At 40.9% G+C, this 278,109-nt stretch overlaps 2 protein-coding genes across 2 annotated transcripts; one reads left to right on the top strand and one right to left on the bottom strand.

Annotated features, from left to right (window-relative positions):
• Positions 1-7,628: 7,628 nt before the first annotated feature.
• Positions 7,629-225,594, bottom strand: prdm6 (PR domain containing 6). Its single transcript, XM_048527784.1, has 8 exons — positions 225,439-225,594; positions 224,342-224,838; positions 218,264-218,568; positions 87,115-87,242; positions 71,348-71,472; positions 63,190-63,526; positions 47,076-47,252; positions 7,629-8,358 (listed from the first exon to the last, which is right to left on the bottom strand). The coding sequence occupies exons 2-8, from the start codon at positions 224,820-224,822 to the stop codon at positions 8,244-8,246; spliced, it is 1,668 nt and encodes a 555-aa protein (XP_048383741.1). The 5' UTR covers positions 224,823-224,838; positions 225,439-225,594; the 3' UTR covers positions 7,629-8,243.
• A 12,388-nt stretch (positions 225,595-237,982) lies between these two features.
• LOC125451317 (peptidyl-prolyl cis-trans isomerase C-like) lies at positions 237,983-262,909 on the top strand. Its single transcript, XM_048528309.1, has 6 exons — positions 237,983-238,078; positions 238,586-238,685; positions 244,447-244,560; positions 248,244-248,334; positions 250,822-251,006; positions 261,756-262,909. The coding sequence occupies exons 2-6, from the start codon at positions 238,587-238,589 to the stop codon at positions 261,885-261,887; spliced, it is 621 nt and encodes a 206-aa protein (XP_048384266.1). The 5' UTR covers positions 237,983-238,078; position 238,586; the 3' UTR covers positions 261,888-262,909.
• The last annotated feature ends 15,200 nt before the right edge of the window (positions 262,910-278,109 follow it).

Here is a 278,109-nt window from a genome sequence, read left to right on the forward strand (position 1 = left end):
CCAATGGGAGTAGATATTTATAATTAAATACTTAATCATGTTAAATCAACCCTTTACTGCTAGGTATTTACCAGAACATAGTTGTAGTGTGAAAGAATTTTGTTTGGAAAATTCTTGTTACATTAGTTAATCAATGCAAAACTTGCCTCATCCTTTAGTTTGGAGTATCAGTTGCCTTTAATGAATGCTTGATTAATGTTGATTTTAGTTTTGTTGTTACAATAAAAGTCTAATAAAGTGAGAACGTAACCTTCAGTTCTTTCTGTTGGTAATGTGGGAATTCCCTTATTTTGGGGTGGCACGGTTGCTGAGAGGTTAGCAATGTTACCTCACAGCACCAGGGACCCAGGATGCTCTTGGGAGGGTTGGTGTAAACTTGATGGGCCAAATGGTCTGCTTCCATGCTGTAAGGATTTTATGATTCTAAAAGTTGCCAATCACTTCAGGAATTGCAACTGTGCATGTTTTGAATCTTTATTTATCCTATTGTCATTCCCTTCAGTCTTGCACAATCAAAACTACACACGGCACTGATCAAACCACAGCTAAAATTCTGAGAGAGAGATAATGGGAACTGCAGATGCTGGAGAATCCGAGATGACAAAGTGTGGAACTGGATGAACACAGCAGGCCAAGCAGCACCTTACGAGCACAAAAGCTGACGTTTCAGGCTTAGACCTTTCATCAGAAAATGATCTTTTCTGATGAAGGGTCTAGGCCTGAAACATCAGCTTTTGTGCACCTAATATGCTGCTTGGCCTGCTGTGTTCATCCAGTTCCACACTTTGTTATCTTAGCTAAAATTCTGTGAACAGTTGTGGGCCCCTTATCTAAGGAAAGCTATTGGGGCTCTGGAGGCAATCTAGGGAAGGATCATTAGGCTGATCCCAGGTATGGAGGGATAGCCTTGTGAGGAGAGATTGATTAGTTTGGGCCAAAACTTGGCTGAGCTTGAATAAGACACCAGCTTGGCTTCAGCTGGGGCATTTTGTACAGTTCAGAAGAAAATGCGATGTGAAAAGAAAAAGGTTTTCACACAACGAACTAATCGGGTCTGAAATGCACAACCAACTCGTGTGATGCAATTGAGCTTTTAAAAGGGAATTAGATTATTATTTAATTAGAAACAATGTGTAAATGGAATGTGGAAATGGCAGAAGAATGACCAAATTTTTTTGGAGAACTAGTGATGCAGACACAACAGACTGAATGTTCTTCTTCGCTGTAACACTTACGGCATTCTGTGAAATAGTTTAACAGCTAGTCACCTGTGAATGTACCTTTGTTGACAACATTGCGATTAACAAATAATTTGGACAGGTAGGAAATCATATGGATTCGACCAGTTACAATATTAATGAGCTTTAAAATTGTTACTCAGAGATCTTACCATCCAGTTGCATTGAAAAAAAATCTGCCCTATTTTGCTCAGAGATAATGGGAACTGCAGATGCTGGAGAATCCAAGATAACAAAATGTGAGGCTGGATGAACACAGCAGGCCAAGCAGCATCTCAGGAGCAAAAAAACTGACGTTTCAGGCCTAGACGCCCTATTTTGCTGGCAGTTTTCAGGAATGGAATTGTTATTTATTAAGAAAATACAGCACCATGATGTTACATAATACATAATTATTACTTCTAGATTTGAATATGATACTTATATTTGTGGTGTGCCTATGGTAAAACTAGGGAACATAATGGAAACACTCACTTACAAATCCCATAGAGAATTCAGATGAAACTCTTTATCCAAAAAGTGGTTAGAATATGATACTTGCTACCACATTGACCAGTTGAGACCAACAGCATGGGCGCCTTTACAGAGAAACTGGTTTAACACATGGAAGGAGAAAGCAATAAAAGGATTTATAATATGCTTAAATGAAACAGTGTGGGGAGGAGTTCATGTGGAGTAGAAACATCAACATAGGCCAGTTGGGCTGAATGAACTGTTTTTTGTGCTGTAGGTTCATTTAAAGTTTCAAAATGTCTTTGTGAATGCACATGACTAAACAGACCCAGTCGTAATAACTTTCTACAGCTACAATTTAGACAAGTTTAATGGAACAAATCATACATCTTTTGTAAATCTTTTCTGATTTTCCTTCCCAATTAAATAAATGGGATGAAAGTTGAGTAGGTACCACAATATGGAGGTGATCTGTTCTGCTGGATTTCTGCAGTATCAGTGAAGAAAAAAGGTCAAAGTTATGAAGGGCCAAATGGCTTAAATTCCACATGAGGAAGAAGGAAGGAGGCATGCTGTCTTCTGGAGTGATGCCTCCAATGGGCAAATGGCAACTTCCATAGATGACACACTGCTCCTTTCAGCTGTTTAAATGTTTTGTATGTAGCGAGTGAGCTGCTAATTTCAGCTTGTGTCCACGTTTCATGTTATGGGAGCGAGCATGGGTGTGGCTGGGAAGATGATGGGCTGTGTATCCTCTCTATTTTACATGGGATCTCTCAGCCACAAACACCCCCCGGTTGTGCCCATATACTATTCAGACACATATCGGTCTCACACAAAAATTTCCAAGTCAGTGCATTAATGTTTCCATGTAATTTAGAACAAAAAACTTTAATTTTTGACAGTTAATTCAGCCAGGAGCATCATAGCATTTAAGCCACAAGGTTGTTTCATGATTAATAAATTTAAAGATCTCTAATATAGAGTCATAGAGACATACAGCATGGAAACAGACTTTTTGATCCAACCAATCCATATCCCTTCAAATGTTTCCTATTCATTTACCTGTCCGAATGTTTTTTAAACATTATAATTGTACCCACATCCATTATTTCCTCTGGAAGCTCATTCCACATGTGAACCACCCTCTGTATTCCCTAGTCTTGAAATCTCCCATCCTAGGGAAAAAAAAACAACTATCTATACCCCTCATTATTTTATAAACCTCTATAAGGTCACCTCTCAACCTCCTATGCTCCAGTGAAAAAAGTCCCAGCTTATCCAACCTTTCTTTAGAACTCAAATCATCCAAATCCAGCAACATCCTGGTAAATCTCCTCTGAGCCCTCTCCAGATTAATAATATCCTTCCTGTAACAGGGAGATCAGAAATAGACACAGTATCAGGCCTCACGAATGTTCTGTATAACCTCACCATGACCACCTAACTATTATACTCAAAGGACTGAGCAATGAAGGCAAGCAAGCCTTTTTAAGCAGCCTGTGACACAAACTTCAAAGAATTATATACCTTACTCCTCAGTCCCTCTGTTCTACAACATTACCCAAGGCCCTGCAATTAATTATATAAGCAATACCCTTGTTTGTTGTATCCAAATGCAACGCTTTGCATTTACCCAGATTATACACTATCTGCTATTTTTCAGCCCACTGACCCATCTGATCAAGATCCCTTTGTAATTTTAGAAAACCTTCACTGTCTAACATGCCACCAATTTTAGTGGCATCCACAAAATTAATAACCATGCCTTCTATATTCTCATCCAAATCATTTGTATAAATGACAAACAAAAGAAGACCCAGAACCGACCCCTGTGGAACACCGCTGGTGACAGGCCTCCAGTCTGAAAAGCAACACACCAGCCACCACTCTCTGTCTTCTGCCATTAAGTCAATTATGTATCCAATTGGCAAGCTCACCCTGAATCCCATGTGACCTGACTTCACGAATTAGTCAGCAACATGGAACCTTGTCGAAGGCTTTACTAAAGTCCAAGTAAACAATGTTCACTGCTCTATCCTCATCAATCTTTTTGGTAACTTCCTCAATAAACTCAATCAAGTTTGTGAGACATGGTTTTCCTTGCTCAAAACCATGCTGACTATCCCTGATCAATTTTTGCTTGTAAATGTTCAAAACTCCTAGCTTTTATAAACACCTCTGACAATTTATCCACAACCGATGTCAGACTCACAGGTTTATTGTTTTCTGGTTTCTCCTTACAACCTTTCTTAAACAAAAGTACAACATTAGCCACCCTCCAGACATCAGGCATCTCACCCATGCTTATAAATTAAATATTTTACAAGGGATCTCGCAGTTTCCTCCCTTACTTCCCACAACGTTCTGGGATGCATTAGATCAGGTCCTGGAGATTTATCTACCTTTATTAATGATCCTTTTGCGACAAGAAAATGTAACTTCACACAATTATGGACTGAGTGTTGGAGTAATAAAATGAAATGAATGTACAGCTTATAAAAGTAATGATATGGAATAAGCATTCACTGTAATATGTCATTTCAATGATCTTGATGCCAATCATAAAGTACTTTCCATCTAAGTTATTTGATTTCATAAACTATTTTTAAATAACCTTTAATTGAATACCATGTTTGCATTCACCGAGAAAGGGAAATATAAAAGAGGTTTATGTCTATAATATTTTCCATTATTACGTAAATATCAATTACAATTATTTTTGTCGCAAAATTTTTAAACTATTTGTTAACTTACAATAATCTTGAAATACAAGAAGTAAATAACTATCATTTTGTCTGTAAATCTTTTAAACGCATGAGCTGAGGACTATCTGCAAAATTAAAATATTATGAAGCTACAATGTAAAATGATTTGGTGGTGGTTTATAGTATAAAGCAGATACATGAAGTTCAGTGTTAATTAAAATTTATTCCTATAATTTTAGGGATGAATACACAAACCAGTTTTATGTAGCTATTATTATGCAAGATAAAGAACAAGACAAGATAAAAGGGAGGGGTTGCTTTTAAGTAAGTGTTTATTGATAATCTATCACAGACACTCTGTTACCTCCAGAAGTTATCTTTCTCATTGCCATTAAAGGCGTCTTCCACTTTGCAGCTCTTCCTCATTGTTTACCACCAAAATCAGAGCCATGGGACTGCTCACAGTGAAGAGTGAAAACTATTAATTATTATACTAGTTAAAAAAACTTTCTTGGTTTGTTAATAAAGTTGTTGTCACTGAGTCCACACAATGCATCCAAAATTGATGTGGCCATCTTGAAATCACTGAATATTTTTGTTTTATTCGGTGATAGATTGTATCAAACGTTAATAAGTATTTATCCTCAAAATGGTAATGTGTAGTCCATGGTATATATTAAATTGAGCTTTCTTTTTATTCCTCTATCTTTCCTATAGACTGACATACTAAAACATATGTACATAATGGAAGTCATAGTAAAACACACTAGATCTCAACATTTTTAGCTCAGATTACGTCAGTATGTTTATTTTTTTTGTACGATGTTACTTTCTTAAGGACCAATATTGAAAACAATGAGCTAGAATTTGTTCTGGCTGTGTTTGCTTAACATTATGAACAAGAGTCCTGCTCATATTTCAACAGAAAATGTTCAGAAAATAATTTGTGGTAATAAAATTTATTCAGGATTATTAATAATTGATTGTAAATTAATTTAAAACCATTAAACAAAAGCTAATCCATAATAAATCTTTTTGTATTATCTAGGATTACTAACCAATGACACAATGTACACTTTGCACCATTTATCTAAATAAAACATGAGTTGATACCACTGTTTTAATTATTTCTGGTTTGGTCATTTTATATTTCTTCCATTGTTGCTATCACAACTGATGATTAATATCCAAAACCTATTTCTGAAGGAGAAAGGTATGCTTTTGGTCAAATGTTACATATAAGCAAAAATAATTCAGCTCACTCAGTCTCTTATCGTATGCTAATCATTGTATTTTTCACATGTTATTAATTTTATTTTTTGTTTTTGGTTTATGATAGTTTTACATTTGCCAACTATCATGCGAAGCTAGTTCCATTGCTAACTTCTGAGTCATTCAAGATGTGGTCTGTGAGTGGCACATTGTTTACGTCATGTATTTAGCATTTGCATCCAATAGGGTATGGAACTATGATCGATTGTTAATGGGTAATTGAGTAGCATCCAAAATTCTGAATGACTAGCCTGTAGTTATTAATTCCTGGCACCAATCAACTTATTAAAAAAGACTTATTAACAAATAAAGCACGGTATGATACATTATAGTTTGCAATTCCCGTAAACAAAAATAAAATTGCCTATGAGAAATTGTTTGCAAAAAGCAGAAGTATAAAGTTTTAGCCTTGATCATTTTTATAGTGGTTATGATGTAGTAAGGATATACCACAATAGGACAGTTACTAGTTGCAAAAGAATGAAGAACTTTCTTGTCTTTCAAAACATAATTCCTACTATATGCTTACTATAGAAAAAGCATAACATTAGTACTTTTTATGTTGAATGTCAAAATTCATCCTTTTTTTTGGCTTCCTTTTAAGCTCTTGCTACCAAGAGACTTGCTGTCAAAATCCAAAAATATACAAATTGAGTAAAGCAAAATTGCATTGTCACAAATGTTTCTTTCTTCATTTGAAGTAAACTTCAAAAAAAAATCAGAAATATCATGACAGCCATCAAAGGATCTAAACACAGTGACATTGCCCCGTGGTATAATAAAAAAAACCCTCCTGGCTTTTGTTCCCATGTGAAGTGCTTTCAATGATACCTGATTGCTCAACAGTCATGCATAACTAAGTGTTCTGAATGTCAATCTTTTGGCTAGTGTTTTGCTGCTTCAATGATGGAAGTACCTTTTAACACAATTTTATGCACAAGATTTAGAATATAACTAATCGTGGTTATTGTATTGAGTGAGATTCCGTTATTATTGGGTTTTTTTGGCTTTAAGTGTTTGATATTAGTCATTCATTGTGTCTAGAAGTAAATGGAAATGTGAGGTGCAATATTTAGGAGTATGTGCTGGATGTTTAACACCTATTGATACATTAGTAATTGTTGCATTTTTCTCTGTGGCTTACTGTAGTAATAAAATCAATGAAAACTTGTGTGTGAATAAAATGGTGAGCAATATAGTTAATAAACAATATTTGCTCTGTGCAGAGGATGACTTTTAAACATGTCAACATTCTAAATATATTATTCAACAGCTAGACATATTTTCCGAAGGTGCATTTGTGCTGCAAGGGGAGGACTAGAACACCAATGCTATTTGAATGAAGTGACAGAATCATGAAGCTTCTCTCACACCAAGTGTATTATGCATTCTTTGAGTTACAGATATACCAGAATGACCAGTGTGACTCACTTTTTCCAGACACACAAGCAACGACTTCTGTACTGGGAGCAGACTCATACCAGTCACATCATTGACCAAACTTCATTCACTTTAGGTTGATTTCAGCATTGTAATGGAAGTCACACAACATGAAAGTGTAGATAGACCCTTTTGCTTGGAACATATTAGATACTATGAATTCAGTGTTGTCTTTACTCTGCCATTTAAGTGTTCTGGTTCCAAATTGCTAACTTAACAAGTGTTAGACACATTTTCATTAGTTTTACATAAAGTTTGGTGCTCAAAAGTAATAGATGTGTTTAGAAGAATTAATCGTGCAGGATAATGTAATCAAAAAAGGCATTTCACCCATAAACCAAACACAGGCTGAATTATTATTCTGCCAGACAATTTATGGCCAAATGTTTGTTCGAACTTACATATGTGCCTCTGATATAGTGGTTCTGCTGGCAGACAGGTTGGCAGCTGTCCTACAGCAATACATTTTCACTAAATGTTGCTTTGATGCGGTTTTACACTTTGAATGTCTGATCAGTAAAATAGGAAGATTGTTTTATTTTTGAAAGGTGTAGAATACTGAACAATGCAGAGAGCCCTAATTGGACAAGCAAAATATATTGAACGTACCTCTGTTTGTATTTCACAATGAATCTTGAACTCTTTAATTCAAAATGCAAAGTTTTGCTTTTCATGTTAACATGTAGACATTACCACTGGAAAAATGGAGAAAGAATGTGTTCCTCAAGTCATGCTTAAAAAGGTGCAATAAAACAATGTGCATTCTTAGTCACAACTGTGGATTGCTGAACCCACTAATTAATATTTCTTTCTAGCTTTGGTATTAAATATCAGTTAAAAGGTTCTTAGAAATTCTGGGCATAAGAATCTATGCAAGTCTCCTAATTTTTGACTTTGTCCATTGAAATGATTCGTGTCTCTAATCATAAATAAATAATCCTTTTTTTCTGGTCGCCTTTTCTCTCTCCCCATGCCAAGATCAATATCTTTAAACATCTTACTTATTTTATTACTGCTTTTGGTTTTCTGGGGCTGATTGAAAGTTGCTCAGAGGAAATCTTTGGTTTTGCTTAAGTGTCCATGACATTTAATCATGACTTTCCTTGCAGTTTAATTCCAGCCAGTCAATCAGTTAATCCACTTCAATTGATTCGGTGCTCTCTGTTATTGGCTTGCATTCATTGGGCATCCGCTGGTGCCGACTCAGCTGTGTGGCTTGTGTGAAGCTCCGATCGCACTTCTCGCACCTGTGGAGGCAATGATAAAATTGAGACAGGGAGCTGCGCATAAAAGGTGACGGGCATATTCTCACCTCGACTAATCTGAACAGACACTTAAAAGTGGTTGCAGATTTTACAAGGCTCCCGGGGTCTAATTGGAGGCTACTCCCCACCCTTGATTCAAGTGACGGAACAAGGTCTGTTTGATTCAGAACAGAGGAATCTGTCAATAGACAGGGAGGAAGGTGATTTCTCATGAGATGCCTGTCCTGTTGTGGCCCTGATCACTGTCAGTTCAAATAGATAAAGAACAAAAAGAGATTTTCAGGAGCATGCCATCAAAGGAGCAGGCTGTCGGATGCTCAAGAGCCCTAGGAGAAATTGATGACAGGCTAAATCTCACCTTTCAGTAATTCAAAATCACATGGAAGGAGCTGTAAAAGGGCACATCAGCCTCAGCAAAATAGCCTCAATGCTTAAATATAGAATGTTGCTACAGATATCTTGAAAGACTTCTTTTGATTTTGAGATTTTTTTCAGCAACATTCAAGAATGTTTCATTGCTGAAAACTATAATATAAAATCTCAGTTTTTCACACAATTCTAACATTGGCTGCAAGCTGCCAATAAAATTCCTTTTCTTTAAAGCTTGTGCTTTCTGAAGAACTGCTGTGTGCCTGTGTTTGTTGTTTGTATACAAATATCAAGTAATTACCCAAATATTATGTTCTTTACTGTAAAAGCAGAGGGTGGTAAGTGAATGGTGGAATTGGCTAAGGTTTGTCAATATTTTTAAAAGGTCTACAAATCACCTTAGTTAATAGGTTACAAAGGCTTGTGCTTAAAATAAGAAAATGGGAAATGAGTTAATCGTGTGCTGCATGTCTGTGTGATTGCTGGGTGCATTTTGTGTCAACTGAAGTCAAAGAGCATACTTTACACCTGCGCCAATCCTTTCTCCCACTAAAGTATATATAAAATCAGAATAATGTTGGTTATTGACAAATTCTATATTGCATTATACAGGAGCAAAACCTCACCGAGATATTCTGATGAGCCAAGGTCATGCAATTCCATGGAAAGGTTATTTAAAACACCAATTCTCTACAATCCCTTTTTTTAAAACAAAATGACTAGAAGCCCCAATGTATCTTTTTAAATATTTATCAACCACATCATTCTACCTTGTCAATAAATACATCAATCTCTAGTATAGTTAGAAATAAATTGTATTTACCTATTAAACCAATAGGTACTATCCAGCTTCAATCTTACATCTGGTAGCAAATTGCATAGTTTATTAGGTTTAATCTAAAACTAGTTCCAACTGAATTTCCTTTGCTTTCATAATGCATTATGTAAATCAAAATTCAGCAGGGATTAGACATATAAGTAATAAATTCGGTAGAGAATTTAAGGAAACTTTCTTTCCCCAAGTGGAAATATTCAAATCATTGGCATACATACATTTAAGGGGCAGTTACATAAACACATGAGCAGGAAAGTATTAGAGGAATACTAAGATAAGCTTAGGTGAATAAGGGTGAGAGGAGGTTCATATGGATGATGAGCTTTGGCACAGATGTGTTAAATTGAATGGATTTTTTCTTTGCTGCAATACAATGCATTTTGCAATTTGTTCTGTCATCTCCAGTGGGATGTTATCACACATTACCCTCGCTTCCCTTGTCAGTAATTTGTTGCAATCTTTCCCTCTGGGAAACCCTCTCCTCCACTCTCAACATCTCCCTACACTTCTAGGACACCTTCCATGCAATCCCATGTAGAAGGTGCAACATGTGCCTGTTTATCCCTCCCCTCCTCACTACCCAACGCTCCAGACACACCTTCCAAGTGAAGCAGAAATTTACCGGCATGTTACTCAAATTTAGTCCACTGTATTCATTGCTCACAATGTGGTCTCTTCTGCACTGGGGGTATGAAATGCAGACTGGGTGGCCCCTTTGTGGAAGACCTGCATTCTGTCCATAAAAATGACCCCGAGCTTCCTGTTGCCTGTCACTTACACACACCATTATGTTCCCTGGCCAATATTTCTCTCTCGGAGCCATGGCAGTGCTCTAGCAAGGCGAGGCTCAAAGTGGGAAAACAGCATCTCATTTTCCATTTGGGGAACCTGCATCTTTCAGCGCTCAATATCCAGTTTAATAACTGTGGACACAGAAAGTGCTTTAGAAACTCAGGAGATCTCAGAGTATCTGTGGAAAGAAAGCAGATCCAGTGATTCTTCTTCTGAAGTTCTTTGTTCTGCGTTTTTGCCTTTTTTAATTTTAATTTTGTTACCAGTCAGTATTTACTTTCCATCCCTATTTGCCTGAGGAGGTGGTAGTGAAGTACGTTCTTTTACTGCTGCAGATGATAATGCTGTTAGGGCTGGCGTTCCAGGATTTTAACCCAGTGACACTGAAGCCTGGATAGTGAGAGGCTTGAAGTGGAATTTTCAGACGATGGTGTTCCTATGTGTCTACTTCCTTGGTCTTTCGATAGGGTGGCAGTCATGGGGTTTCATAGGTATTGTCTAAGGGCCTCGTAAGTGGTACACACTGCTGTGACTGAGTGTCGATTGTGGATTCCGTGAATGCTTGTGAATGTTGTGTCAGTTAACCAGTCTGCTTTATCCTGATGGTGTGAAGCTTCTGGAGTGCTGTTGCAGCTGCACTTATCCAGGTAAGTTGGGGGTATTCCATCACACTCCTGACTTGTATCTAGTAGATAGTGAGCAGGCTTTGGGAGTCAGAGAGTGAGATACCTAGCTTCCTATATCCTTTAAAATAAATGACATCTTGTGGTGACGTATTATTAATGACGATAAATTCAAAACTGAGTTTCCCGGTCTACGAACCTTTCATCATTACATAAACAGGCATGGGATATCCTTGCCTTTAGTTTCTTCAAACCTACAACCATCAAAAACTAAGGTCCTAAAAGATGGATTTACCTGATGTTGACTCCTGAGTATCAACAATTTCCATAGTTAGAAGAGCAGGAAAGAGGATAGGATCTGTTTTACTGGGCCTCAAACTCAATTCCGGTGCCTAGAGTAAAGGTATGGTTAACCCTTTACTGCTCAGATGCCATTTGAATGAACTGCTTCCTAACAATTCCACAGAGAGGCTGCATCACTCCTTCTATGAGACTTTATTCCATGGCCTCTTTTCATAATGCCCCAGTCTTTCTAGTGCATTTCTGAAAATTTGGCCAGCGTTATATGAATGCCTTGTAAATGAAGCAGCAGGAATGTTTGCAATATCACTTTCTTAGTTAAATGCTGATGACCAATGTCAAGACAATATGGTACTGTGCTCTGCCCCCTCAAAACTGGGTGAACAGGCAGTTTCTAGATTTCTTGAAGGTAGGCTGAACATGGTCAAGATATCAAAGTGTGGAGCTAGATGAACACAGCAGGCCAAGCAGCATCTCAGGAGCACAAAAGCTGAAGTTTCGGGCCTAGGCCCTTCATCAGAAAATGGGGATGGGGAGAGGGAACTGGAATAAATAGGGAGAGAGGAGGAGGCGGACCGAAGATGGAGAGAAAACAAGATAGGTAGAGAAATGGAGGTGCGGCTTGAGGTGGGAGGAAGGGATGGGTGAGAGGAAGAGGGAAGCAGAGGCAGGCTGGGCTGGTTTTGGGATGCAGTGGGGGGAGAGAACGAGCTGGGCTGGTTAAGTGGTGCAGTGCGGGGAGGGGAAGAACAGCCCAGCTCCTTCCCTCCCCCCACTGCATCCCAAAACCAGCCCAGCCTGTCTCTACTTCCCTAACCTGTTCTTCCTCTCACCCATCCCTTCCGCCCACCTCAAGCCGCACCTCCATTTCTCTATCTTGTTTTCTCTCCATCTTTGGTCTGCCTCCCGCTCTCCCCATCCCCCTCTCTGATGAAGGGTCTAGGCCCGAAACGTCAGCTTTTGTGCTCCTGAGATGCTGCTTGGCCTGCTGTGTTCATCCAGCTCCACACTTTGTTATCTTGGATTCTCCGGCATCTGCAGTTCCCATTATCACTGAACATGGTCAAGTTTGTTTAACTGACACCAGGTCCTGGCAGAAGTCAGTCTGGACCAACAGAAAAAGAAATCTTAGTGCATTCATATGTCATTCACTTTGAAAAGGTGGGTGGAGCAATGTTCGTTCATTTTGAACTTCGGTGCATTTGTACAGATTTAAATCTATGTAAACATTTTACTTCCGAGATCATAAAATCAGCAGTGCTTATGGAAATCCATAACCAAAAATGATATGGTTGATTGTATATTTGTTCTCTGTTAAAGATGGCTGGCCAAGATGTTGACCTATCCTCTCAAGGTCCCACTATATATTTCTGACATTATTGTTTTTATGATAGATTACAAAGCAATTCAAATACTTATGTATTTTCTTCTTCAGCAACTTACAAAGGAGGTGCCTTCGTAAATCAGAATGACTGAGTTTCTCTCCATCAGCTTTTGTATACAGAGAAAATCATGAACAGTTGCTTACCGAAAAATTGCTCCATGAAGGCCATGAGTGATGTAAGAGGATGGTCGTGGAATAAAATCTCATAGAAGGAGTGATGCAGCCTCTCTGTGGAATTGTTAGGAAGCAGTTCATTCAAATGGCATCTGAGCAGTAAAGGGTTAACCATACTTTTACTCTAGGCACCGGAATTGAGTTTGTGTTTTAGAAGTTGGTGTTAGAAATTGATTACGTGGTACTGGGACTTTGATTCTATAGGGTTTATAAAGGGTTCCTCTGTTATGCTATTTAATTAGTTATGTTTAATTAAAATTGTTAAAGATCACTTTGCAGAGTATTGACATGGTGGCAATGATGTTGGACTCATAGAACCAGACAGAAGCAGCGAGGAACATCCAAAGTGAAACTCACCAGCTGTACAATGTTACACATGAAGCCTAGGCTTGTCTAAACATCAGAAGTGCCTTAAATACATGGAGAAGCTTAGCGGCAACAGGAAGCAGTGAACAACGGATGTCAACACCCAACTCAACACCAGACTAACTAAAGTCTGGGCAAATGCTGAAAAAACAGTGCAAGAGAAACTCCACAGTGATGAAATTGGCAAGAGACATGGACAAAACTAATTATGTACGGTGAGTAAAAGGTATATCATAGATCGGAGAACTTGAGGATGGGAGGAAGTAAGCACTCAGAAAATTCAACATTGGCAAGTACGCCATGAAACAGAACATGATCAAAGCCATTAAGGAACCACTGGGGCAAACACAACCCAGTCAGATTAGCAGAGAGCCAAGAAGGAAACCGTATCTCAGCCGTTTCAGCATGGAAAGTTAAATCCATTTATTAATCCACATAACATACAGGACACAGATTCAGGTTCTTGATGAGACCATCGTCTTGAAGTTTATTAATAGTGCTAACCATTTACAGAGCATATCAGATTTTTGCACATATACTCTGGTATTAATATTTACTGATGCTACTGCATAGCTGACTGACACTAAAACTGACTCCACTACACAAAGAGAGATTGAAGGTGAAACAGATACTTTTATACAAGAGCATCACGTGCTGTTTTGTCATTTAATTTGCCATGCCTTAAAAGGTACAGGCCAGACTCCGTTGTAATGCATCCCATAAACCACTCTTTTCTCTGCAAGGTACTGTAATTAGATCAGACAGTTGGATTTCATACAGCCTCCCACATGACTATATATCCATTCAGGTGCCTACTTACTTGGTTGGAACACCTCATATCCTTTACCCTATTTAGACCAATACTAACAGCTATGCCACCCATTCTCAGCTCCTCAATCCCTCCCGTTCTCCCATTCCGGGACAGGCAACTCTCAGTAGGGCAGGAAGGGGCTATAATGGTGGCAGGTGCCCACTATCACACCCTCATCCTTGATGAGGAGAGAATCCTGCCTCTTGCAGCAGACTGGAACGACTCCTGTAGGAATGTCAAGAAATCCCTGAACCACCAACTAATTAAATAGCAGTATTCATTCCACTACAGCTCTCACATTAACGTCGCTGTCAGTATCGCTCATTACACGCCACTTCTCATCATTGCCTACAATGCCTTCTCTCCTTTGTGGCTGACAGGTGCCAGCAGGATATCGATGACATTTGCTTCACCAGAAACCGCCTCCATAACTTCTAAAAAAACATGCATGTGGGAGCCTCAGAGAAAGCATCAGTAAGGATGCCTAGTGCACCTGCCACCAGCTCTGACATTTACAGCTGGCTGGGATAGTCAGTGTCAGAAAGTTTGGAAGCACAAGCTGATGAGCATGTCACTGTGACAACTCTGCATCTGACAAAGGAAGAAACACTGCAGAGACCAGAAACGTGCTCAGCCCCAGGCAGGAGGATGTTGCTGTGTCAGTAGTCAGGGACCTTTATCCACATGCACAGGGAGGGACAGGAGTAGCAGTTTGCTACATGGGACTGAATGGCCTCATTGCCCAGTAACTGCAGCAGTGCAGTGAGTCATGTGAGTGTCTATCTGCCTCCCTGGACAGTCTGGCAGCTGCCTTGAACAGCCAGGTCCAGTAGCCTCGTGGGTTGCAGGAGAGGCACACGCCCCTCCACCCAAGCCATATGCTCTCAGGACTGAAAGCATAGTGACAAGGTGATGGGGAGCCTGACATACACTCCCAGTGCCCCTTCCTCACAAAGAGACACCCAGCTGGAGGAGGAACCACACACAAAGGCGGCTTACCATTTCTCTCAGGACACTTCGGAGATGGCCAGGCCTTACATTTTGTAAGCCTTTGGCAAACCGGCAAACCTTGGACATTTAAGCCAAAGGGATGGTCCACTTGCCACCAGCAAGGCAACCCTGGACATAGAATATAGGATATTCCCAAATGGGCAAGGGGCCAGAAGGAGGTCATTGTAGACAAGGGAACTAATGAAACAGGATAAGAAAAGGACAAAATTCTGAGGAGACAGTACAGAAAGTTAGGCAGGAATTTAAAAAAGGAGGTCCTCGTGAGTCATAATATCTGAATTATTCCCAATGCCATGAGCCAGCGAAGGCAGGAATAGGAGGATAAGGCAGATGAATCCATGGCTGAGGGGCTGGTGCAGGGCTGAAGGATTCACATATTTAGTTCATTAGGATCTCTTCTGGGGTAGAAGTGAGGATGGATTGCACCTGAATTGGAAGGGGACTAATATACTTGTGAAGAAGATTTGCTAGAGCTGCTTAGGAGGATTTAACCTATTGGGGTGGGGTGTGCACTCACAGAGATAGTGAGGAAAGAGATCAGTCTGTGACTGATACAGTTGGGAAAGGGAGTAAATCAAACAGTCAGGGCAGGCAGGAACAAAGCAGAGAATGAGGTAGGAATGATAAATTAAACTGCATTTATGGGACTGGGATATCACAACTATTACAGACACCTGGCTCAGGAATGGACAGAACTGGCAGCTTAATCTTCCAGGGTATAGATGCTAGAGGAAAGATAGGAAGGGGAGCAAGAGAAGAGAGGGAGTGGTGGTGTTTTTGGTTAGGGATAACATTATGTCTGTACTTAGGGAGGACATTCCTGGAAATGCATCCAGGGATGATATGTGAGTGGAATTAAGAAAGGGATGATCACCTTATTGGGATGGTACTACAGACCCCACTACTCAATAGTCAGCGGGAAATTGTGAAACATACTTATAAGGAGATCTCAGTTATCTGTAAGAATAATATGGTGGTTATGGTAGGGGATTTTAACTTTCCAAGCATAGACTGGGACTGTCATAGTGTTGAGGGCTTGGATGGAGAGGAATTTGTTAAGTGTGTGCAAGGAAATTTTCTGATTCAGCATGGGGATGTACCTACCAGAGAAGGTGCCAAACTGGAGTTACTCTTGGGCAGGTGACTGAGATGTCATTGGGGGAGTAGTCTGAGGCCACTGATGTTGCCCCACCCACTGCCAACGTCATCCCACCCACATCATCCCACCCACCGCCAGCGTCGCCCCACCCACCACCGACACTGCTGACAGCATCACTAACTCCACCCCCCCCACCCAGCTCTGACCCAGCTCCAGCTCTACACCAAACCCCAACTCTGCTGGGTCTTCACCGTCCCCCTCAGCCCTCCCCCCTCACTGAGGGCAAATGGTCAGTCCTCAGGAAAGGACTCACCTTCATTCCCCTGCCCCCACACAACAATGAATTCTGTACACGTCTGGATGTTGAATTCTTTTTCTGCCTGCTTTCTGCTTCCGTGCCTACTTCTTTAGCCGGGAGTCAACACCCCCTCTACAGACCCCTTCTCCCACCTCCAACACATGCCATCCTCCTGGACGCCAGCCCTAGGCCTCCTGCCCTCCCTCAACATCTTACATCTTCAATGGCCATTGAGACTGATTGCCTCAACCTCTCCAACCCTCTCATTCACTCGAACCCCTCCCCCATGGAATGTGCAACCATCCACTCCCTCTGCTCCAACTCCAACTTCACTATCAAACCCACGGATAAGGGGACAGCGCAGTAGTGGTATGCCGCACTGACTTTTACATTGCCGAGGCCAGGCGCCAATTCTCTGACACCTCCTCCTACTGCCCCCTCCATCATGAACCCATCTCTGACCACCAGAACATCATCTCTCAGACCATCCGTAACCTCATCACCTCGGATAACCTCCTGCCCACTGACTCCAACCTCATCATTCCCCAACCCCACACTACCCGTTTCTATAATCCTTCCGAAAATCCATAAACCTGACTGCCCTAGCCGACCCATTGTCTCTGCCTGCTCCTGCCCCACTGATCTTATCTCCACTAATATTGACTCTGTTTTCTACCCCCCCACCCCTCCCTGATCCAGGAACTCCCCACCTGCGCCTGGGACACACCCCACGCCCTCCACCTCTTCCAACACCTACAATTCCCTGGCCCCTAACACCTCATCTTCACTATAGGCATCCAGTCCCTACACACTTGCATTCCTCATATGGACAGCCTAAAATATTCTGCTTCTTCCTCTCCTGCAGGCCCAACCAGTCTCCCTCCACCAACACCCTCATCTGCTTAGCTGAACTCGTCCTTACTCTTAACAACTTCTCCTTCAACTCCTTCCACTTCTTACAGATTAAGAGGGTAGCCATGGGAACCCCCATGGGCCCGAGATATGCCTGCTTCTTTATAGGATACATGGAACGGTCCTCTCCTGCTACTATACTGGCACTACACCCCACCTCTTCCTGCACTACATTGATGACTGTATCGGCACTATCTCGTGCTCAAACGAGGAGTTTGAACGATTCACCAACTTTATCAACACCTTTCACTCCAACCTCAAATTCACCTGGATCATCTCTCATATCTCTCTCTCCTTCCTGGACCTCTCTATCTCCATTTCCGATGACTGCCTCAAAACTGGCATCTATTTCAGCCCCACCAACTCCCACAGCTACCTAGACTACACCTACTTTCACCCACCTTCCTGCAAGAATGCGATCCCGTACTCCCAATTCTTCCGCCACCGCCGCGTCTGCTCCCAAGATGGGGTTTTCCGATCCTGAACATTCCAGATAACATCTTGTTTCAAGGACCGCTACAGTGGTTGAAAATGCTCTCGACCGCATTTCTTGCATTTCCTGCACCTCTGTCCTCACAACCCCTGCCCCCAACAAAAACAAAGAAAGAAATCCCCTTGTCTTCACATTTCATCCCACCAACCTCCGCATCTAATGTATCATTCTCCACCACCTAAAATCTGACCCCACAACCAAAGATATATTTCCCAACGCACCCCTACCTGCCTTCTGTAGGGATCGCTCTCTCTGCAACTCCTTCGTCTGCTCCTCACACCCACCATCCCTACCACCCCCAGCACCTTTCCCTGCGACTGCAGGTGCTATACCTGCCCCTATACGTACCCCTCTTGCCTCCATCCAAGGCACCAAATAAACCTTTCACATCAGACAGAGGTACAACTGCACATATGCTCATGTGGTCTATTGCATCCTTTGTTCCCAATGTGGCCTCTTCTACATCAGTGAGACCAAACAGTGGCTCAGAGACCACTTTGAGGAGCACCCGCACTCTGTTCGCGACAAACAACCACACCTTCCAGTCACAAGCTGCTCCCCCTTTCAGTCATGAACCACAAACCACAAACCATGAACTGCTTCCCACTCCCAGAGATCCACTCCCTGGAATGGATCTCCCTCCTGGGTCTCCTCCAGTGTCACAATGACGCCACCCAGAAACTGGAGGACCAGCACCTCATATTCCACCTCAGGAGCCTACAACCCAACGGTCTAAATGTGGATTTTACCAGTTTCAAAATCTCCCCACCCCTGGCCTGATCCCATGACCAACCGTCCCTCTGATCCCCGCCTTCTTATCCTGACACAACCTGTCCATCTTCTCTCCCACCTATCCGCTTCTCCGATCTCACTGACCAAACCCCACCACTGCCTACCTCACTCATCTATCACCATCCCACCTACCTTCCCCAGTCCCACACCTCCCTCTCACAATTTATTTCTGAGCTGTCTTCCCACTCCCCCATTTCTAAAGAAGGGTCCTGACCTGAAGCACCAATTTTCCTGCTCCTCTGATGCTACCTGACCTACTGTTCCTCCAGCTCCACACTTATCTCTAGTTCTAAAATAGTGATGGAGAAAGATAGACTGGATCTGAAAGTTAAAGTTCTAAATTGGAGGAAAGCCAATTTTTGACAGTATTAGGAAAGATCTTTCAAAAGTTGATGAGGGGGGTGGATGTTCACAGGTAAAGGGACAGCTGGAAAATGGGAAGCCTTCAAAAATGAGATAACGAGAGTCCAGAGACAATATGTTCCTGTTAGGGTGAAGGGCATGGCTGGTAGGTGCATGGAATGCCGGATGACTAGAGAAATTGAGGCTTTAGTCAAGAATAAGTAGGAAACATACATCAGGTGTAGACAGCAGAGATCAAGGCAATCCCTAAAAGAGTATAAAAACAGCAGGACGGCAAAACGATGGACATGAGATCGTTTTGGCAAATACGGTTAAGGAGAATCCAAAGGGAAGCTGCTAATACATTAAGGACAAAAGGGTAATTAGGGAAAGATTAGCGCCCCTTAAAGATCAGCAAGGCTGCCTATGTGTGGAACCACAGGAGATGTGAGAGATACGAAATTAGTATTTTATATCAGTGTTTACTGTGGAGAAGGATATGGGTGATGGAGAATGTGACCAACTAAACAGTGACATCTTGAAAACTGTCCATATTACAGAGGAGTTGTTACTGGACAACTTGAAACGCATAAAGGCAGATAAATCACAGAACCTGATCAGGAGTACCCTAGAACTCTGTGGGAAGCTAGGGAAGTGATTTCGGGGCCCCTTGCTGAGATATTTGTATAATCAAAACCTCTCAGGTGAGGTGACTGGAGGTTGGCTAACGTGGTGCCACTATTTAAGAAAGGTGGTAAGAAAAAGACAGGGAGCTATAGTCCAGTGAGCCCAGCATCATTAGTGGGCGAGATGTTGGAGGGAATCCTGAGGAAAGTCAAGAACTGATTTGGGATAGTCAACATGGTTTTGTGCATGAAAAGATGTGTCTCACTAACATGAGCGAGGTTTTTGAAGTAACAAAGAGGATTGATGAGAGCAGAGCAACGGACATAATCTATATGGACTTCAGTAAGGCGTTCGACAATGTTCTTTATGGTAGACTGGTCAGCGAGATTTGATCACACAGAATAAAGGGAGGGTTAGCTACTTGGATATAGAACTGGCTCAAAAGGTAGAAGACAGAGGGTACTGGTGGAGGAACAAAAACTGAAGTTGCTGAAAAAGCTCAGCTGGTCTGGCAACATCTGCGAAGAAAAATCAGAGTTAATGTTTCAGGTCTGGTGACCCTGCCTCAGAAATGTGGTGGTGAAGGGTTGTTTTTCAGACTGGAGGCCTGTGACCAGAGGTGTGCCACAAGGATCAGTGCTTTTCATCATTTATATAAATTAATTGGACGTGAACATAGGCGGTATGATAACTAAGTTTGCAGATTACACCTAAATTGGAGTTGTAGTGGACAGCAAAGAAACATACCTCTGACTACAATGGGATCTTGATCAGATGGGCCAATGGGCTGAGGAGTGGCAGGTGGAGTTTATTTAGATAAATGTGAGGTGCTGCATTTTGGAAAGGCATATCAGGGCAGGATTTATACTGTTAATGGTAAGGTCCTGGGAAGTGTTTCTGAACAAAGAGACCTTGCAGTGCAGGTGCATAGTTCCTTGAAAGTGGAGTCCCAAGTAGACAGGATAGTGAAGAAGGCATTTGGTATGCTTGCTTTTATTGGTCAGTAACATTGAGCACAGGAGTTGGGAAGATCATGTTGCAGCTGTACCGGACATTGGTGAGGCTACTGTTGGAAAATTGCATTCAATTCTGGTCACCCTGATATAGGAAAGATGTTGTGAAACTTGAAAGAGTTCAGAAAAGATTTAAAAGGATGCTGCTAGGGTTGGAGGGTTTGAGCTATAGGGAGAGGTTGAATAGGCTGGAGATATTTTCCCTGGAGAGTCTGAGGCTGAAGGGTGACCTTAAAGAGGTTTACAAAATCATGAGGGGCATGGATAGGGTAAATAGACAAAAGGGTCTTTTCCTTAGGCTGGGGGAATCCAAAACCAGAGGGAATAGGTTTAAGGTGGGAGGGTAAAGAATTAAAAGGGACCTTATGGGCAATTTTTTCCACACAGAGGGTGGTGCATGTGTGGAATGAGCTGCTACAGGAAGTAGTAGAGTCTGCTACAATTTCAAACTTTAAAAGGAATCTGAATGAGTATATGAATAGGAAGGGTTTAGAGGGATATGGACCAAATGCTGGCAATGGGGCTAGATTTATTTTGGACATCTGGTTGGCATGGACAAGTTGGACAGAAGGCTCTGTTTCTGCACTGTTTATCTCTATGACTCTACATCCTCTTAGAGAGCTGAGAAGGCTGTCAGAGGTTAAAGCTTCGACTTTTGGCGTTGAAGGGTAGAGGGTGAAATATAGCATTCCCTCTAATCTTTTCTTTGGCTGTACAGACCTCATGGTTCATGTGCAGTAGTGACTTGTCAATGCCGTGATGGGTGTCTGTACCAATCACAATGTGTGGACCCTGGCAGCATAGAGAAGTGCAAGAAAAGTTGCTTGGCCTGCTGTGTTCATCCAGCTCTACACCTTGTTATCTCAGATTCTCCAGCATCTGCAGTTCCTACTATCTCCGAAAAGAATTAAATGTCTGTGACTATACACTGAGAGTTTAAAGGGCGAATGAAAAAGAGCAACGGGGCTGTAGTGTCATGTGGTTATCCCTATTTCCACTTTAGAAACAGCAACTAAATATATGGCTAAGGGGTAAATTGGTATTTGAGCCTGTGCTGTAGGGTTCTAAATGATATTCTTTCTTACAACGCATTCTAAATGTTAATGCTCGCTTAATAAAGCTTGCTTATGTTCATGTTGATGAGTGTACACCTCATCTTACTACAGCAACAAATCCAGTAAAGTCTTCATGAAATTTTACTGTCAGCAGACCAAAAGATCAATCAAGACTGAAAAAGGGCCATGGTCTAGGTCTATGCAGTTATTGGAATGAAATGTATATCAGACTTAAGGGGCGGTTCCTTATTATTAGCCTGAGGAACAAAGTGCTATAAATTGTTCTACTGTAATCAAATAGTTTTAAGTGTTTAAGAGGCAGTAATAGATTGACTGGGAAGATGCAAGATCGATGAGAACAGGAGGATGTTTCGTTGAATCTTGTAGAGAATGCTGTAACAGACTTATAAACTTTGCAAAATCAATCAACTCACTCTGTGCTTGTTGTCAGGGCAAAATCTTCCCAACCCCTGAACAATGTAAGCTACGGCAAGGCATTTGGGAAAATCGAGTGACATATCAAGGGAGGCCGTTATGGCATCAAGACTAAAAAATGTCACATTTTCCAATTGAGTCCTGGATGTCAAGGTGAGATTCTCATAGTGAGCCAGAGACCTGTTAGCACGGATCACCAGAAACTCAACTGGACTCACCATATAAACACAGTGGTCACAAGAGCAGCTCAGAGGCAAGGAAGACTTCAATGAGTAACCCACCTCCTGATTCCCTGATTCCCCAAGACTGTGCGTCATTGACAAAGCACAGGTCAGGAGTGTGATGGAATGCTCCCCAGTTGCCTGGATGGGTGCAGCTCAAAAACACGTACCAAACCTGACACCATCCAGGACAAAGCAGCCTGCTTGTTTGACACCACATCCACAAACATGTCAGTCAGCAAACACCCAATCTCACAAATGAATAAACAAAATGCACTGGTCTTCATTGTGAAATTGTTCAAATAAAAGTATCATAACATTTTACATTGCCTGCCTCAAACAGAACAGGTGCCACAGATTGTGCATTGCGACCCATTTTGTCCAAAACAGACTTCTAACTGTTAACTATAAATAGTTACTAATATGTGGGCTAAAAATCAAACTAAAACATATTGTTAATGAGAAGATAAGGGAAGGGATAATGTTGAAGCTGCTTACTCAATACTGAATATTCCTGCCACAGTTATTTTGAGCAGCCGTGGTCTGAATGGGATAATCATCTTCAGTGTTGTAGATAAAGTCTTGTGAATGAGAATAAACTATATTTGATCAAAATATCAAACCAATCTGCTGCATGAAACCATCCGAAGAGTATTGTTCACATAAAGATTTCTGTTTTATTCATTAGTGCATGTGTGCCATGCCATCTCTCTCAGGGATTCCAGAGTGCTGATGAAACATTAACACAATTTGAAAAACAACACAATTTGAATGTTGTTTTGCATTCAGATTAGATACTAGAGCTGTTGTTAAAACAGTTCTTTTCTGTCAGGGATCTTCAAATTGCTTTTTTTCTAATACAGTGAAGTTTCTGAAATAGATACATTTATTTCTATCACATAACCTGTACCAGGGATAGTCTTATCGTAAAATTACCCACAAAATCCATTTCCGTATTTGGTTACAAAATGTTGATCCAGTCTTCTACAGTCATGTGACCTCTACCATAAGGATCTCTCCCTTTGGTTGACATCTTCACTTCACTAAAGTCCTTGCGTTGAACACATTGTTGTGTTGTACATTCGAAACATGGTGGTAGAAGTGGGGGAGTTACAACAGTTGGAATAAAAATCACAGCTGCAGAGCTATGATCTATAATCAAAAAAGATAAAAAGGAAGAACACAGTGAAAATACTGCTTAAGAGAGAATGGCAAAGCAAGAACTGCAGATGCTGGAGTCAGAGACAACACACTGTGGAGCTGGAATAACACAGCAGGCCAGGCATCATCACCAGAGAAGCAAGAAAGTTGACATTCGAGTCAGAAAAATGGCTTTTTTCCCCCCCAACCAGCCCTCGTTTAACTTACTAGCGGTGTGCAGAAGCACTAGGAATTCTTCCATGAACAATGATCCAACTGTGCAATAGCAACGGATTTGTTGAGCAAACCAGAACAAATACAAATCACCACACTTTTACGACTGTTGAGAAGAGATTTCATCAAAGTATATTTCACCCTAAATCTCTCTGACTGGCAGAAAAGAAAGACACAGCAGAAATTTTAAAAGCTGTGAAGACCCAATTTGAATGTTATGTATGATCGGTATGTCAACAAAGTTAAAAAGAGTCCATTGATCATTACATAACATCATTAACTCAGCTTGCAGAAACCTACACTTATGTTCAGTTCACGTATGAGCTAACTTCTGACAGGATTGCATGAGGAGTAAGGTACCCAAAAGTGAAAGCACAACTACTGAAAGAAGACAAAGATTACAATAAAGAGAGCAACTCGCCTGTGCAGAATTTCCGAGATTGTAAATCAAAAGATATACTTTTTTTATGGCAGAACAAACCAGGCCTTGCATTATGCAGAAAGATAATGCCATGCACATTGTAGGGCAGCACAATCACAGAACAAATGACAGGATGTAAAAACTGCAGAAAACATCATTCAAAAGAGAAGAAGCCATGTCCAGTATGCAGAAACCAGTCTTCTCGCTGCCAAAAAATGTGGAATCATTTTTTTGCACAAAATGTGTTCAGCTGAAAGGAAGCACCACAAGCAGATACAGATGGCCATTAGAGAGGAGCTATTTGAAGATTCTGACAGAACACTAAACATAATTTCTGAGGAAGGGTCACTGGACCCAAAATGTTAACTCTGTTTTTTCCTTCACAGATGCTGCCAGACCTGCTGAACTTTTCCAGCAACTTTGTTCTTGCTCCCGATTTACAGCATCTGCAGTTCTTTCAGCTATACATCATATAACAGATTGGCTCAGTCAGGTCAATTAGTGAGACATGGTTTGTGACTGTTGGATTAAGGATTGCAGAAGCAGAACATTTGGTCAGATAGATACCGACACTTGATGCAACATCACAACATCACAACCTCAGAGACCTGTGCAAAGTATCTCAACATGGTGGTCCAAAAATGAACACCTTGAAAGTAAGGTGAAGGACCAATGACTACTGTAGAAATTTTCAAATGCTTAAAAGTACATTTCAACCATTATTGTGTTTCAGGCATTGTTATGAGTGACAATGACCTTCAATTTACAAGAAGAATTCAGTCACTTCATAAGTAATTGGAAAATTAAACATCACACATGATCTCCATGTCACTCCAGTCTAAAGAAAAGAATGAGATGGCAGTCAATGTTGCCAAAGGAATCGTAAAGAAATTGAGCAAATCCTGCACACACACACACACACACACACACACACACACACACACATAAACACAACGCAATACTCACAAACACCTACTGAAGGCATAGAATGTAGCCCTGTCCATGATTAATGTCCCACACAAACAAACTAGTCTCTCAGTAGAAAAGAAGCTACCGAAGCCAGAAATCCTCACCTGGTGTGAGTGAAAACAAATCAAGACGAAATGGAGTAAACCGAATATTATTTTGACATGACTGCGAAACCATTGCCAGGGTTGAAGATTACAGAGCGAGCCACGATACAAACATTCAATGACCCCAACAATAGTAAGCCTAAGGGGCAAATTGGGACCTGCACAGAGCAGCTGTTATCTCGATCGTATACAAATGACCACATATAGCACAAATGCCAAATGGCAGAAGCTATTCCTCAGCTGCATGTGGCTGATCAGGAAAAGGAGAATGGACCACGTACACAGAACACATATCTGCTGTCAGATCCAGAGATGCAAAGCAACCCAGGAACAGTAATAGAATAGCGATGATTACCTTTGCAACAACAAATGACATAGGAGCAACACTGTCTGGTGAAACAACATCACCTAGATGAACAATACACATGATCACCATTAAGGAGACTAGCATAACTTAAAGACCATGCAAATTCCGAGATTGTTGGAAATGTTGAACTGCGAAGGCATAAAAACAATAGTGTATACAGGTGGTACCTTGAGTAACTAAAAATGCACATGACAATGGATGCCTTTTATTTAAATCAAAAGGGGGATATTGGGATTGAAATATAATTACATACAAATGCTTGATGGAGTCTGCCTTGGTCATGTGTCCTCTATCGTGAGATATACACTCTGTAGGCAGGCAGCTTCAGTTCACCTCAATAAAGTCCTCACATTGAACACACCACTGTGTTGTACACTCAAATCATATTGCACCTGTTTTCTAGATAAAAACATATACACAAAACCAAGTTAAAAGGTCATATCCCTTATTAAATAGCACTTCAAAGACATTTGATGCCATTTAGGATCACACCTTGATGACAAATCCCTGGCAATAGTCTCCAGTAGCCAATAAGTACCCTGAACATGCCAAAGTATGTTTTAGAAACTGAATTGACTTCACTGGTGGGGAGTGCTGCATTTAGGGTTAATGCTCTACATTCGGAATAACCAGCTTTCCTTGATGACAGCTGCCGCTCAGAAGGCAACTTTAAAAGCTGGCCTCCTTTCTAATTTCTTCTTGGTTTCCTTTAGCTCTCACAGAGCTCACATTTGTCTTCACTGACAACCGAACAGCCTGCTGCCCTCCCATGACCAGCAAATGTATCTGTGGCCATGACTGCCTCATTCACACTGTGTTAAACAGTTAAGGCAAATGGGTCAATTTACCAGGACCTCTCTATCGGCCTCATTTTGCATGTGCGCTCAGATACTGCTATAACCGAGCATCAAAAAAAAAATCAATGCTTTTTCTCTCATGTGTACGATACTTTATAAGGTTGAGGGGAGCAAACTAAAGATGGAAATCTCTACCTCCATCAACTGCTTCCATCTGGCTCCACTGACTGCTCTTGTTTCCTTCCATCAGCTGCATCCCATGGCATAAATAACAACGTCTCTCATATTCTGGTAATAACTTAGATCCACAGAAAAGTGGCATTTGATTGTTGTCAGGATAGGCGAATTAGTTTTATAACTGTGGATAATTCAGTGATTACGGAAGTAGAAAATCAGAATCACAAAACTATTCTCTGTAGTGCTGGTAATCTGAGTTACAGGATCCAAAAGTATCCAGTGATCTGTTCCTAATTATTTCTGGTGTGGACTGTGCTTATCATGTTGTGAAGGTCAATGGTGCAGGCTTCCTGTCTCAGCAACAGGAATATGCAAAGCGACTAGACTGTGGTGCTAGTCAATGTGAAGCACTAATTTGACATCTGTCCTTCTATTTTGGACCTTGCTTCTCCCTTAAACATGCATAACTGAGGATATCTTCTGCGAGTTAAAGGGATCGGCAATCAATTTTCCAGTGCAGTGCTTTTGACTCTCTACTCGCTGCTGCAGAGCTCGCCAAAGTATTGTACTGCTGGAGAACTTAATCCAAGTTCTTTAATCGGCTGGAAGAGAGCGATGTTGGATTTTTGGAATTCATTCTGCAGTTTTGAAAAGCCTCTACGTCACCTGCTACTTATCACAGGGTTGCAGCATTGTGGAGATATGGAATACACAAGGAAAATCTCCATTCCCCCAGTCCTCTTCCCTCACCAAACCCTGCAGCGTTACTGTTCAATAGAGATCAGCAGCTCTTGCTGGTTTTCACTTTTGCCCTCACAGTCCTTGATCCCAAGGGTAGGCCTGCCACTGGCCTAACAAATCGCTGCGTAAAACACAATGTGTTAGGCTTTCCTGAAAAAAAAGGTGACATGGGTCTCTTGCTGGTTCTTCAGCTGGTGGCTGAGAATCCCATCATTTCTACAGAGCCACCAGAAGTTTAATTGGCACAGGTAAAGCACATGACATGACCCAGAGTCCAGCAAGGTACCTGAATGAACTTTTTATCCTTGGGGCCTTGATGTCAAATGTAGCAACAGAATAACTGAGCCCATTATGATTTCTCTTCATTAAATGTTGATTCGGTTGATTTGACTATGCCAGTTTGATGCAAAATGATCTTAAGAACAGCTTTACTTGGATCGAGTGGTCGACAATTTGAAGTTTATGTTCAAAAATGAATGCCATCAAAGCTACAAATAAAACATTTACCATTAATCTTTCTTAATTCTTTCTGTATCTAACTCAAATCAGAAAGCCTTACAAAGTCATACACAAACAAAATGTATGAGACACTCGCAACTGCTGACATGTGATTGGCAATTTAAAAAAACAAAGCTACCTTTTTTTGGTCATTCTTCAATTTAACAGGTCGAACATTCCATCTTCGAATTTATCTCTCTCCACTCCCTCTTCTCCTCACCAGGATGGATGTGCTACTGACATTAGATATTCTACCTAGAAATCAGTCAGGTACATTGCCAGCTCTGAGTGTCTACGAAGGCTGTCTTTTAAATCACTGGAGAGTCTTACATTATATTTGTCCCACAACAGAACATATAAAAAGTGGTTTGTTCACAAAAGTTTAAGTTTTTTTTGTCCAAAGCACTGTGTTCCTCCTCCCAGCTTACAAGCAGAAGCTAAAAAGGGAGAATCCTTCATGAGAAGAAGTACCGTGCTGGTCTGAGAGAACGGAAGACCATCTTGCGGATTGCTTGAACGTGGTGGGCTGGACCGTGTTCAAGTGTGCCACCTCCATCACCAACTTCATTAGTAAATTCATGGAGGACTGTGTACCAAAGGAGTCAATCCGATGGGTTCCCCAAACCATAAGCCTTGGATGAACCAGGAAATCCACTCTTTACTGAAGACCAGATACACAGCATTCAAGTTGGGTGACTTGGATCAATACAGAAAATCCAGACATAAACTCTGCAAAGCCATCAGGGAGGCTAAGAAGCAATACCAGACCAAGTTAGAAGCCCAGACCTACCAAACAGACTCCCATGACCTATGGCAAGGCCTAAAATATATTACAATATACAAAATGAAACAGTGTAAGATAGTGGACAATGACACATCCCTCCCTGACACGTTCAAAGCTTCTATGCTCGGTGTGAGCAGAATATCACTGATGTGGTATCTCCTGCCCCAACAGTCCTAAACACACCTCTTCCCTCTGTTACTGCTTCAGACATCAGATCAGTCTTCTTGGGAGTCAACCCAAGCAAAGCGAGGGGCCCAGACTGTGACCCCAGCCAAGTACTCAGATCCTGTGTGGACCAACTGTCGGAGGTATTCACTGACATCTTTACCCTCTCCATCTTACAGGCCAATGTCTCCACCTGCTTCACCATCATTCCCGTACCCCAGAAAACACATGCAGTGTGCCTTAGTGAATGCCGCCCAATAGCTGTAACTTCAATAACCATGGAGTTCCTTCAAGAGGCTGGTCATGACCCACATCAACTTTAGTCTCCCAGCATGCCCCTATCCCCTACAATTTGCCTACCGGCATAACAGATCCTGGAGGATGCCATATCCCTAGCCCTGCATTAATCCCTGGAACATCTTCTCAGTAAAGACACCTACGTCAGATTCCTGCTCGTTAATTACAGCTCCGCCTTCAACACCATTATCCCCTCCATATTGATCCCAAAACCACATGACCTTGATCTCGGCTCTGCCCTCTGCAACTGGGATCCGCGGCTTTCTGACCCAGAGACCACAATCAGTGAGGATAGGTAACTGCACCTCCTCCACAATAACACTCAACACTGGAGCCTCCCAGCCCCCTACTGTACTCTCTGCATACTTACGACTGTGTTGCCAAGTTTCGAATGAATGCCATCTACAAGTTTGCCAATGATGCCACTGCAGTGGGATGGTTACCTCTCTCACTAACACTTGAAAAAGAAGCTAGGGTTCTGGAAGCTTGTGTTTTCGAATAAACATGTTGGACCATAACCTGGTGTTATGTGATTTCTGACTAGGTCAAAATATAGAAGGGAGATAGAGGGCTCGGTAATGTGGTACAATGAAAACAATCTGTCTGTCAATGTTGGTAAAACCAAAAAAATCATCATCAACTTCAGAAGGAAAGGAGGAGAACTCGCTCCCATCTACATCTACAGAACTGAGGGTGAGATAGTGAGAAGCATCAAGTTCCTCAGAATGACAATAACTGATGACCTGTCCTGGGCTTCCCACGTAAACACAAGAAGGCACAACAATGCCTCTTCTTCCTCAGCTGCTTAGGAAATATGGCACGTCCAGATGATCCCTCACCAACTTCTACAGATGCATCACTGAAAGCATGCTGTTTGGGTGCATAATGGTCTGGTATAGCAACTGCTCAGCCCGTGGCTGTAAAAAATTACAGAAGATTGTGTGTGAAGCCCAGACCATCTCAGAAGCCAACCTTCCATCCATGGACTCCAGTTACATGGCTCACTGCTGTGGAAAGACGGCCAGCATCATCAAAGACCCTTCGTACCCTGGTAATGACCTCCAACAACCTCATCCGTCAGGTAGAAGATACAGAAGCCTGAACACATGCATGAGCTGGTTCAGGAACAGCTTCTTTACAGCTGTTAGCAGATTTTTGAATGCACTCCAGCCTCAAATAATGTAACCTACAATATAACCTCTATGCCTCTAAGTCTTTTTGATCTGTACATCCTTCGCTGGGTGCGATCTGCTTGTACCGCTCATAAAATAAAAGCTTTTCACTGTATTTTGGTACACGCGACAATAAAATCAACCAATCAAGAAGATGCTGAAAATGAAATAGGAATGGAAATGATGATACTGGGTTACATTATCCATAGAGATGCAACCAGAGAGGCACAAACTACTATTCTCAGGCTTGTTAAGCAGCTGAAAGAGAAGCTATAATTCCGGTGGTACTTCATTTACCCCCTGTGACAGGAGACAGCTGGTGAAGGCTGTCAGTTGTTCACTGTAGTGAATTTCCTTTCGTCCTCGTAAGTGCAAGTGTGTTATTGACAGGGAAATTCAATATGTAATATTATCTAAGTACGCTTTTTCAGTGCCTGATGGTGGTACTTATATAGCCAATGTGCAAAGAATGTACAAATAAAGAATACAAAACAAATTGTGATAAAGAGCAGTGGGCACCTGTCTTTGGAAATGAAAGTTTTAACTGGGTCAGATGTATAACAGAGCGCTAATCACCAGCCATCTGCTTTGCATCCCACCAATATTGACTTTGAATTTCAATTATTTTTGTTTTGTTGTTGTATATAACAGGAGGAGAGGAAAAAACAAGATAACAGCCACTTTCTCATACTGAACAGTATGAAGTCCAGCCTCTCGAATGTATGTCAGCTTCCTTACCCCAGCATCTCGGATTTAAAATTCTCACCCTTGTGCTTAAATCCTTCTATCATTATGTCCCTGTAATTTCCTCCTACTCAACAAAGATCCCCTAACAAACTTGACCCCACTAACTCCGGAGTCTTGTGCATTTTGTTTCCTTTTGTCCCAAAATTGGTTATTCTAGATTCAACTGTCTCAATCCTAAGAAAGCCTAAGTAGATCAGCAAAGACAGATATAATGGATCAGAGAAACCTACTTTAAGTTATGGCAACACAGCTTTGGATGATCTGGAGGATAAAGGAATGGGAGGTCAAATAGGAGAACATTGGACTACATCAAGTCTAGAGTTACTAGATGAGGCAGATGAGCTGAGATAGGCATGCAAACTGAGCATACGTTTAGAGGTGGTCTTTGTGAATTCCACATTGGAGCTCAGTTTGAGTTCAAGATTGACGGCGTGAGCATTCTAATTCAATCTGAGTCAGTATGCTCACAATTAATGATGACAAACATGCTTTTTAAGATTGACGCAGCTATCAAACTTCCAGCTTGGAAATGTAATCAAATGTTGAAGTGTCCTCCTTGTTTTGCATTTGTTTTCCAAAATGTGTTTGTTTTTATTATAATTTAAATATGATTCCCATTCCCAATGACAGATGTCTAAATTTGTTTTCTTGGAATTCTTTGGATTCTGCAGCCATCATATTTGTTAGCATGAACGCCAGGAAAGCAATGGAAAATGAAACATTAGAAAAAATTCATTTTTTTGTAGGGGGGTGTGGTTTCTGTTGGCTAGTTTCTGTCATCCTTGGCACTTTTGAGTGTTCATCATTTTATAGCAAATGTCAAATGATTGAGCCAAAGTGGAGTTTAAAAGCTGAATAATACAGGCAGACCTTTTCTCCCCATGTGGAGGAGTGAAAAGTTGGTTTGTGTGTGATTTTAAAAAGTTACGATGCTCCTTACATGTTTTAATGAAAAATGTGTTTTTTTAAAATATTTTTTCAACTACAATGTACATTGAAAGATAAATTGTACATCTGGCACAGACTCTATCCTATTGGAATCAGATATTAGCAACGTGAAGGCATATTACCCATAATTTTCCATTCAATTAAGGGGGCAGAACGGAGTTGAAAAGTTCCTATTCTTTCCCATGTGCACTCCCACCAGACAAGATGCCACACAGGAGTGACATATTCATAAAATCCACTCTAAACATTCAACGTACTGAGAGAATGTAAGGCAGAGCGTGCATACAAGAAATGGACAGCAGAACTAGGTGCCAAGAAAATTATGATAAATAGATGGTGTTGTAGACAGCTCTGGTCAATGAGTAAAGAGCACATGTTGACTGAAACACAGCTTAGTTGTAGTTGTCTTTTGCTTTTGATCGATGATTCTGGCCAATGAAGTTACTTTGAAAGGGACCAGAGGTCATACTCTTTGGTTTGCACATATTTTATTTGTAAAACAAACATTCTGAAATGTTGCTGGATTTGAATTGTCGGCCACAATATTAAAAAAGGCTTTGCCACAGAATTCCACCTTTGTTTACTATAGAATCCCAAGAGTCCTGCTCCTGCTGTGCCAAGAAATTATCTGTTTTTATTGGCTGACAAAGACCATATTTTAAAACTCCCCAACATTAAATCTGTTGAACATTGCTTTTAACATATTCGAGAATTTTTTCCAAATGCTTCAGTCTATTTTTAAAAAAACGTTTCTTCACAGAGATTGATATAGCCCTGTGAAAGCCAGAATTTTACAATGTCACTAACATTTATTGTTTAAATTAATTTGATGACAAGCTTGAGATAAGGTAAATAAGGTGCAGTTTTGAGCATTAGGCTTGATAAGATCCCTGAGATCCTCTGCTTCTGGCAGAACAATACTTAGGGCAAAATAAAAAATAAATTGTAGGAAATTTTCGACAGCACCTTCCAAACCCTTGACCACTTCAATGTAAAAGGACAAGGGTAGCAGATAGATGGGACCACCACCATCTGCAAATCCCCCTCCGAGCCATTCACCATCCTGACTTGGAAATGTATTGCTGTTCCTTCACTTCACCAGTCAAAATCCTCAATTTCCCACTCTAAAATGTATTGTGGGTCAACCAACAGCGCATGGATTGCAGTGGTTCAAGAAAGCAGCTCTCCACCACCTTCTCAAGGACAATTAGGGACAGACAAATACTGGCCAGCCAGCTATACCCATGTCCTATGAGTGAATACACTGCACATGTTAATTTTCAAAACACTCCCCCATTCCCTGGAAAGGGTGCACATAAAGTTCACCCCAAGAAATCTATGTGTTAATGATGTGAAAAGAGGTATTGAAGAGGGTGATAATGAGGGATAAATCAGTACAAACAGACCTGTTGTCATTCTACCAGGAATCTCATCTTATGTCCAGCATTTGATTGGAAAAGGTGATATATCATTTATTTGGGCAGATCTTTTGCGAGACATCTCAGTCTATTTTCCCAAAGTTTGTCACCATAGCAAACATCCTTCTGGGGCTGGGAAAATTAGATCTATTCTGTACAATATATGCAATGTATGACACTGAAATTCATAAATCACAATGTCAGGCAAATAGAGTCATAGAGATGCACAGCATGGAAACAGGCCCTTTGGGCCAACTTGTTCAGGCCGATCAGATATTCAAAATTAATCTAGTCCCATTTGCCAGAATTTGGCCCATATCCCTCTAAAACCTTCCTATTCATATACCCATCTAGATGCCTTTTGAATGTTGTAATTATACCAGCCTCTGGCAGCTCATTCCATACACACACTCTCTGCATGAAAATGTTGTCCCTTAGGCCCCTTTTAAATCTTTCCCCTCCCACCTTAAACCTATGGTTTCTAGTTTTGGACTCCTCTAACCTGGAAAAAGAGGCTTTTGCTATTCACCCCATCCATGTCCCTCATAATATTATAAATCTCTGTAAAGGTCACACCTCAGCCTCTGATACTCCAGGGAAAATAGCCTCAGCCTATTCAACCTCACCCTACAGCACAAACCCTCCAAACTGGGAAACATCCTTGTAAATCCTTTCAAGTTTCACAACATACTTCCTATAGCAGGGAGACCAGACCCTGAATACAGTATTCCAAAGGTGTCCTAACCATTGTCCTGTAAAGCTGAAACAATGCATCCCAATACAGGCGATAAAGGCAAGCATACTAAATGCTTTCTTCACCATCTTGTCTACCTGTGACTCTACTTTCAAGGAATTATGAACCTGCACTCCAAGGTATCTTTGTTCAGCAATTCTCTGGGACGGTACCATTAAGTATATAAGTCCTGCTCTGACTTGCCTTTCCAAAATGCTGCACTTCCCATTTATCTAAATTAAATTCCATCTGCCACTTCTTGGCCCATTGGCCCATCTGATCAAGATCACATTGTATTCTGAGGTAACCATCTTTGCTGTCCACTACACCACCAGTTGTGGGGTCATCAGCAAACTTATTAACCACATCTCCTATGTTCACACCAAAATCATTTATATACGTGACAAAAAACAGTGGACCCAGCACTGATCCTGTGGCACACCGCTGGTCACAGGCTTCCAGTCCGAAATGCAACCCTCCACCACCATTCTCTGTCTTCTACCTTTGAGCCTGTTCTATATCAAAATGGCTAGTGCTCTCTGTATTCCATGTGATCTATCATTGCTAACCAGGCTGCCATGAGGAAACTTGTTGAACGCCTCATCAATTCTTTTTGTTACATCTTCAAAAACCTCAATCAAGTTAGTCAGAGATGATTTCCCACACACAAAGCCATGTTGACTATCCCTAGTCAGAACTTGTCTTTCAAAATACATGGAAATCCTATGCTTCAGGATTCCCTCCACCAACTCGCCCACCATTGATGCCAGGCTCACTGGTCTGTATTTCTCTGGTTTTTCCTTACTACCTTTCTTAAATAGTAGCACAACATTGGCCAATCGCCAGTCTTCAGGCACCTCATCTGTAACTATCCATGATACAAATATGTCAACAAGGGGCCCAGCAATCACTTCGCTGGATTCCCATAAAAATTTAGAGTACGTTCTAGGGTTTTATCCACCTTTATGAGTTTTAAGATGCCCAACACCTCCTCTCCTTTAATATGGAGATTTTTTCAAGATGTTACTATTTATTTCCCCACATTCTCTATCTTTCATGTCCTTTTCCACAATGCAAAATATTTGTTTAATATCTCTCCCATCGCAGTACAGCACATAGGCAGTCTTGATGAACTTTAAAGGAGCCCAGTTAACTTCCTAGTTACCTCCTTGTCCTTAATGTCTTTGTAGAATCTCTTTGAATTCTTCTTAGCCCTATTTGCTAAAGCTATCTCATGTCCCCTCTTTTGCCCTCCTGATTTCCCTCTTAAGTATCGGCAATGTAAAGGTCAGTTCAGCCTTCCCCACCGCCCCCCGCCAGGCCTCATCCCATGTCCAAACCATCTTTCATCCCCGCCTCCTTGACCTGACACAACTTGTCCATCTTCTTTCTCACCTATCAACACTCCTACCTCACTGACCAATCCTCACCACTCCCTACCTGAGCTCACCCTTCATCATCCCACCTACCTTCCCCAGTCCCACCCCTTCTCTCTATTTATTTTAGAGCTCCCTTCCCCCTCCCCATGTCTGAAGAAGGGTCCCAACCCAAGACACCAACTTTCCTGCTCCTCTGATGATGCCTGGCCTGCTGCGTTACACCAGCTCCACACTGTTTCATCTCTGAATCTAGCATCAGCAGTTCTTACTATCTCCCTCTGCTAAAGGCCATGTTTGCAACTTAATCTACAGACCCAGAAAATAGCATAGTCTTACTGCTCTAAGAACACTGCTCCAGGCTAATTTAATGCAAATGTTTTTATATTTTTAAAGTTTAATCAAAAGGCAGAGGCAGCACGGTGATTCAGTGGTTAGCACTGCTGCCTCACAGCGCTAGGGATCCGGATTCAACTCCAGCCTTGAGTAACTGCCTATGTGGAATTTGTACATTCATCCTGCTTCTCCCTGGATTTCCTTCGGGTGCTCTGGTTTCCTCCCACAGTGCAAAGATGCACAGCTTGGGTGAATTGGCTGTGCTAAATTGACCCATAGCATCCAGGGATGTATAGTTAGGTAGCTTACCCATGGGAAATGTAGGATTACATCGTAGTGGGTGAGTTATTGTTGGGCAAATTGCCCGTTACCACACTATATGGGTTGTATGATCTCAATAAAAATGCATAATAAAAACGGACCCACTCCACCTAATACTGTAGATTTTTAAAAAAGTAAGGTTTCACTTTAAAAACTAGCCACTTAGCTGCTCCCCTGCTGTGAGCTTGCCCACATAGATTTCACCAAGGTCAGCTGTGAATTTCGCAGTTTGTAAATTTCTCTTAGATGAATTCTGATGTCCAAAGATATTTGAAACTAAACAGCAAAGGCAGTTTACCTTTGGGTCTGACAGCTGCGCAATTTCACTGCTCCATTTGAATCACTTCCCATGTGGTCATTATTTTTGTCTCTTGTACTCATTTTTTAAAGTGCCATTGTTTTGCTTTTTGTTCCCACAAAAAGTTTCAAAACAATGCAACAGCTTACAAAATAGTAATCACTGCTCCCAGAATTTGAGGAACTCAGCTCCAACACTGAAAATACCTCAAAAAGAGGAGGCAGCTCTTACAGCCGTGGGTTTTCAATCTTGGATTATCCAGACTTCTTTATACACATCTCAATGATTGGCCGATTGAATCAAATAGTAAATCCGAGGTTGGTTACAACAGGCAGAGTCCAGATGATACTTAACAGGTGCATGCTTACAAAACTCAGTGCAAAATATCAGCAATAAGATGTGTTTCTGTGATTGGGCAGCTCTTTGCTAAACAATCATAGGTGTGCTAGTAGTTACTTTAGGAATCAATTTACGATAATCAGTGAAGCTCATCATGTAACTCAGTTCATGCTTGCTAGAAGCATTGTGCATTCATACATGGGAACCTCTTCTCCTCAAACAAAAGGGAATATTTTCAAGTGTAGTGTGTGTTTGAATTGTGCAGGAGCTTGGGGAGTTTATTGCTCACTTTCGCTTTCTCCACAGCCACTCCTCTGCCAAATCAATGTTAATTTGCTAATCAATGACCACGCTTTTCTCTTAAAATGGTTGTGCTTGTTTTAAATTGACATTTTTGCATTTATCTTGATGAGCACAAGACAGAATGTTTCAGCAACTTGTCTCTTTTCAGTAATATTCAGGTTCTTTATTGCCAGGTTTGAAGATTATTTTGGAAAGGGTGAAGTAGAATTCAAAAAAAACAAATCTCACTTTTCAGAATCATGGAATGGAACTCCTATAGTAGGCCATTCGACCCCATCGAGTCCACAATGGCCATTCTATCCAGACCCACACCCCTATCCTATCCCTGTAACCCAGCAGAAGTCAGAAATTCTTGGCACAGCTGGTGAGGGAGACCGAAGTAAGTTTTCTTGGAGCTGAATAGTGATCATTGGGAGAACATGTCAGTCTATGGAAACTGGATATGTGACTACTGTCAATGTATTTTTATTGTTGATTAACAAAAGGGAAGCTTACCTTTTTTTATTTGTAATATCCTTTATGTGTCAATTAACGGTTGCTAGATGAACATAAAAGATCCCATACCACCGCTTGAAGATGAGCAGGGACATTATCCGTTCATTGTTGCTTAGCTCTTTGTAGGAAATTGCCATCCAGATTTAAACTTAGTCATCTACATTAGAGCAGAGACCATATTTCTAAAGCATTTGACTATAAAGTAGTATGATATTTGAGAACTAGATAAACGTAAGTCTTTTATATTTTGATGTTTACTTGCCAATTTAGGTTGAACTTTGTGAATTGTTTCTAAAGCCCTTCTTAATCCTGAGCTCCACCTTAGGTTTCTATTAGAGGTCAGTTTTCATGAGATAACTACGTGTCTATTTAATGTTCCCTTTTCATGAAGCTTCCTCATTTAATTTAGGATGGCTAAACTTAGCTCATGGCACAATCTTATGTGGCTCTCCTTTAATAGCTCAACTGGTAGACCAAAGGGTTGTAGTTTGTCACAAAATCAGCATCCTTAGGAGGTCTTTTATGGTACAGTGTAGTTTTCCTCCTCTGAATAAGGAGGCTCCAGATTGAAGTCACACCTGATCCAGAGATATGTAATGACATATAATCACAATGGGTTCACTAGAAAATATTTACAATGGTCTCCTAAACAGGCAGAAAATCAAATAAAAACCATTAAACACCTATTGTCATTTGAAAACCTTATACATTATGTAGCTAGAAAATTTCTGCCATTTTAGCATTAGGCAAAGACTGTTGATGGGTCAAGAGGGGATTTAGTAAAAGGGATTCCCAACTTATTTCCTGTAACTCATCCATCAGCTAAAACACAACTTTTTGGAATGTAAGTGCTAGCTCCACTATAAATAAGCAAATACAGCAAAACATATCCACAGATTCCTACTACTCATCTCTACATCAGAAATCCCACTGTGTTTAACAATTGATCATTGAGTATTGTCAGTACATAAGTAATTAAAGTTGTCTATAATCAATCACACCAGTAGTTCTTAATCTTAAAAGACAGTCAAAATAATAATTTATTTCACCAGCTCACAGAGCCCCAGATACTGCACATAATTTGTCCATCAAATTCCATTATATGTGAAGTCAACACACAGTCAGAATTGTGAAGACAATGAATTCTTTTTCAAAATTCATTTCACAGGATGAGCGCATTGCTGGCTGCACCAACATCTATTGCCCAGCCCTGTTTGCCCTGATGGCAGTTAAGAGCCAACCACATTGCTGTGGGTCTGGAGTCACATGTAGGCCAGACGAGGTAAAGACAGCAGTTCCCTTTCCTAAAGGACATTAGTGAACCAGATGGGTTTTTCCTGACAATTGATGATGGTTTCATGGTCATCACTTGACTCTAAATTCCAGATTTTTATTGACTTCCTATTCCACCATTAGCTGTTGTGGGATTTGAACCTGGATCCCCAGATGTTACCTGGGTCGCTGGAATAACAATTCGATTAGGCCATTGCCTTCTCAAAATCTAAGTCTTACTTCCTACTTTTCTTGTTTCTTTTTGTGTTTTGCACCTATAATCAAACATGCAAGAAAACACAAGTTCTCATTTAAAACAAAATCACTTGTAAAATGCAATCTTGAGAAGCTGATATCATGTTAATTAACTGCAGGCTATTTTTATTCACTAGTACTCATTAAGAATTAAAAAGAAAACTTCAAGCTATGGAACCAAAGAATCTAACAAAATAAAAAGAGATCACCATTTCACTGAGTATCTTTGCCTGGCCTGTATCTGCCAACCTGACCTCCTGGTCAGCACCCATTTACTCTCCCCACCCCAATCCCCCACCGACATATCTGTCCTTGGCCTACTTCAGTGTCGCAGCAACTTGCAATGCAATTTGAAGAATCTTCTGCACCCTACAGCGTAGAGGACTCAACACAGTTCTCCAATTTCAAATAACATTCCCACCCAATCTCTTGGCTCCCCTTCCAGCCCCACCTCCTTCCTTCCATTCCTCCTTCTGACCCTCCCTTCAACCGGATTCATCCCTCCTGTCGACCAACCAGGTCATACCTATTATCAGTGCCCACCTATCACCACCATTCTGCCGCTACCATCCCCCTCCATCTGCAGCTCTCCTTACTCCCACATCCAGCCCTGAAAAAGGGTAATACTCAAAATGTTGACTGTTCCTTTCCTCCAGGTGCTGCCTGGTTTGCTGTGTTCTTCCAGCCTCCTGTTTGTCTATAGTCAATTGGTCTTGCCTGCATCATCCTTTGAAAGAGGTTTTTGACTGGTCCACATTATCTTTTCCCCATAACTCAAGAACTTATTCAATTCCATTTCAAAGTTATGACTGAATTTGATTCCACTACCATTTCAGAAAGTGCATTATAAATAAAGAAAAAGAAAACTCCAAATCTCAGCATTCTTTTGAAAACTGGCTTAAATGATTGAGCTAAAGTTTGTCAAGAAGGCTCCTTCATCCACATGCCTTGTACTAACCATTTCTTGTGTATACACTCTGGAACTAAATAACACTTAATGGCATGAGTTCAAATCCTCATCCTGACTCCTTTCCTAGCTCACTAGTGACGTCTAATCACCAAAAGGTCAGGTATGTGTTATCTATGTTGTCTGAATTCTACGCTTGATTCAGAAGTTTAATGTCATATAATTCATCCTATAATTGTGTATTATTCAACATCTTATATATTCATGGACTTTTTATTTGTTCTCAGTTAGTGGATAGTATTGAAAATGGAAAGAAAAATGCAGATGATCTGCCTTTAACTCTTCTTTTTCCCTTCTCAATCTATTTACTTGGAACATTTGTTGCAAGAATCCAACTACACAATCCCACCCAAAAACTGGCCCGGCTGCTGCCCCTACTTGGTTCAGTCTGGCACTGGCTTTCTTATATTAGCCTTTTCTCCCTCAATCACTCCACATGTCCCTTCACCCCCAACTCTCTTTTACAAACCAGCTTAGATAACAACACTGACAAAAGTGTCTCATCAGCAAACGCAAAAGGAAATGCATTCTGCTAAAGGTTCCTAATATGCACTGAGGCATCAGGAATCATACATTGACAGCATGGCAAGCATAGCTCCAGCCCATTTCTCTCTCACCATTCTTCGATCCACATTTTAAACTCACTCACTATACTTAATCAATATCAATACAAGCTTGTGGTTCAGGTAGTAAGCCACAAAATATCACCTTTTTTTGCTTTATTCATTCACGGGGTGAGGGCCTTGCTGAGTAGGCAGCACTTATTGCCCATCCCTAATTGCCCAGATGGCAGTTAAGAGCCAACCAATTTGCTGTGGGTCTGGAGTCACGTGTAGGCCAGACCAGGTAAAGATGGCAGTTTCCTTCCCTGAAGGACATTAATGAACCACATGGGTTTATCCCCAACAATCGGCAATGGATTCACGGTCATCAGTAGATTCTTAATTCCAGATATTTATTGAATTCAAATTCCACCATCTGCCATGGCAGGATTCGAATCCAGGTCCCCAGAATGTTATCTGGGTCTCTGGACTAACAGTCCACTAGGCCATCGCCTCCCTTTGAAAGTTATTGTTTTCAATTTAACCCCCAGCTACTTGTACTCGCTCAGCAGAACATTATTCCTGGTCCACTCTATTTGTTGGTAACCATGTGGACAAGTCAGAACACTTGTCAAGTCAGAGGCCTTCTCCTAAGAGATGTGATCATCTCCTGGGACAAAGAGTCCAGTTAATCCCTCATGTGTCATTGTCCACAGCTTAGTTGTCTGCTCAATGACCCTGAGCTGAAGCTCTTAGAGTTGCAGAGAGATATGTTTGTCCTTGTGCACTGAAGGTACCACATTACCTATTCCACCATCATTAACATGTCTTAGTTCATTAATTATCACATTTTATCAATTATTATTATTCTTCTTCAAGTTTGTGTAGAAGTCTCTAGCTTCTAATCTGATCAATCTTGTTTTCCTCAATCTACAGCTTTTCTGTGATGTTATTATTCACTATTTCTTTCAAATTGCTATCCTAAGATCCTCCTCTCATTGTCTCTTCTAGATGCTGTTGATTCCTGTCTCAGAGACCCCGTCTCAACCACTTGTCTCGGTGCCCACCTACCTGCCTGGAGTCCTTTCGCCTACTCTGCCAAATGTCTCTGATATCTGTATCTGGGACCTCCTCTTCCCTACTCCTATTTACTAAAGCTTCAATAAATATTCATTCTTAGCAATAAGCAGTCTTGTAGAGTCATAGAGATGTACAGCACAGAAACAGACCCTTCAGTCCAACCAGATATCCTAAATTAATCTAGTCCCATTTTCCAGCATTTTGTCCATATCCCCCAAACCCTTGCTATTCATATACTCATTCAGATGTTTTTTTAAAAGTTGTAATGTACCAGCCTCCAATATTTTCTCCAGCAGCTCATTCCACACAGGCACTGCCCCCTGAGAAAAAAAATTGCCCCTTAGATGCCTTTTAAATCTTGCCCCTTTCACCTTATTGCTATGCCGTATGGTTTTGACCTCTCACCCCAGGGAGAAGACCTTGTCTGTTTACCATATCCATGTCCCTCCTGATTTTATAAACCTCTAATAAGGTTCCCCTCAGCCTCCAACTCTCCAGGAAAATTAGCCCCAGCCTCTCCCTGTGACATAATTCCTCCAACGCTGGCAACATTATTGCAAATCTTTTCTGAACCTTTTCAATTTTCAAAACATCCTTCCCATAGCAGGGAGGCCAGAACTGAAAGCAGTATTCCAAAAGTGGGCTAAACAATGTCCTGTACAGCCACAACATGATCTTCCAGCTCCTACATAATCCATCTAAAGAAGTATTGTTTGAATAAATACTTTCCTGAATTCCATTTATTTTAATGCAACATGCTCAATTTATTTTTCTTAAAAATCGCAATTTACCAAAATTTCTGTCGTGTCAATATGTGTCTTATGACTAATTCTATCAAATTTTGCCCATCAAGCATTTATGAGTCCCTTTACACAGCATCTGCAGCATTTAAGAGGAGTAATTTTTCTGGGAATTATCAACGGATAATTAAGCAGGCTACGTAAAAGTTGTTAAGCTTCATTTATTTTAATATATATATCTCAAAATCCCCACAGTGTGGAAGGAGACATTTGGCCCATCAAGTCTGCATCAACCTTCTGAAAAGCATCCCACCCAGACTCAAGCCCCCACCCTATACCTGTAACTCCACATTTACCATGGCCAATCCGCCAATCCTGCATGTCCATATACACCACAGGGCAATTACCCATGGCCAATCCACATAACCTGTACATCTTTGGACTGTGGGAGGAAACCACTGCACCCAGAGGAAACCTATGTATCACAGGGAGAATGTGCAAGTTCCATCCAGACAATCACCCAAGGCTGGAATCAACTCCAGTTCTCTGGCACTTTGTGCTAACCACTGAACCAAACTGCCACCGTATATTTAATTTTCAGGAGCATTACAATAATTTGATGCTTTCCAAAAGTTAGCAATAAAATTTATTAACAGTTTAGGAAACATCATCACCGGCTTTGCCGCAATAAGTCCGCTATTGCAACGTAACACTTTTCAATGGATGACAGGAATAAGGAGTTGAAAAAAAGCACCAACAAGGTCATTCGTAAGTAACACCTTTAGATTAAAAGAAATCTATTTTCCATTCTGACCCCAAAACCTCTTCAATTAATTATAAAAATCTATTTACACAGTAACATGGCTAAAATCAATCAGATTGTTGAAGTGTTTCCATGAATCTTCCTAAGGTTTACAGTATACCAGAGGCAGCTGTCTGCAGTACATCAGCACTTGGATCAGCTTAAAATGTAATAAGAACAAAAAAAAGTTGTAAAATCTCAGGTCAGGCAGCACCTGAAGATCAAAACTGAAACAACATTTCAGGTCACTGAGCTTTCAGTAGATTGGTTCTTATTTTAGATTTCCAGCATCTGCAGTATTTAGTTTTTGTACAAATTAGAATGTGTGAGTGAATTTGCATAAAAGTTTTTTTTCAGACTTGGTTTCTCTAGCATATTTAACTCTGGAAACACATCAGCAACAACTTTGGAATGAACTTACTTCTGCTGATTCTACCAAGTATTTTGGGATTTACCACCTCAGTGTGACAATAAACAGAGTAAATATTCCCAGCTGGCATTGAAGTGGCAGGGCTTAGATCCAGTAAGTTTTATACTGGACCAACTTTGCCAACTTTTACAAAGTCAAGCTAATGAATTATACTCAAACAATTCCAAGACGAATTACTTCTGAAAAAATGCAGATGCCCTATAAACAGTCTGCTTAACTGGCAAGGGGCAGGTTAAAGATACAAACACTGCTTTTCTGCCATTGAAAGGCCTGGGCCAGCATTTATAGGCCATCTACAATTGTCTCTTGAGCTGAAAGGTCTTGTAGGGCCATTTCAGAGTGCAATTATGAGTCAGCCACATTACCATCACATGTAGGTTAGATCAAGCCCTCCTTAAAGGACATTATACCAGGTGAAAGGGGTTATAATTTAACACCACAGCATGTTTTCTTTTACCTCACTAAACCCTGACTATGACTCAAAGGTTCATGAAATACATTGTTCTAAAGTTCATCTAAACTTTCAACACTTAACACAACTTCACTGCTTGTTATACAGGGCAGCATACAGCAGAAAGAAAGAAACCCAAACAGAAAATGAATGCCAGTTTTGGGCCTTTAAGATAGTTTGAATAGGCTATGCTTAGCAACTTCCAATCCAAGAAGGTTGAAGACAATGATGAAGCCAGGAGCCTCTTCAATTCTCAGGATTAGTGTCCTCCTTCACATTTTATTCTTCCAAATCCCTGATTTATCCCCCAGGCAGTCAACTATTCAATTATTTGCATTCTTTGAGCACTCCAGCACATGGTCCTCATTATTAGTTAATTGCTGTTGAAAGGGCAGATATGCTTTCAGACAGCATTTCAACATATGTTCCTCTTTTGTGAAACACGAACAAAAGGATCAGGCCATTGAAACTAACAACCACACACATTCCTTGCCTTTAGTGAATGCAATTTGACTGTGTTTTATTTCATTCAATTGAGACATTAACTAGGCCATACTTGCACCTGTGCACATCAAAAAATCTATTGGCACAATTTCTGTGAAGTTATCCCCAGAATTTTGGTCAATAATTATCTCTCAATCAACATCACGAAAAAGAATCATCTTTGCTGCTTGCTTTTCCCATTGAGCAGTCCATATATACAAGAATATCAGAGATAATGGGGACTGCAGATGCTGGAGATTCCAAGATAATAAAATGTGAGGCTGGATGAACACAGCAGGCCAAGCAGCATCTCAGGAGCACAAAAGCTCCAAGATAATAAAATGTGAGGCTGGATGAACACAGCAGGCCAAGCAGCATCTCAGGAGCACAAAAGCTCAAGATAATAAAATGTGAGGCTGGATGAACACAGCAGGCCAAGCAGCATCTCAGGAGCACAAAAGCTGTGCTCCTGAGATGCTGCTTGGCCTGCTGTGTTCATCCAGCCTCACATTTTATTATACAAGAATATCTTCAGGTAAAGATGCCATGACTGTTATATGGGAAGCTTGAATTCACTCAATGTTTTTCACTTCAAGACGACTGGATGTTGATGGAGTGGAAATTGTGCCACTTTTGCTGGGTCCAATTTACAGCTTGAAATGAGTTTGAGAGACATTTAAAGGTGGTCTGGACATCAGCTTGGAGCCGATATCAAGACACTGTTCCAGCCTGGTGAAGTACAGCCTGGGAGATGATCTTCCTTCAACATCCCTAAATACATATGTCTGTGTCTATAGGCACAGCTGTGTAGATAAGGGTGCCTTTGATGATTCTATCATTCAGTCCTCTTTATCTCCTTTCAAATAACACAAAAAAGTGAAGTCCATTGCATTTCCTATGTACAAAAGTGTACTTGTCACAATCATAAATTCTGCTAGCAATAATTTGGACTAAAGCCTAGAAAAATACACAAAATACCAACTGAACTGAAAATTCCAACTGCCACAAACCCAAAGTTCAAGTCAACATTCCACAAAAGTTATTTCCTACTTAAGCAGCTCAATTTCTCAGGCCAATGTTAAGTTTGAACTCAATTGCTTACTTTACACCAAAGGACACAATTATCAGGAAATTGTGTTTGCGTTGACTATAGCGCCGAAATGAAGTTTTCACCCATTTTCAGTGACCGTGCTATTGCCTAACCGAAACCATTGACCAGATAATGATGTATGTAATGTCTGTCAAAAACACTTACTGTTTGGATTGCCAGTCTTCAATTGTCAATTTTTTTTGGCATCAATATCAATGCAGAGTACAAAATTCACACTAGTATATGTTTGTTTGAAATGCCATGGGAAAATTAATGTTTCATGAAAAAAATTATATTGATATCCTCTGGACAGAGCACAAAGTTTCAAGTGAATCATTTCAATTATGTGTCCTGACTGAGTGTCCAAATGATCAATAAATCGCATATTCATATGTTCATATGTACCTCAGTTGGGAAATGAATACATCTAACCAGGAAAGGAGAATTTATGCAATGTTAAAAAATAGCTGATACGAAGGTGTTGCAACATAGAACATTGCCCTCCTAGCAAAAAGTCATTTTTAAAGGACTTAAATTCTTAGATTGCTCAGACATAAGTCTTTTTAACAAATATGGCTCTTTGACTGTGATGCCAATTTTTGACTATAGTTGCCTACCAATGTGAGTTATTTTGAGTTTGCTGCAATATTAAAGTTCCATTTTCAGCTCCCCAGCACTGGTCTATGCATTTCCAATCTGAACAACAATCTGACCCTCATTTTTCTGAATGATGAAATATTATTGAAGAGAAAATATGATGCCTCTATTTCCAAAATGTATGTGATGAATTCATCTAATGAAATAGGCCTTGAACCGAGTTCCAAATCTATAGGGGCATTGCCCTTGTTGTTAGGGAATTCAGATCTGCATTTACTACCATCAAGGAACCTCCATAAGACCATAAGACCATAAGACATAGGAGTGGAAGTAAGGCCATTCGGCCCATTGAGTCCACTGCGCCATTTAAATCATGGCTGATGGGCATTTTAACTCCACTTCCCTGCACTCTCCCCATAGCCCTTGATTCCTTGTGAGATCAAGAATTTATCGATCTCTGCCTTGAACGTCCCGGCCTCCACTGCATTCCGTGGCAATTAATTCCACAGGCCCACCACTCTCTAGCTGAAGAAACGTCTCCTCATTTCCATTTTAAATTTACCCCCTCTAATTCTAAGGCTGTGCCAACGGGTCCTAGTCTCCAAGCCATACATTATCTTGTAAGTTTCTATTAGATCTCTCCTCAACCTTCTAAACTCTAATGAATACAATCCCAGAATCTTTATCCTCCATTAGTCATCAACAACAAAGCAAAACATCTCATCTTAATTGGATTTCAGATTAAACTAAAATAAAAATACAGTACAGAAAAAGTTGCAGTGATTACAGAGAAAGCATTTTTCAGCCACTAAAAAGGTCTCAAGTAGGTAATTACTCTACCTTGTTAAGGTTACTTACTTAAATGGTTTTTCCCCTGTATGTGTTCGAATGTGATTGTTCAATGTTGTAGCTCCAGCAAAGGCACGTCCACAGTACCCACATTTAAAAGGTCTGTCACTGGAGTGGGTTACAACATGATTCCTTAATTCTGAAGGCTGGGAAAATGACTGAGAGCAGTGTCCACATTGGTAAGGCCTAAAAAACAACCAGATATACAGTCTATTGTTTACTTAATTAAACATATTTTCTTGTACTAAATTAGAAATATGTTGTCATTTATAAACCTTTCATTGTTGTTTAATATTGAATTGTTTTCACACATTCATTTATTGCTTATTTGCTGTTTTTATATCTAGATCTCAATATATATAGATCTCTATTCTATGACTAGATAACTACCTGAAGTCTCATGCAACTCTACAGGTTCAACATTACAGGGTGACATTCATATGTTTCATTCAGTTACCCAATTGCTGATATCGCTAGTTGTCAAGCCATGAGATTCAATCACAAGTAACATACAGATAACTTTGAACTCTGCACCAACATTAATATTCTCCAAGTAATCTAATCATGCGAACATTGAGCATTGTTGTATGTTACTTCAGTTCGTTAAAGGATGCAAGTTCAAATTTCCTCCACTAAAACTTCCATCTTAATTTTTTTTGGGAAATAGAGATGAGCCTCCTCCCCATGAGACTACAATGAGACTCCTTACCCAGTTATACATTCAGTGCTCACATCCAACTGTCTCTCCATGGCTCACAGCAACATCAATAAGGGCTCAAGACTGGATCATGTAGCCTCCCGTTCAACTTAATTTTGATAGTTTTTTAGGACAATCTCATCACCACCATTCCCATTCTTAATAGTATCTAACACGTCAGACAACTTGTCTGATATCCATTTCCAGAGAAACAGAGATTTCCACCAACTAAACATTGAAAAACCTAAAGCTATAGTCTGCTTCATGATGGAAACTCCATTGCCAAGCAACTAACCTCTGGCAAATATCTGAAAGTGAACTGGACAATTCACAAATTCAGTATCATATTTAACCCTGAAATGAGCTTACATTCATACCATTACTAAGCCACTTATCTCTACCACCATGTTTTCTGACTCTACCTTTGCCTCAGTCTATGAGTTGCTGAAATTCTTATGGTTACTTTGTTACCTCCAGACCTGACTACTCCAATTTTCTCCTGGCCAGCTGCCAAATTTCTATTTGGGTCATCCAAAACTCTGATGCTCATGTCCTAATTTGCACCAAGACCTATTCATCCATTTCTGTTAAGTTCACTGACCTAAATTAGCATCCAATGCAGGAATACAAGATAATAAAATGTGAGGCTGGATGAACACAGCAGGCCAAGCAGCATCTCAGGAGCACAAATGTGCTCCTGAGATGCTGCTTGGCCTGCTGTGTTCATCCAGCCTCACATTTTATTATAATGCAGGAATACCTCAGTTTTAAAATTCTCATCCTTGTTTACAAATCTTTCCACTTGAACTCTGTAATCTTGTCCATCCTCACAAATCTCTGAGATATCTCCACTCTTCCAAATCTTCAATTTTAATTGCCCCACATTTGTTAGCTGTGCTTCCAGCTGCCAAGATCTTAAGATCTGAAATTACCTCCCCAAGCCTCTCCACCACTCTAGCTGTCCTTCCTTTAAAACACTCCTTAAATTTGACATTTTCCCAAACTTTTAATCATTTGCTTTCATACCCACTGATGCGATTTGGTGGCGGATTTTGATTGCCTTAAGGGCATTTTATTTTGCTCAGTGCACTTTTTAAATTCAAGCCTTTGTTATTGTTGATCTTTTAGTTCTTCACATTATTACTGAACTGCAAGCATACACTTAGAATAATCCATCCACATGAAACATACAGCAACTTTTTAAAGAACTAATATGAACTTCACATCTGGGTTAGGTACATTCTACTGAGGGAATATTAGAGGTACCATCAGTCAACTTACATGAATCAAGAGGTTATCATGATTAACTGTGGGATGTATTATGATTTTTTTTATTTATTGCATTCCATTGGATTAGCATTGCATATTACAGTGCAGCCTATAAATGTGTTTAAGATGATAAACCAAGCCAAGTTGACAGAACATCAATGTAAATAGGCAGTTTATACTTTGGAGGACAGGCTTTTGTCACTCTTCTATAAACCTTGTGGGCCTAAACTACACTCAATATTTGCACAAAACTAATCGTAATTTGGTGATGATCGAAACTGGCTGTGTCTTTCTGGGAGGTTCTTGATCTTCTGACAAAAAATTTAATGAAACACAGTGTAACATTTGATTGATGGCATTTTAAAAATATAATGTTTGAATGTCGTGTCAAAAATATAGCTGCCTTGAAAATTACATACTTTTGCTTAACACAGTATTGCTTCTTAAATATGGATATAGCCAGCAGATGTGAGTCAGCATTGTGAGCTCATGCAGTTTTACATGTACCTACAATCAATGATTTGGTTCCAAAGGATGTCAGGAACGTGTCTGCATAGTTGATTGTCAATCCATCTCGATGATGATAATATTATCCAAAAATGTTGTTATCTATATTATACATTGTAAATCTACAACCATTGCAACACTTCATCATATTTCATTGCACAACATTGCCAAAGGGAGTAAAATGCATTATTGGTATAATTGTGCCAATTTTACATCATTATCACTATGCACTATAAAAAATACTTCAAGAATGTAATACATATGGGATTGGCCTGAAGAACCACGCAAAGCAAAATAAAATGTTCAGCACGTAGCCATCCACCTTAGTTTACTTTATCAAGGAGCTAGAGACTTTTACTGCATCATCGCAGTACAGGATCCTTGTCATACATATAGGCATTTATAAACCATTTGCTGGAACATTAAATAAGAATTATGGAGATGATGAGCCAGAAGAACTTTCATTTACTCATTTAATTGTCCCGAACATGAGGCTACCCAGCTTAGCTCCCAAATGTGTTGAAATATTTTAAGTATATTGTCTTATCATATTTGTAATACATTTTCAATTATGTTCAATACTAGATGGATAACTGTGAATTTATCAGGAGAAGCACTCACAAATGTAGTGACCATAGTTTTTACCTGAGTGTCTGTTTGTCATGATATTACAATTGATAATTATGAAAAATAGCAAATCTGATTTGAAGAAAAGACAAATGATGGAGTGTCAAAAATATTTAAACAACATCCATTTCAGTGAGTAAAAATCTAATTCAGCTAAATCTCATCCGCATTTCAAAGCCATAAAATGTGATATTGACAAACTTTCAGACCATCTTTATCCCCTGTGGAATCTAAGGTATCCAGAAAACATTCATCTTCTGTATATATCTTAAAGGGATTATGTCATTGAATCTGAGTTAAATTATATCAGTCTGTTTAAACTCAAACATTTAAATACATTTATGTTTTATCCTTATTGAGAATATGATAACTTTTATTTAAAGTTTCTTTGGATGTCCTCAATTTTCTGACTCTTCATAGTTGCAGAATAATCTGTGAATCTGACATTGATTAGAAGTATAACCAATTCAGATTGGTGATGATATGATATTCACAGAATTTTATCAAGAAATTAGAATTTTTCAGTTTTAAATTCCAAATTAACTTTTCCAATAAGATAATATTAAAACTCACTCCACACAAAGGTGAAACTAAAGAGGGAAATATTTCATTCATCTGCCTTTGTTGTGTTTAAATTAATTCTTTGTAGCAAATTAAAGAAACAATTTTTACACTGCAGATCGATATAACTGCACCAAAATAATTTATTTTTACAGTAAGTCATAAAAAAATTAGAGGTTTAATTGTTTTATGTTCACAGAAACAATCCCTTTAAGGCAATGGATGATTGGCAGCAATATTATTCAATGTTATTGAGCAGTTATTTCCTTCTGACAGTTCTATTGGATTGATGATTGTGTATGCATTGAAAAAAAAACAGTGCTAAGCAAAATTCACAATTCATTACCTGCTAGCAGTTAATTGGATTGAGATAGTGTATTGCACATTAGGAATGTACAAACAGGAGAAAGACATTTAGGCCCTTGAGTATCTTTCTGTTTAATTAGAATATGGCTCACCTGTACCTCAACTCCATTTTCCTGTTTTTGCTCCATATCCCTTTGTTCGCTTGCCTAACAAAAATCAACTGTTCTCAGATTTAAAGTTATAGTTACATAGCATTTACAGTCATTGAGAGACAAGTTCCAACTTTTCATTGTAATTGCATGCCTAAAGCACTAAAGCCAAGCTAGCACTCGTGCAGTACTCAGGGATTGCTGCACTGATGTAGGTGCCATCTTTCAGATGTAATGTTAAACTGAGGCTTCAACTACTCACTCAAGTAGATATAAAAGATCCCATGGCACTAATTCAAAGGAAAACAGGGGTGAGAACCCCAAACAATGGCCAATATTTGTCCCTCAATTGGCATCATAATGTGGCTTCTATGTTTCCCACCTACAACAGTGAATGTTTTGCAAAAATACTTAATCAGCTCTAAGGTGCTATGAGACATTAAATGATTGTGAAAGATACATAAACGCAAATCCTTTCTAATTTCTTTTCTTTGACAAGATTCATTCCTTATGAAATTACGAAATGTTCTAATTCTAATATTTCATGATAAGTCTCTAGCTCCAAGTTCGTCTGTATCAACTAAATTGCTCTTCGAGTTTGAAAACCTGGAAAGAGATACCCTTAAACTTAAGGAAATGTAAACCACAAACATGTAACTATCCTTATAATTTAGCCATTGAATTGCCAGTGAATGTGGGCTTTACCACCTCTAAGACAAATACATCATTATTTAGTTTCATTATGCTGCAAACAATATCGCAGGTCAGATTCTGACCAAATCTCTGCACAACTGAAGCATGGCGTCTTTTAGAATTCTAACTCCTTTATGAAAAGGTCACATTGTTTTGATTATTTTTGCCTATTTGCTCAAATTATTAATGATTCCTGCACACGTACAAGTTAGATTTGATTCACTGGTACTAATATTCTATCGTGGGCTTAAGGCTTTTGATTTCACACTTCCCACATTGAACTCCATCTGGCATACTCACTTCATCTGTTTATGTCCCTTTGTAATTTCCTGCTCCTACATAACATACTGTGCCTCTTAGCTTAGATATACAAAGTTCTATTCCTTCATCCAAGTCATTAATACACGTTATGAAAAGCTGAGGCTCCAGCTCAGAGCCCTGGAAAATATCACTTGTCATATTCTGCCAATCTGAGAATGTTCCATTTTTTTCCCCACTTTGTATCTCCTACCTCCTCAATCAATTACCAAACTATGTCACAAGGTTAACCCCAATTTCAGACGCTTGCATTTTTACTAAAATTCTCCAATTGAAAATCTTATAAAATGTCTTCTGGAAATCCATTTCGTTAACATCCATTGGTACTCTTCTATCCACCATGCAAGTGATTTCCTCAAGAAAATTTGACTAGACACAACCTCCCCTTCAAAACTCCATGCTCTCTTTGATCAATTCATACTTATCCAAAAGCTCAGTCATTCGAGCTAAATTGAAAGCTAAGAGAATTTTTTCGAAAAGATAAAAGCATAACTTCATTGTAACATAGTAGAAATAAACTTGAGCTAAACTAATTTTGTAAATCATCTACACGATGTCACAAGCATAGAGGAGCAATGTTCCTAATTGGTCCTCTGGATTGATTAGTTCACAGTAATATGCTTAGCAACCTTCTTTTAAAATGCAGGAACACAGGAGTAGTACATTCATACTTTTAAGCCTGCTCAGCTATTCAATGAGAGAATTAGCTCACATGGAGCACTCAAGCTGATTGTAAGAGCTTGTACAGATATGGAAAGAGGAGAAGATTAATGAAGACAAATATAATTCCCCTACAGTCAGAAACAGGACAAGTTATAATGGGGATCAAAGAGATGGCAGACTAGTTTAATATAAATTTTGGCTCTGTCTTATGACCATATGAACGTGAGTCACTCCACTCTTTGACCGTCCTCTGCCATTCCATAAACTCATGGCCGATCTGATTTTAACTTTATCTCATATTCCCAATTATCCCCAAATTTGCAGACAACACAAAGTTGGGTGGGAGTGTGGGTGGTGAGGAGGAGTCAGAAATGTTTTATTGTGATTTGGATGAATTAAGTGAGTGAGCAAATGCATGAAAGACGTACTATAACGTAGATAAATGTAAGTTTCTCTTCATATGTCAGCCCTGCTATTAGATCATCAGTGGATTGGATGGTCAGCCATGATGGTGTTGAAGGGCCAAATGGTCCCCTCCTGCTCCAATTTTCTACGTTCCCAATACGATCACAGCTGATTGAACACCTCACGCATTTTACTCACACTATCCCCATAACGGTTTACACCGTTGATGATCAAATATTTATCAACTTCTATTTTAAATTTACTCGAAGATTCTATGACCCTCTTAGGCAGAGAATTCCAAAGATTTGCCACACTCTGTATAAAGAAATATCTCAAAAAATCTTTATCCTAAATGACATCCTCCTTATTTTAAATTGTGCCCCCAATTCAGTCATTCCGGGAACTAGTCTTTCAAAGCTTCATCACACTCTCTCTACATCAATAGAGTCTTTCCTGATATATAGAGATCAAAACTGCACACAATACTCCAGGTGTGGTCTAGATGAGCTTCTATACAACTGAAGCAAGACCCCTTTACTTCTTTACTCAAAGCTTCTTTCAATGAAAGCTAATATGACAGTATCTTCACAATTGCTTATTGCACCTACATGTTAATCCTCATAGCACACATTGCTGCTTAGCCTGAAATTTAGATACTTGTGGTGGATAGTTCATCAGTTGACCACTAGGGCATTGATATGTGTCACAGATTCACTGGGTAGAATTTTGTGCTGCTCCTGGGGGTGTAAACATTGTTGGAATGCGGAACTTAATTATGCACGAGGCCAAAAATCAGCTAGCAGAGAAAAGATTTCTGGTTTCCTCCCATGGTCCAGAGCTGTGCATGTTAGGTGGATTGGCCATGGTAAATGTGGAGTTACGGGGATTGGATGGGGGTTTGGGTCTGGGTGGGATGCTGTTTGGATGGTCAATGTAGATTCAATGGGCTGAATGGCCTCTTTCCACACTGCAGGCATTCAATGATTCTGTGAGAGCAATGGATGTATTGGATGGGTCCAGGATGATGTGGATAAGTTGGTGGGTGACAGCAGGGAGAGTAGAAAGTGAGTCAATGAATTTTGAAAGTGAGTTGCAACATTTTCTTGCAGTTAATCCTCAAAACAGAGTAGCTCCAAATGTGCACTTCCTCAAAGTTGGAGGAGGGTTGTTTTGGAATCATCAGTGACCATAACAGCCGATTAAGGGGTCTCCCTGATAATCATGAGTTGAGTGGATGGAAACAATGACATTCTCAACCGTTTGCACACGTCATGAACAGAGGTTCATTGATACCTGACCCCATCGGTTTCAGTCCAGCAGAACTCCAGCAAGTCAGGAGGAGGAGGAAGAGGACAGGATGAGCTTCTGCTGACTGAATAAGGGCGAAATTTGGCAGCCTTACAACCTGTCACCGCGGTCATTTGGGAAATAGCGGATAGTGCAGGGTATTTTGATTTAGGTCCAGAAATTTGAGGGGAGAACAAAGGTCATACCAGGAAGGTTATTCCAAACATTCAAAGAGTCAAGGATGCTAATAGGAAGCTCAAGGATGAGAGGGGATATCAAGAATAATTTACTTAAGTGCCACCTCCCACAGTGCTAAGGAAAACTTGAGGTCCTCTGATAAGTGCTTATGATGAATGAGCAGGTGAGTGGAACTTATCTGAGGGCAAAGTAAAGTGCTGAACTAACTTTGACCTGATCATTCCCTACATTTTTCCCCATGTCACCCCAGGCAGCAGACATGAGCGAGAATGGGAAAAAAATGCATCATATGAGGAGTGGATGCAGCAGCAGATGCCAGAGCAATGATGATGGGTCAAGTTGACCCTGCACCTCTGACAGCTCCTCTGCCACTGTGGAGGGTTTGGCGCAGTGTGGCTCAATGTTATGCTTTCGCTGCTGCTCTGCATCAACAGGGAGATGCTGGCAAGGGTCAAGCCGCACCAGATGCCAATCAAAAGGCAAGGGTGACAGTGAGCATTGGTGGATAGACAAACATTTTTAAAGTGAAATTAATCATATTAACAAGTATCTTCATCCAGACAATGATGAAACATCTGTGCGCCTTAGAATTTTACATTTTCCTTTCTCTGTCACTGCACCTTGGTGCAGCCCCAACATCCATAGTAGATCAGAAGGCAGCTGAACTGATATGCCATGTTGACCAATGATCCAATGACAATCTTGGTGGTCATCCTCTGGTTGTTCATGTTCTAGAGTGTTCTGTCCTGGTGCAGTCTACCGCTGAAGGTGATGGATCACTGGCAGAGTGGAGAGGGAGAGATATCTGCACCCTTGAGCCTTATCTAGAACATGCACCTGCTGAGGTGAATGTTTCTGCATCAGTGGAGGGTACAAGTCATGATTGTGCATCCTTTGAGGACTCTGAGTCATCATACTTGGAATGGTATTTGAGGTTGAGCTGCAACTGGAACAAAATGAAGAGTGCTTCTTCCTCTTAATGTAAGGACCTGCCAGGCAGAACAAAATGAATTAGTTAATTGGTTGCACAACCCCTTTTCTCAACAATGCTTAGTTTCATGCAAATGCCCTCAAGGTCCATTTGGTAATAACAGTCTGGGGGCATCCTCACTGGGTTGCTGCATGACTCCAAACTCCTCATTTATGTTTGTTCTGACATGGCCCTTCCTGCAGCCTCTTCCTCAAACTGAATGAGGATTCTTATAACAGGTGACCCTCCTCCTGTCATATTGCACTCCCTCTGATCACAAGCCCTTCCCTCTGGCAGATAGGCAGAATAATTGTGTACTATTCCAATTATTATATAAATACTTTACAAGTTTGCTTACATGTGACAGTTCCTGAACTCTCTCCAGTAAGTGTTAAAGCCCCATCCTGTTATGCCTACACGGACCATGCACTTAATATCAACTCCTGCTATTCTCGGAGTTCTCACATAGAAATAAGAAACTGAGAATCTTGGAGCAGGAGTGGCCTTTTGGCCCTTTGAATGGCAGAACAGGCTCAATATGATCATATTGATCATTCAACTCAGAACACTATCCCCACATTTTCCCATACCATTCAATCCCTTCAGCCCTCAAACTAGAAATAGTACCATAGCAAACTAGAAACATAGAGTCATACAACACAGAAACAGGTCTGACCAGCCCATGCCAAGCATAAACCCAAACTGAGCAAGTACCACCTGCATGCACTTGGCCCATATCTCTTCAAACATTTCTTATTCATGTACTCATTTAAAAGTCCTTTAAACGTTGTAACTGTACATGCATCCACCACTTCCTCTGGAAGTTCATTCCAAACACGAACCACGCTCTGCGTAAAAAAAATTATCCCCATGCTTTTTTAAAATCATTTTCCTCTCACCTTAAAAATATGTCCCCTAGTCTTGAAATCCCCCACCCTAGGAAAAAGACCTGCCGTCCACCTTATCAATATCGCTTATGATTTTATAAACCTCTATAAGGTCGCTGTCGGCCTCCTACGCTCCAGTGGAAAAAGTCCCAGCCTACCCAGCTTCTCCTCACAACTCAAACCTTTCATTCTGATCTGTGGTCATGACAATAAACATTTTACACTCAGTTATGGCAACGACAGCTCCTGAGTTCTGTTCAGTATGAAACTTAAACTGCCACGCAGCTGATAGAACATTCACAACGTGAAATGACTCCCATACATTCAATCTGAAAGTGCTAACCCAATATGGAATTTCTGCAACCCAAACTCCTGCCCAACAGCATTCTACACAGATACATTAATACTGCTTCATCCCTTTATGAGCGTTACTTTAAAGTGACTGCACAACGCCACTTACCTTTGTAGAGCACAGTAGATCATTCAGCCGAATCTCGCATTGGACCCAGGCTCTACTGTCGATTTCACTGGTGCTGACCTGTACAGTGATCTGTACCCAGACTACTTCCGCTGACGTGGAACCTCCCATCTTTCCTGGACGGCGTAGAGAGAAACATGCAGCGACATGTCACTGAACCACTTGTTGTCTGCATTTGGATAGGATAGGTGATCATGATCAACAGGTGGCGAGGGGGAGGGAAAGATTGCACTTCCTAAAAGACAACAAGTGTAATCCTCCTGGTTGCGTGAAATTGATGTCAGTTGGCAGTCCTTTAAGTGTAGCACCTAAATCTTTGAGACCTGAAGTAATAGCATGGATGGCTAGCAGTGGGGGGGAATTAACTGATGGCTTCCTGGTCACCTTTGCCTCACAATCTATTGCACCCCTCACATGTACCTGTCTGATTGGCTACCCAGTTGGAAGCGTCACTTACTTCCAGTCCAGCCACAATCAATGTGGCCACTGAAGTGAGATTCTAGCCATTATTTTGTCGAGCATGTCAACTGATTTGGAAAGTAACACAAAAAATAGCAATTGACAAAATTAATTCACACACAATTCTACACAGTGAAACATTCAAATAACAGGGAAAGCAAATTAGAAATGAAATATTTGACAATGAGAAAAATATTGTTATGATTTGAGATTAATTTATTACTGGACAGGTGTAGATTCCAGTCATAAACTCAGTTTGATTGGTCACATTTTGATTTGTGTTGGTTTTAACAAAGTGGCTTCTCACCGAAACAGAAGTATTCAATTCTACAGATTTTGTTTTAACAGTAAAACTGACTTTTTTTTAAACAGGGCAAAGACAAGTAGAATAATCCAAATTATCTCTTATAAATTCAAAGATTTTAAACACACTGTAAAAGTATACTCCCATTAATTCTAAGCATTTAGTTTTAAACTGAAAAGGAAAAAAAAAACAGATTTTGTATCGCACCCAAAATGCACCCTGTAATAGTTCCCAAAACATCACTTGAATAATACTCACACCAGAGTCCATATGCCAAATAGCCTGCTAGTGTGATTTCATGTGTGATTTCAACTTTTCGATTGGAACTGTGATATCTTCTTCATGGAACTACCACACCTCTGTGCTTTGCTGTACTCGACTTTAAGTGACCTCTTCAGGTTTTTTATCTGAACACTTCCAGTCTGAGACTAGCATTAACTTTTCATCAGCTTTATTTTGTCTATCTTTCCCTTCTCTGGAGCACTGCTGTCATAAGACATCCTGTTTTAAGAATTTCACAGGACTGCCCCACTCACAGTCAAAATAAAATTAAAAGTCTCTGTCTCTTAGTTTTGGATGGTATCATTAAGCTTGAAAAAAACAAATTCTAGAACTCTCTAATAAATCTTTAAGGCTGGATTATTTACTATTCTGGGTCACAATCTGAAATTTTTAAAAAATGTCTATTGGCGCACAAAATCCATTCAAAACAAAAAAAAAATCACAAGATATGGGTTTCACTGGCTAGTACAACATTTATGCACATTCGATATGGCCCTTGAGAAACTGGTGGCGAGCCACTTTCTTGAACTGCACAATCCATGTAGTGTTGGTGCACCCACAATGTAATTAGGGACAGAGTTCCAGGATTGTGACTCAGTGACACGGAAGGAACAGCGATATATTTCCAAGTTAGTATGGCATCTGTCTTGAAGGGGAACTTGCAGGTGGTGGTGTTCCCATGGGTCCACTGCCGTTGTCTTTCTAGGTAGCACAAGTCCTGAATTGGGAAGACGCTGTACAAGCGGCTTTGGTGATTTGCTTCAGGGCTTTTTTGTGGATTATACATATTGCTGGCACTAGAGGGAGTGAATGCTGAAGGTGATGGATGGGATACCAATCAAGTGGGCTGCTTTGTCAGCAATGCTTGGGGCTATGCAGCTACAGGCCCTGCAACTAAGTAGAATAATGAAACAGTTATCAGAAAGACTATTGGCAAAGAAATTGAAAGAGTTTGAAGGCATTTTGAACATGTGGATGCAAATTTTACATTTGAGGAGTAGCTGCACTGGGTGTCAATGTCAGTCAAGAAACACATGGATAATAGGAGAACAGGATTTGATGTGAGATAACAAGGTGTAGAGCTGGATGAACACAGCAGGACAAGCAGCATCAGAGGAACAGGAAAACTGGTGTTTCGGGTCGAGACCCTTCTTCAGAAATCAACATCGGCAGTTCCTACTACCTTTGTAAGGATTGATGTGAGTTAGAATACAGGAGGAAGAACTAGGAATGAGCTCAGGTTTATGGAGGATGGAAAACAGAAGGCCAACTTGGAGTGCATTAGAATAGCTGAGTCTAGAGGTAATAAAGCTATGGGTGAAGGTTTCAGGAGCCGATGGGTAAAGATTTTCCAGAGGTGGAAGTAAATGATTTTGACATGAGAGAAGATGCATGTTTGTCAGTCGAACACAAGTCAATTAGGAAGATTAACATGTTCCAATGATATTGTATTTTGTTTTTCATGATTACTCCCTGAAGATCTAGGAGGTTAAAGTCACCTATAAAGTATATGATAGTTGTGTGTTCTTCGTACCTAATTTATTCCAGTGCAATGCAGGGGTGATATTTGTCAAGAATACTTCAGCAATTGCAGGAGTTCTACAAACATGTACTCAGCCTAAAATTTGAGGATCTTCTTTGTGCTGTGTTAGTTTAATTGTGCTCGCAGAATTAAGCATTCCAGTGCAATTAATGTTGATCAGTGAACAGACTAACATGGCAAAGTGCAGGTCATTTAAACTACCTTTGTATATTGCACCACCTGCTATGAGCCTTTTTTTCTCTTCCTCTTTCCTTTGTGAATAATGTGTCCTTCCATATGTTGTCTTTGCTCACTATCATGCTGCAAGCCAAGGGAAATGGTAGCTGTAGTGTCCCATGACCAGATGAAAAACCCTGAATAAAGAAACAAGACCTTTTCCAGCTGCAGCACCGCTACCTGCAGATTTTACCAGTGTTAAACATCAGCAGGAAACTCAAAAGAACAAACCCAGCAAGATCCAGCAGAAATCAATCAACCTAAAGTAACTGATGTAGGGCCTCCTTCCTGCTGTTGAATACATGCTTAGTTTTGCAAGATTAAGAGAGGATGTTGGCTGGAGCCTTGAGGTTAAAAAGATAACTGTGCCATTGACCAGCATTATACATTGACTCACCCACCTTCTTTGCATAACAAGTCCAGACGGTTAATGCAAAGCAAACTATACAGTTATTGCGTAGATTCCAGACCAGACAAGCAGTGTAACTTTAAGACAGTTATACAACACAACATGTGATGTTCCTGTGTAAAAGTACCCACCTCGTTTTTGTCACCTTCTGTGCAATAAAGACAGTGTTGTGTGTTCAGTCTGTTATACGTATGTAATATACAACACAGACCCAGGCTACGTTGAAGACTGTGATATTACAGTAAATAGTTAGTATTATCTGTCTCAACAAGAACGTGATTTTTATCGTTTATGTTACACGATCAAGCATTCATAATAATCTTGCTGGTAGTGGTGTTTAACCTAAGAAAGCGCTTCGAAAACATCCTCACCAACCTGGTATCTAAGTTTAAAAATTATGGGGACACTACATTTCCACTTTGTTGTGCTATTTACATGGCTCAACTTGAACATCAAGTTAATTTGAGTTATTATCACACAAATTGGCGGGATTAATCTCTATCCCACTGCAAAATTTCAACCCTTAATATGTTTTTACAAATAAAATAGTTTTAAAATAAAATGAATTCTACATAGAAATTCATTTGTGAAAATAATGCAGAGTATGCAATTCATTTTTTTAAAAACTGACATTCTGTGAGATTATTGTTTAAAATTCATATCAGTTCTGTGCAAAAGGCATAGAATTATAAATTTGCAAACACTGCACCTGAATTTCAGCTGTACAACCAACACAAAGAAGGAGGACTGCCTACAGCTAATCTACACTTACAATGACCTCAATGCTGAAGTCATGAGAAACCATTTCATAGGATTTCTGGGAGCAATTAGGTTCATTAACTACCCAAATTAAGAATTTCATATCTATTGAAGGTCTGCTCTGCAAAATTTGTCCCTGATGCAGGCATGCTTCCAGACCAGGATTCTTCAGCTGATTCTGTGACTGCCAAGTTTGTGAAACATTTTTGTTTTAATATTAAAAACCATTTGTGTAAAATCAGCACACCGTGGGAATTTCCCTCGGATCCAGAGTTCTACTCGATGCTCCTCCCACTCACCCTAATTTCTTAATCTGTCCCCACCTCTGGAACTCACCTGGGGCAGCCCAAAATAAATTTCTCTCCTGCAGTGAGCTGTATGTGAGTTGTTTTGTTTGCATGTAGATTGTTCACCTTACAGGCTCACACTAATTTTCACCCAATTGTGGGCAAGCCATTGTGTATATTTCAGTCTCTTATTCCATAAACTTTACCTTCACCTCACAATTAAGACTTTCATGCACAAGTCACATATGGTGATTGCCTTCGTGCGTGAACAATTCCTTATTCAGAGTAAAATACTGTGCAACTACAGACTGCAGACGAGTGAGTGCCCTGAAGGCGAAATCAACTGTTTACATCATCTCAATTTGTAAATCCTTTGATATGTTTGAAGAATGTTGCATGGTTATTGGGCCAGGTGTTGAAAAATGTACCATTTCAATCTGCTATGGTTGTCAGTTTTATTTTCAAAATAGCTAGACTTTAATCTCAGACTGATGTGTTCAAAAACTTCACAAAAGATATGGTTTCCCCAATCCATGCATGGGAGACAGGAAGTCTTGAAAAATAGTGGGGAGCTGCAGTCGGGCAATTTCCTGTCACTGCCAGGGAAATTTCCTAGTGATAGGATCAGCTGCCAATCAAATGGAGTTGGCTACAAAGGTAAATAATAGAATGCATTATCAAAAATAGTTTTTTTGGGTTGTTCACCCTGTAGCTGCCTAGGAATCAATGGAATTGGGGTGGTGACAGGGATTGGCGGTGTCAGTGGTCAAAGAGCCGTGCTGTGAAAGTCAGCCTATTGTCAGCTGTGGATCACCAGGACAGTCCTGCTTGACCTCTTGGAACATTAATTTTTATACTTACCTGTCCAAACCTCATGATCGCTGAGCTGCCTCAGCAGTAGCCAAAGCCCCGTTTCCCCAGTGGACGTGATGAGGTTTCAGAGATAACAAGGTGTAGAGCTAGATGAACACAGCAGGCCAAGCAGCATCAGAGGGGCAGGAAAACTGATGTTTCGGGTCGAGACCCTTCTTCAGAAACTGCATCTGCAGTTTCTACTATCTCTAAGGTTTCAGACATGCTGGCGTTTAGTCTTGAATTCGGAAATGGTTTGTGGTAAATTGGCAAATGGAGACTTGGAACCTACTGTTCAGCCATTAATGTCTCGAAAAATAGAGAAAAATTTAGCCAAGGGAGACAACAAATCTTTTTTGGAAATAACATGTTTGCTTGCATTCTTCATTTAATTTATTGAATAATTGGCTGATCTTCCAAAAGTGCAAAAGCAAAGTGATGAAATTTAAGCTATCAGTTATTTTCAACTGCATAGTATTTTCATCTTAGAAACAGACCATCCAGCCCAATAGGCTCATAATGCTTTTTATACTCCAAACAAGTCTCCTGTTTCCCCTCTTAATCCCACACTGCCAGCATACCGTTCTCCTCCGATCTTTTCAAAGTCCTTATCTCATTTCCTCTTAAAAGCATCTACACTAGCGAGTTTTGAGAAGATTTGTAGCTCAGGTTGAGGTTCTGGATGTAAGTTTGCTCGCTGAGCTGGAAGGTTTGTTTTCAGACATTTCATCACCATTCTAGGTAACATCATCAGTGAGTCTCCGGTGAAGCACTGGTGTTATGTCCTGCTAAATAGAAAACGGGACATAACACCAGTGCTTCATCAGAGGCTCACTGATGATGTTACCTAGAATGGTGATGAAGCGTCTGAAAACGAACCTTCCAGCTCAGCGAGCAAACTTACATCCAGCATCTACACTATTCACCTCAACCATCCCCTTTGGTAGCGAGTTCCACATTCTCACCAGCCTCCCTTGTCTGTGCTCGATTCTGTTACCTGTCAGGGTTCTGCGGACACACATGCATCTGCAGAAGAATCCGCTGGGTAAAGGTCTTAAAGCACTGTCCACATTTCCATAGATGCCAGTCACTGAATTCTCCACTTAAATGACTGGTTGAAGTTGGACTTGCCAGTACTCGTTGGTTTTTCGTATTCACGTGGTTAGCTATGGAGTCATGTGGCCCAGGCTTGTCACATAGTGATTTGCTGCATGCTGCCTGTGGAAACCTCAGTGAACGGTACACACCCGTGGGTGGCATTTTGCCAGTTTTGGTGAACGACTGTAACGTCTCATGCCTGGTCATTACATCGACAAGAGATGATGGGACATTCACTAGGGAATAAAAAAGGAAAAAGAACCTTTGTTTAAAAGAGATGAAATTTATAATTCAAATACTGAGGCGTGACAATCCCAAACAATTGTGAATATCATATTAACCAAACTTTATGCAAAAACATTCTGTTTAACATTCTCAATGCCTGGAAGAGGGTTTGCTTTTCCTTTGTACTGCAGAAATACATCCCTATTTTTGTGGTTTGCCAGCATCAGACTGGTGTTGGGCTGGAAGGGAGGAATTAATTTGCTCATTTTGTTCCAATGTACATATCACGAAGAAAATTGAAATCAAGCAGCATGAAAGAACCATCTAATTGTAATTTACATGCTCCAAGATAATAGACTGAAAAAACAGGCAGGCAAGGCTCTGGCCATTTTTTAAAAAAATTGATAAAATGGGGAAAAAGTTAAAACATATTTCGTGTAACCGACAGTTGCACCTGACGAATGCATACATGCTGACAGGAGATACATCTAATTAATTTTATAACCAAAAATTGAAACTTTTTTCCAAAGTAACTTGTGCTTGGAGCTTTCCTTAATAAAGATTAACTTTAGATAAATATCAGAACCATTATGTGGCTTGGAAAACATGAGACCCAGTGTTTTAAATAAGGCTATGGATAGGCATAGTCCTAATGAGATTAATTTGCTTAGTTTATGAATAAAATTTGGCATTTTTTTTGCCATCATTCCAAAACCACAAAGCAGTTATGTATGAAATGGAGTCCATTAAGCCCATATTTATTAATCCAACTAGAAAAATCCTCAATTTCCCCCAAATCACCAAACAATTATTTTGTAAATGAAGTCAGAGTTTTATCTTCGCTACTTGTATTTGGAGTTCTATTCCTTATGTTGATGATATTTTTCATGATGAAGAATTTCTTGACATCAATCCTAAATATCTTATATTAGTCTGACGCTATGCTTCTTCATCTAACTCTTGCAGAGTTAATTGAAAGAAATAGGTTGAATTTATCTTTTCCATACAATACACTTCTATATTTTACATGTAATTCTTTCCCACGTTGAAAAGCTTAACGCTGAGAATTTTCTTGGAGGTTTTCCATCTTTACTGTCAAGTCAGCGAAAACTTCATTTACACCAAAATGTTGCAGTGTATAGTCAGCCCAGTTAGACCCCAACTCCGAGAGGTCATCAACCATAAGCAACCTCATCTGACCAATGAACAGTATTCATTCACTTTCCAAGCTAAAGCACCTTATAAATTGATAGGGGGAAAAAATCATTTAATGTTAATTGTGCACTAACACTTTGGTGATAATTTTGTTTATTGGTATTGATGTAAACAATCAAAATATAACAACATTTGCAATTTTTAAGTTGCCTTCAAAGCGTTCGGGCAGTAGCTGTTGTAAATGCAATATAATGCATTGCTGTTGTTCTTTGATAGGCAATCCTTAAATAATGGGACGGGCGGAAGTCTTGAGGGAAATATTAGTGGGGACAGTTACGCATGTAGAATGGGTGTGTTTTGTGAGAGGAGAGAAGTGAGATGAGGGGAAAATGATGGAGAGGTTGGGGAAGAGATTGCGGCATGGTTGAGGTGAATTGTTGGTTGATTTAAAATTGCCAAAAAACTTTAGCTGCAGTCTCCTGGTGGTGATCTCCTACTTTGTTACCATCCTCACTGTTATCAGGGTCTTCCTCATTATTGGCAAGACATTTTCATTTGCGCAGAATGCTGTCCCTTTCACACAACAAAAGTGCTCAATAATGACTCACTACAATGTTGAACACTCTCCCCATGACATATTCAGAAAGTCTCTAGACTTATTGAGTCAGTGGAATCTTCCAGAGAATCCTTTAACTGATTAGATCACAGGGCTGAGGGACGGCATGGGTCATGAACCCCATTGGGGGAATGTAGCTTTGCTGTGACTCTCCAACATGGTTTTACGATTGGCATTCAGAGTCTGGAGATCCCAACCAATTACAGAGTGTAGGGTCTATAATGATGGCTAAAGATAGGATTTCTACTAAAAGCAGTTCTAGCAGTGGTCAGAATGGTTACAGTCAAATTGATTCCCAAGGTTTCTGCAATCACAGGAATGGAAGTGAAAAGTGAGATAACTATCCCTCTCCTTTCAAACCTGATTCTCGTTTTTTGTGAGTCAGAGGCCCCTGTTGCTGGCACCTTCACTAGATTTTGCAGCATGCAAGTGTATGGGTGAAAGGTCTGCCTGCCTCCTCAATATCAACAGGGCATCCTTAAGAGAGATCCTGGGCCATCACAAGAATTCTGTTTTGTAAATGCTCACCAAGTTTCAAAAGCATTCAAAACAGAACAGCTGACATGAATTCTCCTGAAGGCCTGGAAAATGGTCCCATAACCATTTTTGCTACATTTAAGAAGTTGTGAACTTTCTGCTTAGTAACTCAGGGAAGGTGTTCTCAATGCACCTGATACCAAACCTGATAATGATTAAATTCCTGTAATTTTGGGCATAATTATGGCGCACACAATCATAGTGCAGTGGATTAATCAGGATTTATGCTCTCAATAGCATTTAGTTCTGATAAAGTTTACTGCTGAAAAGTTTATATAGATGTACCTGGGTGGTAATGGTGGCTAGTTCAGAATTCTTAGTGGATGAATCAAATTTTAGCATCGGCACACGTGAAATTTTTGAATTTGTTTGGCTTATATGGTATCGCTATCTTTAAATCCAGGAGCTGTTTGTAATAAATAAGGTTAATTTACTGGCAAAGTTTTGTACCTAACAAAAGAGAATGTGAGGGAGGTGAAGATGTGGCTCACTCCAGCTGTAGGTTTTTTTGGCAACCACTGTTCCCTCAGGAAAAGGAGGGTCATATCGCTGAAGCGGTCCAGTCAATGTTTTTCAACAATGCTAAGAACTGCAGCCTGACAAAGCACAAAAGTAATGGTTGGAATCTAATGTAGAAGCTCATGGAAGGAAACACTTTGGCTCTCCGTGTAGTTGAGATGCAATTTTGAACCATTTAATATTTTTGCACTGTAAACTGAAAATGGAAATGTTTGTTACATAACTGTTGGACATAGAGGGTCAAGGAGCATCAGCAACATTGTCTAACATGATCGGTAATGGAGACTGGGCCAGGTGGAAGGCACTGCCAACAATGCAAAATACACAGAGATGCTTCAACACCTTTTTCAATCCTGTCAAGTATTAGAAGTGACTCAACATAAATGGAATCGAGTATTTCAGCTTAGAAATTTTAAACAGCAGTGACACTCGCTACATGAAATCAATACAAGCTGGATCTTGCTGGAGATACCTTGTCAGGAAAGAAAAAAAATCTAAATTATACAATTACACATTTAACATCTGAATCATCAGACACACAGTCAGAGTCTGTTAACTCCCTGGAATACTTTGAGTCCCTGGCCTGTCTGACTTGAATACCATTAATTTGAGAAGATTCGATATCTAACGTTAAATTCAATCTCATGCAAAGAAGTGTTTAACTTTATTATCTTGCAAAATTATAAAAGAATTGACAAAATCAAATCCTTTCTTTGTCAGCTTCACAGAAACTATTAAGAACATGAAATCAATGATTGGACCACACACATTGAACAATGAAAACAGGAATACAATAAAGCAATTCTAAATTATAGCTTATATCCTCTAAGTTAACTATAGACAATCTAAATCATTAACTGTACTAAAAACAGTTTTATGCTGGAAACACATCTTAAGTGAGTTTTAATGAATTAAATCCAATATAACTGATGATATCATGATTGGTCAATCAGCCAGTTATAGATGATTCCGGGCCAGATTTTCATGCCTTCATACATGTCTCAGTGAAAGTGAACAAGATTTTTAAAATAATAAAATGTGAGGCTGGATGAACACAGCAGGCCAAGCAGCATCTCAGGAGCACAAAAGCTGACGTTTCGGGCCTAGACCCTTCATCAGAGAGGGTCTAGGCCCGAAACGTCAGCTTTTGTGCTCCTGAGATGCTGCTTGGCCTGCTGTGTTCATCCAGCCTCACATTTTATTATCTTGGAATCTCCAGCATCTGCAGTTCCCATTATCTCTGATAAGATTTTTAAAATGATGGGTAAGCCCAGAGTCCAGGTTCCCACTCCAATTCCCATGATATGGCCTTTTAAAAGGGGGTGTTGTATTATGCAGTGAGTGGCCAGCCTGTATGCAATATTTCCATTCTATATGACTGCATTGCAGCTGGTGGACATTTAAGGATTTTCATACAGTAGGACCTGTTTTGGAGGTACCTTAGGAGGTTCATGAACTATGCAGGAATATCCATCTGGAATCAGGAACCTCTCCATTGATAAGTTTAAAAGCTGTTCATGACATATGTCATAATGTAATGGTGTATTCTACATTCTCATAACCATTAGAAACAATAGTAGGGCATTCTGCCTATTAAGTCTGTTCCACCAGTCAGATTGGAGGGAACTGTGAAAAAGAAGCAAGGGAGCAGATGTCTGGGGAGTATCAAAGAAAACACTAAAAGACAGAGGAAAATTGGCACAGCCAAAGCTGAATATCAATAGTGTTCAATGTGGAAGAACACTTTATCCATTTGATGATACATTCTCATACATTTGTCCAATGAACGTCTGCTCTTTTTAAGACTGGGCAAAAAATTTAGCAGGTGGAATGTATTATGGGAAAATATGAAGTGATACGCTTCAGCAGAAAGAATAGATAGGAGCTGGATATTATTTAAATGCAGAAATCTACAGCTCAGAGAGATTTAGGAGTTCTCCTGCAATAGATGTTCAGCAGGTAATATGGAATGATATGCTGACCTTGACTTCAATAGCCCAGCTAAAACAAGATACTAGTCATACCAAACCTGATATACTGTGAACATTTTTGGCCCTTTTATCTAAGGAAAAATATACTGACTTTGAATGCAGTCCAGAGAAAGTTCACTAGAGTGATGCAGGGTACGGAGGACCTATCTTATGAGGTAAGCCTGAGTAAGTTGGGCCTGTATTTATTGCAATTCAGAAGAATGAGAGGTGACCTTATTAAAACATAGTATTAGAGCACCCAACAGGGTTGTGTGGGAGAGTTTAGGACTTGAAGACACAATCTCAAAGTATGGGATTGCCTATTTGAGACAGAGATGAGGAATAATTTCTTCTCTCAGAGGGTAGCAAATTTATGGATTTCTTTACCATAGAGGGCTGAAGAGTCTGGGTTGTTAAGTACATTCAAGGCTGAGACAGATAGATTTTTAATCAGTAAGAGAACTAAATATTATGGAGAAAAGGCAGGAAATTGGAGTTGAGGGACATTAGATCCATTATGATTTAAAGAAAAGCAGAGTAGATCCAATGGGCTAAATAACCCTCTACTGCTCCTATCTCTGTGGCCTTATTGCATGCCTACTCATAATCCCAAAGTGTTTTTTTTACCTCCAAAAGGACAGAATATAACATTTTCCTCAGCTTTCATCCGTCACAGACTCTCACTTCCACACATTCCCTACGCCCCATCCATGCCAACTCATGCAGCCCAATTCTGTCTGCCCATTCACCGTGGCTACTCATATACATGTGCCAACTTAATGATTACATCCATCCGCCACCTTTTTCCCTTTAACCTTCCATGTCAACTCATTACATATCCAAAAGTCCACATATCGAAAAAAATTATATATCTATGACTTAAAGTTCTATGTTGCAGAGGACAGCACTCTCATTTATATGAACAGTTTGACACACGCTGACACAGACTGCATTCTTCAAAACACTTTTTGAAACTTGTTGGCACTTCTTGATGGGCCAGCACTTTCGACAATTCTTGACAATTTGACATATCTTGACATTTTTTGACAGGTCAAGACCTCTTGACACTTCAGTACATATATTAGAAGGTCTTAATAGATCTTGATCTGATTTCCCCCATGGACCCATGATTCCCATCTCCAAAAAGGTTCCCCAACATGCCCTCCCCAACTCTAAAAGGATTCTTAACCTTCACTCCCAAAGTGATTGGCTCATACCTGCAGGGATACCTGAGTTCCTCGAATGGTGAAATCTGAAAGAACTGCATTGCAAACGTATCTGCTGTTATCTGGTCTAATCTCAAAACTCCAGGTTCCAGACACCAGGGATTCTAACATCAAATTTCATTGGGAGATGCTTGTCATTCAAATGGCCAGCTTCCTCTATTCCCACAGCCATAAAAATAAGAAAGACCGGTTTCAGAGGTAGCACTAAGGACTCCTGACCTTATCACTGCAATGATAAGGCTCTATATCATGATGAAAATCAGGGCTCTAATCTCTTGTATCAGAGATAATGGGAACTGCAGATGCTGGAGAATCCAAGATAATAAAATGTGAGGCTGGATGAACACAGCAGGCCAAGCAGCATCTCAGGAGCACAAAAGCTGATGTTTCGGGCCTAGACCCTTAATAGATCTTGATAGATCAGTCCAGGGAAGACGGACAAGTCAAGGAGGTGGGATGAGGTTAGTAGGTAGGAGATGGGGGTGCGGCTTGGGGTGGGAGGAAGGGATGGATGAGAGGAAGATCAGGTTAGGGAGGCAGAGACAGGTTGGACTGGTTTTGGGATGCAGTGGGTGGAGGGGAAGAGCTGGGCTGGTTGTGTGGTGCAGTGGGGGGAGGGGACGAACTGGGCTGGTTTAGGGATGCGGTGGGGGAAGGGGAGATTTTGAAGCTGGTGAAGTCCACATTGATACCATTAGGCTGCAGGGTTCCCAGGCGGAATATGAGTTGCTGTTCCTGCAACCTTCAGGTGGCATCATTGTGGCACTGCAGGAGGCCCATGATGGACATGTCATCTAAAGAATGGGAGGGGGAGTGGAAATGGTTTGCGACTGGGAGGTGCAGTTGTTTGTTGCGAACCGACTGTTGACCTCCTTGACCTGTCCGTCTTCCCTGGACTGACCTATCCCCTCCCTACCTCCCCACCTATACTCTCTCCACCTATCTTCTTTTCTCTCCATCTTCGGTCCGCCTCCCCCTCTCTCCCTATTTATTCTAGAACCCTCACCCCATCCCCCTCTCTGATGAAGGGTCTAGGCCAGAAACATCAGCTTTTGTGCTCCTGAGATGCTGCTTGGCCTGCTGTGTTCATCCAGCCTCACATTTTATTATCTCTAGTCTCTCGTGTTCCTTACTGCAAACTATCTAGCTACAGGGAAGTCAAGCTCCATAATCAGCACATTCTCTTTACTTGAACTCCACTTATTTTCAAGTAAGTTTGTATTCCAAGGTGACACAAGATGGCTACAGTCCTGCCCAAAATACTCAGCAGGAAAGAGAAGCCAGCTTACTACTCGATGTTGACAAGATGAAATGTTGCAATTGGGTCCTCCTATGATATTGCATTATAAGATTCAGAATGCTAAACAGCTCAGTTATCTGTAAACCATTTAGTGTTGCAGTTTCTCTTTTGCACACTTGTTAAAGTTTAAAACACTTATTTGCATAAAGAAAACATGATAGCAACTTATTATCAGCAAATACTCAAACAGAATTATTTACAAAGCCAGAGAACTCTGAGAACAACACCATGACCATCAAATTTCAATTCTACATTTCTCAACTGTAATATTTAATCCAGACGTCCTGAACTTTATCAGGGTCATGAATTAAAAAACAGCACTGTATGATTTTAAGTTGATTTGACCTGTTTGTGACAAAACAAAGTCTTGACAAGAAGAGATCAGCCTAAACTCCACCCAATAAACTCATTCAATGCCAAATGGACAGTCTGTTAGCATATAGGTTATGGCAGTGAAAGGCATACATTCCATGTTCAAATTATTTTAAAGCCACAAAAAAAATACTTACAATTGTCATCTTGTGCAATGCACTGAAAGGGAATCCCAAAGAATGAGGTGTAGCTATCATTGTACCAGACCAAAAGCTCCATTCCTCTGGGAATGTCATCACAGGCTCTGTAAAATATGCATGACCTGACAAACAGCAAAAAAAAATACACTGATTAAACTTACGAAAGAAAAATTCAATTTTGCTACTTACTTAAAAAATGACACTTGGCTTTCATGGAGTTAGTGCCGCAGTACCATATTACAGAGGACACAGTCTGTCTTCTATAAAACATATGACTATAATCAAGTCAAGTGAGGTGTGAAGAAAAGTTTTGTTTTTTCATAAACAGTGAAGTTTGAAAAGCAAATCAGTTAGGAACACATATGCTTACAAACAGGGAAGTAGTGTGAGTGAAATACAAAACATGGAAGTGAAATGTGTCATTGTAAAACAGGAAAATTTACACAAGGGGTATTCTTAACATATAAAATGGCTTTGAAATTCATTTTGAAAAAAAGCAAACATTCATCTTATGTTGCAATAGTACTGTCCATTTGTCTGAGTCAGAAAGTCAAGGTTTTAACTCTCACTTGTGCTGGAACAGTATCATACCAATCTGAACAGTTTGATCAAATTATTGTCAAAATATTTACAAGCTCACAATTACTAAGTAATGCCTGTCTTCATCAGTAGTTTTATTTTATTGCTACAGATGGTGACCAGAAGAATTCTTAATCAACTATATATTCTGCATCAAAAATGTTATTACATTAGCAACTTAATTCAGAAAGTATTGATAAAATGGAAAATGAAAAATTCACCATCTCCAAGAGGAGGAAATATTTATTGCACCATGACAAGAGTGCCCAGTCCAAATATTGTAATGATTCTATTTCTGGAACTTTGTACTGGGGCTAGAGAAGCAGAAAACTAATGGGTAAAAGTCTCATACAATCACATTTCTGTGCCCGCTAATGATAACCTCCTTACAGTGAACCCTCTGAGATCAGTAAGCTCTGCACAGAGCAGTGACCTAACACAGTATTTTCTGGGTCCCTGTGATGCAGCTTCTCACTCATCAACTTGTTGAAAAACTCTTTTGGCTTGAAACTGGGAGCAAGTGAAGGAGAAACTTCACATGTTTGGCTGAAATAAATATGATGTCTCATATGAGCCATATGATGTCTCATCTCTTTGTCCAGGTTGAACAAGCTGATGACTCTTGTTCAAGGCTGTTATACATTAAGAATGCACTGTCCTTGACTAAATCATATCGTGAAGATTTGCACGTGCCTTTATAATTTGTTCTTTGTCTAGAACCACAGACAACAGAGAATCCATCTGCCCAATCCCCTCTAATAGTGAGATATGCATATGTCAACATATTCTGTCATTGCCAAGCGACTCTTGGCAACAGCATCACGAAGATCAATACAAATAAATAAGAAACTCTCTTTTGCAGCTGCAAAAATTCCATCTGTGTTGTTTTTACTGGGTATTCTGTTATTCTGTTTGACTGGGATTTAGCACACTAAGCAGAATGCATTGCGTGCATCTATGAATATCTGATACAAACTGTCACACGGCTGATCCTTCTCTTTGTAAAGGCTTGTAAACCTTTCGTAAGCCTTTCTCCAGTGTCACAGGTTCTAATAAGGTCTATACATTTCAAGTGACTGTCAATTTGCTGGCAGGGATGGGGATATGTTTTTGACAAATTGCATTTTTTGCTTTAACTTCTTCCAACAGAAACATTGCAAGACAGTTCAAAGTTCCGTATGTAAGAGGACCCATGTTAGACATAAAATGTATAGTTTTAGCTGAAAGGACAGGACTATTTTAGAGCAATGGGTGGTCTCATAGTCTCTTAGTAAGATTACAAAACTATAAGCATACACTGTTTCTTACAAGTTTCAGGCTCCGCACAAATCACTGCATGCTGAAGTACATCAAAGGCATTTTTTCCTCTCGACTAATATTTCCTTGGCTGACATGTATTTAGTATTGTGTTTGGATGACTCATAAAGATAACTGCATGATGTCCTGTCTCTGTTGTAGTGGAACTTGTGCCAATGAATATTACTGTCAGCACAAAATAAAAACAAAGTGTTAGGGATGGGGTGGTCGAGGTCGTCAATCAATCTTAAAAATTCTTTGAAGAGGGTTCCATTAAGACATCACAAATCAAAACATATGGAATTCTAACCAGCTGACTCATACTAGGAGTAGATGTTTACGCATAACATAAGTGTTTCACCATTATTGTATTCCTATACACTGCAAGCAGTTCCCCCTTTTCCCTTCTCCATAAATCAAATTTAAAAGCTTCATGTAGGAAAATATTCTTTCTCAACTACCCCACAAAAGGCTCAACTGCAGCAGGTAAAAATATCTGCTGAATAGTTCCACACAAGTTATTTTTAATATTTCGACCTACAAGTAAAGGATGTAACACTTTAACTCTATTCCATGTAGATCTGAGCTGGAGCTGTGAAGCTCCTAAGTTAGAGCCATAATCTATGTGCTGAGTCATTTGTTGTTAGCCAGAGACACAGTAAGAGAAATGCAGTGCACATTACTAATGCAAGCTGCAGGAAAAGTAATCAGTTATCATTCCTACTTCTGGTTGCTGCTCATCACTGCTGCCTAAAAGATTCAGCTGTGATGTCTCATCTCTTTGCCTAGCTTGAACAACTCGAGGACCCTTACTGTCAAGGCTGTTACATTAAAAATGCACTTGTGTGATATATTAAAGACAATCAAAACTCACTAAACCACAACCAGTAAAGAATTGATTAATAAATAGGATCCCTTAATTTTTTTTTCTGTAAGGAAGTCCTGAAGTAAATAAGCATCAGTGAGACACTTGTATCAGTGATAATGGGAACTGCAGATGCTGGAGAATCCAAGATAATAAAATGTGAGGCTGGATGAACACAGCAGGCCAAGCAGCATCTCAGGAGCACAAAAGCTGACGTTTCGGGCCGTTTCGAGCTCTGATGAAGGGTCTAGGCCTGAAACGTCAGCTTTTGTGCTCCTGAGATGCTGCTTGGCCTGCTGTGTTCATCCAGCCTCACATTTTATTATCAGTGAGACACTTAACTGGCCAGTTGCACCTTCTATAATTAGGATACTGGGAGTGGTTGCTACAGATCCAGAACGGTAGAGGATTGTCAGTCTATAAGACTTTTCAGCTGCAGAAAGCATGAGAAAAACAGGGAATAAAAAATGTAACTATTAAAGAAAAGTCAGCAGCCTGCTTACATCTAGTTTAATTCTAATCCTCAGCAAGGATGATTATTTTCAAACAAGTACAATTTATTTCGGAGAGATGCTAAGATATCAGCATCTCATCTGGTTGACAAATTCACATAAGGATTGACAAGGATTTACCTGGTTATTCAGATGAGGAATTAAGCCAATTAAACATTTGCCCCTTCAGTTGAATGTAAATTATTTTATGGAATGATTTATCCTTTAACCAATATCACTGAACAGATTGTGGAGCTGGATGAACACAGCAGGCCAAGCAGCATCTTAAGAGCACAAAAGCTGACGTTTCGGGCCGAGACTCCTCCCTCACTGAACAGATTGCCATTTACTCATTAGTTTTTGGGATCTTGCCATGTATAAATTGTCTATCTTTACTTGTCCACATTATCAAAGTGACAACATTTTAACAGTATTTAATTTACTGTGAAGCAATTTGTGATATCCAACTTACTTCTTTTGTTTCAAAGTTAATGGTTTGTCTACATTTTCTAGCAAAGAAATTCAAAATTTGAAAGAGGATTCCACCAACACAAGGCTGAAGAAAATAGGTTAAATAGTGGCTTGTTGCTTGTTTGCAGGTTAAAAAGAAACAAAAATATGAAAACAGAAGATATAAAGTAGTTTGAGTCTTTAATTCCCAGGCATTAACAACAATACTTTCGAATAATAACATAGCAATAAAATAACTACTTCTAACTAAGTAGCTTTAGGTTTGACACATTAATGCTTGCCTCGGTATAATCCTGCATGTGGCCATTTTGCTTTAAATGGCTAATGAGGACAATGACCATTCTGCTGGACATGCTAGTAACTCAAGTTTTAGAGATAGGTCTGGAGAGCATTTTTTTGGTTCAGGAGATCAATATTTCTCAATAACATATAAGCCAATGCAGCATTATCTCTGTATTGCTATTACACTATCTTTTCAACGCAGACTCAAAAACTGAGTGATGGAATATAAAGTCACTCAAAGCTGTAACATAAAAGAACTTCCAAATATATCGAGTGATACTTCCATGAAATCTTGGGCTGAATCCTGCGGAACAATGCAGGCTTTAGCAGGCAAGATGTTGAGCAAATCCCTTTTCAACATTAATTTTGAGATGATATTCTTATTAGTGAGTGGCGTGGGGCCGATTAGCCTATTATCACTCAACATCACCCTCATTACTACCTAATCTCACTTCATAATATGTCATTTCCCATTCTCCCACCGGCCGGATAAAAGAAACGAGACAGCAAGAATTCCTGAAATGAAAGTCAGAGGGGTACGTAGTGACCCCAGCTCACCATTTGCTCTTTTGTATGTCCATCTGAGATAACCAGTACCAATGTGTCAGGCATGCTTCATGAGCAGCAACAGTATGCACCTCATGTCAACGGTTGCCGCATCTGATACATATTAGCCCCTTGACACTACTGTGTCACATCTCCAATCCTCTTACAGTGTGCTTCTGCGCTATCATGCTACACTGATACCAAAATAGATGGTGTACTGGAGAGTGAAGAAGATAATCTGAGAATACAATAGGATCATAATCATTGGTTAATGGGCCAAGAAGTGACAGATGGGGTTTAATTTTGATAAATGTGACGAGTTAGATTTTGACAAGGCAAACCTAGGCAAGACTTACACTATTAATGGTAGGGTCCTGGAGAGTGTTGCTGAATAAAGAGACCTAGGGACACAGGTGCATAGTTCCTTGAATGTGGAGTTACAGATGGACGGGGTGGTGAAGAAGGCACTTGGCACATTTGCTTTCATTGGTCAAAACATTGAATATGGGAGTTGGGACATCACTTTGTGGCTGAACACAACATTGGTGAGGTCGCTGTTAGAATACTATGCAGAGCTCTTGTTGCCCTTCTATAGGAAGGATGTTGTTAAACTTGAGAGGGTGCAGAAAGGATTTACAAGAATGTTGCCAGGACTGGGGAGGTTTGAGTTGCAGGGAGAGGCTGAATAGATCGCAGCTTTTTTCCCTGGAGCTCTGGAGAATGAGGGTTGACCATACAGAGGTAAATAAAATCATGAGGGGTGTGGATAGGGTGAATAGCCAAGGTCATTTTTCCTCGGGTGGGGAAGTCCAAATCTAGAGGACAAAGTTTTAAGGTGAGAGGGGAAAGATTCAGAAAGGACCATAGGGGACACTTTTTCCACACAGAGGGTGGTGCGTGTATGGAATGAGTTGCCAGAGGAGGTGGATACATTACTACATTTAAAAGGCATCTGGATGAGTTTCGAGGGATGTGGGCCAAATGCTGGCAAATGGGACTAGGTCAAATTGCGATGTCTGGTTGGCTCTGATAAGTTGGACCAAAGAGTCTGTTTCTGTGCTGTATGACTTGATGATTCTATGACTTAGGAGTGCTCCAGCTCCTACTACTGCAATGCTGATGCAAGGACACTTCATACTCAAGGGCAGTCAGCCAAGTCATGGATTGGCCCAAGCTGCATCTTCGGGCTGTTCATTGACTCACTGCCCAGCAGGACTTACATTCCTCCACAATCCCTTAATTTCTAAATGCAGCATTTGGTAAATGATTGTGATCACACGGGGAGTTGGCAGAGTCAATGTCTGCTTGCTGGTCAAGAACACAGGTTCTACTTGTGAGTCCAGGAGGCCATTCAAGTTACAATTGCTTCAGTCATGCATTTGTAGAGTACAGATTTAAGTAGCTTGCAATCATTAAATTGTACATGGGAAATATAGATAGTGTGCAACTTGTGGGGTACAAATGCTGGTCATAAGCAATGTGACCATATCAATAGGGATAGGGTGAGGCGATGACCTAGTGTTATTGTTGCTAGACTATTAATCGAAAGACCCAGGTAATGTTCAAATTCTACCATAGCAGGTGATAGTATTTAAATTAAATATTAATCTGGAAATAAGAGTTTAATGGTGATCACGAAACCATTACTGATTGTTAAGAAAACCCATCTGGTTCACTAATGTCCTTTAGGGAAGGAAATCTGCCATCCTTCCCTGGTCTGACCTACGTGTGACTCCAGACCCATAGCAATGTGGTTGACTCTTAACTGCCCTCTGGGCAACGATCCAGCCTGTGAAGCTCACATCCCATGAACACATTTTTAAACAGTCCTTGCAGATTGTTGATCAATGCCTTTGTGAATTGGTCAAAGAAAGAGGCTCCTGCGAGCCAAAATGCACACAATCTCATTTCTGAACAGGGATAGATCTGATTCCCTCTCAATTTGAACTGAAGCTGTCGTGAGAAGTGTTGGTTTGTGGTGATGTGCTACTAGGGGCACAGTGACCGGCATCCCAGGTTGCCAGAGTTTGCCGGGATAAATGGCTGGGATATGAAAGATGGAAAGGTAGAATATCCAGGTGGTGATAAGTACTCCTACCTGTGGAGAATGGGAGCATTGGCCTCGCATCAGATAAAAGGGGTGTCATTGAGGTATGGTATATGGCTAATGAGGTGAGTTTGGAACAATCATGTAAGAATGTTTGTTTGGCCTTGCGAAGAGAAACTTTCCATGAAACTCAGAAATGACACTTTGCTGATTTTGGTGAGATTTGGTGATTTGTTGTTGACATAAATGTAATCAAGACCGATTATTGCCCTGACTGTGCTTGTTGGCAGAGCAGAGGCTTGTGAAATAATCCCTCAGAAATCTGTTAACACCAAGACTACTACAAGCAAATCTTTGCACAACCATTTCCACTGAAGCAAGACCATTATGTTTAACATCATGGGATCAATTTTGTGAAACTCTGCTGTATCTAAGCATGGGTCAGAAATAGAGTTCTATGGCTATGAGCTCAATTACATAGCTTTGATCCCCACCATCAAGGTTCTGTGTTGGATGGCAGGACTTTGTAGAATTACACCTCATGGGTTACTGATCCTAAATATAGATTCATCTAATAACATAAACTCATCTCTAAAAATGTGTCTGAGTTCACTGAAAGAATGAATCTTCCTCTGCAATTTTGACCATTAAGTAAAGATGGTAGGTGAGGGATAAGGTAAAAATCCTCCTGAAGTAATCAATCACAATATATTTTGTTTTCCACACTAGAAATCCTACTCTCACAGTGAAGCAAGTTAAATACTGACCAAGGATCACTTGTGCAAAGTAACTACAATTCTTCAGTTATAGAATAAAAGAACAGAGAGAGATTCTAGGCAACTGTTTCCCAGGATGTTTTTCAGAGCATCATTATCCTTAAATTTTTGTGAATAATTGTTTTCAATTTCTCAATTTTCTACTTCTGGAAGTGTTTCACTATTTTGATGTTGCTATTGGTTCATGAAGCTTTACCAATCTCAAACAATCTCTGTTCATACAACCATTGGTCAGAATCTTTCAGAGGATTGACCAGAAATCTTGACATCAAAATCGAAAGCAGGTAGCCGGTGAAGTCAGCTCATCATTTGTTCCAAAGAACCTTCATGTAGGACATTGGGAACCAACATCTCAGGACATGCACCCCACATCCACAGACACTGATAATACATATATTCCACAATCTAAGAACCCTTAATCCATAGCTACAATGTGCTTTAAGGATGTCTGTATTTCAATGCTGCACCAGCAAGTGCAACAAGGACACTGTGTGTTCAGCAGCATTTCCGAGCTCATTGACTGGAACAGGTTGTATCACTGAACTCTCAATCACTGTCATCGTGCTCTCTCTCTCTGAACCTACCTGGATGCCCACAGCATTCCGGCCTTGCCTTGTCTTTGTCCACTACATGCCTCAGCTAGAGTTACCAGGCTCATATCAGAAGTGTCTTGTTATGTCATTTAATGCAGACACAAATCAGCAAGCTTGTCAGGCTTGTCCATAGAGCTCAGTCATCATGTGGAATAGACTTTGTTCAGAAGTTCCTAGCAGATTAGAGTCGTAGAGTCATAGAGATGTACAACATGGAAAGAGACCTTCAGTCCAATTTGTCCATGCTGACCTCATAAATTAATCTTCTCCCATTTGCCAACATTTGTCCTATAAGCCTCTAAACCCTCCCTATTCATGTCTCCATCCAAGTGCCTTTTAAATGTTGTAATTATACAAGCCTCTACCACTGCCTTTGGCAGCTCATTCCACACATGCACTGCACTCTACATGAAAAAGTTGCTCCTTAGGTCTCTTTTAAATATTTACCCTCTCACCTTAAACTTATGCCTTCTAGTTTTGGGCTTCCCTACTATGTGAAAAAGACCTTGGCTATTCATCCTAAATAAAACTCAAGAATGTCAACCCTCAGTCTCCAACACTCCAAGAAAATTAGCCCCAGCTTATTCAGCCTGTCTCCACAGCTCAAACCCTCCAGTCCTGGCAAGGTCCTTGTGAATCTTTTCTGAACCCTTTCGAGTTTCACAACATCTTTCCTTTGACAGGGAGGACAGAATTGAACACAATAATCCAATTGTGGCCTAACCAATGTCCTTTGCTGCCTCAACACGAACCTGACTCCTATACTCAGTGCAATGGCCAATAAATGCATGTGTACCAAACACCTTCTTCACTACCCTGTCTACCTGTGACCCCACTTTCAATCAGTTATGAACCTGCAGTCCAAGGTCTTTTTGATCAGTAACATTTCCCAGAGCCTTAATATTAAGTGTATAAATCCTGTCCTGATTTTCCTTACCAAAATGCAACACCATATATTTACCTAAATAAAAATCCATCTGCCATGCTTTGGTCCATTGGCCCATCTGATTAAGGTCCCATAGTACTCTGAGATAACCTTCTTCGCTGCTCTCTACACTGCCAATTTTGGTGTTATCTATAAACTTACTAAACATTCCTCCTATATTCACATCTAAATCATTTATCTGTATTACAAAAAGCCGTGGACTCAGCTCTGACCCATGCAGCACGCCACAGGTTGTAGACTTCCAGTTTCAAAAACAACACTCCACCACCATTCTCCACCTCCTTCCTTCAAGCCAACGTTGTAATCAATTGGCTAGCTCTCCCTGTATTCTATGTAATCTAACCTTGCTGATCAGTCTACCATGCGGAACCTTGTTGAACACCTTCCTGAAGTCCATACAGACAACGTCCACTGCTCTGCTTTCATCAATCTTCTTTGTTACTTCTTCAAAACAAAATCAAATTAGTGAGACATGATTTCCCACACACAAAGCTGTGTTGACTATCTCTAATCAGTCCTTGCCTTTCCAAATCTATGAAAATCCTGTCCCTCAGAATCTCCTTCAACAACTCAACCACCATCATGCTCACCCAGTCTATAGTTGCTGGCTTTTCCCTACCACCGTTTTTAAATAATGGCAGCACATTAGCCAATGTTCCATCTTACAGCACCTCATCCATGGCTATTGATGATACAAATGGCTCAGCAAGGAGCCCAGCAATCACTTACCTAGCTTCACACTAAGCTCCAGGATGCACCTGATCAGGCCCCGGGGATTTATCTATCTTTATGCATTTTAAGACAACATCCTCTGTAATAATGGGTACCTTCCAAGATATCACTATTTATTTCTACAAGTTCTCTAAGTTCCATTTGGACTAGGGCAATCTCTGATACCAGCCCATGGGCTTGGACATGACCAGTCGGCCATTTGAGGTGGTCAAAGGCAGGATTTCCCCACATTAGGGGTGAGGAGTTAAACGTCAGTAAGCCCCCGTCATGAATCGTTTTACACAATTAAGGAATGTTCTCCTCCTGGAATAACAATAGGCCGGATATTACAGGAGATGAAAGTGGACGGCACAGCTGTTACCTTCTGTGCAAGTTGGAAGGTGTTCCAAAGTGAGTGAGTAAACACTGTGAGTTAGTGCTGCCAGGAGTTGGGTGGGTGATAGTGAATGAGAGAAGAGGTTGCAGGCATTAATGAGAATGGTCAAACATGAGCCATGGGAGGTGGGTACAGTAGCAGAGACTGAGTGAGTAGGTAGTATTGGGCAGTAGATAGTGGCTCTTGCACAGTGAAGTGGAGACAGTAATTGACTCTCTTCCTACAGGCAGCTGTAGCTAGCAACTTCAGGCTAAGCTGCCAAGGTCCGGAGTCGCAGACTCTGCTGCTGGTCTGACAGAAAAAGGAAGTCCTGCCTGTGTACCTCCAAGCTCCTGTCTACAAAGTGGGACACCAAATTCCCTCTGTCTGCCAAATCTGAGAAAAATGTCAAAAACTGTTTGGGACAGGTCTTGACTGACAGAGATTGTACAGGTGCGCAATGGGCTTTTAAAGATTGCATGGGCACAAGGGATGCCACATAGTTCTGGAATAGTCCAGCAGTAAGGTATGGTAACTCAGGGGTCAGTTAGCTCAGTTGGCTGGAGAGCTGTTTCCTAATACAGACAATTTCTACACCAGCTGAGGTTACCATGAAGGACTTTCTTTCTCAACTTTTCCCATTGCATGAGGTGCGGTAACCCCAAGGCTAAACCAGCACCATTCGTTCTTCTCTCTCCATGACAGCATGGTTCACCAGGATTATCGCAGCTTTGTCTTTTATCCTGGCAGCAGTGTGTTGTCCAGGAACAGCACAGGATAAGCTGGGGCTGGAATCGGACATGAGGAATGTCATGGAGTTGATTAGGTAGTTAATGAGGTGCGTTGGGAATTCCAGTCAGAAACACTAGTGGATCATAATAGATTTCAAAGGAACGTGGATAAATATCTGAAAAATAAAAATTTAGAAGGCATAAGCAGGAAAGATCAGGTAAATGTGAATAAATGGATAACTATTACAGACCCAAATCAAGGTGACAGGTTGAAAGGCTTCATTTTGTAGTCAACAGAAGAAAGAGCGAGAAACCATGCTAAGCCTCAAGGTGAAAAAAATTGATGCAATGCACACTTAGCCGGAAAAGTATTAGATTCAGGTAACAAGATGGGATTCTGGGTCTAACTTTGTCATGGGTATCTCATCAAAGACTTTTCCAAAGGTACAAATGTCTTCATTTCAGAAAAGGAGGATATAGGTACAGAATTTAGAAACAGAGACTAAATTCTTGAGCAGTGACGTTGGGAGTGGGGTGGTATTAGGGTTTTTGCAGGCTTAGAAGTGGACTAATAATGAGGTCCAGATGAGCTGTATTGTAGAATGCTGTGGGAGATGAGGGGCGAAATTATAGGGGCTCAGACCCAAATTTTAGTTCCTCTCTGGCCACAGGGGGCTTGCCAGAGGACTGGAGGAAAGCTAATTTAGTTCCACTTTTCACTCTTGGTGGTGGATATTGAAATCCCCCACCCAGAGTACATTTTGTACTCTTGCTCAAATGCTGTTTAACATGGGAGGGTATACATTCATCAGCTGAGGGGGGATGGTGCATGGTAATCAGCAGGAGGCTTCCTTGCCCTTTTTTGACCTGAAACAATGAGACGTCATGGGTCTGGAGTCAATATTGAAGATTCCCAGGGCAACTCTCTGCTGACTGTATATCACAGTGTTGTCATCTCTGTTGGGTCGGCCCTGTTGGTGGGTGATCGTGGTGGTATCTGGGATATTGACACAATGGGTATTAATATGCCAGGCTATTGCTTGAGTAGTCTGTGAGACAGCTATCCCAATTCTGGCACTAACCTCCACCTGTTAGTAAGGAGGACATTGCAGAGTTGGCAGGGCTGGTTTTCCTGTTGTTTTTCTGGTTGACTAGATTGACAGTCACCATTTCTCTGTTGTGACTTTGTAGATGGAAAATTATAGGCCGATTAACCTAACCTCGGTAGTTGGTAAAATTCTAGAATCCATTGTCAAGGATGAGATTTCTAAAATTCCTGGAAGTGCAGGGTCAGATTAGAATAAGTCAGCATGGATTTAGTAAGGGGAGGTCATGCCTGACAAACCTGTTAGAATTCTTTGAAGAGGTAACAAGTATGTTAGACCAGGGAAACCCAGTAGACGTTATCTTCTTAGATTTCCAAAAGGCCTTTGATATGGTGCCTCACGGGAGGCTGCTGAGCAAGGTGAGGGCCCATGGTGTTCGAGGTGAGCTACTGGCTTGGATTGATGATTGGCTGTCTGACCGAAGGCAGAGAGTTGGGATAAAAGGCTTTTTCTCGGAATGGCAACCGGTGACAAGTGGTGTCCCACAGGGTTCAGTGTTGGGACCGCAGCTGTTCACCTTGTATATTAATGATCTGGATGAAGGGACTGGGGGCATTCTGGCGAAGTTTGCTGATGATACAAAGATAGGTGGACAGGCAGGTAGTACTGAGGAGGTGGGGAAGCTGCAGAAAGATTTAGACAGTTTAGGAGAGTGGTCCAGGAAATGGCTGATGAAATTCAATGTGAGTAAATGCGAGGTTTTGCACTTTGGAAAAAAGAATACAGGCATGGACTATTTTCTAAATGGTGAGAAAATTTGCAAAACCGAAGTACAAAGGGATCCTGGAGTGTTGGTCCAGGATCCTCTAAAGGTTAACTTGCAGGTAGAGTCCGTAATTAAGAAAGCGAATGTAATGTTGTCGTTTATCTCAAGAAGGTTGGAATATAAAAGCAGCGATGTGCTTCTGAGGCTTTATAAAGCTCTAGTTAGGCCCCATTTAGAATACTGTGTCCAATTTTGGGCTCCACACCTCAGGAAGAACATACTAGCCCTGGAGCGTGTCCAGCGGAGATTCACACGGATGATCCCTGGAATGGTAGGTTTAATGTATGATGAATGGCTAAGGATCCTGGGATTGTACTCATTAGAGTTTAGAAGGTTGAGGGGAGATCTAATAGAAACTTACAAGATAATGTATGGTTTAGAAGGGGTGGACGCTAGGAAGTTGTTTCCATTAGGTGGGGAGACTAGGACCCATGGGCACAGCCTTGAAATTAGAGGGGGTAAATTTAAAACTGAAATGAGATGACATTTCTTCCACCAGAGAGTGGTGGGCTTGTGGAATTCATTGCCACGGAGTGCAGTGGAGGCCGGGACGTTGGATGCCTTCAAGGCAGAGATCGACAAATTCTTGATCTCACAAGGAATCAAGGGCTACGGGGAGAGTGCAGGGAAGTGGAGTTGAAATGCCCATCAGTCATGATTTAAATGACGGAGTGGGCTTGATGGGCCGAATGGCATTACATCCACTCCTATGTCTTATGATCTTATGGTCTTATGGTAGTCACTAGTACAACTGAGTGGCTTGCTAAACCATTCCTGAGGGCAGTCAGAGTCAATCACATTGCTGTGAGTCTGGAGTCACACACAGGCTAGACCAGGTGAGGATGATAGTTTTACTTCCCTGAAATAAACTTGTGAACCAGATAGGTTTTTCCAACAATTGGCAATGTTTTCATGGACATCATTAGACTATTAATTCCAGATACTTATATGGTGCGTTTGAACCCAGATCCCCAGAACATTAATTGAGTTCCTGGATTAATATTTGAATGATCATCCCACTAGGTCATTGCCTCCCCTTTATCGTAACACTGATACATTTTATTTTTTTCCAAAGTTTGGCACTTTTATTTTTCATCCCCTCTTTTACTGTTGGCATGTGTGTTTCCCTTTAGAATCAATTTTGTCATCACCGCTTTAAGACTAACGATTCACATTCACTTTCAGATAACTCTGTAAACCATTGATCTCATTAGCAGGGTGGTCCAAAATAACAAGCAAAGACTAACATTGCTTGATACTTAAATGCTATGCAGTTTTAACTGGTTGACTGCCTAAACATTTTTAGTATGGGCACATGGGTTGTGTTTCAATGAGAGAGAAAATATATTTAGTTGAAGAAAGAAACAGCTCGTATTTACATATCACATTATCATACTCCTATGATGCCTCAAAGTGATTCTCAACTAATTAATTATTTTTGATGTATAGTGGTTGATATTTTTCTGGCAAACGTGGCAGCCAATTTGTAAACAGCATGCTCCCTATGGATGAATTATATAAATGCCAGTAAATCTGTTCCTGGTGTACTTGTTGAGCGATGATTTTGGGTCAAGCCTATGGGGAGGAGCTCCTTGTTTTTACTTGAATAACACCATAGAAATTTTTTCACAATTCCTCTGAAAAACAATATCTCCTACGATAGATTACCTCAACAATCAGCATGTGTTAAATATCTGCATAGTCAAGTGTAAGAAAACATTGTCAGGTATTTGGAGAGATAGTAGGAACTGCTGATGTTGGAGAATCTGACATGACAAGGTGTGGATCTGAATGAACACAGCAGGCCAAGCAGCATCAGAGGAGCAGGAAAGCTGACTTTTCGGGTCGAGACTCATCTTCAGAAGTGGGCGAGGGAAAGGGGATTCTGAAATAAATAGGGAGAGAGGGGGAGGAAGATAGAAATTGGATAAAGGAGAAGATCGGTGGAGATTTCTGGTAAATGTGTTCCCATGACTGTGATAGGTCGAGAAATCCAGGATTATGATCCGTGGCAATGAAGGAATGCTAATATATATTCAAGGAAGGATGATGTGTGAGTTGCAGTGCAATATTCCCATCATATTCCTGAAGCCGAAAGTTGCTTTCAGGCTTTGTTGAACTGACAAAATTTATCCTGTAGATCATACACTGCAGCTATACAGCGTGAACAGTGCAGAGGATAGATATTATTCATAACAGAGTCTCAGAACAAGCAAATTACTTTAAAATTTTTCCTTGAGATGTGGGTATCAGTAGCTAACACATCACTTGTACATTCAAAGCTGCTCTGAGAAGAAGAAATGGGCATTTTTCTTGAATTGTAGCAAATTTTGAAGTAATAAAACTCTCACAATGCTTTTAAGTAGGAAATCTAAAGAGATTTATCCTCATTGTTTGAGGAGAACTTGAAAGTTAATGCTTCTGATAGATCCTTTTCAACGTCTGGGGTACGAAGGAAAAAAGACACTCCAGTAGTTATTCAATGAGTTACTGTAGTGTGTCATATAAGCCACAAATGTCGAATGTTGGTGAAAGGGCAAGTTCAGAAATTTAGTCAAGTAACACAGATACCAAAGAAGCAAATTCTTCTGCTCTGGATGATAGTGGATTGTTTTGATTGCTGTTCTGGCTACATCCATGCATGTACTTCATCATACACTTGTCTTTGATCTCTTAGATAGTGGAAAGGCTTCTATGGTTAAAAAGGCAATCCATTTATCAAAGAATACACAGGCTTTGCCTGTTCTTCTGTTGATGGTGTTGATTTTACTTCCAGTTGGCCTAGTGGTCAATTGTGACTGCCAAGTTGGTGACAGTGAGTGGCTTTGAAAATTGAAGCTATGTGTAAAAATAAAGAGGAGAAGACTAGAACTTTCTTGGTTCAGACAGTTATTTTCTGGCCCTTGTGTGACATGAATGTAAGCTGCACTTGACAAACTCAACCCTGGTACCACAGTAGCCTAGCATGGGCCAGTTCATTATTGTGAAATTATTAATGGAACTAAGGTAACAGTCTCAGTCCCAAACTTTGAAAGAGGGAAGAAACTTGATGAAGTATTAGATATTAGTGAAATCAGCTGGAGGTATTGTGCATTGTTGCCTGATTTTATTTCACTTTTGCAGTCAAACTCAAAATTGTGCTAATCATCACATTGATTGTTCAAAATTTCAATGTCTCCTACCTGTACTGGACAACTGTCATGTTCTGTTCCCCACAATGTCTTGCGCATCGGATATATCTCATCCAGTTTGACTTGTTGGGGTCACTGCCATCAACAAAGTGTTGTAGTGATCCTTCCTGATCATATATCTGAGAAAGATGTCAAAGGTCAAACAGTTATTGGGTCATCGATATTTACTCTCTTCTTGCTTTTCTGTACCTCTACTGAATGTCAAAACCTAGAAATTTATGGCTATGAGATTTGTCACTGGCTTGTGACATTTTCACGAAACTCATAATCAGTTAAAGTAGACTAATGACACTAAAACAGGGAATGCCATATTTGTTGATTTTAACCTGTGCTTTATAACAGATTTCATTCCTGATGTCAACATGCTGAAATAATGACATCTAAATCAAACAAAATAGGCACTAATTTGAACCAACCTTTGGATGTTAGGGGGTAGTTTTAAGACCAATTGAAAATAAATGGATGTTTGGTACATTTGAACTACTAGCTGATGCGTGCTTCAGTTTTGAACTGTTATAGTAAATTAGCAAAATATTGTTTTGTTTCAAGTCAAACATCAGAAATTCAAACAGCATTTTGTAAACTTGTCTAAAGGCATGTTCAAAGAAACAGCAATGTTAGTACTTCTTATTTGAAAGGAATCTAAACATAAGGAATCTAATAATAAGTGGCTCAATGTATTTTTAAATAACTATTACTGAACAACTTCACAGAGTTATTTTGTTGAGTGTGCCAGGCAGTTTTATGTAAGTTTTATTCAGGCTCAAATACTGTTGTGTTAGTAATGATCCCAGACAAGTCACCAAATGCAATGATCTGGTTAGGGACCAGAACTGCTTTGCAAAGTTTAAAGTGGATAAAATTAGAGATCCCAGGTAATTCTGAAGAAAATAAAACCACAAGATTCCACAATTTTGCACAAAGAAATTAAACTTTACCATACAAAGTTGGACATGTAAAAGAAATTGTCACGCCTCACTCAGATAGCATGCTGGAAATCAAGTCCCATTATTCCAAGATAAAAGGGTGTAGAGCTGGATGAACACAGCAGGCCAAGCAGCATCAGGGGAGCAGGAAAGCTGACGTTTTGGGCCAAGACCCTTTTTCATTTCTGAAGAAGCGGCCTGCTGTGTTTATCCAGCTCTACACCTTGTTATCTCAGATTCTCCGGCATCTGCCGTTCCTACTATCTCTCCCACTATTCCAAGATTCATGACAAAAATAGAAAAAGTTTTTGAAGTATGCAAAGTCGCCAATTTACTTGTTGATAGAGTCAGGTTAACAAGAAATATGGGCCAGGTTTCTGTATTTAACAAGAGCAACCATTTAATCCAGATGATTGATTGATTTTATTGTCACATGTAAGGAAATGCAGTGAAAAGCTTTGTGTACGAGCAGTATAGGTAGATCGCAGTAAGCAAAGGATGCACAGATCAAAAAGACTTAGAGGCATACAGGTCACATTGCACGTTACATTATTTGAGGCTAAAGTGCATTCAATAATCTGATAATGGCCATGAAGAAGCTGTTCCTGAACTTGCTTGTGAGTGTGTGTTCAGGTTCTGTATCTGCTGCCTGACAGAAGAGGTTGTAGGAGGTCATTACTAGGATGTGATGGGTCTTTGAGGAAGTTAGCCACCTTTCCGCGGCAACAAGCCATGTAAATAGAGCCCATGGATGGAAGGCTGGTTTCGGTGATGGTCTGGGCTGTGCACACCACCTTCTGTAGTTTCTTATGGTCCCGGGCAGAGCTGTTGCCATAACAAACCATTACAGTAAGCTTTCAATGATGCATGTGTAGAAGTTGGTGAGGGACCTTATGGACATGCCAAATTTCCTGAGCAGCGTGAGGAAGAAGAGGCATTTTTGCGCCTTCTTGACTGTTGCATCTATGTGGGAGGTCCAGGGGAGGTCATCAGTTATTGTCACTCTGAGGAACTTACTGTTCTTCACTCTCTCAACCTCAGTTCTGTTGATATAGGTGGGGACATGTTCTCCTCCTTTCTTTCAAAGGTTGACGATCAGTTCTTTAGTTTTGTTGATGTTGTGAGACAGATTGTTTTCATTGCACCACTTCACCAAGCCCCATATCTCCCTTCTGTATTTTGACTCGTCATTATTAGAAATCTGTCCCACTAAAGTGGTGTCATCAGCAAACTTGTAGATGGTGTTCATTCAGAATTTGGCAGCACAGCTGTAGGTGTACAGGGAGTACAGTAGGGGCTAACGATGTATTCTTGGGGGGCTCCGGTGTTGAATATTATTGTTACCTATTCTCACTGATTGCAGCCTATAGGTAAGAAAGATCAGGATCCAGTTGCAGAGGGTGGAAACAAAACCAAGGTCACAGAGTTTAGAGATCAGTATTGGGGGGATGATAGCATTGTAGGTGGAGCTTTAGTCAAACAGCTGGAATGTAACAAAGTTGTCCAGATGTTCCTGGGATGGGAGCAGAACTCAGGATATGGCATCCTCTGTGGGTCTGTTACGTCAGTAGGCAAACTGTAAGGAATAGGGGCAGGCTGGGAGATTGGAGTTGATGTGGGCCATGACCAGCCTCTTGAAGCACCCCATGGTTATTGAAGTTAGAGCTATCGGGCAGTATTCACTAAGGCACACTGCATGTGTTTTCTGGGGTACAGGGATGATGGTGGTCTTCTTGAAGCAGGTGGGGACATTGGCCTGTAAGAGGAAGAGGGTAAAGATGTCAGTGAATACCTCCGCCAGTTGGTCCCTACAGGATTGGAGTGCTCGGCCGGGGACACCATCTGGGCACCTCACTTTACTTGGGTTGACTCCCGGGGAGACTGATCTGACATCTGATGCAGTGACAGAGGGAACAGGTGTGTCTGGGCCTTTGGGCTAGCATTGCCATGCCAGTGATATTCTGCTCAAACTGAGCATACAAAGCTTGAGTGTGTCAGGGAGGGATGTGTCATTGTCCACTATCTTACACTGTTTCATTTTGTATCCTGTAATGTTGTTAAGGCCTTTCCCTAGGTGGCGGGAGTCTATTTGGTAGGTCTGGGCCTATAACCTGGTCTGGTATTGCCTCTTGGCCTCCCTGATGGCTTTGTGGAGTTTATATCTGGATTTTCTGTAATGGTCTGGGTAACCAACTTGAATGCTGTGTGTCTGGTCTTCAGTAGGGAGCGAATTTCTTCGTTCATCCAAGGTTTATGGTTGGGGAACACTCAGATTGACTTCTTTGGTACATAGTTCTCCATGTATTTGCTAAGGAAGTATGTTTTCCTTTGAACAGTTGAACATTGTGCAGTCCACCGAGTCTAAGCAGTCCTCATGGTGGTTTTCCGCTGCCTTGGACCAGCACTGTGCCTCATTTCATGAAGGATTCTCCCATTTCAGCTTCTGCTTGTAAGCTGGGAGGAGGAACGCAGTGCTGTAGTCAGATTTTTCGAAGCATGGGCTGGGATTGAGTGGTAAGCATCTTCGATGGTTGTGTAGCAGTACTCCAGAATTTTTGGTCCCTTGGTGGGGCAGGAGATATGATGGTCGTATTTTGGTGTCACCGTCTTGAGGTTGGCTTGGTTGAAGTTACCAGTCACAATGAATAGGGCCTCGAGGAATTTTGTCTCTAGAGTGTTTGTGATGGTGTAAGTCATGTCTAGGGCATACTTCACATTCACACAGGCTGTCACGATGATGGAGGTGAACTCTCGTGGTAGGTAGTAGGGATGGCATTTTACTGTAAGGTATTCTAGATCTGGGAAACAGTGGCTTACTGGGGTTGCTACATCTGAGCACCAGGAAGTGTTGATCATGAAGCATACCCGATCGCCCTTCGCCTTGCATGAGGATGCCATGCGGTCCATGTGCTGTATGGAGAGCCCGTCAGTTTGTATGGCGCAGTCAGAAATGGCGGGGTTGAGCTAAATCTCCCTGAAGCAAAGCTCACAGCTCTCTGTCAGTTCGCTCTGGAAGGTAAGTCTAGATCTAAGTTCATCCATCTTGTCTTTGATATTTTGGACATTCGCTCGGAGTATGCTGGGGATGGGAGTCCTGAAACCATGTTGTTTCAACCTCACCTTCAGGCCAGCACATTTTCCCCATTTCCTTGTAGGTTTCCTGCTTCCTGATGGGCCAGGGGGTTGGTCCTGCGAGTCTGCTGCTCCTACAGGTTCATGAGTCGGCTCTGGTCAGGCTGGGCCCTCCATGGAGAATAGGTTGTAGCCACAGGTAAACAATAATGAATTGTCAATGTATAGCCATTCTTTTAAAACTCTAACCCCCTTCTAAATCCCTGTACACACACATATGGACAGACACACAGACAAAAAGCATTGGTGATATGGATGGAGAGAAGAAGTTACTGGTTACGCCAGTCCTCAGGATTCAATTGAGTGATCGTTTTGTTTCCCAAGTCTTTCAGTTCTCAGAACCTTTCCTTCAGGTTCTCTCTCTTCTTCACAAAAGGCACAATGTGATTGAGGCATGAAGTATAAAGTCTCTGCCTTATTGATTAAAAGCAACAACTTACAGCAATTAGCAGAAAAGAAATAACCTGATTTTCTTCAGGCTTAAGATATTTTATAGAAGAGAGAGGGACAGACACACCACCTGACCCTTGCAGCAGCCTACGGGTTCCTGCCAGTATCATTCTGATTTACAAGCTGTTCGGCTATCCAGGGGCCAATCAGATAGTTGTTGTCAAGCTGATGGACTTTTGCATCCAACACTGGTCACAACTCCACCAACCAATAAGCAACCTGCTTCTGGTTGGATTTCACTTCGTGTACAGATCCTCAAATCTGTGCTGTCTATAAACACCTTAGCCCTAATACTTAAAGGAGGCAACAACATTAAACCACACACAATGGGTTCAGTAGAGTTTAGATTAGATTAAGATTAGATTTAGGTTTTCTTGTCATGTGTACTCAAGTACAGAGATACAAAATTACAGTGAAAAGTTTACAACTTCACCAGTCTTAGCGCCATCGTAGGTAAAAAGGTACCTAAGTTCAAAATTTTAAGTACAAAAATAGAAAAATAAAGAAATAAATTAAGAAGTTCAATACAGCAATTCCTTCCTTGGTCCTTTGTTGTAAAACAGTCCTTTCCCAATTTAGTCCAGAATCAAAACTTAGGTAAAATAAAGATGCTTTTTCTATAATTATGTACAATATATACTCTTATTGTCCAGAATAAACATGAAGCAAAAATGAGTTAATGACAAACTGTTGTTGAACACCCCATCAACAACATCAAATAGCATATGTAGTCAAAACAGATCCTACAATTATCTCAGCAACTGACCCAGATGAGAGGAACATTGTGCATCATTAACTCTCATAGGGCTTTGTCTGAGCTCTAACTCTCTCCAACACAGAGTCAGCAATGTTCTTCTGCCTTCTCAGCGCTCAGGAACTCCAAAGCCCTGGCTGCTTGAGGGCTGATAGCACCAACATCTCTGACCTAGAACATCTTTCCCCTATTTCTCACATTCCAGAGTGACAAAAAGCTTGAATGTAGCAATCTTCTACTTTGACTGCCTCTCAACAACATGAAGTCACCTTCACTGACAGCTGCTTCCTGACTAAATCTGATGCTGAACCTTGAACAGCTGTTTATATCCCATTGAATTGATCTGGGTTACATATTAAAACTCTTTGGGGGACAGGATTTACATTAATTTGGAAAGGCAAAAGCTGATTATAATAGTCAGCATAACTTTGTGCATGGGAAATCTTGTCTCCGTAACCTGATTGGGTTACTTGAAGAGATGACAAAGACGTTTGATGAAGGCTGAGCCGTAGATGTTGTCTTATGGACTTCAGCAAAGCATTCAACAAGTTTCTGCTTGGTAGACTGATTAGTAAACTTAGATCACATGAGATCCAAGGGGAGCTAGCCAAATGGGTACAAAATTGGCTTGTAGGTAGGGAACAAAGTGTGATGGTGGACGGTTGTTTTTCAGACTGGAGGTTTGTGCCACAAGGATCAATGCTGGGTCCACTGCTTTTTGTCATTTATATATATGATTTAGACGTGATTATAGGAGGTATGGTTAGTAAGCTTGGAAATTACACCAAAACATGGAGTGTAGTGCACAGTGAGGAAAGTTATCGCAGAGTACATTAGAACTTTGATCAGGTGGGCCAATAGGCTGAGGAGAGGCAGCGGGAGTTTAATTTAGGTAAATGTCAGGTGTTGCATTTTGGTTAGGCAAACCAAGGCAGGATTTATATAGTTGATGGTAGGACCCTGGGGAGGATTGCCAAATAAAGAGACATAGCGGTGCAGGTGCACAGTTCCTTGAAATTGGAGTCACAGAAAGACAGGGTAGTGAAGGAGGCATTTAGCATGCTTGCCTTCTTTGGTCATAACATCAGATATAGGAGTTTGAATGTCATACTGCATAGGACATTGGTGAGACCACTTTTTGAATATGCATCATCACCCTTCTATAGGAAAGATGTCATTGAACGTTAGATGGCGCAGAAAAAGATGTGCAAGCATGTTGCGGAGGCTGTACATTTTGGGCTATAAGGAGAGGCTGAATAGGCTGGGGAATTTTTTCCCTGGAGCATTGGATGCTGAGGGATAACCTTGTAAAGGTTTATAAATCATGAGGGGCATAGATAAGGTGAATATCCAAGGATGTTTTCCTAGGGTGAAGAGTCCAAAACTGGAGGACTGAGGTTTAAGGTGAGACGGGAAAGATTTGAAAAGAACCTAAGGGGTAACTTTTTCACACAGAGGGTAGTGGGTGTATGGAATGAGTTGCCAGAGGAAGTGGTGGAGATGGGTACAATTACAATTTAAAAGGCACTTGGATGAGTAGATGAAGAGGAAGAGTTTAGAAGGATATGGGCTAAAATGCTGGCAAATGGGACTAGGTCAGATTGGGATGCCTGATCAGTGTGGATGAGTTTGACTGAAGGGTCTCTTTCCATGTTGTATGACTCTTACTGTATGACTGTACATGGTGGCCTATGAATAGCAGAGAGAAAATTTTGATACTTAGCATTGAGGATGCAGAGGCTTACAGCCTTCTTTCGATAATGCCAGGTCATTGCATTTGGCTATGGAGATTGCGCTGACACGGGATGCTATTTCTGTCCAGGCTAGCTGCATCTAGTGGAGTTGCCTCCTTTGGTTGCCTTCTTTCTACCACACTGAGCATCAGCACCTCCACATCCCTGTCTGTAAAATGGGATGCCAACTTTCATTCTTAACCATTTGTCGTGTTAGCATGGTGGAGCGGCAAAGTGTGAAGAACAATTCATGGCTAGCAACATTTGAAGTAGCACAAGTGGGTCTGGAATATGGCACCAGCACTTTGATTGTCACAAAGTCCCGGCAGCAGTGAACACTTTCACCACTTTTGCTGCATGATTGTTTTTTGAGCTGGGCACTGCAGAGGCTGGACACATGATGAATGAACTGAGGAGTGGAAAATTACTTCTGAAAAGTCAAAGATCGTCAGAACTGCTGATGCTGGAGTCAGAGACAACACAGTATGGAGGTGGAAGAACACAGCAGACTAGGCAGCATCAGAGGAGCAGGAAAGCTCTTGCTTCAGATGGGAACCCTTCTTCAGAGGGGTCCCGATCAGAAACATCAACTTTCCTGCTCCTCTGAAGCAGCCTGGCCTGCTGTGCTCCTCTAGCTCCATACTGTGTTGTCCTTAAGAAAAGTCAACATGAGTTAGTGTGTCTTTGCCAAAAACAATAGAAATATTCATTGATTTATTTGTTTGGAAAGTTATGACTTCAGAAATATCAGCTCTCCTGGTCCAATACACTCAGCTGTCTCTGTCAGAATCTGCATCTAGTCTAAAGTGGGAAACAACAAGCTGAAGATTTTTCTAACTATTGGCTGTAAATATTCTATTGGTGATCATCTGGAACAGTGTGAGTTCAGTGGTTTGTGAGCTTGTGTTAATAGCACAAAATTTTCAATTCCCACTAACTAGCAGGTCATTTCTCACAAAACTTATCAAGCCAGAATATCAAGGACACATTGAAATGGATATAAATCCAGTCTCCAGAATGAAGGACATTTTCAAATTCACTGCCATTACCTCTCCTAACTCCAGGTGATTCTTTTGATGCCTACTGTACACTTAGAGCAGTACCCTTTGGAATTTCTTATGCTTTGACGAAAATACTAAAAGTCATTTCTTTTTCACAGAGATGTTCCTTTTCTTTTATGTATTGAATTTAATATGTAACCTTATTGAAATCAAAAACAGGAGCAATATCCATTTATTTATCAAGGCTATAACTGAGTCCTGAGGTGTAAGTAGTACTAATCCCAGTAGACAATCGTTTCCTTCATTTGTGTTTGAATAAATCATGAATTTAAGAAATGTATGTGTACAATTTATATATAGATGAGCTTGAGTATCATTACCAATTTCTGACGTTTACCCATTTCAAGCTGACCAACATGGTTCAATGAAGAGTGCAGGAGGGCACGCTAGAAACAGCACCAGGCACATTGAGAATTGAGGTGAATCTATAAAACGGGGGTGATTGTGTGCCATATGACATAAAACAGCAATTGAAAGCCAGAGTTAAGTGATTCCACAACCAATGAATAAGCTCCGAGGTCTTGCCGAATCCAATGGCAGTGGGTAATGAAACAACTCGCTGGAGGTGGAGACTCCACAAATATCCCATCATCAATGATGGAGGAGCTCAGCACATTAGTGCAAATTCCATCTGACCAATTATCACCCCATTGGTCTATGCTCGATCTTCAGTAAAATGATGCAAAGTGTCATGGAGAAGTTATATTGAGCAGCTTAGCAATAATCTGCTCACTGAGGCTCAGTTTGGTTCATCTAGGGCCACTCAGCTGTTAACCTTGTTACATTCTTGGTCCAAACACAGACAAAAGAGATGAATCCCAGAGATGAAATGAGAGCAATAGCATTTGATATTAAGATCTCATTTGTCCAGATGTAATGTCAACAACCCCTCACAAAACTAAAGTCAATAGGAATCATGAGGCAATCTCTCTACTTGTAAGAATCATTTCTGGCATTAAGGAGACAGTTGTGGTTGTTGAAGGTCAGTCACGTCAGCTCCAGGATATCTCAGCAGGAGACACTCAGGGGAGTGTCCTAGACCCAATCATCTTCAGCTGCCTCATCAATGACTTTCCCTCCATCATAAGGTCAGAAGTGGAGATGTTCACTAATGATTGTACAGTATTGTTATAAACTAAAGGTTGACCCCCCCCCCATAACTAAAACTGATACACCCAGAGAGGAGGGGCTCACTCAACAATCTTTTAAAAGGAGTGTGAGAAGGGGTGTAATCTGTTTTTTCAGCAACTTCTAGTGGTTAAGTAAAATCAAATCCCAACACTCACTTTACAGTTAACAAGTAACAATTTATTTATCTAATTCTAATAGTAACAAACTTAACTAAATTATTAATAAATCAAATAAACCTCTTCCAACTACTGACTATTCCCAAATAAAATAAGATTGCTGTTCCAATAAATACAAGTTCCACTTAAATAAAACAAAAATAATAAAATAGAATTTCATCCCTCTTGAAATTACAGCCAGTTTACATGTATTCTAGAATGTTCTGTGCCTTCTCCATTAAATGTTCTTTCAGGAATGCCTTGTCCGTCAAATTCTTCTGTTAGGAATATTAACTAGTTGTGCCATAGGTATCTTTGATTTAGACGGTGCTTTCTCTAAAACTTACAGAAGACTGTGAGAGCTAGAGATTCTCTCTTGAGAACTGAAAGCTACTAACTCTTGCTGATGGCAGCATGTTCTTCTGCTTTTGCCCAACATTCCCTTCTTTTATACTCTAATGACAAATCAATATTCCTTACAATAGGATTGGTCCTATGTTGTCAAAACCATGAGATTTAAGTTTAAGTGAGTTTTGGTAACTGGGTGCCTTGTTCAATTTAATTGGCTAAATTCAAAACTTGTTGACTTGATAACAAAACATAACTGCTAGGCCTGCTGACTGTATGGCTCTTTGATGCGAATGTTTCAATTCAGGAGCTCTGTGTACCTGAAAACCCACAAGCTGCTGCCCACAGATATCATTTTTGAATCTTCAAGCATAGAGAAAGCACATAATCTTTTAAATGGACTACACATTGCATTTTACAAACATCTATATTTTACAAACACCAAATTCTAACATCCTGCCTCCAGTCCCCAAATACTCTACTCAACTTTGCAACAATATTCAACACCATTCACAACTCCTCAAGTACTGAAGTAGATTATGACCAAATGCAGAAAAACCTGGACAATATCCCAAGTATAAGTTGAAAAGTGGTAAATAAGATCCAAGTCACACAAATGTCAGGTAATTACCATCTCCCATAAGACAGAATCTAACCCTTGAAAATCAATGGCACTACCATAACTAAATCTTACACTATCCAACCCTTGGGGGTTACCAGTGATCACAAATTAAATTGGACTTGCCAGGTATGGAGTGGCAACAAGAAAAGGTCGCAGGCTTGGATTCCTGCAGCAAATAACTTACCTTCTGACTCTCAAAAACCTATCCACCAACTACAAGGCACAAATCAGGAGCCGGATGGAATATTCCTTACTTGCCTGGATAAGTGCAGCTCCAACAACACTCCAGCAGCTTGACACCATCCAGGACAAAGCAACCTGCTTGATTGACACCACCCCCACAAACAGCTACACCCTCTACCATTGATGCTCACTAGCAGCACCTACAAGATGTGCTCATGAAATTCACCAAGCTTGCTTAGTACCTTCCAAACCCACAAGCACATCTAGAAGGTTAAGAGCAGTAAATACATGGGAACAGCACCACCTTCAAGTTCCCGTCCAAGCCACTCACCATCTTGGCTTGGAAATATATCATCGTTCCTTCACTGTTGCTGGTTCAAAATCGTGAAGTCCCTCCCTAATGGAATGTTGACCTCCACACAGCACTTGGACTGCATTGGTTCAAGAAGGCAGCTCACTACCACTTTCTCAAGGACCATTAGGGATGGAAAATAAATGCTGGCCCTAGCCAGCAAAGCCCAGTCGCTTGAATGAATAAAAAGTAAACTCCTGAGCAAATGATATCTCTGTCACTTTGCAGGTTCAATGTTTATTTTTGTTTTTTGGAAAAGCATAATGCAGTGTAAGATTCCACTGTGAATGTAGGTGATAGCAGTTATTGTTGCTCATGGATCACTAACGTTTGCTTAAATAATTAAGCCATTTGGAAGCGGATGATTAAGATTCTGTTCTCTGTCAGAATTTTTCCGAGCATTATATACAGTTCACCTCTCTCATTTAGCAGCTACTGAGGAAAATCATTTCACCTGGACTGCCATAATTAGCGCTTTAGAGAAGAATGGACAGTAAATGAAGATAATTTTACAATATTAAATGAAAGGGAAAAAGATTTGTTTCAGAATATCGCTTTAAGTTACATTATGTGAGGAGGATTAAAAGACATACATTTGACTAATACAGGATAATTTTGGGTTGATATCAGGAAGTTCTTCACGCAGCAATTGAACAATGCTTTTAAAAAATCAGATTCTGTAATGATAGGACTAAAGGGTCGTTCAGGATGGATGATTCAACATGGAGTGAATAATCCTACTCAAGGTCTTATTATTTGTAGCTCCAGATATATTTTAATATCAAAAGCTGAGATTCTTTCTGAATTTTAACAACTCAGGGCACAGCAAGTAGCCAAATCAATAAGAATGAGAAATATAAACATGTAGTCAAGGCTGTTGCAAGTGTGAAACCCTCAAATCCCTTGAAAGACCTTGTAACACATTACCAAGGAGTTTATTTTAAATTAGCTGGTTAATTGACACTCTTAAGTGGCTTAATGATAGCATTAAAATCATACACGAAAGAATTTTCTACAACCATTCAATCCAGTACATAATAATTTAGTCCCTAAATGTCTCTTCTATTCCATAAAGATAATAAAAAAATGCAAATCCTTCAATGGTGTCTATGATACTTCCCGATGTTTTTCTCATTATTTTAAACACTTTATGTATAAGAAATAACGATTTTCATATTTTTATAAATCTTCATTGAAGTTGGTATAGTCTGTGGCCAAATCTTTTCACTACATTATGTGATTAATGTGACACCACTGCAAAAGACTTTTATATATTTTCTTCAAACTGTGACAACTCCAAATGTTTGCTAAGCCAGCAGCCTGCTGAGATTGCAACATGTAAGCACAAATTGTTCCAGTGTTTGAAACATTTGATCCTGATTACATGGGTAAGGCTCTCTTGAAGAGTTTTGATATTCCCTCCACCAGCTTAACTACCTCATCCTCCCAAATTGCCAATCTACCTACCTTCTGGGCTTCCTACTTACTTAGTGGAGACAGCTTGCCACCTTTCCGGATCATGTATCATCCACGAATGACTCTCCCAGCCACTTCTGTCATACTCACTTATTCTCTTTGTTTCTTTGCAGGAAATAATCTTTTCTAATTGGTATGACAGGGCAAAAACTGTCGATAGTGCGGCAGACGATAGGCTCTTCACCCTAAATGGGCAAAATTGCTGGAGTTGACTGAGTAAAAGAACAACTGCTCATGTGGAGAGAAGAACACTTCCATGGACAAACAACCATGTGAACTTCATTGTGCTGGACTCCCATTAACACCAGGTGCAAACTCATTCTTAAAGCGACACAAGCTTTTCACTCTTTCGTACACAGTTATTCCCTTCCCTTGTCAAATGCAGGCAATAGTAGGACCTAATGAACCAATGCAAGGAATAGGCCACCACTGCCAACCATCAGCCACACTGAAGAGGAAGCCACTCAATCCTCAGAGGATACATTGGCAAGGCTTTCCCCTGCACCCTCCACCAACACAGAGACTCTCACTTCCGTGGTTTCTCTGTCAAGGCTAGACTCAGGACCACATTCTGGAGAGCACATCACTGACAGGTCTCTGCAGTTATAGTTGAAGAAACTCCCAAGATCTCTGACACTCAGAACACTGCTAGAGACCAGGCACCACCTGAGCCCTAGGCAGGAGATGATCCCGTGGTCTTTCCCTTTTGTAACTTAGCCAAAATGCATAGGCAGGCACAAGAACAACAGGCAGGTGGTAAATTGAATAAATTGATGGACGAATCCACCGAAGTTAACATGTCAGCTCCAACACGAATGTACACAGCTGCCTCTGTGGACAGGTTGGTGATCACCATAGAGACTCAGATCCAGTACCTCATTACTCCACTCTGGCTATTGGTGCTCAGGTGCTTTGACTCCAGGTGCACCTTCCTGTTCAGGCTGGGGAGGTGGGTACAGGGTGATGCCAGTGCACACGCATAGGGAGAAGAAGTCACAGTCGCAGAAGCTTCCTCTAAGGACACTCTAGAGGTGCCAGCCCCACTACCTCACCCTGGCTGAGAAACCAAAGCCTGCAAAGGCCCAAGCCGAGGAGGGTGAGGCTGCATCTGGACAGGAGAACTTCCAGGCCCAAATGCTCCTGGAGACAAGCAGCAAAGTCTTCCAGGTCAATAAGGTCAAATATGGAGCAGGGCCCTTCTATCAGGATTGTAGCACTGGAAGAGAGAGGAAGAAAATAACTTACTGAGGACACATATGTGCCACAAGTGTTGCTTCATTATAAATAATGTTGTACTTATACACATATATGTTAATTCACACTTATGCATGTGAGAAATGAACAACCAATGCAGATATTCTGAGATGACAGTAATTGTAGTAATGGTATTGCTCATCTCTCACAAGCAATCAATGCCTTCACTGCAGACAGCATCAAACATTATACATCCTTGAAGTTTGTCATTAATGACTGCAGCCAAAGTATTGCACTTTAATGTGGACAAAACATTGGCTGAAACAATGCAAAGGGATTCTTGTAGGGCCTGCCATACACAGATCATTCACCTGTGCTCCCTCCTTGTGAGTGACGATTCCATACATCTCTACAGGCAACCATTTCATTCTACTTACTTGATCCAATTTGAGTTTTTGAGGGAGTACTCTGCCATTTAAGCCTGAGAGATATACAATAGCCAGCTCACATCTCCACTTTCCCCCATAGTGTATTGGTCTACCAAGAGCTGCTGTACAAATTCTCCCAGCATGTTCAAGCATTCCAGGGCAATTTAGGAGCCTACACAAGCCCTGAAACTTTGAATGCCCACTAATGAGGGAAGAGTGAAAAGGTGTTACCTCAGGATTTCTCCTAGTATGCTGACTATCATGAGAAACTTCACGGCTCAACACCATATCATATGCTAACTGAATCATTAAAAGACCCCAAGCCTCATGATCATGCAACGTTACTGCCCTATCTCATTGATTGTTGCTTTCTGCCTGATGGTGAAAACAACCTGTATAGCGCATATACTTGAAAGTGTAAACAGTCGAAGATACCACACATGCAATCAAAAGGGACAAAAAAAATTTACTCAGAAACAAAAACAGTTCCAGAATTGGAGAAATAAGCAGGTCCAGATGTATTGCAGATAGCCTATGGCTGCCTGTCATATAACCAACAGAAAGTTAAGCAATGAAAGGAAGGCCAATGTCACCCATTCCATGTTGGTTGGGTTTCCATCGAGTTCTGTCTGGCGTCTCATGCTTGACAGCACATAGTTCAATCATGGTTTCGTTAATGTTCTTACTGATCAATGTCCTGATCTTCAATGATCAATGATCCATATTCTCAACACATCTTCATTCTCGAAGCATTGTTCTTAATCCCCCATTTCCTCTGCCACCAGATCACACATTCTTTTATCAGCTCCAGTTGTGAAGGGCAGAGCACATCACAGGAAGGAAATCTGTCATTATAACATGGTCTAACTTATATGTAACTCCAAACACTGCAAAGTAGTTGACTTGTAACTACCCTAAAAAATGGCTGAGCAATGCATTTAATTCATGGAATTAGGGATGGGAAATAAACTACCAGTGACACCCACATACCATGAACAAACAAAAAAAAACTCTCCTTTCTGAATCAGAAAAGTATTTTCTAATGGTGGCATCTGAGCAGCCACCCCTGAATAGCCCAAGGACCTTGGACGGAAGCAATGACCTATGATTTTGTTGATGGAGTGGCTCAAAAACAGAAATTGCTGGAAAAGCTCAGAAGGTCTGGCAGCATCTGTGGAGAGAAATCAGGAGGAGTTTCCCTGGGAGACCTTACCTTTGATTCCAGACCCCTGAAATCTCATGGCATCAGGTCAAAAATGGGCAAGGAAACTTCCTGCTGATTACCACCTACTATCTTCCACTCAGCTGATGAACCAGTGCTCCAATATGTTGAACATCTTGTGGAAGATGCGTTGAGGGTGACAAGTGCTCAGGTTGAACTCTGTGTGAGGGAATTCAATGTCCATTGCCAAAAGTGGCTCGGTAGCATATTATTGGCCACTCTGGCTGCGATCTAGAGGATATTACTGCTAGACTAGGTCTGTGGTGACGGATGCAATGTGTTTGATTTCAATCTCCCCAATCTACCTGGGACAGCTGTATCTACGCATGACAGTATCAGCAGGAGTGATAAATATGCAGTCCTTGTGGAAATGAAGTCGCATTGAGAATGCCCACTACTATTCTCTGGCACTAATTCCTTGCCAAAAGGTACTCATTTCAAACAGGAGTAGCAACTCATAATTGGGCATCCATGAGGTATCGTGGACCATGAGGAGCAGCAGAATTGTATTCACCCAGAATCTGTAATCTCATGGTCTGACATCCCACTATACCATTACCATTAGGCCAAGGCCTTGGTACAATGAAGTGGGCAAAACAGTATGCCAGAAGTAACAACAATCCAATGTAAAAATGAGATGCAAGCTGGTAAAGCTATAACGTGGGACTACTTGCATGCCAAGCAAGGTAAACAGTATGCAGCAGACAAACTTAAGTGATGCCACAAACAATGGATAAGATTTAAGCTCTACAGTCCTGCCACATCCAGTCATCAATAGTGGTGGACAATTAAAAACCTTGCCAGAGAAGGAGACACCACAAATATCCCCTTCATAAATGAGGGGGAAGCTCAACACATCAATGCAAAAGGCAAAGTCAAAGCATTTTCAACAACTACCGCCATAAGTGCTAAGTTAGGTATCTAGCCTCAGGCACTGGAAATTAGGGGACAATAGCGAGAAGAGGAGTGGTCAACACAGAACTGAGGGCGTTGTACTTAAATGTGTATAGTATTTGAAACAAGGTAAGTGAGCTTGTAAAACAGATTGAAATTGGCAAGTACACGTTGTTATCACCGAGATATGGCTGCAAGGGGATCAGGAATTGAAACTATATATCCAAGGATACATGTCCTAATGAAAGGACAGACACATTGGCAGAGAGGATAGAGTCACCTTTTTAGTAGGAAATGAAATTAACTCAACAGCAAGAATTGATATAGGGTCAGAAGGTATAGAACTTGTGTGGATAGAGAGAGGAACTGGAAAAAGAAAATGACTCTGACGAGGCACAGCAGGGCAAGTAGCATCTTAGGAGCAGGAAAGCTGACGTTAAGGGTCTTGGCCCGAAACATCAGCTTTCCTGCTCCTAAGATGCTGCTTGGCCTGCTGTGTTCATCCAGCTCCACACTTTGTTACCTCAGATTCTCCAGCATTTGCAGTTCCCATTATCTCTGATCCTGATGGGAGTTGGGTACAGACCTCCAAGCAGTATTCAGGATGTAGGGCTTAAAGTACATCAGGAGGTAGAAAAGGCATGCAAGAAAGACACTATTATTGCAATAATGGGGGACTTCAACATGCAGGTGGAGTGGGAAAATCATGTTAGGAGCAGATTCTAAGGAAACAAATTTGTGGAATGTCTACAAGATGGAATTTAGAGCAGCAATTTAGACAATATAGGCTGAAGATACAGAAGCTTGAACACAAACACCAGCAGGTTCAAGAACAGCCTCTTCTCTACCATTATTAGAATGATGAATGGACTCTCTAACCTCAAATAATGCTGATCTTGATAATGTTGATCTTGCATAGTGCCCACCCTAGGTGGTGTAATCTGTTTGCCTCTAGCCAAAATTGTTTTTCATCCTATGATCGCTATGTCCTTGCTTACTATGATCTACCTATACAGCTCAAAAATAAAGCTTTTCACTGTACTTAGTACACATAACAATAAATCAAATCAATGAATCAATCAATCAATTTGGGATTTGGAGTTTTGGAATGAGGCAGCCTTGATCAGTGAGTTTAAGGTGAAGGAACCCCTAGGGGCCAGTGACCACAATATGATAGAATGCCACTTTGAGAAAGAGAATTTGGAATCAGATGTAATAGTATTACAATTGTGTAAACGTAACTACAAAGACATGCGGGAGGAGCTGGCTTGTTGATTAGAAGGCGAAGCCAGCAAGAAAGACAGTGGATTAGCAATAGTTGGGGTTTGCAGGGGTAATTCAGAAGGCACAGCAGAAATTTATCCCAAGGAAGAAGAAATATACTAATGGGTGGATGCGGCATCAATGTCTGACAAGAGAAATAAGGGGCAGCATAAAAGCAAAAGAAAAAGCATACAGTTTTGTGAAGATTTGGCTGAAGCTAGAAGATTGGGAAGCCTTTAAAAACCATAGGGGACAACTGAAAAAAAGGAATAAGGTAGAGAAGCTGAAATATGAGAGTGAGTTAACTAGTAATATAAAAGAAGATTGTATGGCGGATGTGTCACCTGGACCAGATGGACTACGCCCTGGGGTTCTGAAGGAGATAGCTGAGGAAATTGTACAGGCATTGGTAGTAACCTTTCAGAAGTCTTGGAGGATCCCAGAGGACTGGAAAAGGCTAATGTAAAATGCTGTTTAAGAAGGGAGGGAGGCAGAAGACGGGTAACTATAGGCCAATTAGTCTGACTTTGGTTATTGGTGAGATTTTAGAGTCAATTATTAAGGATGAGATTGTGGAGTACTTGGAAGTGGATGGTAAAGTAGAGCAGAGTCAGCATGGCTTCATCAATTGGAGGTCATGCCTGACAAATCTATAAGAATTCTTTGAAGAGGTAACAAGCAAGTAAGATAAAGAAAAGCCAGTGGATGTGATCATCATCACCTTCTCAAGCACAACTGATATCACAATGGGCCTACCAGACATATTCCTGGCTCCCTCACAGAATGCCCATGCTAACACTCTTAAACACATAGCATAAGAGCATCGTTCTGGCACTGATGCCATTTTCCTTCTAAACCAGCGCCCATAACTCCAACTATTGACACCACAGAGTCATATTCTCCACAATGGTATTCTGTATGCAACAGTTGTGGCTAACTCAGTTTCAATTGTTTTGTATTGAGATTAATGGTGATGGCACCAATGATTAGTCCTTCACAAGTGTGGAAACTAACACCTGATCAATAACAAATAACCAATGACAACACAGAAACGACACAAAAGATGAGCTCAGCGATAGTAAGAACTGCAGATGTTGGAGTCAGAGATAACACAGTGCGGACCTAGAGGAACAGGCGGCATTAGAGGAGCAGGAAAGCTGACATTTCAGGTTGGCACCCTTCTACAGAAAAGGGGGAGGGGGAAGGGAGCTCAGATAAAGATAGAGAGAGGAGGGGTGGGGCTGGGGATGAGCTACCTAATTCTATTAGAGGGGTTACAATTTAGCAAAGACAAATTGTACCAGAAATTTTTCCGCATGATCTTTTCAAAAAAAAAGATTTTTACATTTTCCACTAGTCATAGAAATAGAATATGTGGCAGATTTTTACAGCTTGAGTTGTATCACACACATTTAAACAAATTAGCAGATTTAATTTGATATTTGCAAAACATCAGCTGACATGTCAACGAATAAAATCAATTACTTTAGCAGCAGAACTCAAGCTGGGATCTATCATGTTGGTAGACATTTGCCCTTTCACCTTTTCAAGCATGTACCCTATCATCTTTGAAGACATGTTACCAATCTCCCACTGTTCTTGGAGTCTCTAACAAGTACACTTTACCATGTCATGTAAACATTACAATGTGTTTACATTCTATCTACTCCAAAGGTAGCAGAAACCCACATTTCAACAGTGGCAGTTTGCTGACTTGAACGAATACTACATCACTCACAAAACACACATTTGTGTTTAGTTGCATGTGAGTTAAGTCCACTCAAAAGAAAATGGTGTGTAGACATATGACAGGGAGAAGGCAATGCTACCAGCCTAGGTTTATGAGTTAATTATTTCTGTTACTTGATCTGGAATGACAGTGCAGGTAAAACTATAAAACAAGCACAGTGCCAGATTTCAGGCTATATTTGCGTGGGTCACAGTTCAAACCTCACACCTTCCCCAGAAAAAATATTGAACTAATAAATGGTTGCACTCTGAATATAAACTGTATCCTATTGTGGAAATACCTAGATTTGCGCAAAATCTTTTTGGAAATGTGCTTAAAATAAATCAATAGAAACTTATAAAATTAAGCACATTACTTCAGAGATTTACACTGTGCATGCTATATCCTTGTCAAAAATTCTTTGAAGGAGTTTTATTATAGTAGAGATGTATTTAAATTTGGCCCTCTATTAACCTCTTAAGCACTCATTATAATTGCTCTCAATAATAAGTTAGAAAGGTCCTTAGATCATCATTAGCAAATATTAAAAGATGTCAGAAAAACACTAATAGTAATAACTAGCTTACTTACTACATATTGGCAAAACATTCAGCAAGATTCCCTTGAAAGAATATACCTGCATTAAGTAATAAAGCAACTCTAAGTTTGCACATAGAAATTGTGTTAAGAGACGGACAAGCAGAATGTTCACGATCATTGAACAAATAATTCTCTCAAAACGTAGACCTGTTTTTTGTGGAGTTGGGCAAATGCCAGAGACATTAAAAGATGCCAATTCTGTTCAGAAAACAATTCTGAAATTAGTTCCCTGTTCCTAACATACCAAATTTTGCTGGCAAGGGGTTAGGGTGCGGATAACAATCCCACACCTTGTAGAATCATAAAATGTACAAGTATTCCTAAATTGACTGGCTTCATTGTAGGCATCACAGAAGTTTTCTAGTGAGGGCCGTCTTTTGGCTGAGTCATGGGTCAAGATACCTCAAAGGTGTTGTGAACCATTGTCTGGAGTCAGAAATCACTGAAAAAATAAGTTCAAATGGTTTTGCCCATGGCTTCCATGCCCCTTCAATCCAACTTTGCATCAAGTCAAGCTACCACAAATCTCCAATGCCTGTTATATTCACTAGTCCCAGTTCAAAGCCCCCAGCTATGCGCTGCAGACCCTCAGACTCTATGCCAACTCATGCACTTCTGCAGCATCTAATTTCTCCGCACCACTTCCTTGCAAACGTGATGCCAATTCATGCCCCTTCCATGGCCATTCACTAAAATGTACTATGTACAAACCTTGAGAGCCATGACCTGCAAGTAGCAACTGTGAAATAGCTTACAGAAAGCAAACAGCATTCACAAATCGTCTTTCAAAATGAATTGCTGTTACTGCAAACTATAAAAGTGATCAGCATATAGTCCAATACAGTATCAACAACAGAAGATGAATGGTTTTATATCTCTTAATTCTGTTCAAATAAGCGTTGAGACTTTGACACAAAATGCCACAACTCCATCCTGTACCACCCACCCCAACAAAAACCCCTAAAGCAAGAATTATATGCAGTTTTTACCTTTTATTGAGGCAGATACAAGTGGTCTGGAAATTTCCCAAACCAATTTACCTGTCCCTTAACAACAAAACATCTTTTTGACTTAAACAACACACCCCCTCGCCTTTTTTTAAGATTTCTGGGATTTCTAAGATTCCATCAGATTATGAATGCTGTTTTCTGTATATGGTAATCTACTGGGGTGCATCAAATATTCGTGGTCTAGTATCATGCCTGAGTATCAGTTTACCTTTCAGGATGGGTAATAGATTGATTATTTGTGGTTTGGGAATTTGGCATAAGATGACCCAGTGATCTGACAGAAACTAAGCAATGACTTGAACATGTAGAAATTTCATGGAATTGAAATGATCCAAAGTGCTTCAGAACCAAATAATTGAATCTGAAAACAGTTACTTGTTACATACTCAAATGTAACAGTGCTTAATGTACAGCATGATCCTTTCTAGATCTGAGCTTACTGTTGACCAGAAGCTGAACTGAACTAACCATATAATTACTGTAGCTGCAAGAAAAGGCCAGAGGATTGAAATTCTGCTGGGAGAAACTCATCTCCTGACTCCTCAAAGCCGACCTATCATCTACAATTCACAAGCCAGGAGTGTGATGGAATATCCCCCACTTGCCTGGATGAGTGCAACTTCAACTGTACTGTACCACCAGCCAGGACAAAGCAGTTCATTTTATCACCTAGTACCTCAACCATTCTCTTCCTTCACTGATGCACAGTGGTGTGCTCTCTATAAAATGCGCTGCTGAAGCTCACCAAGGCTCCTTTGACAGCACCTTCCAAACCCATGGCCTCTATCACCAAGAAACTCAAGGGCAGTGGGTACATGGGAACACCAGCAACTGTAAATTCCCCTTCATATTACATAACACCCTGACTTGGAATTATATTGTAGTTCTTTTACTGTAACTGGGACCAATCCTAGAATTTCCACCAAACAGCACAATGGCTATACTTACACCACATGTGGTTTCAAGAAGACAGCTCATCATCAGTTTCTCAAAGGCAATTAAGGTCAGGCAATAAATGTTGGCCTAGCCAGCAAGATCCATATCCCATGACTTTTTTTAAAAAGTCTCTTCATGAGCAAACGATTTAAATGAACAGCAGCTCATGTTCTTCAAGATACCTGTTCCCTGCTGTTGTGAAGTAGCATATCAGCACACTAACAGGGTCTCAGTTCAGTACTTCATCTTAAATAATTCATACTTAAAGCCATGCAACACATCCACACTGTACGTTGTGTGCTTAGACCCTGGAACAGGATTTGAACTGACATTCATCTGAGTGAGAAGCTCCTCACTGACCACAGAATTGGGTGAACACTGCGATATCATTTACAATGTGTTTGATTATTGTGCAGATAAATGTTTGCATGTTGATACAGCAAGTTTGCGTGCCCAACTTCATATGTAGCTTTGCCTTTGGAAATAACCAAATATTAGAAACCAAGATTGAATATCCAGGAAACACAGGTTCTACCCCACTCCTGATACATGTTGTATGGAAGTAAAGTATTACAATTTCTTAATCGGATATTGAGGTTACTAAGATGATTTTCTAAAACAAAACCCTAGGTTGACATTCAAAATGACTACTGGTATTGAGAAACAGGAAGAAGTAATATAGTACAATTGTGATCAAATTCGACTAGGCAACATCATTCCTACATTTTAATTTGGAATTAGGGAGCCACGAAGGCCTAGCGGTATTATTGCTGGATTTATTAATCTAGAGACCCAGATAACATTCTGGTTTGAATTCTGCTAGTAGGGGGCGTATGAGTAGGGGAGTCTGGATTAAGAGTCTAATGATGATTGTGAAATCATTCCCTGAAAAAAGCCTGTCTGGTTTACTAATGCCATTTTGGTAAGGAAATCTGCCGTTCTTACCTAGCCTGGTCGACATGTATCTCCAGACCTATATCAATGTGGTTGACTCTTAACTGTGCTCTGGGAAATTTGGGATGGGCAACAAATGCTGGCCATGCCAGCATCACCCACATCCTGTGAATAAGTAGGAAAAATAAATTCTGTATCTGAAGAACATCAGGTAGTTATTTCGAGGATATTATCAACTGGTTATGAAGAAAAAAAATTCATTTGTTTTACTATTATTTTGCCTGTAATAAACTTGAATATGTTTTTACAGAGTTGGGATAATGTCGACTGGAGATTGATGAACATACTGTGATGAGGACCAGAGACATCTAAAATTCATTTCTGTCTTGTGGAACAAAATACATAAATTATGATAAACGCAAAATACTGCTCATTCGTACTGGAAGTCTGAAACAAACATAGGGAATGCTTGAGAAACTCAACAGGCCTGACAGCATCTGTTCAGAAAGAAACAGAGTCAGCATTTTGAGTCCTGTATGAATTTTCTTTAGAACTGAAAGGTGTTGGAATTTTTTAAAAATTCTTTCGACAGAGGCAGAAGAGAAGTAAGGATAGTGACTTTGAAATGACAATCTGATAAAAAGCTTTGCAAGTAGTTGCAATATTACACTCTCACCTAAAATTATATCCCATATGTTCACAAATTTCTTTTAAACCATGCTTTAAATAAATAAAATATGTTTTAGATACACAACAAAATTAACATAACTATTGTGGGATTAACAGTGGAACATAAAAATTAGGAGCAGGAGTGTGCTTTTCAGCCCTTTGAGCCTGCTCCACTATTTAACATGATTTTGGCTGATCTTATTAAGATCTTGTTAAGAAACGACTTAATCAAAATTTAATATGGAATACTCATAATCATAACAATATTTCCAAAATGAGCACACACAGTGACTCCAACATGACATTGTCCTATACCTTTCTATGTATTAACGAGCTGGGTAAATGTGAAGACTATCAATATTAGACAATTCGTCATTATGGAATTTCCAATTATGCATATCTTAAATATCTCCTCATGTCAAAAATTTCAACATTCTTAAAATCAAGGAGCTCTTCTGCCATGCAAACTATAGGAACCGTCTGACTGCTGTTTAATTTGAACTCTCTGATACATTACAATTAGTGCAGCAAATATACATTTTAATTGCTGTTAATCTATTAATTCATTCCACAGAAAGTTCTCACGTTGGGAAGAAAATAAATTTGAAATCTGACATGCACATTACAGTCCAGAAACCACTGCATTTGCATGCAGAGGCTTTAGCAAATCACTTCACCTGGTGAACTAAGCAACATGCTTCTCTGTCAGATTGCCATGTTTTTAGAATGCTTTGCGACTCCACCTTCAGAGATGGTTTGTAACCTCTTTTCAGTAGAGGATGCATAAAGTGCCTGAGTGTTAAATTCCCACAACTTAAATTCAGGCTGCTAAAAACTGGTCATAGATTAATTATCTTTCCTCAAAAGTTATTTGTATGTTCAATAAATCTGTGTCTTTCTCAGAAATTTCAGAAGATCACATATTTGGAGCCACCTTGCATCATCTGCTCTGAAAGTCCAAACTGTTGGCCAGCCAACTAACATTAATTTGTTGCACAGTGCATCTTTTCTGTGTTTCTGTTTCACTGTATTGTTTAACTTTTAACTGAACATAAATGTCTTGCCTATTTTCACTCATTTTTAATTCTCTTAAAACTATCTTACTGGTTGCATTGTAAGATTGCATGACTTCATAATTCTGTGAAGAATGAAAAGGTAATGCTTAATTAGATGGACTTTGTCCACTCCAACACCAACACTTCCGCATCTTAATTAAGCGAGACGTTTACTCACATTTTCTGCAAATGATAGGAATTTGTTTTGGAAAAATAAATGAAACCAACCCTCTCTGTGCCTGAGGAATAAAGCCACATATTTTTAGCATCACATTTGTGTTATATCTTCATTGGATAATCAAATAAACCAGTTTACATTTCCCCATGCTGAGTGCTTAATGTTTCTTTAAAGAAATAGCCTAAAATGAACAAGTACACTGTGGGCAAACTGCTCTATTAATATATGTTCCCTAATCTATAGATTTGCTCAAAGACAGTAGGTGCCGAGGTTTTATCAAGTGGAGCCAGTTACCACCATAGTATGTCTTTATAGGCTGAACAAAATCATCCCCACCTTCAATATCTCACTTATCTCCAAGAACGATAGGGGTTATCAATAAAGCCAGAATGATCAATCAATCAATGTACTTTTTCAGACATGTTGTGGTTGCTGATCAGAGAGACATTTGTGGGATCAGGTTCACATTATCAGGACATGATCTGTGATCAGCACAAACCACTGAACCTTTTACTATTTACTTGGCCAAGCTTATCCATTGGAAAAAAAGTACTGACAGTTCATTCATCGTGCAAGGTTTCGAAGCCTGATGGTATTTAACTGGCTGAGACCCACCCCATTGGTGCTGCTGAGATTTTTGAGTCCCCTAATGTGAGCAGTATGCTATTGCTCTGTATTCTACAGCAGTATTTCTGCATCCAGCTGCTAAATATAACATTTGTTATTTTTCAGTTAGTTGGAAAGAGGCCAAGAGAATAGTTTGTTATATATGGATCCTTCTTAAAGCTTTCTTTGATGGCCCACAGATGTTCCTTGATATATCACAGTTGTTTTGTCTTAATGAAGTCTATTATTAATGTTAACCAATACTAAACTAATCTAACATACAATAAGTTAAAACTACTGCAAAGACATTTACAAAGGAGGAACAAACAAGTCCATTACAGAATTGTTAATAGAAACTTTTTATCTATGGCATCTAATCAATATAACTCTCTTCTTCAACTTCGTAGCAACTTCATCACCTAAAATGGATAAAACTAACAGTAGAGCATCAAAACATGTTTCTGATCAGAAACGATAATGATATAAATCTTGTGTGGAAGAGTGTCCTTGTTAACCAAATGCTTTCAATTTTGTTATGTGGATCAATTAACTACTCTTCATTTTTACTAATGTTACTTTTTATATTAATCTCAACATTTTTGTTAGAAAATGTGCTCAGATTCATTGCAAGAAATCAATCCAGGACTTTGTATTAAACTCGTGTAGGTGAAGGATCCCTGCCAAATATTACAGTTGACTTTGATATTGCTGTCATCTCTAGTGCTGCAAATGACAAAGCAAACTATTTGGATCCCCAAGATAGGTGAGCTGCCTTAAGGGAGATTATGTCTCACACATTTTGATGGCTTTGGAACTGGTTTATGTGAGCCAAGAACAAAAGAGATACTACAGCTGTGATATATTTGGGTCCATATCAAATTTAATTGTTACTTTACTGTTTTTATCATCACACTTAAATGGAGAAAAATATAAATAAATTAATAGAAACTGTGCAAAGTTACTGATTTAATACACATTTGCATTAAGAGATACTGTTTCTGATATCTGAATGTGTGGCAATAGGTGATAATATATATGTATTAAAGCAACATTACAGCATTATTAGAACATTATTAGAGTATTTTTTTCCGAATTGCAGTTTAAATAAATAAAACAAATTGCATTTAACATAATTAAACATCCCCAGATATTTCACAGGAACATTATGAAACAAAATTTGACAATGAATCACATAAGGAGATATTATGACAGATGTCTAAAGAGATAAGTTAATGAGCATATTAAAAGCAGAAACAGAAGTAGTGAGATGCAATGGTTTAAACAGGAAATTCCAGAGCCTAAGCAGTTGAATGCATGACCATTAAGAGTAGAGTAATTCTGACTCATGAGGCTGGAAGTAAAGGAGTGTAGAGATCCAGGGAGCTGTGAAGCTGGAGGAAATGAAATAGATAGAAAAGGGTAAGACCATAGTGGAATTTTAAAACAAGGATGTGAATTTTAAAATTGAGCCAAGTCATCTAAAGGATGGTAACTGAGTTTGGGCAATATTTTCATGAAATCAGTCCATTTCCAGAGATTTTTTTAAATACTGGGCAGGGCCCAGGCATTCAAGTCCCACCCTTAAGATGTTGATAGAGTTCAGCAATAGCAATGCCATTATCTATCAAAGGAGGGTGGTTAGTTTCTCTCTTCTTGTAGATGGCCATTGATTGGCCATTGATTGTGTGGTGCAAATGTTACTTGCCACTTACAGCCTAATCCTAAATATTGCACATGTCTTGATACATATGGACACAGTATGTTTCAGTATGTGAGATGTCACAAGTGTTGTGCAAATGGAAAGGGAAACTATTGCAGGTCATTTGCTGACTACAATTAAGGTAAGTAGGAATGCAACAATATGAGAGCAGCTCCATCTAACTGGACTATGGTATAAAAGTATTGGAGGGGGATATTGGAGGGGATAAAGGCTGCACACATGTCAAAAAGGATGGGAAGGGATTGTTTACCTTTGTTACTGTGTTAGCGTGTCATTCGTGATCTTGAATAGCAGCTTTGGTATTATAAGAGAACTGAAATTGGAGAGATTCAAACATGGGTTTCAGGGAAGTTGGGTATGGATTTGCAAGGTAACAAAATTTCCAAGGCCTTTGGAAAGGATAGAGAGGTTGAAGATTTTACAGTAGGATGTAAAGATCGTGGTGCATCAAGGAATACTCTTACGAGGTGAAGGATGATTCTGATAATTTTTCGGGTAGCTAAAAACAGAGGAGCTGTATTTCAGTTAACACGAGAACCAGGAAGGAAGTTGAATGGTCAGCAGTTTACTGGGCATTTGGCCCACAGAGAGGGAGGTGGATCTCACGGACAAGTTGAGTTCAGGAAAGACGTGTGGTGGTATAGAAGGGAAATTAGGAAAAAGGTGTAAGATCAGGGCTGGGTTAGCAGGAGCTTTAGGGAAGGTTTGTCCCAGTGAGCTTGGCGAAAGGATTAGACAGTAAGACAACTGATAAGATAATTTCAATTATAGTGAAAAAGAAGCCCATGAGCTCTTTGTTTTGGCAAATAAAGGTAGAGAGGATAGGGGTTAGGGATGTTTATAAAGATGGTTTGCAGGAGAGATAATAAACCAGTAATTCCAGAATTGTGAGCAGTTTTGATAGATGAAAGAGCCAATAGTCAACTAGATAAAGCAGGGAATCTGTTATGTTTATTCAAGCCTGTGTCTTTTGGGCTTAATGGAGTAAAACTAAGGGCTGGATTAGGAGAATGGACAGAATAAATGTGCACAATGGTTTTATGGAATTTAAAACATTGTGGAAGTGAAGTTGAGGATGTTGTCCAGATTATTCACTGCAAGAATGGCACGGTAAGTGGAAGATCAAAGGCTCGATTTCTGAGATCTTTGAAGCTCTACAGCAACTGAATTGGTAGCTAATTATTTCCTGGAAAGAAGCAAAGTTGCAAGGATGTGGGTAGGAAGTGATGCAGCAAGGTGTGCAGAAGTGGCATTATCTCTAATTGATACAATGGAGTAGTCAGACCATGTAATATGATAAGATCAAGTATGTCCAGGAACATGGGTCAGAGAGTTTACATGGAGAGAGAGATTAAGGGTAAATAGGAGGGCATGCACTCAGAACTGAGGAGACAGCATGATGCATTTAGATGGAGACTGAAATCATCAAGGATGAGATGGGAAAGATAAGAGTCACATAAAAATATTTCTTTTGTGACAACGGCTTTAATAACCCATCTGTACCTAACTGAGGTATTAAAGTTAGATCTATTTTGTCGGATGCTGCTTGTGAATTGTTGCTGTCAAATATACATCTTCTGTTTAAACAGAAAAACTTCAGTAAAGACAAGGTTGCAAGTATATAGCCATACCACTGCAGATTTAGATATTATAGGTCCAGGAACCATTTTTGAAATAACTTTGAACGTAATCAGTAAAAGATTAGTTCGTTAGTATTGCCTGTATGTTGTTCTTGTGCTAATCATGGGCAAACATAAACTGTGAAAATCATTTGGAGACTGGGGTCTTGCTGGTACACATGTGATATTGTTGTGTTGGACTTATAGGCAAATCCATAGGAATTGTCTCCCGCATTGTGTAACAGTCAATGAGAAGGGTTGAGGGATATACTTTCAAGACTTAGCAAAAGACCTGCGAAAGCAGTTAAAATCAAAATTAGTTGGCTTCTAATTGCTCATTCAAACATTGCTGAGTCTAAGGAAGTTCAATTTGCCATGGGCTACAAATACTTCTGCAGGAACTAAGAGACAGAAAGCACATAAGTCAAGGTACTAATAAGCACTCACTCAGTCAGATGTGATATATTATATACATGGGAGAATTTAAATCAAAATATAAATAGCTCTTGTGGCACAGTGGCTGTGCACCTCCCTCTGAGTCAAAAGTCACACCTGCTCCAGAGATGCATGATAACATCTCTGAACAGGTTGCTTAGAAACCACAGTCAAAATAGACATTACCAGTCGCCAGAGTCTTGGATGGGAGTTGTCAATAAGGGGGACCTGAGCATAATATAGCCTAGGGAGGTCTCGGCTCAAAGGCAATCCAATAGGCTAATAGTGAAACCACACAGAGCCAAAATACTACTGACCTAGATTTTTAGTCAGTGACAAACGGACTACATTCAACGCTAACATCAAAGAAAGATTCCCGCAGATGTCTAGCAAACTCTGTAGGTTAGATTTCATCTTTCCTGGTGTTAATTTAAAAGGGATTCAAATTAAACTGACCTCCAGTCATCGACAAAAATGAAGTCATTTTGAAGTGGTTTCTAAAGATTCTGTCCTGCACTGGCTTCAAAAGTATATCCCTCAGGGAATCAGTAGCAATAAAATCCAAGTTTTTCTTTTTAACTATACAAGAGTGGATACCAGAATTGAATGCAATCACATGGCACTCTTAGTGAAGGCTGACTTTTTCATTGCCACTTAAACTGCAAATTCCAAGCCATTAGAACATAGAACAATACAGCGCAGAACAGGCCCTTCGGCCCTCGATGTTGCGCCACCCTGTGAACTAATCTAAGCCCATCCCCCTACACTATCCCATCATCATCCATATGCTTATCCAAGGTCTATTTAAATGCCCCTAATGTGGCTGAGTTAATTACATTGGCAGGCAGGCGTTCCACGCCCTTACCACTCTCTGAGTAAAGAACCTGCCTCTGACATCTGTCTTAAATCTATCACCCCTCAATTTGTAGCTATGCCCCCTCATACAAGCTGACGTCATCATCCTCGGAAAAAGACTCTCACTCTCCACCCTATCTAATCCTCTGGTCATCTTGTACGTCTCTGTTAAATCCCCTCTTAGCCTTCTTCTCTCCAATGAGGACAGACCCAATTACTTCCACAAATTCAGAGATAGCAAGAACTGCTGATGCTCGAGTCAGAGATAACACAGTGTGGAGCTGGAGGAGCGCAGCAGGTCAGGCAGCATCGGGGGAGCAGGAAAGTTGACATTTTGGGTTAGGATCCTTCTTCAGAATGCATCACTTAAGAGTGCTAAGTAGATATATTGAAAATCAAGTGTAAGTACCAAAGCTAGCATTGTGGTACGACACATGGCATCATTCATATCTATATTAATTTAGTCATATATTTTATGTATTTGATATACAATGCTGCAGAGGTTACTTTTGGTATCTCAAGAGTGATCCATGATCTGCCCTTTTAAATATAAATCATATAGAGGATTGTTTCAATTGATACATTGTTGAACAGGAATTTGACTGGCAGAATGGTTGCAGAATAGGCTGGAAATCCAAAGAGTGAAATCCTTCCTGCTGGGTTGCAGCATAATTAGCAGAATTCCATAGGACTACTCTCCATCAAGGAAAAATCAGCAATGCAATGAATCATATTGTTTTCAATAATATCACTTGTTACCATTATGTTAGGGACCGTAAACAGTTCAAAAAGTTTGATTGCAGCGCAAATAGCCAACAGAACTACGCTCATAGGTTTCATGTTTTTAAACATCAACAAAGTTTATTATACATCAAAAATAACTAAACAAAGTAAGTACTATTAATTTCAGGCTATAGTTTACAACTACGTATATTGTGAGCTCAATTTTAGTCTGTATCCTCCCTACCTCCCAATTATTCCCTTATCTTTCAAAATCCTAAGGTTTGTTTCCTGGAACCATCCAAATGTATGCCACAGCCTTCTGGAATTCACTTAGAATTGTAATTTCCCTGAGTATTCCAACTATGCTGTGAATTTAAAAAAAAATCCTCCAATCTCCTTTAAGGACCCCACGAATGTTGTCTCATCAACTCCTTGTTCTAGCTTTGGATATAGATCCTTTTCTTTCCCCCAGGCTCTTTTCATTGCTTCTATGAAGGCATTTCCAAGTTACCTATGCAGTCTGACTGCTTTCTATCATAAGGCTTTGTGTGGATAACTGTAGATTTCTTCAATTAACTGCAGGTTACAGCAGATTCTTTAGCTACTCCCCCTTCGTGAAACCCAAACTGAAACATCTGCTTTTATCAGTAATTACACTCCAATAAAACAAAAAAAATAATCTTCTACCCAAGGTTACACCCTGAAGCACTAACTCTATGGCAAAGTCATTTGCTTTGGGGTGATTTAAGAAGAATTTCAAACTAATTATTTCAACATCAACAGAACTATTTTATTCTATAATATATCAGATTAATTTATATTTCCAATGTTGCTTTACAATGCTCTGTCGATGAAATTGCTGGCCTGTAAAAATCTCTATTGTATATGACTTGCTTGTAACTGTGACCGTATCTGACAGAGCCAGCATGGATTTACTAAAGGGAAATCTACAGAAAATTGTTGAGGGTCTAACTAATAGAGTTGATGAGAGAGAGCCAGTGGTTGTGGTTTACTTGGACTTTCAGAAGGCTTCCAATAAGGTCCCACATAAGAGATCAGCATGTAAAATTAAAACACGTGGAATTGGGATTAATGTATTGACATGAATAGAGAACTGGTTAACAGTAAGAAAACAAGAATATGAGTAAATGAGATAGTAGGAACTGCCGATGCTAGAGAATCTGAGATAACAAGGTGTAGAGCTGGATGAACAGGATGAACAGCTCTTCTTCAGAAAGCGTCTAGACCTGAAACATCAGCTTTCCTGCTCCTATGATGCTGCTTGGTCTGCTGTGTTCATCCAACTCTACACTTTGTTATCTGATATGAGTAAATGGGACTTTTTCCAAGTGGCAGGCAGTGACTTGCAGAGTAATGCAGGGATCACAGAACTGTTGCAGCATGGAAAAGAGGCCATTCATCCCATCATGCCTGGGCTGGTTCTCTTACCTGGTGCTAATCTCGTGCCTTTTATTCCTATCCCTGCATAACATTTCTGTTCAAATAATCATCAAATACCGTCTTGAGTGCCTCAATCGAATTGCTTCCACCACATTTTCAGGCAGTACATTCCGCGCAGGGTCAGCATGTGACATCAGCTCATCATAAGGAAACTAGATGTAATATCTTCAAGTTTGCAGACAACACAAGGCTGGAAGGGACAGCAAGCTGTGAGGAGGATACAGAGATGCTTCAGTGTGATTTGGACAAGTTGAGTAAGTGGGCAAATGCATATCAGTAGTATAATGTGGATAAATGTGAGGTTATGCACTTCAGCAGCAAAAACAGGAAGGCAAATTTATATCTGAATAGCAGTAGATTAGGAAAGGGGAAGTTGCAACAAGATCTAGGTATTTGTGTAGCAGTCGCTTAAAGTAAGCAAGCAGGTATAGCTAATGATGAAGAAGGCAAGTGATATTTCAGCCTTCATATTGTGAGGATTGGCCTGGCTGCAATTATACAGGGTCTTTGTGAGACCATACCTGGAATACCATTTGCAGTTTTAACTTATCTGAGGGAGAATGTTCTGGATATGGAGGAGTGCAATGAAGATTTACCGGACAGATTACTGGGATAGCAGGACTCATGTATGAAGAAAGACCAGATCCGTTTGCACTATATCCACTGGAGTTTAGAATAATGAAGGGGGTTCTCAAAGCAACCTCTAAATCTCTAACAGGGCTAGATGGGGTAAACACAGGAAGGATGCTCCCAAAGCCCAGAGAGTCGTAAAACAGGTCTCATATTTTAAGAATATGAAATAGACTATTTAAGACAGAGGTGAGGATTGGTGAGTCTTCTCACTCAGGTGCAATGATACAATAGTTTAGAGATAGGCTTCTGTGTCCAGACCAAAGTTGACCTTGTGATATTGTGACTCAGCTGCAAGCAAAATGAAGTCAGCAATGGCAATCATACGTCAAGCCACACAAGGTTTTGCCAATCAGCACCTCACCAAAGGCCGTTGGCTCCTTCCAATATTACAGCCTCTAGCACCCTGAAGAATAAGGGCAGCAAATGCATGGGAGCATGACCAAGTTCCCTTCAGGTCACACGCACTCCTGGCTTGGAACTATATCACTGTTCCTTCACAGTCATTGGGCAGAATTCCTGTCAATTTATTTGTTTTCTACATGTCCTCCAGGGTCTGTGGACAACAGCGTCTTCTCAAAGTAGAAGTCGATGTTGTGAGTGACATCGGCATGCCTATCTCTGTGCACAGACCCCTGGAACAGCTACACACATGCACAACTGCACGACTTAAGGGGATCATTGTCACTGGATGAAAATAATGAAAATTCCCTTCTTAATAGCATTGTGGATCTATCTACAGTGCATGGAACACTGGTCCAAAAAGGCAGCTCACCAACACCCCCACAAGGATTAAGAATGGGCAATAAATGCTGACCTATCCACAGATGTGTAAAACCTGTGAAAATTCTTTTAAACTTGCGGCTGCCACAATGTTTCAAAGAGACTGTAGATTCTATATTGATATTATTTTTTGAAGTGTGCATTAAATTTACCCTCGAGAAAATGTTCTTCATGTGCTAACACTTTCTTGAAGCACCGTTTTTTGCAAAGAACATCATGTGTTAGCTGAAACTGCTATTCGAGTACACCGCTGAGGAATGCTGCACTGTCAGAGCTGTGAGGACACATCAACATGAAAAGTTGAGTTCAACTTAGTAATTATGAAACCTAAAGCAATTAGGCCCCTTTAAGTAGAGGGGATTCACTTACTTGGGAGGGGTGTACCATTTACTTCTCCATGGCTCCTGGGACTTGAACCCTCCCTTTCCCAGGGACACTCTTACCCAACAAGGTGGTTCCCCCAACTGAGTCATCAGACTGGCTGGCACCCACTTCACCACCAGAAAATCACTCCCAGTTTGGACCATTTTAATGCCTTGCTCCCATGCAATGTGCTATCGATTCTTCCATCCTGCTCAGCCAAACATTCCAGGCAGTTTGACATAAAGGATTCTACGTCATTAGCTAGAAGAACTGCATGTGAGTTCTGAAAAATATTTATTCCACAACACTCTTGCAACAGACAATATGGTCATTTTCATGTGCAGGCCCAAAACATCAGCTTTCCTGCTCCTCTGATGCTGCTTGGCCTGCTGTGTTCATCCAGCTCCACAACTTGTTATCTCTTGTATATTGCCTGCTGCTTTCCCTATATTACAACAACACTTCATACAGTCACAGTGGTCTACAGTACATATAAAGGCCATCAATCCATTGACTTGCATTGATCAAAAACAAGCACTTAACTATTCTAATCCCATTTTCCAGCACTTGAACAAAAGCCCTATATGCTTTGGCATCATAAGTGCACATCTAAATGCATCTTAAATATTGTGAAGGTTTCTGCCTCTATTACCCATTCAGGCAGTGAATTCCACATTCCCACCACCTTCTGGGTGAAAGAATCTTTCCTCACATCATCTCTAAACCTCCTACCCTTACCATTAGGGAGGGAATTCCAGGATTTTGACCCAGCAACAGAGAAGGAATGGTGAGTTATTTCCGAGTCAGGATGTGGGTGGCTAGAGGAGAAGTTGCAGGTGGCTGTGTTCCCATATATCTCCTGTCCTTGTCCTTCTGGATGGAAGTGGTTGTGGGTTTGGAAGGTGCTTTCTGAGGATCTTTGGTGAATTTCTTCAGTGCATCTTGTAGATAGCACACATATTGCTATTGACCATCAGTGATAGAGGGAGTGGATACTTGTAAATACGATGCCAATCAAGCAGGCTGCTTTATCCTGGATAATATCAAGCTTCTTGAGTGTTGCTGGAGCTACATGTATCCAGGGGAAATAAGGGAGTATTCTGTCACACTCATCACGTGTCTTATAAATGATGGCCAGGCTGTGGGGTGTCAGGAAGCGAGTTACTTATTGTAGTATTCCTAGCCTCTGACCTGCTTTTGTAGTCATTGTGTTGATGTGGCAAGTCTCGCTGAGTTTCTGGGGAACGATAACTACTCCAAGGATGTCAATAGTGGGGAATTCAGTGATATAAACACTATTGAATGTCAAGAGGCAGTGGTTAGATTGTTTCTATTTGGTAATAGTCATTGCCTAGCATTTGTGTGGCTCAAATTTAATTGCCAGTTGTCAGCCCAAGCCTGGATATTGTCCAGGTCTTTTTACATTTGAATATGGACTGCTTCAGTATCTGAGGTGTTGCAATGTTGTTGAACATTGTGAAATGAAATGATCGGCAAACATCCCCACTTCTGACCTTATGATGGAGGGAAGGTCATTGATGAAACAGCTGAAGATGGTTGCATCAGGGACACTACTCTGAGGAACTCTTGCAGAGATGTCCTGGAGCTGAGATGACTGACCCCTAATATCCACAACATTCTTCCTGTGTGCTTGGTATGACTCCGACCAGCAGAGAGCTTCACTCTCACCTCACCTATGAAATTTAGTTCTTTTGGTAATGATTGAACCAAGGCTGTAATGAGGTGAGGAGCTGAGTGACCCCAGCAGTACACAAGCTGGGCATCACAGAGCAGGTAATTACGGAGCAGATGTTGCGTGATAACACTGTTGATAGCACCCTCCATCACTTTACTGACAAACGCAAGTAGATTGATGGGGCTGACGGACGTATTGAATTTGTCTTGCTTTCAGTTCACAGGACACCCCTAGTCAATTTCCACATTGTTGCGTAGATGCCAGTGTTATAACTGTACAGGAACAACTTGGTTAGGGGAGTGGCAAGTTCTGGAATACAAGGCTTCAGAGCTGTTGCCAGAATATTATCAGGGCCCATAGTCTTTACAGTATCCACTACCTCAAGCCATTTTTTGACATCACATGTCTGAATTGAATTGGCTGATGGTTGGTATCTGTGATGCTGAGGATCACTACAGGAGGCCAAGATGGATCATCCACTCAGCACTGCTGGCTGAAGATTGTTGAGAAAATTTCAGCCTATTATTTTGCACTGATATGCTGGACTCACCACCACATCGTTGAAGATAGGGATACTTGTGAAGTTTCCTCTTCTAGTGAGTTGTTTAATTGTCTACCACCATTCACGAATGGATGTGGCAGCTCTGCAGAGGTTAGGTCTGATCTGTTGGTTGGATCACTTAATTCTGTCTCTCATTTACTGCTTCTGCTGTCTGGTCTGCAAGTAGTCCTGTTTAGTTGCTTCACAAGGTTGACCCCTCATTTTTATTTTTGTGTGGTGTTAGGAGCAAGGTGCTTAGGGGGAGTTGATGGCCTCACAGTATTATTGCTGGACTGTTAATCCGGTGACCTGGATAACATTCTGGGGACCTGAGTTCAAATCCTGCCGCAGCAAATGGTGGAATTTGAATTCAACTTTAAAAAATCTGGAATTAAGAATCTATTTATAACCATGAATCCATTGCCGATTGTCGGGAACCCATCTGGTTCACTAATGTCCTTTAGGGAAGGAAATCTGCCGTCCTTACCTAGTCTGGCCTACTTGTGACTCAAGACCCAAAGCAATATGGTTGACTCTGAACTGCCCTCTTGGCAATTAAGGATGGGCAAAAAATGCTGCCCAGCCAGCGACGTCCTCCACCTGTTAACGAATAAAGAAAAAGAAACTCCTGGCACGCCCTCTTGCACTGAACCAGAGTTGATCCCTTGGCTTGATGGTTATACTTGGGTGGGGGCTATGTCGGGCCATGAAGTTGAAAATTCAGTTGGAGTATGATTCTGTTACTGCTAATGGATCACAGTATCTCACGGATGCCAGCCTTGAGTTGCTAGATCTGCTTGAAGTCTGTCCCATTTAGCACTGCTATAGTGCCACAAAATAAGATGGATGGGGCCCTCAAAGTGAAGACAGGACTTCATCTCTGCAGGGACTGTACAGTGTTTACTCTTACTGATACTGTCATGGACAAATGGTTCAATTACCTCCTAATGGAGAGCCAGGAATACTGCAAACCTGCTCTGAATTTACCTGAGAAAACTTATTTTAAGATTGAAGTGTCTGGCAAGCTTCATCTCTTTCCATAAAACTATTATTTTCTTCTGGAAAGGCTTAAATCTCTATTGAGCATGAGGATTATAAACAATTTTCTTAAAGCTCTGAATGACAAACTGAGGAAGATGTATTTGGCAGCTGCGCACAGGAATATTTGGCCAGTGAGTACTGAAGTAGATGTTTGTTTAAATTAAAGTCTCATACAAGACTTAGTTTAATATTTTTGCACTGAGCATTTTTTTTATTTTCCATATGAGAAATGTTGGTGGTGCCAGTATGCCACAGATTTAGAGGTTGCTCTGAGACATTTTTAGCTACAAATTATCTCATGATCATTGCAATGGATTTGACCACTGGCAATCCTCTTGAAATGAATCAGTCAGTGATTTTCCAAACAAAATTCTGAGTGTGGCCTCCCACGAATTTGTCCGTTAAAGTAAATCCAAAAAATCACTTAGAACAGAAGCAGCGTTGCAGGCCTCTTCTTACCACACTTGCTGATACTTTTCAGCAGTTAAAGATCCATGCTGACAGCCGCTGACAAAAAAATAAGTGTGAAGGATGAATGGACCAGGGTGCCAGATTTTATTTGTTCATTCATGGGACATGGGTGTCGCTGACCGTACCAGCATTTATTGCCCCATACTGGTTGCCCTGGAGAAGGTGGTAGTGAGCTAACTTCATGAACTGCTGTAGTCTATTTATGTACCCACACCCACAATGGGAGGGAATTTCAGGATTTTGTGGCACTGAAAGACCGGCGACATATTTCCAAGTCAAGATGGTGAGTGGCTTGGAGTGGAACTTAGAGTTGGTAGTGTTTCCGTTTGTCTGCTGTCCTTTTTATTCATGGTGGCTCAATGGTCAGCACCGCTGCTTCACAGCACCAGGAGCCCCGGTTCGATTCCAGCCTAGGGAGACTGTGTGGAGTTTGCAAATTCTTCCCTGTGGGTGCTCTGGGTTCCTCCCATAGGATATGCAGGTCAGATGGATTAGACATGTAAAATTTCCCATAGTCTCCAGGGAAGTGTAGGCTAGTTGGATTAGCCATGGGAAATGCAGGGTTGTGGGGATGGAGTGAGTGGGGGTCTGGTGGGATGCTCTTCAGAGGGTCTGTGTGAACTCGATGGGATGAATGGCCTGATTCCACATTGTATGTATTCCATAGTAATGATTGCGGGTTGGAGGGTGCTGTTTGAGGAGCTTTGGAGAATTTCTGCAGTGTATCTGGTAGTACACACTGCTAAGACTGAATATCAGTGGTGGATAGAGTGGATTTTGCAGATGTTGTAGCAATCAAATGGGCTGCTTTGTCCTGAATGGTGTCAAGCTAAGGCATGAGCATTTAGGATATGTGAATGGGTTGGGTCAGGGTGAATAGGGCTGGAATGTTTGGCCCAGCAGTGTCAAGTCAGTTCTGGAGGCTGGTGGGGTTAGGTTGGGTTAATGACAGTGGGAAGAGTTGGTGTGTATTGGGGATGGGTAGTGTTAGGTTGGGTTGAATCAGGGACGGTGTTGTGTCTAGAAGGGTGGGGTTGGAAGTTAGCTGAATTTGAGCGGCTGCCGAGATGTGTTTCAAGTAATTACTTCAAGCAATCTGAATGCATGAAGGGACAGAGAAGGAGTTGGTTCTTGTGGGGAGCTGAACAACACACATTGAGAGAGGATACTTGAAAGGTTTTGAGCCAAGAATGTCTGCAATTCCTTGATGGTAAAGAAAAATTGGCCTGCAATGACAGTATTGGGAATAACTCTTTGTTATTACACAATTGTATTAGTAGTTATTTGCGAGCTGGCAACTTAGAGAGGTAAGTTACATTTTCAGGACCCTGTTGCAAGCAAAACCCTGAGAGAAAAAATCATCAGGACAATCAAGTCCTATGCATTTTCCATTTGAACAAAAATCCTGGAGGTAGTGCAAGGTGGCCATTTAAATGACAGGTGAATGATCAGGCAGTTGAGTAACAATGTGTCCAAATGTTTTCCAATTGGATGGGTAAACATGTACATGTTAGGTGACCAACTGCAGGGGCGGGGCAGCTGGAGACAAGATATCATGTGACACATCTCCAGGGAAACTTCCAACCAGATTGGTACCTCTATTTCAGCACTGCAATGGGAAAGGGGTAAGAAGAGCAGCAGATTATCTACCCTGAAGACAGAACAATGGAGTAGAACTTCCATTCCTTCATCTCGTGACTGCTTCTCCTTTCAGCTTTTCACACACAGGAGTATTTGCAGACATCTTTAACCTCTCCTTACTGCAATGGAGGTTCCTACCTGCTTCAAGAAGACCACTATCCTCCCAGTGCCAAAGAAAATTCAGATAATGTCCCTTAATGATTACCCCGCAATGGTTCCGATATCCATCATTATAAAGTATTTTGAGAGATTAGTAATGCTTACATCAACTCCAGCCTTGCAGATTGCCTTGATCCACTACAATTCATCTACCGACTCCATCCCCCTGACCCTACACTCATCACTGGAACATCTGGATAAAAAGGATACCTATGTCAGACTTGTATTTATTGATTTTAGCTTCACCTTCAACACCATAGTACCTACAAAACTGATCTCCAAACTTAAAGGCTAAGCATTCTTCTTCCCCCTCTCTGCAACTGGATCCTTGACTTCCTGACCCGCAGTCCGCAATCAGTAAGGACAGGTGACAACACCTCCTCCATAACAATCCTCAACACGGGTACCCTACAAAGCTGTTTGCTCAGCACCTTACTATACTCCCTATACACTCACAACTGAATGGCCAAATTCAGCTCTAATGCCATTTAAAAATTTGCCAACGACATCTGTAGTGGACCAGATTTCAAACAAGAAAAAGACAGAGGATATGGACAGCTTCGTGGTATGTGTAAAGACAACAATCTCTCCCTCAATGCCAGCAAAAGGAAGGAGCTGGTCGTTGACTTCAGGGAGTGGAATGAAGGAGACACCCCTGAGATGGTTGCGGTTGAGAGCTTTAAGTTCTTAGGAGTAAATGTCACCAACAATCCATCCCTGGTCCATCCTCAATCGACATTACAGTCAATAAAGCACACCAATGCCTCCAGTCCTCAGAAGGCTAAGGAAATTCAGTATGTCCACGATGGATCTTACTAATTTTTGCACCACAGAAAGCCTCCATGTACAGATGTACCACTGCATGGTACGGCAACTGCTCTTCCCAAGGCTGCAAGAAATTAGAGAGTTGTGAATGCAACCCAGTCCATCACGAAAACCAGCCTTCCTTCCATTGACCCAGTCTGCATTTGCTGTGTCTTGGGATAGCAGCCAACATAATCAAAGACAAATCCCACCCCAGTTACATTCTTTTCCACCCTCTTCTATCAGGCAGAAGACATAAAAACTTGAAAACACACACCAACAGGTTTATGAACAACTTCTTCCCTGCTGTTATCAGACTTTTGAAAAGACCTCTCAGATATTAGATATGATCTTTCTCTGCACCTTCTCTGTAGCTGTAACATTACATTCTGCAATTTGTTCTATTGCCCTGACATGTTTATGTAAGATATGATTTGTCTGGTTAGCACGCAATACAGTGCTTTTCACTATATCTAGGTAAATGCGACAATAATAAATCAAATCAATGTTATCTGCAGTCAACGGAATGCTGGTTGATCATCTTTATACATCTCCTGCTATTAATCTTCTATTCCTTATCCATTCACGCTGCATTTAAGTCTCTCAGTACAACATCTTTTCATCTGGTCTTAGGTCTTCCTCTTCTCCTTTTTCTTGACAGTTTCAATCTCTTCTCAATTTCTTACTTCACTATCCAACAATCTTCAGAGCGTCTCATTTTGTCAATATATCCATTTGAACATTTGTGAGCCATAATTATCTAGCAATTACTCCTCTCCTCTGGACATTGTCTTTTTTTTTTCATTAGGAACAGACCTTTCCTTGTGCACACTATGGCAGAAATTCTGGTCAACATTTATTATTCGGTTTGCCCAGACATCCTGTTGACTCTGATTTATTTTCTCAGGATAGTTTTTTTTAGCCATCCATGTACGTGGACATCACTAGCTGGACAAGCATTTATTGTCCATCCCCAGTTGCCCATAAGAAGGTTGTGGTGGACTTCCTTTGTGAGCAGCAGCAGGCCATTTGGTGTAGGTTGACCCACAATGCTGTCAGGGAGACAGTTCCAGAATTTTCACCCAGCAATACTGAAAAAACAAATATTTTCCAAGTCAGGACGGTAAGTAGTTTCAAGGGGAACTCGCAAGTCGTAGTGTTCCATGTGTCTGCTGTGCTTGTCCTTCTCGATTGTTTGTAGTGGTGCTCGTTTTGGAACATGTTGTCTAAAAGGCCTTGGAGAATTTCTGCAATGCATCTTATAGATGGTACAGACTTCTTAAGCATTTCAGCATTTTCTACTTTCATTTGAGACAATGTTGAAGTTGAACAATGCATTGGTAGTCATGTTTACTTCATTATTTTTGTCATTTCATTTTTAGAATAGATCTGATCTAAATGGAAAACTGTACTTATATTCGTTTGGATATAGCCAGAGGTCCAGCTTTAACATTATGAAGCTTGATTATTCAATCAGAGACAAATTAGAGACAAGAAAATAACAGTGGTCCTAAAATTATATGACTGTTCTGACTGACGCTGCTGTAGGCCTGGCAGCGAGAGCTACAAACCAAGTCCTTTACTTTTATCTGTAAATTCCTACAGTCTGCACATCATCCAAACAAGGACACAGATGCAGCGATGGCTGTAGCCAAGGACAGCAATTCCATGAACCTGAATTTTTCATTTATTTAGTCACAAGAGAATTTTGGTATGAATTTGGAGACTGGTATGTGGAGTGAACCGAGGCTTATTAGCCTCCTGAGAATTGAAAATGGGCTTTATTGGTGGCAGGGGTTTCGGCTCAGCAGGAGGTCAAAGTCAGAATCATGGTCTGGACTCCAAAGATTAGATGGAATGTTAAAGTAGCCTGTACCATGATTTGCTGCACTCTGCAACTTCTCAGGAATAGAGCTGTTGGAAAGGAGCATAGGACTTTTAATCATATGTTATAGTAGCTAATCGCAAAGATCTATTGTACTTCCAATCTCACTTTATATCCATGATTGTTTTTGTGCTCCTAATTCCAAATCCTTGATGACTTCAATTATTCTTCAAAGAACCATGGAATGGTTGTAGCATAGAGAGAGGCCATTCAGTCTGTTGTGTTCATGTTGGTGGTCTGCAAGCACAATTCATCTACAGCCACTCCTCTTACCTTTTTCCCATAGTGCTACACATGTTTTATTTTCAGCTAATTAATTCACTTTTGAAGGCTTTGATTAAGCTTCTTTCCACTGCAATCTCCAGTATTATATTCCAGATCCTAATAATTGTGTGAGTAGTTTTTTTTTTCTCATGTAGCCATTGTGTATTTTGTCAATTACTCTCGGAACTCGTGCCTACTTCTGATCTGAGACACTAATATTATCACAGTCTATATACAGATAGTTAAGGCCTCCTGTCATTATTCATCTATTCTCTACAACTATACTTGTACTTCTATGTCATTTCTTTGCAACTGGTTTTTGTACACATTTCCTACAAATAGGTGACCTATAGACTGCACCAACAATGTAATTGCCCATTTTTTTGGTCTTTAGTTTTAACCAAAAAGATTCTGAACTTGACCCATTTGGAACATTTTTTCTCTCCAGCATGGTGATGTTCTCCTTAAGCAACGCTGACAGCCCTCATCCCTCTTTCTTTCCTGAATGCACCGTATTCATGAATATTTAAAACCCAGTCATGCACTTCCTTGCACCAAGTGCCCGCTAACATCACGGGATCATATTCCCATGTGACTACCGGTGCCTGTAACTCATGAATCCTAACTACAAGACTGCACATTCACTATGGCATTCATTTGTCATTTATTTTATTCACCCACGGGATGTGGACTGCACTGGACAGGTTATTATTGATTGCCTGTTCTTAATTGCGCGTGAGAAAGTGACATTGGGATGCCTTCTTGAACAGTTGCAGTCCTTGCGTGTACATATGCCTACAGTGCAGTTAAAATGTTTTGGAATTTTATCCCAACAACTGTGAAGGGATGATGCCATGTTGAGAGAGTATATGTTTTGGAGGAAAGCTTCTCGCTTGTGGCATTCCATGCATTAACTTGTCCTTCTGGATGGAATAAATCGCAGTTTACAAAGAGCTGTGGAAGGAGCTGCAGTAAATCTTCTAACTGCTGCTCTTATCTGTCATTAACAAAGGAAGTGAATGTTTAGTGTTGTGGATTAGATGCCAAACAGGTTGCCTTCTTTGACCTGGATGGTGCTGAGTTTTCTCAAAATTGTTGGATCAACATCAATCGAAAAAAGTGAATGTGAGTCACATTCCCCACCCTTTCCTTGTGGGATTGTAATTTTGTATCCTCACCTATTTAAAAATAACGCCACCACACTTTCAAGCAGTGCGTTCCAGATTATAACCGTTTGTCTCTTCATTCATTCCTTTCGGATTCAGTTTGAAATGGTGTCCAGTGATTCTCTGCTTTTCTGCCAATGGGAATAACTTCTCAGTATCTATGCTCTTTGGGTATCTCACCAATTTTATCAAATTTTCTCTCAACTTTCTTTTCTGTAAAGAAAATCTTCCCAGTGTTTCCAATTTATCTATGTAACTGAAGTCCCTCATCCTCAAACCTATTTTCCCAAATATTTTTTGCACCTTCTCATTTTAATCCCTCCGAAATTGTAATGCCTAGAATTGGGCACAATAGTCCAAAACAGTTTTATGATATTTTATCAAAATTCAACTATAAATATCAGGATTTCATATGTCTTTTCAAAAACATTCTCAATTTACCCTGCCATCTTCAATGATTTGTGTACAAAAAACCCCAAGTCCCTCAGTTACTGGACTGGGCATTTTTATATTGCCTTTCCCCATTATCCTTCTCAAAACATATCACTTTATAATTCTGAGTCAATCCAGCTCTGTCCTCGGATAATGCAACCGGATTCAACAACGATACCATACAGTTAATGGTACGTCCTCGGTGAGTGTTCTTGAACAGACAGACCTGGGGTGCAGGCGCATGGTTCCTTGAAAGTGGCATCACATGTCGACAGGGTGGTGAAGAATGTGTTTCGCTCGCTTGCCTTTATTGGTCACAGCATTAAGTATAAGGGTTGGGACGTCATGTTGCGGCTGTTCAAGATATTGGTGAGGCCACTTTTGGAGTGCTATGTATAGTTCTGTTCATCTTACTTAAGAAGCATATTATTAATTTGAAAAGATTTACAAGTATGCTACCAGGACTGGAGGGTTTGGGTTATAAGGAGAGGCTGAATAGGCTGGGATATTTTCCCTGGAGCATAGGGGATTGAAGGGGGACATTATAGATGCTTATATAATCATGAGGGTCTTGGATAAGCTGAATAGCAATATCTTTTCCCTAGGGTAGCGGAGTTCAAAACTAGATTTTAAGGTGAAAGGGAAAAGATTTAAAAGGGACCTGAGGGGCAACTTTATCTCACAGAAGGTGATTCATATGTGGAATAAACAGCCAGTGGAAGTGATGAATGTAGGTAGATCTGCAATATTTAGAAGACATTTAGACAGGTACATGAATAGGAAAGGTTCAAAGGGATGTGGGCCAAATTCAGGCAATTCATTTTCGGAAGAAGGGCCTAGGCCTGAAACGTTAGTCTTCCTGCTCCTCTGATGCTACTTGGCCTGCTGTGTTCATCCAGCTCTACACCTTGTTATCTCAGGCAAATGGGACTAGTTTAGTTGGGGGAAATCTGGTCAGTATTGATAAGTTGGACCAATGGGTCTCAGTGCTGTTTGACTCTATGACTCCATGACAGGCATACAATTCCCTGTTACTGAACACTGCAGAATCCTTTGAGTAGAATATTGAAACACAGATCAAAACTAAGCTTTCAAACCAGGTTTATCCAACAAACCATCAAATATTTCATATAAAAGTTAACTAACCACCCCAGTGCGATCACCTAATGCCTATCTTATATATGCCTTTGTGTGTCTCTGTTAGGGTGGCTGCTTTTGGTTACATACCATCTTGTCTTCGAAGAGAGAAGAAAATGTGTCAATGTGTGTAATGATATGGCTGTCATGGCTGAAGAACCAGTAACGTATGTAAGCTGTGAGATGTGAGGCTTGCAGCTGTGTGAAGTATGTGACCGTGAGGTAAAATTATGGGTATTAGGAATGAATCCTGGTTGATAGAGATTATTGATAGGTGAATTAAACAGGTACGGTGAAAGGAGCGATCAGTGAGAGTAATGGTTCAGGTGTAAGGATGTGGCATTTGCTGATGAATGTACTGAACTTGGCCACTTGTATAACGTCATTAAATTCTTTCTTACAAGGCATTTTTGGAGATAAAGTGTTTGCATTGACAGCAAAGGCTATCTGCTTCCAATACCTTGGTAAAGTATGCCTGGAAGACATCCTAGGTCCCTGTGTACACAGGATCTCTCTTCCTCTGTCCATCTCTTGCACCATTTCTTGCAATACCTGCTGTTGTATTGGAGAGCATTGTATCACACTTTCTGCTCTCTTCTGCTTTATCCACTTCCTTGCAGGTCAGATTGCACCACCCTTTGGCAGAGGTCAATGATGCAGGGATGCTGGAAATACTAGAAAGCTGCCAGCCTCTGAGTGACCAGCATCTGTCCTGAAAACCTTTTGGACCCCATCACCACTCAGTTAAGTGCACTGTTGATGTTAAATCAGGTCACCTGTGCTAGAATGGCTATAAGAGGGTTGCTTTCCAGCCAGACAATGGGCCCAATACTGCAGCTATTAAATTCTGCCCTCAATGTCTTTTATTGACGTTTGAGTAACAGGACCTCCAGCAGAAGATAACATCAATGTTGGAGGGTACTAACCCAAGGGATCTGGGCAGTACTCTGGGATCTCCACCAGTGGGTGGTTAGGATGAGGGAAAGCAGCAATAGCCATTGAATGGACTCTTGCAGAACAAAGAAAGTGTCATTAACTGAGACTGGCTAAAGGGCAGATAAAGGAGTCAGCCCAATTCTTCAGCCCAATGTGACTGATATAGTCATTCCACGTACATAGTGTAATAGTTCATTGTTTACCCTTAATGCCCCTTCTTGTTATAATGATCTGATGTCAGTGGATTAAAGAATCCATACCTCACAATCTTTGGATCATTTGTGTATTCAATTCTCATGTTACATCTACATAAGTTATGACTGCAAGGGATTACATTAATCACCAACCAGCTATCTGGAAATGGCTTTGGAATTTTTTTTTATTCATTCATAGGATGTAGACATCACTGGCAGACCAGCATTTATTACCCATCCTTAGTTGCTCTTGAAAGGGTGGTGGTGCTCTGCCTTCTTGAACAGCTGCAGTCCAGGTGCTGCAGGCTGATCTCCAATGCCACTAGGGATGGAATTCCAAGCTTTCAATGTTGTGGTACTGAAAGAACAGTGATATATTTTCAAGTCAGGAAGATAAGTAGCTTGGAGGAAACTTTGTCAGTTTGATAGGTGCTCTCTAACAAGCCTTGGTAAATTGCTGTGATTGTCAATAGCAGAGGAACCGGGTTTTTATGGAGATGTTATGGTATGTGTGGAAATAATCCTTGATACTGAACATAAATTTGCATGATCATATTGATACTACATATGCACATTAATAGTGTAAAATCCTTTCCTCTTCATTGCTATTGGGACTTTAAGTCCCTCATGCTTTCTGTTAACTGTTCCTTGTATCCATGCAAGTGCTGTCTGTCTATTTATTCCTTGGATCTATGAAAAGGGAATGCGCAGCTTTCTTGAATATAGTGGTGGTAACCTCCCTACATTACGTACGAATAAGAGAAAATGGGCCTGAAGGATTTTCAATTTAAATATGACACAAAGTCTCCTAATGAGTGTTAAAAGAGATTGGCAAACGTTTGAAGGGATAAATCTGGTGCAATTTGTGAATAGTGGTTTTGAAGTGGTGGACTCTATCTCCCATTCTTTTCTATGTAACATCCCAAAACCACCAGAAAATAGATGGTAAATCCATTATTTTTACACAGTGGTTCATCTTGCGTATATGAAAATCTAATTACAAATTATTCAAGGCAAAAACAAACTTTCGACGTCAGACATGAGTTCACCTGCACATCCGTCAACTTGGTCTACTGCATCCGTTGCACCCGATGTGGCCTTCTCTACATCGTTGAGACCAAGCAGAGACTCGGAGGCCATTTGTAGAGCATCTGCACTCTGTTTGCGACAAACAACAACACCTTCCGGGTGTGAAACATTTTAACTACCCCTTCCACTCCCTGGGTGACTTGTCTTCCTTGGGCCTCCTTCAATGTCATAATGATGCCACCCGCAAACTGGAGCAGCTCTACCTCAGGATCTTACAGCCCAATGGCCTAGACATGGATTTTACCAGTTTCAAAATCTCCCCAGCAATGCCCTCAACCATGACCAACCCTCCCTCTCATTGCCGTCTCCTTGACCTGACACAACTTGTCCATCTTTCCACCAACCTATCTGCCACTTCCACCCCACTGACCAATCCCCATCACTCATGACTTCACTCCCCAATTACCATCCTACCTACCTTCCCCAGACCCACACCTCCATCCTCTATTTATTTCTGAGCTTCCATCTCCTTCTCCCTTCCCATTTCTGAAGAAATGTCAGCTTTCCTGTTCCTCTGATGCTGCCTGGCCTGCTGTGTTCCTCCAGCTCCACACATTACCACCTCCGACTCCAGCATCTACAGTTCTTGCTATCTCTCGATTTTATTAAATATTACACTGTTTTAAATCAAAACACATACAACATTAAAAAATCTGATACCTTAATTTAGTTCTTGTCTGCAGCAAACAAGCATCAACTAATGTAGAAAATAAGTGATTTGTGAAGAAAAACTTATGGCACTTCTTAAGTATGAGTCTTAGTCACGTGTGATAGAGAGATTATTATTTTAGAACATAGAATATAGAACAATACAGCGCAGAACAGGCCCTTCGGCCCTCGATGTTGCGCCACCCTGTGAACTAATCTAAGCCCCTCCCCCTACACTAACCCATCATCATCCATATGCTTATCCAAGGACTATTTAAATTCCCCTAATGTGCCTGAGTTAACTACATTGGCAGGCAGGGCATTCCATGCCCTTACCACCCTCTAAGTAAAGAACCTGCCTCTGGCATTTGTCTTAAATCTATTACACCTCAATTTTTAGCTATGCCCCCTTGTACAAGCCGACCTCATCATCCTAGAAAAAAGACTCTCACTGTCCACCCTGTCTATTCCTCTGATCAACATCAGCTAATCATCAACAAACAGATTTAACAACCGCTCTAGACTGGGATTGATGCCAGCAACAATAGGGTAATGCCCAAGGGAGATCAGTTATCACTGGCAATAATCCGAACACACCTCCAGCTCCAACCCACCCACCACCACTTTACAATTTTCTTTTTGTATTCTATGAAAATATTAAACTTCAAAACACATCATTTGAACATTTTTGAATTCAAGTAATCCTGTTGCCCAGTAACAACGTTTCCAAAAAAAGATATCCATACATTAATATTGATGATCAATTTGACTAAATACTTCATATTGACATTGTTACACACTGAGAGGCACTTGCAATTAAAGCCAGACATCAAGATGGCCAGAACATAGACTTAACGACATTGTCGTGCACAACACATACTCATAACATATGAATATGCTGCACAGTCTCTCCTTTTAAAGGAATTTTTAATGAACTATTTCCTGTTTGTCTATCTCTACAACTTCAACAATGAAAGGTAAATAAACATATCTCTGTGAATATTTACACTTGGCATGATTAAAAAAGACACTTTTTTCTTTAAAATATATCTACAAATCAAGTTTAGTAAGCATTTTTTGAGGCAGATCTGATCTCACAGATTTTGGTGTAGGTTTGGAATGCTTGGCTTCAGTTTAGTACTCAAAGAAGATTTCATTTTTTTTTAAAAAACTGATACTTCAGACATTAAAACCTGAACTACTTCACACTTTGACATAAGCTTGTGATCAAATGCATCATGCTCACATTTATGTTCAGCCCTCACTGGGATCATGTGATCAACATGGACAATGGTCACATTTCCATCAAATTCAATCAAGTATCTCTTATCTGTACAAATTCCTGTAATATTTTACATCCGTAACTGAGCAGTTGCAGGGGTGAGGGGATGCTCAGAAGATATACATGTTCATTTTGACAGAAACTGTTCCATTTGTGTATCACTATGATATTTTTGTTTGAACTGTTTTCACTCAACTTTAATGGTCAAGCTTGGAAGTACCAAACTCAAACACATTCTTAATACACTTATTATCAAAAGCTCAGTGGTGTATATATTGTGTTGAAGTGTAGAGTTGTTCCTTACCTCTGCAGAAAGTTAGCCTAACCACTGAAATCATACTAAAACTTGGGACCTATTTTCAGTTTCCTAAAAGATCTTTCTGCTATTCCATTCGAGATCAGATGACAAGAAGGAGTGAGGTTTGTCTGTTACCATTTATTTTATGAAGTATTAGAATGGAGCAGGAGAAACTTATGGGCCATTATCTGAGACAAATTATCCAGGTAATCCATGAGAACCAAAGTGAATTATAACTTGAATACTGTTCAATAAGTATTGGTGTTTTGGCCTCCATGTTTTACTTGGCTCCATTTCATGTGGCTATCAGTGAGTACTAAGAGACACTATGAAATGGATACATTGACTCAGACCCGGGTGGCACGGTGGCTCAGTGGGTAGCACCGCTGCCTCACAGCGCCAGGTTCAATTCCACCTTGGGCGACCATCTGTGTGGAATTTGCACATTCTCCCTGCATTTGTGTGGGTTTTCACTGATTGCTCCAGTTTCCTTCCACAGTCCAAAGATGTGCAAGTTAGGTGGATTGGCCATGCTAAATTTCACATAGTGTTCAGGGATGTGTAGGTTAGCCATAGGAAATGCAGGGTTACAGAGATAGGGTAGGAGAGTGTGTCTGGATGGGATGATCTTTGTAGGGTCGGTGTGGACTTGTAGGGGAAAATGGCCTGTTTCCGCACTGTAAGGATTCTATTCTCTTCTTTCTGTGTAAGGAAGTTTTTGGCAGTTTGATTTATATTATTTGGGCTGATGTTACATTTACTTACCATTGTCTCAAAATCACAGACTGGACCAGGCAAATAACCAAATCATTTTGTGGTGGATTTCACAATGACTATGCATGTTAATTAAGAAGGCATGAGGTGGTATTCTAGCTCTAGAATTCTATGTCTTAAAGAAATAAGAACCAACACGTCCAAATCCATTTGTTGCAACCCTGTTCACATACAATTTGAAACGGAAGTTGTATGTTTGGCCCCTTGTACATTCTTAAGTGTTCAATAAGACCAGAACTAATCTGCTTCAAATTCCATATTCCTATGCACCCCCTGTAGCCTTTGATTCTCATACCTAAAAATAATCTACCTTCCTCTACTTTAAAAATATTCAGTGACCCAACTTCCACCAGCTTCTGAGGCAGAAAGTTACAAAGTTTCACACCCCTTTGAAGAGAAAATAAATTTTCCTCATCTCCCTCTTAAAAGTGTGGCCCTTAATATTAAAACAGTGTTCACAGCTAGATTCATCCACAAGAGGAAACAACTTTTCACATCCACCTTGTTAAGACCACTTAGCATCTTATACATTCAACCAACTCACTCCTCAATATTCTGAACCACAGTTGAATCAAGCCCAGTCTGTAATACATATTCTTGTAAGAAATCCAGATAATTCAAGGTGTCAATCTAACAAATCTCACATGAAGCACTTCCAATTCATTTACCTCATGTCTAAAATAAGGAGGCGAAACCATCACAAAATAATCAAAATGTGATCTCTCCAATGCTCTATATAACTGTAGCCAAACATCCTCACATTTATGTTTCATTCTCCATGTCGTGAAAAATTAAATCCCATTGGAATTCTTGATTACATGATGTACCTGCAAACTTACGTTTTGTGATTTATAGCATTAGCATACTTAAATGCCTCTGCTCAATTATTCTCCATTTAAGTAAACACTGTACTCTTATTCTTCCTGCCAAAGTTGTTTTTTAATTCACTTGTGGGACATGGATGATGCTGGCTGGACAGCAATTATTGCTTGCCCCTTGTTGCCTTTGAAAAGGTGGTGGTGAGCTGCGTTCTTGAACAGCTGCAGTCCATGCACTGTGGGTAAATCAGCAATTCTTAAAGAGGGAATCCTAAGATTTTGACCGAGCAGCAGTGAAGGAACAGCAATAAATTTAAATGTCAGGATGGTGAGATGCTTGGAAGGGAACTTGGGAGTGGTGATGTTCCCATACATCTGCTGCCTTTGACCTTCTAGAAGGAAAAGGTTGTGTGTGTTTGGATGGTACTGTTTAAGGATCTTTGGGGAATTTCTGCAGTGCACCTTGCAGATAGTACACACAGATGCTATAGAGCATTGTAGTGACTGGAGTGGATGCTTGTGGATGTTGTGCCAGTCAAGTTGACCACCCTGTCTTGTATGGTGTCCCTGCTGACGACATCTGCGGGAAGTGCACCCAACTCCAGCTCCTTGAAAACCGCGTTAGGAAACTGGAGCTGGAGCTGGATGAACTTCGGATCATTCGGGAGGCAGAGGGGGTTATTGAGAGGAGTTACAAGGAAGTAGTCACTCCTCAAGTACAGGAAAAAGGCAGATGGGTTACGGTCAGGGGACGGAAAGGGAACCGGCAGGCAGTGCAGGGATCCCCTGTGGCCATTCCCCTCAACGATAAGTATACCGTTTTGGATACTGTTGGGGGGGATACTTACCAGGGGAAAGCAGTGGGGCACAGGTCTCTGGTGCAGAGTCTGTCCCTGCTGCTCAGAAGGGAAGGGGGAAGAGGAGCAGAGCATTAGTCATTGGGGACTCCATAGTTAGGGGGACAGATAGGAGGTTATGTGGGGACGAGAGAGACTCACGGTTGGTGTGTTGCCTCCCAGGTGCCAGGGTGTGTGATGTCTCTGATCGTGTTTTTGGGATCCTTAAGGGGAAGGGGGAGCAGCCCCAAGTCGTCGTCCACATTGGCACCAACAACATAGGCAGGAAGAGAGATGGGGATTTAAGGTAGAAATTCAGGGAGCTAGGATGGAAGCTGAGAGCTAGGATGAACAGAGTTGTTGTCTCTGGTTTGTTGCCCGTGCCACGTGCTAGTGAGGCGAGGAATTGGGAGAGATAGGAGTTGAACACGTGGTGACAGGGATGGTGCAGGAGGGAGTGTTTTGGATTCTTGGATAATTGGGGCTCTTTCTGGGGTAGGTGGGACCTCTACAAGCAAGACAGTCTTCAACTGAACCGGAGGGGTACCGATATCCTGGGGGGGAAATTTGCTAAGGCTATTCGAGTGGGTTTAAATTAATTCAGCAGGGGGATGGGCACCAATATTGTAGTTCGACTATAGAAAAGGTTGAGAGTAGGGTGGTCCGAAATAAAGTTTCAGGGAAGCAAGATGGCAGTGGCAAGCAAGAAGTTGGTTTGAAGTGTGTCTACTTCAATGCCAGGAGCGTCCGGAATAAGGTGGGTGAACTTGCAGCATGGGTTAGTACCTGGGACTTCAATGTTGTGGCTATTTCGGAGACATGGATAGAGCAGGGACAGGAATGGTTGTTGCAGATTCCAGAGGTGTGGCATTATTGGTCAAGGACAGTATTACAGTTGCAGAAAGGATGTTTGGGGACTCGTCAACTGAGGTAGTATGGGCTGAGGTTAGAAACAGGAAAGGAGAGGTCACCCTGTTGGGAGTTTTCTATAGGCCTCCGAATAGTTCCAGAGATGTAGAGGAAAGGATAGCAAAGATGATTCTCGATAGGAGTGAGAGAGACAGTGTAGTTGTCATGGGGGACTTCACCTTTCCAAATATTGACTGGGAACACTATAGTTTGAGTACTATAGATGAGTCAGTTTTTGTCCAGTTTGTGCAGAAGGGCTTTCTGACACAGTATGTAGATAGGCCAACAAGGGGCGAAGCCACATTAGATTTGGTACTGGGTAATGAGCCTGGCCAGGCGTTAGATTTGGAAGTAGGTGAGCACTTTGGTGATAGCGATCACAATTCTGTTATGTTTACTTTAGTGATGGAAAGGGATAGGTGTATGCCACTGGGCAAGAGTTATAGCTGGGGGAAAGGCAATTATGATGAGAATAGGCAAGATTGAGGGAGCATAGGATGGGGAAAGAAACTGCAGGGGATGGGCACATTAGAAATGTGGAGCTTATTCAAGGAAAAGCTCCTGTGTATCCTAGATAAGCATGTACCTGTCAGGCAGGGAGGAAGCTGTAGAGTGTGGGAGCCGTGGTTTACGGAGGAGGTGGAATCTCTGGTCAAGAGGAAGAAGGCTTATGTTAGGATGAGATGTGAAGGCTCAGTTAGGGCACATGAGGGCTATGAGGTAGCCAGGAAAGACCGAAAGAGAGAGCTCAGAAGAGCCAGGAGAAGACATGAGAAGTTGTTGGCGGATAGGATCAGGGTAAAGCCTAAGGCTTTCTGTAGGTATTTAAGGAATAAAAGAATGACAAAAGTAAGATTAGGCCCAAACAAGGATAGTAGTGATAAGTTGTGTGTGGAGTCAGATGAGATAGGGGAAGCGCTAAATGAATATTTTTCAACAGTATTCACTCTAGAAAACGACAATGTTTTCGAGGAGAATACTGAGATACAGGCTACTAGACTAGGTGGGATTGAGGTTCACAAGGAAGAGGTATTAGAAATCCTTCAGAGGATGAAGACAGATAAGTCCCCTGGGCCAGATGGGATTTATCCTCGGATCCTCTGGGAAGCCAGGGAGGAGATTGCCGAGCCTTTGGCATTGATTTTTAACTCGTCATTGTCTACAGGAATCGTGCCAGATGACTGGAGGATAGCAAATGTGGTTCCCTGTTCAAGAAGGGGAGTAGAGACAACCCTGGTAATTATAGACCAGTGAGCCTTACCTCAGTTGTTGATAAAGTGTTGGAAAAGGTTATAAGGGATAGGATTTATAATCATCTAGAAAAGAATAAATTGATTAGGGATAGTCAGCATGGTTTTGTGAAGGGAAGGTCGTGCCTCACAAACCTTATTGACTTCTTTGAGAAGGTGACCAAACAGGTAGATGAGAGTATCAGAGATAATGGGAACTGCAGATGCTGGAGATTCCAAGATAATAAAATGTGAGGCTGGATGAACACAGCAGGCCAAGCAGCATCTCAGGAGCACAAAAGCTGACGTTTCGGGCCTAGACCCTTCATCAGAGAGCCTCTGATGAAGGGTCTAGGCCCGAAACGTCAGCTTTTGTGCTCCTGAGATGCTGCTTGGCCTGCTGTGTTCATCCAGCCTCACATTTTATTATCTAGGTAGATGAGAGTAAACCGGTTGATGTGGTGTATATGGATTTCAGCAAGGCGTTCGATAAGGTTCCCCACAATAGGCTATTATACAAAATGCGGAGGAATGGAATTGTGGGAGATATAGCAGTTTGGATCGGAAATTGGCTTGCTGAAAGAAGACAGAGGGAGGAAGTTGATGGGAAATGTTCATCCTGGAGACCAGTTACTAGTGGTGTACCGTAAAGGTCGGTGTTGGGTCCACTGCTGTTTGTCATTTTTATAAATGACCTGGATGAGGGCGTAGAAGGATGGGTTAGTAAATTTGCAGATGACACTAAGGTTGGTGGAGTTGTGGATAGTGACAAAGGAAGCTGTAGGTTGCAGAGATACATAGATAAGCTGCAGAGCTGGGCTGAGAGGTGGCAAATGGAGTTTAATGCAGACAAGTGTGAGGTGATGCACTTTGGTAGGAGTAACCAGAAGGCAAAGTACAGGGCTAATGGTAAGATTCTTAGTAGTGTAGATGAGCAGAGAGATCTCGGTGGCCATGTACACAGATCCTTGAAAGTTGTCACCCAGGTTGACAGGGCTGTTAAGAAGGCATACAGTGTTTTAGCTTTTATTAATAGAGGGATCGAGTTCCGGAACTAAGAGGTTATGGTGAAGCTGTACAAAACTCTGGTGTGGCCGCACTTGGAGTATTGTGCACAGTTCTGGACACTGCATTATAAGAAGGATGTGGAAGCTTTGGAAAGGGTGCAGAGGAGATTTCCTAGGATGTTGCCTGGTATAGAGGGAAGGTCTTACGAGGAAAGGCTGAGGGACTTGAGGCTGTTTTCATTAGAGAGAAGGTTGAGAGGTGACTTAATTGAAACATATAAGATAATCAGAGGGTTAGATATGGTGGATAGGGAGATCCTTTTTCCTCGGATGGTGACGGCAAGCACGAGGGGGCATAGCTTTAAATTGAGGGGTGAAAGATGTAGGACAGATGTCAGAGGTAGTTTCTTTCCTCAGAGAGTAGTAAGGGAATGGAACTCTTTGCCTGCAACAGTAGTACATTCGCCAACTTTAGGCACATTTAAGTTGTCATTGGATAAGCATATGGACGTACATGGAATAGTGTAGGTTAGATGGGCTTGAGATCGGTATGACAGGTCGGCGCAACATCATGGGCCGAAGGGCCTGTACTGTGCTGTAATGTTCTATGTTCTATGTTCTTAAGCCTATTGAGTGTTGCTTGAGCTGCACGCTTCCAGGCTAAGTGGGGATTATTCCATCACACTCCTGACTTGTGATTTGTAGATGGAGGAGTCAGGAGATGAGTTATTCACCACAGTTTTCCTCACCTTTGGCCTGCTCTTGAGGCCATTGTATTTATGTAGCCAGTCTGGTTGAGTTTCTGAATAATGATAACCCCACAGATGATGATAAGGAAGGATTCAGTGATGCCAATACCTTTGAATGGCAAAGTGAAGAACTTCTACATTTTCACACGTTATATTTCATCTGCCAGATGAAATTTGAATTTCATTTGCCCACTCATTCATCCTATCTGTCTTCATCGACAAACTCCTTATGTCTTCTTCACAACTTATTTTCAGGCCAATCATTGTGTCATCTGCAAAATTAGCCACCATATCTTTGCTTGCCCTGTCTAATTCACTAGTATAAATTGGAAAAAGTTGAGGGATTAACACAAATCTCTTTGGGAATGCACTCATCACATCCTGTCTGTCAATCAGACAAAAAAAAATCATTGATGTGTACTCTGTTTTATGCCAGTCAGCCAATTTTCAATCCATGTCAACAGTCTGTTCACCATAAAACATTTTTTTACAAATAACCTTTTATGTGTCACCTTGTCAAATGCCTTCTGGAGGTTCAAATATAGAACATCTATAGACTTCCCTTTATCCAGAGAAAAAGTGACACTTTCAAAGCTAAACAGGAATTCCCTTTTATATAACCATACTGTCTCCTCCTGATTACCTTGAGTTTCTTTCAGTGCACAGCACAATCACTTTGATAATCAATTCTAACACCTTCTCCACCACAGAAGTCAAGCTAATTGGTGCATTGTTTCCTGTTTTCTGCTGTCTGCTCTTCTTGAATGGAGGTGCTAATCCCAACCTCTAGCATGCATCAAAAAACATAGACCATGTACATCACACTCCTCAAATTACTGGAGAGCTACCACCAGCACTGCCTTCACTAAATCCTCCATTCTGTGTTTCAATGTAATAATGAATGCTGCACTAACATGGTTGAATGATTTACAAAGCACATGGCATCCTTGATGTTATCATCATCGGTGCTGTGGACTTTGATCCTGGTTCAGAATTATGACCTGTTTCTAGCAATAAGTTTCTAACCTGCAATAATTCATGAATTTTTCTTATGCTTATTGTGACTATTGCAGAACATTGACCTATCAGCTTCACAACATTTTGGACAGGCGCCATCTGTGTATATGATATAAATTATTCAGCGATTTTGATAAACATACCAGCTTATATATAAGTCACAGATTTCACAGAAGTCCCACCTTTGTTTAATTTGCATTACTTCAACAGCAAATTTTTTTATGATATACTACCAGTAATTTTAATGGACAGAAGACAGAATAGTAAATAACAAAATACTTTGTTCATTAAACAGCTTCCAAATGTTCATAATAAGTGTTGAATAAAGCTTAACTTTATTTTCCTATCAAATATCTGTGCACCATCGTATACGAGGTAGAGGATTTAGAGGACTCACATTCCTGTAGAGTGGCTTGCAATTTTCCTAGTCAACTGGGTCAGATTCAAATTTTTCCTTGATTCTTTTAAGCTTTTAGTTTGATTCCTTGTCATTTCTGTAAATACTTTCCAGTTTGGGTAATAACTGCATTACTTACACAATGGTTCAGTGACTGAGGTAGTGAATAGCTGTCCCACAGAGATAAACAAGAGCCTTGGTTCAATCCTTGTTTGAAAGAAATAAGTTGGTCTCCTGGTAACAATAGGTGCATCACAATTGCCCTCAGTGCCAAGTGGGAGCAAAAAAAATGCTGCATGTTCATAATCCTAACTGCTATTCCAAATTATTTTCTAAACTACAGGTGCTGTTTTTAAAATGTGGGTTTATCTGTACAGCTTATCATGTTGTCTAAATTAGCTGACACATGTTATTAGTGCATACATGTAAAGATGGCACAATAGCCAAAGAACAAATCCAACCATGACTCTACAATGGTCACTTCCAACTTTGGAGGTGAGGCACATAAAGCTGGTGGAAGTGATCAGACGTCCATTACACACTCCATCCAATTTGTATTTCTACTGATGAAAACATTAAGGGAGCAAGGTGCAAAGCATGCAGTCGATCCTATATTAGCACCTTCACAATCACATTAATGTTGACAGTTACTCCCAAACTCTTCAGGAGAGGAGGAAGCAAGAAAATTAACAGTTGGGAGGAACGTCGTACATGTTCATCATATAAGAATCTAATTTAACCGAAAATATTATTCAACTTGATAAGGAGAATTAGCCAAGATTCCAGGTTTTGACTAGAAGTTGCCGTACACTGTGGAATGTAAATGTGTGTGGGCACCGATAAAAGACAGAATCCATGCAGCTATGATGGTCAACAAAGGACTCTCACTATCTCCTTGCAGACATTATCAGTTTAGTACATGTAGCAAAATATGTTTTTGATCAGTATAAAAACAGAAGATAAAAATGAGTCTAAAACACTGAATTGATCTGGGCTACAACTGCACTGGTCAACTACTGCTGTAAAATAGCACAATGCATTCCTGAAAAACTCTTAAATTAATTAATGTAGCAAGTTCCTGTGTCAGATGATGCAACAGCTGTAGGCCAGTATGCCTGCCTCAATCTGTGCTAAATCCTTATCCCATTAGGCTATTTAAATAATTCTAGTTACTTTGACAGGAAAACCGTAGCAGTTCACATCACCTTTGACACCCGAGGACTACATCATCTTGTCAATATATAAACAAACAAATGACAAGTTATATTTTCACAGATTCTTTAAATATCTGATACAATTTATCACAAGTGAAGTAATGTGACAGCAGGATCTCTGGAAAGTATTCTACATGGTAACTGTTAACATATATGACACTAAATATTTACAAGTGGCATTAAGAGATGTAATCAGTCAGCCAAAGTGATCCTTATGCATGTCTTACTAAAGTATAACATATAGGCTTATTGGAGTAAAATGAACAGGCTGGCTATAGAAACAAGTCATATATTAGTAGATAGCGCGCCCCACTGCCAACAAGCTCACCTCCTGTCAGATGGTCAGATAATGTAACTTTCTAGTATTCAGTGAGAGGCCAGTCCAAGGTTACTCCCTAGTTTTTCTGAGAGTGTTAGTTTCCTCGATCAGTTTCACCACTGTTCCTAATGGTTGACTTTGAATGAAGACCCTGAGATGCACTGCTCTCGAGTTCAATGGGAGAGAGGTGGAGTGGCGTAGTAGATGAGGTGCAATTTCTGAGTGGAGTGACGTAGTAGATTATGTGCAATCACAAACCTTTGATGTGAAGAGGAAGAAGTATCTAAGATGACAAGAAGTTCAAGTGGGAAGGTTTGATGGGAAAGTTGACGATATCAAAAAATAACTGGCATTCCCAGCTTTTATCCAGAACTGAAAGAATTATTAATGTCTGTATTTTTATGGATTATTTATCAGTGCACCCATGACAACGAACAGAACTACCAAAAAAGAATTATCTCAATTCTCAATAATGTCACAATGTTCTGTCAGTTCCTTCTCTTCTGTTTATTACATTTCAATATATTATTTGATCTATTTATAGGATTCCATATAGAAATTTGAAATTAGAATATCCATTTGTTTTCTTGAGTCTTTTTTTGTTTTGATCAACACGCTCTGTTTCACTACAAGTTTTCTAATCACATAGCAAATGTATGCATTGTCTTCGGCTATGACTGGGATCCACTGAGCTACTTCAAGGTAATCAATTTTGTTAAATAATTGCAATAATCAAAGAAACTGCCTAATTTATAAATCCTTGCAAACAGAATTTTAATTTGCATCCTTAATTAATGCTGATGTTTATGCATCTTAATGGCTGCATTTCTGGGTAATAGTGATAGCGAAACTGTCAGCTTTCACCATTATTACTCTGAAACTGACAACAACTTCTGGAGTTTGCACATGCACAACTAAATCCAGGGGTTACCATCAGCAAGTTCTTCCCAAGGCTGCATAATAAAAGTAATTAGGAATTACTCAATTCACAAAGACCATTCTCACCTTAAATGCACTTTAAAAAGTTACATGTTATGGAGTGAAGTGTAACTTGAGTTCTTAAAGGCATATTCCTTTGGCACTGACAAACTAGCTAAATATCTGTTTATATCAAATTTCTACATTATAATTTCTAAAAGTCAGCATATTTTAACAAGTTTTGGAATTATTTTTAATTATACTTCACTTTTAACCTAAACCCCATGTACATGACCCATTTATTTAATTAACTCTGTGAAATTATAATTAACAATGGATCATTCAGTACATTGACTTTCTGTTTTGCTAATTCATTATGGTTGACTGCTCAACCTGCTTGATAGCATCATTGCTCCTGGACACCTTGAAGTTGTTTTGATAGGGCATCAGATTCAAAATGGCATTGGGAAAGAAAAAATCTGCAGAACAGAGATCACCAGATCTTTCTGGGCAACCACCTTTGAGATCAGCAGTGAGTGGTATCACTGCACCATTGGCAGCAAAATGCAGGTTATTGTGATATTTTCCTAGTGGCAGCATAATTTTGGGCTGAATCTTATGCTGTTTTTGACTGGGTGCAAGTCACCTTGCATTTGGTGGGGTGATTTTCACTGCGAAGCCTAGTGAGTTTTCTCACTGAAACTTATCAAAGTTGTCACAGTAATTGCCATTCTTGCTCCTGTGGTGAATATTATGTCTGATTTCAGCCCCATCTCTCCAGTCGCCATTCCCAAAACAATGCACCACTCTCCAGGAACTGACCAGTATCCCGGATACTGGCACCATCTTTAGACGGACAACACTGTCAGTCTGGACAATTAATGACATTTCCTTGGACATAGTAGTCAGGGAGAAATTGGAAACTTGTTTTACAGGCAGGGTGCTTGAGTTCCTGCTGGATAGGGTAACTGCATGGCCTTCGTTCCCCCTCTTCCACAACTAGAAGTGGAGGCCATTTCACCAGACCTTGCCAGCCCAGCCGAAGGCTCCCAACAAGGTAAAGCAGTCTCAGCTATCTGGAGAAACACCCAACACTCTTAAAGGTCAATTTTCTTCTCTGCTCAACCAGTGCACATACCAGCATCTTCACACTGATACCCCATACTCAATCTATCTCTATTACTATGCCCCCATCTCACCAAGGCTCATGCTCTACCTCTCTCACTAATCCATGCAACATTTTTCGCATTCACCCTCAACCAAAACAAACTGTAACACTACTAACCCTGCATGCCCTCTGTATTGTTTACTCATTAACCAAAGGCACTTCCCCACTTACACCAGAAGCAGTAGTGCCACCCACTTTCACCTTCTGTAACACCTAGCCCTCTCTCATACAAGGAGGAAAACAATCTACAGGAACAAAGAACAAAGAATAAAGAAAATTACAGCACAGGAACTGGCCCTTCAGCCCTCCAAGCCTGCGCCGATCGAGGTCCCCTGTCTAACCTGTCATCTCTTTTCTAAGAGTCTGTGTCCATTTGCTCCCTGCCCATCCATGTACCTGTCCAGATATATCTTAAAAGACGCTAACATGTCTGCATCTACCACCTCCGCTGGCAACACGTTCCAGGCACCCACCACCCTCAGTTTAAAGAACTTAAACTTTCCTCCTCTCACTTTGAACTCATGGCCCCTGGTAATTGAGTCCCCCACTTTGGGGACAAAGCTTCTTGCTATCCACCCTGTCTATACCCCTCATGATTTTGTAGACCTCAATCACGTCCCCCCTCAATTTCTGTCTTTCTAATGAAAATAATCCTAATCTACTCAACCTTTCTTCATAGCTAGCACCCTCCATACCAGGCAACATCCTGGTGAACCTCCTCTGCACCCTCGCCAAAGCATCCACATCCTTTTGGTAATGTGGCGACCAGAACTGTACACAGTACTCCAAATGTGGCCAAACCAAAGTCCCATACAACTGTAACATGACCTGCCAACTCTTGTACTCAATACCCCGTCCGATGAAGGGAAGCATGCCGTATGCCTTCTTGACCACCCTATTGACCTGCAATGCAACCTTCAGGGAACAATGGACCTGAACACCCAGATCTCTCTGTTCATCAATTTTCCCTAGGACTTTTCCATTTACTGTATAGTTCGCCCTTGAATTTGATCTTCCAAAATGCATCACCTCGCATTTGCCCAGATTGAACTCCATCTGCCATTTATCTGCCCAACTCTCCAGTCTATCTATATTCTGCTGTAATCTCTGACAGTCCCCTTCACTATCTGCTACTCCACCAATCTTAGTGTCATCTGGAAACTTGCTGATCAGACCACCTACACCTTCCTCCAAATCATTTATGTATATCACAAGCAACAGTGGTCCCAGCACAGATCCCTGTGGAACACCACGAGTCACAGGTCTCCAATTTGAGAAACTCCCTTCTACTACTACTCTCTGTGTCCTGTTGCCTAGCCAGTTTTTTTTAATCCATCTAGCTAGCACACCCTGGACCCCATGTGACTTCACTTTCTCCATCAGCCTGCCATGGGGAACCTTATCAAATGCCTTACTGAAGTCTATGTATCTGACATCTACAGCCTTTCCCTCATCAATCAACTTTGTCACGTCCTCAAAGAATTCTATTAAGTTGGTAAGACATGACCTTCCCTGCACAAAACCATGTTGCCTATCACTGATAAGCCCATTTTCTTCCAAATGGGAATACATCCTATCCCTCAGTATATTCTCCAGTAGCTTGCCAACCAATGGCGTCATGCTCACCGGTCGATAATTAACTGGATTATCCTTGCTACCCTTCTTAAACAAGGGGACAACATTAGCAAGTCCCCAGTCCTCCGGGACCGCACTCGTGTCTAAGGATGCTGCAAAGATATCTGTTAAGGCCCCAGCTATTTCCTCTCTCGCGTCCCTCGATAACCTGGGATAGATCCCATCCGGACCAGGAGACTTGTCCACCTTAATGTCTTTTAGGATACTCAACACTTCCTCTTTCCTTATGTCAACTTGACCTAGAGTAAGCAAACATCTATCCCTAACCTCAACATCTGTCATGTCCCTCTCCTTGGTGAATACCGATGCAAAGTACTCATTAAGAATGTCACCCTCGTTAAGAGGGCATGAAGAGTTGGTATGGGTGGTGTGCTGCCTATGATATGGCTCCTAACCCTGAGCAGGTCCTGAATTGGTCATGGAGGCTGCTCTTGCCTTATTGTGCTGGAAGTAAAGCAAAGGCTATTCGCCTCAACCTGACTAACTTTGAAAACTATGACTAGCTTCCTGGCTTCGTGTCAGCATGACATAGCAAGGCAAGACAGAAGTAGTATGAGCATGGTATCTCTGGCTGAGGAGACAAAGTGCAGAAAGGCAAGACAAGGTAATGCAAGGCAGGGATGCTGTGAGCAGCCAGGTGGTGTCAGCGTGAGGAGGAGCTATGACAGCAAGTGAAGAGCATGGAGATGCAACCCGGCCCAATCCTTGAGCTGGGTGCCTGACCCTGAACGCACAGTGGCCTTCTGAAACATTACAATGATAGTTGCTTCTGCAACCTGAGGCACAACATCAAAGAGCAGAAGCATCAGTTAATTGGATCATTAATGTGCCAAGAGCATTCTCTGGAGGCTGCCACATGTTGGATGCCAATCCATAAACATGGGTACACGCAGTTGGTACCCATGGAGTCTGCCCTGAAATGTTGGTGCTTGATATCCAATATGCAGATTATTAGAGCAAGTGATGAAGTGAATCCAATATGTACTGTTGTGACTTTACTGCGATTTCTCAATGTTTTTGATTTGCTTTGCAAATTTGGTAAGATTGCAACTGGAACATTAATAGGGCAACTTCAATTGTCAATAGGGGGCTTAACAGTCAGTAATTACCACCAACTGGTAATTGGCAACAGGTCTGCATGACTTTTGCCATGCCATTTGTGAGAAACAAGGAAGGTGGTGCAAGATAATCTCAATTATTAGATGTGCATCGCCAAGCTTCTTGCTTGACTCTGCTATACAGCTCACTGTAGCCTAGATCGCATAGCCCTTTGTTATTTTTTCCTTCTGAGATCGAGGTCATCTTCATATTGCAAAGACAAAGAGTCTGAATTTTAATGCACTTCCCATTAAAATGTAACTCAACTAACACTAGGTGGTACTACAATCTAGCTATAATAATGATGAAACAAAGACCATCTGAGCACAAATGTTCACTTATATCAGCTGAAAAATCACTGAGGACCTGTAATAAGTTTGCATGATTGTTGTAGAAGCACTTCATACCATGTGTGCATCTCATTTCAATTCATTTCTACACCTGGTTAATCATTATTCATTTCCAAAGCATGTATGACATCTGCCTACTTGTGTAAACTGACTGTTTTCAGGAGCTAAACATACATTTCCAGGCTACATGTCAATCATAGATGAAACTTTAATTATTTTGGAAATCCCAGATCTCAGTTGCCACAGGTATTTTGAAAATAGGTTTGTCAGCCATTCATATTGAATATGACACAGAAAGAGTCCACCAACAAGAGGGGTCATTAGGGAAAAATGGTAAAAAGCTAGAACTAAAGGCTCTTCATCTGAATAGCCACCACAAATCTAAGAAGGTAGACGGATTGATTTAACTAGAAGAAATAAATTATTATATTGCAATAGTCATTACAGAGATATGTTTGCAAAGTGAACATGACTGGGCCCTGAAAATCCAATGGTATATGACAGTTTAGAAGGGCAAGAAAAATGGTAAAGAAGTTTTGGTGAGAGAATTAATAAAGGATGATAAAATATAGCAATTAAAAATTACCTTGGTTCAATGTATGGCAGAGATGGTGATAAGAATAGGTGCCATTACGGTAGCTAGTCTGCAGAATAAAGTATAAATCAAGAAATATTGGGAATTTCTAACAAAGGTACTGCAATAATCATGGGAGATGTTATATTTCACATTGATTTATTCATAGAATCCCTACAGTGTTTGAAACAGGCCATTCACCCCAACAAGTCCACACCAACTCTCTGAAGTGCATCCCATCTAGACTCAATGCCCCTACCCTATCCCTGCAATTCCCTTGGCTAATCCATCCAGCCTACACATCCCGAGACACTGTAGGCAATTAAGCATGGCCAATTCACCTAACCTGCACATGTTTGGACTGTGGGAGGAAACCAGAGCACCCAGAGGGTGACCCATGCAGACATGGGAAGAATGTGCAAACTCCACATACACAGTCACCTGAGGCTGGAATTGAACCCAGGTTTCTGGTGCTGTGAGGCAGCAGTGCTAACCGCTGAGTTATCCTTCCAATTGGCAAAAGTGCCTTCCAGAGTGAGTTAATATGGAGTATATATGACACTTTCTTAGAAAGTATGTCTGGAATCAAATGAGGAACAGACCTGGCTACATGTCTAAATGTGTAATCTGGATGATTAGATGCAGTTGTAAACATACAATAAGAGTAATTAATACCTCGTAGCAAATGATCTTCTACTCAAGATTGATCATAACACACTAGAATTTCACATTCAGTTTGAGGGTGAGAAATGGGGAGCATGAAATTAAATGTAAACTTTAGACAGGGTAATTACACGTGTATGAAGACAGTTGGCAAAAATGCAATGGTATACAGGAAGACATGAGATGAGCAGTAATAGACATTTCAAAAGATACATCATAACTCTCAAACATATATTCCATTGAGAAAGAATAACTCTACATGAAGGATAGATAATTCATGTTTGACTAAGAAGCTTAAAGAATAACATAAAATTAATGACAAACAATTAATACTGGTCTAGCCAACAACATCCACATCCTGTGACTTAATTTAAAGAAAATGTAAGGAAAAGATGCGGCAAAGATTAGTAGTAAGCCAGAAGATTGAAAATTTTAGATACTAGCTAAGGATGGCTAAAGAAAGGAAGAAATTAGCATATGAGAGAAAACTAGCAAGGGGATAGCCAAGATAGTGGAGTTAAGGCCACAATTAGATTGTTATCAATCTTAGCAAATGACAGAGCCGGTTCAGTGGATGAATGGTCCAATTCTGTTCATATTCCTTACTATCTGAAGTTCTTATGGACAATTCATTTCATGAATGTGAAGCTGGATGAACACAGCAGGCCCAGCAGCATCTCAGGAGCACAAAAGCTGCTTTTCAGGCCGAGACCCTTCATCAGAGAGGGGGATGGGGTGAGAGTTTTGGAATAAATAGGGAGAGAGGGGGAGGCGGACCGAAGATGGAGAGAAAAGAAGATAGGTGGAGAGGAGAGTATAGGTGGGGAGGTAGGGAAGGGATAGGTCAGTCCAGGGAAGACGGACAGGTCAAGGAGGTGGGATGAGGTGAGGAGGTAGGAAATGGAGGTGCAGCTTGGGGTGGGAGGAAGGGATGGGTGAGAGGAAGAACAGGTCAGGGAGGCAGAGGCAGGCTGGGCTGGTTTTTGGATGCAGTGGAGGGAGGGGAAGAGCTGGGGTGGTTGTGTGGTGCAGTGGGAGGAGGGGACGAATGGGGGAAGGGGAGATTTTGAAGCTGGTGAAGTCCACATTGATACCATTGGGCTGCAGGGCTCCCAAGCGGAATATGAGTTGCTGTTCCTGCAACCTTTTGGGTGGCATCATTGTGGCACTGCAGGAGGCCCAAGATGGACATTTCATCTAAAGAATGGGAGGGGGAGTTGAAATGGTATTGGGGAAACCAAACGGAGGCTTGGGGACCGCTTTGCAGAACACCTCTGCTCGGTTCGCGACAAACAACTGCACCTCCCAGTCGCGAACCATTTCAACTCCCCCTCCCATTCCTCAGACGACATGTCCATCGTGGGCCTCCTGCAGTGCCAATGATGCCACCCGAAGGTTGCAGGAACAGCAACTCATATTCCGCTTGGGAACCCTGCAGCCCAATGGTATCAATGTGGACTTCACTAGCCTCAAAACCTCCCCTTCCCCCACCGCATCCCAAAACCAGCCGAGTTCATCCCCTCCCCCCACTGCACCACACAACCAGCCCAGCTCTTCCCCTTCCCCCACTGCATCCCAAAACCAGCCCAGCCTGTCTCTGCCTCCCTAACCTGTTCTTCCTCTCACTCATCCCTTCCTCCCACCCTAAGCCGCGCCTCCATTTCCTACCTACTAACCTCATCCCACCTCCTTGACCTGTCCGTCTTCCCTGGACTGACCTATCCCCTCCCTACCTCCTCACCTATACTCTCCTCTCCACCTATCTTCTTTTCTCTCCATCTTCGGTCCACCTCCCCCTCTCTCCCTATTTACTCCAGAACCCTCACCCCACCCCTCTCTCTGATGAAGGGTCTAGGCCCGAAACGTCAGCTTTTGTGCTCCTGAGATGCTGCTTGGCCTGCTGTGTTCATCCAGCTTCACACTTTATTGTCTTGGATTCTCTAGCATCTGCAGTTCCCATTATAACTCATTTCATGAATGGACTGTTTTTAGATATTCTAAAGCACAATCACTAAGGCTTAGGCATCACACTTTGATTGGGATACATCTCAACTGGACCACCAGTTCCAAGACTCCCCCAGACTATGGCCATATTTCTAGTCCATTATGTATTAATTGAAAGGAGTTAGATTTTTTCCAGAAAGTTAAAAGTAATATGGGCAGAATTATGCTGAAGCAGAAAAAAATATTGCTGATGTGCTGTCTGATCTTGTGCCTTTAAGATGATTTTTTTCACATTATGTGAACTCTACCAGGCTGTGCTTGAAGAGCGCTTGCAGAGATAACGCATAGTTATAAAGTAGAACTAAAAGAATAAAAAATGACAAGGAATAGAACAGAGGCTATCATTTTGCATTTGCATGCTTTCAATGTTCATTATCCATTAATAGATTGGTGTGGTACTCCAGACTCTCTGGCTACTTGATTGCACTGTAAGGACAGAAGCATAGCAACACTGGGTTGTTTGTCCCAGGCTGAGTGGGGGCAAGGTGGGAAGCCAAGGCCTAAAATTATGACATTAAAATATATATGAGTTTTAACCTCTTACTTGATTGGCCTGGCAATTCAGGCAACAACAACTTTGTCCATCAGTAGAAGCAATCAGTGGAGATTCTGATATACTGGTGATGTCCATGAACAGGCAGGAGGTGGTGGCCTACTAGTATTATTGCTGGATTGTTAATCCAAGGACCGAGCTAATGTTCTGGGGACCAGGGTTCAAATCCCACTACAGCAGATGGTGGAAGTGAATTCAATAAAAATCTGGAATTAAGATCTAATGATGACCATGTCAATTATTAGGGAAAAACCCATCTGATTCACTACTTTAGGGAAGGAAACCGCCATCCTTACTTGGCCTGGCCTACATGTGACACCAGACCCACAGCAATGTGGGTCTCTTAACGGTGGCGAAACTAAAGAACTGATCATCGACTTCAGAAAGAAAGGAGGAGAACACGCCCCCATCTACATTAACAGAACTGAGATTGAGTGAGTGATGGGCATTGATTTCCTTGGAGTGATGATAACCGATGACCCGCCCTGGACTTCGCACTTAAATGCGACAGTGAAGAAAGCACAACAACATCTCTTCTTCCTCAGGCTGCTCAGGAAATTTGGCATGTCAATAAGGTCCCTCACCAACTTCTCCAGATGCACCATTGAAAGCATTTCGTCTGCGTGCATAACGGCCTGGCATGGCAACTGCTCTGCCCAGGACCATAAGAGACTACAGAGGTGGTGTGCACATCCCAGTCCATCACTATTTACATGGCTTGCTGCCACAGAAAGGCAGCTAACTTCATCAAAGACCCATCACACTCTGGTAATGACCTCCTACAACCTCTTCTGTCAGGCAGGAGAGACAGAAACCTGAGCACGTGCACGAGCAGGTTCAGGAGCAGCTTCTTTCTGGCTGTTATCAGACTGTTGAATGGACTCTAGTCTCAAATAATGTAACCTGTATGCCTCTAAGTCTTTTTGATCTGTACATCCCTTGCTCGTTGATATGCCTGTACCACTCATGAACAAGTTTTTCACTCGTTTGGTACATATGGCAATAAATCAATCACCATTGAAAGCATTTCGTCTGCGTGCATAACGGCCTGGCATGGCAACTGCTCTGCCCAGGACCATAAGAGACTACAGAGGTGGTGTGCACATCCCAGTCCATCACAGGAACCAGCCTTCCAGCCATGGACTCTATTTACATGGCTTGCTGCCACAGAAAGGCAGCTAACTTCATCAAAGACCCATCACACTCTGGTAATGACCTCCTACAACCTCTTCTGTCAGGCAGGAGAGACAGAAACCTGAGCACGTGCACGAGCAGGTTCAGGAGCAGCTTCTTTCTGGCTGTTATCAGACTGTTGAATGGACTCTAGTCTCAAATAATGTAACCTGTATGCCTCTAAGTCTTTTTGATCTGTACATCCCTTGCTCGTTGATATGCCTGTACTACTCATGAACAAGTTTTTCACTCGTTTGGTACATATGGCAATAAATCAATCAATCAATCAATGTAGTTGACTCTTAACTGCCCTCCGGGCAATTGGGGATGAAGAATAAATCTGGCCTAAGTCAGTGATGCCCTCATCCCATGGAAGAATAAAAAAGACTAATGATTCTCAGGTCCAAGCGAGACATGGGTTAAAATGTCAGCATGGTATCTGGATTTACTAAAGCTGGAATTCAAAGCTTGACATCACTAATGCTAACCTGCCAAATGTGGTGAAACCCCAACTAATTTTTAAAATTCTCTTTAGAGAAGGAGACTATCATTCTTGCCTAGTCTGGCCTACATATGACTCCAGGCTAGCAATAATTTAATTCTTAACTACCCTCTGAATTGGTTCAGCAAATCACTCAGCTCAGGGGCGGTTAGTGATGGGTAACAAATACTGGAAATGCTTACATTCAATGAAACAGTTCAGAATTTTGAGTTTTAATTCTTCTCCAGTCATGAGTATATGCCAAAATTTCAAGGCGAGATAGAATACGTTATGGTATAGAACAGTGGAAATTCAAAAGCAGTGCAAGCAATGGCCAAAGTATTGATTTTTTTGAAAAAGGTTAGGAAAATGCATTAACCTCCAGCTGAGACACCTATATTAAATTAATTATTTGAGTATTTATCTAATGCAAAATAATAAGTGGGGAAGTTTATGTGATTAAACAAAGCTGAATGATTGAATATCCACTGCGAACTGTGAGAGTCTGATCAGAAAGAGCGATCAGCAAACAATCAGTCGATACCAATTGTCAACTGATTTCAAATACAATTATTTCTTAACATAGTAATTGGACCAATGAGATTATACAACCATCCACTTTTGAAACAAGTTATCGTTAAGATACCTGTTTGTTTGCTAAAAGCAAAATTTGTGCTTTGGATTGGTCAGTGTAATAGAGAAGAAAAAATGGCAGCATCCAATCTTCAAGGGATAAAAGTGGCAGGGAATACCGTAGGGGCTATTCTTTGACGTTTTGCATGTTTGTGAAGCTCATTGCTGATGAACAGTTAAGTGCAATTCCTCCAGCCAGATTAGGTACTTGCTTGCAGTGGATTATTTGATTAGGTCAGGTATCACTAATTTTAACATTTACATCAGCAACTTCATTTTTAAAAAAAAAATTTACCATTGAAGCAAGCTTAGATCTCAAAGGGTTAAATTCACAGGCTCGTTTGACTCGAAGAGAAGCAAGAGATCGAGGGAAAGGATGGGGAATGAAGTTGTCCGAAATAATCAGTCATAAACTTTTTGAATAATGGAACAGGCCTTAAGAGCCATATGGTCAACTCCTGCTCATATTTTTGTGAGATATCAGCAGAAGGTGATACAGAATAAGATTCACACATTCCAAATCAGTATGCCTCAGACAATGCAGGCTTGTTTGGACATTTCACCATGTATTTGCATCAATCCTGATTCAGACGACAATTCGTTTAAGCTCAGTCCACCTGGTTTCAAACAGTCTTATATTGATATCTCACTTACTGGGGTTGAAATCAAATAAAAGATTTTAAAAACTAATCGTTCAGCCACCTTCAGGATAACAAAGGCTGTGGGAAACGATATATTTTGCTGAGCTGCAAATTAAAGTTGAAAAAAAATCAACCATACTAGTTAGCTTACCCAAGATCATATGAAATAAAATTGAATATTTCAATCACTACTTGGGATAGCATATTGTATTTTTGGGAGAGAGACAGGAGAACTTTTAAGCAGTCTAAAACCTCATTAAGTGCAAACTCCATTTTAACTGTGGGTTCAACTACAAGCCACATATTAGAAAGATGGAAAAGTGAGACAGGAGAAGCAGGGGTCCTCCTGCTAGCTCCATAATGACTACCAAGCCCCCAGTGACTGGCATTCAGGTCCTACAATCCATCCTTATCTTGTTTTGTGGGCACCCAACAGAAGCCTGGCCACCTATCAATTTGGACTCTCAACCACCTTCAGTAAAGGAGGCCAAGGAGTTAAGATCTCTGTCCTCTTGCTCTGAAGTGGCATGAAGGGTTGGGATACATCTCCACCTGCACCTACCCCTGCAACCTTGTCATGCCCTCGGTTAAAATTGGCCAGATAGTCATTGGAATTATCTTATTAATGATTTTTCAGTTAATGTATTTACCACATTTAGTCAAGCCTTCAGCAACTGATTCTAGCCAATAGTGTTCTGTCAGTACTTTACTTACTGCTCAATCTCACTAACCTGACATTTATAGTGTACTGATTGGTCTCTGTCAGAGCCGCTGGTTGTAAATTCACTTTGAAAAGCTTCATGTTAACAGCCTCGAACCAGCTCTGAAGAGAGAATGTACAGGCAAGCTGACAATTGCTTGACCTTCTGCCCTTATTACAGTGAGTAAATCAGACTTGAGGCCATTAGGCTTCAGCCTGAGGCCTAGCAAAATGCACTGACATGACAAAAGGTCAGCCTCTGTCACACATGTCCAACAATTTGGATAATGGAATTCTGTACCTTATCTGACAAATGTAGTAAAAACTCAAACACTTTCAGCTATGAGATTTCCAGTGTTAATAGTTACAGCAAAAGTGTTTGATAAAGGATATATCATCTTGAATTCCTATTTTGCAAGACAATATGAATTAGAAACAAAACGAGAGGTATAAGGGAATTTTACATAATTGTTTCACCTACTTCATAACCATGTATAGGTTAAAAATGTTTTTTTTAATGCACCATTTGTTTATTTCAAGCCATGCATGTAGATGAAGAACAGTGATACCAAATTCCATCAATGTTCAAGAGTAACTAAAGAGAAGATAAACCAAAAGGCTGTGACAAAGTAACACTAAGCTTGCCTTTTAAATGTCTACGGATTGCAGGAAAAATAGAAACTGAACAAGGTAAGGTGTTCACAGGTTAGAAGGCCCAATATGGATTATATTGTACCAATTCTAAACAGAAACAGTAGTTCAGAGTATTTTAAGTCCCTCACCTTTTATTTTATCATGAAAATAACAATATCGCTCATTTGAACATTCAAAATGAAAAGCAATGAAGAAAGCTGATTTATTTCAAGGATGAAGAAGATTACAATCCATAAGTGAGAAATAAGAATATTTGTTCCCAAGCACCAAATACTTGAATTTTAAATACCTATTCTGTTAATATTAATAGGATACATTTCAATAAGCAAGTCGTTTTTAGATTGGTTTGTAACAGTATTGCAGGCATACTGATATGATTCAGCACTGAATACAAATAATTTGATGAAGCTATCAGAAAATAACACCTCAAAAAATGAAAATCTGTTGCTGCTTTCTGCATTTTTAAAAAAAATATGAGCTTAGTTTTGCTTGTTTCAATCACAGTAGTTCTTTATTCCACATTATTTAGTTCCCATGCCTATGGCATAATTCGAGTTAACATTCAACATACACAAACCTTTTGGTAATTCTCAGTCAGTTTTAACTGCAAAATAGACCTGACAATAGTGCAAAACCCCCAGAACACCAGAGATTAGGGTAAGCCTGTGTTATTCACATTCATAGCTGATCTTGGTTTTCAACTCATCTTTCCCAGCCTCTTCATATCCTGTAATTCCCCAAGAGACCAAATATTTGTCTGTCCTAATCTTAAATATCTAACAAGGGAGCTTCCACAGTTCTCAGATTAAAGAATCCCAGAGTTTCATGCCGCTTTGAGTGGAACAATTTCTCCTCATCTTGATGCTGTATGGTCCACCCACCTTACTTATTCTGCGACAGTGCCCCAATGTTTTTGAATGCCCGGCCAGCAGTAACAATGCCTCACTGCTTACCCTTCAAGATCTTGATTTTGTCAATGAGATAATCTCTCATTCTTATAAACACCACAGAATATAGGACCAACTTACTCATCCTATCATTGCAGGACATATAAACATACAAATCAGATGAAACAGTAGACATTTAGGTCCCACTCAATAAGATCATGGCTGATCTGATTGTGGCCTCAATTCCACATTCCCACAGACCAATGATAACTTTTATCTCCACGATTAGTCAAAAATATATCTACATCTGCCTTAAAATTTAGAGTCATAGAAATGTACAGCATGAAAACAGACCCGTCAGTCCAACCTACACATGCCAACTAGATATTCTAAATTAATCTGGTCCTATTTGCTAGCATTTGGCCCACATCCCTCTGCCCCTTCCTGTTCATTTATTCAATGACCCTTCTTCCACTGCTCTCGGGGAAGAGAATTCCACAGACTCACCACCATCAGTTAGAAATTATTTCTCCCCATTTTTGTCTTAAAAAGGAGACACCTTATTCTTAGACAGTGTCTCTTCATTCTAATCTCCAAACAAAGAGACACAGCTCTTCAGCTTCCACCCTCTCAAGACCCATCCTACCGAGAGTATAGCCTCTTATCCCAGGGACCAATTGAATGGATCTTTGCTCTACTACAGGTTTATCCTTCCTTTAATGTACAGACTAAAACTGCACACAGTATTCCAGATATGGTCTCATCAAAGCTCTGTATAATTGCAGCACAACATCTGTATTCCAGCTCTCAGATTGCAGTAAGAGTCAACGTGCCACCAGTGTTCCCTTTAATTTTCCTTCTGGCTTGAGGTCCATGCAACTTCAGGAACCGGAAGTCAATATCAGAATCAGCGTGCTGATGCCAATGACTGTGGATGGACACTGGAGAAAATGATGCATGCCTTTCAAATAGCTTTCTGTACCTTCATGCTAGCATTCTGAGTTTCTTGTGCAAGTACACCCAACACTACCTGAACATTGGCATTTGGAAATTGTACTCCATTTTAAAAAAAAGTGTTGCTTTTCAATTCCTAGGGCCAAAGTGATGACCTCTCATTTCCCCACAATGAACTTCATTGCCATCTTGTTTCCCCTCATGTAACTGTTTATATCTTTTCAGAGCCCCTTTGTGTCCTCCTTACAACATATGTTTCCACCTAGTTTTGTATTATCAGCAAACTTACATACATTACTCTCTGTCTTTTTATCTAAATCATTGAGAAAGATTGTAAGTCTCAGCACTAATCCATCTGGCATTCCACTCCTCACAGCCGGCCAACTTGAAAATGTTGCCTTTATGCCTATCTTTTGCTTCCTGAAGCACCTTATCAAATAGACTTCTGGAAATCCAGGTGCACTGCATTTTCATTTATTTACTGCATAGTTGCAGCCCTAAAAATCCCTAATAAATGTGTCAAATATAATTTCTCTTCCATAGAATCATGACGACTTTTTACTAATAATACTATGATTTTCTAAACGTATTATTGAAGTTTCTTTAATAACAGATTGCAGCACTTTCTAGATGATTACTATCAGGCAACTAACCTGTGAGTCCCTGTTTCTGTCTCTCACCCTTCTTGAACAGCACTATCATATTTGCCAAGTTCTAGACTTTTGTGACCACTTCAGAATCTAGAGAATTCTGGAAAATTATAGCTATTGCATCCACTAACTCTATACTTATCACTTTTAGAACCTTAGAACGTAGGCCCTCGGGTTTATCAGATGTTAGTTCCTTAGGTTTCTCCTGTAATTTTTCGTTGCTGATATTAATTATGTTGACTTACTCTGTTCAGCCCATAGACTGCCCTCTATTTCTGTCATATACTTATATTTTCAACTGTGAATGTATACATAAAATATCTATTTTCTGTTTCTGCTATTTCTTCTCAATACTGCCCGGTGAATGCCCCACAGTAATTTATCCTGCCTGTGCTTCTAAGGGACCAATATTTACTTCACCTACTCTGTTCTTTAATATATACTTGTAACAGTTCTCTCCATCTGTTGCATATTCCTGGCTGGTTTATTTTGTATTCTATTTATCCACTTTTTAATTGACTTTTTGATGGTTTCTAAAGCATTCCCAATCCTCAGACCTGCTATTATTCAAGCCATTTCATTTAGTCCAATGCTATTCTTAATTTCTGGACTAAGACACAGAAGTGTCTGTCTTGCTCTGGTTTTGTTTTCCAATAGACTGTATTTTTGTTGGATATAAATCTTGAATACAAGCAGCAATCATTTGGTATCAATATAATGTTTTAAATAATATATGCCTTGTTAGCACCTTCGCTCAGACACTTCATAAAACTGGCAAGTGTTTGTGAACTTGTGTCCAAAAAAGCCTATAAACCATTTTCGTTTTGGAATCATTAATGTAAAGATCATAAATAATCACTCCTTATAGCACCATTCTTAAGTTTGGAAACAAGCCCAATTCTCCAAAGTAATAGTTGAGATCTAAAATTACTGTTATTGACTATTGCGCCATTCAGCATTTCAAGACACAACTTAAGTTAAAGGTTAACAGAAAGAATATGCACTGATCACCACTGATGGTCTGTGTCACAGACACATAAGTAAGAAACCCTCTTCGAATTATTCATCCAAGTGTGCCCACCTTCAGTTTTTGTTGTACATTTTTAGAAACACATGTCTATAAATGTCATAACTGGTTTATTTTAGTAACTGCAACACTGCATATTTCACATAGTTTCACTACGTATAACCATATCCTGAATAGAATCTGTCTAGTTCAACAACTGAATCATATTGGTCAAAATGTGAGCAATCATTTTTCAAGGAAGATGGAAAAGCTTTGATTTGTTACAGCACCTTCCACAGCACAGGATATCCCAAAGCCAATGAAATACTTTCTGAAATGTCATCATTGTTGTAATGTATGAAATGTGACATCAAAGCTGTACACAGCAAGCTCCCACAGACAACAATATGGTAATAACAACATAATTTGGGTTTTTTCTTAAGAAATGATGATTGAGGGATAAGAAATAGACAATACACCAGTTTAAATCCACTTGTCTACAAAAAAGTGCTATAGGATCCTTTATGTCTCTCCCAGAGAGAATACAGGGCCTCAGATTAACATTTCACCCAAAAGATCGCATCTCCAAAAGTGCAGCACTACATCAGTGCTGCACTGGAATGTCAACCTAGATTTTTGTGGCCTCTGGAGTGAGATTTTAAAGCAAAGCCTCCTGACTCTTAGGAAAGAGTAATAGCACTGAACCCAACTGACATTTAACATGCAAGCACATGTTATTTATCATGCAGTTATAATCCATGTGATAAAACAGACCATTGAAAATTTCAGCTATAATATATCTACTGACCCTTAAATTGTTAGGAAGATAGACAAATAATCAAAAATCATTTCAGAGGGCAGCACTAAAAGAGTAATTGAAAATTCAAAGTAAAGCTGAAGGTGATGCAAGTGTTGGCAGATGAAATTTAATAAATCCCATTTTGGGGTGTGGATATTGCAATGTATGATTATTCAGCAGCCTGCACTCCAACACATATTCTTCAAGCTGCCTGTTCATTGCTGCATGCAGCTCAGATTGCCACACTTGGGGAGCTCTGCAATTTGCACCCTTTCTACAACAAGAAACTAGTTCAGACCTGGTAAAGGCAGCCTTCCCCTCTTAAAGGAGACATTTGCTCACAATGTAGAAGCTGTTGTAACAATAAAAGAAGGTCAAGGACAGCAAAATGATACCACAGGCGAACAGTGAGCTGCCACAGTTCCAGACGTAGCACTGGAACTCTTAATGATGGAGGTTGAAACATTGCCAGGATTCCATAGGGGTTCAAGAAATCCTGGAGAAACATTTAGAGAAGGAAATGAAAGCAAGTATCCAGTGTCATCAGTTCTCAGAATTGAGCCATGAGGACCTCATTTCAGTAGTGGGAAAACCTCGATGATGTTACATGAGTGGTCAAGAGTAGGGAAAGCATCTTCAATTCTTCAAATAATATTTTCCACCAATCATGCCACTGACCTCACATTTTGTTGAATTGATTACAGCTCTGTCAGTTGTCTGTTGTGTTAAGTCTCATCGTCAGTATACCTCTAAGGGAAACACCCGTGACATCATCACTGCATCATTTCATATGATCTAAGCTATAAAGATCACATGTGCATATCACTTGAAGCTTGACATGCTACTGAAAGCATACTGCTCCATGTAACTTATTACCTTACTGTTAGCCCAGGCACATTGCCTGAGAGGTGCACATATTATATGCATAGTTAACTGTAATAAACAACATTGATGTTACAAAAGTATTGCCACATCAAGTAAAATAGTTTGCTGAGTCCACATCATTACTGAATATATGAGGGTTCATGCCTAACATTTAGATGCTCCATCTTTCCCTCATACACTGACCAACACTGCAAACTTCAACCACACCTCTCATAGTTTTCACTTACCTTCAACCATTCACCTAAGACAGGCATATCATTAATGCAGATTGCAACACACTGATATTCATCCCTAGCTCTTGCAGGATGGGCTGGGAAATAAACTCAGCAGCAATGGACTGATAGGGATAGACATGCATAGATCGACTGAGCCATCTGCAGGAACTACTTCACTTTAGGGGATCAGCTGAGACTGAACCCATTGCATGAAGTCAACGAGCATGATGAAAGGATCTTCCTGCTTTATGTCACGTTTCAAATCCCACCTGACCCTCATCCTGACATCAGGCATGAAGGCCAAATACATATGGTGTGACCATAAACATTTTGTTTCCAGCCTCCTCGCCTTCCTTCGCCACAACTCCTCCTTTCTGTGTTTCTGTTTTCAGATCTTAGTAACTCTGTAAACAAGTAAACAAGAAAAGCCTGTACAAGGAAAAAAGTATTAGATGCTACATTTCATTCACTTTCTGTATTCCCAGAAACTTCGCTATAAGTGAAGGTCTCTGGAAGAAAATAAAGACATTCGTAATGAGGGCTCTAAGATAAAAATTTTAGATACAGACCATAAAAGAAAGGAAGAGGTCCCTTAATTGCAATGCAAAAATAACTCTTAAAAGGTGACATTCAGAAAAGGATGTGGAAGTGTCGGTGATGGACTGGGGCGAACAAAGTCCAAAATCACATGACACCAGGTTATAGTCCAACAGGTTTATTTGAAAGCACCAGTTTTCAAAGTGTTGTACCTTCATCAAGTGAAGGAAGAGCAGAAAGAGGCTTATCCTAGATGTAGTTGGATGACTGATGTTAGAGAGCAGTTACCAGTCAAGGATGGTGTAAGACAGATGAGTGTGGCACATTATGACAGTATATTTCCTGGAAGGAGGAACTACAAGCTGCAGCAGCAAGCCCTAAGATTTGTTACCTGCCCCAGCCAGTGTAACCATATGTAGAAGGGGCAGGAGCTACAAAAGTCCACTGATGAAGAAACACCATTAGCGAGTTTTGAGAAGATTTGTAGCTCGGGTTGAGGTTCTGGATGTGAGTTTGCTCGCTGAGCTGGAACATTAGTTTTCAGACGTTTTGTCACCATTCTAGGTAACATCATCAGTGAGCCTCCGACGAAGCGCTGGTGTTATGTCCCGCTTTCTATTTATCTGGTTAGGTTTCCTTGGGTTGGTGATGTCATTTCCTGTTCTTTTTCTCAGAGGATGGTAGATTGGCTCCAAGTCAATGTGTTTGTTGATGGAATTCCGGTTGCCAGACAAGCCAAACAGAGACAAGCACGAGAATTCCTAGAAGTATGGCATTCCAACCGGAATTCCATCAACAAACACATTGACTTGGAGCCAATCTACCATCGTCTGTGAAAAAGAACAGGAAATGACATCACCAACGCAGGAAATGACATCACCAACCCAAGGAAACCTAACCAGATAAATCGAAAGCAGGACATAACACCAGTGCTTCGTCGGAGGCTCACTGATGATGTTACCTAGAATGGTGACGAAACGTCTGAAAACTAACCTTCCAGCTCAGCGAGCAAACTCACATCCAGAAGAAACACCATTATTTGATTAAACAATCACAGCCGCCAGCTCAGATATTAGAATAGTACCCAAAAGAGAGGGTACTTTAGAGGCAAAATTAGCACATTTCTTTTATTCATTCATGGAACATGGGCATTGCTGGCTAGGCCAGCATTTATTGCCAATCACTGAGTGCCTTGGAGAAGGTCATGGTGAACTGCGTCCTTGAAAAGCTGTAGTTCTGCCATTGACAGAGTGAGTAACTAATGGGATGTAGCCAAGTCAGCAGGCAAAAATACTTTGTGTTGGCTCATCAAACACAACATAGAGACAAATACAAAAACAGAGGATTCAGATGAGGACTTCAATGGGAGTGATGGTAATGGAAATGATCACAGAGATGATTGGTGCATAGCCTGCCACAGAGCCCCTGTTATGGCCAGTGAGTATGAGGAGTCTAATACCATCATGCTTCATCCAGAGCTTGAGCCTAGCCTAGAAATGATGGGTAGCTTCATAAAAGGACTTGCCGATTCATTTGGGATGCAATATCTGGTGACCAACATCTCAGCTTCCATTGCGCACAGGCATCCAACATCTCTCTGCTGCAGTGGAAGCTCAGACTGAGGTCATGAAATGCATGCTTGTTGCCATGCAATGCCAGTTTTGTGCCATGCAAGCTCAAACTCCTGCCATCATTTTTGCACAAAGGGCAGTGCTCAAAAGGGGTTGCAGGCTTTCACAGTGCCCTAGCAATCTGTGCTCCAGCAGATTAATTGGATTGTTGAGGCACTGCCCCAGGAGAGTAGATGAGGTTCCATGATGAAGAAACTTGTGGTTCCCTTTGAGGATAACAGTGTTCAAGCTTCAGTGCTACTTTGTTGTTGCCAAGGTAAACTACAGCGAAGCTACTGTCCAAGGTAGAGCACATTTTCAGTGTCTCCCACTCAATAGCTTCTATCCATGCAGAACATGGAACAGGGAAATTGCAAATAATGTAAAACAATATTCTGCATCAACAATGGAGGACAATGAGAAACATTCCAAAGATCTCAAACAACCAAAGTGCAAATGGGAAAGTCCTGCAAAATCATGAGAGACAAAGAATTTGAAAAAATATGATTGAAGTCATGGCGTTGCCATGACCTTACAGCCAGTATTCAAAGCCTTTAAAGAAAATGGTCGCATAGATAGTGGAGGCATCGGTCAAATATTTCAGAACTCAGTAGATTCTAAAAGTGTCCCAGTGGATTGAAAGCCACTCATGTGATGCCCCTGATCAAAGGGGTGGGAGGCAGAATCCAGGAAACTGTAGGCCTGTTAGTTTAACATCTGTAATTGGGAAAATGCTTAAGGAAGAAATACCAGGATATTTTGAAAAGCTTAATGCAATCAATTAGAATCAGCATGGTTTACTGAAAGAGAAATCACCATGGGAAAATCTACTAGAGTTCTTTGAGGGTATAACAATCAGAGTTGGCAAAAGGGAACTAGCAGCTGTAGCGCATTAGGATTTCCAGAAGGCATTCAATAACGTGTCATGTTATTGCACATGATAGTATTGGGGATAATGTAATAGCATAAATTGAGGATTGGTTAATATGCAGAAGATGAACAGTTATGATCAATGGGCCCTTTTTAAAGTGGAAATATATAACTAATGGAGTGGCAAAAGAGTCAGACCTACTTCCTCAATCATTTACTGTCTATATTAATGACTTGGTAGGAGTGGGTAAAGTGTGGAGTATCCAAATTTGGTGAAGATACAAAATTATGTGGTAGGGTGTTCTGATAAGGACATAAGGAATCTGCAAGTAGATGTACATAGGTTGTGTGAGTGGGAAAAATCATGAGAAATTGAATTCAATAAAGAAACGTGAGGCCATGCACTTTCACAGGAAGAATCAAAAGGCAATCTATTATTTAAGTGGAGAGAGAGGGTTCTGGGTGTTGCTGTGTATGAAACATAAAATATTAGCATGCAAGATAATTATGAAGGCATACAACTTTTATTGCTAGGTGTTTGCAGTTTAAAAATAGTGAAGTCTTGTTCCAAGTGAACAAGGTGCTGGTGAGGTCATACCTGGAGTACTATGCACAGATTTGGTCCCCACATTTAAGAGAAAATGCATTAGCATTGGAGGCAGTTCGAAAGAGATCCACTAGACTGATTCTTGGGGTGAAGAGGTTAATTCATCAAGATTGGCTAAACAGGCTAAGCCCTTCATCATTAGAGTTTAGAAGAATGAGAGGTGATCTTACAGAAACGTACAAAATTCACCGGGAGCTTGACAGGATAGATGTAGAGATGTTTTCACTTGCGGGGGTAGTCTCAAAATAAGGGACTTGATCACAGAATGAGAGTACACTCATATAAAAAGGAGATGTGAAGGAATTTCTTCTCCTAGACGGTGGTGAATGTCTGGAATTCTCTATGTCAGAGAGTTGTGGTAGCTACGTCACTGAAAGTATTTAAAGACGATATAGATGGGTTTTGAAACAATGAGGAATTGAGGGTTATAAGGAGCTGACACAAATGGGGAGTTGAGACCTGGAGGAGGTCAGCTATGATTTTATGGAATGGCAGGATGGGGTTGAGGGGCTAAAAGGCATACTCCTGTTCTTGTGGATTACAGCCTTATCTGTGGGTAGATATTTGAATAGCTTCAGATGGTTTTTGCAGTGAGGGCATGGAGGTTTCTGATGTATTTGACTATGCGTCTTTATGCAAGCACATCTACAGATTGTATGTTGACCAAATTGGCAGATTAAACATCAGATCACCACTAGAGGTTATTTGAAGTCATAAGCTGCCTACTCTACATCTTCTGACATATGAATGACTTGCATGTCCTAGAGCCCTGTCAGTTCAGTACACTACCCTGGCTGTGCAATAAGTGACCAGAATTCTCTGAGCCTACGTTTTATGCATATTGAACTACCAAAGCCAACATACGACCTATTGAGCTAAATTTCAGATTAAGACATTTGAATTAATTCCTTTAGAGCACAGATTTACAGCTTACATGATAACACACTACAGTATTTATATAAAATAACGTGATTGAACTTCATCACATATTAAGTCTTCTCAATCTGTCTCCGGACTTTGACACGTTCCATTAAATGAGTATTCTGGAATGCTTTTCCGATATCATCCGGGTACGTGGGATTATGTTCATCCTGTTCCATTCTTATCTAAGTATAGCCAGAGAATTACTACCAATGGCTTCTGTGCCTACTTCAGCAATATTCTCTGTGCTATCCCTAAGGATTTATCCTTGGACTCATCCTCTTTCTCGACTACATGCCATGCCTCAGCCACATCATCTGAAAACATGTTTCCACATGTACATTGATGACACCCAGTTCTACTGCTCTATCATTTCTCTCAACTCCTGAGTTCTATGTAGGAAAGTATCAAACTGTTTATCTAACATCCAGCACCGGATGAGCAGAAAGCCATTGTTGTCAGTCCCAATCATAAATTACATTCCCTCACCGCACAGTCCATCTCCCTCTCTAGCAATTGTCTGAGGATAAACCAGATTATTCAGAATCTCAGAGATAATGGGAACTGCAGATGCTGGAGAATCCAAGCTAACAAAGTGTGAAGCTGGATGAACACAGCAGGCCAAGCAGCAGGTGGAATTTTCTCCCCTTTCTCCATTTTCTCCCCCTTGGTCCAGGAACTCCCCACCTACATCCATGACACCACCCACGCCCTCCACCTCCTCCAGAACTTCCAATTCCCTGGTCCCCAATACCTCATTTTCAACATGGACATCCAGTCCCTATACACCTGTATTCCACATGCAGATGGCCACAAGGCCCTCCGCTTCTTCCTGTCCTGCAGCCCAACCAGTCCCCCTCAACCGACACCCTCATCTGCATAGCCGAACCCGTCCTCACCCTCAACAACTTCTCTTTCGATTCCTCCTACTTCCTACAGACAAAGAGGATGGCCATGGGTACCCGCATGGGCCTAAGATATGCCTGCCTCTTTGTAGGTTACATGGAACAGTCCCTCTTCCGCACCTATACTGGCCCCAAAGCCGACCTCTTCCTCCGTTACATTGATGACGGTATCAGCGCCTCCTCTTGCTCCCAAGAGGAGCTCGAACAGTTCATCCACTTCACCAACACCTTCCACCCCAACCTCAAGTTCACCTGGGCCATCTCCAATACATCCCTCACCTTCCTGGACCTCTCTGTCTCCATCTCAGGCAACCAGCTAGAAACTGATGTCCATCTCAAGCCCACCGACTCCCAGAGCTACCTAGAATACACCTCCTCCCACCCAACCTCTATTCCATCCCCTATTCCCAATTCCTTCGCCTCCGCCACATCTGGTCCCAGGATGAGGCATTCCACTCACGCACATCCCAGATATCCGCGTTCGTCAAGGACCGCAACTTCCCTCCCGCTATGGTCAAGAATGCCCTTGACCGTGTGTCCCGCATTTCCCGCAACACATCCCTCACACCCTGCCCTCGCAATAACCGCCCAAAGAGAATCCCCCTTGTCCTCACATATCACCCCACCAACCTCTGGATACAACACATCATCCTCCAACACTTCCACCATTTACAATCCAATCCCACCATCCAAGACATTTTCCATCCCCACCCTTGTCTGCCTTCCGGAGAGACCACTCTCTCCGTGACTCCCTTGGCCGCTCCACACTCCCATCCAAACCCACCACACCTAGCACCTTCCCCTGCAACGACAGGAAGTGCTACACTTGCCCCACACCTCCTCTCTCACCCCCATCCCAGGCCCCAAGATGACTTTCCATATTAAGCAGATGTTCACCTGCACATCTGCCAATGTGGTATACTGTATCCACTGTACCCGTTGTGGCTTCCGCTACATTGGGGAAACCAAACGAAGGTTTGGGGACCGCTTTGCAGAACACCTCCGCTCGGTTTGCAATAAACAACTGCATCTCCCAGTCGCAAACCATTTTAACTCCCCCTCCCATTCCTTAGATGACATGTCCATCATGGGCCTCCTGCAGTGCCACAATGGTGCCACCCGTAGGTTGCAGGAACAGCAACTCATGTTCCGCTTGGGAACCCTGCTGCCCAATGGTATCAACGTGGACTTCACAAGCTTCAAAATCTCCCCTTACCCTACTGCATCCCAAAACCAGCCGAGTTCTTCCCCTTCCCCACTGCATCCCAAAACCAGCCCAGCTCGTCCTCTCCCCCCACCGCATCCCAAAACCAGCCCAGCTCGTTCCACCTCCCTAACCTGTTCTTCCTCTCACCTATCCACTCCTCCCACCTCAAGCCGCACCTCCATTTCCCACCTACTAACGTCATCCCACCTCCTTGACCTGTCCATCCTCCCTGGACTGACCCATCCCCTCCCCACTTCCACACCCCTACTCTCCTCTCCACCTATCTTCTCCTCTATCCATCTTCGGTCCACCTCCCCCTCTCTCTCTATTTATTCCAGAACCCTCACCCCATCCCTCTCTCTGATGAAGGGTCTAGGCCCGAAACGTCAGCTTTTGTGCTCCTGAGATGCTGCTGGGCCTGCTGTGTTCATCCAGCTTCACACTTTGTTCAGAATCTCAGTGTCATTTTTGACTGCCGGAAGATTTTCAAACAAATATCTGTTCTGTTGCTATGATACATATTTCACTTCATAATATCCCCCATTCCTACCTCTGCTTCATCCCTTTTGTTGCTGAAACTATCAGCCATGTCCTTCGTGTACTCAGATTCAACCATTCTAATGCCCTCTTGGAGGCTTTTCCACCTTTTACCCCCTGCAAATATTAGGTCATCCAAAACTCGCACAAAATGCTATTTAGCCATCAGCCCTGTGCTTTCTAAAGTAATGTTGGCCTCACAAGCATCCCTGATCTTAATCTCTTCACCACTGGTGGTTGTGTATTCAGCTGCCAAGGTTCCAAGCTCTGGAATTCACTTCCTAAACTTCTCTACTTCTTTTTCCTCCTTTTTGTCAAATTAAAACAAAACTCTTTGGCCAAGATTTTGGTCACGTTTCCTCTATTCTTTGGTGGCTCGATGTCATATTTTATAATACTTTTTGACGTTTCATTGCACTAAAGGTGTTGCACAAATAAAAATCTTTTTTTGTTGTAAAACATAAAAATTAAACAATGTACAAGATAATCAGTGAACTGGTAATAAAAGTAAAAGAAAAAATCAAAAGAACTGCAAATGTTGGAAATCAGAGAGAAAAATAGAAATTGCTGGAAAAACTCAGCTAGTGTGGCAACATCTTTTTATTGAATCCCTACAGTGTGGGAACAGGCTCTTCAGCCAACAAATCCACACCAACCCTCAGAGCATCCCACTCAGACCCTTCCCCCATAACCCACCTACACATCCCTGAACATTAAGGGCAATTTAGCATGGCCAAAATGCTACATTTTGCATCAAGCCTGCATATCTTTGGACCTTGGGGAGAAACCAGAGCACCCAGAGGAAACCCACACAGGCACAGGGAGAATGTGCAAACTCCATACAAACAGTCGCCCAACGGTGGAATCAAACCCAGGTCTCCGATGCTATGAGGCAGCAGTGCTAACCACTGAGCCACCATGGCACCCAATATTAGCCAGGCCTGAGTCTGTTTAGCTTCCCAGGTCAGAAGTTTACTGACTGGTATGGCCGTATGATCTGTCAAGAGAAATCAGGGTTAACATTTCAGGTCCAGCGACCCTTCTTCAGAATCCAGCATCAGAGTGCGGAAGCTCAGAAGGGATAGCAAATACACAACAAGAAAGGAGATGAAGTCAAATGGAAGAGAGAGGATAAAGGTTCAGGAGGGCAGTGGCTATCTCTGAATTGTTGCATTTTGCATTCTTGATGCCTGAAAGGAAAATAAAAAGTTACTCGAAAGCACACTGAATGAGTTAGAGGATGAACTGGAACCAGGGAGCAGTGCAGCTCTGAGCCAGCGTGCTGTGGTGCTACTGAATTTAGAGGTCAAGAGTATGCATAGGCCATTTAATGGCATTGGTGTGGATCTCAGGATGTGGTGAGAACAGTTCTCTGTGGAATGTTGAATGTCATGGAGATACCTGTGATCAGTGGTAGATTCAGTATATGAAAGATGAAACTTGAGTTGGAATCCACGTGGGGTGAGTCTGCTGGAGGCAGTCACTGCGGAATGTGAAGTAGCTGTGGAAATGAGTTTTAGTAAATGCCTTGTCAAACATCAGCGACATTAATGACAGTCAGCAAGAAAAAAGTTTGGAACAGAAGTCCTGCCAGAAACAGGAGCAGAACTTCTTCAAGATGGACATATCTGGAGGAGATGTGGCAGCAAGTTAAACGCTAAATAAAAGAATAAAAGAACTGCAGATGCTGGAAATCAGAAAATAAAACAGAAATTGCTGGCAAGACTCAGCAGGTCTGACAGCATCTGTGGAGAGGAAACAGAGTTAAGATTTCGGGTCCAGTGGCCTTAAGTTGTCACTTTTACTTTCAATTAGTAATAATACAAATAGAAAGTAGATTCACGTTCGAGAATAATTCAAACGTTTAAATACCATGGACATACTTTGACAATCAAAAGTGACAAAAATGTCATAAATTGATGATAAATTAGCTGAGAAACATAATTTTTCATTTAACAAGACAGAACCATGTGGATATTTGTTCCCTTGTGATTTGCCATATTAGTTCTAATTTGACCTGACGTTACTGGTTGAAATGTTTAATTGCGAAGACTATGGTTGGCAGGGTGAATGCTTTCAAATGTTTTATAAAAGTGGGAAAATATGCATGGATTGTTTCTTGCACGATAATATGTGGCACCATCATTCATCATCATTTACGCTGAGCACATCTGAGCTGTAACAATAACATCGGCCCACTTTGGAACATTACCACAACCAGGTACACATATGTATTCTGTAATTTGTGGGTGAAATCCTTTTTCTGGTCATAAATACAGTAATAAGGGGAAAAAAGTGCTAAATTGGTAGGGTGTGTTTGAAACATTTTTTGTGATGCAAGAAGACTCAACATTACATGGTAAGTAGAGTAATAGGTTGTTTTATGAGTTTCACGTCTTAAATTCTTATTTAAATTATGTGTTGACAAGGGGTGCGTTTTAGGAGTTCCCATCGAGTCATGGTTCTCTCAAAGAGAACATGAGGCATGCACAAGCAGCTCAAGACCTGTGGAAGAATATGGCACTGATTCAGGGATCATAGAGACATCAGTGGCCAGAAACTGGTACCAGCTGCTAAACTGTACAAATTTTGAAAAAGAGCTTAGACATTGGACTGAGTCTCAGGTGACTATCTTAAGAAATGGAGGAGTGCACTTGTTCCTTTCATCCCACTATTTCATAAGTCGCACATAAATTTTTTTTAAAAATTTCTATGACCTCAACATCATGGATGCCAGTCTTCAGCCAATTTGATTTACCAAGTGATATCAAGAAAAGGCTGAAGACACTCAAAAACCTTCTAGCATCGTACTAAGGACTTCTGCTCCAGACAATGCCACGCCGCATAGCCAAGGTGTTCCTACACAGTACAACACTGGCATCTATCTGGCAATGTGAAAAATTACCCAGGTATGTCCTGTACATAAAACGTAGGGCAAATCCAGCATGGTCAGTTACTACTCCACCAGTCTACTCTTGATATCAGTAAAATGATGGAAGGGCTCAGCAACCATGCTAACAAGGAGCAACTGCTCAGCAATAACCTGTTCATTTTTGGTCAGCTTGGATTCCACCGGGGACACTTAGTACCTGACCTGAATTCAAACATGGGCAAAACAAGTGAATTCCAGAGGTGAGATGACAACGGTGGCCTTGACATCAAGGTTGCATTTAACCAAGTGTAGCATCGATGAGCACCAGAAAAACTGGAGTCAATGGAAATCAGGGGAAAGCTCTCTGCTGTTGGAGTCACACCTAGCACAAAGGAAGATGGCTATGGTTGTTGGAGGTCATTCATCTCAGTTCCAAGGCACATATGCAGGAATTCTTCGACATCATCCTGGGCAGAGGGTCCTGGGACCATCCATCTTCAGCTGCTTCATCAATGACCTTCTCTCCATCATAAGGTCAGAAGAAGTGATGTTTGCATAGTGGTCAGCATTATTTGTAACTCTTCAGAGAACTACAACAGACCTAAATGTTCTTGGGCTGAAAAATGGCAAGTAAAGACCATACCACAAAAATGCCAGGCAATGGCCATTTCCATTAAGAGACAATTTAACCACTGCCCCTTGGCATTCAATGGCATTGCCATCACTAAATCTCCTACTATCACGGGGCTATTATTGACCTGAACATGAACTGGACTAGCTATATAAACACAGTGGCTGCAAAAATAGGCCAGGACTCCCTTCCTGACTCCCAGACCCTGTCCTCCATCTATGTGGTACAAATCAGCTTGTCTGGATAAGTACAGCTCCAACAATATTCAAGTAGCTTGACACCATCCAAGACAAAGCAGCTCATTTCATGGGCATAGCATCCATTCCCTCCACCACTGGAACAACAGTGTGTGCTATCCGCAAGGTGCATTGCAGAAATTCACTAAAGATCCTCAGACAGCATCTTTCAAACTCACAACCATTTCCATCTCAGAAGATAAGTGTAATAGATGCATCCAAACTCCACCATCTGCAAGTTCCCCTCCAAACTACTCGACAGCCTGACTTGAAAATATATCACTATTCCTTCAGTGTGACTGGGTCAATATCATGAAACTCCCTAATGGTATTATAGCTCTATCTAAAACAAATAGATTGTAGTGGCTCATGAAGGCATCTCACTACACCTTCTCAGGGGCAACTAGAAATAGCAATAAATTCTGTCAGCAGTGATGTTGATACCTCATGGAGGAATTTAAAATAACTTAGTTAATGAAAATGCAATAATTGGCTAACACGCAGTCAGTAACATAGAAGTATAAACGACTTTCCATGTGTTAATGCCATCTTCAAGAGAAAAGAAAATCAGATTTCTCTCCAGAGATTGGTTTTCCAAAAGAAAAATATATTGACCAATGGGTTATTCTTGAAGGCAAAAAAATAAAGTGCAAGATTTTCTGGAGTGTTTGGTCTGATGTTTTGGCATGTGCAGACAAGTCACAAATCTTGCACAGTTTTTCTCTGAAGTCTGACAAACACAGCTTGCACAGGAAATATAATTTTGTGATGTTTCTTCAATTACACTTATAAAAGAACAAGTAGATTTCACGCTGAACTCAACAAGACGGTCTCTCTTTCAGGCATGAGAGTAATCAGTTGGGCATCTCAAGCTTAGCAAGGCCTCCTCAAACTTAGTTCATTCTTAACAGGCTTTTTCCAACTCAACTTGCTCTTAACAAGTTTGCCCCCCTAGCTGAACCCAGAGCCAGTCACTGTTCAAAAACAGCTCTAACAGGAGTCTCCAATAAAATGAACAGTTAACACCAGCCATGTGATTTACAGGAATCCTTTGATAAAAATATCTCAAATATTCATAGTAAACTTTCAGTGACCTCTTTTAAAGAAACCACTCTAGTCATTTCTCTCAAACTTGAAATAAATCAATTTTCCACAGTCTTTCAAAGGTGAGGTCTTTCAAGGAATATTACATATAAACTGTCCTTGTAACAGATGGAAATTAGAAGGTATCTTGTTGTTCTGGTTTAATTTAAGTCAATGGATAAAATACAAGCCAAAATCAAATGCTGCTTGATAAATTTCAGGGATTGCACCTATTTCTTTATGGTTGCACTGTGGTCTTCTCATTGTAGTGGCTCTGTGGATTTTGCAGTTAAGAGGACTTCAAATTGTTCTCAAGACTGCCATCTCTAGGTAGCTACCAGACGCTGGCCTCAGTGTAGAGCCCACTTGACACTGGGAAGATGCCAGCAGGCTCTGGAAAAGATGAGCTAATTAATCGAAGTAATTACCGTCACTGAGCTGATTAGGGCCTTGATTGCTTATATTGTCTTAGCTCCCTGTGGATCACATTGTTGGCTCCTGTAGGAGCACGCTTCCAGCATGAGGGAATGGAAGCAGAATGTGCCAGACAATCAATCCAATGTGCAGCTTCCAAAAATTACCCATTTCCAACAAACATCAAAACCATCTCCGCTTATCTGGAATTCTACCCATTGAGTTTGCAATAACTTTAGTGCTAACTTTGCCATAACTCTGGAGAGAATGCTGGCAAAAACCTCCAGAAAATGATGGAATATCTAGTTTCATCAGGTGCATTTGCACAAGTAGAGGAAGTTGCTCCTTTATTTGTTCTGTCGGGGTGCATGTTTCGGATGAGACTAGTATATCTATTGAGGGATCAAAACCTAGTCATTATAAAACAAATAACTTTGATTGCTTCCCTCACACAAGATGCTAAGGAAGAAATTGCTGAGATGAGAATTCTACACCTCCCCACTCCACCACCAAATGGTGGACCCTTACTAAATGTTTTGTTAGATTTATGGGATGGACAAAAAACTTAAAAGCACTTAGATACCCCTCCTTCTTCCTTGTGCAAATATGGTACCTTACCACTGACCCTGCAATCTATAGAGGCATTGACACTGGATGGCAGAAGCAGGACCATTCTTCGTGTAAGTATCAGGATTCTATTCTGAGGAAATTCAGACTCTCCATATTTTTTGTTTTAAATGTACCATGTAAGAAAAAAATCCTTCTGACATTTGATCAAAGACATTAATTATTTTAACCCTCTGCTTTAAAATTTTCCCAAACCTCTACTGTATTTTCATTACATTTCTGATTTGGATTCCTCCAGTCTAAGCTTATTACATTTTGACATGAAACAGGAATGAGAACCATTTGTGGCCAGATAATCTGTCTCTGGAGAATAGATACAACAATGTGCTGGGTAATTTCTCATTTATGTTTTAATTGCAACTACATTGAGGAAGAAAATCAGCTTGCTGACATAATATGGATTAATTATTAAGAAAGTGTTCTGTTTTCCTTATAAAACAGTTGGACAGAATTGTTTTTAGAACTTCAGTCTGTGTAAATTGCTAGATTTATTTATAAGTGCGCTTTTCACTTTTATTGGGAAAAAACTTTTGCCAAATGGTATGTTTTGCTAAAGAATACCAGAATCTTTTTTGAAAACAAATTGGGCAACTGCTGTACACACAAAAGGGCCTGGGATCCAAAATGAAATGGGCCATGAAATAACTGAAATGACTAATTACGTAGCTTTCTAACTCAGTGAACCAGTGCTAAACTTGTCACCTTTTGTCTGATTCATGTCACAGGAAGAATTAACGTGGTCTGTGGTTCAGACAGTTTATCATTTCCCATGAATGCTCACAGGTGACAAGACATGGTGTGAGGTAATGGAATGATATCAGATCCAGTCTGAACTGTAGTACAGTGAAGCACATGGATCAAGTACAAGACAAACAGTATGCAAAGGCAATCGAGGACAGACCACTGATTATTTGTGTTGTAATGCGGCGCTAAAAGTTAAACAGCCTCTGTCATCGTCCAGAAAAAATAATTACTTAACATGAGTGATAAAAATCATTTGCAAATAAAAGACCTGGTTGTGTTTGGAATGTTACTTTTGGATACAACATAATATGAAATGATACACAGATGGGGAATGTAACTAGAGATAAATATAAATTAATAATAGAAGATAAAATAACCAGTAAAAACAGCTTTTATCCAATACCAAGTATTGTTGTTTACACTGATTTTTGTTTAAAATTTCAAGAGTTAGTCTTTATTTTTATAGTCTTTACTCCTACAAAATTAATATATTAAATATGAAATCAAACAAACTCTAAATTAAATTTTAAGGAATTGGCATGTTTTCAATGAATAGCAGTATTTTATTTAGAAATAAGAGCCATAATTGAATAAAATTCTGCACAGTCATTACTGAATGATTAAGTTTCCTGTTGTGAGACTGTGGGAGTGCAATGCATAATTCTGACAGAAACTTAGTCCCACCCTTTTATTTTAGATAGCCAGCACCCTCTTAAAAAGACGAAAGCCACACAAAACAAATTGTGCACATTTTAATTACAGAAGTGGAAAAGGATGATTACAAACTTCCAGTTTAGATTTTGTTCTGCAAAATTCATCATATTTCTCGAGCCCATCTTTACAGACTGCTGTTTTATCTCACTGAATGCTGAAATTGCCTGAAAGCAAGGCACTTGGAAGCTGAAGATTGGAAAGTAGCTTGACTGCCCAGGTGATTCCCTAGGTACCGACTGATGCCATTTTCAGGCTGGACTTTAAGTGAAAGGGCATTCCAATTATCTTTTCGTTATTAAAGGATGTTTGCAAATGCAAATCAAAGTAAATGTGAGGTATAGAGCCCCATCACGAATTTACAGAGTGGGTAAAACCAAAATAGATGAATTTTGAATTTTTGAATCTTGGAATCTCCAGCATCTGCAGTTCCCATTATCTCTAGATGAATTTTAATATGGAAAATGGGAGATATCTAGTTATAAATTTGAAAAATCAGAATATGAAATGAAAGACAAAAATATTAAGAACTGCAGAGAAATGATTTTTTTTTCAGGAACACACACCACACCTGTATAAAAGATAGTCAAAAACATAATGGAATATCAATGTGAGGAAGTAATACTCCAACGGTATAGGTTCTTGGTGGGACCCAGTGTGGAATATTGTGTTTATTTTGGGTGCCATGGTTTAGGAAGGATTATTAGCTATTAAAGAGAGTCTGCTAAAGATTGACCAAAATGATACAAAAGCTTAAAAGCTAAAATCTGATGGCAGGTTGTATAAACTACTTGTATTTCTTTAGGTTTGGAAGTTTACTCGGCAATCCAATCAAAATGTTTAAATGATAAAGGGATTTGATATGGTGGAGACAGAAAAAGTACTTCCTCCAGTGAAGGAAGCTAATTAGAGGAGGCCCAAACTCAAAATTAGAGCTTGGTCATTCAAGAGCAAATTCAGGAAACATATTTTCACACAAAAGTGAGAGTAAATTTTGAATCACCCTCCCAAATTGCTGGTTCAATTGAAATTTTCAAACCTCAGATTACAGATCATTACTAACTAAGGGTATTGCAGGTCAAAGGCAGCTGGATGGAATTCAGGTTCAAGGTCAAATAGAATAGCAGAATACTTGGATGACCTGTCCTGATCATATGTTTGTAAGCTCTGAAAGGATAATGTACACTCCAGACAGTCTATTGTGGAAATAACAATTAATGGAGCCCTCTTTTCTTCAGTATATTTGGATCTTTCCAATAATTCAGTGGTGGCTGACAAAACGTCATTTAAGGAAAATTATATGTCCACATTCTCCAGGTGTCAGGTACCCTCTGCCAGAGGGTTTATGACTTCCCCAGTTGTAAGGAGGAAGGAGGCAATGCCAGTAATGTTTACAGGCTCACTGGCTGTCCTCTTCTGAGTTGAAATGCCTCCAAAACAAACTACTGTTCTCTTGCCAAAAATATGCTGGCCCTCTCTTCTGAGCACAACTCCTTTCACTTGAGAGGGAGATGATGCTGTGAGTCTGAAAAAAAGCTTTCAAGTCGAATGTAACACATGTCATGCTGTGATAACAAAGTGTGGAGCTGGATGAACACAGCAGGCCAAGCAGCATCTCAGGAGCATAAAAGCTGACGTTTCGGGCCTAGGCCCTTCATACTGTTTTCCTACTCTGATATAACCTCTGAGTAATGTTCTATTGAAAGTATTAGGCATAGGTGAAATGTGTCAGGTTTTCTGGCGACCAGTGTGTGATTTTGTTCTCTACCTACTTCTTATGTATTGCAAACTTAAATATTCTTGCCTGTGGGACTTACTTGTTTTAGGTTGACTCTCCAAATGCCTGTCTGGGAGAATAAGTTATTTTTTCGGGCAGAAATTTAAGGACCAGTGTTCCTGCACAGCAATCATCTACATGACATGTAGCCTCGACTGCTGCTGCTAGTGATTTCTAAGGATAGAGATTCCTGACTCTCACCTTAAAGCTGTCCCAGTGAATTTTGCACATCAAACCCAGCTTTTCTTGTGACATCTCAATGTCATGGAGCAATAGTCTAAATCTTGCTCCATCTTCACTATTGGTTTGTGAGTCTAGACATCTGAAAAGAAGACAGAAAATGTGGGAAAATTGGGTCCCAAGGAATAGTTATATTGGATTTGAACTAGTCTGTAAATGCCACCGATGTTTGATGCTTTTCAAGGCCAGTCTGTAGGGCGGGCAATTGTTGATGCAAAACATTGCCAAAGCTACTTGTTACAATCCACAACTCAATTCAGATTGATTTGTATCATTTAATGCAATTAAATAAGAAAGTTGCTCAAGTGATATAAACAATGCACATATAAAGAAGTGTGTGGGTTGTTCCTATAATAACAGCCTGCTTGATCTAGCTTTGTAGTCTTTCTGCAAAGAAAAAGCAAGAAAGGATGAACATAACTTTTCATGCAGCTTGGACAGAATCTTGAGCTCATCCTGATGAAACTTATTGGATGACAGGGAGAGGCTAGAAGATAGTGGAATGAGTTTGAAAGGTAATGTGCACCTAGGTTTCTGTCCCAACAGAGTCATTGTGAAAATTCAATCTCTTGAAGCAAGAGGAGATCTTTACATGATAAAACCAAATGTTGGAAATCTGAAATGAAAACGGAAAATGTTGGAAAAGCTCAGCAGGCCTGACAGCATCAGTACAGAACAACAGCATTAACGATTTGGAGACAGAAATAGAGTTAATCATTTGAACAGTGAAACAAAGGTAACAATTTGGAAAAAGAAAAAAGGTTAACATTCAAGTCCAGTATGACTCTTCTTGGAAGCCCACAGTTTTGGTTTTTATTTTAGATTTATAGCATCTGCAGTATGGGCAGCTAGAGAAACCAGGAACATAGAGTTTCCAGGAATTCAGAGGGAACAAGAACACAGAAAGAACGGGAATACAGAGAAAAATGGTCTTTCCATGTAGGTGGAATTCAAGATGAGTTCAACTGCCAAATAAAGAGAGACCCCAATAATCACGAGTTAGTGGCATGAAAACGATGCTCAAGTACGTCCTACTCTCTATGGTCACCTTCCAAATATAGTAGCACTTATACCTGACCCATGCAATCCCTTGCAGCGAGATCGCAGCAATGCTGGGATCCAGATGAGAAGCTGAGCCATGGAGGAGGGATCAGCAAGAGAGGTGAAACAGCATAAGCACTCCGAGGGAAACGTATAGAGAGTACTGGATCAAGCACTGCAATTTGCTGTCAGATATTTACAGTTGCAGAATGATTGTTAGAAGAGCACATCTGGATACAGATGTTTTTGTTTCCTTTAATTGCCCATGTTCTGATGGCTGTATTAGATTTCATATTTTCAAGTTAACACTATTGATATTATGATCCTTTGTATGGCCCATTGAGGGGTGAAACACATCTCACTTGCTGTCAGTGCCAGCATTAATTGCAAAATACTGTGTATCCCTGTGGCCTCTGGAACCTGGAAAGAGCATTGCTGCAGGTTCTTTGTACATGTAAACCCATACGCCTGTAACATTGGAAGTCATATGCAATCTTAATGTGGCTAAGAAAAACTGACATCTCACAGACTCATTCTTCAAACAGGGGAACTGCACATGCTGAAAGCAGTGAGACATGCAATGACTCAGCTGCAGATGCTGCTCAGACAGCATCCTCATAGGCATGAGAATTGGGTGAACCCGACCTGATGGTTTGCCAGATGCATTCCAAAGTCACAACTTTACAAATGATGCCAGCTTTCAATCCTACACATGTTAGTGTTCTCAGAGATGCCATTATTGGTGATATGTTAAGTATTATCTCCAAGGCTTATTTAGAATGATGATCTTAAATAGATGCTCCATTTATGCTACTAGCAACATAATGAAAATACAACGCATATGGATTGAGTGAAAATAAACATGTGTTTACAACTTGGATACAGATGTGTGTTACCTTTATAAATTCATAATCTATCCTTAGCGGCATTCACAACTGAGGTAGAAAATCCTGCTGACCTCTTTGCCCTGTTGCCTGAGATCATCTTAGCACTATGTTCTGGTGGTTCAAGGCCCCAAGGCCTCCAACCTGGTGAGAGACACCTGTATAGGTGCACCCTCCGTGGTCTAGCTTAATAGGAGTGACGGAGGAAGGGCGGGTGCGGGGGTGTGGGGGTGTGGTTTAGCAGCAGGCTCCACTTGGAGCATCCTGGTATGAGACACCTGGGTGCCTGGCAGCAGATCCTCCTCCTGTTGGTGACCAATGAACCTTCCTGAGGTGTAGAGGCACCTGGAGGGAGCCTGAGATGCCTTCTTGCCTAGCCACTGTTAAATTGCACTGCACCTGCACCTGGCACAGACTCTGAATGCTCTGCACATCAGCCCCTCCATTGCCTTTTCATGGAGAAAGCCAAGTGCTCAGAATACAAAACCATGACAGGGCTGGGCTCCTCCAGCCTTCGTTTGAGTTTGCAGATAACCCCTGGCATCTCTACTTGATGTTCCCATGTCTGTCTCTGCATCTCCATTAGATCTCTTTTGGCCAAATGGAGAGAATCATCATTTGCATGAGACGCAGTTGGAACTACTCTCCAGCTGTCCTCTGAGTGCAGATGGCTCTCACAGCTTCTGTCAGCTGTGTCTGATGTGATAACCAGATTGTGCTAACCTCGAGCCTAATCTAGAATGTGCACACCATGAGGCGAATGTCTCTCACAGGGGGAATGCTTGTCTGAGTCATCATTCCCAGCAATGGTGCACAAAGTGGAACTGGAACCTGAGGTGCAGCTGGAGAAAGACTGTCTTTTCCACCTGGTCTTGCTGACAGAACTTGCAGTGAAGAACAAAAAGAATGAGCTGAGGTTATGCACAATTCCTTTTCTCAACAGTATTTCAGGCATTAGCTCTGGATGACCATTGGTTAGTCGTAGACTGGAGGCAGCCTCCTGGATTAATGCAAGGCTGTGAGCTCTCCATTGCTGTATGCTCTGTCTTCATCATCCACAGTGATTTTGCTGATCTCTTGTCCAAAGCGAGCAAAAATCCCAAATCACGAGAATGTCCCCAAGTTGTATTCAACTCCCTCCATTTGTCAGCATTCTTCTCCTGCAGACAGTTAGACAGGCAGAATGATTGAGTGTTCATTCCAGTGGGCTTATAACCACTTTATCAGAATGCATGCCTATCAGATTCCTGTGTACACCTCAATGTTGGAAATCTACAACTGATACATCTTTCAGATATTGACATGGTTTCCTCATTCAATCCATATATTCTACCTAATAGTGAGATCTGCAAATCAAACTTCAGACTGACAGCCCTCTGCACTCACACATGTGTACATTGCTTGATGTCCTTTTAGGATTACTTTTTAGTGACCAGATGGCACCACTTACCCTTGAAAACACAATGAATGACTCATCCTCTTGCTGCTCTGCAACCACATTCTGTAATTGGCCCATGTAGCATTAACCCTTGCTGAGGTCTCTATCCAGGCCACGTTGGTTAGATGGGAATGCCTTGCGTTGCCATCCCTGGAGGATCTCCTGCCTTTCCTAGATGTCCTGGAGGAGAGCTAAAGAGAGGCATTACTGAACCATATACATTGCCTGAACTTTTGGCCCCACTATTAATGGCATGGTCATTAACGTGTTTCCCACTCTGCTTCAAGATTATGAACGTTCCTTTTTTTCCCCTTTTTTAAATTAACTGACCATTTTGTACTTGCACAAACAAACTCAGCCATGAGCAAAGGTGAGACTCATTTCAGTCCTCTTCCTCTCACCCATCCCTTCCTCCCACCCCAAGCCGCACCTCCATCTCCTACCTACTAACCTCATCCCACCTCCTTGACCTGTCCATCTTCCCTGGACTGAACTATCCCCTCCCTAACTCCCCACCTGTACTCTCTTCTCCACCTATCTTCTTTTCTGTCCATCTTCGGTCCGCCTCCCCCTCTCTCCCTATTTATTCCAGTTCCCTCTCCCCATCCCCCTCTCTGATGAAGGGTCTAGGCCCGAAACGTCAGCTTTTGTGCTCCTGGGATGCTGCTTGGCCTGCTGTGTTTATCCAGCCTCACATTTTATTGCCTTGGATTCTCCAGCATCTGCAGTTCCCATTATCACTCGTTTCAGTCCTATTGCTAGACTTCTAACATAGAACAGAGGATTCCATGATGATGCTTGCTTTAAGGTGGTTCATGGCTTGAATGTTAATTTATCCTGCCAGAATGAAAATTATTGTCCTGGTGAATGTATCTGATTACGTTTATGCAAAGCAAACAAGCTACAGGCTGCACAATTATCAGCAGCTCCCAGCCCTCTCTCAGTGTGTGACTAAGATAATGGTTTGTATGTAGCAAAGCATGACAATTCCAATTCTGGCAGAGTCTCAACAACTGAAAAAGAACCGCATGAACACCTTGAGTTGTAACTCAGTCAAGAGGAGTGAGGTTACACTATTGAATGTATTAATAAATTACTACATCCAGTATTGTGAAATGTAGGATATTAGCAAAAGCTGGAAAAGCAAAGTGAATACTTTTGCCAATCCTATCTGTTTCCAAGATGAGCTGCTACAAAGTCTGTTGTAGTCAACTTGTCTCTCAGAAGCCGTTAGGACGCAATATTCCTTGTAAGAGAACTGTCAAGAAGAAGCAATCTTTTCAAGGTAAACTTTAATTATATATTATCAGTTATAGTCCTCCCAGCTAAGCTTGAGGTCTGAGCTGCTGCTACTTTCTCAGATCCTCCATATTCTCATGCGTCCATGAAATCATCATGTACATTCGCAATATTTAGTGTTAAGGTTAATCAGTTTCAGGCACTAGATCTGTCTTTCTGGCACTTTGCAAAAGTTCAAAATATCTTCATCACTTCTTGTTTGTTCCTCAGTTCCAAATCTTACCACATAAATTTGGACTAATGATACTATTGTAAGAAATTATTTGAACAATATGGCTGACACCTGCAACCTTCTTGAACAGGCATTTCCACCCTATTAGATAATAATTACTCATTCCCAAACATAGCAATACAAAGTAATTGGAAATCATACCTGAATATTGCTCAGTGAAGATTTCTTACAATCAGATTATTTCTTTTGAGCTTTCAAGGTTATTGAACTCTCACTGAATTGTCCAACAAAGAGTGGGCCCTCTCTTTCTACTTAAACTGTCTTTCCCACTCCCTAAGAACATTTCTCCATTCCCTCATGCTCTGCAGAATAACCAGCAGTGAGACATGCTTTTCAGTGCTTTGGTCCCGTTCTCTGCACTCCAATTTGAACATCTGTCCCTGAATTAGCATTGGGATGGAGCTTCAGCTCAGAATATAATCAGGAAGCTACACCTACATTTATGACATTGTATACTCACATTCCATTGATGTCAATTTACCATTCAATTTTGACCAAAACTTAAAAATAAGTGTAAATTAGATTGCACAACAAAAGCAACTGTATTTCCTGCTGTGCCTAAATTACTTTATTGTGGGATAACAAAATGTGGAGCTGGATGAACACAGCAGGCCAAGCAGCATCTCAGGAGCACAAAAGCTGACGTTTTGGGCCTAGACCCTTCATCAGAGAGGGGGATGGGGGAGGGAACTGGAATAAATAAGGAGAGAGGGGGAGGCGGACTGAAGATGGAGAGAAAAGAAGATAGGTGGAGAGGAGAGTATAGGTGGGGAGGTAGGGAGGGATAGGTCAGTCCAGGGAGGACAGACAGGTCAAGGAGGTGGGATGAGGTTAGTAGATAGGAAATGGAGGTGCGGCATGAGGTGGGAGGAGGGGATAGGTGAGAGGAAGAACAGGTTAGGGAGGCGGGGACAGGCTGGGCTGGTTTTGAGATGCAGTGGGGGGCGGGGACAAGCTGGGCTGGCTTTGGGATGCAGTGGGGGAAGGGGACGAGCTGGGCTGGTTTTGGGATGCAGTGGGGGAAGGGGATATTTTGAAGCTTGTGAAGTCCACATTGATATCATTGGGTTGCAGAGTTCCGAAGCGGAATATGAGTTGCTGTTCCTGCAACCTTCGGATGGCATCATGGTGGCACTGCAAGAGGCCCATGATGCACATGTCATCTGAAGAATGGGAGAGGGAGTTAAAATAGTTCGCGACTGGGAGGTGCTGTTGTTTATTACGAACTGAGTGGAGGTGTTCTGCAAAGCGGTCCCCAAGCATCCGCTTGGTTTCCCCAGTGTAGAAAGAGCCACACCGGGTACAGTGGATTCAATATACCACATTGGCAGATGTGCAGGTGAACATCTGCTTAATATGGAATGTAATCTTGGGGCCTGGGATGGCGGTGAGAGAGGAGGTGTGGGGGCAAGTGTAGCACTTCCTGCGGTTGCAGGGGAAGGTGCCGGGCGTGGTGGGGTTGGAGGGGAGTGTGGAGCGGACAAGGGAGTCACGGAGAGAGTGGTCTCTCCAGAAGGCAGACAAGGGTGGGGATGGAAAAACCTGCCTTCCCCCACTGCATCCCAAAACCAGCCCAGCTCATCCCCTCCTCCCACCGCATCCCAAAACCCCTGTCCCCGCCTCCCTAACCTGTTCTTCCTCTCACCTATCCCCTTCTCCCACCTCAAGCCGCACCTCCATTTCCTACCTACTAACCTCATCCCGCTCCTTGACCTGTCCGTCCTCCCTGGACTGAACTATCCCCTCCCTACCTCCCCACCTATACTCTCCTCTCCACCTATCTTCTTTTCTCTCCATCTTCAGTATACGTCCCCCTCTCTCCCTATTTATTCCAGAACCCTCTCCGCATTCCCCTCTCTGATGAAGGGTCTAGGCCCGAAACGTCAGCTTTTGTGCTCCTGAGATGCTGCTTGGCCTGCTGTGTTCATCCAGCTTCACACTTTGTTATCTTGGATTCTCCAGCATCTGCAGTCCCCATTAGCTCTGATCACTACTTTATTGTGGGAGGCCACTTCAGTCAATAAGTTAGACAGTCAGTGTGTGATTCAGAATATTGCCAACAGTCTTGATTTCCATTCCAGTCGGGACCTCCCACCCCAAAATTGCCAAGAAAACAGTGTAGGCTGAGGCATCTGCAGACAACGAGCCAAGGACCTGCCTTTGGTCAGAGCACGGCAGACATGGTACAACATGCTTCACAGCACTTCTATGAACTTCTGAAAATGGATACCTGCTGAACACAAATACTCCATACCATTATGTAACATTGTATCAAAGCAGTTGAAATCTGTTCACGTGTTTGTTTTGCATACCAGACCAAAAAACAGACCAGTTAACTGAATTTTAAAAATGAAATAAGAATGTGATATCATATTACAACCAGCAACAATTACTTCAAAGACATGGCATACCGTAAGTATTGTCAGCTTAGAAGTTTATACTGTTAGATGACTGTTAGCATGTTAACAGAATACATTACTGGTGTTATCTGCAGTGTTTTGAAAGGACAAAACTGCACCTGTAGCATTGATTTTAATGGTGCCAATAAGTATGAGTATGAGTGGAAGCATCCCCATGAAAAGTAACAGGTCATTGTCATGTTGCATATCTCCCCATATTCAGTTGCAGAGTAGCATTGTCATAGGATCAGACCTCTCAACCTTACATTTCAGGAATTCATGGGCAGAAATGAGGGAGAAAAATAATTTTAGGAAAAAAAACAGAAAAAAATTAATAATGTTTTGTTGTATATCAGATAGAAATCTATCATGTTCTGAAGGTGTTTGAAATGTACAAACATACTAATTAAGAGCAGAATCGTGCCACCGCTCCCCAAGATTGTTTTGCTGTTCACTAAGATCACAATTAATGTTATTATTCTGCAATCTCTCACCATGTAGAGAATATTCTTATATTTTATTCTTCATGTTAAAATGAATAATTTTTTTTAGCATTATGTTCTATTTGCCAAATATTTGCTCACTCACTTAAATTATCTATATGTCTTTACAACCTTCTTATATCATTTTCACAACTTACTTTCTTACCAATATAATAAAACGAAGAACTACAAATGCTGGAGATCTGAACCAAAAACAGAACTTGCTGGAGAAACTCAGGAGGAGTTGCAGCATCTGTAGAGAGAAAGCAGAGTTAACATATCAAGTTCGGGAACTCTTCATCAGAACTCATGCACCTCGGTTTCGCTAGGCATTTGAGAAGGTACCACATCAAAGGCTATTGTGAAAAATAAAAGTTCATGGTGTAAGGTCAGAAGTCAGATGATACCAAGTTATAGTCCGACAGATTCATTTGAAATCACAAGCTTTCATAGCACTGCCCCTTCATCGGGTGAATAAACCTGTTGGACTATAACCTGGTGTCAGTGATAATGGGAACTGCAGATGCTGAAGAATCCAAGATAACAAAGTGTGGAGCCGGATGAACACAGCAGGCCAGGCAGCATCTCAGGAGCATAAAAGCTGACGTTTCGGGCCTAGACCCTTCATCAGAGATAGGGTGGTGCACTCTTCCTCTTTCTCCAGAACTAGCAGTGGAGGCCGTGATACAAGACCCTGCCAAAATGGTCCAAGATTGCCTATCATTTGAATCAGTGTCAAACAGGAGAAAATCCTTACCCCTGATAATGAAATGTGAGGCTGGATGAACACAGCAGGCCCAGCAGCATCTCAGGAGCACAAAAGCTGACGTTTCGGGCCTAGACCCTTCATCAGAGAGCTCTCTGATGAAGGGTCTAGGCCCAAAATGTCAGCTTTTGTGCTCATGAGATGCTGCTTGGTCTGCTGTGTTCATCCAGCTCCACACTTTGTTGTCTTATAACCTGGTGTCATCTGACTTCTGACGCTTTCCTCCCCAGTCCAACACCGGCACCTCCACATCACGTGGAAGGAATAGCATACTGCCACAGACAGATTGGCTAGCTGGCAGATCTTCTGTTTCCCACTCACGGCCAAATGCAGCCATGTTAAACACAGAAAATCATGGAAATATGTCTATTTCTGTACATGCTAACATTTTTCAGTGCATTGAATTTGAGCCTACACACTACCAACTGTCACCCTTAGTATTTCGACTGACACTTCAAAAAATTTCTATTCATTGTGTGTACATAACTGCACCAGATTGTGTTCTTACCCACCTTTGTGCATTATTAATCCTGTTTGTACAATGCCTGTATTGTGCAATACACAATATTCTATGCTAATATCAAGCGGAGGAATGAGATTCCTAACATCATGCCACGAGTAACTTGATGAAACAATCAGGATTAGGATGTTAGGCCCAGGTAATAGAAGCAGCACAGAGAACAGCAACAAGGCTGATGAAGATCTGAGCTCAAGTGGAATTTTTGATGGAGTCCATCTTGTGCAGAACCATACAAATCTACTCCAAATTCCAAACTCCCTGGCAAATGCTTTTACAAATTTTCATAGTCCCCATCCCAATATGTCAGGCCCTTGTGCTTTTCAGCTTTGAAAGATAGCACCTGAGACATTCAAGGTAGTTATTATTATGCAAAAGGCAAATCTGGAAGCCAACAATGAAATAAATTGTAAGAGTAGGAAAGGGGAAATTGATTCATGCTATTTAAGAATTCCATTAAGTCCAATATCAGGAAATTCTTCACTCAAAAGGCAATCAATATATTGAAAGGATGTCTGGATAGAATAATGGGGGACAAAGATTTTAGGATGGTATAAGAAACATTGGAATACTGAAATAGCAAGAATTTTCAGACTTATCTGGAAGGATAAAATTTTAAAAATGACTGAAGTTATTTTCATTCGCAATCATCATATGATCTTATAAATGTAGGTCATTCAATGGTTTAGAGCATTAGACTGTGACGAGAATCAGGGCTAAGAAACCCTGATAGGTTCACTCAACACAAACTAGGATTCAACTTGGAATCTTTCTGGTTCTTACACTATAGCCAGGATTTTACCAGCCTGTGGTATTCAGGGTTAGGTCATGGTAAGAGCAGATAAAGTGAGTGAAAATTCAAGTTCATGGCATTTCTTGAATTCACAGCTGGAAGTTCTCAACTACACTTTACTCGGTGACAATAATACAATTTTTTCGACCTCATAGTGAATGTATCTTAATCTACTGCATTCACACGTAGAAAATGTTGTTGATTGTAAATATTATTGATTCCTACCTTTCACATGAAGCCTTTGATGTGATTGACAAACACCACTTTTCTCCACCATTGAGTGAGACAGCACTTACTCGGTTCGACTTTCAGCCATCTAATGGTGGAAAGAATATCACCTGCAATGGTTTATTTTCCTGTTCCCACTGCTACAGCTTCAGTGATTCCAAAGCATTGATCCTTGGTTCTTCCTATTTCTCATCAACCTGCTGATGTTATCCGAAAACTTCTCTCTCCAAACTGTCACCATTGCTAAATTATCAGACGACTTATCTGACATCCAGTACTGGATCAGCAGAATTTTATTTCAATGGATTTAAAGGAATACTAAAGCCTTTGTTTCCAGTACCTGTTCCAAACTATCTTTCTTAACTACTGACTTCATCTCTCCCCATCGCAACTTTCTGAGATTTAATCAAATGGCTTGCAATCTTGGTTTGCTATTTGGCCCTAAGATGAGCTACCACTCATTCATCCTCACCACTACTGGTGCTAATTTCCATCTGTCGAGTTACTTGAGGTAGTCCTTGCCTCAGCTTGTCTGTTGCTGAAACTTCTGTTATGTCAAGACTTGACTATTGAAATCGACAACCGACTAACCTCCTATATTCTTCCCTCTATGATTTTGAAGTAAACCAAACTCTGGGGTTTTACAATTCAGAACAATACTCACAATCCCAGTCCCATATGAGTTCAACAAATAAGTACAAACATAACATGCTCAAAGTGCACGGTGGCTCCGTGGTTAGCGCTGCTGCCACACAATGCCAAGCACCCAGGTTTGGTGCCCCCTTCAGGCGACTGTATGTTTGGAGAGTTTGCACATTCTCCCTGAGTCTGCATGGGTCTCAGTGTTTGAAAGAAACAATAAAAATATTTAATAACATCTTATCAAAACTGATTACCTCGTTTTGCTTATGATAACACTCAGTGATGCGACTGTTTCTGTCAGACAAATTTATAGTATTTTCCCTTATAAAGACGAGTGAAATTCCTGCTATTGATCTCACTCAAAAGATGGACTCAAGTACAAATTGCAAAATAGCATTTTGCATTTTTATGTTATTGACAGCAGGAATTTATGCCTTTGGTGTTTACAATATTGTATTTGACTGGTATGGGGTAATGACAGAGAATACTGGATACCTCTCAGTCATTTGCAAGACAGTAATCCAATTGAGATCTTTTGACATAAACCACAAAAGTGATTTACGTATTTCATCATTCAGAACCTGACGACAGATCGCTGTCTGTTAATTAATTACTGATTGGTACTCCTTGTAGTCTGCAACAATGTGCCTTAATCACAACTTTGCAAAACACTCCACTATGCCGAGAGAATTTTTTTTTTATTTTACATTCCAGAGTGAGCACATCAGTTTAGTGTCCATATGCAACAAACTTGGTGCAATATTGTGCTGTGACCATGAGATTGTATCAACTCAATTTATATCAGAACCTCGGAATAGACAATGAATTAGAACAAGAAGATTTCAGTTCGACAGCCTAAATTTCATTATAACCAAATCTCAAGGTACTAACAATCTCTTCATAAAATATAAAAGCAAAATATGCCAGATGCTATGAATCTGCAAATCTGTGGGCAGCACAGTGGCTCACAGCACCAGGGAAATGGGTTCAATTAAAGCCTCAGGCGATTGTCTGTGTGGAGTTTGCATGTTGTCGGCTTGGGTTTCCTCCCACAGTCCAAAGGTGTGCAGGTTAGGTAGATTGGCCAAGTTAAATTGCCGATAATGTCCAGGGGTATGTAGGTTAGGTGAATTAACCATGGGAAATGTAGGATTACAGGCATGGGGTAGGTGGGAGATTCTGGGCGGGATGCTTTTTGGAGCATCAATGTTGGCTTTTTGAGCCGCACAGCCTGCTTCCGCACTGTACGGATTCTATAATAATAAAGTTAAAAATAAACATGTTGGAAATGCTTGACAGCTTAAGCAGCCTCTGTGGAGAGAGTTTTAACAACAAGTCCCCAACTTGTAACATTGTACAGGATTTTTATCACAAAGGAAAAGCAGAAATAGAGGCAGACAGGCTAAAAATATCAGAAAATGTCCTGCATGCTGGTTACCATCACATATCTGACCCCTGACCATTTTCAAGGTGTCTTGGTCTGGTGTAAAAAAGGCTAGCAACTCACCCACATAGACACTGACAGCCAATAAAGAGCTTGCTCCGGCCCCTTTCCTATGCAAATAGGAAGTTTCTACTGTGATAGCCAAAACACATCTGAAGACATGAGGTGGCCACCCATTGGGAAACCAGGGCTCCAGTGCTCATAAAGATTTAAGCTTCATCTCCACAAACCAGTACAAGAAATTGATGGCAGCTGCAGCAAGAAGCCACTCTGTGAAGGGATTCTGCCTTCACAACAGCCATTTGGCAGCTATGGTATTTTTACTTTTTGAAAAATATTGGAAGTACTAACTTTTGTTTTCTTCAAACTCCCTTACTTGAAACACTGGACTTCTATTTCTCCAGTGCCAATTACAGTCTGATGGAATCCAGCATCTGAAATCAGCTGGCCATCATTAATTGCTTGATTAGTACCACATTCAAATTAATTCCTTCCCTCCACCACTGACAATCAGTAACAGCAGTGTGTACCATTTACAAGATACACTTCACCAAAGCTCTTCAGACAGTACCTTCCGAAACCTAAAACTGCCACCATCCAGAAGGGAAAAGACAGAAATACATGGGAATATCACAATCTGCAAGCTCCCGTCCAAGCCACTCGCCATCCATATTTGGAATTCACCTCAATTCTCCTAATGCTTCGGACTGTCAATTCACAGACTTCATTCCATTGTGCTTATACAAAACCACCTCTTTCATTTGTCTTGTCCACCCTATTTGTGAATTAATGTGTGCAAGTTTGGATATTGAAGGGGTTAAGATTAAGTTTGTATTAGCATTTAATAATCATTTTTGTTACTGGTTGAAAGATACATTTATTACAATCAGTAAGTTTTCATCTCCTTGTTTACTAATGAAAGCTGGTGAGAGTTTCTTTTATCTAGAATTATGGTCACAGTCAGACATTAACCATCTTAGCAACTAAATTAGACACGTTTCATATTTGTGATAACTCAGGAATAATGCATTTGATTTCCAGTGCATTCTTCCCAGCAGTGTCATGACAAAGCACAATGAAGTTCTTAGTCCAGCTCCAAGTGACCAGAAGTTGATAGTACAAAACAGTTTCCATCTGAGAAGTAATCAACTGAAGGCCTTGCATGTTCTGCGGAAGTAATCACATGACTCGGATATACACTTTGGGTTTGTGAAGCTATCTTCAGGATCACAAATTTATAAAACATGGTCTTGTGTTCTAATCCTCAGCATTCATATTCATCACTTTGCTGGACACAAAATTGTTCCACGAAACAATGCTCAATCCCTGCCACATCCATGTTCGCCAAGGATTGCACAATGTACAGCACCATTCGTGACTCCTCAGATACTGAAGCTATCCAAGTTCATGTGCAACAAGACCTGGATGATATCCAGGCTTGGGCTGACAAATGGCAAGTGACATTCACGCCACACAAATGCCAGGCTATGACCATCACCAATAACAGACAATCTGACCACCACCCCGTGACATTCAATTGTGTTACCATCATTGAATCCCCTACTATCAACATCCTGAGGGTTAGCATTGACTAGAAACTCAACTGGATTCACCACATGAATACAGTGGGTACAAGAGCAGGCCAGATGCTAGGAATACTGCGGCGAGAACTCACCTCCTGACTCCTCAAAGCCTGTCCACCATCTATAAGGCACAAGTCAAGAGCGTGATGGAATATTCCCTAATGCCTGGATAATTACAGCCCCAACAACACTCCAGAAGCTTGACACCATCCAGGACAAACCAGCCCGCTTGATTGACATCACATCCACAAGAATTCACACCCTCCACCACTGACACTTAGTAGCAGCAGTGTGTACGATCCACAAGATGCACTGCTGAAATTCACCAAAGATCCTCAGACAGCACCTTTCAAGTCCATGACCACTTCCATCTAGAAGGACAAGAGCATCAGACATATGGGAACACCATCATCGCCAAGTTCCCTTCCAAGTCACTCACCAACCTGACTTGGAAGTAGATCACCGTTCCTTCACTGTCACTGGGTCAAAATCCTGGAATTTTTCTCCCTAATAGCATTATGGGTCAACTTAAAGCAGGAGGATTGCAGTGGTTCAAGAAGGCAGCTGAAACACCACCTTCTAAAAGGCAACTAGGGATGGGCAAAAATACTGGCCAGCGAGCAATGCCGATATTCCATGAATGAATAGAAAGAAAAATACCATTTAATTCTATTTAGAAAAGTTTCTTTCATTAACAGTATAACATATTAATTTAATCCTTGGACGTCGTAAGTACTGAAACCAATCTTTCGTTGTACACAATATGTTTTATATAATGACTGGTAAAGTTTTTAATGACCTTACTGGTTTCTGTTTCTTCCCCTCTTTCAGTGTTCATTATGTTATAAAGGATAGTATAATTGTTGACAACTGATCAAAGAGGTTTTCTTCAAATTATCTGTATAACACACTGCGTATTAGCTGTAATGCATTTGTTTTAGTGTAGGAAGCATTTTATAGTGAAATAACTGACTTCAGGAATACTATTCCCTAAAGTTCTATAAATTACCCATTACCCTGTAGTATGGTGACTACAAATCTGTGAAATAAATCATGACTTTCCTTCAGTTTTACATGGTAAAGGCCTAAGCCAACAAAAACAGGAGCTGAGCTTTTCTATTAAATCGTATCTTTATTGCGTATTCTACTCATGGTAAAGTATAGTATCACATTACTTGCAATAATTAAAAGCTAACAACAGCAAAGTGAACACAATCTCAATGAGTTCCTAATGCTTTGAAGATTGTGATACCTTTTGAACTATCTGAGCAAAGACAACAAACGCATTTTAATCATTCACATATTATAAAACTCACGCATCATTGAAAGTACCATTTGGAGTATTTCTTATGTTTTATGATTAGATTTTCAGTTTGGGATTTGTAATGCTCATATCAGATTTAAAACAAAATGTACCCATAAAAAGCTAAATTATAATTACAATGAAATGTATATCAACAATAGCAAAGAAAATACAAACATATCAACTGCGGCGCCATAAATATTTCATTAGAAGGACAACAATGTTAGTTTACTGTTCAAATTTCACAATTAAACTTTTTTTGTTGGTTTTTCCTCCCATCTCTTCTGCATCCTCTCCTGACAGCAGTGGCTCCTATTAGTATGCAGTTTCATAAAAACCCAATTGTCTCTTTGCACCTTATCCAAGTGTCCACTCTTCATGTGTGGACCTCATCAAGAAGGCAGTTCACCACCACCTTCTCAAGGGCAACTAGAGATGGGCAAGAAATGCTAGCCAGCCAGCAACGCCCACATCCCACAAGCAAATAGAAAAGTAAACATCCCATTTAGTTCCTTTTAGAAAACTTGCTCTCAATAACAGTATTACAGTCAACAGGGTGTTTTGGTTTTAACTTGGACCACCACATGGTAGTCATATTATTTTGGTTTGAGCAACCCACAATATACCCTGTGCCATATTCATTTACATTGAAGTCAATGGAATTGAGCAGCATGGATAACTGTCAGCCAAATTGGAATTTTGAATTTACTACCAACAATGAAGGTTAAAATCTGTGTTGGCGCTTTGGCGGGGAATGTAATTGTAGGTGAAACTCATTCTCACCACAGATCACCAAATTCATCGTTTTAAGCAGATTTTACTGATAGGAAGGAGCAACAGGAACTCCAATAAATTGTTCCCTCACTAATCAGAGGAACCTATACCTAGGCCTACACTACATTGGCTGCAAGTATTTTAAACCAATAATCAAATCTGGGAGCTTCTGCATTTTAATGTTTGGCTTCACAAAGGCCAATGTACTTGCCAATAAGCCTGTGAGGAATATAGTCTGAATATGAGTACTATTTATATGCATTAAGAAAATACTTAATTATAGTTAGAATGAAATTATGAACAGCATCAGAAAATGCCTTGTAAAAAACATTTTTTCTGATAATCAATAGCTTGTGCTGTCCCTGAAACCATGGTCTAACATTTTTAAATGTATTACTATGACATTGTAGTCACTAGTTTTGTGTATTGTTGGAATGAAATAATTCATTCTAGCGGCAGCTTTCTCAGATTACTATTTGGATAGTGTATGCATTAGTTGGTTCCAGACTTCCAATGTAAGAGGGAATCTCCTGTGATTGAAACTGCCCATGCACTAAAATCAAAGAGTCCTAGCAGAACTTAAAAGTGTGCATCAAACTAATTGCTTATTGAAAATAATCTATATTCACATGACTGCACTATCAATATGCACAATCGGGCAGGCAGAGTCATAGACATAGAGTCGTACAGCACAGAAACAGACCATTTAGTCCAACTGTTTTGTTTTTGCATTATTTTAATCCATTGATACCAATAATGAGTATGTTTAGCATTTATTAATGTAATGTCCTGATTGTAATTATAACAATTTACGGATGTAAGTTTGCTCACTGAGCTGGAAGGTTCATTGTCAGACGTTTCGTCACTTTTTTTAATTTGAAAAAATATACTTCATTCATAAAATGTACAAAATAATAAAACATTTATACACCTACCCAGTCATGCAAGCCACTCCGGGTTGCCCAGGGGGTACGTACACCAACTAAAAGAAAAAACAAAACAAAAAAGAAAAAAAAACAAAAACAAAGAAAAAAATACCCCGGCAGTCATCTCCCCGCACAGTCCCCGTTGGCCCCCTGACCAGTTGAGGAAGGCGCCAGCTGGGCCCAGTTACCAGATAGGGCCCTTTTTCCCATTCTGGATGAGGGGTTTCATACGGTGGTCTTTCCCCACCGCGCCTTGGCGGCGGCTGCCCCAAGCTTTAGTGCGTCCCTCAGCACGTAGTCCTGGACCTTGGAGTGCGCCAGTCTGCAACACTCGGTTGGGGTCAGTTCATTCAGCTGACAGACCAGCAAGTTGCAGGCAGACCAAAGAGCGTCTTTCACCGCATTGATGGTCCTCCAGGCGCAGTTGATGTTGGTCTCGGTGTGCGTCCCGGGAAACAGCCCGTAGAGCACTGAGTCCCGTGTCACGGAGCTGCTCGGGATGAACCTCGACATATACCACTGCATCCCCCTTCAGACCTCCTGCGCAGAGGCACACTCCAGAAGAAGGTGATCGACAGTCTCATCTCCCCTGCAGCCGCCTCGAGGCCAGCGTGCTGTGACGCAGAGATTCCGGGCATGCATAAAGGATCTCACTGGCAGAACCCCTCTCACCACCAGCCAAGCAATGTCCTTGTGCTTGTTTGAAAGTTCTGGCGATGAGGCATTCTGCCAAACGACTTTGGCAGTCTGCGTGGGGAACCACACGACGGGATCCACCCTCTCCTTTTCCCAAAGGGTCTCGAGGATACTACGCGCTGACCACTGCCTGACGGCCTTTTGGTCAAAGGTGTTTCCTTTCAAAAATTTGTCCATGAAGGACAGGTAGTACGGGATGGTCCAACTACTCGGAGCATTCCGCGGCAACGAGGCCAGGCCCATCCTTCGCAACACCAGGGACAGGTAGAACCTCAGTAAGTAGTGACGCTTGTGTTTGCGTACTGAGGATCTACGCACAGCTTGATGCAGACGCACACAAAGGTAGCCATCAGGGCGAGGGTGGCGTTCAGTACGTCCTTTCCCCCGTTTTCCAGGTCTTTTTACATGGTGTCCCTGCAGACCCGGTCCATCCTCGACCCCCAAATGAAGTGGAAGATGGCCCGGGTGACCGCAGCGGCGCAGGTCCAGGGAATAGGCCATGCCTGAGCCACATACAACAGTATCGAAAGCCGCTCGCACCTGACAACAGGTTCTTACCCGAGATGGAGAGGGACCGGAGCGTCCACCTGCCCAGTTTCTGCTTCAGTTTGGTGATACGCTACTCCCAAGTCCTAGTGCACGCCCCAGCTCCACCGAACCAAACAGCCAGCACCTTCAGGTAGTCTGTCCTGATGGTGAAGGGGATGAAGGAGCGGTCGTCCCAGTTCCCGAAGAACATGGCCTCGCTCTTACCCGTATTGACTTTGGCACCCGAGGCCAGTTCAAACTGGCCGCAGATGTCCAACTGCCTATTCACCGACCGACGATCGGTGCAGAAGACGGCAACATCGTCCATGTACAGGGAGGTCTTGACCTGCAGGCCTCCGCTGCCTGGGGTAGTCACACCCTTCAGGCTCACGTCCTTCCTGATGGATGTGGCGAAGGGCTCCATACAGCACACGAACAAGGCAGGAGAGAGCGGGCAGCCCTGCCTGACTCCAGAGCTGACAGGAAAACTGTCCATTTCCCACCCGTTGATCGAGACTGCGCTAACGGTGTTGGTGTTGAGCAGCCGGATCCAATCGCGGATGCCATCCCCAAACCCCAATTTGGAGATGACGTCCCTCATGCGAGCATGAGTGACCCTGTTGAAGGCCTTCTCCTGGTCCAGGCTGACAAGGCAGGTGTCCACCCTCCTGCCCTGCACGTAGGCGATCGTATCCTTGATGAGCGCAAGGCTCTCAGCGATCTTCCTGCCCGGCACAGCACAGGTTTGGTCAGGGTGAATCACCGACTCCAGGACAGACCTGACCCAGTTGGCTATGACCTTGGCCAGGATTTTGTAGTCCACGTTAAATAGTGAAATGGGACGCCAATTCTTAATTTCTTCCCTCTCCCCCTTCCTCTTGTAAATGAGGGTGATGATGCCCTTCCTCATGGACTTGCACATTTCCCCTGCCCGAAGTGCACTATCGTACACCTCCAGCAGGTCCTGGCCGACCAGGTCCCACAGAGCGGATTACAGCTTGACCGGTAGGCCGTCGCTCCCGGGAGTCTTATTCTCTCAAAGGACTTGAGGGCTCTGGTCAGCTCGTCCACGGATATCGCCCAGTCCAGCCACTCCCTCGTGCCGTCGTCTAAGACCTCCGTGATAGACAACAGGAACGACTCGGAGGCCATGCTGTCCGTGGGCTTAATGTCATACAGTGCGGCATAGAAGGATCTGTTGATCCTCAAAATGTCAGGCCGAGACAACATCACCGAGCCATCGTCCTCCTTCAGCCGGCTAAGCACAGGGCTCTCTTTGTGCACCTTCTGAAAGAAGAAACGCGAGCACGTCTCGTCCTGCTCCACGGAGCGGACCCTGGACCGGAAGATTATCCTGGAGGCCTCCACGGTGAAGAACGAGGCTTGCTGGCCCCTCACCTCGCAGAGGTCCTCCGTGACATCGACCCTCATCGACTGCAGAAGGAGCAGGTTCTGCATCCTTTCCTGGAGCCGCAACAGCTTTCCCCGCCTCTCTCTCACCTTCCGAACACCCTTGAGGACAAAGAACCTCTTGATGTTCTCCTTCACTGTCTCCCACCAGTTGCCCGGAGACTCAGAGAGGGGTTTCACGGTTCTCCAACCGGCGTACTCCCTCTTAAGCTCCTCGACGTTCTCTGGGGTCAACAGAGTCGTGTTGAGCTTCCACGTCCCCTTGCCGGCCTGCTAGTCATCCTGTTAGTGACAGTCAGCAGCAGGAGGCAGTGGTCAGAGAAGAACACCGGCGCGATGCCAGTGGACCTGACCGAGAACGCCCGTGACACAAACAGGAAGTCTATCCTTGAGCGCATAGACCCGTCTGGCCACGACCAGGTGTATCTATGCTGCGCTCCGTCTGTAGGGATGCTGAAGATGTCGAGCAGCTTGGCGTCCTTCACCATGCCCATCAGGAATCTGGATGTGACGTCCAGTTGACTCCCCCCACCTGCTGTCCCCATGCCGGATCTTCCATCTGCATCGATGATGCAGTTGAAGTCTCCGCCTAGGATGACCGGCCTGGACGTAGCCAGCAGGGGTGGAAGCCGCTGCAGGATGGCCAACCGCTCATTCCGTACCACTGGGGCGTATACATTGATCAGCCTCAGGGGAGCATTCCTGTAGGTGGCATCAGCCACTAGGAGGCACTAGGAGGCACTCCCCACCACTTCCTGAACTTGAGAGATGGTGAAGTTGTGCCCCCTCAGCAGAATAGCCAGGCCCAAGGAGCAACAGTCGTTACCCCCCAACCAGATCAAAGGCCCACAGGTCCAGGCGCCCGACCATTTCCCGTACCTGCTGAGGTGCGGTATCCCGCACTCCAGCAGAAACAGGAGGTCTGCCTTGACAGTGGTCAGCTAGGCCATCGTGGACACACATCTTGTGGTGGACTTGCGGCACACATTAACACTCGCAACGCATATCCCATTGTGGGCAGAGACCGCAGTACCCTCCCTGAGTCCAAGGTCCAGCCCCTCCATCTGTCCCTTCATGCCCATTGCCTGGGCAAACTGCTGGACGCTGTCCAGGCTCAGGAAACCGTCCGTGCTGCCTTCCGGGTGGCATCCCCCCTTCTGGGGTACAGAGGCAGGAGAGTCCGGTTCTGGGTCAGGCTGGGGACACGTTGTTTCCTGCTTCCCGCCTGAAGGTTCTGGGGGGCCCTCCATCTCCATCCTCTGAGGATGTTACCAAGCACGGAAACAAAACATCTGCGGGATAACAAACCAGCTCAGCGAGCCAACAAACCTCAAAACCCACAACCTGAGCTATAGATCTACTCCAAAACCTTAGATGCTATCTTTGAGCCATGCTTTTACCTGTTTAATCTTGTTGACGTGGTGACAATTAGCTCATGGTTCAGGTAGTAATCCTGAGATTATTACTTTTTTGGTTATGCCTTTTCAATTTAACCCCTGGTTGCTCATATTCCCTTAGCAGACACTCTTTTCTCTCTCTACCTCTATCATTGGTGCCTACAGGGACCATGACATCAGTATCTTTCCCCTTCCATTCCAAGGTTCTCTGCAATCTAGATGAGATATCCTGAACCTGAGCACCAGGCAAGCAATACACTCTTTGGGACTCTCACTCCTGACCACAGAGAACAGTAACTATTCCCATGACTATGCAAGCCCCGATCAAAACTACATTTCTCTTTACTCCCTCTTCTTGAATAGGCCCCTGTATCATTATAGGCATCTATCTACTAAAGATTGGACAGGCAGGAAGGAAGCTAGCCATCAGAATACACTAACATTGGCTAGTAGCAAAACATGACAAACTTTCATTAATATCAGTACACTCAGACAATGAAGGCCATCAGTTTAACTGGGACAATGTAACAATAGTGGCCCAAGCCAAACATAGACATAGCTGAAAATTCCTCGGGGCATGATTCTCAACTCATAATGCAATCAACAAACATATAGAATTGGACCCCATATACAAACCCAAACAGATCAAAACCAGAAATGGCACTACTGACCACAACGGATCAAACAGTATAAATTCCAAGTAAAGTAGAACAACATCACGTCATTCGAGGCCTCACTGATGATGTTACCTAGCATGGTGACGAAATGTCTGAACAAGAACAAGCCAGCTCAGCGAGCAAGTCAACAACCTTCCTGCTGGTCTTTTAGTCTGTTATCTGTAAATACTTTCCCTATTTGCCCTCAATCTGAAAATAAACTATGATAGATATTCAAATTAGCAGTGATTACCAACAAACGAACATATGGTTTTCCTGTGATGTCACTCTTTGTTTTAGTCCCCAAACATGAGCTTCAATTTATCCTGTTGGAAGAAGCTGAAAGACTATGAGGCAAAAAGCAAGCAAAAATAGTCTACACAGTGTGGAGCTGGAGGAACACAGCAGGCCAGGCAGCAGCAGAGGAGCCGGAAAATTGACGTTTTGATTAATGAGAGGGTATAATTAAGGTGTTATTCCCTAGGACAGTGGATTTGAAGACAAAAGGGTGATTTTTAAGGTGATTGTTTTAAAATCTTACTCCTCTCACCTTAAAAACATTCCTCCTTGTCTTCAAATTCCCCACCGAGGGAAGCAACGCCTGCCATTCACATTTGTTATACCACTCATTATTTTATAAACCACCATAAGGTCACCTCTCAACCTCCTACTCCTGCCAGTGGCAGTCCCAGCCTTATAACTCAAGCCGTCCAGTTCTGTTAATTTGCACAAAGCAAGGTCCCCCTGACAGCAATATGATAGTGACCACATACACTCTATTTTAGTAATAGTTCTTGCAGGATAAATACTGGGAGACCATGACAAACTCTTTTCCTCTTCTCCAGATAGTGACATTAAATATGTTATTTAATGAGGTGACCAGCAGAATACAATTTGATATCTCATCCAAAAGACATGGCATCCTGCTTTATTTTTCCATGTCAGGTTGCAGAAAAAGGGTCTCTGTTGACGTCAATTCAAAGTTGTGGTGGCCAATTCAAAAGCACTGTGGAAATTCCCAGAATATTTTCTTTCCCTTTGAACAATCCGTCTTGAATCTGTCAATTGCTTATTTAACACATACAGAAAGCAGAGCATCTTCTTGGTCACAAAATACACATCAAAGCATTCACAATGTGATTAAAATAAAAATAGTGTGAGCTCCTTCATCAGCAGTTAAATGCATTTTACACAGGGGCACGTAAACACATGGACCAATGGGACTAATAGCTTGTGGTTGCCATATGTGGTAAGTAACTCTCCTGGTCCAACCTGAGAAACTAAGGCTCTTCATCTGCAAAACCATCAAAATTTGATGCACCTATTAATCAGAGAGCTGCTGCAGAGTCTTCTATATACAGATGGGATTCAACAAATTGGCTAGAAACGGGTTCAATCAGGGTTAAGGGATTTTGTGTGCGGGTCCAGTGAGCCCCAGTTCTTTTTGCTGTCAAGGGAATTCAAATTCAGCTCTTATATTTCTTGTACATCAATGTAGCTGTTCGATATCATTGGAAAATGTGCTACGTATGCATTCTGTTAAAGATAATCATGAGAAAAAGATAACTAGTTTCCAAACTAATACCCATTTAGTTACAGAGATAACAAGGTGTAGAGCTAGATGAACACAGCAGCCCAAGCAGCATCAGAGGAGCAGGAAAACTGACATTTTGGGTCTGAACCCTTCTTCAGAAATGGAGGAGGGAAACAGGACTCTGTTTTCATTCTTGCTGAATTAAGGACAAATTGTATTGTTTAAGTCAATAATCTAATGAAAATTTGGTTTCACTAAGCTTTTTTTTTACAAATATGGGTACCAATTCATTCATAGTTTCAGAAAATTGCTACTTTACACAAAATATCACCCTGAACATCACCAAATTTAAGTAGATTTGATTTTTTTGCCCTGAAGAGCAACAATAGCTGGTAATTTTCTTTTTTCAAAAAAGGAGATATTCTATTACCAGAGTGGGGCTGAAAGTACAGTGTGAATGCTGATTGATCAGTCTGTATTTTCCTATAGTAATTTAGGTGGTATTTCAATCAAAGCTATTGGTCGTGGTTTGCATGCTTAAGTTGATTGATCAAAGTCTATGCTACTCAGTGCACACTACTCATGGAGCCTGTTGAAATAAAATGTGTGGCAATTTTTCCAGATATGCTGGGCTGAACTTCCTGATCCTTGGAGATGGAGTTGAGGGAGACAGGCTCCAGGAAATTAGAAGACAGCCAAGTCAGGATGTCTCCAAAATGCCTTCCTACTTCTGGGGAATTTATTCTCCAATGTGATGGCAGGGAGCTGACTGTCGTGTGAGTTAGTGATTTCTCACCTTTGGAATGACCACAGCTACAGGGCTGGAGTGCGAGACTGCTTGCAGCTTATTGAGAGTGACTGCTTGGCAGCAGCTGAGTGTCTTTTCGAGCCAGAGGGTTTCTGTCCCTCAGTGACAGAATCACAGGAATCAAAAGCTGCAACCCAGTCTGTCACTTGGCTTCCACGCTCATCATCCTGCCTGCATCAGGTGTCTCTATTTGTGCCTGCCCTGGCTACACCTGCTAAGTGCCACTCTGAAGGGCTGTGGGCCCTTTCTTTGCGCCTCCTGCAATGATGGGATTGAAACTCATCTGGGCAATGTGCCTGTTGGTCACCTTGCCTTCTATCTTCATTCAAACTCACCACGTTATACCACAAAAATGATTATAACATCTCAACACCAAGTGTAAGTTTACTATAATATAATCATTTCCAGGAACACTGCTGTGTTTCTCATTTCACTTTAGAATTTTGGTTTTCTAATATGGCTCATATGGTTGGTCTGTTTTATGTCCAGTTACTCTTTTTTGCTGCTGGCAGTTGCCATAACAAGATCAACAGAAAAGAACATTCCATGCACTTAGCACTTGACAACTTTTATACTACATCATTATTAATTGCAGTGTATTGAGACATTCTCTCTGTTGCTGTATCACGTCACAGAAGATACAGTAATACTGACCAGACAGGCATGCAAACCTGCAAGTCAAGCTCATGAGAATCTTTTGCCGATCAATTGAAATAGAGAGAAAAACTGAGCTAGTTCCCTGACCATTTGTTTTTCCCCATCCTTGCACCTAAGTGATCTAATTTTTAGAAAGCACAACAGAAAGTAAATTTGTTCCAACTACTCTGCATTTCTCAGGACGTGCCAGGAATAAACATGATAACCACATCCATGTAACCCGGCCTTATGCCTATGGATGATGCTGTCCAGTGACGTGTCATTGTGGAAAGAAAGGGTATTCCATGAAGAGATTGCATCAACAGAAGCAGGTCATCATTTCCAAAGAAATATATGAGCTACAGAGCAAGAAGTAAAAGGGAAATCACATCAAGGAGGTGCAAAGGAAGTGAATCACATGAAAAGTCAGAGCTCTATGGAAGTGAATACATTGAAAACATGGAAAGCAGGAGCAGGAACAGGCCATTTGACTCCTTAAGTCTATTCCGTTCAGGAATTTACCAATTTCTTTCTTAAATATAATTCAGTGACTTGGCCTCCACAGCATTCTGCCGTAGAGAATTCCACAGGTTCACCATCCTCTGAGTGAAGAAATTTCTCCCCATCTCACTCCAAAATAGCTGACTGTGTATCCTGATGGTAAGAGTTTCTTAGAGATTTTTTGAAGAGAAGAATTAAAAAAGAGCATTGGTCCTGTAGGAAATCAGACTGAAGAACTAATAATGGAAAATAAGGAACTGGCAAATGAATTGAACAGGTATTTTGTATCAGTCTTCATTAAGGAGAATACTGGCAGCATCCCAAAGCTATGATAAATCAACAAATAGAAAGGAGGAGGAATTCAGAAAAATCACAATCGTCAGTGAAGTGGTATCAAGTAAATTGTTGGAGATGCAGGCTGATACATGTTTAGGTCATGATGGGCTTCATCCTAGAGTTTGAACAGAAGTAGCCATTGAAATAGTTGATGCAAACTGAAAGAATACTGGAGAAACTCAGCAGATCTGGCCGCATCTGTGAAGAGAGAAATAGAATTAGAATTTCAGAACTTTCTTCTGCAGCTGAGTCATATTGGACTTGAAATGTTAACTTTGTTTTCCTCTCTGAACATGATGCCACAGCTTCTGAGTTTCTCCAGTATTTTCTATATTTGTTTCAGATTTCTCGCACCTGTAGTACTTTGCCTTTACTTGACGTTGTTTCTACTTTTGTTTAATTTTCCAAAACATTATTGATTTTGGAATTGTCCTATCAAATTGGAAGGTAGTTAATGTAAATCCTTCATTCAAATACAGAGAGAGGCGAAAGCAGGCAGATACAGGCCAGTTAGTTTAACATTTATCAGAATGAAAACATTGGAGGCTGTTATTAAATAAATTACAGTGGGCCATTTAGATGAGTTTGAAGTAATCAGGTAGAATCAACAAAGTTTTGTCAAAGGGAAGGGATAATAGTTTCATTTCTGAAGAAGGGACCAGACCCAAAACATCAGCCTTCCTGCTCCTCTGATGCTGCTTGGCCTGCTGTGCTCATCCACCTCTACACCTTGTTATCTCATCTTTGTCAAAGGGAAACCATGTTTGACCAATCGATTTTTGCTCTTTGAGGAGGTAATACATGCTGTGGATAATGGGACAACAGGGGATTTACTGTGCTTAGATTACCAGAAGGTCTTTAATAAGGTGCTACATCAAATGTTATTGTAGGAAATAGAGGTAATCATGTAGTAAGTATCATATTGGCAAGAATGGACGATAACAAAAAGCAGAGAGCATGCATAAAATTCATCTTTTTCAGATTAGCAAAAATGTAATAAGTGGTATGCCACAGGAATTGATGAGACCTCAACTGTTTACAATTTATATTAACAAAAAAATGTAAGAACTAGAAGCACGAGTAAGCAATTTAGCTTCTCAAACCTGTTCTAATATTCAGTACAATCATAGCTGCTCTCATCTCAGCCTCAACTTCCATCCCCATCCCTCTCTATTACCCTTCAACGCATTACTAATTTTAAAAATCTGTCTATCTCCTGCTTACATTTATTCAGTGACCCCAACAACTATCCCACTCTGGGTTAGTGAATTCCACAGTTTCAAACCTTTGAGAGAAGTAATTCCTCCTCACCGCTGTTTCAAAGCTGCTACCCCAATCCTAAAACCGTGACTTTTTGTTCCAGACAGCCCCACAGAAGGAAACATCTCCTCTACATCTACCTCATCAATCTCCTTTAACATCTTATACATCATAATCAGATCTCTTCTCATTCTTCTAAACTTCTCAAACTCTGCTCATAAGACAATTCCATCATCTTCAGAATCAATCTAGTGACCCTATATAACTTTGATAACGGAACAGAGGGTTTGGTTGCCAGATTTACCAATGACACACAGATAGGAAAGAAGAGGACATCAGGAAGGTATAAAAAGGGGAAGTGGCCATACGAATATGTGGCAAATGGAGTAGAGTGTGAGAAAATATGAAAAGATCCATTTTGGCAGAAATTTTAAAAAGTGGAGCATATTGTATATATGGTGAGAGATCATAGAGCTCTGAGATGCAGAGGGATCTTGGTGTACTCATGCCTGGATCACAAAATATTAGCATGCAGGCACAGCAAGTAATTAAGAAACCTAATAGAATGTCATTATTTATTGCAAACACTGAAGACAAAATTAGGGAGGTTATGTTTTAGTTTTGCAGGGCATTGGTGAGACACATCTGGAGTACTGAGTACAGTGTTGGTCACCTTATTTCAGGAAGGATGTAAACATGTTGGGTGAAGTTTAGAGAAGAAGGTTTGCTAGACTAATGCCTAGAATGAGAGGGTTATCTTACGAGAAAAGGCTGGACTAGCTAGACTTGTATTTGTTGGAATTTACAGTGGTACAGTGACTTGACTGAAACAAAAGATCCTGAGAAGAGTGGATGTGGAGCAGATGTTTCCTCTTCCAGGAGAATTTAGAACTAAAGGTCACTGTATAAAAATAAGGGGTTACATATTAAAACAGAGATTAAAGCAAGAGGCTGAAAGGTTATCGCGAGTTGGAAGGAGTAGAGGTTTGAGATTTGTAATCAAATTAGTCTTGATCTTTTGACTGTCAGTGTAGATTACAAAAGCCTGAATGGCCAGCTCATGCTCCTAATTTGTATGTTTGCTTATATCAGCAGGTTGTCTCATGAGGAAAGATTTGACAAACTGGTCATGTTTCCACTGGAGCTTAGAAGGGCGACTTATTTGAAGCATTTAGGATTCGGAATCATCTTGATAAGGTGATATGAAAAGTAAATTTCCTCTTGTGGGTGAATCAAGAGATTTTTGATAATTAAGGTTGATCTTTCAAGTCAGAAATGAGGAGTTTGTTTTTATTTCACGCAGAAATTGTGCAATTTTGGAATTCTCTGCTTCAGAAGACAAAGCAAGGGGGTTGTTAAAAAGTTTTAAGGCATAGGTAGCTAGTTTCTTATTAGCCAAGGCAATCAAAGGTTATTGAGGCACATGCACATAGGATTGTGGAAAACAAAACACAAACAGAAAATTCATGATTCTATGGAATGATGGAACAGGCTTAAGACTGAACAGCTTCCTTCTACTCTAATTCATATGTTGACAAATCTTTGCTGAATCAAATAGTAGATGGAACTGAAGCATTGGCAAGCGTTTTTTTTAAATAAAGACTCGGGTAATCAGAAATTTGAGGCCGAGCTGAAATGTGGAAACATCATAGATCAATCTTACCAAACCAAACTCCCAATTCTAATCAAAATCTGTAACAGCAGAAACAATAAGTAAGTAAATTGAGCAAAAAATTCTACGTTATCAAAACATTTTTACAAAAATCTTTTATTATCTCAGAAACATCCAAACTTCAAAAGATAAATACAGACAAGAGGGTCAAACAGCTAATCTTAGTTCAACCATCTCAAAAGAAAACATCTACAATCAGTTTCTAGCATACAGCTCACATTAATTATGTGAATTTTTTGCCTTCATTATCTTATAAATGAGAGAATAGAATAGGTCATTGAACCTTCCATGTTACATCATATTCTGGATTTACATACAGCATTGTTTGTCTTTTACATTATTTTTCCTCTTTTTGGTAATAAGCAAATGAAGTTGTATTGAGCAATAAATGGCTATCTGGGATCAGTGACTAGCCTTGGTCGTCCTTTCTTTCAAACTGCTCCACTTCCTAATTCAATCAACAAAACAACTTTGCGATATCTGGAGATACTCTCAGAGAAGCACAACTTCAATAGATTTTCTGTCTATCAAAAGTCAATAAAAGTCAATCGATAAAAGCAAAGTAGTTTATGCTCTGCTGAAAAAAAATGTAAGATGAAAACTTTCAACAAAGTGTCTTAGATTCTATCTATAACTGCTGATGCTTAAAACTCTCAATGTAACAGTTAAAAATGTGGATTTACTTTGCAAGTAATAACATAAAATATCAGCAAAAGTAATACAATAGCAATATATTCAAAGGCATCGTCATTTATGGATCCTATGCTGTGATTTTCTTCAATTAATACACTCAAGTGTACTGTAGTCATATTATATACTAATACTACTTTTAACAATGATAAATGTATTACCAAAATGAGGAAACTACAGCACACATGAAGAAATTTACAAAATAGAAAGCATACTAACAAGAAATTCTGCTCCTCTGTTGTACGACATGCTCTAACTCAAGTCTCACATGAGATTCTTGCGCAAATTACTAGAGAAGACAGCTGAAGTATTTTCTCATTGTCTTCCTCACAGCTTTTATCTTGTTTGGGTTACTTTTTCTCATTTGAGCTGCAAGGTAGGCAGATGAATCCCATCTACCCATTACTGCAGGTGGGCAATCTGCATGAGCATCTCTGTTGAGTGGCCCAGCATTCAGAGATAGCGTAGAGATTCCTGTTTTCAAACACTGATATGATTGAAGCCAAAATCCAAATCTTCTGACCCAGAGGCAGGATTGCTATCACTCTAACACCATTTGAATAGAAGTACACAACAAGATATCTTCTTTGTATTTCAATCACATATTTAAGTCTCCATTACTTGGAGTACCAGAGTGGGATTCAAATCTGTTATTTCCTGCCTCAACAGTGAGAATGATAACACATAGCAAAGTGCTGTTCCCATAGCTGCTATGATATTTACAAATAATCAGCTTTACCTGTATAGGTAATCGTAGTAGATAATCTAGGGCCAAAATGCCTTAGAATCTCTGCTGACCTTGCTCAAAATTCTGAGACACAGAAGCCCAATTGGACCAGGGTGGCACTGGTTTCAGGAATTTCTTAGCACAAAAATATCTACGCTCAAACCACATTTCTGCAAGTCCTGGAGGTCTTGTGACACAATGGGTGACCCATACCCCTGAGCTAGATCTCCAAGTTTAATTCATACTCCCGGACTTGATGACCAAGGATGGTGTGTTCACTATTGGCTATCAATTTGTAAATCTTTCCAACATGCCATAATGACAGACATCAAGAGTAATGGAGATTTCTTAGCAGACATACGATGGAAAGAAAATTGGAACTTCTACCATCACTATTCACAGCTGCAGAATGCAGTCCATGTTTCCAAAGTAACTTCAACTCTTTCGGTGACCAGTTTACTCACTTGACTGGGTGACTGTTGTGGATCAGATTGGTACAACAAAATAGGGCTCAAGAAAATAAATTCGATTAAGTTTGTCAAATATTATTTTTTCTCATCAAATCCATCCAGGTTGGCTTTGCTTAACTCATATTACTTAAAAATAAATAAGAATCTAGCTGTCATGGTACTCATGGAATCCCAATAGCACTTTAAGCTGTTCACAAGTAGGCATTATCCCATCAGGTAAAGTTGTTGAAAAAGCATCAAGATAATTGAAATTATATGAAAAAAAATCCTTCTTTCTGAGGCTAAAAGAGCAATTGTCTAAGCCTCTGCTGTGACCACATCTCCACTGATACGGTCTATAAAACCATAGACTCCTGTAGCCTACCTTGCTGCTGATACTTTGGTGCCAGGTTTGGACTCTGGTACACCCACTCTTTGTTTTCTTCTGCTGGTTACTTGCTCAAAATAGGTTGACTGGCATAGTTCAAATGAAGCCCAATGTTTAAAATCTGCTGCACATCAAACTCGAACCCAAAGGGTTCCTATCAAGAGTTAAAACATTTCACAATTTGCTCATACTCACTGCAGACTAATTAGTCTACAAATACCAGGTTTATATTTCACTCAAAGTTTAATAGGCATGTTACATTGGTGACACTCCAGTGTAATTTGCTTTTTTTTCTCAGGCTTGAAAAATAGCAGCTCAAGTCTTCAGTATTTCCTCTCTGACTTGCTTCAGTTTTGTAACCAGTTACGTTTTTGCTTTTATGTCTGTTGTTGAGATCAAGTCTCGCTCTAGACTGACTCCCCAGTGTATTGTAGTTCTCAGCGAGTGTGGCATTGGGAGAAATAGTTCGCTCTGAACAAAGACACCATCCTCTCTGCCTGTTTCTTGAGTTTGCATGGATATGAAACATTCACCGCAATGTTTAAAGAACAATGAGATCACTTTGTTTCCTGGAAAGAGCTCTTGCCTCTACCAACATGCCCAAAAACAGATAAATTGTTCATTAATCTCATCGTTGTTTGTGGAATCCTGCAAACTGCACACTGAACGCTATGTTTGCTTACAGAGCAACAGTCACAGTATTTCAAAATAATTCATTGTGATGTTTCTAAGAGCCATGATAAAGCACTATACAAATGCAAGCGTTTTTTCAGTTTTCAACAGTGTTGAACAGAATGTCCAGCAACGTACATGCTATCACTTCACCCCAGACTGAGATAAGTCACCAAGGACCTGGAAGAAATTTGTGGAATATTGCTTATCTACAGTAAATAATTTTAAACTATGTTTGAAATGTTATGACACTTGCTAAAGATCTAAATTGTTGCCACAAATAAATTCTTGCGGGTCTATGGGCTTTGGACCCATGAGGCTATTTTTAATTGACACTTTGTTCCGATAGCTCCCACAATCTTGCATATTCCTGGAAAATAAATTACAACAGATAATACACCTGTAATTTTGCACATGAAACATTGAGCTTATCATTATAATTGGGATTCACATGCTAAAATGCTATCAACATTAGCTCAATTCCCTTTTCATTGAAGAATTTTATATGGGCAATATTATTATCTGTAAGAAATACAAGCAAGAAGAATGGAGGATGAGATACTGCAATAGGTACTCAGTTTGAATCCAGCTCAGATGGGAAAACTGCTCATTTCTGTTAAATGTAATGGCACAACTGTAAGTGAAATGGCTTTGGGCAGTCTCAATCTAGTTTTCAATTGGCATGACTAGACCGAACAAATTTGCATTCCATTTCTCATGAATTGACAATAAACTTGCCAGAGCCACCCAGAGTGACTTTCATGGGAATGATTGGTGTAGAGCATGGAATGTAACATAGCAATGCACTCTTTTCAGAGTCAGTCACATTAAAAAATGTTTTTGTCATGATTATTTTGTGCTCACAACCCTGTCATCCTAGCTAAAGGACTCACTCTGGTATTTACTTTTAGTAGAAGTATTAATATAGTATTCAAGAATGTTTTCACAACGTTGTTGAAATAGAATCTAGAAGTAATTTTCCTTATTGTTGGGGCAAAGTAAATAAGGCTCTATGTTACATGTGGTCTTTGTAACAAATGGCCTGCAAATGACTTGAATCAATTTTACATACCGAAAGGCTATGGGTCCTGGCAACATCCAGCAATGGTACAGATGTTTTTGCACGAATCGAACAATGCCCCTGGCCAGACTAGTGTAGTACAGCTAAAACACTGGAATCCACAGGTCTTGGGTTCTGTGGTAACTCATCTACTGACTCATCAAAAGCTGTCAGTCACAGATCGGAAGTGTTACAAAATACTCTCAACTTGCCTGGAAAATTGCAGCTTCTGGAACAGTCAAAATGGTTAACACCATCCTGAACAAAGCAATGTGCTTGATTCACACCCCATCCACTAAGCTACATTTTCACTTCCTCCACAATGTTCACAGTGGCAGCAGTGTGTGCTGTATAGAAGATGCACCACGTAACTCCAAAGCTCCATCCATGACACCTTCCAAAGCCATAACCTTTACTATCTGGGAAGATAAGGAAGCAGATGCAGAGAAATGCTACCTTTAGTAAATTAATTTTGCAGCTGTACAGGACTTTCTTTAGGCCTCACCTAAAATTCGGCATACTATTCTGGCTCGCTTGCTATAGGAAATATGTTGTTAAACTTGGGAGGGTTCAGAAAAGATTTACAAGACTGTTGCCAGCATTGGAGGATTTGTACAATAGGGAAAGGCTGAATATCCTGGGGCTATTTTCCCTGAAGCTTTGGAGGCTGAGGGGTGATCTTATAGAGGTTTATAAAATCAGAACAGGTATGGATAGGGTGAACAGCCCAAGTCTTCTTCTCCCAGACTAGAGGAATCCAAAACTAAGACGGCATAGGTTTAAGGTGAGACGGACAAAGTTTATAAGGGACCTAAGGGGCAACTTTTTCATGCAGAGGGTGGCGTGTGTATGGAATGAGCTGCCAGAGGAAGTGGTGGAGGTTATTACAATTACAACATTTAAAAGGCATCTGGATGGGTGTATGAATGGAAAGGGTTTAGAGGAATATGGGACAAATGATGAGAAATGGGACTCTATCAGTTTTGGATATCTGGTCCGCTCGGTCAAGTTGGACGAAAGGGTGTGTTGGTGTGTTGTATAATTCTATGACTCGATGACTCACTCCCAGCACATTTGATATGGAACTAAATCACCATTCCATTCCTGGCCCTGGTTAAAAATGGTTTACTCCCTTCCCTGCAGTTTGCAGATATTCCAGCACCAAGTGAGAAAAACAGCTTATAAAGGTGGCTCACCACTGCCTTCGCAAGATCAATTCTGGCAATTACAGATGAGAAGCAAATTCTAGCATGCCAGAAATGTCCACATCCCACTGAAAAAATGAAAAAAGTGATAAAAATGGAAATGATTTCCCACTTCACAACTTCATTTTTCTGTATTTTAATTAGTGCAAAAATACCAAACGTGCTAACTTGCAAATAGCAATTCAAGATCCATCCTTAAAAACTGAACAGCACTAAGAAAACAATCCTGTCTTTTCAACAGTACAATTACAGTGTCAGTTGAGCATTAAGGATACAACAAAGTCACAAAATGGAAAGAACTCACAAACTGTTTTTGATGCTGCACTTCCACAGTCCCTACAAAGTATATCAGTTGTTTATATCTCATAGATTCTTGCTCATTTTGAACAAAATTACATAGAAGCATAATGAAATAACAATGATGCATTTTGCAAAGAGATTTCGAAATGGCATAATTGAATTTTTCAGGATTATGGAGATAATTGCAACTCAATTCTGCCAAATAATTCAGTAGAAGGGGCGATATTTTTAAAACATTCAATTTTCAATGCAAGAAAATACTCACCCAACTTCTCTAGTCTTGTTTGAATTTGTAACTTTGAAAATTTAATAGTACTGGTTAAATATCTGCATCATCAAAGCATGTTAAACAATTAGATTATAAAACATTTCCAGTAAAGGTTAAACATTTTCTTCTTTGAAAGTAAACTATAGTCAGATGTTAACAGTTAGTAAACCAGTGTCCCTTTATTACGTTTATTATCCAAATTATTCATATTAGTCTTGTCAGGGGTCAAAATAATGTTAGACACGTTGAATTTTCACCACTAATGCAAGCAATATATCATTGAATATTATTCCAGGTATGCTTTCACATTGGAGGCCCATTGGGGTAGCAGTTCCTAGTACTGTAAAGAATAACATGCATGTCTGTCTTGACGGCGATCAGTGAAAGCTGAATTCCAGGAAGCTCAATGAGACAGATTGTGATGGCATGGAATAGCTAGTGGCACATCCATTAGTTAGACTAATGATTGTACATTTAGCCCAGATTTATATCAGGAGAGAGAGCATCCCCACTGCATCAAAAATGCTGAAAGAAGTCACACATTGTATGTTCTACCTCCTAAGCTGACATCTCTCATTGCTTCAGGGCTGGGTATGGGTCGGGCTGTAATTCATACACATGTGTCCACTTAAATAACCCACTGCCTCCACTGATTTGGGATTCTGGAGTCATTGGGGTCTGAAACCTTGAGTGTTGACAACCAACCAGGTAACTGCAGACCTGTGGTCAATGAATTTCATTTAGATAGCTAGGGTACCCCTTTGGAGAAGTAAGGTACCCCTGCAGATATGCTCCCATGATTTTTAAAGGATGGGAATCAGACTTCTAAGAAAGAGTGGGCAGGAGCCTTTGAAGACTATTAATTGTGGACAAACTTGAGTGGAAATGATTCATTATTCCTTTGGATTGTCCAACTTGTGAACAAGTATCAATCTGTCAAGGAGTGTAAAGCTGGGCTGTGCGGTCTACGTGTAATTGCAAAGTAAGGTGGTATAATAAATGAAGTTGGAGGCAGCTTTATGTTCTCTCCTTTTGAATCTGTTTCCAGGACATCTTTCAAGGAGGTAAGGCGCCTTTGGTTGAGTAAAGATCCCCTTTGGATTCGTGATGAAGCATGTTCATGTGCGAAAGGTTCATACATTCATTGTGACTAGCAAAGTTTTAATAAACTGTCCCAAAGAAGTGTGGAGTTAAAATTGTGCTATGCATTTCAGTGACTGGCCATATAAACCATACCAAGATTTGTGCTGTAGGATTGATTTCACAAGCTATCATTTTCACAATGGAGTGCCTATTGTTGGACGGCTCTGGCAGCTTATTGCATGGAAATGTTTGTTAACATACGTTATGAAGCACTTGAGTGAAAAGTCAATTTACATAAAGGAAGAGTTAAACCAATTTCAATGTTTGGGTGTTTTTTTTGTATCAATGATATTGTGTTCTTTTCAATAGTGACTGGTAATCTTGTTTTCTGTCAAGATGCATCCTGATTGGTGCCTATACCTGATAACAGTTGAGTTGGCATGGCGATGTAAAAGCAAAGGTAAATGGCATGCTGTCATGATTTAGCACAGAGGCTATAAAGGGCTATGGGGACAATTTTGCATATAGCTGAGAAGAGCCCACGGGGATGAGTAGACTGCCGTGGCAGGTATGATAACCTGTGGGGTCTGCTAAATGGCCACAGTGTGACACCACAGGATATAAGGACATAGACAAGATGGACAGATTAGAATAACAGCATGACAGGCCAGTTGGGATTGGCACACTAGCATAGGTTGGTATGAATGGGACACAGGCAGTAGGGGATGAGTGCAGGATGGAGGTTTACTGTTTTAATCTTTATTTTTAAACTCTGAATGCAGTGTCAGAGTCTCCAGGCAGGCTTTACGCACTGGTCATTTTGGGAACTGGCAAGCTCATAGCCTCTTCCTGAATGCCCAGTCTGAATACCAATCCAGTAACCCTTCACTCCAACTGGACTGAATTCTAAAGTGCGGGCAGTCGTTTTTCATGAATTTCTCATGAATAGGCACCCTCGACTCAGGAACGTAAAGTGGAGCGTTAGTGTTTCAATTCTTGTTGCTCACAAAGTCACTGGAAGCGCAAGCTGGTAACAATGAAGCAATGGTAACAGGGTAATAGGTAGCTTAGTGAACAAGCGAACAGATATCATCTTAGACAATGAGATTAAAGGATTAAGTAACAAAATTAGAAAGTACTGAGAAGAAGGGTTTAATGGAGGAGTGAATTCAACGTCAAATCAGGTATGGAAAGAGAAATAAGGAGAGAAAATAAAAATAAAACGTAGCAAAGAAAAAGCATATTTTCCTTTTTTTAACAAACCTCCTAAATCATTTCACAACCAGAAAGAACTAGGTTCCATACTTATGATTGCTTTCTTTCTGGCCAAGAGGGTTGATAGGCAGTCCTCAGCAATTATACCATCATTAAAAAGGTGATTACACGGATAAGTCACATGCTTAGCTTTCTGAGCAATTAATTTGGAAACACAGCCATTTCATGAAAATCATGTGGAGGTTAAGTGTAGGGTCCTATTTCAAGAGCGTAATGGTAAGCTGCAGAAATGAGCTAGAAACTTGTGGTGATTTCTTCTTTGCCACAAGCTGCCGGCTGCCATTAGTGTTAATAAGTGATACTTCATTCAAATGCTTTCTGTTTACTCAACCTGGGCTACTGTTCATTATGTATTTAACTTGTTGAACATTTCTGTAGTTCTAAGATCTCATGTTAATATTATGGCTCATATATTAGAACAGCACTTAATCCAACAAGCACGTGTGAAAATATCAACATTTCTCACAGTGTCCCATTTAGGTGTAAACAATAATTATTAAAATAAGAATTATATTTAAAATCAATGCCTGCAAAGATAAAGTAATATCCCAAAAAATCAGTTACAAAAACACACATTACTCTTTTTGAAAGTAGAAAATACACTGCAAGCAAAGAAGTGTAAAATGCCACAGCCATCACAGTAGATGATGAATTGCTCCTAAATGACCAGAACTCCTTGTTGGCAAACTATCTGCTCAGTCTCATGTAAAGATACAAAACATATATTGTAAAGGCCTGTATCACAAGTAGACTGATATGTTCAATCCAAAAGGACTTAAAGAGACTCCAGAAGTGAGTTTAACTGTTTGATAATTAATTTCTAATATTACTGGAGAAGTGTCATTTCCATATTCTTAATGTTGTATAATGTGACTTTTACAAGACTTGCCTTTGATATTCTCTTCAAAACATTTGTCATTAAAAGGTCATTCCTGTAGTTAGAGTATGTCAAATTCAAGAACACTCAAAATATTTCATGCAAATAATGTTATCATACATGACATTTTACCCTACAGCACGGTTGGCCATGTTATAGCCTTAATGTAACATTTACAATGCAGATCAATGCATGAATAGTATAAAATAAGCTGATGTTCAAGTAGTTTAGGGTCAATTGCTTCTTACCTCCCAGAGGTGACGACTATTCCTGAGAGCTCCAACTTGTACTTTTTCTCTGGAGATGGCAACTCCCTGGTAAGGCCCAAGCCAGGTCCCCTGTGGGATGCGTTGTGCTGCACAGATGCCATAGCCCAGGCCTGGCACAGTGCTTGTACATAAGCACACTTCCCGTGGCAACTCACGCAGGCCACATGGCACATCAGGTGGAGCTGCTGTCGCACTACTGCTTGTACCCACAAGGCGACGGAGTGAGTGTAGTGGCCCGTGCATTGGGCACTCACCATTCCGATTGTCAGCACACATGTCACAGCCTAAGGACAGAAGGACAATTTAGAGTAGTCAGTGAAGGAAAAACAACTCAGTCTGTATAACAGTGGAAAAGGCATTGGTTAGACCAGAACAGAGTCATAAATTAATCTGGCAGTAAGGGAGAATTAGACTGAAAGGCAAAAGAGGGAAATGGGTTAAATCAAGTCATTAGTGAAAGGGCAAGTTTGGCTGAGTGGCAACAGGGCTGATGTATTTCACAGAATGGCAAAGAAAGGAGAACAGATAGGAAGCAGGTTACTCTAATCACCAACAAAGAAGAACTGAGTAAGAAGGGACATCGTTCACTACTGTACTAGCAATTGTACTTAGATTTATGCAATAGGGTTCATGTTGAAACCCCTCAAAGTACTCCTCGCAATGAATGTTTTTAATGTAGTAAATATTGGGTAGGAAGGTAGATCATGAGCAATGAAGCTACAGTCGAACAGCTGGAGATCAGGGAGTCAGCAAGATAATGTGAGTACCAAGGGATTGAAGATGCTTCATTCCATCCTTAGTGGTAATGCAGAGGGACAGGTTAAGCTAGACAGCAAAGAGGAAGGTCAGATTACAATGACTGTTCTGAGAGAGGAGATTGAATTGAATGAGTAGTGAGGGAGATACGAGATTAGCGTATGTGCCAACAATAAGGGCTGATGAAAAGTGTTGTGAGGGGAAAGACCGAGACACTCGATTAGTGAAAGGAGACTGCAGAAAACAGCAAATGTCAACTTATCCCTTACTCATCTTATTGCAATTTACAATAAGAGTTAAAGACTATTTATTATACAGACTTCAGCAATTCAGACAGGGGACAGACATTGGCATTTTTTTTGTTAAAGGCAAAAATAGACTGCGTACTTTTGTTTTGGTTTCTTAAAGTGATTTTCTTTTTATTTAAAAAAAGGTCATATTGCCTTGTATTGTTCACCCAAAGAGAAGGATAAAATCAGATGAAGCGTTACATCCCATTCACGACTTCAACTAAATATAAACATTAACAGCATTGTAGCTTTTTAAGAAAAAGTATTCTCAAATCCTGCCCTAGGTAATTGTTTTAATTGATCATTTATGTATTTTAGTGTTTACATTTGGAAGCAAAAGCTTTCCTCAGCAACTGCTGTCTATCGCTATACAATAGTTTATACCGCAAGTGTAAAAGTTCACACTTCTATAGTGAGATGGTTTAATTTGCATGTTTTCCTGTTTCATTGAGAGCATTGCAGCCTGCAATACTGCACTTCCCTATCTCGGTACCTAGGACTTATTCAGTTAATCCATACAATACCTTCCTGCTGCCAGTCTCTCTCCAACTTATTCTGCATTTTGCATTCTACCTTTTTGCAGAGCACTTTAAGTATCACACTTAAGCCTTCAGGTGGGGTCGGGGTGGAATGTGGTGGCAGATATCAATTTATTATAGTATTCGAACACGATTTCAGGCGCGGTTTGGATTTGTTTGATTTTGGAAATTTGGGAATATCCTCAGCAGTAAATGCCACGATCCGCCGTAATGTGACGGGAAGACATCTTAATCCATTCATTAAAGCAGCAAGAAATGTGCCATAAATGGCTTGGCCACGATAAATGCTTTACCATTATGAATCCAACAACAGTTTCGGACACAAGGAAAGTCACGTTAGCCAGAAATCCTTCGGGGTTACCCCATTGGCCAGAATGGAAGGACACGGCAAATGAATGATTTCCTTATTTATGATAGGCAGAGGTTGTTTCTCAATTTAATAAATTTCAAAAACGAGGAACTAAACAAGACTGGTGACATACCTTAAATCCAACAGTTCATTTTACTTTAGAAATATAATCTATCCGATATATTTTAATTACCGTAATCCCGATTGAACGAGACTCTGGGTGGGAGCATTTAAAACGAGCTGACTTGCTAAGACAATTTTCTTCAGACAGCGAATCGTGGAGACATTGGGGTATATAACTAGTGTTCTAAATGAGACGTAGACATCGATTTAGCAGTTAAAAAGTTCAGGTGACTTTTCTGATCCTGTGGAAAGGGCAATGAGTGGAAAAGGGGGATGGCGCGATGCTAAAACGGTGAGCACTGCGGTTAATCCAGTCAGCGTACTGACAACGCAGACCCTTCTGCAACAGAATTTGCCATGCAACCTTGTCTCTGAAGGTTTGTTGCTCTGACTGTAGCTGACTGTGTCTGGTGGATAAAAACCCATTCGTGTGGTCGCGTCGAGCTTTCGAAGCTGTATTATTTTTATGAATGGGTGAAGGACAAGGAGAATAGGACTGGAACCAATCGAAACTGACGCCTATTATCTTGGAATCTCCAGCATCTGCAGTTCCCATTATCTCTGAGCCTATTCCCATTATCCCTATTTCTTCCCTTGTTGCTCTTCAGCTTTTTCACAAAACTGAGCCTCTTTTCTGAGTCCCGAGTTTTCCTTTCTTACTCAAAGTTAGGAAGAAACCACTGGGTTAAGCTAAAGTTTTCCATTAGATTGTTGAGGGTGCTTTTTTTTATTAATGTAACTAAACGGCACACACATACTTACGGTCCTCAGCAAACACACGTACTGCACTTTAACTGGCATTGATATAAGATGTCCATACAATGCTGTCAAACGTTTTTGGTGTTAAATAAATTATGTCCAACAGTGTCAGATATTTTAAATTATTGTGCGCGTTTAGTTACAACACGGGAGTGGGGAACACTCGGCTGTACATGCTTTTTGAGCCAACTATGACTGTCTTGTTCTCATACTCCTCTGTCTGAAACTACACAGCAACACCAACAACTCCCAGCTTTGAAATCGAGATTTTCATAGGGCTACCACAGCACTGTTTGTTTCAAGACAATTCTTGCATCGCATCTCGTAACAACAAGCATCCAAAAAATTACAGCCATTCAGAACGGAGGAAATACAAGCCCAAAACTGTACGGACAATTGCTCTGTTTACTTGGTTTATTGTTGACGAAAGGATTTAAAAGTTCTAATGCGTTGTACACTTGGAGATTTCACCTCCCAACCATATGCTGAGGGGAAACAAAATGTTTTCATTGACTTAAAGTCCAGGATTGCAGATTCTTCTGAAACTTGTTGTTAAACTTTTTAAGGATCCTACATTTTTGTCAAGCATTGTTTGGACGCTTCGTTCTAACTTTACAGTGAGACAGGAATAACTTGAACGACTCAGAAAACTGTCCTAATGAGAAGAGACCGTATCCCTTACTTTGTAAAATATGTTTTTATTACTTCCCGTTAGTTTTCATACAAACAGGATTATTCGGATGAAATATTCCCGGGACCAACTGTAAGTGAATAAAGTAACAGTAAGCAAAGTTCATTTTATACTTTACGTTTAACCTCTGGTCAATATGATCTGCACCCACAGTTTAACCTCCGTGATCACATTGAAGGTGATATTTTCAAAGAACAATGTCGAACATACTTATTTGAATTTCTAAACCATTATATATCACACATGCTTTATAGTCAATCTGAGGCAAAAGTGAAATTACTCAGAACAAAATACAGATAGCATTTATCTATTAGATAAATGTATTTTCAAATGCTCAACATTAGAAAATCATTCAACTACTAATAATTTTGTTTTGCTGTCAATACAAGATTGCATTAATTTGGCAGATTAATATATTTGCAATGCATCCACCCACATATTCATACATGAGGCAAGTATCTGTGCTCCAAAGCATAAATTCTAAATTGTAAGTCGTTTGATAAGTCCCTATCATAACGATCACAATGCGTTTTATAGAAAAATCTATAAATCAGGTCGGCGACATATTGTATTAGTTGTGTAAATAACAACAGAATCATTAATTATTTACGCAAATATAAAAATTACGCTCTCTAAGATTGCAAGGCGACTGGAGAAAACAGTTGCCTTGTGAGTGCTTCTTCACTCGGATGTGTCTTGCTGCGCTTTCCTACCAATGCTTGGTGTGCTCGTGGTTACACAGAAGACTGGGACTGTACGGTGGGTAGGTGATTGGATTTTACCAGGCTGACGGAGTTTGGGGGGGTGGGGGGGAAGACAGATAGGATTTTTAGATAAAACTACGGCTAGTCCCTAAGAGACCCAAACAATACCGAGATGATGAATAGCATCTCTGAGGCGATCGATCGGTGCCCTCATACAGTCGATTCGGCCAGCTTTCTCCAGAAAACTAGTGGCAATTAATTGTGTCTTGTCCGCTCATCGCTCATCTTTGTGTGGCAGTTATCGACGGAGATTAGTGCTGATGGACCATTTTATCACGTTAAATAAACATTCACCACCTTTCAACCAAAGGAAATATGGATAATAAAATCTATAGGTAGAAGGTAGTCATTCTTGAAATGACCGCTTAGTTTATGAAGAATATGTGCTAATTTGACACCTTTGATCATTCGGGTTACTTTATTTGCAGATGTTGAAAGAATTCAGGAGAGGGAAGTTGGGTGACGGTTATCAGTTAATTCTGTAACTCTAGGATCCATCTCAGTCTTACAGTAAAATCTTTCACTGGTTTCTGTTTACCTCAGCATCTATACGGACCTTGCTCATTCATCCAAGCTGTTGTATATATGAAATGAGTTATCTCAGCTTAGCTGTTGAAAAAAAATCGATCAAACAGAAAAGTATCTATGGATTCCAGAAAACAAATGTTTGGCTGGAGTCTGTCGATGATGGAATTATACTCCTGCATCCACGTCCCTATCAACTAGTTTAAATGTTCAACTGTTTTGAAGTAAAAAGTTGCAGCGCGAACAATCAGAGCCCTTCACTGTGAGTTTTTCTTTTAAAAAAGACGTATTTCTGAACTCTAGGGCTGACCTAAAATCATGTTTAGTTTACACTGTGCAGGGTTTTCAAACACCTATTTCAACCATGGCTTTAATTATGATGTTCACTAATCGCAGCTAAAAACAATGTCTTCAACTCTTTGATGTATTTTTGATTTCTTATCCTGTCTCGCCTCTGACTCAGGCATATTCCATGTCAAACTGTGCATGATCGCATTAGTATTTGGAAGCAAGCGAAGTACTTGCTCATTTTTGGTTTGCTGTGTTGTTGCCATTGTGTCGATTTCTTTGAGAATTGGTCTGTACTGTCGGTAAAACAGTTTGGGATAATTTGCCTGAAAATACTTTTTCATAGGACAGTTGGCTGACCGATTATCTTTTTTGATCCTTTTTGCTGGATTTTAAGGAAATGCGTGAACACCAGTTTGTACAAACGCATACACAGCTTCAGGCAATGCCAATACTAGAGAGCAACTTCTGTCACTTGGCAGTACCTCTTACTGATTCCGAGAAAGGAAATGTTTGATTCGGTCGAGTTTCACGCCAAACCAAAATAAGGCACACATCTTCAAAACGTCAAGCAACTACTGTGCTCCGTCTTTTAAAATGTTGGATGTACGCCGCATTGTCTTTCCAATTTCACTTCAAACCAGTCGCCTTCGATTTCATATTGGGCTGGCTGAGCTGGTGAAAACTTTATGCAGGCATTTTGAAAATCAAATCAAAACTTTGCCCGTCAGCGGCTGGGAGACTCAGTGGTGTGGATGCAGGAAATTTGTGATCCGGCTTTTTGTCCAATGTTATGTAACTGTGCTGGAATGTGTCAGGGCGGACTCTTTAATTGAGTGAATCAAACGTTCCACCTTACTTGAGTATCTATTTGGTCTATGCTACAATTTGAAATCTACTTCCTTTGTTAACGCTGTGGGGAGGGACATATGACAAGTAGTATCTTGGAGAGTGACAGACATGATTTACTCACGGTTATTGGGGTCTGTTGTGTGGTTGATGACGGGAATGATCTCCATCCTCTGCTGCCCGTACAGGTAATAGTCCAGATCCTCTGTTGTGAAGGAGAATGACAGCGTCCTCTCCGGTCCCGAGGAGCACAGTTCTTTGCCTTGGTTGCCGTTGAGCGCCGAGGACGGATCAGAAACCGGGCGCTGTCCCAGCACCGAGATCTGCGGCGCAGAAACCGGGGTCAGGCCGGAGAAAGACAGGGAGCACGCGGAAGAAGAAGACGAGGAGGTGGATGAGGACGACGAGGAGGTGAGAGGTCCGGAGTGCTGGCGAAGGCTCTCGCTTGCCGGGCCAGCTCTGTCGAGTGGCTGGAGCTGGCTGGGAATCACTGTCAGGGAGCCGACCTTCAGCTGAGTCTGAGGGAAAAGCTGTTTCCAGTGTTGCATATAGGCAGGGTCGACCTTTAGGAAAGCTGATCCACTGGGCTCGCTGGGTTTCATCATCTCAATAGACTTCCAACTTTAATAATTGCAAAAAAAATAGTTACTAAGCATATCGTGCACAAAACTGACTTTCATAAATTATTCTATAGCAGGCACACCCTTAGACTTTGTACGCAAGACATAAAATGCAACGTTTGTTTGTAACAATTATGTTGTTTAACATTCAGACGTTATCTCAATGGAGGAACAGGTTTTAGCTGAAGTGGTGATAAACTGAAAGTTGTGTTGTGTCCAGGTACTGAACTACACTGAGTTTGAATCTATGAACGGTCCGCGTCTGCAGTTCAAGTGTCAAGTCAAGTAAATTATGAAGTATTATGTATTTCTCTAACACAGCGCACTAAAAGCAACCGGAATCCAAAATGCCATATGACAAAGGGGCATTTTTTGAAAACAAATGCATTTTATTTTGCTTCGGTCACTAAGCTACCAGACATCGCGTGAATATCAGGGTGTGACACTATCTTTCTCGCCAGCTTTTTCTTAGAAGTACATTATAACGTAACAACTTGGAGAAAACTTGCAGGACCCGTGGATCAACTGCCCAACTTGGAACTGACGTCCTTCTATGCAATTATAATACACCGCCGTGGGATACCGCTTTGACATGACTTACCTACGAGATGTTATTCCAATCAGCCTCCTGACTGTAAGAGAAGCGTCCTGCTTTCTTTAAATCTGTTTCCTCATTTATCCGAAAAGCAGGGTTATGGTGTGGGAGTCGCCGTGCGTTAGATTCGAGCCACGGGATTCTGTTCATCTATGAGGTCCCTGTAACGTTTACAGTCTGAATTGGAGCAGGACACGTGGTTTTTTACGACAGCACAGATTTGGCAGTGGACGGGGGAGGGGGAATGTAACGTTGATGAAAACTGGAGAGTAACCACACCCCATTACATACAAACCCCATCCATGTCAACCATATGTTGGCACATTTCCCTAAAGATAACACTTTAAACCTAATAGCATAGAAATCACTCCTGGGAATAGCTCAATTTGCATAATTTGTGGCAAATACTTTTTTTAAAAATCTGGATTAAATCTATTTCAACAATGTGCATGCACAATCTATTGCTTGAATTACTGTCTCATTTATTTAGGTTTTACTTATAATTCAGAAAAAAAAGAAACATTGGGAAGAAGTCACACGGGTGACACAGAACTAGAGCAGCACATATTAAGGCTGAGTAGATGGTACGTGACGGTTTAGCTAACTCAGGCCAGAATATAACCAGGGAAGTTTGATTTTAAAGTTTACATGCATTTGCTCTTCCAGTCTTTAGCCTCTAGTATCAGCACAGTTGCGTGTTTAGGTCCGAATTTTTCTATCCTTTTCTCCCACGAATATTCCCTTGCGAGTTTTCCTCGTCTTTAACTTTTCATCGCATGGACCATGTTTTGTTCTCTCTTTTGTTTTTGACTAGTCTTTTAGCCAGATAACGCCGTGCAGGCAGTGTTTTGCAAAGCGCCATTTAAGTCTTTCAGCACGCGGCTGTGATGCAGGTAAAGGGAATATTCAGGTTAGTGTTTGCAGTAATTCCCCAACAATCTGACCAGATTCTGGGAAAATCGCTGGTGTGTTTGGATTATGTCTCTATCTAATGCAGTGCATATTCTCCCAACTCCAGTGGGGCAGCGCTGGAAATGTTTTGACTGGCGTCATTTTGACAGGGTCGTCCGTCATCTAGTCCATAGATTGATAACACTGAGCGAAAAGAGAAACACAATCACGCGGAAAGGAATTTTGGTGCGAAATAAAGTTGACTATGAAAAATTTCCTTCACTTAAAAGAATGCATAATGCCAACGTGATTCCAAAATAATCTGAATTTAGAGATTATTAAAGCAACGACTAATGGTGCGTCCTATGTTATTACACTGTGCTAGACACCACGAGTATTGAGTTCTGCAGCAGAGATCGTTATTTATGTAACAGTCAAATAGCTAGTGATATATTGGCATTTCATTGTAAAGAGATCTTTTCGAGTTCATGCGATTTATTTCACATTCATTTGCTACTATAAAATGATACACCAAGGCTACATCAAGCTTGTTGGAGATAATAGAGAAAATACCGTTACCGATATTGAAACAAAGTGAGGGTCAGTGACCCCTTTCCTTATCGGGGTTTAGTTACAATACATTGTCAGGTTCATTACATGCATGTGGTCGTCTCAATTAGGATAGTTTGTGGAACCCAAAACAAAATGTTTGCCACTATTTCCATGATTCGCGATTGATTTGGCTATCGTCTGTTGGTCTACTCTCTGATACAGATCAGAGCAATGGTATAATATGCGCGATAGCACGCTGCGCTATGTGGAGTACAAATGCAGCGTGTCGAGATTTTTTACTCACTCGGGACTCACTAATCACACAATAAATATTTCAGCAATTCATGGGCGTTAACCAAATAGATAAAATCTATCTCTGTTACTTTGTAATACCGTTGTCAGTCTGCAGGCGATAATATTCAGTTTTGTCACCTTTACAAATCCTAAAAATAATACAAATATATTGCGTGTGTAGGTGTAGGGTGTGGTACTAGAATAAAACCCGTTTTCAGCAGGGACTTTTTGAACTTGGGTGGCAAAGAGCAATAAAGGAGCTCACTCGCAGTCTGATTAAGAAGCGTCCTCTGGGAGAAATTGCAAAGTCTTACATGTCTGTCTGTTTGTCAAAGTGTCCAACAACAGCCAGGTCAGTTTGCTAATGCATTCTGTCGATTATAGCAAGAAAAAATGTAAATTTATTTAAGCAAAATCTAATTGCTGCAATGCATCGTATCCCTCGCACTTAGCATTGCGCTGACATTTACTTGATTGATGATTTATCCAATGAGACAACGTGAAATTAATATTCAAATTATATTTCGTTTATTATGCCTGCTAGTTTTCTGTAAGTCGGTATGCAAAAGAGAAAAGATAGTTTTTTGTAACAATTACGATTTCGGCTCAATAAAAAAACTTTGGTTTTTAAAAATGATCTCACCTAGTTTGGTTTTGTCTGCCTATAAAGCGATCGTCTGTCAGATGTGCGTTTATGTGTGTGTGCGCGCGTATATGTAAAAATGTGCAATCGATGTAGATATTCCAAGCAAATTTGTTGTACTGAAATAAGGCCCAGTGCATTAAATGCAGAGAGCACACTCATGTTTTTCTTCATTGATTAATGACTTCTAAAATAAAACATGCGGGAATGGGAACTGCGATCGATAAATTAACTACCGAAATTCATCATTTTCTCGCGTAAAATATCCAAAGCAAGTCACAATTTTTTGACGTGTCCCACAAGGTAGAAGCGAGGCAGGGTTCGATCTGGATTGCTGGTTATTAGGAAATCTGATTCCATTTGACACCCAATTAAAAGTTTGCAATTCTTGTTAATTAATTCTCTTGATCGGGCAAGACAAATAGACGGTTCATTTTGACAGGAGTCCGATAAAGAATTCAACAGCTTTTCTTAGCCGGGGTGTCTCCTGATTATAGTTTTAAGGTCACGGCTTCATGGGTTTATAATTCATTAATACAGACATTTATTCAGGCGGGATTAATGAAGATCACATCTCTTGAATCATTTGCACTTATTTTGGTTAGAGAAAGGAAAGAGAAACTGTAACAAATTGTAAACTTGCCAGTCAATGGGTTCCGGACGATAATTACTGTCCTTGTATAAACGTAATGAGCATAATATAACGATCCAGTGTATAAAGCGACGGGATTGTAAACAATGATACACTACAAGCATTCTGCTCTTCGTCATCAGGAACACGGTTTTATATATATATGCACACACACACACATATATATACCTCTTTTATGTTTCATATTGCGGTTTAAATGAACACTTTTCACCAACTTTCCCATCTATGAAAACAGTCGGGAGTGGGGGTTGGTAAAACAGCGTATCGATGATGTTCAGCATTCAGCCAAGCATGCATTCAAAAATAAATTCTCTAACAGTTTGTGCGTTTTCACTTTAATGAACATAAAGTTGTTTCAGCAGGATTATCGACAGCAGTTTATTTGAAATAATGTCGGGGAGGGTACTGGTGCTGTCTTCTATCCAGTTCAGATTTTCTTTGTAAACAAGAACTCCACATTGGTGTAAAATACGTGTGCATTCATCACGCGAAATGCTTCACGCTTTTTGTTTCCTGTCAATGGGAAGTTCAGTGCGGGCTGGGAAGAATTAACAGCGCGGGAAGGGATCAAAATTTGTGCGAAAGTTAAGGTGGACAAAAATGAATCTCAAGCATTATCGCTTTCAGCGTAAAGCCAAGCAAGGCAGAAGGGAAACCATTCAGTCAACATATTACAAACTAATGTCCAGGCAAATACTTGGAACGCAGCATTGACAGTAAAACGATGGAAATATATCACCCACGTTATAAACACGCTGCCCGTGGTTTACATCCTAGGTTTAATCGGTAACATTTCTAAAATCCGAAATAAGTGATCAGAAAGAACAGTGCTTAGCTCCAGGCTCGCGATTTACGATACATTTTGAGGTTTATCACCAGTGATCTTTCCAATCAATGCACACTTGTGCCTCCTCTGCATCTGGTATGAAAATATATAATGTGCAAGCTCGCAATCGTACAGATCATTTCAGCTGCATTCAGAATGAATGTGAAAATACTGCAAAACTCCAGTGTCACTGAATGATGTGTTACAGTAGGAACACGATCAATAACCGCACTGGAGTAATTCGTCACCATCGAATTTATCAAGCTTTCACATAAAACAATATCAACTATAGTTGGAATCATAATTATCGGGTGTGACTCCCTCGGTGTTTGCTTTGACTTTCATTTTTCGCCATTAATTACAAATCTCAGAAAACCTGACCTAAAGTGATACGCGTGTAAAAATAAACTCGATACGCAGGAAATGAATTCTGTAGATTACACGATGCGCCAAGAAAATCGAACTTCAGATGTTTAGCAAAATGGTTAACGAACGCCCGGCTCCGCAAGTTGTTGGAAATCACTCTTTTGAAAGCAGTGTCCGGCTCCTAAACTCCGGAGTTTCACAAGTAGTTACCGAACAAACCCAAGGGGGCGCAGCACCTCACAGTTTCAGATCCTCACCCAGTGGACATCTTAAGACTCACTCTCCCTCTCTTTCTCTCTCTCCACCTGTCTATTTCATATTTCAAAATCACACACACAAAAAATTACCAGTCCTGATCAACTTGCCTGAAATTTAATCCGTTTTATGCACGGAACCCGATCTGGTTTGGTTTACAAGTAGCTGAGGTTTAACTGCGAGTTTCTAGATGCACAGGTTGATGAGGCCGACTGGGATTTGTAAACTGAGGTATTCCACAATGAAGCTTTATTTGTCAGAACTGAGATGGATAATAACCTTAAACTGAGACGGATATTAACCTGGCTAATGCCATCCTGGTCCGTTCTACCTATGTCAACGGGCGCACTTTGTTAGACACTACTTGTGTGGCTTTCAAGCCCGAGCAGGTTGAATCGTTTATTACTCTGGATCCTTTAGCTTGGATACACACGTGTAGTGTCAACTGTAAAAGAAAATGCATTAAGTGAATATTTAAGTTTGTTTTGTTCTTAATGCATCAGGTTTTTTTTCCATACACACCACTGCCAATTAGTTGAACAGTTTGTGACATCCGAAAGGGCCCATTCTTGGCTCAAGTAGTTTGCATCCTGTGGCTGCCTAGGTCCTTCTTGATCACTCGAAGTGTAAAACTCCTGTTTGGATGAATTAATCTGGCAAACACGTGGTGTGCAACGATCAGCCACAGGCCCGTTTACATGTCCTCACAATTACTTGGAGCTCTTCAAGCTAAACCTTTCTACCACTTCAAGTAAACACAGAGGAAGTAGAGAAGTGGAACGTATTTGTGCGGTTCTGAAAACAAATGTTCGCAAACCTATGAAAGAAGGTAAAGAGCTGGTAGACGTCGGACGAACCATAGATTCGAAACTCATTGGCTTTGAGAAATCTGACCGAAGCAGTTTCTGGGATTCTTGCAAGCTCTCCACATCTACACCAAATAAAGAAAAAACGGTCTTTGCATTTGGCTAATACATATGAGATTTTAAAAATGGGATGTTCCAGTTTTTATTTAGATATACAGGAACGTATGACTATCAATAAATTTTCTTACAGCATACTTTTTTGAATGGATTTACAAAGCTCAAAATAAATATGTTGCCTTTTCTCCGTAGGTCATGAATCCTTAATTATAATTTAATTATGCAAATAATCTGAGCCTCCGGAAAATTTAATGTTGATATTTTTGGAAGTGTTGACAGCAATTAAACATAGCCCCGTGTTTACTACGAATGCTGCAGGATGGAAATTATGATATAGACGTGTACAGAAAAGTATAGTACTGGAGTCAGCCTGGTCACAGAAAGCGAGAACTCATAATGAATAATGAATAAACAGCTCTGTTCTAGGCACTAGCACCTGACATTTTATAGAGACGGGCTTTATTCTCACAGAATTTCGAGATGTTTGATCTCAAACAACCCACTTTAATATGACGGTAGCATAACAGCGATTTGGAGCAAATCACCAACAGGCCAAAATAGCAAAGGGACTGTATGATACCAGCGGGCAAAGTCATGCTGTAACGGCACCTACGTTTAAGGTTTTTGCATTGTCACAGTTTCCAGCGACTGTTTAGTTATCATTCAGGATTTTGTCAGCATCTACACTGTGAACACAGGTTGCTGTTTACAGTGAGCTTGGTTCATTTAAATGCAATTTGAGATTCGATCAGGCATCACATTCGGTTGTGTTTGGAGATTTGATACATACCGAGATAATTTACTTCATACTTTACTTCCAGGACCCAAGCACACAGCCATCTAAAATATATCAAATGTGTAGCAATACAGTCTTGTGCCTAAACGCGGTGGCTTCTGGAGGTTGGCGGGGAGGTTAGGGTCGGATTTGTATGTCAAATGGGAAGAATTTCTGTGACTACGCCAAAATGTATCCATCTCAACCTCTATCGCCTTATTTTCCGTCCTTCCATTCGCCCACATCTTCACTGTGGCAATCAATACATTCAACGAGACCCTTGAAACTTTTTTTTGTAAATCCACAACCGAATTATAAATCTAAGACACAAAGTGAAATAGAACAGGTTATCTGATTTTAAAAACTGAGGTTGACCTGGTGGGATGGCGACCTGTTCTCGAATAGGGATCCGGATACTTGGGGGGGGGGGGGGGGTGAAAAGAGTTCCAAACATCAGCAACGTACAGGAGTGCGCACACAAGTCTAGAAAGGATGGAACGTCTCTACCCCCCTGTCGATTTTGGGCAGCACTACACCACTGAACATTACAAAGAGAACTCATTCAAACTAATTTACGAAACGATTGCATGAGAAGTCAATGCATGGCAAATTTAGTCATAAAAACCGAAAGAACTGCGGATGCTGTAAATCAGGAACAAAAACAAAGTTGGTGGAAAAGCTCAGCAGGTCTGGCAGCATCTGTAAAGGAAAAAGAAAGACTTAACGTTTTGGGTCCGGTGACCCTTCCTCAGAAATATAGTCATATTCTGCAAGATAACTTGCCCTACTCAAGTTCTTGAAATGATTATTTGGATAGACTTTATGCGAAATATTAAATATATGTCATTTATCACAAGAACTGCCTGGCGGCAAATTGAATTTTCGGATACTGATCTGTCCCGCAAAAGTGAGGTACTATATTACGATCAATGCGTGTTATCTTTCGGAATCTGGAATTGCCTCAATCCTGAGTGTGTTTTTCGAGTTAAGTTTCGTTCCTCATTACTAATTAGGGTCAATCTGAAACTACATTTGGGGACCATGTATTAATCGCCTTTTAATTCATTAGAAAAGGTGGATCGTTTATTTATATCGAGAAACTAGAATTAAAATTGAAGAGCAAAAGTAGTTAGATAAATTAGACAATAGGCTTGCTGTTAAGTGAAAGCGGGAAGGCTGCTAGACACAATGGTTCCACAGTTTTTCGGTCCTTGAAAGAGTAGGAGAGGCAGAACTGTGGCCACCTAGCTCTCCAAATGCTGGATACAAGGATGAAAAACAGCTTCCAACATCTGGATTTGAATGTATAGATGAAATACAAGAGAACAGTTTAGAGTGCTATGGGCCTGCTTAGCACAGTTTTCAATTACTCTGTTTGCTACATCAATCCAGATATCCATTGCCAAGTGTGTTATTGTGGGAGCAAGAGACTCTAAAGAAATCCCCTTTTTCTTTCTGCCAAGGAACTTGCCTTACCTGTTTTCTTCCTATAGTGGACTTAAATTTTCAATGGTTTGCAATCAGTGACGACCTAGGGGTTGTCTTCTTCAGAAAAGGCAACAGCATTATATCCTCAGGAGTTTTTTTAAAAATTCATTCATTGGTTGCGAGCATCACTGGCTAGGCTAGCAATTATTGCTCATCCCAAATTGTCCAGGGAGCGGTTAAGAATCAGTCACTTTACTGTGGGATTTGCAGTCACATGTCGGCCAGAACAGATAAGGACAACAGGTTTCCTTCCTTAAAGGACGTTAGTGAACCAAATGGGATTTTCCCAACAATCGACAATGGCCTCAGGATCAACATTCAACTCTTAAGACATTATGTGTTGATTACATTTCTTGTGGTTTAGTACTGAAATCAGTGCTGTGATGTGACTTCAGAAGCCAGTGCAAACTGGACAGATTTTCAAATGATGCCAAACTAGAATGTATTTAGGGAAAGGAGTTCAGGCGTTATTGAATGAATTGGGCAAAATACAAATTGGGCAGAAAAATGATAGATTACATTTAAGTTTAAAGATATACCACATAGGAAGGAAAACTGGATCAAATACCTTTTCCTGAATTGTATTGAAACAGATAAGAATGAAGTGAAAGGAACTTAGAGAAATTAGGATTCACAACGATAAAATATTCAACCAATACAGAACAGCAAAGAACAAAATCAAGAAAACGTTCAATTATATACCAACAAAAAATCCAAGGGGACTCAAAATTCATGTTCCAACTTTCTTGCCAACTTCCCCACTCCCAATTAACCCACACTCCCAAAAACAAACGCATTCTGGTGCACTGGAGCATTGGAAAAGGAGAGCTACAAATCTGAATATGTTGAGTAAGGTTGAAACAAAAACATAAAAATTTGGGGACAATTTCTGGTAGGGTTTTTCCCATAGTCCACCATTAATTTGCTGGAAGAAATGTGGAAACACTAAAAAAATCTGAGGTTTAGGTCAGAGATAATGGGAACTGCAGATGCTGGAGAATCCAAGATACCAAAGTGTGAAGCTGGATGAACACAGCAGGCCAAGCAGCATCTCAGGAGCACAAAAGCTGACGTTTCGGGCCTAGACCCTTCATCAGAGAGGGGGGGATGGGGAGAGGGTTCTGTAATAAATAGGGAGAGAGGGGTAGGTGGACCGAAGATGGATAGAGAAGAAGATAGGTGGAGAGGAGAGTATAGGTGGGGAGGTGGGGAGGGGCTATTTATTTCAGATCTGTAATCAAAGGAATGTAGATACAGCTATGCAGTGCCTCAAGCCAGTCTGACTATTCGAAGAGACTATGTTTGATTTTTTTAAAAATTATTCATTCTGTGGGATGTGTGTTGCTGATCTGTGGAGCAATGCCATATATCTGCTATTGGCCCATACCCCTTAATACATTTGGTAGACAAAAATGATCGATCTCATATTCAAAATTAACAAATGATCCTGCATCCACTGCCATTTGTGAAAAATAGTTCCAAACATCTACCATCCTATGAGTGTAGAATTGCTTTCTAGGATCTCCCTTTAATGATCTGGCCTTAATTCTCAGACTATGCCCCCAAGTTCTGGAATGTTCAACCAGTGGAAATGGTTGTCTACCCTAACATGCTTAATTTGTATAATCTCTCTTCATAGCTTACCCCTGAAATCCAGGTATCATTCTTGCAAATCTATATTGTAATCCCTTCAATGCCAAAATATACTTCCTTAGGTGTAGTGCCCTGATCTGCACACAGTGCTCCAAGTGGGGTCTGACGAGGGTTTGGTGCAATTGCAGCGTAACTTGTACAGCCTTATTCCTCAGTCCTCTAGATATAAAGACCAGCATTTCATTGTTTCTTTTTATCATTTTCTGCACCTGTTGGTGACACTTTAAAGAACTGTGCGTGTGTCAGAGGCCAAACAGACTTTCCATAAGTTACTAAAGAAAAAAAGTGACATGTTCCTGCTTTGTCGAAACATATTACAGCAATAAATGGGCGTATCGAGGCATATGAATAGCGTTGACTATTCTCGATAGAAATAATTCACCAATAGACTGTTTAACAGGCGCATTTTGTTAAATTTCGCATGTGCCTTATATATGCTTGTTTTGAGAGAATTCCCAATTTACCAACCAGAGAAACAGGTTCAAATGTCGACACACACAACACTTTTGTAATGGCCAGTATGGCCTGAAAAAATTCTCTTGAACTCTCTTGGCAATCTCGGCGCAAGTCCGGAGATGTGTGGAAAGCAGTGTATGGGCTGGAAATCGGAGAAACATCATAAATTCTAATCATCAAATATCCAGAACCATAGAGTGCAGAGCTCCGATGCAGTTATCAACCGCTGCCTTCCGGTATTTTCAGTGGGTTATTGCAGCGATCTAGCAGCAGGCAAATCTCGTTCTTCCAAAGCAGTTCAGCAAAGGGAGTCATATCCGATTTGAACGTTAACTCTGTTTTTCTACCTCTACAGACGTTGCCAGACCTACTCGGCGTCCGCAGCATTTTCTGTCCTTTTCTTCAATACTCCAACATCGCAGCACTTCGCATTTACCTCAGAACAAGTATAAGGAACAACCAGATACGGTAAACAAACCTTAAAGCTTTGGCTAAGAAGTCAACTTGCAGTAAAGCGGAACTGCATAAATTAGAGATAATTATTCAACTTAAAAAAAACTAAATAAAAGCATCTTATAGTGCAGCGATAGCGTCTCTAGGGACGTCTGAGCCGAGGCCTGGATTCAAGTCCTACCTGTTCACGACGAGTATAATAATGTATCTAAACAGGTTGATCAGAAAACATCTAAAACTGAATCAACATGTACTAAAGATAGCCTGATTGGATAGATTAGTGATACAGACGTGGCTATCATTTGAGAATTTGATTACGAATAGCTGACTATCTTAACCTAACACATTGCTTCTAGAGAGCATTTACCTTGTCGTGGAGATAGCAGGAACTGTCGATACTGGAGTCTGAGGTAACAAGGTGTAGAGCTGGAGGAACACAGCAGGCCTAGCAGCATCAGAGGAGCAGGAAGGCTGATATTTCGGTCCTAGACCCTTCTTCAGAAACGGAGGAGGGGAAGGGGACTCAAGTAAATAGAGAGCGGGAGGCAGATGGAAGGTGGATAGAGGAGCGGATAGGTGGAGAGGAGACGGACAGGTGAAGGAGGCGGGGATGGAGCCAGTAAAGGTGTGTGCAGGTGGGGAGTTAGGGAAGGGCTTGGTCAGTCAAGGGAAGACGAGGATGAAGCTGGTAGGTAGGAGATGGGGTGGGGGTTGGTCAGTGAGGTGGGAGGAGCGGATCCGTGAGACAAAAGATGGGCAGGTCATGGAGGCGGGGACGATCTGGTCTGGTTTTGAGATGCAGTAGGGGAAGGGGAGATTTTGAAGCTGGTGAAGTCCACATTGATCCCATTGGGCTGCAGTGTTCTCAAGCGGAGTATGAGTTGCTGTTCCTGCAACCTTCGGGTGGCATCATTGTGGCACTGCAGGAGGCCCAGGATGGACATGTCATCTAAGGAGTGGGAGGGGGAGTTGAGGTGGCTGAATGTCTTTCAAACAATCGGCGGCCAATTTCCAACTCCCTTAAACAGTTAACATTTCGGGTTCGGTGACCCTTCCGGTGACTCTGTTTTTCCCTTCACAGATGCTGCCAGATTTGCTGAGCTTTTCCAGCAACGTTGTTTTTGTTCCTGACTTACAGCATCTGTGGTTCTTTCGGTTTTTACTTAGTCTTCTGGCTCTTGTTGGACTCATTTTATGAGAACTTCGACATTATCGTAATATTTTCCGTTTGTATCATTATTTTATATTCATTTATAGGACGTGGGCGTCGTTGCCTGGACCAACATTTATTGCTAGTCGCTAGTTGTCCCTGAGAAGGTAATGGTGAGCTACCTACTGAACTGCTGCAATCAATGTGCTGTAATTTGATCCCTAAAGCCCTTAGCGAGGAATTCCAGGATTTTATCTGTACTCGCTGACATTAAGGGGTCGGCAATACATTTCCAAGTCAGGATTGTAAGTATGAAGATGGCGGTATTCCCATGTGTTTGCTGCCCTGGTCCTTTTGCGTATTCATGGTCCTTGTTGATTCTTATTGTGGTGCCATTTGATTGACTTGGTATTTTGTGTGGAACATGTGTTTTTCAGTGTGGGGTCAGTTTAGAATTAATTAGTGCGTTTGATTGGGCAATGTATTACTCAAAGCGCTTCGTGGTTATTGTCACCGCCTCAAGTATTTACAACAGGAACCATCAGCGGTACATGACCACAAAAATTCCAAAATAATTCGCATCTGTATTCTGTCATCAATCAACATAACATGGCCAATTAAATACTAATAAAGTAATCCGCATTAAGTGAGAAATAGACGCATTTTGTGCAATGTTGTTCCTTTTCGGTGAGTATAACTCCTGCTGATTAACTTTCACATTATACTCAGGTTCTGTTCTTGAAGTAGTGCTTTTAAATGTCCCTGTTTAAATAGATGAGGAGTTTTTCATTTCTCCCATTTCAACAATCATCTCTTTCAAAAAGTAAAAATACATTTAAGCGGAATGCACACAAATCTAGAATATCACTGACTGCAAGTCGTGCATCATCCAATGATAATACTACTTTGTTAACAGTAGAGCTTGCTGTCACTTTTTTGTTCATTTCTAAAGGTTTTGAATTCTCCTGTAGAAGTCATAACGGAGACATGAAACGTTCGCTCTCGTTCTCTGTTTTCTCTCTGCATAGATGCTGCCACGCCTGCTGGGTTTCTCCGGCATTGCCTGTGTTTGTTTCAGATTTCCAGCATCCACATTACTTTACCTTGACAACAAAGTGTGGAGCTGGATGAACACAGCAGGCCAAGCAGCATCAGATCTGGCCTGCTGTGTTCATCCAGCTCCACACTTTGTTATCTTGGATTCTCCAGCGTCTGCAGTTCCCATTATCACTTACTTTACCTTGAACCGTTTTTCATCGAAAGAACAAGGTACGTGGAGTTATAGTACCCTATCAGTCACTTTCCAACGCTACAATAAATAAATGGTCATGCTAGGTGAAAGCAAGGCCAAAATGTCGCACTGAAGTTGCCTGAACTTTATCTCGTATGCTTTCGGGATTAAACAATTCTGTTCCGTCTTGAATGGATGATGTAGGATTGTCATATTATACGGCTTCAATTGTTCGTGCGATTACTGAACAATTTATCCAGAATCATTGGATTCGATGGGAAATGTGCCGAAATGTCCTGTACTTGTGGTGCATTAGGTAAGATTCACGGAGTTTGAACTGCAAGTCGGAGGTTAGACGTGAGCGGCGCTTTGTCACCGGTTCAGCTCTGGGATCCCGGAAAGGGCGTGTGTGCCTGCTGTCCCCACCCGCCGTGCTGCGCTGTTTGCTTCCAGTGAGAGGCGGAGTCTCAATCTCAGTGGGTATTTGTCGATGGAGAAAAGAGCCACGTAATTAAATTTTTTTTAAAAAACTTTATTTTCCCCAGGATGAAATCACAGTTGCTTTTGTTTCTGTTCGCGGTGTTTCTTCTGGATGCAGCCACCTGTGTGACTGAGAAAAAGCGAGGCCCAAAGGTAACAGCCAAGGTAGGTTCACAGTTGCTGGGGAACAGTGAGGGGGAGACGAGCAGCGGACAGCAAGAGGCCAATCCACCCAGTCGCAACTGGATTGACAGCTGATCTGTCCAACAGCGGGGCTCGGTGGAAGGATTTCCCCCTTTAAACGTCCAATCAGAATGGGCGGAAGGCGGGAGTTCAGGTCTCAGACGCTACTGATTCGACATTGCATTGTTACATTGAGACGAGTTCAATTGCAGGGCAACAGCTGACTCAATTATAGTAGTGTAATCTCAGACTGGTACAGACAGTGGTGACAAATCCCACGGTATACAGTTATAAAAAGAACGAAAAAGTTAGACGTATGGGAATAGGCGGGAGAAGAGGGGAACCTCAACATATGTTAACTGAAGTTGGGGATGATACTTGCCACGTAGCATGGCAGGCCCAAACTAAACACCCTGTAATCCTGTCCGCAAAATTGTAATTTAAAACCTTATGGTTAAAGCGAGCCCAGGCTAAATTTGGGCAAGCCCTCGCATTTATGCCGAGCTGCCTGTTGCTTTGAGTCCCGACTTCTCATTTGCAAACGCTAAACCGTTTTGAGAGTTACGGTTTTGTTTTAAATCAGACAAAGTAGTGGTGCATCTCTTTCGGAATTTGGTAAATCAAAAAATGTTCAAACACCATTGCATCTCGCGTGCGATATATACGGCAACGATGAATTTTCCTTTAAACCATTTGCGAAAGAGTAGAAGATAATAAAATGTGAGGCTGGATGAACACAGCAGGCCCAGCAGCATCTCAGGAGCACAAAAGCTGATGTTTCGAGCCTGGACCCTTCATCAGAGAGGGGGATGGGGGGAGGGTTCTGGAATAAACAGGGAGAGAGGGGGAGGTGGACCGAAGATGGAGAGAAAAGAAGATTGGTGGAGAGGAGAGGATAGATGGGGAGGTAGGGAGGGGATAGGTCAGTCCAGGGAAGACGGACAGTTCAAGGAGGTGGGATGAGGTTAGTAGGTAGGAGATGGAGGTGCAGCTTGGGGTGGGAGGAAGGGATGGATGAGAGGAAGAGGACTGAAATGAGTCTCACCTTTAGTGCAAGTGTAGCATTTCCTGCGGTTGCAGGGGAAGGTGCCAGGTGTGGTGGGGTTGGAGGGCAGTGTGGAGCGAACAAGGGAGTCACAGAGAGAGTGGTCTCTCCGGAAAGCAGACAAGGGTGGGGATGGAAAAATGTCTTGGGTGGTGGGGTCGGATTGTAGATGGCGTAAGTGTCGGAAGATGATGAGTTGTATCCGGAGGTTGGTCGGGTGATGTGCTGGAGATGGCCCAGGTGAACTGAAGGTTGGGGTGCACATCCCGCACATCCCAGATGTCCAAGTTCTTCAAGGACCGCAAATTTCCCCCCACAGTGGTTGAGAACGCCCTTGACCTCGTCTCCCACATTTTCTGCAACACATCCCTCACACCCCGCCCCCGCCACAACCGCCCAAAGAGGATCCCCCTCGTTCTCACACATCACCCCACCAACCTCCGGATACAATGCATCATCTTCCGACACTTCCGCCATCTACAATCCGACCCCACCACCCAAGACATTTTTCCATCCCCACCCTTGTCTGCTTTCCGGAGAGACCGCTCTCTCCGTGACTCCCTTGTTCACTCCACACTGCCCTCCAACCCCACCACACCGGCACCTTCCCCTGCAACCTCAGGAAATGCTACACTTGCCCCCACACCTCCTTCCTCACCCCTATCCCAGGCCCCAAGATGACTTTCCATATTTAGCAGAAGTTCACCTGCACATCTGCCAACGTGGTATACTGCATCCATTGTACCCGGTGTGGCTTCCTCTACATTGGGGAAACCAAGCGGAGGCTTGGGGACTGCTTTGCAGAACACCTCCGCTCGGTTCGCAATAAACAACTGCACCTCCCAGTTGCAAATCATTTCCACTCCCCCTCCCATTCTTTAGATGACATGTCCATCATGGGCCTCCTGCAGTGCCACAATGATGCCACCCGAAGATTGCAGGAACAGCAACTCATATTCCGCTTGGGAACCCTCCATCTTCGGTCCGTCTCCCCGTCTCTCCCTATTTATTCCAGACCCCTCACCCCATCCCCCTCTCTGATGAAGGGTCCAGGCCCGAAACGTCAGCTTTTGTGCTCCTGAGATGCTGCTGGGCCTGCTATGTTCATCCAGCCTCACATTGTATTATCTTGGATTCTCCAGCATCTGCAGTTCCCATTATCACTGCGAAAGAGTAGATATTGGCTCATTTAATAGTTTCAGATGAGCTTCCAGTGACATACTACACACATACTACATATATCTACATGCCACATACTAAGAACTTCTGTTTGTACATCCATTACTTTGCTTGACTATGACCTCTACTTTGGCTTGTCTGTTCTGGAAACGCTCACCCATGCTTTAATATTCCAACCCTCTCGTTGACTGGACTCCTGCATGGCACCTTTCTGTAAACATGACATAATCCAAAACTCTGCCTAATACCCAGATTCATTCACCTGGCACCCCTTGCTCATTGACTTACAATGGTTCCTGATGAAGAAATGTCTCTTGATTGTTAAGGGGATCAAGGGTTATGGGGAGAAAGTGGGAGAATGGGATTGAGAAACTTATCAGCCATGATTGCCCTAATTTCTGCTCCTACTTCTTGTGGTCTTATGATTTAAACATATTTCTCATTGTTTACAGATTCTTCCATTGATTAAATCCTGATATCGTCAGATATCTAAAATCTCTTAAGTTATTTGCACCCTTCCAATTCTGACCTTTTAAGCATCTCCTATTTCAATCACCCTATGAATCCCTTCATAATCTATATCCTAAACCTGTTATCTTTCCACTTGTCCACCTCATTTTCGTTCTACACAGCAGTCCTTACAACCTGCCACTGACACTAATCTTTTGGGCCATTTGCAGGAAAGGAAAGGGTAGGATTGTTTACTTTGTGATGAAGACATTCAGGGAATATTTGATTAAGGTGATCAAAATCATGGGAATCCAAATAGGGGAGAGTAGAGAGGCTCTTGTGGCTCAGTGGTAGTGTTCCTACTTCTGAGCTAGGTGGCTTGGGTTCGTGTCCCACCTGGTCTAGAGGCATGTAAGAACGTCTCTGAACAAGTTGATTAGCTAATATCTAAGCAATAGTATAGAACCTCAAAAGGAATGAGATGAGTTGGATGAATGGGCAAATAGGTGGTAAATGAAGTTCAATGCAGAGAAATATGAGATGGTTTGTAGATCAATGTAGAATTTAGGCTGTTGGAGAGGGAGAAGTCACTGAGGTTAATAAAGGCAGGATGTGAAAATTAGAACAGGAGGAGAAATAGGATAAAAGTGATGCTACAGTAATGAACAGAAATGGGAGGAAGGCCTGAGATTAAGCTAAAAATGAAGCCAGTTGAAAGGAAGAAGGGCATAGCATGTGCACTAGACTGTAAGAAATTTCCATATAATGGAGAAAGCAATGAATGTGGCCAGAAGGTGTGATCTATAATAGAGAAGGGAGGGATGTATTGGGAAATAACAAGGCAGAGTTCAGCCTGGAGCTGGGTGTGAAAAACAACATTTTAGGAGATAGTAGGAGGTCTCCTTGGGAACCCTGCAGCACATTGGTATCAATGTGCACTTCACAAGCTTCAAAATCTCCCCTTCCCCAACCATATCCCAAAACCAACCCAGCTTGTCCCCACCTGCCTAAACTGTCCTTCCTCCCACCTCAAGCCTCACCGCCATCTCTTGCCTACTAGCATCATCCCGTCCCCTTAACCTATCCCCTCCCTGACTCCCCACCTACACTCACCTTTACTGGCTCCAGCCCTGCCTCTTTGACCTGTCTGTCTCCTCTCCACCAATCTTCTCCTTTATCCATCTTCTATCCACTTGCCCCTCTCTCCCTATTTATTTAAGAATCCCCTTCCGCTCTCCCATTTCTGAAGAAGGGTCTAGGCCCAAAACGTCAGCTTTCCTGCTCTTCTGACGCTGCTTAGCCTGCTGTATTCATCCAGCTCTACGTCTTGTTTATCATCAACGTTTTAGGCGTTTGATTTTAATCTTATGAAGAGGTGTGACTTATATTAGGAATGTTATTTGCAGTTTTGGGACTAGAACATGGGGTTGAAAAATTCATTTAGATAGAGAGAGAGAGAGAGAGACCAGATAGGTGGTGGAGAGAAGAGCCAGAGGTTTAGAAGACAGTAGTAAGGAAAATAAACCTTTTAAGTTATTTATATGTAAATACATTACACAATGTAATTGGAAGCAGAAAAACAAGATGGCATATTTGTTTGGAAACAAACAAAAAATATGCAATGATAGGTTACATAATGGCCAAGACATGTCATGGCAACTATTCACATTGTTTGCACAAACTGAGATTAGGTTTGGTTGGGGCTGAATACGTTATTGGAAATAATTCTGAGGGAAAGAATACATCTGCACTTAGGGAAATACGGCTTAATCAGGGATAGTTAGCATGGATTTCTTAAGGGAAGGTCACTTTTGACAAATTTGATTCATTTTTTTTGAACAGCTAGTTAGGGATGTTGATGATGGTAATCATTTGATGCAGTTGTCATTAAGCTTTGACAAGGCTTTTAAAAAATATGAAGTCACCAAAGTAAGAGTCCATGAGATCCTAGACAAAGTGGCATATTGGATCAAGAACTCCCTAAAAGACAGAAAGCAGAGGGTAATGGTAGAGGAGATAATGGGAACTGCAGATGCTGGAGAATCCAAGATAATAAAATGTGAGGCTGGATGAACACAGCAGGCCAAGCAGCATCTCAGGAGCACAAAAGCTGACGTTTCGGGCCGATGAAGGGTCTAGGCCCGAAACGTCAGCTTTTGTGCTCCTGAGATGCTGCTTGGCCTGCTGTGTTCATCCAACCTCACATTTTATTATCTTGGTAACGGTAGAGGGATGTTTGTGTGATTGGAAGTCTGTTCTGACTAGCAGTCCGCAGAACTTGAGATCTGGAGCCCTTCCTACTTTTGGTGTGTGTAAATGATTTGAATTTAAATGTAAGGTATGATCAAAAAATTTGTGGATGATACGGAAATTGGTCAGGTGATAAATTGTGAGAAGGATATCTGTAAATTGCTGGATAGGGCAGTGGTTAATGAAATTCAACCCAGTAAAGTGTGTTATTGCTATTGTTTGTCTAGTCTATGGATCAGCTCTCTCAATTTTGTCACAATTCCCCCGATGTTATTAAGAAGAATTTCAAGGGTCATGTAGGTTGAATATGCATTTGTTGTTTTTGATGCCTAGGTTAATCAAAGATAGTCAATTTCAGAGGACAATCAAGAATCAACCACAGTGATATTGGGCTTTATTGCTAGGTAGGATCATTGACGTTTAGCATGTGTATTTCCCAACTTGCTTTACCACTGTGGTAGGAAGGCACAGTCACAAATCAGCAATTTTAGTGCTGTCATATAAAAATTGTTTACAGCTTTATCAATTTTACGTATAAAGTGGTTAAAAAAATTAAAAACCCCTGTTAATGCATTTGATTCCTCTAAATGCAAAAATGCATTATTTGTTAATTGTGCAAAGCAGGTGCTCATTTGTTAAAATTGTCTATTTCATACAAATGAATAATTTAAGGAAGGATAATTTCAAATTAGCAGGTATATTTGCCTGTCCTGTATTGTTGAAGGATTTTTCAGGTAGATACAAATATTGTAGTCCCAGATAAATTCATCATATTAGTTTATAAATGTACAATTCTAATGAAGGCTTATACAACTCTAGGTATTCTTCGACATTCAAATTGGCGGTAAAGATGTTGGAAGGATCGTTATTGGTTTATTTGGTAAAATTGTTCCATTGACTGCGGACAACTTTATCACCTTAGCAACTGGTGAGGTAAGATACTGACTGTCATGTGAAATTATGAACAACTAACTAGTTATAACATAAATTAGAAACTAATTAATTTTATTAAATATTCATTACCATTCCCACTCAATGCGCACAATTTTCTGAATTAGCCCTGATAATCCACATCCCTATTTTGTCCAAATATTGGTAATGTTGTATGCATTGTAATGATTTTTAAATGTTGAAATGCATTGAACTTAATATTCCGTGCTATATTTCCACGAATTTGAAACAGTTCTAATATTGCTGAGACTGGAATATCACTGTATGGAGGTCTTGTGACACAATGAGTAGTGAGCCTGCCTCTGAGCCAGAAGTTCCAAATTAGAGTGCCACCCCTAGACCTAATGGCCATGGAAGGTGCACTGATAAACTGTTGTTCTGTAATTTTCTTGTTCATTATTTGAATGTGCCACATTATCACGTACATCTCATAGAACATTTAATTTCATATAAACATGTAACAAGTGGCTACTCCCATGTTTCTACCAAAGCATGAGAGAAGAAAGCAGTGTCAAAGGAATGTTTGGCCCTTCTCTTATTCCTTCCTTTCTTTCTGTGATGACATTTCAAGCTATTTCTTTGCTTTTCATTATGACATAGCTTAAACTGATGAGGAAACAGGAAATAAATTTGTATCTTATCAGTCTGACTTTATACCAGCTTAATTTCCTCCCTTTTAAATCTTTTCCCAATCAATTCACTCGCAGTATGACAAAATTCCTTTTCTCTGTTTTTACAAGGGATGCTTGGAAACTTTTTGCTAAATGATGTGCATTCATGTGCTAGCTAGATTCCCTGATATATTGTTTTCTCTCCTTGGTTAAGATCGTCCCTGTTATAGGCAAAACTGGAAATTCAATGGAGAAATGTATCTGGACTCATTTTCAAGCAAGAACAATAAAATAGCCCCTTTAACTGTTTAACCTGTACGATTAAATTGAGATTAATTGCCAACTGCTTGGATCCCTAGTATATTTATTCAGGCCCTAGTATATATGCCAGAGACCAAAGCCCTCACTCAAATTTTGATGAGACTTTTAGATCAGTGCAGGCTCCCATTGTTGGTTCTGTATTTGAAAATGTTTGTGAACATTTAAAACAGGCATTAACTACGTAAAGATGAAGAAAAATTGATGAAAAGGAATTATACACACTCTATTCATCGTGGCATCTTAGGGCTATTTTTATTTTCTCATCCAGTGTAAATAATTATAAATGATTGCAGAAGGATTCCTTAGGAAAGTTTAGCAACTATTCAAATCTCATCATCTAAAGAATTGTACACTAAATACATTTAAACTGAACTAAACTGGAAAAATTGCATCAGAGATAATGGGAACTGCAGATGCTGGAGAATCTGAGATAACAAAGTGTAGACCTGGATGAACACAGCAGGCCAAGCAGCATCTTAGGAGCACGAAAGCTGATGTTTCGAGCCTAGACCCTTCATCAGAAAAGAGGGAGGGCGAGAAGGTACTGAAATAAATGGGGAGAGAGGGGGAGGCAGATCGAAGATGGATAGAGTAGAAGATAGGTGGAGAGGAGACAGACAAGCTAAAAAGACAGCATAGAGCCAGTACAGGTGAGTGTAACTAGGGAGGTTGGGAGGGGATAGGTCAGTCCGGGGAGGACGGACAGGTCAAGGGGGCGGGATGAGGTTAGTAGGAAGGAAATGGGGGTGTGGCTTGAGGTGGGTGGAGGGTATAGGTGAGAGGAAGATCAGGTTAGGGAGTTGGGGATGAGCTGGACTGGTTTTGGGATGCAGTAGAGCGAGAGGAGATTTTGAAGCTTGTGAAATCGACATTGATACCATTGGGCTGCAGGGTTCCCAAGCGGAATATGAGTTCCTGTTTCTGCAACCTTCGGGTGGCATCATTGTGACACTGCAGGAGACCCAGGATGGACATGTTGTCTGAGGAATGGGAGGGGGAGTTGAAATGGTTTGCGACTGGGAGATGCAGTTGTTTATTGCGAACCGAGCGGAGGTGTTCTGCAAAGCGGCCCCCAAGCCTCCGCTTGGTTTCCCAGATGTAGAGGAGGCCTCAACGGGTACAGCGGATGCAGTATACCACATTAGCAGTTATGCAGGTGAACCTCTGCTTGATGTGGAAAGTCTTCTTGGGGCCTGGGATAGGGGTGAGGGAGGAGGTGTGGGGGCAGGTGTAGCACTTCCTGTGTTGTAGGGGAAAGTGCCAGGTGTGGTGGAGCTGGAGTGGAGTGTGGAGTGAACAAGGGAGTCACGGAGAGAGTGGTCCCTCTGGAAAGCAGACAAGCGTGCGGAGGGAAAAATGTCTTTGGTGGTGGGGTTGGATTGTAGATGGCGAAAGTGTCGGAAGATGATGCGTTTTATCCGGAGGTCGGTGGGGTGATATGTGAGGACTAGGGGGATTCTCTTTTGGTAGTTATTTCGAGGACAGGGTGTGAAGGATGAGTTGCGGGAAATGCAGCAGACACGGTTGAGGGTGTTCTCGACCACTGTTGGTGGGGGGTGGGGAGCGGCTGTTGCGGTCCTTGTAAAACGAGGACATCTGAGATGTACGGGAGTGGAATGCCTCATCCTGGGAGCAGGTGCGGCAGAGTCGAAGGAATTGGGAATAGGGAATTGTATTTTTGCAGGAAGGTGGGTGGGAGAAGGTGTATTCTAGGTAGCTGTGGGAGTCGGTCGGCTTGAAATGGATATCGGTTTCTAGGTGGTTGCCTGAGACGGAGATGTAGAGGTCCAGGAAGATGAGGGAGGTGTTAGAGATAGCCTAGGTGAACTTGAGGATTCTCCCCTGCCTTCCCAACTTTCACTTATGAATTGAGCTCCTTATTTATATTTCTTGTATTGTCTGTACTTATAAATTTCAGCTCAATTTACTTTTTTGCAGTCACATCATAGCTAGTAGATCTAACCGTGCGTGTAAGTGTTTGGTGAATAATTCCAATCTTCACAATATTTCACTGTAATAAAAAAAGTACATTGCAGAAATGACGTAGTGTTAGCAGTTGTCAATAATACCTGTTAAAAAAAAACTGTCATATTTATAAAGGACCTCATAGACATTGAGATCATTGATAATACATAGCCCTTACTCTTCACCCAAGCCACCGTGGTCCTCAGTTGCTGAAGTATTTCACATTCTTGTGATTTAGGGGAACAGTTTGCATGTGGCATGCTCTTGCTAATAGTATTGAGACAAACCACTAGATAATCTATTCTGACTGACATTGGCCAAGGTGAAAATATTGGCTTAAACTCTGAAAGAGCAACTCCAATTATCTTGGAATTATGCTAGGAGATCTTTAACATCTATTTGAGAGTGCTGATGGAATCGCTGGCATCTTGTAGTAAATCATGATACAGTTTTTCTTCAAGTGACATTTTCCGTTTTCTTTTCCTGGTCTTATGTTATGTATTACATTCCATCAGAGTAAAATCTTGTTTGTAATTTTGTATGCAGATTACTGTATTCTACGTCCCACAATCAGTAACGGACTGATTGTATTAAGTTCTTTATTCCTAAAGAGAAAATACATAAAGTTGTGCTTTATAAAATATATGCTCATTATTTTCATTGATGTATAACATTTATACTTTGATCAAGCTTTTAATTTCATTACCCAATCTGAACTCAAGTTAACTGATTAAAATGTTCTGTAATACTTTATTAAATGGCTTTCAGAGAGGGTTTGGTTACAAAGGCAGCACGTTTCATCGTGTGATCAAGGATTTCTTGATACAAGGTGGAGATATTACTTCAAGTGGAAAAGGAGGTAATTACCTTTAAATTTCATTATAGAATACACAAGTAACATTGATGTCTCATAAATGTGAGGCAATGACCATCTCTATTAAAAGACAATCTAACCACTGCTCCATTGACATTCAATGGTGTTGCCATCACTGCATCCCACACCATCAACATCTTTGGGGTTATCTTTGACCAGAATCTCAACTGGACTTCCCACATAAACACAATGGCTGAAAGAGCAGGTCAGATGCTAGGAATACTGCAGCGAGTAACTCCCTTCTTGACGCATCAAAGCCTGTCCACCATCCAAATAAAAACCAAAAGAACTGTGGATGCTGTAAAGGAACAAAAGCAGAAGTTACTGGAAAAGCTCAGCAGGCCTGGCAGTATCTGCGAAGGAAAAATCAGAGTTAATGTTTCGGGTCCGGTGACCCTTCCTCAAAACTGTCGGGAAACTGTCAGTTTATATGCAGAAGATAGGGAGGGCGATGAGGTAGGGAGCAAGGGATAGGATAAAGAATCGAACCCAAGTGACAGAAGAGCAGTTGGATCGATAAAGAAGTTGATAACGATGTTGAATCCAGAGGGCTGCAATATTGAGTTAAATAATTTTAGGGCCTAAACTCTCCCATGTCCTAGCCCCCTACCCAACACACCAGGTCTTCTTATCACATAGCCTGCCATTACACACTACCTATTGTTAGACAATAGACAATAGGTGCTGGCGTAGGCCATTCGGTCCTTCGAGCCAGCACCACCATTCATTATGATCATGGCTGATCATCCACAATCAGTATCCTCTTCCTGCCTCATCTCCATAACCCTTGATTCCACTATCTTTAAGAGCTCTATCTATCTCGTTCTTGAAAGTATCCAGAGAGTTGTCCTCCACTGCCTTCTGGGGCAGAGCGTTCCATATATCCACCACTCTCTGGGTGAAGAAGTTTTTCCTTAACTCTGTTCTAAATGACCTAGCCCTTATTTTTAAACTGTGTCCTCTGATTCTGGACTCACCCATCAGCGGAAACATGCTTCCTGCCTCCAGAGTGTCCAATCCCTTAATAATCTTATACGTCTCAATCAGAGCCCCTCTCATCCTTCTAAACTCAAGTGTATACAAGCCCGGTCGCTCCAATCTTTCAACATATGATAGCCCTGCCATTCTGGGAATTGACCTCGTGAACCTACGCTGCACTCCCTCAATAGCAAGAATGTCCTTCCTCAAATTTGGAGACCAAAACTGCACACAATACTTCAGGTGTGGTCTCACCAGGGCCCTGTACAGCTGCAGAAGGACCTCTTTGCTCCTATACTCAATTTCTCTTGTTATGAAGGCCAGCATGCTATTAGCTTTCTTCACTGCCTGCTGTGACTGTTAGTCACTAACAGTCCCCATTAACAGCTATTCACGCTCCTATCCAAATTGTTATTAACTCCTTTGTCTATCCAAATGCTATTCTCTCTCTTTGGGCTCCATCCTTTTATCATATTGTTTACTCCCTACCCCATCACCCTCCCTATCTTCTGCATGTAAATTGACATTTTCCTAGCTACCATCAGTTCTGAGGAGGTGTCAACACACCACAAACATGAATAGTGATTTTTTCCTCACAGATGCTGCCAGACTTGCTGAGCTTTTCCAGCAACTTCTGTTTTTGTTCCTGTCCACCATCTACAAGGCACAAGTCAGAAGTGTGATAGATTACTCCTCACTTGCCTGGATGGGTGCAGCACCAACAAAACTCAAGATGCTTGACACCATCCAGGACAAAGCAACCCGCTTGATTAGCATCACATTCACTTCCTCCACCACTGAGACTCAGTAGTAGCAGCGTGTACCATCTACAAGGTGCACTGCAGAAATGCACCAAAGATCCTTAGACAAACCCTTGACCATTTCCATCTAAAAGGACAAGGGCAGCAGATACACGGGAACACCATGACCTACATGTTCCAGCCCAAGCCACTCATGATTCTGACTTGGAAATATTAACTGTTACTGGGTCAAAATCCTAGAATTCCCTCCTTACAGCAGGTGAACTGCAGCAGTTCAAGAAGGCACCTTACCACAACCTCAGTAGCAACAAAAGGATAATTACTGGACAGCCAGTTAGTCCTATTCATGAATAAAAAATAACTGTTGGTACTTCTCTTCACTTTTGAAACAAAAATCATTAAATGTTCAGTTATATCTTACATTAGAAATTGATTTTACTTTACCAGAGAAACAGATGTTGGACTCATGATTATTTTTAATTTGCAGTAAATTGCTTAGTATAAAAACGTTTAATACACTGCTATTTTAACCTTTCTCATCCATTCCAGTTGCTGCATATACTATTTTGTTTGTGTTATATGATGACATTCTAAGAATATAGAACTTCTGGTTCGAGCACAAATTAGACACCATTAGAAAGATACTTCTTTACAGTTAATATGCTGTAAATATCTACTGTAGTGTCGGATTAATGTCCATTAACGCACTATGCACTGCTGTTCGATATTCTAGGAAAAAGCATCTATGGAGATACTTTTCCTGATGAAAACTTCAAGCTGAAACACTATGGAATTGGATGGGTCAGCATGGCTAATTCAGGACCAGATACTAATGGCTCCCAGTTTTTTATTTCATTGACAAAACCAAAGTGGCTAGATGGAAAGCATGTGGTGTTTGGCAAGGTCATATCTGGAATGGTAACTAACTGTTTACTTTTCTGACTGACCACTTATTATATTCTGTTTAATTATTACCTAAAGCATTTTTTTTCAGCAACAATGGATACATGTATAAGTCAACGCTATTCCACTAAACTAAAGATAGTCTAGTCACCTAAGCAGCAGGACAAAGGGTGCGGTTTACAAATGTTCCGGTCATCTTTAGTTTCGGAATGAACAGATCTATTACTAAGTACTAAGTTTAGGACCTTTTAATTACATTTCATTTTTTAAGTACATAAATTAAATTATTTACAAGTGACTTAATATTTAATTCAAATCATTATACTCAGTCACTATTAATGAAGTGTATTTATCTTTTGTAAAAAATGGAGACACCACATACATACTAAGTCAGTTGTTTTCTGTTTCCATGTGAAAGATATATCCAGTTCACTTTTTGTTGGACTGAATGTGAACGTGAAATGGAAGATTATTTGTATGTTCTTAAATTGTCTGATGGCTGATGCATCGACACTGAAAATGGGTATGGGGATATTCTGTGCAAATGACTCATTGGATGCAGTATACACAGGGTGTAATCTTCATACTGCTTGCTCATTTACATGAGTACTGCATGCAGTCAGCACTTTTAATGGTCTGCTCATCTCACCAGGGACCTCCCAAAAAAGATAATAAAACAGAAAACACTGGAAATATTTGGTGGTCAGGCAGCATCTTTAGAGAGAGAAATTGAATTACAATTTCAAGAAGATGATCTTTTATCACTCTGATGAAAGGCCATTTAATTGAAAAGTGGGGGTGGAATTTATCTAACTGAATGCATTGGGAGGGGGGGTCGGCATTGCAGAAGGGAGCCTGCTCACTGGTTAGGGAGCCATGTTGAGCCCTGTGTCACTTCTGACACAATTACCACACAGTCAGCTACTTACCTGGATATTCTTGGACCTCCCACTCGCTTAAAGGACCAGTAGGGCAGAAGACCTGTCCCAGTGTCTTTCAACCAATCAAAAACCAGTAGCACTCTGCTGCAGTGGTGGTCACTGTTGGTGCTGCACCCAAGCCTGCAGGAGGGATGAGAGACTGGCAGGGTTTATTGGGCAGCCTCCCAAGTGAGTGGCTGCCATGGCAGCCAATGCTTGAATACCAGTGGGGATGCTGCCTGATCTGGTGTTGTCAGAACTTTCAGTTTTGGTTTCAGATTTCCAGCATTTGCAGGCTTTTGCTTTTATGTTTGCCAACTTGGAAACTTACCTGCATCAATTTAAAGCAAACGTGCATGTGGCTGAAACAGGCTTTGGGAGTGGCTGAACATGGGAGAGAGCAAACACTTAGGTTTTCTTGGTAAAAAGGCACAGCAATGTCCTGTACTAACAGCTCACCAGGAGGGCCTCCAAGCATGCAGTGAAGAGGTTAATTCCAGAAGTCGATGCGATGTTGCAAGAAGTTCAATGTCTCACTATGAGTATCCAATGTATCTCTAATGCCATATCCTGTCACCGGTACCAGAAAGCTCAATCCCTGCTCATCACCACACATATGCCACACTTCCCATCAATAAAATCTATCAATCAAGACTCATTCCTAACAATCATATGTTTTATCTTCCATTCAGCACTAATATAAAGCAGAAGTCGGGAGTGCAATGGAATATTCTCCACTTGTTTGGATAAGTGCTGCCCCATAATACTCAAGAAATTTGACACCATCCATGACCAAGTAGCTTGTTTGATTAGTATCCCGCACACCACCTTCAACATTCACTCATTCCACTACTAGTGTTGCAGCCATGGAGTCATACGGCATAGAAACAGGCCCTTTTGCCCAGCATAGCCAGGCAGACCAAAAATACCACGCTGCAGTAATCCCATTTACCTGCACTCCATCCATAGCCTAGAATGCCTTGGCATTTTCAGTGCTCATTCAGCTGATTCTTAAACGTTGCAAGAGTAGCTGCTTCCACCTCCCTCGCAAGCAACGCATCAATCATTCATTTTTGAACCTTAGTATCTTCTATCTTGAATATTCTGATGCCATCAGAATGTTCTTTGATGTGCAAATGACTACATTGTTTGCCATCTACAAAATGCATGTTTCCTTAATAGAACATTTCAAATCTGCAATCTCAACCACTTAGAAAAACACAGGTAACAGACACAAGGGAATGTCATCACTTTCAAGTTCATCTCAAACTCGTGTACCATCCTGTCTTGGAACTTTATCATCATTAGATGGCTCTTTGGTCTAGGCGTATGAATCTCGCTTAGGGTGCTGCACAATGGTGGCATGCAAGAAGTCCCCATTTCGACTCCTAGATGAGCCCCAGTTTCTTGGGGTGGCACGGTGGCTCAGTGCTTAGCACTGCTGCGGCACAATGCCAGGGACACGGGTTCGATTCCAGCCTCGGGCAACTGTGTGTGGAGTTTGCACATTCTCCCCATATCTGCGTGGGTTTCCTCCCATGGTCCCAAGGAATGCAGGGTAGGTGGATTGGCCATGCTAAGTTGTGTTTAGGTTAGGTGGGTTAAACATAGGAAATTAGGGGAATGGGTCTGGGTGCGATGCTGCTTTGAATGGGTGGTGTGGACTTGTTGGGCCAAAGGGCTTGTTTGCACACTGTAGGGATTCTCTGAACTATGAACTATTCCTTTGCTGTCGTTGAACACATTCCTGATAATCCTTTCCGAACAGCAGTTTGGGTGTATCTACACAACATAGACTGAAAGAAAGCATATCACCCCCGCCTTCTCAAGGGCATTTAGGGTTGAGCAATGAATGTCAACCTTGCCGGCAATGCTCACCATGAGCAAACCAAAAAAATCCCTCCGATCCATATCTCCCAACTCACAACGCATCCAGAACAGCCACATCATCTAAACATATTGCACAATAATTGCTGAGGCTGTTCCCTCTCTCTTGCAGGAGACAGGAATGGTTGTTGCAGGTTCCGGGATTTAGATGTTTCAGTAAGAACAGAGAAGATGGTAAAAGAGGGGGAGGTGTGGCATTGTTGGTCAAGGACAGTATTACAGTTGCAGAAAGGATGTTTGGGGACTCGTCAACTGAGGTAGTATGGGCTGAGGTTAGAAACAGGAAAGGAGAGGTCACCCTGTTGGGAGTTTTCTATAGGCCTCCGAATAGTTCCAAATATGTAGAGGAAAGGATAGCAAAGATGATTCTCGATAGGAGTGAGAGAGACAAGGTAGTTGTCATGGGGGACTTCAACTTTCCAAATATTGACTGGGAACACTATAGTTCAAGTACCATAGATGGGTCAGTTTTTGCCCAGTGTGTGCAGGAGGGCTTCCTGACACAGTATGTAGACTGGCCAACAAGGGTCGAAGCCACATTAGATTTGGTACTGGGTAATGAGCCTGGCCAGGTGTTAGATTTGGAAGTAGGTGAGCACTTTGGTGATAGCGATCACAATTCTGTTATGTTTACTTTAGTGATAGAAAGGGATAGGTGTATACCACTGGGCAAGAGTTAAAGCTGGGGCAAAGGCAATTATGATGAGATTAGGCAGGATTTAGGGAGCATAGGATGGGGAAGGAAACTGCAGGGGATGGGCACATGAGAAATGTGGAGCTTATTCAAGGAAAAGCTCCTCTGTGTCCTAGATAAGTATGTACCTGTCAGGCAGGGAGGAAGCTGTAGAGCGCGGGAGCCATGGTTTACGAAGGAAGTGGAATCTCTGGTCAAGAGGAAGAAGAAGGCTTATGTTAGGATGAGATGTGAAGGCTCACTTAGGGCGCTTGAGGTTACAAGGTAGCCAGGAAAGACCTAAAGCGAGAGCTCAGAAGAGCCAGGAGGAGACATGAGAAGTTGTTGGTGGATAGGATCAGGGTAAACCGTAAGGCTTTCTATAGATATTTAAGGAATAAGAGAATGACGAGAGTAAGATTAGGGCCAATCAAGGATAGTAGTGGGAAGTTGTGTGTGGAGCCAGAGGAGATGGGGAAGCACTAAATGAATATTTTTCGACAATATTCACTCTAGAAAACGATAATGTTATTGAAAAGAATACTGAGATACAGGCTACTAGACTAGGTGGGATTGAGGTTCACAAGGAAGAGGTATTAGAAATCCTACAGAGTGTGAAAATAGATAAGTCCCCTGGGCCGGATGGGATTTATCCTAGGATCCTCTGGGAAGCCACAGAGGAGATTGCCGAGCCTTTGGCATTGATCTTTAACTCGTCATTGTCTATGAGAATAGTGCCAGAAGACTGGAGGATAGCAAATATGGTTCCCCTGTTCAAGAAGGGGAGTAGAGACAACCCTGGTAATTATAGACCGGTGAACCTTACTTCATTTGTTGGTAAAGTGTTGGAAAAGGTTATAAGAGATAGGATTTATAATCATCTAGAAAAGATAATTTGATTGGGGATAGTCAGCATGGTTTTGTGAAGGGTAGGTCATGCTTCACAAACCTTATTGACTTCTTTGAGAAGGTGACCAAACAGGTAGATGAGAGTAAACCGGTTGATGTGGTATATATGGATTTCAGCAAGGCGTTCGATAAGGTTCCCCACAGTATGCTATTGTACAAAATGCAGAGGAATGGGATTGTTGGAGATATAGCAGTTTGGATCAGAAATTGGCTTGCTGAAAGAAGACAGAGGGTGGTAGTTGATGGGAAATGTTCATCCTGGAGACCAGTTACTAGTGGTGTACCGCAAGGATCGGTGTTGGGTCCACTGCTGTTTGTCATTTTTATAAATGACCTGGATGAGGACATAGAAGGTTGGGTTAGTAAATTTGCAGACAACATTAAGGTCGGTGGAGTTGTGGATAGTGACGAAGGATGTTGTAGGTTACAGAGAGACATAGATAAGCTGCAGAGCTGGGCTGAGAGGTGGCAAATGGAGTTTAGTGCGGACAAGTGTGAGGTGATGCACTTTGGTAGGAGTAACCAGAATGCAAAGTACTGGGCTAATGGTAAGATTCTTGGTAGTGTAGTTTAGCAGAGAGATCTCAGTGTCCATGTACACAGATCCTTGAAAGTTGCCACCCAGGTTGACAGGGTTGTTAAGAAGGCATACAGTGTTTTAGCTTTTATTAACAGAGGGATCAAGTTCCGGAACTATGAGGTTATGCTGCAGCTGTACAAAACTCTGGTGCGGTCGCACTTTGAGTATTGCGTACCGTTCTGGTCACCGCATTATAAGAAGGATGTGGAAGCTTTGGAAAGGGTGCAGAGGAGATTTACTAGGATGTTGCCTGGTAAGGAGGGAGGGTCTTATGAAGAAAGGCTGAGGGGACTTGAGGCTGTTTTCGTTAGAGAGAAGAGGTGACTTAGTTGAGACATATAAGATCATTAGAGGGTTAGATAGGGTGGATAGGGAGAGCCTTTTTCCCATGATGGTGACGGCGAGCACGAGGGGGCATAGCTTTAAATTGAAGGGTGGAAGATATAGGACAGATGTCAGAGGTAGTTTCTTTACTCAGAGAGTAGTAAGAGTATGGAATGCTTTGCCTGCAACGGTAGTAGATTCGCCAACTTTAAGTACATTTAAGTCGTCATTGGACAAGCTATGGACGTACATGGAATAGTGTAGGTTAGATGGGCTTCAGATCGGTATGACAGGTCGGCACAACATCGAGGGCCGAAGGGCCTGTACTGTGCTGTAATGTTCTATGTTCTATGTAATGCACAGGAGAAAAGAAGAGGAATTAACTGGAGGGGGGAAACCATGTCTGTATCTCCTTACTTCCCTGGGGAGACAGTGCTGTCCACACCCCACTATCAGAAAAACTGTTAGTGAAAACACTGAAAATAATGATACTCTCAGTCTCCTTCTTGCATCCTTCATCTTTTTTCATTCTCCAACTTCTTCTGGCTTACAATTTTCAAAATGTGTAAGTATCTTACTTTTTCCATGCTCCTCTGCACCACCATCACCACTCTTCTTTACCCATGTGCTAGTTCTCTTTCAGATACCTCAGTACTGCCTGCTCAGTCACACTCACAGTCACCAGCTCAGATGCGGAAACTATGCATATCTTAACGGATGGATCAGAGGCAAGATTAGCACCTGATGAGAGAGTGGGCTGCAACCAAGGCATAGCGACAAAGATTGCACAAACACCAGCTTGCCAGAGGACAACGTCACATACAACTTTTATAGAGAACTCAGATGAAGAGTTTGATGGCCAGGCTGCAGAAATGGGCTGATGGCAAAACCCGACAAGATATTTGATGCAGTGGGAAAACCGTGAGAAACCTGCAGTCAAAGTTAATAAAAATGGATGAGCCTGACGCCAATCTGACGTTGGACTTTGTGCAGAGCTTCAGACCCATCCTCGTGAGCATGAAAATGTTGTTCGACTCCTAGCTATAATGCAGCTTCTGATAACTGCTGTTTGAGCTTCACTTGGAGAATGAACAGTTTCTGTCAAATGCCTGAGTACTCCAGCGCAATCTCAGACTGACTTTGAGCAAGCTCAGCTTTCTGCCAAGCTGGTGCCACTGTGACTATGGATAGCAGTGATCAAGCAGCTTGCGGTGTCCTAACAGTCCAGCAAACATGTCCTTCAACAGAATTGCTCAGGTACTGCACTAAGACAGTAGCAGGGGCTTCATCTTCTCTTAGGGGGACATTTGTTCTTCAATTCTCCCACATCTCCAGCTGTCAGCCAATTGGCCCAGATCACTACCGCCCTGTTGAGGTGGCCCTCGCTGAAGCTGGCCTCATAGAGCTGCTTGATGTTGCTGACTTGGCTGTTCAAAGGCGATCTGCAGTCTCTTCCATTGAAAATCAGCTGTATTCCATCCCAATGCTGCAAACACTGGATAGCTCTGCATATATACATTCAAGCAGACACAACATAGCTTTGTGAAAGGGAGATTGTATTTAACTAATTAAATTGAACCTTTTTGAGGAGCTAATAAGCAAGGTAGATAGGAGGGAACCTGTGAACGCAGCCTACTTGGATTTCGAAAGGGCATTGGATAAAGCACCACATTAAATAACAATAAACCAGATGAATTATCAGCTCAAATCGCAATTCATTTATGACCTGATAGCAACTATGGAAACATGGATATAGGGAAACCAAAGCAGAGACCACAAAATCCAAGGGTATTTGACAATCATGAAGAATGGGATCCTGGGAAAGGTAGTGCAGTAGCTCTGCTATTTAGGCAGATGATTGAAATTGTTAGGAGAGAGGACCTTAGCGCTAATGTTTGTTCTCTGGGCAGGCTAGTTCACAATGCTGTATGATCTGATTCTCATGATGAAAGTTGCTACAAAATAGCTAGGAATCTCCAGAGTTGGTTGGATCTATTGTGGCGGATGTAGACCAATTCCTGGTCTAACTAGAAGAGTCTCTTGCGGTTAAAAGGCCTAGGCCTGAACCATGTGAAACAGTCTTAGAATAAGGGAAAACCATTTAGGACAGAGATGAGGAGGAAATTCTAATTCCCCACTTCAGAAGACATTGAGCAAGTTCAAAACTGAGATTCATAGACTTGTACACATTAAAAACATCATGGGATACTGGGATAGTGCAGGAAAATAGTGTCAATTAGAACATCAGCCACAATCTTATAGCATGGCAGAACAGCCTTGAAGGGCTAAGTCCTGCTTCTATTTCTTTTCTGAAAATTACACTCCAGGATTAGAGAACATGGCATCACGGTAACATATTAGAATGCAAGTAGGATTGATTAGCTGGCAGGAAGCAAAAAGTTGGGATAAATTGGTTTCTTTTAGTTGGCAAGTTGTAACAAATTTAGTCTCACAGTGATCAGTGCTCGGTCCTTGATTATTTATAATCTGTATCAATGCTTTGGATGAAAGAACCAAATGAATGGTAGCTAAATTTGCCAATGACGGCAAAGTAAGTAGGCACATAAGTTCTCAAGAGGAGGTAGAGACTCTCTAAAAGACATAGATTTAGTGAGAGGGAATGGTCTAGTAGATGGAATATAATATTGGAAAATGTGTACTCGTTTATTATGGCAGCAACAATACAAAAGCAGCATATTATTTAGAGAGTTATTGAAGAACTTGTATTGTAGAGGGATGTGCATTTCCTGGTTTTTAATTAATAAGTAGATACAGCAGGTGATTAGGTAGGCAAATGGAATATTATATAGAATAAATATAAAAGGAGGGATGTTTGTTACAGTTGTAGAATTATAAGTAATTCAGAGAAAGTTTGCTCAATTCATTGCTAGGATGAAGGGCTTATTTTGTGAAGAAGGATTAAAATGTTGGACCAATACTCATTGGAGTTTAGAAAAGTGAGAGGTGACCTTATTGAAACATAAAATCCTGAGGGCACTAGATTGTGTTTATACAAGAGGATGCTTCCTGATGCGGTGGGAACTGGAAGTAGGGGAAGCAGCTGCAGAACAAGAAGTCTCTCTTTCAAAACAGAAATGAGGAGAAATATTTTCTCTCAGAGAAATCAGTGAGATTCTCCTCTCCAGAAAGCAGAGGAGGCTAAATCATTGGATTTATTCAAGAATTAGATAGATTGTTGCTAACACAAGTGAATGAAGGGTAATGGGAGCAGAGGAAAATGGTGTTCAGACTACAAGTATGCCAGATAAAGGCATACAGAAAAAAATCACCGAAGGAATTCAGAAAGATGATTACTGTCAGGTTGCATGCAATTTGGCATAATTTCGGATATAAAGTTTCATTTGGAGCATTCATCTTGTGGTGACTTTTATTTGTGCAATGCAATCAAAATGTTGAAGTGATAGTCTGTGACAGAAAGATAGTAAGTAGTGTGGGATTGTTAGTGAATGGGGAATTGGGGTTACAGACATTGGTATTGTACTCAAATTAGTTTCTTTACTTGCAGCCTGTCAGAAAGTGGCTCACCAGGTTGCTATCATCCATCTTCATAATCCTCCTGCTCATGCTCCTTGCATGATAGCTGGGGATAAGAGCTGCCTCCCCCTTACTGGCAATATTACACAGCATACACACTGTGTTTTTAGGCTGCTTCACGCATAACTGCAGCCCTCATCGAGGCAGTAGAAATGGTCTACTGTATCACATTTTGTGTGGCAACATGGTGTTCAACATACTGTTGCTGCACAGGTGCATGGATTGTAAACTGGATTCAAGAGCACTGTTGTCAGTTCTGTTGTGATCCCATTTTGGCCTTTAGTTTGTCTTTTTGCTATCTTTGTAATGGCTAACCTTGAATGTTGTTGTATTTGCTAGATATTTTTTCCTCTGTTCCACTTCTATTATTCTGTAACCCATATTCTCATATTTTCTTCTTTTCTATACTCATTGATTTCCTATCTTCTCACATTTTATCCCTTTCCCCATTATTTAGTTCAATGCTGTCTGTATATGATCAATACTTCCTTAGTTCGGTGGCTCACAAAAACAATGGTCCCAATACAGTTCGGGTGTGGACTTCTAATGGTACAGTCCCCACTTGCCTCAGTACTAGTGCACAGACTGAAAGCCACATTTCCTAGGCCGGTCTTTGAGCCACTTTTCATCTCTAATGCTGTGTACCCTATTTGCAAGCGTAATCAAAGATTTGGGGTTGTATTTTAATATGGTGCCTAACTCTTCACACTTTGTATTCAGAAGCTCTTTCATAGAATCCCGACAGTGTGGAAACAGGTCATTTGGCCCAACAAGTCCACACCAACAGCGCAAACAGCATTCCACCCAGTCTCACTCTCTCCCCTACCATATACCTGGAATACTGCATTTCCCATGGCTAATCCACCTAACCTACAATCCCTGATACTATGGCCAATTAGAGCATGGTCAATTCACCTAACCTGCATGTCTTTGAACTGTTGGAGAAAACTGGAGCATGCAGAGGAAACCCACGCAAACAAATGGAGAACATGGAAATTCTACACAGACCTGAGGCTGGAGTTGAACCTGGGTCCCTGACACTGGTAGAGTGCTAACCATTGAGCTACTGTGACCAGTAACCAAAGCTGAAAACCCTATCCTATTTGGTATCACTGCCTTCTGGCACAAATAATATAGGTAATTTTCCCCCTTACTGATGCTTTGCAGTGTTTGTAGTTCAGCCTCCATCTCATAATCTCTGCGCCGAGTTTGCTGTAACTTCAAACACTTACAGCAGATATGTTTGACCTTGAGCAAAATGGTATCCAAGAACTCCCACATGTCACAGACTTAACACATCAACTGAACTGGTACCCTAAATGAGTTTTAATGAATTTATTCACATGTGTTGCATTTTATATCCTTTATTAGCTTTACCACTAATTTTCAAACAATGTTAAAATTTAATAATAAGAAAGACCTTAATCACTTACAAGAAAGTCACACACAGCTAATTTCTTTCTCTTTAGTACGGCAAGAACCAATTCTAATCATCTCCAATGTATTTATCTCTGTCTGCGACTGATTGCTACTGCACCTTTTCTGGCCTCCTCCATGTAGTGGTACTGACTGCCTGTTTAGGGGTCTTCTCTTGTTCTGATACCTATAGTTCACACTTAATGCCTGTCTTGGGCTCTTCTTCTTTCTGGACCGCCTAGTTTATGTTCCAGATTATCAGGACATTTGGATTTTAACATAGTTAAAGAAAATGGGAGCAAGAATGAGCATAATCGTGTAACATTCCATGCAAAATTCCAATTAACTGTTGCAATAAAGATAAGTTTGGAGATGCATGGGAACATAATTAACTATCACATTGGTCCTGATGATACACTTTCTGTGGGGAACTGTAAAAAATGTAAATTTAGTAATTCTTCCAGAATGTTACTAACAGATTTTTTGTTTCATTTTTTAAGCCTGTGGTACACATGATAGAGCTCCAGGAAACAAACAGTGAAAACTTACCTCTTCAAGACTGTGTGATTGTAAATAGTGGCAAGATAGACGTGAAGGAACCCTTTGTGGTTGAAGTAAATGAAGATGACTAGATAGCAGACCAGTGTCACTCAGGAATAACACAGGATATGAGAGGATGACAGTTTCTTGTAACATCTTTGTTAGTGATATACCAAAGCGTTATTCTACATTTTCTACTGGACTTCTCAAGCAAGGATTGACTCATACATTTCAAAGATTATTTGCAGTGCACTAATCTAGATATGGATGTGCGGAGCATCCTTTCTCTATGAGAAGCTTCTCCTGAATATGGAGCTGTGAAGAGCAGAAGCACTCCTCTGACAAAATGTTAAGGTGATTAATTGGCCCCACTCTCCTGCAAACCCATCCCCAAGCACTGTGACCTGACCCACTTTAATGACAGATGACATAAAGTTAGCAGTGGCATACCTGTTGACTCCCTGTGGGCTCACATCATGTACTGGCTCTGTTGAAATGAGACCCGAGGCCCAATCTTGATGCAGTGTTAGATCTCACCATTCAGGTGCAACGAATACATAAATTGGGGATAAATTTTAGGCCTATATTTTTAGTACAACTATGAAATTGCAGAATGATTCAGTGCTGTTTACATTAGTTGCAATGCTCTTTACTTTGTTCCACTTAAACTTTTATAAAATTGCTGTTTCACAAATATGTTAGTTGTATAGTATCATTTTTATTAAAGTTATATTTGCAACCTAACAGATAATGTATTTATGATAAACTTTGTTCTCAGCCAGAAAAGTTACATTATTATAATATTTTCTTAATGATTTTAATCAAAAATGCTACTTAAGTGGAAACATCCATAGACCTTTGGTCACCTAGAAGGACAAGGACAGCAGATACATAGCAGCATCACCACTTGCTCTTAGCATCCTGACTTTGTATGATATGAACTGTCTGTACTGCTCACAAAACAAAACTTTTCACTGTACGTCTGACAACCATAAATCAAGTCAAAAAATTCTTGGAAATATATACTGATTCTTCACTGTTGCTGATCAAGATCCTGGAATTCCCTTCCTAACAGCATTGCTGGTTTGCCCACTTCAAGTAGACTGTAGTGGTTGAAGAAAATAGCTCACCATCACCTTCTCAAGGAATGATTTTTTAAAATAAAACTAAAGAAATTAAATATTTGTCATCAAATATTAAATGTCTTAATATGTTGTGGATTGAAAATATTTGTGTAAAAATGGATTTCTAAGAATAATGTTAGCCAGTGTAAATAATTTCTTTGTTCAGTTTGTGTTGAACTTATAGAACATAGAACGTAGATCAGTACAGCACAGTACAGGCCCTTCGGCCCCCAATGTTGTTCCAAATATTTACCTTAAACTTAAGGTCTATCTAACCTCCACCCCTACCTTATACTATCATCTATATGCCTATCTGATCTGCTGAAGTTGGGTGCAATTTTGTCAGATCTTTATTGTGATGATTCCTGACAAAACTGGGAGATCATTTTCCAAATCATAACAACCTAATTACATAAACAATTTATCAAAATTTACGATTGTGATTATAATTGTTTAATATTTGAGCCAAAGCTAAATGAAGATCAAGCTGCTATATTTTGAGTTATTGTTCTGGGCTTTATAGTTGGGGTGAAACAACCGCCCTCAGTGCTGACCTCGAAGAAAGTTGCAAAGGTGTAGCTATGCACTTCCCCAGTCATAAATGAAAACTGATCTCAGGTCTAGAGCTGTCAAGGCATCAGCAGCAAAACAAGCATACAATGGTCTTGAAATATTGTCACCACAATCAAACCTGTGGGTTTCATTTCTGGGTAGATGCATTTTGCACCCCATGACCAAAGAGGAGAATTATAGAGATCTATAGTACAGAAAAAGTCCTTTTGGCCCATCAAGCCTGTGATGGTCAAAAACAAGCACCTAACCATTTTAAACTCATACTTCCTCACTTTAAGTTACAGTTCTGTTACAGTTAACAACCTGCAACACGAGAGAAAAAAAGTCACTGGCTCTCGCAGAATTTTGTAAGCTCTCAGAATCCTCTAAATTCTCAGAAAACAATCATCTGACTCTGCTAATATTCCTGACACAAGAACTTGACAGAAAGGCATTCTGGACAGAGAATCAGTGGAGAGGACGCGGAGTATTCTGGAGATGTATCCTGACCATTCTTTAAAGATTTTTAAAAAGTTTTTTTTAGATTAATTTGGTTTATAGAGGTGGGAATTGTATTTATTGGAAGAGAATACCGTTAGAATTTTGTTCTATTAGGGAATAGTTAAAAGGGAATTTTTATTTTGTTAGTGCTTCTGTTAATTTGTTCAGTTAGACCTAGATAGCTATATTGTTACTTGGTGATTATAGAGTCACTGTCAGGAGTTCTTTTTATTTAACTTCCCTTTATAACAGATTGGGGCTGAAAGGCAAGTTTTACCACTTTTCACATTTCCTTTAACAGATTATGAGGTGAGGCAAGCTTCTCTGGGTGTTTTGGTTTCAGTATTCGGGGTGGGTGTGTTGATTTCTGCTTTATAACAAGTGAATGAACTATCTCAGCCTCCTTCACGGATTCAGAACATTACAGATGCCACTCTTCAACCAATTCAATTAACTCCAGGTCCCATAAAGAAATAGTTGAAGACAGTGGATACTGCAGACCCTATGGGCCCTGACAGTATTCTGGCATTAGCACAGAAGAATTGTGCTCCAGGGCTAGCTGCACCTTCTAGCGAAGTTGTTGCAGTACAGTTACAACTTTGGCAATGACCCAGCAATGTGGATAATTTCTGGGTGAGTACTGTCCACAAAAGACATGAGAAGCTAAACCCGGCAAATTGTGTTCCATCAATCTATACTTGATGATAGCAAAATGATGGTAGAGTTCTCAGCAGTGTGATCAAAAACAGCCTTTAATCAGGAATAACCTGCTCACTGATGCTCAGTTTGGTTCCATCAGGATACTCAGCTTCTGAACTCGTTATAGACTTGGGCTAGGGATATGGTGAGACTGACTGTCCTTTACATCAAGGCAGCATTTGACTGAGCGCAGCATTAAGGAATCTTAGTGAAACTGGAGGCAAGAGGTATCAAGCAAAATAGTCTCCACTGTTTGGAGCTATACCCAGCAGAAAGGAAGATGTTTATGGATGTTGCAGGTTAATCCAAGGACATCTCTGCAGGAATTCCTCAGAGTCAGTCATTTAGGCCCAGCCATACACAGCTGCTTCACTAATGACCTTCCCTCTATGATCAGGTCAGAAATGAGCATTTTTATTGATGATTTCACTGAAGCAGTCTACGTATATTTACAGCAAAATCTAGGCAACTTTCAGCCTTGGGTTAATAGCTGATAAGTAATTGTACCATTGCACAAGTATCAATCAATGACTGTCTTAAATTAGAGAGAATCTAACCATCTCTCCTTGATATTCAACAGTAATATCATCACTAAACTTCCAATCCCACCAACATTCTGGAGGTCACCGTTGACCAGAAACTGAATTAAATTGACTATATAAATATAATATAAATATAAAGTGAACAGCTGCGGCCCCAACACTGAATCCTGCGGAATACCACTTGTCACTGGTTGCCATTCTGAAAAAGAGCCTTTTATCCCAACTCTCTGCCTTCTGTCAGACAGCCAATCCTCAATCTAAGCCAGTAGCCCACCACGAACCACGTGGGCCTTCACCTTACTCAGCAGCCTCCCGTGAGGCACCTTATCATAGGCTTTTTGGAAGTCTAGATTTATAACATCCACTAGGTTTCCCTGGTCTAACCTACTTGTTACTTGCAGCCAACCTGCTCTTGTAGCCATTATATTTATATAGTCAATTTAATTCAGTTTCTGGTCAACGGTGGCCTCCAGAATGTTGTTGGGATTGTAAATTTAAATAGTGGCTTAGACTGCCATCCCATATCCATGAAGGAATTAGGAAATCATTTGATTATACATTGTATTAAATTTGTGACCCTGTGGGAATGTTTCAAAGGTCAATCAAAATGGTTCAAGGATCAATAAACAGTAGTTTAAGGGCAGGTTTTATAAGAGGAAGGAGGTGAAACATATAATTCAATACAGCTAAAGTGTTGCTGCTGGTTCTGAGGAGTTGAGAGCTTATTGGAGCCCCAGCAGCTGCTTTGTAGTTCTTTGCACTTGGTGCTCAGGCAATGATTGGGAGCTGTTTGCTGCATTAGGGGTTCAGAACATTAGCGTTCAGGGCCAATGGCACTGCTGAAGGTTGGTGCACAATGAAAACCAGGAGTGGCATTTACATGCTGTAGCTCAGTCAGTTGGAGGTAAGAAAACCCCAAGGGCAGTACTAGCTTAATTGACAAGTTGACTGTGAAGGGGCTGGAATTGTGCATGAGCTGTGGGAGATACCTATACAAAATCCTCGCTATAAACAGATGTCCCCGCATCTTCATCCACAGGTACCTACTAAACAGACAACAACAGGAGGACACAATACACACTAACACTGCTGGCCATACTGCCATACATTAAGAACAGACCAGAACTGACAACAAGACACTTAAGACCATGAGGAATCATGGTGGCCCACAAGCCCACGGCCACTCTACAACAAACACAAGGACAAAAGACTCAATTCCCACAACATGCAGGACCAACGTGGTTTACAAAATACTATGCAACAACTGCCACAAATATTACATCGGACAGACAGGAAGGAAACTAACCATCAGAATGTACGAGCATCAGCAAAACAACACAATGAACTTTCCTCAATATCAGTACACTCAGACAATGAAGGTCATCCGTTTAACTGGGACATCGTAACTTTAGTAGCCCAAGCCAAACATAGACATGCATGGGAATTCCTAGAGGCATGGTTCTCGACACATAATATAATCAACAAACATATAAAATTGGACCCCATATACAATCCCATACAGATCAAAAACTGGAAATGGCAGTACTCCTCATAATGGACCAGACAGTATAAATTCCAAGTGAAGTAGAATAACACCATTTCATCGGAGGGTCCACTGATGATGTTACCTAGCATGATGACGAAACACCTGAACGAGAACAAGACAGCTCAGCGAGAAAGTCAACAACCTCACCCAAACCTGAGCTACAGATTTTTGCCAAAACTTTAATTATAAGCTTCTTTTAAATACTGTGCACAATAGTCCAGATGTAGTTTCACCATTGTCCTGTATAATTGAAAAATATACTTCCTACTTTGTATCAGACTCGTCATAGACTCATACAGCACGAAGACAGACACTTCTGTCCAACCAGACCATAAGGAACATAATCCCAAACTAAACTAAACATTAAACATTTTGTTAGCTTTCCCAATTACTAGCTGTACATGTACATGAGCTTTTTTAAAATCATTCATGAGGACACCCAGATCTCTCTGCATCTCAGAACTCTGCAATCTCTCACAATTTACATAATAATGTGCTTTATTTTATTCTTCCTGCCAAAATGGACAATTTCACATTTTCTCACATTATACACCATTTTCCACACATTTGCCCACTCAGTTGGCCCATCACTATCTTTTTGTATCTTCCTTAAGTCCTCTTTACATTTTCATTTCCGACCTACCTTTGCATCATCAGCAAGTTTTCCAAGCAAACCATCCTTTGCTTCATCCAAGGAATTTAGATGAATTGTAAATAATTGAGGTTGCAGCACCAATCCCTGTGGCATACCACTCATTACATCTTGTCAACTTGAAAAGACCTATTTAAACTTACTCCGCGTCCTATTAGCCAGTCAATCATCTACTCACATCAATGTGTTATCACCTACATCATCAGCTTTTATGTTATTCAACGCTTTTTGAAATGGCACCTTTTTTGAAGCTGCCCTAAGGAAATCTCAATGTGGTACATCCATCATTTCCCCTTTATCTGCTGCACATGCTACCACCACAAAGAGTTTCAATAGATTGCTTATACATGAGTGCCCATTCACAGAACCATGCTGGCTCTGACTGATTGTGTTGAACATATTCAAACGCTTGTTATAATTCTTTAATAATAACTACTAACAGATGTTAAGTTAACTGTTCTATAATTTTCTGTTTTCTGTCTCCCCCACTTTTTCAATAAGAGTTACATTTGCTACTTTCTAATCTAATAGGTTTTCCCCCAAATCAATGGAGTTTTGAAAAAAAAATAGAATCAATGCATCAACTATCACACTTGCCACTTCTTTTAAGACTCCAGGAATAGATTCCATCAGGATGTGAGCATTGTCAGCTTGCCCATTTACTCTGTAACACCTCTCTGGTGATTGTGGTTTTCCTGAGTTCCTCCCTCCTTTCTACTTCCTGTTTTATTTCTGTTTCTGGGATGTTAGATTCTTAGGAGGCTTACCAAGGTAGATGTAGAACAGTTTTCCCTTCTGGGAGAGACTAGGACCACAGGACTCTGGCAACATCTTTGTGAAATTTTTCGGAACCCGTGAAAGTTTCAAAACCTTCCAACAGTGGGGAGACCACCATAAAATAAGAGGTTGCCCATTTAAGAAAGAAATGAAGATGAACACTTTTTCTCAAATGTTTGTGGAATTATTCGCTATAATGGGCTGCCGAAGCTGGACCATTAAGTACATTCAGGACATAAGTAGACAGAATTGTAGTCAGTAAAAAAAAAATGATGGCTATGGGGAAAAGGCAGGAAAGTGGTGTTAAGGAATATCAGATCAGCCATGATCTCATTGAATGGCAGAGCAGACTCAATTATTTGAACTTCTGCTCTTCTTACTTGTAACGTCTATAATGAAAATTGCAAAATATTTCTTTAATTCAGCTGCATTTTGTCCAGTTTAACTTTTTGGTAGGACCAACTCTGTGTTACTTCTTTTATGTATTTATAGAAATACTTACTACCTGTTATATTTATGGATAGCTTTTTCTTATAATCTAACTACCTTTTTTCTCAATTTTTTGGTCATTTTTTGATGTTCTTGCCAATCTTCAGACTGCTATCAGTCAAAGAGTAATAGAGTTGTATAGCACAGACACTGATCCTTCAGTCCAATTCGTCCATGCCAACCATATATCCTAAATTAATCTCGTTCCATTTTCCAGCATTTGGCCCATGCCCCTCCAAACCTTTCCTATTCATATACCCATCTAGATGCTTTTTAAATGCTGTAATTGTACCAGCATCCACCACTTACTCTGGCAGCTCATTCCATACGTGTACTACCCACTGTGTGAAAAAAGTTGTTTCTCAGGTACCTTTAAAAACTTTCCCCTCTCACCTTAAACCTATGCCTCCTCGTTTTGAACTCTGCCACCCCAGGAAAAAGACCTTGGCTGTTCATCCTAACCATGCCCCTCATGATTTTATAAACTTTTTCTATAAGGCCACCCCTCAGCCTCAGATGCTCCAGTGAAAATTGTCCCAGCCTATTCAGCGTCTCCTGAAAGCTCAAACTGTCTGACTCTGGCAACATCCTTGTAAATTTTTTCTGAACCCTTGAAAGTTTCAAAACCTTCCTACAGTGGGGAGACGAGAATTGCGCGGAGTATTCCCTAACCAATGTCCTGTACAGCTGTAACATGACCTCCAAACTCCTACATTCACTGCATTGACCAATAATGGCAAGCATACTAAATGTCTTCTTCACTATCCTAATTGCCTGGGACTCTTAATTTCAAGGAACTATGAGCCTGCGCTCATCAGGACTTTACCATTAAACGTATAAATCCTGCCCTGATTTGCCTTTCCAAAATGCAGCACCTCACATTTATCTAAATTAAACTCCATCTGCCACTGCTTGGCCAATTGGCCCATCTGATCAAGGTTCCTTCGCATTCTGAGGTAACCTTCTTTGCTGTCCACTACACCTCCAATTTTGGTGTAATCTGCAAAATTACTAACCATTCTTCCCATGTTCATAGCCAGGTCATTTATATATATGACAAAAAGCAGTGGACCCAGCACTGATCCTTGTGGGCACACCACTGGTCACAGGCCTCCAGTCTGAAAAGCAGCTCTCCACCACCACCCTTTGTCTTGACTTTCGAGCCAGTTCTATATTCAAATGGCTAGTGCTCACTGTATTCCATGTGATCTAACCTTATTAACTGGTCTACCATCAGGAATCTTGTCAAACACCTTACTGAAGTCCATATAAATCATGTCCACTGCTATCCCCTCATCAACCCTTTTGTTACTTCTTCAAAAAACTCAATCAAGTTAGTGAGACATGATTTTCTAAGCACAAAGCCATGTTGGCTATCCCCAATCAGTCCTTGCCTTTCCAAATACATGTAAATCCTGTCCCTCAGGATTCCCTCCAACAACTTGCCCACCACTGATAACAAAGTGTGGAGCTGGATGAACACAGCAGGCCAAGCAGCATCTCAGGAGCAACATGCTGCTTGGCCTGCTGTGTTCATCCAGCTCCCCACTTTGTTATCTTGGATTCTCCAGTATCTGTAGTTCCCATTATCTTTGCCCACCAGTGATGTCAGGTTCACTGATTTATAGTTCCCCAGCTTTTCCATACCTGTCTTAAACAGCTGGCACCATGTTAGCCAACCTCCAGGCTTCCAGCACCTCACCTTTGGTTATTGATGATAGAAATATCTCAGCAAGGGGCCTAGTAATCACTTCCCTAGCTTCCCACACCGTTCTATGGTATACCTGGTCAGGTCCCAGAGATTTATCCACCTTTATGCATTGTAAGACATCCAGCAGCTCACCCTCTGTAATATGGACATTTTTCAAGATGTCGCTATTTACTTCCCCACATTCTCCGTCTTCCATATCCTTCTCCACAGTAAACGCTGGTACAAAATATTCATTTAGCATCTCTCCCAACTCCTACTGTTCCACACTTAGGTGGCCTTGCTGACCTTTCAGGGGCCCTATTCTCTCCCTTGTTGCTCTTTTGTCCTTAATGCATTTGTAAAATCTCTTTGGATTCTCCTTACCCCTATTTGCAAAAGCTATCTCGTGTCCCACTTTTGCTCTCCTGATTTCCCTCCTAAGCATACTCCTAACTGCTTTTATAACCTTCTACAGATTCACTCAATCTCTGCTGTCTGTATCTGACATATGGTTCCTTCTTATTCTTGACCAAAACCTCAGTTTCCCTAGTCATTCGGCATTCCCTACACCTATCGGCGTTGCCCTTCACTCTAACAGGAACATACTGTCTCTGGACTCTCATTATCTCATTTTTGAAGGCTTCCCATTTTCCAGCTGTCCCTCTACTGCGAACATCCATCCCCGAATCAACTTTCAAAAGTTCTTGCCTAATACCGTCAAAATTGCTTTACACAATATTTTGTTTCCTCATGGCTAATATGATCTTTAATATTTCTAGTTAATGATAAATTGGGGGTCTGTCCCTTGGAACTTTTCTTACTCGACAGAATATATTTATTCTGTATATTCTGATTCATTCCCATAAATATTTGAAACTACATCTCTGGCCATTTTTAACCCATTTTAACACTTCACATTAACTAACTGTTTTTATACCTTCATAACTGCCCTCATTTAATTTTTAAAAATAGTCTTGGACCCAACTCTTTCAAACCAAAATGTATCTGCTACCTGGGGTGCCTTCACGAGGAGACAATTAATTAATCAATCCCATCTCATTGCACACTACCAGTTTTAGTGTAGCCTGCTCTCTGGTCAGTTCCAGAACATGTTATTCTAAGAATCTGTCCTGAAAACAAACATTTTTTTTCGAGAAAATAAATTTCATAACCTCTCATCTGATTAAACATTGCCTATGTGCTCAAATCTGCAAGGGCTACATTTATGCTTGAACTAAATAACTTGTTTGTTAATTGTACATTAAAATAGTTTTACATTATGCTTTATTCCAATAATTTTTGTTTCCGTGGTGTCTAACCTTAAAGTTGTAAATCCTCAACATCCTTATCTTCATTATTTCAATGCCCTTGTAAAGTCACACAATTTCTAAATATGCCACGTTGTTACTGAAACGGATTTTGACTTAAAATCAAACATATCTTGGTATTTGATTAGCCACATTGACAGTTTGCTTTACATTCACTTTCAGTGAGTGCTTGATAAAGTAAAACAGACAGGTATTTCACATCTTAGGACAGAGTTCAGATTTTATTCTTTTATCCTACATCTGAGTGGTTTGCTCAGTTTGTAATGTCGATGGATTGAATGACAATAAAAGTAAGGCTTTCTATGACTGAGAAATGCAATGTGGATAGTTTGATTTGATTGACCTATAATTTGCCATGCAAATAACAAAATATAGCTAGTTCAAGCTGAATCTTGGAAATGGAAAGTTGCTATCCCTGGTCAGGTACTCTGTTGCTGGAAATATAGAACTAGAATCAGGAATAGGCCATTTGGCCACTGAGCCTGCTCTGCCATTTAGTATGATCATGGCTGATTGTCCAACCAAACACCCTGATCCTGCTTTCTCCCTATTTCATTTGATCCCTTTAGCCCTAAGAACTATATCTAACCCCTTCCTGAAAACATTCAATATTTGGCCACAACCATTTTCTGTGACAGAATGTTCCATAGGCTTACCATTCCCAGGGTGAAAAATATCTCCTCATCTTGGTCCTAAATATCATGTCCTCAGACTGTGGCCTCTAGTTCTGGATCCCCAGTCATTGGGAACATTGTTCCTGTATTTACCTTGTATAGTCCTATTAAAATTTTATAAGGTTTGATGAGATTCCCTCTACTACCACCAGCTCCCGGCAAGAACCCCCACCCCCACCACCGTCCCATCCCCCCAAACTCCAGTGAATATCGTCCTGACTGATCTAGTCTTCCTTCAGATGTTAGTCCTGCCATTCCAGGAAATAATCAATAAATCCTTGTTGCACTCTGTCCAAGGACAGAAACCACCTTTTCTCAGGAAAAGTGATTAAATATTCCAGGTTTGGTCTCACCAAGGCCCAGTACAATTGCAGTATGGCATCACTGTTCTGATACTCACCTCCTCTTGTTATGAGGCCAACATACCAACTGCCTTCTTTACCACAAGCATGCTTATTTTCAGCCAACAGAGTATAAGGATGTCCAGGTCTCATTGCACCTCCTCCTCTCCTAATCTATCATATTCTGATAATCCGCCTTTCGGCTTTTTGCTGCCAAAGTGGATAATCTAATATTCATCCACATTATGCTTCAACCACCTTACAGTCACTCAAACTGTCCAAATCACACTGAAGCATCTCTGCATCCTGCTCATAGTTTACCCTCCCACCCAGCTTTGAGATATTACACGCAGTTCCCTCAGATAAATTATTAACATACATTGTGAATAGTTTTGTGAAACAGCTGTGCTCGTTGTATGCAAGGATCATAAGTGGACATGCCAATAATCTTGTACTACCAGCCAATACCTTACAATGTCTAGTGTATATGGAGGCTGCTCTGGCAGAATGATAGCTCCTTGTCCACTAGAGAGGAATAATCCATTTTACCAATGCAAGCATGTATTAAGGATATTCATCAGACACTGAGTGGAAATTTCCAGATGGCAGGTGGGCCCTCCACTGAAGATGGAGCCCTGTTAATGGATGAAGGCAGCTTCCTGCTGTCAGGCCAGAAAAATAGATTAATTTGGTTCCCCTTGTCTAAAAGCCATGATTACCAGAGAAGCCACTGCAGCAGCAGGCCATCCAGAGGAGGGGCTCCCCCTCCATCTTGACAGCCTGGTGGACATGGTCATGTTTTAACACTGAAGTTTCTTAAATCTTCAGAGCATACTTTCATCTTGAAGCACTTTCTTGATCTAGTACCTAAATTGACAACCCACCGCTCACTCCATGAAAGCCTTGGACTCTCTAATTGATTCTTGAATGGTTGAGGCCATCTGCCATTCTTAATTAGAGCTCCCAAAAATGGCTTCTTAATTGGCTACCTCCCCCAAAATCCCCTTTGGGATACTGCTGCAGCTACTGTTGTGTCTCTGATACACAATTCATCCTGATGGCAGAATTGGATTCTATGAACAACAAACCAGGCCATTGAAAATGCAAGAATTGAGTGCACTTCTATGGAATAGGAACTAAATTCTTGTCCATTTCAGTCTGTTATATACAGACAGGCTTTTTGGCATTATAGGTTAAATATTAGAAGTGTGGAGTATCATTCCTTCAAAATTTAATTGTTGGAGATTTTAAAAACATCAAACTTTGAATAATTTTTTTCTTACTTTCTCCTTTTCTCTCCCAATCTAATGCTTCACGCCTTTTACTTTTCTTTTTGCGCCTGCTTTTGTTTTGATATTAAGTTCAGGCCCTCTAAGCTCCACATCCCTCTGTCCTTGCTTTACTATTTTCACAATCCTTCAGTCTGGTTGGTTAAAGTCATGAATAGTTGTTTGCCCTGTTCATTCAAGTCCCAGATGTTCTGTTTTCTTCACTGCCAAGTTATCAGATTGCATTTTCAGCAACCTGCTAAACAAAAATGTAAAAAAAAACCCATTAACTAGTGCAAATCTATCCACCAGCAGACATCAAGTGCTCTGTCATAGGAAATTTTGGCAACTATCTATATGGACTTTACTTACCGGCTTGGCTTTATAATGCCATAGAAATACATATACCTTGTGTACATTATCCGCCATACTCACTATAGTTATTTAGACTGACGTAGAAGGTATGATGTGGTTTGATTGTTCAAGAAGTTACATCTATCTAATTGAAATGTTGTCATAATAGGTAAAAATTGGTTCCTCTTCATAGCACTCTCCACTGATGAATTTAATCACATATTTCTTGAGATTTCCAAAGAAGCAGATTTGTTCAGTGATTCAAGAAATCTTTATTTTCAAAATATGTGGCTCAGAGCGAATGCAGTGTTTTTTTTTAATTTATATGGGGATCTCTGTGACATCAGCATTTATTGCCAACCCTTAATTGCCCTTGAGAAGGTAGTGGCAAGCTGCCTGTTTGAACCGCTGCAGTCCATGTGCTGTAGATAAATCGACAAATGTGCAGTTGCTGATTTGGATTCGGGAGGTCAATAACAAAGTCCAGCCCTTGTAAAGTTGAAAATTTTGTTGATCATTTATTTGTTAGTATTTGTAATGGCTGTGTGGAGGTCAGAGAAGTGGCACACAAAAGGGGAGGAATACCCAATATTGAAGAAATTGGGTTTAGACAAAATGCGTATAGTTACTAACCTCCTGGTGAAGGAAGTACTTGGTGTGCACGTTGGATATGAGCACCCTTGTTCTAGGGCATCCGTCCAAAAGGACAGTGGTTTGGGAATGCTGACTTATGCAGCAGCCACCTTTCTCAAAGCAAATGCAGCATTGTAGTCCCTCATATTGTGGTGCTGATTGCCAGTGAGCCAAAATCATACATCTTGTCCCACTTCCATTATTAATTTAATATGCTTTATAAAAAAAATCTGTAATTAGACGTGGCAAAATAGCCATAAAGCCCCCAACTACAGAAACAAAATTACTGTGATTTAATTTTCAGAAAAATGGAGAACGAAACAAACAAGTCCTTCTTTTTACTGTAGAGACTCCGTAAACAAAGAGAAAAAAGAAAGATTGAAGACTGAGATAACACAGTGTGAAGCTGGATGAACACAGAAGGCCAAGCAGCATTAGAAGAGCAGGAAAGCTTGACTTTTCGGGTCAGGACCCAAAGACTGAAGACTGTTTAGTCTGTGCTCAGTGAACTCCCCTCTTCCCATTCTGAAAAACCTTAGAATGAAAACTCCAAAACAAGTTTTAGGTTAGTGAATGCAGTGACATTAGATCAGTTTTTTTTATTAACTTAAATGTTTTAGGATTAAATTTGAAGTCTTAATGGGATGCATATAGATGTATCCAAGTTAGCTCACAAATAATTGAAGAAACTACAATCTAGAAATGTTTTAGACTGATGTCTTCTTTCCCACACACTCTTAGTTCTGGCACAGATGACTGGAGGACTGCTGTTTTGAAAAATAATCTTCAAATGCAGTCCTTCAAAGCAAAATCATTTTAATTTGAGGTTTGTAGTTTATATATTCAAAGTTAGCTTTTTTGGGGAGGTGAGTTAAGAGAGCAGTCAACATTCAAGAATTAAAGGATTTGAATTTGTCAGATCATACATGTTTATGAATTAGAAGTAGACCATTCAGCCCCTTCAGACTGTTCTTCCTTATATGATCAAGGATGATTGTGGCTCCAAATCTATTTCTTGTCTTCCCACTACACCCATTGACTCTCTTGTCAATAAAGAATCTAATCAACCAGAAAATACTTGACGATTCAGCTTCTACTGTTCTCTGGGGAAGAGAATTGCAGAGATCAACAACGTTCTGAAGGAAAATAATGATTTCACCTTATCTCTGGTGTAAATAAAAGACACCGTTTTCAAAAAAAAAGTGTTGCCTGGTTCCAAATCTCCCCCTTAAGGTGTAACATCCTATTGACATACAACCTCTTAAGTTCACTCAGGATCTTGGATGTTTCAACAAGAGCATCATAATTTCAATTAGATCTAAATCTTTCACAGGGGAGTCCCAAAATTTTGGATTAGAACATAATACATGTTCCTTGAGCTGAGACATAAAGTTCTTTTAAGTTCAGATGGAGAACTTCAAAATAGAACCTGCTGAAATGCCCACTAGATTTTAATAGTCGTCTCCCAAAATGCTGAGGAACCCCTCCCACACACAATATCCCAATGTTGGCAAAATGCCAAGTAAGTGAAGTGGCAGTATTGAGCTCTGAGTGAGAGGTTCATCTGTTAATGTTTTTGCAAGCTGGTTGCAATAGAGGCACATACCAACAGAGTCAGCCAGTCTGGTCTCAGTGTGAGTCAGTCAGGGCTGTATCCTAAGTTAAAAGGGAAATCCAGCAGTGTCACATAAAGGTCAATGATCAGCTCTGCAAAGGTAAGTGCCACAGTGTTTTCTCAGTTACTTCACACTCAAGGGCCAGCACTCAGTCTAACTCTGCCAGTGTACACACCTCTCTGTTAAAACTGACGGACTGTAACCCTCAGTATTGCATGCCCACTCAAGAGCTCTCACCCACCTCACCTTCTCAAATGTCTAACTCTTCTTGCTCACTCACTTAGGACACTTCACTAGTTCTGCTAGTGCCTGGTCACCAACGGCTATTGCATCCACTTCCATCATACTCAGTCCCTCCCACTGTCGCGTTACAGGGAAAACTGCTCACAACCAAACTGATGTTTCAACAACACCCTGAGTGACCCAGCTGGAATCCTTGTACTGCTTGTACTTGACCTGCAAGACTGACTGTGGCCAATCCTATAGTGTAACTGGATAAGCTCCTGACCCCACTGCAGTGTGTTTGCTGTGTAAGCTCCCGGCACACAGTGTGCCTCTCAGGTAGATGTACCATTGTGCTAAAGTGATTGTGTGCCCCTCTGTCTAACAGACTGACTCTCTGTTCAGTGCTCTCCACCATCACAAGCTGCTTGTCTCTCCCTCAACATTGTAAAGCACGACAAACACAAAAATTGTCAGCCTGTAACTGAGCGCTCAAGACCTCGTGTGCTAAGAAAGCAATGTGACACACACCAGTGAGTGGCATCCTGAAACTCAGCGCTGATGTCAGTAAGTGCTAAGAAAGTAAGATAACTGCCATAAGTTGCACGTTCCCTGGTCAACACAAAAATATCCCGACCAGATGCATGGGATACTTGGCTGACCCTGCATTCCAAACATCCTGGTGAGAGCACCCAAGTTGGAGTTACCCATAAGCTTTAGAGTGCTAAAGCTTAATTAATCCAAGAGCAGGTATGATGATGGGGTGAGGCCAATAGTTTGCCTGAATGGCATTGTGTGGGTGAAGAGTTGAAGAGGATGGTGACCATAGAACCTGCTGGATGTTGCGCAGAAGAAGCAGAGACATAGTAGCCGAGATCTGTAGCTCCCAAGGCAGGTATCCACTTTGTTTTATCTGTTGAAAACTTACACCATTTAGTCTCTTGGAGTGGAGAACTAGAAGTGGGAAGGAAATAGGGTGAGTTGTGGCTTCAATGAAATGCAAACAAACTGAATAAGGTGGGTACTGCTCATGGAAAAGAGTCACCATTTGAGGCTTGAGGTGAAAATTTGGAGAATTGATGCGAAAACCTTTTCCTTTGTCATTTTGGCCAACCCTTTGTCACTGTAGCTCCCATTACTCTCACCACAGCAGCGAGGGACAAATTCCACCCTCTGTCATCCTCCACCGATGCTGCTAGATCTGTTGAGTATTTCTGGTACTTTGTTTGAGTGTGCTACTGGACACATTTCTTTTAAACTAAATGGAGAAATGTGCAAGCTAGTAGAAACCTGAAATTCTGAACAA

The sequence above is a fragment of the Stegostoma tigrinum genome, chromosome 3 (genome assembly GCF_030684315.1).
Source record: "Stegostoma tigrinum isolate sSteTig4 chromosome 3, sSteTig4.hap1, whole genome shotgun sequence".
Taxonomy (NCBI): domain Eukaryota; kingdom Metazoa; phylum Chordata; class Chondrichthyes; order Orectolobiformes; family Stegostomatidae; genus Stegostoma; species Stegostoma tigrinum.

What these genes read in the sequence shown, in the direction of transcription:
- prdm6 (XM_048527784.1), bottom strand. Translation starts at nt 224,822, where the DNA reads ATGATGAAACCCAGCGAGCCCAGTGGATCAGCTTTCCTAAAGGTCGAC. An exon ending in TGTCCGCAGAACCCTGACAG is followed by an intron (nt 47,253 to 63,189) that starts GTAACAGAATCG and finishes GTTGTTTTTTAG; the next exon opens with GCCTTACCAATGTGGACACT. An exon ending in ACAGGGGAAAAACCATTTAA is followed by an intron (nt 8,359 to 47,075) that starts GTAAGTAACCTT and finishes TTGCCTCCACAG; the next exon opens with GTGCGAGAAGTGCGATCGGA.
- LOC125451317 (XM_048528309.1), top strand. Translation starts at nt 238,587, where the DNA reads ATGAAATCACAGTTGCTTTTGTTTCTGTTCGCGGTGTTTCTTCTGGAT. An exon ending in GCCCAAAGGTAACAGCCAAG is followed by an intron (nt 238,686 to 244,446) that starts GTAGGTTCACAG and finishes ATACAACTCTAG; the next exon opens with GTATTCTTCGACATTCAAAT. An exon ending in TACTTCAAGTGGAAAAGGAG is followed by an intron (nt 248,335 to 250,821) that starts GTAATTACCTTT and finishes TCGATATTCTAG; the next exon opens with GAAAAAGCATCTATGGAGAT.